The following is a 278444-nucleotide window of genomic DNA, read 5'->3' on the forward strand; positions in this document are numbered from 1 at the left end:
GCACCACCAAACCAGCCTTACAACAACTGCTAAGGGAAATCCTCTAGGCAGTAAAAATAAGAGAAGGAAAAGACCTACAAAAACACAGTTAAAACAATTAAGAAAATGATAATAGGAACATACATGTCAATAATCACCTTAAATGTAAATGGATTAAATGCTCCAACCAAAAGACACAGACTGGCTGAATGGATGCAGAAACAAGACTGGTATATATGCTGCCTACAAGAAACCCACTTCAGACCTAGGGACACGTACAGACTGAAAGTAAGGGGATGGAAAAAGCTGTTCCATGCAAATGGGAGTCAAAAGAAAGCTGGAGTAGCAATACTTGTATCAGACAAATTAGACCTTAAAGTAAAAACTATTACAAGAGACAAGGAAGGACACTATATAATGATCAAGGGATCAATCCAAAAAGAAGAGGTAACAATTGTAAACATCATGCACCCAATATAGGAGCACCTCAATACATAAGGCAAATGCTAACAGCCATAAAAGGGGAAATCAACAGTAACACAATACTAGTAGGAGACTTTAACACCCCACATACACCAATGGACAGATCATCCAAACAGAAAATAAATAAGGAAATAAAAGCTTTAAATGACACATTAGATCAAATGGACTTAACTGACATTTATAGAACATTCTATCCAAAAACTACAGAACACACTATCTTCTCACGTGTACATGGAATGTTCTCCAGGACGGATCACATCTTGGGTCACAAATCAAGCCTCAGTAAATTCAAGAAAATTGAAATCATATCAAGCATCTTCTCCAACCACAACGCCATGAGACTAGATATCAATTACAGGAAAAAAACTGTAAAAAACAACCAACAAATCACTGAACAAATCAAAGAGGAAATCAAAAATACCTGGAAACAAATGACAATGAAAACATGACAATCCAAAACCTATGGGCTGCAACAAAAGCAGTTCAAAGAGGGAAGTTTATAGCAATACAGTCCTACCTCAAGAAGCAAGAAAAATTTCACATAAACAACCTAACCTTACACCTAAAACAATCAGAGAAAGAAGAACAAAAAAGCCCCAAAGTAAGAAGAAGGAAAGAAATCATAAAGATCAGATCAGAAATAAATGAAATAGAAATGACAGAAACAACAGCAAATATCAATAAAACTAAAAGCTGGTTCTTTGAGAAGATAAATAAAATTGATAAACCATTAGCCAGAATTATCAGGAAAAAAGGAGAGAAGACGCAGATCAACAGAATTAGAAATGAAAATGGAGAAGTAACAACTGACACCGCAGAAATACAAAAGATCATGAGAGACTACTACAAGCAACCATATGCCAATAAACTGCATAACCTGGAAGAAATGGATAAATCTTTAGAAAAATACAACCTTCCAAGATCAGGAAGAAATAGAAAATATGAACAGATCAATTGCAAGCACTGAAATTGAGACTGTGATTAAAAATCTCCCAACAAATAACAGCCCGGGGCCAGAGGCTTCACAGGCGAATTCTATCAAACATTTAGAGAAGAGCTAACACCTATCCTTCTCAAACTCTTCCAAAATATAGCAGAAGGAAGAACACTCCCAAACTCATTCTATGAGGCCACCATCACCCTGATACAAAAACCAGAAAAAGATGTCACAAAAAAAGAAAATTACAGGCCAATATCACTGATGAATATAGATACAAAAATCCTCAACAAAATACTAGCTAACAGAATCCAACAGCACATTAAAAAGATCATACACCATGATCAACTGGGGTTTACCCCTGGAATGCAAGGACTCTTCAATATACACAAATTAATCAATGTGATACACCATATTAACAAACTGAAGGATAAAAACCATATGATCATCTCAATAGATGCAGAAAAAGCTTTTGACAAAATTCAACATCCATTTATGATAAAAACTCTCCAGAAAGTGGGCACAGAAGGAAGTTACCTCAATATAATAAAAGCCATATATGACAAACCAACAGCCAACATCGTTCTAAATGGTGAAAAACTGAAAGCACTCCCTCTAAGAAGAGGAACAAGACAAGGGTGTCCACTCTCACCACTATTATTCAACATAGTTTTGGAAGTGTTAGCCACAGCAATCAGAGAAGAAAAAGAAATAAAAGGAATCCAAATTGGAAAAGAAGAAGTAAAATTGTCACTCTTTGCAGATGACATGATATTATACATAGAAAACCCTAAAGACTCTACCAGAAAACTGCTAGCACTAATCGATGAATTTAGTAAAGTAGCAGGATACAAAATTAATGTGCAGAAATCTCTTGCATTCCTATACACTAACAATGAAAGAGCAGGAAGAGAAATGAAAGAAACACTCCCATTTACCACTGTAACCAAAAGAATAAAATACGTAGGAGTAAACCTGCCTAAGGAGGCAAAAGACCTGTATGCAGAACTATAAGACACTGATGAAAGAAATCAAAGATGATACAAACAGATGGAGGGATATATCATGTTCTTGGATTGGAAGAATCAACATTGTGAAAATGACTATCCTACCCAAAGCAATTTACAGATACAATGCAATCCCGATCAAATTACCAACAGCATTTTTCACAGAACTAGAGCAAGAAATTTTACAGTTTATATGGAAATGCAAAAGACCCCGAATAGCCAAAGCTATCTTGAGAAGGAAAGACAGAGTTGGTGGAATTAGGCCTCCTGACTTCAAACTGTACTACAAGGCTACAGTGATCAAGACAGTATGGTACTGGCACAAAAACAGAAATATAGATCAATGGAACAGAATAGAGAACCCAGAGATAAACCCACGTACATATGGGCACCTTATCTTTGACAAAGGAGGCATGAATATACAATGGAAAAAAGACAGCCTCTTCAGTAAGTGGTGCTGGGAAAATTGGACAGCAACATGTAAAAGAATGAAATTAGAACACTTCCTAACACCATACACAAAAATAAACTCCAAATGGATTAAAGACCTACATGTAAGGCCAGACACTATAATACTCTTAGAGGAAAACATAGGCAGAACACTCTATGACATCTATCAAAGCAAGATCCTTTTTGACCCACCTCCTAGAATCATGGAAATAAAAGCAAAAATAAATAAGGGGGACCTAATGAAACTTAAAAGCTTTTGCACAGCAAAAGAAACCATAAACAAGACAAGAAGGCAACCCTCAGAATGGGAGAAAATATTTGCTAACAAAGCAACGGACAAAGGATTAATCTCCAAAATAGACAAGCAGCTCATGCAGCTTAATACCAAAAAAGCAAATATCCCAATCCACAAATGGGTGTAAGATCTATATAGACATTTCTCCAAAGAAGACAAGCAGATGGCTAACAAACACATGAAAAGATGCTCAACATCCCTAATCATTAGACAAATGCAAGGCAAAGCCACAATGAGGTATCACCTCACACAGGTCAGGATGGCCATCATCAAAACATCTAGAAACAGTAAATGTTGGAGAGGCTGTGGAAAAAAGGGAACTCTCCTGCACTATTGGTGAGAATGTAAGCTGGTACAGCCACTATGGTAAACAGTTTGGAGATTCCTTAAAAAACTAAAAATGGAACTACCATGTGACCCAATTATCCCACTACTGGGCATATACCCAGAGAAAACCATAATCCAAAAAGAAACATGTACCATAATGTTCACTGCAGCACTATTTACAATAGCCAGGACATGAAGCAACTTAAATGCCCTTCAACAGATGAATGGATAAAGAAGATGTGCCACATATATACAATGGAATATTACTTGGTCATAAAAAAGAATGAAATTGAGTTATTTGTAATGAGGTGGATAGACCTAGAGTCTGTCATACAGAGTGAAGTGAGCTAGTAAGAGAAAAACAAATATCGTATGCTAACTTATATATATGGAATCTAAAAAAGTGGTGCTGATGAACCCAGTGACAGGGCAAGAATAAAGATGCAGATGTGGAGAAAGGACTTGAGGACATGTGATGGCGGGGCGGTGAAGGTGAAGCTGGGACCAAGTGAGAGAATAGCACTGACATATATACACTACCAAATGTAAAATATATAGCTAGTGGGAAGTTGTTGCATAACACAGGGAGATAAACTCGATGATGAGTGATGCCTTAGAGGACCAGGACAGGGAGGGTGGGAGGGAGTTGCGGGAGGGAGGGGATATGAGGATATATGTATAAATACAATTGAATCACTTTGGTGTGCCTCAAAAAATGGCACAACAGTGTAAAGCAATTATATTCCAATAAAGAGTTTTTTTTAAAAAAAGGTGGTTAATAGCACCTCTGAGGCAGCTTCACAGTAGAAGAACGAATAAGGATGACAAAGAGGGCACAAACCCACAAACATCTGAACTCTGCAAACAGGAGGAGCAGGCAGCAGCTCCAGGGGAGTTTCAGGAGAAACTACTCAAGTAAAGGCAGATGGCTGCGTGTGCTTCTGGGGCCACGCTCCCGTTTCCGTTTCCCAGGCTCGTGCTAGCTTTCTTGATAGGCACTGCCTCACAGAGTTCTGCGAGGACCTTACTGTGGCTCTGTCCTTCGTGACATGCAGTCACTGCTTTCTCCTCTGTGTTGTCATAGTCTATTTTCTGTTCTATGTTTGCTAGTCAGTATTTGTCTGTAGCAAACATTCCTCTCAGGACCGTCACAGTCATTTGGGATTTGTGTCCCACTTCACAAGGTGCTAGGTCTTTTTGCCATTTTTGCTGCATTCACTCAAGCCATGGATGAAAACACCAAATATTCTCAAAGTTTATCATCAATCCTACTGTCTCTTCCAGTTATTCAATAAACCACTATGAAGTTCAAGCAACCATCTACTGGTCTAGAATCTTTCCAACTCCCAAGTATGAGCACCCTGCCCATATCTAAGTCACCTGAGGGAATCTGAATCTCCAACGCTAGGATCTTGCAGAATTGCACAGGATTCCCGTGTACGCCGCAGTCAAGAACCTGATGTAGACCTGGGGTTGGAGCCAGAGAACTGTATTCTTTTAAAAAAGCTCCAGGGGATTCTGATACACGGTTTAGATTTGGAAGTCACTGTTCTAATCTTATTTTGCTGATTTACTGGTCTGTTATAATGAAGTTAGCAGTAAGAGTCTTGCTAGAGTAATGGTGGTACTTTAGAGAGTTCTTGGAAGACAAAAACAAAATTCGAGTTCTGTAAGTGAATATAAGAGAGAAATTACCCTAGTTCCTTAAACACAAACAGATAGGCCTTTAGTAAGAACACTATAGCAACAGTGAAGAGGCATGGGGAGAAAGCTAATTTCTAAGGCACTCAAGGCCCAAACTACCAAGGCAATTTATGAGAAGCCAATGCATCTTAGCTCAATTATTATCACACCTCTGGAGGATTTCAAAGAACAGCTCTCATGCCTTCTTTGTTTTCGTTTCTCTCTCTCCTTTTTAACTGCCTGCTGATCAACCTTTTCACAGGAAAAAAAAAAATCATCACATGCTTTTCCTTTTCTTAACTTCCACAAGTCCTTAGAGTTCACACAAAATGTACATCATTTTGATGGGTAAAAATTAAAGTGATAGGCATGCAATGACTTATGATCTTAATTAAGATGTTAAATCAGGGGCTTCCATTAAATCAGGGACTTCCCTGGTGGCGCAGTGGTTAGGTATCCGCTGGACAATGCAGGGGACACAGGTTTGATTCCTGGTCTGGGAAGATCCCACGTGCCGCAGAGTAACTTGAGCCTGTGCACAGCAATGAAGACCCAATGCAACCAAAAACAAAAAATAAATTAAAAAATTTAAAAAAAAGACGTTGAATCAGATCTCATATAGGCTCAGGTTAAAAAAGGAACCAACTATGGATGCTACAGGCAAAGTTTGGAAGACTATGTAGCGGGGGCTTTTAAATTTTGTTTTGCTTACACAATATTTACTGATAATACAAATATCAAATGAACCAATCAAAAATACTGATTGATAAAAAGATCATAAAGCAGAAACTCCATTTTCACCATATACACATTGTTAACATGAGATTAAGAGAGATATAACCAGGCATCACCAGGCATCATGGGTTGCCCAATGAGGTGCAGTGGGAAGTACGTTCCCTCCACTACAAAGGATTCTTGCACAAGAAACAACAGGGGACCTGATCTCATGAAGCCTTCACTACCAGGTTTCAGGAAATACAGGGTTGGAAGAGCATGTTAACATCACCATATAGATGCAGCCAAACCCCAAATGTAGGAAATTCCAGAGGACACTTGACCCAGTTTCTTCTGGTTGAAGAAACTGGGTCAAGTGCCCCAAAAAGAAAAAAAAAACTCGGAGGGGTGTTTCCGTAGGTTCAAAGAGATGTTTAAGGTAAAGAGAATCAGCTAAATGCAATCAGTGTGTGGACCAACCTCATTTGAACCTTGAGTTGAACAATCCAACTGGAAAAGAACTGAAGAGATATTCAGAGAACTCTGAAGACAGACTATATACAGTAAGTCCCCTACATACAAACAAGTTCCGTTCCGAGAGAGTTCCTAAGTCCAATTTGTTCCTAAGTCCAACAAAGTTAGCCTAGGAATCCAACTAACACAGTCGGCTATATGGTACTACAGTGTAATAGGTTTATAATACTTTTTCACACAAAAGCACAACCACTTGTAGAGGATGCATGCACATGGCAACGTACCCCAGACATGTGGACTAACTTACGTGTCTGGACACGGGAATGCACGTCCACATCTTTGAAAGTTTGCAACTTGAAGGTTCGTATATCGGGGACTTATTGTATCTGATGACATCAAGAATTTTTTTTTTCCTTAATGGCACTTTGCACATTAAAAAAAAAAAAAAAACACTCTCATCTTTTACAGCTGTGCATATTGAATCATTTGTGTGTAAAAGAATATGATATTCACCATTTAGTTTAAAATAATCGGGGAGGAGGGGGCAGATAGGAAAAGGCATAAATGAAATAACATTGGCCATATGTTAAAAATACGATATTGGCTGATGGATAAGTGGGGGTTCGTTGTATGATTCTATTTGTGTGTATCTGAAATTTCTAAGTTAGAAAATGAAGGTGAAGATTCTTTTACAGAAGACAATTTTAAAAAAGAAACCATCATTTGATGAAAATATTCAAGAATCTTAAAAAGGATGCACTTTTTTTCTTTTAAATATTTGTCTTACATAAATCTTGATTAAAGCTTGCTTTTCTAGATAATTTGCTAACTTTGGAAATAACATTTTGTAAAGAATGCAAAAGTATTCTTTATTATGTTGTGAAATTTAGACATAATCTTTAGAATCATCTTTTCTAAGGAGATAACGACCTAAGCAACATGAGCAAAAATGGCCTAACAGGTGATTATAAAGCTCTTGTCTTCCTGAAGCCTCAGTAAGTACACTACTGTACTCGATAGGAATCGTAACTTCACCTTGAGATTCTTTAACTATTAGCAGTCCAAGTTGAAAATATAACTGATTACAGACATAGTTATAGGGATAGGGATAGATACAGATACACACATTCTGCAGACTCAAGCCACATTACCAACTTGTTAAGTATGGAGTAAAAAGTGCACAATCTTAAAAAACATAGCCTTGCAGTAAAAAGAGCACACTGCTAAACACTGAATCTGAGGAGCCTGGCAGAATGAGATAAAGGAGACCTTCCCACTGAAAACACAGAATCCAGGTAAAAGAAAAAACGTTTAAATACTGATGCATAGCTGAGCGTGAGAGAAAATGGAAATATCAAGGAAATACCAGGGATGGACAAGACAAGGGTAGAAAACCAATGGGCAGACACCCTAAGGGCCTCAGGAGAAGGTCAGATGTACCCAGGCGAGGACTAAAGCTGCACCCTGGCTGTATCCCGGTCGCCACACAGCCCTGGGAGGAGAGGCTGCTCGTCATTCCATGAAAACCCCACTCTTGCTCGACTTGTATATTTTTCTTTAGTCGAATGCTGAGAACTCACCGTCCCCTGAGGCTCCACAAAGCCTCCCATAACATTTCATTATCCCAAACCTCCCAGCTTCCTGCCTCTTGCCTCCCACAGAATCACTTTCCCTCCCTGTCTTTTCTCTATCGCCACCTTCCAAATGCACGTTTTCAAGGTCACGCATGAATTCACTTGACTGAGATCTGAGATGTTTCCAGACACAGTTCTCCGCTCTTTTCATAGCAACTTTCTCTCTTTCTTTAATTGGTTTTATTAGAAGGTCCACATGATATGAGGCCTTTCCCCTTGGTACTAGACACTCTGCAGGGCTTTGGGGTCTCTGACAGGGAGTCCAAGGGATCCCAGAGGAGCCCTGGAGCAATGGCCATCCAAGCAAGGGCATGAACACGTGTGCTTACTTCTGCCACGAGCCCCGCAGCATCCCACCCATGCCCCTCCCTGGCCTTGCTGCTCGCTGGCTGTCTTCGTCCTTTCTCAGTGGCGTACGTCTCCCACCAACTCTACAGTGCCCAGGTGCTACGAGAAGCTCTAGCCTTGCTCAGGGTTTCCTCGACAAGCCAGCCCTGCCCACACCTGCTGTCATCACCTCCCCACCTTGGTCCCAAGCTTACACTCCGAGGGCCAACTCTTCCCTATCCACCAGTACCTGCACCCTCCACTATGCTCATTTCCATCATTAAAACCCCTACCCACGGCATCAGAGCAAGTCTCAATTTTTTCTTGACTCTCTGCTCAAAATACGTTTTTCTAAAAAACAAAAAACTATACTCAGCTCAGGAACAAGAAAAAATTCCTTAGAAATGGCAGTAAGGCCAATAGTGTTAAACACGCGCGGGCTGCACATCTTGGTCTGGAATTCTATGTTAGTTCTGTAACAGAAGTTAAACACGACAGTATGTATCACCCTGATGACGAGCTGTCACAGAGGGAGGAGGCTGGCAGCACACTGGAGGTTTCCTAACAGAGCGGCATTCTACTCAGTGGGAACTTACTCTTTCTTACCCTGAAAATGACCTCAGGAGCAGAGTTACAGGGACCAGTGTGAACAGGAAATATATATTTTTTATTCTTTCAAAAGCTGGATGTTCCCCTAATAGTAATAACCAAACCAGAGACATCCAAGCCATGCTGCTCATGCACCTGCTGCAGAGAGGAGACACAGGAGTGGAAGGATGATGCCTACAATGTCAATGCCACAACAAAGACATGTACGGGAACTGGGAATGCCAAGAAAGGGTGTGTCTAATTAAACAAGGGGGAGTAACGAACTCAAATGGGAGGAGGGAGGTCCCCAAAGATGGGCACTATCCAAGCAGGGCCTGGAAGCACCAGGACAGTTCTACTGGGGGGGACTGAGGATGGGAGGGCATCACACACTTGTTCATGTAAAACCACAGGCGACTCCCGTTGGCTCCTGGGAACCTGGCAGAGTAGACCAAGGCTTGGGGTTCAGAATGCACAGAAGGAAAGGGAGAGATGAAGGATGAGGCTTGATGGATAAGCAAAGGAGGTCAGACTTTAACCCACAGTCAACTTTACAACCCAAAGTAAAGGATTTTAATGAGAGTTATGAGACCTGTGAGTGTCCCCAGTCATACCTTACAAATCCTGATAACTCACTGAGGCTTTTTCATTAATATGAAGACCCTGACTATAACAAGAACTATTTTTCTCTACATTGATTTGGTTAAATTGGAATAATTAGAGTTGATACATCTGAGAGTTTAATCTAAAACCCTAGAAATCCTTTGGCAGATTCAACAGTATTTAATTAATTCATTAAAAGTCAAGTGTTTATAACAATTTAAAGTGATGTTGACACTAACTAAGTTAAAACAGATTAAGCCTGACTAGTAAATGCCAGCTTTAACCCTGCTGGGAAGATGAGCAAATAGTTCTGTTACAAGAATGGGAGGATGATTTAAAATTTACTACAAAGCTACAGTAATTAAAATAGTGTGACACTAGCATAAGGACAGATGTGTAGAAGTAGAATTGAGAGTCTAGAAGCGAACCCTCTTATTTACTGTCAACTGATTTCCGACAAAGGTGCCAAGACAATTAAATGGCGACAGAACAGTCTTTTCAACAAATGGTATTGGGATAACTGGATATCCACATGTAAAAGAATGAAGTTGAACGCTTACCACACATTGCATACAAAATTAATTCAAAAGGGATCAATGACCTAAATGTAAAAGCTAAGACTATAAAAGTCTGAAAAATAAAAACACAGATATTTGTAAATCTTCATGGACTTTGATTATGTAACTGTTTCTTAGATATGACACCAAGGGCACAAGCAACGAAAAGAAAAAAAAAAAAAAACAGATAAATTGGACATCATCAGAATTTAAAACTTTAGTGTTTCAAAGGATACCACCAAGAAAGTGAAAAAAGATAATCTTCTGAAGAGGAGAAAAATTTTGCAAATCATGTATCTGATACGGGATGTGTATCTGAAATAGGTAAAGAACTCCTACAACAATTCACTAATAAAAACTCAATTTAAAAAATGGGCAAAGAATTTGAATAGACATTTCTCCAAAGAAGATACACAAATGGCTAATAAGTATTTGAATAGATGGAAAACATCATTAGCCATCAGGGAAATGGAAAAATCAAAACCATAATGAGATCCCACTTCACACTCAGTAGAATGGCTATAAACAAAATGACAGATTATAACAAGTGTTGACAGGATGTGGAGAAAATGGAACACTCATAGACTTCTGGTGGGAATATAAAATGGTGCAGCCACTTTGGAAAACAGGCTAGAAGTTCCTCAATATACTAAACATAGAAGTACAAAATTATCCAGAAACTCCATTCTCAGGTATATACTTGTAAGAAGTTAAAATAAATATCCTCTCAAAAACCTATACAAATGTTCATAGCAGCATTATTCATAATTGCCAAAAGGTGGAAACAACCCAAAGGTCCATCAACTGATGAGTGGATAAATAAAATGTGATGCATCCATACAACAGAGTATTATTTGACAGTAAAAAGAAATGAAACACTTCTGATAAATGCTACAGCATCGATGAAACTTGAAAACATTATGCTAAATTTATAAAGCCGGTTACAAAAAAACGACATATTGTGACTCGGTTTATATGAAACGTCCAGGATAAGCAAATTGATAGAAACAACAGATAAACTGGTGGGTCCCTAGGCTGAGGGTAAGAAAGGTACTGGAGGAAAGCAGGGAGTAATGGCTAGTGGGTACAGGGTTTCTTTACAGAGTGACAAAAGTGTTCTTAAATTGATTCTGGTGATGGCTGCACAGTGTTGTGAATATATAAAAATCACTGAACCGTATGTGTTAAATGAACGAATCATATAGTATGTGAATTATATCTCAAGAAAGTTATTATTAAAAAAAAAAAAGGACAGAATGAAATGTTCTTCAGCTAAATGGATGGGAACTGTTAGTGTTTCTCATTCTTAAATCCCTAAATCAAGTACGAAGAATGATGCTTTCCTCTGACTGAAAATGTCTGAGACTTTCCAGGTGGGAAATATAACTGACTGACATGCTGGCAAACTCTCAAAGGCTACCCAGAAACGATATTCCCCATCATTTTTCTAGATTCAGCAAATACATCTATGAGCATTAGATGTGTGAATTCTATAGGTTTTCAACAGGAGGCCTCCTAGACGTGCAGTTATCCTAATTAAACGTCAGTGGTGTAATTTCTGCCCATTAGAATGCCATATATTACTACAGGCCCCCAAAGTTTATTCAGCCTAATTTTCACTTTTCTAAAAGGCTAGGAAAAAAAGCTTTCATAAGCTAGAACTGGAAAAAGAGAAAAAAAAAAGTATGAAAAAGCCTCTTCACAAGAGGACTACTTCTAAAGTGTACTCTTTTATTATTAAATAGTATTTTACTAAAACAAGGATAAACTTACACAATGTGACAATCTTACAGTCTTCCAAAAGTTCACATTACCTTGAAAGGAAATCCAGAAGCTGTTTTATTTTCAAATATATCTTATACAGAAAAATTTGCTAAGTGTTTCAAAAATGTTTTCTATTTAAGAGAAACCTTTACAAGTCATTCTTGTAAATAATGAGAATTTCTTTTCCCCCAGGGGAATAATTCCTACTTCAGTGTTTCTAAGAATACACAGGGTTAAAACCGTGTAAAATAGATTTTCTCACAGTTGGGGGAGAGCAAAACACCGCAAATAGGAAACCAGACAGCTAGGAGGTCAAAACACTACACTTCCAGGTCAGACTTCTGGTTGCAATTAAGTAAAATTCCTGCAAATATTTGGAAGGAAATCATATTTTTGGTGTCTCCTTTCAGGACTTGTAACTTTTTATTTTCCTTAGCAGCAGCTTATGCTTGTGGGTATGTACATATCTACGTTATTCATTAAAGACGCTCAGAAACACAAACACACTCAATTCTGGGCACACAGGCACCTATCTATGACCCCAGAATTGCAATGCAATCTTGGCCTCAAAGTTAAAACTAGCATCTCTTCCCAGGCATTCATTTTTCAGGTCTGAGATCGTGTGGACTTCGTCTGGGTTCTGGTTCATGTACACATGGATGAGTTTCTCAAGGCATTCCACACAATAGGTGAAGCCAAGTTTCCCATTAGTGAAATAGTTCATGATCAAATATCTGAGATCCATCTGAAGCTGACTGGAGTTCAGGCTCTAAGTAACAACAGCACTGTGCTGAGGCAACAAATATAAACCAGCTCCACAATTATGTGGAGCTGAGCAGGTATTACACGCGCCTCTACTCAACTCCCTGAGAACAACCCAGGGGCTCACGATGCTTCACAAATGCCCGCCTCCCTCAGAAGCCTGTGGTGGATTCATTTAGAGGTGACAGAACTGTCTACTGTACCAAAGGGAGCAGGTAGTCCCTGGTTTATAGACGTTATTGCAGTGAATATAAAATTGTTTTCATCATAAACAACTGCAGTGGTAAGCTGAAAACAGTAACTACAGCAACCATAATTTTAGATTCTCCACGTTTATTCTAAATAAAAGGATGTCACGTTAGAGAATCTGAAAACGAAAGTGCTCCAGTTTTTAATCATCACTTGGGTTACTGGCCCTCAAATTCCCAAGGCAACTAATTAGCAAATCCCAGTCCCAAAGCATTAAACCTCAGCATGTTACCCTCCACTAGATAAAGCCTCTTCATGCGTCCTCTGTACCCTTCAAAATCAAAGAATTCTTACAGACAGTTAATCAGTTAGATAACTATTATCTATTTTCTCTCTCAAGCTTTCCAGGGGCTATTAATATTAGTGATGTGAAACTCGATTATGACAAACTTTAAAATCTTGGCGTTGTGACCAGACGGCCTGGCCAAAGGAAAAGAATTTAAAGGGAACAGACAAGCTGGTAAATGCCGTAAGTGCTTCCCATACATAGGAAGGCTACTGCTATAGGGCAATGGACATAAAACTCCCAAGAAATGCACAGTACATGCCAAGGTAAACAGTTTCCACTATACCTTGTCATCCCACACGTTAAAAAATTATATGTAACCCCTGTGAGAAAAGGCCACTGCTTTCTGAGTAGCGAGGGGTGGGGAGGGGGGCTTTCCTCATTAATATCTGTCAAACACAGGAGAGGGTGCCACCCTTTAAGACTTCATCTGCTATTTGCCAAAGGGAAGTACAGCTCTGTGGAGGGGTGGGTCGCTCTAGCTCCTTCTGCGGCCCCCCCCCCCCCCCCACTCCAACACACACACACATGCGCACACACGCTACGTGCCAGCCAAACCATTTGAACAACATAAGGCCAGTGTCCCAAGGGCCACATTCCCTACATGCTGGAATAAACCACACACTTCACTGGGTAAACCATGGGAACTACAGGCCCCCCATCCAGTTGTCACCATTAGAAACACTGTGACAGAACAAACAGCTCACGAATAGAATGGTGTTCTCTCACTCCTGTTATCAATGCCAAGGCAGTGACTTTCTCTCCCGGCAGGGCAAGAGTGCCAGCCAGCCCCACCTGCCACCAAGGAGGACGCGTCTTTGGAAGATCTAGTAATAAACGGTCAGTCTTCAAAGAGCTGGTACATGGGCGGGGCTCTCAGCCAATCGGGACAACTCCTTCAAAAAAAGTCTTGCAACCACCATCTGATGACAAAGATCCTTCTAGAATCCAAGAGTCCCAGGGGATTTGGTAAAGTTGTTTTGAACTTCCTAGTTCCCGAATACACAGAAATTCGGGAGCAGAAAGTCTGGATGTAAATGTGAACCAGCCCAAGCATACTCTAAAGTAAAAATGGAGTTGCATCACCACAAAAGCCCCAGGAGAACTGGCATTGTAATCTGAACCTCGGCAATGGCAATGCGGGCTTCGTTTTATGAGGGAAAATCATTGTTTTTTATGTGCTGGGCAGGGGCTTTCGGGAGCAGGCCGGGGTGGGAGAGGAAGCAGCTGACTCACCAGCCAACAGGGTCGATTTAACAAGATTTATACTAACAACGAAAAGGTCTTCTAGGTGGTTCAAACGGGCACTCCACAACCTCTTGGCTGTGAAAAGAAGACTAACATTTTTTTGAAGCTTTGCCCATCAGGTTTTTTGTGTGTTTTAATTTCTTGTAAAATTAAAAAATAAACAAAAGATCAGTTATTGCAACTTCGGCAATGTCCATAACAGGTGAGTATCGCAAGAGGAAACATGATGTGTGAAAGTTTACGGATTTTGCTTTTCTTTCCATTTACTGCAAAAAATGAGTAGACAAGTCTCCCCAGTTTTTGAGGACGCACGCAAAGCCTCTTGTGTTGTCAGTGCTTCTTTAGCACATTTTTGGTAAAAAGTATAAAACAAAGTTTTACAAACTGCCCATTCCTGGAAAAATCATCTTTGTTGAAATTGCGGCACATTCACCAGAGACCTCTAGGCACTTGCTTCCATTATTGCCGTTGTAAGTTTCTCACGTGTGGATGAAAGCTGAGCCAATGTTTTGATGGAGTACATTATGGGAAGAAACGTAAATAATAACCAAAGCTATTTAAACACATGTGTAAAGAGAAAACACATGTTTCCACGGTGCCCTAGGATACATCTAAGGAAATCCATTTCTCTTTGTAAAGGGCGGTGAATAGGGGAAAAAAAACCAGTGTCTCAATATTAAGAATATTTACCAGAATGGCAGATCGTGGAAAATGTGTTTTGCTGTTTTACTGTTTATCAAACCACGGGAGCTCCCAGTTCCTCCCCTTTCAGTCTGAGAAGCCCTTGCACGGCTGCTCCGTCCCCATGGCCGCATGGGCAGGGGCAGCTGCTGACACACAGCCAAGGTGGCCCCAAAGCCAGGACTGCCCATGGCCTATGTCTCATCAGGGCTGACAGCTGTTGGCGAGACGGTAACTTGCACTGTCCCTAATGTGTAAGGAAAGGATGGCAATGTGACTGCATAAGGACGGAGTTGCAGAACAAGCCTTCACTGTCCTCCCTAAAAACTCCCGACGGTTTATATGGAGGAAGGGCTGGGCTCAAAGGGAAAAGGGTTTCACTCCAAAATTTCTTTTCAATAGGAAAAGGCCCTGTTTTCAATAGGCTGGGAAAATAAACACAAAGCTAAACAAACAGCACACAGGCGAATGTGCGCTCCTGGGGACGCCGGGGAGCAGGGCTCACAATCGGGCCTGTGTCTGCAGGGCAGGGAGAAAGCTTTCTTTGGCAGGTACCTCGCATCGGGCGATGGGGAAAGGAGGGGAACGTTTCTCAAACGAAGGGAAGAATAGGAGGAACTTGCTTGTTTTGGCAATTCTCGTCTTTTTCTTGTGCTCCTCCTGTTGTGTGAACACCCACCGATTTCCTAACATGGTGGTAAAGTGCCCCCCTCCCCCTCCCCGGGATGCTGCGTGGGCGTCGATGGAAGGAGAGAAGGCCTGGTTACCCAGCCCCGAACATTCGCAGGAGATGCCTCGGATGCCACAGGAGAACGAGCTACACGCTTTGGCTGGAGATTTAAGCTAAGATTTTAGAGGAGCGTTCAGCTTAGAAGAAAAGCCAAAAAGAAAGCCAAGGCAGACAGAAACCACAGTGCCCAGGAAAATTTAATTTATTTTATGGCATTTTCCAAAGGACTGAGTTTCTTAGATGTTAACTACAAGAAAAGGTTACACAGAATGAAATAATAAGCAGTAAAAAAAAAAAAAAAATTACTGCTCTACAAACACAAAAATATAGTAAACATTTAGACAATGTATTGAGATAAGTGCCTGGAGCTGGAAGATGAGCTCTGTTTGGGGGTCTTCTTGTGAGCAGAGAGGAGGGAATACAAAACCTGAAATAAAGATACCCACATGGTAGCTCAAGCAGAACACTATTCCTGGCTTCCACATGGTTAAACTCAGCTTTGTTTTCATGATTAAAGGAAAACTTTATTAGAAGAGAAAACTAACACTCCCTCTCTCTCTCTCTCTGTCTCCTTAATAGTGATGCTAAAGTAGTGAAGACAAGCCAGGCATCAGACAGCCACGTTTTCATCATGCCTCTGACACTTCCTAGTTACGCGACCTTGGGCAAGCTGCTTGAACTCTGAGTCTGCTCCTCACCCTGAGAACCAGGGTTAAGGATGCTGCTAGAAAGGGCTGCCCCAAGGATCCACTGTGGGTACACGGAAGCCCAAGCACAGTGCTGGCGCGCAGCAGGCTGAGGCTCGGTAACACTTAACTAGTAGGAGCAGTAACACAGGAGGCCACTCGTCACGGGCGGGGCCGGAGGGCAGGCATCTGCAGAAGAGGCAGAAAATACAGCAGCTCATCTTACACTGGGGTAGGATGTGGTTTTGACGTTCTCAAAACCAAAGGAGGAAAAATATTTAATAATTTGTAACTTGCAGACCACTTTCACCTCTGCCTTTTGTTGAAAGGGCAGGAGATGCTGTGATGGAGAAAGAGCACAACGCCTGGGCACTTGACCAGTGAGCGCAACTACAGGTGGTTCCTTCATCTCTTCTAGCACACGTGCTCCTCCTGAGGGACAGGCTCTGCACTGGGTGATGCCCAGGACAGGACCCTTGCCCTCTGATGGGGGGAACAATGACTGTGCACTGTCCAGGAAAAGGAAGGAGCAGCTCAGAGAGAGAAGACGCACCGACTCAGGTGAGGTTCCTTAAGGGAAATGACAGGGGAGCACAGGCCTGCAGGGTGATGCGGAGCTGGCCCATGATGAACAAGGAGAGGAGAGAGCTGTGGGGAGGGAGAGGAGCATGTGCAAAGGCCCAGAAGTGAGGGAGCATGAGGTTCTGGAGCCTGGCAGTTAGGCCACAGTGCCAAGCTGGTCAGCGACCACGGGAGCTCTCCCAGGGTTGCCTGGCCAAAGCCATCTGGGACCAATGACTCCCCTGCCCGTAGAGGAGAGGAGCTCCTCCTAAACTCAGCTTCCCACAGGTCTGGATGGAGGGCTGCCAAAGTCCCCAGGTACTGGGTGGGTGGCTTGCCTAACATTCTCCTGAACAGCCAGACAGCTCCATGCCTGAAACTGGGACTAAAAGGTCCCGCCCCGCCCCTCCCCCCCCAAGGTCGTTTCCATGCTTGCTTAATAAAAAGGTTGATCACAGGAGAAAGGGGGTCCCTCTGCTGGAATGCAGCTACCAGGTACACAGAGCTGTACCCTGGCTAAGCACACAAAGCTACAGCACAGCAAGAGAGCAAAGGATCCCAAGTGAGACGGTCAGCCTGTGTCAGGTGATTCCCTGCGTTCCCTAGAACCCTCCACACAGGGCAGGGGCACCACATGGGGAGGACACTGCTACCAGGGCTGTTTCCGAGTGGACCTTGGGGCTGAGGGACACCCTTTGGGGACTGAGGCCTAGTTGCTGAGAGGACTAATGACCAGGACAGACAGGGCATCTGTAGACCACCAAAGCCAAAGGGCGGATGGGTCCCCTGAAATTTGGAGTCCACTAAAGCCCGAGGCGAGTGAGTCACCTGGTCCACAGAGGGCCAGGAGCCAGTGGTAACGCTGGTTGGAATGCTGTCAGTGGCTTGACCCACAGCCATCTTTGGTTTATTGGCTAATTGATATGTCCATGACTCCAAATAAAATGGAGAACATTCTTGGGCCCTACTTAAACTGTATGTTATGGGCTGAATTGTGTCTCTCCAAAATTCTCATGTTGAAGTCCTCACCCCAGAGGTACTCAAAATGTGACTATATTTGGAAATAGAATCTTTAAAGAAAGAATTGAAATGAGGTCATTAGGGTGGGCCCGAATTCAATATGAGTGTATAAGAGGTGGACTTTATATGAGGAGGAATTTAGGACACAGACACGTAGAGGGAAAACCACATGAAGACACAGAGAAAAAGGCTGTCCACAGCCAAGGAGAGAGGCCTCTGAGGAACCAACCCTGCTGACACCTTGATCTTGAGCTTCCAACCTCCAGAACTATGAGAAAATAAATTTCTGTTGTTTAGCAGTCTTGGGTATTTTGTTATGACAGCCCTAGCAAGCTAGTACACTGTGTAATAGGAAAAAATCTAGGTCTGGTAAACAGGGGTCTGACTTGGGCTGCCTTGAAGGATGGCTCTTCATCAGCCCCAGATCTGAGTCAGTTCTCTGACCCAGTCTCCCTGAACAGAGAGCCAGGCACCCCTCAAGTAAGGTCTCCTGAAAAATATTACGAGTATATTCTATCAATTTTCCCCTTAGGATGTGCAACTGTTTACAGGGCACCTGCCCCAGTGAGAAAAGGGAAATGGCCAGAACTTCTGAGGATGAGCGGACGCTGGCTCCGAGTCATGCTGATTCTTGGGGTTGCTGGGTGCCACTGTGGCCCACCAGAAGCGGGTGAATGGAAACCTGGCTTCCATTCATTTCACAAAGAGCTCAGCAGGTCTGTGAAAATCCGCAGTTGTCCTCCCAGCTGTTAAGTATATGATCGGAATAGCTTTACTCTGCAACTGACAGAAGGACTAGGACAAGGACATTTGGGAAAAGGTTATCCAGAGTGTGAGAATATTTGTATCTGATGTGACTGTTCTCTGAAAGGCCCCACTAAGAGGTTCTTACAATGAGCTGGACCAGATGACCTGCCCCATCGGTGCGGGCAGCCTCTTTCCCCAGCTGCACAAGTACCTGCTCGAGGACTCATGAGTGGGACTTCCCTGGTGAGGCAGTGGTTAAGAATCTGCCTGCCAATGCAGGGGACATGGGCTCAGGCCCTGGTCTGGGAAGATCCCACATGCCACGGAGCAACGAAGCCTGTGAGCCACAACTACTAGCCCACGCGCCACAACTACTGAAACTTGTGTGCCTAGAGCCCGTGCTTCACAACAAGAGAAGTCACCACAATGAGATGCCCGCGCACCAAAAAACGAAGAGTAACCCCTGCTCACCACAATTAGAGAAAGCTGGTGCAGCAATCAAGACCCAATGCAGCCAATAAATAAAATAAATAAATAAATTTATATGTATGTAAAAAAAAGGCACTTGTGAGCGTGTGGCCCGGGTGGCAAGGATGAGCACCATGCTTGGGCTCTACAGCACAGACGCACCTGCAGGAAGGCTGAGCCCTGCCAAACGCCCGATCAAGCTGAGCCTCCCCGCCAGCTCTCACATGGCAGGGAGACAGGCCAGCCGTGGAGGGGGCGCCACTAGATCTCTCCCAGCACGGCAGTGGCGACAGCTTATCTTCACTGGAATGGACCCTGATCCAGGATCTGGATGCACCCCCTGTGTCTGCCATGTGTCTGCTGGCCGCACCACCCATGCACCTCCTGAAGGCCTCATCCACCATCACCAGCGCAGTGCTTCTGACCAAGAAACTCATTTTGCAAAAGAAGGCAGTGGGTTCATAACATTCAGTGGTGCTACCAAGCAATCAGGCCGATGCAGTTGGCCTTGTACGATGGCAGAAAGGGCTACTGGAAATTCAGTTATGATACAGACTGCAAGGCAGGAGAGCTTGTGGAACTGGGGTGAAGTCCTAAATGATGTATTATGTGCTCTGACCAGCAGAACAATGTGTCCCCTTGGCCAGAATATGTGGTTCCTGGAAGCAGGGAGTGGAAGTGGGAAGTGACCACCTCAGCAAAAAGTCTGCTTTCCATCCCCATGACACTGCTTCTTTAGTACTCAAGAGAAGACTAGAACAGAGAGGATAACATGATTTGGGCTGAAAGCTCAAAGTGCCGCCTGACTATTTCAGGCTCTTTATGCCACTAGACAAACGGACCAAAGAGGGGTTGAAATGCTGGCTCACGATGGTACAAGAAAGGCAACAAGGTATACGGATAACACACAAGGAATATAATGGGTCTGACCTAGCAGAGCACATCCAGCGTTAAAAGTTAACAAAAACTACGGCAACCTCAGAAAGGCAGGACCACTGAGGGCTCAGATCCCTTAGGAAGGGAGGTTTCGGTCACCTTGCCATGTCGAGAATCCTGAGCAGTCGAGTTACCGGCTAAAGACAAAGGGAATATGAAATAAATATTAGAGGAGGGAACATACAAACATCAACCACTTACTTCATGTAACTGACTACAGAAGTTAGAATCGTAGCATCTTCCTAAATTGTCTTCCTTGCTGCACCACATATATATTTATATATTAACTACATTTTTTGGCTTTTCATGCAAGGTATGTTGGCAATAGCTTCATCACTGAGTCTATAAGTCAATATGGGCTGTGACTAAACCGAAGGAGGAATAAACATCACTCAGAAGTTTTGGGCTCGGAGCTAGAATGTGAGACCTGGAGTTCTCTCTCGGAGGAAGTGCTGAGCATAGTTCACCTGTAGCTGGGAGAGTTGTGTTGTCAGGCAAAAGCTTGTTGTGACTGTTGGAAGTTAACAGAAGAAGGACGCCAACAGGAAAACTTGAGTGATGTTTGTAACTCATGACCACCCACTCAAAACTTCTGCCCATCCTCCCTGTGGGTAGGGTAACTTTCCATATTTTGTACATCCCACTTTCCCAAGGTAAAAGCCTAGCATGTTGCACTCCCTGGCTCACTTGCAACCAGGATACGGCCATGGGATCTGGCTGTGCCTTGCGGTGGGCTCAGAGGGAAGAGCGTGGTGCTGTGGCCACGGGCCAGGCCCTCGAGCTCCTGCAGGCTCAGTCCTGAGCTTCGCGGACGGCAGCTGAAAGGGCTCATGTACCAAAGCTGTCCCCCCAACTTGAGCCTGAGGCTGTGCTGTCCGTATGGCTTCAGAATCAGGCTGCCTGGCCCTGCCACAGGTAGATTGTGTGAACTATCTAATATCTTTAATCAACTTCTTTTCTGCTGAAGAGCCAGACCGATTTGGGTTAGTCTCAAGTAGAAATGAAATTAAACAAAGGATATTAGGTAACTAAGGTTCCTGACACAAAAGGTTTTAAGCTGGAGACTATCACATTTTTGTTTTCAAAAGGCCACTTTGGCAGCAGAGGTGTGGATGAACTGGATGGGAACTCAGGAGGCTGTGGCAGTGAGTCAAGAGCTGATAAAGACGGGCCTTGACCAAGGCAGTGACACAGGTAAAAACAAAAAGTTAAGACAAAAAAGGCAAACGACCCAATACAAAGGTAAGCAAGCGTTGTAAATATGGGATTTACAATAGACACAATAAACACACAAACACATAAACACAGAAAGATAAAAATCAAAGAGCATGACATCTCTTTTTTTGATTTTCAGCCTCTCAGACCAAAATTAAAAATATCGGTAACATCCAACATTGGCAAGGCTAAGGGGAAAAATATTGAGATAGAGCTGACAGAAATTGATAGTTAAGTCTTTAAAAAAGAAAACTTTCTAATAACATTAATTTTTACTAGATCTATTGAAATAACAATTCCAGGCGACTTAAGAAGGCTGGGGCTAATGGCAAAGGTCTGTGCTATACTGTCCGCTCACTGATTTTTGTCAGTTCTCTTTGTATTCCTCACTATTATACGATTAAGGAAATGGCCTCAAAGTCATTTATGTTATTTTTTAAGAAAGATAACTCAAGGCATGAAACACACTGATTTTATTAGAGCGATCAGTGAAGGTACCAGCCTGGTGGCTTCAGCTCACCTGGCATCATGTGCGAAGCGTCTATGCCATGATGAAGCACACTACCGTTACTCAGATCTAGAAACAGAAAAGGTAAGAAACTCACGTGAAGGAGAGAAGATGCCCAATTTACACAAAAGCGTAAACCGTACACATTCGCCCAAGCCACCAAGACAGTAAGAGCAACTCTGTTTTCAGGGGACACGAGACACAGAATTGAACAGAGGAGGAAACAGGCAAGGCCTGCCTTAGGGTTCGTGGCTTTGAAACTGCTTTTGAAAAAAGGCATTTAAAGTAAGACTATGGGAGCAGCCAAGAAGAGGCAGCTTCCATTTCTAGTGACGCTGATAGTAAACAGCCTGGGACAGGCGGCATCTCCGTATGTCTGCTCTGTCCCTGCGGGTGTGCACGGCCTAGAAGACAACACACCTCGGCCCTCTGCGGGAGGCAGCCTTGGGGTAGAGATGGGCGAACAGCGCTCTGATCTTTAGGAAATTAACAGTTTCGTATGAGGTCAAGCACAGTTACCTGTTTCTGCTCTTGAATTAAGCAGCATGGTAATTTGCAGGAAAAAGAAAAAAGGGACTCGAGGGTGGCAACCGCTCAATTCTTACCACCAAGGAGAGGGAGAAACGCAGGTAAACCGACTATAAAACAGTTATCATACAATATGACCAATGTTATCAAAGTGTCATGAGCAAGGAAGACAGGAAACAGAAGATGACTTTGGGGAAGTAGTATCTGAGTTAGTTCTTAAAAGCTGAATACTAGAGTTTTCCAGACAAAGGAGGAACCTGCAAAAGTAAAGGCACCGAGGTATAAAGAATGCAGGTTTGCAGGAAATAGAAGAGTGAGTAGCAGGACGGGACAAGGCAGGAGAGGTAAGTTATGGCAGGCCTTGACCTTACAAGGAAGAGGGAAGATATGTCCATGTATGTAATTAATCACTTGTACAAACATTTATTGAGAACCTACTGCAAACCGGGAAATACGCTCCCTGCCGGAGTATGATGGATTATAAAAGAGGCAGAACCTGTCTTCAGGCGACTGACACGTTTGTGGAGATCGACATTAATCAAATGGTGGGAACCGAAGTGCAGGCTGCTCCTGGGCCTGGAACCCCTGGAACCAGGGGACCTGTGGACAGCACACGCTTCCCTGGGAAGTGGACTCGGAGCAGAGAGCTGGAGGAGGCAGAGGGGCAGGGGAGGACCTGTGCTCCAACGCAGGCGAGGCCCCAGGGTAAGTGGAAGACCGGGGCTTTGAGAGTGAGCAGCTGAGGCTGAGAGAAGGAACAAGTGCTCCAGATGAGGCTGGAGAAGCTGCTGCTGCAGAGATCTCGGCCTTCACCTTCACCCAGGAACCCTAGGGAAATCCTGAAGGGCTTTCTGCACAAGATCGGACCTGTGACGTGAAGGGATAACACTAACTCAGTGTTGATGGCAGGTAGGGCATTGGCCGCAGCAGATGCAGGGGCGCTGTGGATGTCTGGTGTCCAGCTAAGGCGGGACCATGGACTGGTTGGTGGCAGCAGAGAAGGGGACTAGCTCAGGTGGGGACATCAAAAGATGTGCTCAGTCTAAAGTTAACTGTTCTCAGAAGTAGAAAGAAGGAAGATGGTGCTTTCACACCAAGGTGACTTTCAAAGCAGGAGACTCAGCACAGCTTTTCCACCAAAGGCTGAGCTGCACGCGGTTGCATCACACCCTCCTGCCTCCCACTGGCAACCAACTGCACTATTTGTCTCCGACGGGGAGCCCGGCATTCATCCCGCTAGTGTGCATCAGAGGCTCCAGGAGGAAGAAAGAGGCTTCTCGTTGGTGGTTGTACATCAAATAAACCAAGTCAGAGGCAAATGACAAACTGAGAAAAATCACTTGCAACGCATGTAACACATGAAGCATGAATATCCTTAAGGAGCTCTTACAAACCAATAAAAGTATGAACATTAAACAGAAATATTATAAAGAAATTGAGGTGTGCAAATATCTAGATCATCAGGATGTCCACTGTACCACTGTTTACAACGGTGAAAATACTGGATGCGACCAAAATGTCCTACTGATGTACTGGACTATGGACACTTAGTGAAATTCTATGCAGTCACTGAAAACAGTAATATGGACCCCGAATGGCCAAAACAATCTTGAAAAACAATAACAAGGACTTACTAGGTGATGCAGTGGTTAAGAATCTGCTTGCCAATGCAGGGGACATGGGTTCGAGCCCTGGTCCAGGAAAATCCCACATGCCATGGAGCAACTAAGCCCGTGTGCCACAACTACTGAGCCTGTGCTCTAGCGCCTGTGAGCCACAACAAGAGAGGCCACTGCAATGAGAAGTGCACCACAACAAAGAGTAGCCCCCATTCACTACAACCAGAGAAAGCCCGCATGCAGCAATTAACACCCAACACAGCCAAGAAAGAAAGAAAGAAAGAAAGAAAGAAAGAAAGAAAGAAAGAAAGAAAGAAAGAAAGGAAGGAAGGAAGGAAGGAAGGAAGGAAGGAAGGAAGGAAGGAAGGAAGGAAGGAAGGAAGGAAGGAAGGAAGACAGACAAAGACAGACAACAACAAAGCTGGAAGAGTCACACGTCCTAATTTCAAAACTTAGTACAAAGCTATGGTAATCAAAACAGTGTGGTATTGGCATAAAGACAGACATATACACCAATGAAACAGAAGAGAGAACCCAGAAATAAACTCTCATGCTTGTGGTCAAATGATTTTCAATAATGGTGCCAAGGCCACCCAAAGGGGCAAAGGACAGGCTTTTCAACAAATGACACTGGCTAAACTGGATAGCCACATGCAAAAGAATAAGAATAGACCCTTAACTTAAACCATGTAAAATATTAACTCAGAATGAATCAAAGACCCAATTTAAGAGCTAAGTCTAATTAGAAGAAAAAATAGGGAAAAGCTTCATAACACTCAATCCAGCAATGATTTCTTGGATGTGACATCAACTGGCTACATCAAAATTAAAAACGTTGGACTTCCTAGGCGACAGAGTGGTTAAGAATCCGCCTGCCAATGCAGGGGACATGGGTTCGAGCCCTGCTCTGGGAAGATTCCACATGCCACAGAGCAACTAAGCCCGTGTGCCACAACTATTAAGCCTGTGCTCTAAAGCTTATGAGCCACAACTATTGAGCCCATGTGCCGCAACTATTGAAGCCCATGCACCTAGAGCCCATGCTCTGCAACAAGAGAAGCCACTACAACGAGGAGCCCGTGCACCACAATGAAGAGTAGCCCCCGCTTGCATCAACTAGAGAAAGCCCGTGTGCAGCAAGGAAGACCCTACGCAGCCAATAAATAAAATAAATTCATTAAAAAAATATTAAAAATGTTTGCGTGTCAAAGGACATTATCAAGACAGTAAAAAGGCTTTGTTTTCTCCATGTCTCTCAGAATTGGAGAAAACATTTGCAAATCATATCTGATAAGAGATTAATATCCAGAATATATAAAGAACTCCTACAACTCAAACAAACCACCTAATTAAAAAATGGGCCAAGGACAAAGAGATTTCTCCAAAGACACACAAATAGTTAATAAGCACATAAAAAGATGGTCAACATCACTAATCATTAAAGAAATGCAAACCCAAACCACAATATGATACCACTGTACACCTATTAAATTTTAAAAATGGTGATGTATGTGTTTTAAAGGACTTTTATATTATGTTAGGTGGGAAAAAACAGATTACAAAATTGTATGTACAGTAAGATCACTTTTCTGTTTAAAAACAAACTTCTTGCCCACATGAGCCCAAGAAAGGCTTCGGGTTTCATCTTGGGGCCAGAACACCACGTGTTCCCTGCCTGTGAGAAAGGCTGGGAAAGTAAGTATTCAATTCTTCCCTCAGTAGGAGAGGAGACCAGGGGAGGGGTCAGCTGAGAATCAGGACTGATCAAGCCACTACCACAGCAGAGACAGAGGTCTTGGAACTTTCTCTGATCCTTTTCCTTCTGTACCAGTTAGAAAGTGACACTAGCCAGGTCTGCTGGGGTACAAAAGATGTAAGCGTTTCTCAAGAAGACAAACTATTACTAGGCAAAATGCCAGCAAGCGTCATCTAATACAATATTGTTTGGACTGAAAATTCTATTTGCTTGAGCTTCTCAGTTTGAGTAAGCTTATCTATCTGCCTACTTATCAGTCCTGCCCCAGTAAACAGTGCAGATTAAGAATGTCTTCAAAGGGGAGGACATGACAGCATTCTTTCCCCAAAGAGGTGTTGCACTAGTATAACCTAGTTCACAGCACTGCAGTACTGTCCTCCAAGGATTAACAGGGGTTGACTGTATTTGTAATACAAAAAGTGCCATGAAATGCTAACTTAAAAAAATTAAAAACACAACAACGACAGAGTGGAGAGAGCACTGGGCTGGGGGTCGGGTTCTGCCACTTGTCACCCAAGTCCTCCTCCATTCCACACAACCCTGCATCTGTGCGGCAGGCACTGGGCTACGTGCTGGAGGCAGGAATAGGAGAGGGGAAGATGCCAGATATAGGACACAATGTTTGTCTCGAGAAGATGATCTTTTTTTCAGGCAACCCCCTTAATCTCGCAATCCTCAGCTTTTTCACCCATAACTCAAAGACATTACCATTCTCAAAGTGTTATTAGATGACAGGGCGGGATACTGCAACCTCAGTGCCCTTGACGTTTAGGGGGATAGTGCCTTGCTGTGGGGGGCTGCCCTGTGCACTGCAGGATATTCAGTGGTATCCCTGGGCTCTACCTACCTGATGCCCCCCGCCACGGCTTCTACACCAGTTATGGCAACCCAAACTGTCCACAGACATTACCGAATGTCCTCCAGGGCAAAATCACTCCCAGCTGAGAACCTCTGAAATACAGTGACATCTATGAAAGCATTTAGAAAGGCATAAAGCCCCAAATCAGCTCAGTATTAACGTAAATCCATTTGTAAGACTACTTGTCAAAGAAAAAAATCCTTTAAAGAATTTATAGTTTCCTTAGGAATGTTTTCTCTATTTTTATGTATTTTGCCTACCGTTAGAAGTTGTTCAGGGCTTTTTGGTTCATTTTCTTTACCCCAACAAAGCATCTTCATTAGTACATATTTTTTTAATTTATCACTGTAGTAACATGACAGTCAGAGTCAAACATATTTGCCATCTCTACAAAGCAGAAATTTTATCCAAAATCAAAGTATTCTGTGCCTACCTTTTAAGGACAAAGGATTGGATCTTGTGAATTCCGTGTTTGATGGCTTGTGCTGTTTACGAACTCCTAAGTATTCCTTCACTCTTGAGTCAATGGTTTCTTTTAACAGTAAACAGACTTCCTAAAGTAAATTAAAAAATTAGATATAACTTTCTAATTTAACAAAATGCAAAAAAGTCACTATCATGCATATTAAAAGGCCAAAAGCAAACATTTCATTTTGTTTGCTTTTTCATTTAGCTATGGATGAATGAAGGCATTTGATATGTGCTCACAGATAACGCTGCAGATTTAAATTTGCGACTGATCTTTGCTTGAAACCATGATGTTGGCCTACTCTGTGATCTAGGAAATACATTTCATTTCTCTCTGCCTGAGTTTCACATTTACAGAAGGAAGATAAAAACACCTCAGTGTAAAAATCAGTACAATGAGGTGACAAATTCAGTGATGTAAAGACGGTTTTTGTGTAAATATCAACCTCTAACCTCCGGCTGGAGGTGGGAGCGCCAGAGATGGGCCCACTGGGCGGGGACTGTGGACCAGGAGGAGCTGGGAGCCAGGGCACAGTCAGAGGGAACCCCAAAGCAGTCAATGGGGGGCAGCCCCCCATGGTTTCATATGGGGACACAAGGCACAACGTCACCAGATCTTTCCATTTGTTTAAGAGGAACTAGAGACAGTGATTTTTATATAAAAATTTCCCATTTTTCAAATCTGGTTCATGAAACTTTTAATATCTAAACAAACACCGTAATTTATTAGTTTCTGCGGTTTACAAATCTATTGAAAAGGAACAGTACTGAATAGAGAACCGGAAATCAGGAGTCTGATTTTCTTCCACATGCTTGATGATACCGTATATACTTTTATGAAAACTGTATTATATTCATCTATTCATGGGAAAAATAATTTAACTTCTAATATTGCTCAAAAGTAGATTAATATTTATTAGGCAACAGAAACACATGGTTTTAATTCAATGTCAACACCCCATACTACTAGCAAATTTCTGGAGCTACTGTTTTATATACCAGTGTTATTGATAAAAAGAAACACAAAACTTTAAAAGTCCAACTGCACCGTGGGATGACACTGCCATTTTAGCTACACTACCAGAAAAACATAACCTGATGTAGGGAAAGAAAAAAACTGCCCACAAATGGAAATTTCTTAACTGAGATTAAGAACTGATGCATAAGGACGGATAATTCTGGTTCAGTTCCTGAGGACTCTGCAGAAGGCTCAGAGTTTCCAGGTCACCTCAAACCTGTTTCACTGGTTTCCCACAATGCCATCTCAGGTTGATCTCTTAGAATCTTCATAAATTAAAATGAGGACAGAGTTGTAAACTGCTTCGAAGGGCAATGAGAGCCAAACTTTTCTTTTGTTGCAAATATGTGTACTCCTCAAACTGTATAGAAAACCCTTGACTTAAATGACAAACATGAGTTTCTTGATAAAATACAAACACTGGTCTCCTCTCTCCTGCTCTCGTTTTGCAGCCCAAAGACGCAGTGCCTTGTGGAATACAGGGTATTCGTTTACAGCTGAGGGTTTTGGCATTGTTCACGCAACAGAAAGGCAGCCTTGCCTTGTACTGTTGTTTTAACAATTAAAGAATTTTGCTTCACATGCAGTGTTCAACGATGACTGAGCTAGGAAATATGTGAAAGACATACATGGAAACAAGGATTGTTAAAATTTGACCATAAATGCCCTATAAGGCCAGAACTAAAAATAGTACAACAAAAATAAAGCCAAGGCCCATACACACACACTCTCTCCCTATAGTTACGGGGCTTTCCTTCCATGAGTCAGGTTTGACAAATGGAAGGTAGACCATGTGCACTGTGGTCGAGATACCCTAGTAACTAACCACACCACACTTGGAGAAGCATTTTCTTCAGAACCAGACCAAGGCGAGAAAGGACAAGTGGGCAGCTAAGCCAGAGGGGTGGCAAGAAGACCCACTTACAATCAGTGAGCAAGAGAGAGGTGTGCCCGACATCTCCAGGCCAACGGAGGGGTTCACATGTGCTTCCTCAGGTTTATAAATGGAAATGCTTGACTTAAACTGTTTGGGTACAAAGACTACTCATGCTGGACTCCAAACAAACACGTTTAATACGTGTAATTAGTTCCTTTTTCTGAAAAGGAACTGGATATTCTTAAGACTTTCACTACGCAAAGTGACTGTTAAAATGCAATCAAACTGATAGCTCATGAAATCCTAATCTTGAGATGATCTAATGACTAAAAAAAGATGAAAGCACTGGGAGGGACACTGAACATGGGCTAAAGTCATATCCTCAACCAGCTTTTCTCCTTTCTGACACACACACACACACACACACATTATCCCAGAGCAATTTTAATGTCAGTGAACATATTTTGAAGGAACAACTTCAAGTAAAAGCCGCAAATCATCTCCTTTGCTCTGAGAGGAGAGCTCGCCTTGCTGGCACCACGTTGGAGCTCTGCAGGTCCGGTCGTGCTCTGAGCATCTTTGCTAAGTCACACCCTGCTGCCCAGACTTAGGTACAAGGTGGAGCAGCGCAGCTGCGTGTGGCACCCTGGAAAATTCTAGCTTCACGCTTTGGCTAGGATGTGAGTCACACACTCACAGATATATTGTAAAGCCTTCCAAATCAAATGACTCTTGGCAAAACTGACTAAATAGCAACACAAAAGGTCTAAGGCCGAGGTGGCAAAGCTGGGAAAGAACAGAAGAAAATCTGGGCCCGGAATGGTGGATTCTAGGATGCTGTTAATGTAAGTCAAACCTTTTGGATGAGATCCCCGCAGGTGCATATTAGTCATTTTGGGGAAATGAATTAACTGTTTTGAATCATGGGGACATGTGTTGAGAAGCCAAAGCTTGGACTGACATGAAGGTGAGTTGTAGGAGGAGACGCTGGCCTATCAAACACTAAACTCTGAAGAGGATGGTCCACGGCTATTTACCTGAATGATAAATCCCATCACACAGAATCTTGTGCCTTCCTCCTCCAGCTTCAGGCCCCTGGGTATCCTTCCCCAAATTATAAGAAAGTATGGACAGTATTATTATCTTTTGACTGAAAGTGTGTTACTTATACATTTTCTTTTGGGATATTTCTCTTCCAGCTATCTTCAAAAGCTGATGGAAACCAGCTACAAAGAGAATGTTGATATCTGGTCAGTGGGCTGCATCATGGGAGAGCTGGTGAAAGGTTGTATGATATTTCAAGGCACTGATCGTATCCTTCCCGGGTTCCTTCCTGGCCATGGTTTCCATTAATACCAAAGGCAGCAGGAGCTTGAAAGGAAAATGCTATAACTCTAGATTGTATTCTAAGGGGGTCTTGACTATGTTTGTTAAATTACTTACTGTCACACACCAAATGGTTCACTTTTATGTTTTCTTTTTTACTTGACTACCTATAATGATTTTATTGAGGTATAGAATTAAGTTAAACCAATTTATATCAGTTCTTATTTTTATGAAAAATAGCTTATAAGAAATGCTTTTACTCTTTGACAAATGTATTCTGATATTTAAATGAAAATACTGTTAATTCAGTTAATTTATCTAGAAATTTGTTGTCTAAATTTAATAGGCCAATATTCTTGTATAATTTGTTTAATATACTATTTCATTAGTTACCAGGATGCATTAAAGTATTTTCCTCCAAAGTAAGAATGGAAGCACACTACATAAGACCTAAATGCAAAAGATTAAAGTGAAAAGTTTGTGAGGGGAAAAAAAAAAAAAAAAAGCTGGTGGAAACCAGTTAAAGGGATAAAAAAGGGGTACAAAAAGCATCACCATCACTAGTTTCTTCTCAGTATACACCCTTTCAATAAAATGCATTTTTACTTCTAGCTCTAAAAAGTTATTGTGACCAATGAATATCATGGAAGACACCACGTGCTATAACATTTGGCAAGGTATGTGAAAGCCATGTGCTGGCCATCCCGCTCTCCTGTCAACAGGAACCTGGAAAAGGGAGCCAAGCACATGACGAAGGCTGGAGGCACCGTCTCACCCTTTGCCACAGCAGCACATGTATGGGACCTCGGAAACTGAGAGCCAGGAGTGACTCAGCTGCTGTCTGGGAGAACCCCTTCATCTGCAGAGGAGGAGGCTGGGGCCCAAGGAGGTCCAACATCATGACCCTGTCACATGACCATTTGCTTTGCTGACTGACCATCAGCTTAGCGACTGGCCACGGTGAGAAGGGCCGTGATCAACCATCTCTGCACTCTGTCAAAGGATCACACGGTGCAGAAGAGGATTTCAGACAGGTGAGAAAGACCAGCCTTGTGTCAACCCCACACCTGCTCCAGGTGCTTGGTCCATCCTTTATGACCAGTCAGGACTATAATCCCTGCTCACCTGGAAAAGTCACTTTAACTTCTTTTTTTAATACAAAGAACACTTTCCCCCAAACAAAGAGGTAGGAAATTTCTGGTTTAAACACTAGAGTAGCATATGCAATAGTGTCAGTTTCCAAAGGAACAACACCAAAATAAAGCAGGCATATATCTGTTGGGGAGAACACAACTGTTTTCCAAGGATTAAATATCATTCAAGATTTATTGTTCACCAATGAAAATGAAAAAAGCTAATATTCCTTTTAAGAGCAGCTTATTGCATTTAAAATAGTAAAAAGTTTTAAGGATGTACTGTATAGCATAGAGAACTATATTCCATATCTTATAATAACCTATAATGAAAAAGAATCTGAAAAAGAATATACGTGTGTGAGTACTTATATATATGTGTATGTACACCTGAATCACTTTGCTGTACAACTGAAACACTGTAAATCCACTATACTCCAATTTAAAAAAAAAATAGTGAAAAGTTTTCCAGTACCTCTTTCTTTTCTTCAGAAAACCAGCTGGTATCTTTGTTTGAACCTTGCGGAGATATATGAAGATCCACCAGGACAGCAAAATTCCCACACTGAAAGACATTAATGGTAGACTTAGCTCATGCCCAGCAAACAATGAGAGACAATCTCACGAATTCCTATGTGGTTGCTCACGATGAAATGGCAACAAAGTTCACTACTGGACAGAAACGTTAATATGGGGCAGGGTAAAACTCATAACCTGTTGCTTTTTTCAAGTTTAATATTTATGATAGAAATGCTAGGGAGAAATTTAATTTTAATAAGGATTAGAAAGACAAAATGTCTATCTCTGGGCCGCATCTTGAAGGGGGATGTCCAGAAATCCAGCAGCAGTCGTAAGGCTATTAAACACTGAGAACAGTTAAATAGGTCAGTACTAGTAGGCTCTAGAAAAGAGTGAATCCATGGACAGCCAGGGGAATTCTTTCTTCCGGATAGGAGAGAACAGAACTCGCTGCATTTTTAGACAGAGAAAAGGATTGGCTGGTACCATACATCTTGGACTAGAACCAGAAGCACAGACAAATGAAAAAGAACCAAGAAGAGGAAGGTAGATGCTGAATGACAGTTATCAAAGCTAAATAAGTTTCATTAAAACATGCTACAAAACTGTGCAAAGCCCGTCTCCTTTCTTATTTGATAGGCTAGTGCTGTCTAGCACTTTGGAAAAAATGGAAATCTTCTCTATCTGCACTGTTCAACAGGGAAGCCTTATGTGGTTATTGAGCACTTGAAATGCGGCTATTGTGACTGAGAAGCTGAACTTTTAATTTTATTTCATTTCAATCTAATTTAAATAGCCACATGTGGCTAGCAGCTCTGCGGCATGGCTACAGACCTTGTAAAAACGTGTAGCTTCATAAACCCTCACACTGTATGAGTAATCTGAGAATCTCAAGGTAACTATGGACGAATTAACTTAGAGAGGCACTGTGGATTGGTTATGGCCAGCAGGGAAAGTCACATTTGTACCTCTTTGGCTAAACAATTTTTTAAAAACTTCTGTGCTATAATTCAGTGGTAAAAAATATATATATATTTTCAACAAATGGTATGAGAATACCAATTATAATACGGAAAGAAAATGAAACTTGACACCCACTTCATACTGTACACAGAAACTGACTTGAGATGAATCACAGACATAAACGTAAAAAACCAAATCTATCTTCCCAAACTTGGAGTAGGAAAAGATCTCATTAGACAGGATCCAGAAAGCACTAATTATAAAAGAAAAAATCATTACCTGGACTTGATCAAAATTAACAACTTCTGCTCCTCAAAAAACACCATGGGGGGAATGAATTGGGAGACTGGGATACCAAATTGTACGCTCTAAATATATGCAGTTTATTGTATGTTAACTGTATCTCAATAAAGGTTCCCCCCCCAAAAAAAACCCACCATGAATAAAATGGATACGTATGCCAAAGACGGGGGAAAATATTCATAAACGCATGTCTGACATAAAGGATTGGTGTCCGACATATGTAGAAAATACTCCTACAAATTGATGTTAAAAAAACAAACAACCCAAGCTTGAAAAGACACTTCACAATTAAGATAAACAACTGGTGAATAAGCAGGTGAAAAAAAGTGTACAACATCATCGCTCATCAAGCAAATGCAAATTAACACCACCAAGGGACACAACTACACACCTAGCACGGCAACTGCAGTGAAAAAGACTAAGGCACACCAAATGTTGGTAAGAGTGCGGAGTGACCCAAACGCACACACTGCTAGTGGAAATGGAAAAGGGTTCAACCACCGTGGCAAATGTTTGTCAGGTTCCTGTAATAAAACACACATTTATTTACCATCCAGCCAGCAATTCCACCTCAGGTATTTACCTGCAAGGGATGAAACGTGTACACAAAGACATGTATACAAATGTGCATGGAAGTTTTATTGGCAAGAGTGGAAACAGAAGACAACCCCAGTCTCTCACCAGGGGTTGTATATTCACACAACGGAATGCTCCTCACCAAACTACTGACCTGCTCAACGTGGACTAATCTCAATAGCACTGCACTGAGCAATGCCAGGCTAAAACATGTACTATAAGCTTCCATATACATAAAGTTCTAGAAAAGCAAAATTAAACCTATGGTCAAAATAATCAGCACAGTGACTGCCTAGGGAGAAACTGACTGGTGATGGGAACGTTCTCTGTCTTGTTACACAGCTAAGGTCAGTTCATTTCCCTGTACATACGTTACATATCAGTAACAAACAATTTTTTAAATACTATGTAAAAATACACTCATATTTGTTGACAGTTATGTAAAATGTATTATGTCCCTGAAAATATGTGGGTATTTTGGGGGAGACCAAAGTGAACTTCCCTGAGTAATAAATCACAAAGTATAATGAACGATGGTCTCCTACAATGTCAAACAGTGCAGTGTCACCCACAGAACTACAGTTTAGTGAGCTGCAACCAGCATTTTATTTTAAGGAAAGAGAAATGGGATAAAAAATATCAATGTGTCACATGCTAAAGTCTTGGTTTGTGAAACTTAGGTATGAGTGTTGATATAAAGTTATGATATAAAGCCTATTTCTCACTGTGGGTTGTGGTCAAAAATGTTTGAAAACCATATTCAAATATGCTGTTATTTTAAAAGTTTCTTCCATGTTGATTATTGATTTAACCTTTAAGGAGTATGCTGCCACCAGGTGGAGGTCTCATGCCACAACTACAAGATCTTAGCCAGGGGTTATTAACCTTTCATGTGCCATGGACCTCTTTGGTCAGTTGTGAAGATGATGAAACCTACTTATAATAATGCTTTGAAATGCATGGAGACACAATGCATAAGACTAAAAAGAAAACCAATTATACTGAAGTACGATTATCCATATTTAAGAAAATCTGTAACATAGTAATGAATGTACTTGTTCAATAAGGCACTGGCTCTTGTCACACAGTGATGGATCTAATAACTACCATAAATCCAAAGCAGTGATAAGCATAAATGACATGTTCAGCTATCTGCCACAATTATAATACAATATGAAAAGAGCCGTGATTTCTAATGGTAACAAATATTGCTAATACTCCTGTGTTCTGAATACTTCATTCATAATAAAAACAAAATTTATCAGAATTTGGTCAAAACAAAGTGCAACTTTTTTCCCATCCAAGTTCACTGACGCTCTGAATTCTCTCACAGGCCCACTGAGGGAGGGTCCAAGGACCCCAGAACAAGAGCCTCTCTAAAGAGGTGAAACACGCCTCGTGCACATCCTACCAGGTTTCCCGTGGGTGTTCCACCCCAACCATTCAGGAAACGAAGTTCTCTGCTACCCCGTTGTCATTAGCAAAAATAATTTTTCAAATTAAAAAAATATATATAGTGACATTTGAACAACCTGAACTGATACTACGTAATAGTATCTTTCTAAAAAACTGAATAGTAAGGTCCAATTTGGTATTTTTTCATCATTTGTAGCTCTGATCACAAATAAGCTAGACTGTTTGATTAAAAGCAGACTGATTAGAATGTCTTTTTTTTTTTTTTTTTTTTTTTTGATAAATCACTGAATCTCATTCTGGTACTCAACCTTCCCAGGCTTCTTGCCAGACTCCACGCAGCCCCGGCCCACCTCCCCACACCCCAGCAGGGCTTGCCCTCTGCAGCCAGCCTTCTGAATTCTCCAGCAAGAGCTCTCTCCACCTCTCACAGTAATCAGAGAAATTAGCCTTTCTGAAGTTCCCTGCTCTCAAAGCTTTGCTTCTTTTCTCCCACGAGTAAAGACAGGTGGGGAAGAAAAGAAAGAAAGAAAGAAAGGAAGAAAGGAAGAAAGGAAGAAAGGAAGAAAGGAAGAAAGGAAGAAAGGAAGAAAGAAAGAAAGAAAGAAAGAAAGAAAGAAAGAAAGAGGGAGGGAGGGAGGGAGGGAGGGAGGGAGGGAGGGAGGGAGGGAGGGAGGGAGGGAGAAAGAAAGAAAGAAAGAAAGAAAGAAAGAAAGAAGAAAGAAAGAAAGAAAGAAAGAAAGAAAGAAAGAAAGAAAGAAAAGAAAGAAAAAGAGAGAGAGAAAAGGGAAGGGAAGGGAGGGGAGGGGAGGGAAGGGGAGGGGAGGGGAGGGGAGGGAAGGAAAGAAAGCCACCCCTGACTGCTGCCAGCAGCACAGCCTCCGCCCCCTTCCTCCTTAATTAGGAGGCCATTTCTCCTCTCTGCACATCAACTCTCCAGCTCTGCTGAGCGGGGCAGCACAGTCAGCATCACTGGGCTCTCAGGCGAGAGCTGCTCACTCTACACAGGCCATGTTACCTCTCTCACAGCCCAGCGGCTACGAGAGGAAGCTCTGCAGCCTGTGTCTGGGCTAGAAGTCAACTGGCCGGGGGGGCCTATCCGGCTTCCTCCCCCCTCAGCCCAGAGGTTTCGTCCAAAGACCTGGGAGTCACCCCTAACTCCTCCCTTCCCCTCTCCCTCAGTCACCACGCCTGGCCGATTTTGCTTCTTCAAGAGCTAAACACACTCCTCCTCTCTGGCTCCCCAGCTCACGTCATCTCCCACTTGGAACATCAGGACCACTTCTCGGAGTCCTGGACGCACTCTCCAGCCTCCACGAGAGCCACGCCTGCTGTACAGACGGGGTGTCGGGATGACGAGGCTCCAAGTGTCTGATGAGGCCCGCTCCCCACTGCCTCCTGCTGCTCCTGGGCACATGCTCTCTGCCCTCTGCTTCCAAGCACCTCGACGCTCCCGTGTTCTGTGGGCTCCCTCGCATCCTTGAACCCTCGCAGGAGTGTGGCTGTTCCTGTGGAGCTTTTCTGAACCGTTCGCCACTCCCCGCTCTGGATCGGCACTGCTTCCTGTGCTCCTTTCTGCACTAAGTGGCTGGTCCACATAGGGGCCTCCCCTGCCACACTGTCAGCTCCTTGGTGGAGACAGGGTCCACGTCTCAGTCCCTCTGCACCCCAGGGATTAGCACAGAGCCGGCTTACAGTAAATGCTCACTATTTAGTGAAAGGGAGGGAGGGAGAAATGACTGGACACCTGAGCTCTGAGTTTAGGGAAAACCATAGCCTTATCTGCAAACTGGGGGCTCAGAGCCCACTCTTGGGGACAGGTCGTTCTGACTGAGCCCAGGACACTGATGTCTCATAGAGCAACTTTCTCCCTCCTTATTCTGGAGTGGTGACAACCATGTCATCACCAGTGACAACCACTCATTTTCCATATTTTAGAAAAAGGGAATTCAAGGATCCTAGGATTACCTCACCCCAAACTCACTGCCAACCAAGCATGTTGGTGATTTTTCCTATCTCTTTCCTAACAATTTCAAAGCCAAAACTTAACTGTTTCCATGTCTTCAGGGGTAGAAGATCCTGTCCTCTAATTTTACATGAAGAGTAAAAGAAAGGTAGAAATGCAAACATTTCTTGTACATGGAGATATCTCAGATGCAGGTTCAAAACTCTGAGATACTTGGAAGGTTCCCCACATTCTCTCGTTCGCTAATTTACTCATTCATTCATTCCCTGCTGAGTTTCACAGGGGCCCTGGGCCAGACCCTGGGCGGGGGATGGGCAGCATCAGAGCGCTGCAGGCAGTGTGACCACAGTGCGCACCCAAGGACCACAGGGAGCTGGGGGAGGTCAGGGAGGAGGGTGTGATGCTGAGCTGTGTCCTGAGGAACAGGGCGGCAAGTGGTGGAGAAAGAGGCCCAAGTAGCTCGGTGCACTCCAGGGAGGTCAGAGTCTGATAACGGGGAAACAGGGCAGGGGGCTGAGCACAGAGGAGCCCCTGGCCCGCCAAGGAGCCTGCAGGCTGGGGGGCAGAAATGATCAGAGCCAGGCATCCAGGTTTAAAGCCACCACAAAGGGCCTAAGGACGCAGTAGAAGGTGGTCCTGGGGAGAGGAGGAAGGGATTTGAGGGATGCTCAGAAGACACAGTCAGGAGCATGTGGTTGGCTGTGGGAGGAGGAAGGCCAAGGGTGACGCCCAAGGCCATGGGCAGTTTCAGCCAGGCCCCAGGGCTGCCCACAGGCTGCTCCTGCACACGGCTCTGCCGCATGGTCACGGGCCCTGCACAACCACCTGGAATTACAGATTTAAGGCAGCCTGGATTAACAAGGCAAAGATTTTACATGGGGGAATAAGTAAGAAAAACAAGAGTAAAATGATAAAATGAAGCTAGTGCTAAGTCTCACAGGTGTACACAAAAGCTCCACCAAGTTGTAAGTCTCTGCAACATTCCGCTCTCAGTTTGCTAGTTACCAACGTGAAAAACAAGAGGCCAGAGGCCGTAAGATGAGAACAAATCAGTGCTGAGGATACCTCAATCCCGACAGTCTAGAAACACATTTCTCTTGAGTGTCTTCATGAAAAAACATGGCAAGTATCTTCTTGGAGTGTCGACTTTACTAAAAGGCTTTAGCAAAATACTAAAAATTTTCATATCAAAACAAACCACATATAGGTTACAGCACAAAATTTAAAAGCCCCATGGTTTTTTAAGAAAAAGCAGTTTAAAATACCTCCCCAGTATTCAATTTAATCCGTGCCTCTCAGCTGTGAAGGAGCACAACTAGCATGCACACTTCATAGGGAAGGAAGTGGAGTCAGAGTAGGTAAAGGCAAAGTCCAAGATCACACAGGCGGTGAGTGACAGACCCAGGAATCAAATCCGAGTCTTCTAGACGTCAAAGCCCGTCTGCATGCACCACGTGGAAGAAACCCCCCCACCCCGCGGAATGCCCCTTGGGACTCACTTCCTGACCCCACGTGGGGGCACATTTAAGGCCACCTGGCCTGGAACCCCCTCCACTACAGTTGGGAACAGGCCTCCTGTTTCCTCTAAGGTGACTGATGGCAGCCATGCTGGCCCTATAAAACCCCACCCCATCAGCACCTGGTGATGGAACCAAGGATTCTGAATGGGGTCACACAGCTCCTTTCCCTGGGCGGAAGGGAGGCCCCAATGGCTCAGATCCTGAAGCTGCCACTGTGGGGTAGGCACCCTGCAGAACAAGAGTGCAGTGCAGGTGCGCTCACTCCCTCTTGCAAGAGCACCAGAATTACAACGAAATGCTGAACAATCATCGACAGAAAGACACTGGAACTCACCAAAAAAGACACCCCACAACCAGAGACAAAGGAGAAGCCGCAATGAGACGACAGGAGGGGTGTAATCGCGTTAAAATCAAATCCCATAAATGCTGGGTGGGTGACTCAGAAGCTGGAGAACAGTTATACTGCAGAAGTCCACCCACTAAAGTGAGGGTCCTGAGCCCCACATCAGGCTTTCCAACCTGGGAGTCCGGCAACGGGGGGAGGAATCCCCAGATAATCAGACTTTGAAAGCCAGCGGGATTTGATTGCAGCACCTCCACAGGACTGGGGAAAACGGAGACTCCACTCTTGGAGGGCACACAAAAAAGTGTGCTCACCAGGACCCAGGGGGAAGGAGCAGTGACCCCATAGGACACTGAACCAGACCTACCTGCTGGTGTTGGAGGGTTGCCTGCAGAGGTGGGGGCAGCTGTGGCTCACGGAGGAGACAGGGGCACTGGCAGCTGGGGTTCTGGGAAGTGCTCATTGGCAGGAACCCTCCCAGCCTGGAAGGTCCAGTGCTAAGTAGCCTCAGGCCAAACAACCAACAAGGTGTGAACACAGCCCCACCCATTAGCAGACAAGCAGATTAAAGTTTTACTGAGATCCGCCCACCAAATCAGATTAAAGTCTTACTCAGCTCCACCCACTCAGCCCTACCCACCATCAATGCCTCCCATCAGGAAGCACACACCAGCCTCCTAGATAGCTTCCTCCACAAGAGGGCAGACAGCAGTATCAAGCAGTATCAGCAGTATTTTATCTTGTGGAACTGAAAACCACAGCAACAGAAAGACAGAGAAAATGAAAAAGCAGAGGACTTTGTACCAGATGAAGGGACAAGATAAAACCCCAGAAAAACAACTAAATGAAGAGGAGATAGGCACCCTTACAGAAAAAGAATTCAGAATAATGATGGTAAAGATGATCTAGGACTTTGAAAAAAGACTGGATGCAAAGATCGGAAAGTTTACCAAAGACCTAGAAGAATTAAAGAGCAAACAAACAGAGATATGCAACACAATAACTGAAATGAAAAATACACTAGAAGGAACCAATAGCAGATTAACTGAGGCAGAAGGGCGAATAAGTGACCTGGAAAACAGAATGGTGAAAATCACTGATGCAGAAAAGAATGAGGAAAAAAGAATGAAAAGAACTGAAGACAGCCTAAGATACCTCTGGGACAATGTTAAACGCACCAACCATTTGCATTATAGAGGTCCCAGAAGGAGATGAGAGAAAGAAAGGACCTGAGAAAATATTGGAAGAGATTATAGTTGAAAACTTCCCTAACATGGGAAAGGAAGTAGCTACCCAAGTCCAGGAAGTGCAGAGAGTCCCAGGCAGGATAAATCTAAGGAGAAACACGCCAAGACATATAGTAGTCAAATTGACAAAAATTAAAGACAGAGAAATGTTATTAAAAGCAACAAGGGAAAAACGACAAATGACATACAAGGGAACTCCCATAAGGGTAAGTGCTGATTTCTCAGCAGAAACTCTGCAAGCCAGAAGGGAGTGGCATGATATATTTCAAGTGATGACAGGGAAGAACCTACAACCAAGAATACTTTACCCAGCAAGGGTCTCGTTCAGATTCGATGGAGAAATCAAAAGCTTTACAGACAAGCAACAGCTAAGAGAATTCAGCACCACCAAACCAGCCCTACAACAAATGCTAAAGGAACTTCTCTAAGCGGGAAACATAAGAGAAGAAAAGGACCTACAAAAACATAAACAAAACAATTAAGAAAATGGTAATAGGAACATACATATCGATGATTACCTTGAATGTAAATGGACTAAATACAGCAACCAAAAGACACAGACTGGCTGAATGGATACAAAAACAAGACCTATATGCTGTCTACAAGAGACCCACTTCAGACCTAGGGACACATACAGACGGAAAGTGAGGGGACAGAAAAAGATATTCCATGCAAATGAAAATCAAAAGAAAGCTGGAGTAGCAATAGTCATATCAGATAAAATAGACTTCAAAATAAAAAATGTTACAAGAGACAAGAAAGGACATTACATAAAGATCAAGGGATCCATCCAAGAAGAGAAGATAACAATTATAAATATATATGCACCCAATATAGGAGCACCTCAATACATAAGGCAAATGCTAACAACTATGAAAGAGGAAATGCAAGGCAGAAATAGAGACACAGATGTAGAGAACAAACACATGGACACCAAGTGGGGAAAGCGGGGAGGGTTGGAGGGGGATGAATTGGGAGTTTGGGATACCAAATTGTACACTCTAAATATATGCTGTTTATTATCTGTTAACTGTATCTCGATAAAAGTTCTTAGAAAAAAAAAAGAGTACAGTGCAGAGGTGAACGCCCCACCTCAGAGAGACTGGGAAGGAGGAGAGGGGTGTGGGGAGAAGGAAGGAGGAGAGGGGTGTGGCAGAGGACCCCAGCGACACGTCACACCAAAGGTGGGGTGGGGTGGCAGGGCAGGAAAAGAGATCTCCTGACATTAACAGCGCCATCCAGAGAGCTCAGGCTGGAGAAAAGTCAACACAAATATTTTGTCCATTTAACCCCCTCGGCCTGTTCCTCATTAAAATACTTGCCCAAGAAATCCAAGCTTGGAGTTTACCTTCGAGAAAAGAAACCAGCATATACCTTTAGGATGGCACATACCATAAATGCGAAGACAGGCCAGGGGATAGGAGAATAAACAGCCGTGCTATCGGCGTACATGACACCCTTCATCTAATTGTGAAAACTTCCAAAGGGGAGATAAGCTGGCGATCACAGCAGTGAAGATTCGCTGAGCACTTACTGTGTGCGCCAGGCCGTATTGGGGCTTTACTGCACTTAATTCTCATGACACCCCGGAGAGGCACCAACTACTATCACTCAGTATTCTGGAAACACTGAGAAGCTAAAGAACTCTCTCTCTGTTCTCGAAGATCCCTGGTGATCACAGCTGGGTTTTGTTTGGTGTGGTGCCTTGCCAACCTGGCAATACTCGCCAGGCCAGGCATGAGGGACACTGTACAATCTTAGTCCCAGAATGAGACACAGCCTGAAGTCGAGAGCACAGCGCACACAGAGGGCCTGGAGAAAGCCCTCTGCTGACAAATGGGAGAGTGACCCAGCACAGGAGTCCAAGGCCACCATCTCTTCTAGTGACACCTCAGTTAAGGAGGGGTGTCCCGCCTCCCCTCCCTGGGTATCAGTTTCCTGCTCTGTAAAATGACACAATTCGGTCTCCTTCAAGGTGCCTTCTACTCTAAGATCCCATCTCTTGGTGGTGTTTTGATTTGCAACCATTTCCTTGGATTCCATAGGCACACCTCATGTCTGTCCTCCTGTAAAGGTTCCAAAAGAGCCACCCTGAGCCTGGCACTTGGTACCGTTCTCCATCGGTTCACGACGGCACCCCAAGCACAGCAGACAAATCCACCGTCATTTTGGAACAGACAACAGAAGAGCACATGTCCTGCCAGGCTGACCTCTGTGGGCACGATTTAGTCTTGGCAACCAGTGACAGAAAACACCAGTCTCATGGCTAGAAATCACGGTAGAAACCACAGGAAATGGAGAAACTCAGTAGAGTTGGCTGAGGCAAAAATCTCAGTAATCAGCGAGCTCTTCCCCCAGAGCACTCTCCGACCAGATGCCGGCGAGACCAAGCCCTTCTCTGCCGCCAGAGCGTTTTATTCATGCTTCTGCTGTGGGCCTCCTCGCCGGCTGCCCACGTCCCAGTTCCCGGTGGCTGCCTGCAAGGAGGAGATGCCTGCCACTACCTTTGGGTTGTCAATGCCTAGACCTGGGCCTGGCACACAGATGGTGGGAAGAGCGTTTGTTCAATAAATGAAAATAATATATCACTGATAGAAATTACTCAAGTGTCTGCCTTGTTCTCTCTCTGGGAGAGATTACCACTCTCTCACCTGCACCCTGTCCTCAGAACAGAGTCAACCTCGTGGTTTACGACTAAGGTCGCCTCATACACGCAGAGGCCACTATCACCCAGGAAATGGGTACAGACGCCCACTGCTCCATGCCGGACGGTTAGCGTCCCATCTTCCAACCAAAGCCTGGTTGATTACGTGAACTCAGGCCCATTAGAGGAGACCTACATAGGGCTTCTTTGGTTGCAAATGGATGGCTAGTGCTTTGAGGTCAAGTTTTTCTAGTTGAAAGGGATGCAGGGAAGGATGTGACTTGTCTCAAGTGGAAAGGAATCAGGAGGGGAGGGAGATTCTCTCTCCTGTTTGGTTTCTGCTGTGGGACAGCTGACTACAGGTCAGGGATGCACGCCTTTCCAGTCACTCATTTGTTTTTCTTAACAGATTTATCGCTATGGTTGGGGAAAGGTTCTACATGGGCAGGGAGCAAATCACAAAGGAATGAGAAAAAAAGACGGCAAAAAAGCAAAGAGCTAATGGGTGTGATGACAACTCCTAAAAGGAGAAAAAAACAAGAGTCACGGGCTGACATCCTTCAGTAAATTGTCTCTGGTTTCCTGCTCAGAAAGAGTTTTGGGTTTTTTGCCTGAAGTGCTCACACAGTGCTTCACATACTCACAGACAGGATTTAAGAGGGGAGCAAAGTGCTGCTGGGAGTGAAGCAAAGGCCAGCAAAGTGGTGTTATGAAGCAATGCTTAAGTTTCACATATGCCCCTGGAACTTTTAAGCTGTACTCGAGGCTGAATCACAGCCTCTAACACCCATCACCGCATGAAGACTGCAGTTAGGAACAAGCTCTCAGTCACTCCCTTTGAAAGATAAGAACTGACTCCATTTCTTTTTTTTTATTATTGGTTGCATTGGATCTTCGTTGCTGCTTGAGGGCTTTCTCTAGTTGCGGCAAGCAGGGACTACTCTTTGTTGAGGTGCACAGGCTTCTTATTGTGTTGGCTTCTCTTGTCTGCAGAGCACGGTCTGTAGGTGCATGGTCTCTAGGTGCATGGGCTTCAGTAGTTGTGGCACATGGGCTCAGCAGTTGTGGCTCACGGGCACTAGAGTGCAGGCTCAGTAATTGTGGCACATGGGCTTAGTTGCTCTGTGGCATGTGGGATCTTCCCGGACCAGGGACCAAACCCGTGTCCCCTGCAGTAGCAGGTGGATTCTTAACCACTGCACCACCAGGGAAGTCCTTGACTTCATTTCTTTACACACTAACCTCAATGATTTTCCCAAAATTATCCTTTCAAATGTAACCCCCAGGCCACTATTCCTAGGAGACCGGCCTGTGGCATGAACAAAGCACATGAGTAGAGAAGAGCGGGGTGATGAAGGGGCAGGACAGACCTGGTGCAGCCAGCTCCCTGTACCTCAGACCCCAGGCCCTGAGTAAGTCCCCGCAGTGCAAAATGGGATGATAATGGAAGACACTTTATGGAGTCATTTTGAGGATTAATGAGAGAATTCAGGCACAAGATGTCACAGTGCCGGCCATCCAAAGGGCTCAAGAAAGAAACATGGATCCTTTCATTTTGTTTCTCTCCAAAGGCAGAAATTGCTTCAAATTCCAGAGCCCTTTATTTTATTTTTTTATTGATAAGGTTATTTGTTTATTTATTTATTTATGTATGTATGTATGTATTTATTTATTTATTTTTGACGGGAGCTGTGTTGGGTCTTCTTTGCTGTGTGCAGGCTTTCTCTGTTGTGTTGAGCAGGGGCTACTCTTTGTTGCAGTGCGCAGGCTTCTCATTGCGGTGGCTTCTGTTGTTGCAGAGCATGGGCTCTAGGCACACGGGCTCAGTAGTTGTGGCACATGGGCCCTAGAGCTTGTGGGCTTTAGCAGTTGTGGCGTGCAGGCCCTAGAGCACACAGGCTTCAGTAGCTGTGGTCTGCACTACCGCCCAGGCTCAGTAGTTGTGGTGCATGGGCTTAGTTGCTCTGTGGCATGTGGGATCTTCCGGGACCAGGGATCGAATCCATGTCCCCTGCATTGGCAGGCAGATGCTTAACCACTGTGCCACTAGGGAAGTCCTCCAGAGCATTTTTTTTTCCAGCTCTTTGTTGAAGTATAATTGCTTTACACTGTTGTGCCAGTTTCTGCTGTACAACAAAGTGAATCAGCTATATTTATAAATATATCCCCATATTGCCTCCCTCCCTTGACTCCCTCCCACCCTCCCTATCCCAGCCCTCTAAGTCATCACCCATCATCGAGTTGATCTCCCTATGTCACACAGCAGCTTTCCACTAGCCATCTATTTTACATTTGGTAGTGTATATATGTCAGTGCTCTCTCACTTAGTCCCTGCTCTGAATTGTCAGTTCCATAAGATTTACAAATAGATCGGGCGCAGGTTTCCACTTATTCTTACTAAGGGCTGATAAATGTCTCATAATTCTTTTACACCGTTTTACTCTGGCTACACACGGCTCCTCAGAAGAACAACAGATGGCTTGCAATCACACCAGATTACACTGAACCCTCCTGTCACATATTTCTGCAACAGAGAGTATGAAATGAAAAGATAATCTGACAGAAATTATTCTGTACTTGTCTATAGGAAACTTGTCTTGAGAGGGTCTTACGTGGCTACAAAAACAAGCAACATTCACAGTTTAGCAACATTCCGGCCGGTCAGGAGCATGTTCAGGACCAATTATATGGCCAAGCCTCTAGCAATCTGAAAATGGAATCTGGTCAACACCAGGGGTGTTGGTCCCCACAAATTTCGCTCACAATTTTACCCAGCACGTGTCATCAAGAAGCACTGGAATGTGGGTTTGAATTTAAGCTCTAAAAATTAACGTTAAAAAAAATGTTCTTTTACATTCCCGAAGAATCTTGACATTCTTCAGTGTCAAGAACAAACGAAAAGCAGTGCAGCCTATGAGTTACAGAAATTCATGACAAACTGTAAATGAATCAAACAAAAATAGAAACAAAAACCCTGTAAATATTCCCCTAGTGATCAATGCTTAGAATCTGTGGATCATTCTAAAGGGTGGTCAGTCCTGGAGGGAGACTTCTTGAAAGAGGAAGGGAGAGAAACCACAGGGAGCACAATTTGCCTACTCTCTGGGGGGCGGGGAGCCAAAGAATCTCCGATGAGTGCTTTGGAAGTTCTGGATGACTTGGAGGAATTCTGTTCATTTGGTTAATGCAAAATAATTTAAGGAATCTCCCACATGAGTATCTTCGCCTTTGGAATCCTCTCTATTTTCAAATATCACAAAGGGCTTGCCCAATAAAGTAGCGCAGACACCCTCTGTTCAATCCTGTTATCATTTAATCTTCTCTGGAGTATTAATATTGTGTCAGTACTACTGATAAAGGGGGCTACATCTGCTCTTCTAAACTGGGTAAGGGTAGTGTTTTCCAAGCCGACTTTGGTAGGCAGAAGACAAGGCTACATGTACCCTTTTCAGGAAGGGGAAGAAAATCTAAGTATTTGGCTGCAACCAAAACATCGCCTCAGAGTGAGACCCTCCTGGGGCCTACTGCGCACGAAGAGTTTCCACTTCTACAGGCCTCAGGGTTACCAACGTCTCAGAGAAGCCCAACCACGTCAAGAGCCAGGTCCCTCTGTGTGCCTGGCCACGGTCATCATCCTGGTTCTGCTAGTTCAGGAAAGCTCTCCGGGGGTACGACCTCAAGGATAGTTGTCCACGACAGTCTGGAGATCTAGCTCTCAAAGTATCAGCAGCATGAGTAGCTTGTGTGATATGCAAATTCAGAACTACCCAATCAGAAATTTCCCGTGTGGAGTCCAGTATCCTGCGTTTTAACAAGCCCTCCAGATGACTGTGGTGCAGGTTCAAGTCTAAAAACCACTGCCGTAGGCTACTATACTTCTTTGAGGACTACTCAGGCATTCTCTGTACAATACAGGAAATTTTGGGGAGGTTACATTAGAAAAGGAAGGGGAAATCCTAAACGTCCGATTAGGTTTCACAATGTAACACGATAGAAGGTGACATGAAAATTTAATCATGATGATAAGAAAATAATTCTCTTAGAGTTGTAAGAAACTCAAATTATGATTTTCCTTAAAAAGAAAAAACAAAACCCTCCAAAAGTAAACGTGATGTGCAGCCGGGGTTGAGAACCAGAGATATAATAATGCCTCCATGAGCATCTTAGAAACAGCCCTTTGGATTAGGATGATGGTGGTGGAAATCCAAAGGGAAAAGGAAATGTACCTGCTGGATCAAGGTAGAGCCTTAGGAAGAATGGAAAGGAAAGGCCAGCAATGGAAAGGAAGGATGTTGTAAGCCCAAAACAGAGAGGGAGGTTACACAACTGCACTTAAGCCCTTCAAATGAGTTCAGATCACTGGGCTCAGGGGAACCCGCCCCAAAGCATAAAGAGGATGGGTTCTGCACGTGGCTTAGCCACTGGGACAATGAGGGCACTAGAGCTGCATGAAATCCTTGAGAGGGGCAAACGACACTGTACTTTGCAAAAGGGGGAGGAACGTGGATTTTGCAAGAGTAAACTTCATCCCTAATAGATTACTAAATGGGATCCAGAAAAAAAAAAACCCAAATAATGAAAAACTAGTCTCATTTTCTTCTTTGCTAAGGTTCCTAGATGGTGACAACTGGTGATATGTGACTGACAAAGACACGAACCTACGAACCTCAACCAGGAATGAGGCAGGCATGGCATCCTTTTGTCCAAACCACTGCACCAAAGCAGCTTTTGTCAAGGTTATCAATGACCTTCATGTAGCCAATTCAAAGAACAGGTCCCAATCCTCATGTTACATGACCTCTCAGCGCCATCTTAACAAAGTGGTTCATTCACCTGATCCTTGAAACTCTCACTTCCGGGCCACTGTGCTTTCCTGGTTCTCCTCCCTCCTCACTGGCCATTCTTCCTCGGTCTCCTTTGCAGGCTCATCCCCATTGCACCAGCATCTAAATAGGGCTCAGTCCTTTGACCTCTTTGTCTCCACCTACACTCCCGTTAGTCTCAAGGTCTCAGACACTGATGATGCCCAACGTTTCTGCTCCAGCCTGGACCTCCCCGCAGCCACAGATGCACAGGGCCAATCGCCTACTCTCCATCCCCACTTAGACATCAAACAGACACAACTTCACAAGTTCAACACCAAAGCTACTGTTTTACCCTCAAATTTGCTCCCTCCAGGTTTAACTGAACTAGCTAGGTAAATGACAACTTCACTCTTCCAGCTGTTCAGGTCAAAACCTTGGAGTCATCTTTGCTGCCCCTCCTTCTCCCACTGTCTACATCTTATCTGTTAACAAACCCTAACAGTTCTACCTTCAAGAGGGACTGCCTCTTATCTAGCAGGAGCTAATAAATATTAACTGAATGAATTATGAATGAATAAATGAATCCTGGTAAAGAAAAAAACAGAAAAATATCATCATAAAACAGAAAAATTTCATCATGGGTGAAACAACAACTCACATGAAATGACAATGAAATGATTCCAAACTAGTTCAGTAACCATAAGCCCAGGAGCCATTAATGGCCAAACCACAACATGGAGGGAGATGGTGAAAAGCTTTGCCCTTGACCCTGGTCTTGGTCCACATTCTTGGCAGTGATGTGATGAAGATACGGTGGACACAACACAAAACAGGTGGACAAGCCTGCACGGGAGGGGAGGGTGAATATCTGGAATCTCAAAAACAGAATCTGGCACGAAGACAAGAAACAAACAACAACCTGGGTCTCTGGGACTTAGAAAGATGAGATCAACCCCACTGGACGGAGTTTAACAAGAATATATGCGAAGGTCAACATTTGGCTCCAAAAACACTCACAGCCCGAGCACAGAGGTCGTCTTGGTCAAGAGAAAGCTCTGTGAGAGGGCAGCGAAACACTGGGGTCCACGATGGAAATGCCATTTTAGGCTGCCTTTACGGTAGCGGCCAGAATAAGCATTACGATGGCTATGCTTTAGGCATTTAGTGCTCAGTCAGTCTCAAAATACAGAGACAAACCATCATGTATCAGAATAAGAGTGACCAGGATAAGAGCCACACTGAAAACCATGTTAAAGAGGATCAATTGAAGAAAGTGGAATGATTTACCAAAAAAGAAAACAGTCAGGATAAAACAACGTTACCAGGACTTGTAAAGGTGGAAGAATAATCCTTTTTTGTTTTTTAGGGCCTTAAGGGATACAGAACCCAGTGAGAGCAGAGAAACCCCAAGGAGACAGGCATTGGCTTCACATTAGGAAGATGTTCTGGTGAGCAGGCTTTCTGACAGGAAACAAGCTGCCATGGGAGGTGGTGTGCTCGCAGGCCCAGCCAGGAGATCACACTGTATTGGCTGGCGTAAAACACGTGAAAATGGACAACTGTATAAATACTGCCTTGTTATCACAGGGCACTGGTCTAGCTGTGAGGAGTTATGAACACGACACAAGAAAGGGTACGCTACTGACGTGCTGCATTTTATTAATTGGCCACTGCAATCGTCCAATGCAGCACTGGTTTCTGGTTTTTGGTTTTTGGTGTATCCCTAAGGATATGGGCTTCCTGTCCTCAAGAATCTGAGACGTTACCTTCGGAAACAATTTAACATGCAAAGCATAGGCTTTTAGAATCAAGCAGGTGTGCGACCAAACACTGGCTGCACCTTTTACTAGCCATAGGCCTCGGGCAAATTTCTCATGCTCTCTGAATCTCAATCCCTTTGTCTGTAAAATGGGGGTCACCTGCCTGCTCTCACAGAGATGTCTTTAGGATTAAATTCAAAGAGAAAAAATACAGTAGAGTAGTAGCTAACAAAGAGTAGTTAGCTAAGAAATTGGGAGTAGCACAGACATATTTACACTACCAACTGTAAAACAGACAGCTAGTGGGAAGTTGCTGTATAACAAAAGGAGATCAACTCGATGATGGGTGATGCCTTAGAGGGCCCAGGACAGGGGGGGTGGGAGGGAGTCAAGGGAGGGAGGGGATACGGGGATATATGTATAAATACAGCTGATTCACTTTGGTGTACCTCAAAAACTGGTACATGAGTGTAAAGTAAACATATTCCAACAAAGAGCTTAAAAAAAAAATGACATCATTTGCAGTCCCAGTATTCCAACTATTATGGGGCTGACGAGACTGACCCGTGCTGTCTAATAACTTCCTGTGATGATGGAAACGTTCTGTACCTTCACTGTCCAACACCTTGGCCACAAGCCATGTGCGGCTACTGAGCACCTTCACTGAGGCTTGTGTGACTTTGGAGTCTGATTTAATTCTAATTAATTTAAGTTGGTTTATTAGCAATTAATTTATTAATTAACTTGAATTGCTGCATGTAGCTAGTGGCTACTCTACTGATCAGCGTATATACTTCCCTAAATAAAGTTGACTCCTGGTTCAGACATCCTGGTTCTATAATTTTAATGAGAGACTAAAATCAAAAGAGCAAACAACATCGGGAACCCCATAATAGGAAGTGCCCGGTGATGCGAGGGGATTCCCATCCCACAGGGAATTCCAGAAGGCTCCTCAGGACGGCACGTAAGGGAATGATAGGGACTAACCTGGGAAATTTCTCTGAACTTTACCAAGGATGGTGCTGATCCAATAGAACTGTTTTAGTTCAAGGTGTTTTCCTTGTAAAGAGAAAATGAAGCCATAAAAGCTGTTACTGCCAATTAGAGGATTAAGAAGTTTAAGTTTCCCTTCACCTTTCACCCTTTTCACCGTGACCTTGCTTTATCAAATCAGAAAACAAAATTCAAGGAGAATTCTTAAAATTATTATTGCAGCCACTATAATCACTCCTAATCCCTTGGCTTTCACTGAGAATGAACCTTAAAGTTTGGTGCTTGAATTTCCCTTCCAGCTCTGTCCTGCGTCTCAGGACTCAGGAACAATCCTCTAACTGCTTTCATCACTGCTTCATCAGGTTTCTACAAAATGAACAGAGTTCAAAGGGAATTTTCAACCAATTCATGGCTAAGGCAGGAAATTGAAATAGCCAACGGGACAGAAGGATGTTAGACAAACACAGGCGAGGTCTGCTTGGGGCGGCGGTGGGAGCCGGAGTTTTTCTTCCCCTGACCCGTTTTTAAAGAACTACAAAGGGGGATGAAGGGAGGCAGTTAATTGGTCACAGGACTTGTTTAGAGCCACCTCGACTTTCCTTTTCTAATTGACTGCTGGGAATAACACTGCCTTCAAGGGCTGCTCAAAGGGAAACATGCTACGACAGGAGACCACTGATGAAATGGCTTCAGAAGCTGAAGATCATTAATTAAGAATATTGAGAGCGAGGCTGAAAGCTTCGGAGAAACGAGTGGGAGGGACAACTCAGTATCAGCTTGCTACCTACACATTAGCAATTAAGCCTTATGAAGGCTCTCCCTGGAAAGTTACAGCTCCCAGGCGGTCCTCCTGGGTAAGGGAAGAGTCTCCCGAGGCGACTGAACTCTGAAGATGGTCTCATCAACTGTAGGGTAGTTATTTCCAGCACCCACTATCCCATACCCTTGGTTCTCAGGATTCAGTGTCTTCCAAGCACCGCTACCCACTGCCTGAAATAGTGTTTCTCAAGCTTGAGCATGCATCAGATGCACCAGGAGAGCAGGTTACAGACACAGATTACCAAAGCTCACCCCCAGTTTCTTATTCCACAGGCTGCAGGTGGGGCAGAGAATGTGCATGTTAACACTGCCAGGTGCTGCTGCCGCTGCCAGAGACCACACTTTGAGAACCATCAGCCTAAGAACAGGGGTGTGCAACCACCGAAGCACATCAGCATCGCCTGGGGAATACTGAAAGCCTATGTCCAAATTCTACCCCAGCCCAATTAAAGCAGACCCGGGAGAGAACGGGATGGGACCTGGACATCAGTATTTTTTAAAATCTCCCTACCTGATTGTAATATGCTGGGGTTGAGAACCACTACAGAAAAGATCACCTTCAAACTATCTTAATTCGGAGACTACAAATGCCCTTACAAACTGGAGGCAGGGAGGCAGATCCTGGCATCTGCTTGATCCCACCTACTCTTGGAGGTGATATTTCACTGGTCATTTTCTTCCCCACAAACCAGAATACAATGATCCTCCTCATAGCAGCAAAGCACATGCACGCGCGCGCACACACACACACACATACACACACACACTCTCTCTCGCCAATAATTCTCTGAAGATTTACTAATGAAAGCAACTGAACAAAGACCTATAAACACTGATAAATCTACTAATCACTTGAAAACAGAGTAGGTAACAAGTGATAAATTTTAAAATGGGAATCCTACAGCTGGATGAGCAGCAGGTAATGATTTTTAAGACATTCAAAATCATCTAACATCTTGCTTCCTCCAATCTCTTTTCTGCTCCCCTCGAATTCCTTTCCCTTCTTTCCAAATCAGATTCTACTCTTCCTCATCTCTACACAGCATCTGCCTGCTTCTACCCTTCCCTCCTCATCTCTGCCTCCATATGGCAAAGATGAAGTTTACAGTTACTTATTCCTAAGAAATAGTTTTATGATGCCTGTTCCTAATTTAACAAACTGAGGAACTAAATATTTTTCTTGGTGAGAAAAAAGAAGCTAAATTGAATTATTTTTGGTATGCACCCCCTGATTAACTCTGCCTTGAGCATTAGCCCTCAACAGGAAACCTAACCCCCACCCTGAATTCCTCAAATTAATGAATCTTCAGGCTAAAATACACAGGATGACATCCATCAGCACGTACTGAGAAAGCGTGATAGTGCAGTTTACCTCCAAGTAATAAAGCTAAAGAAAAAGGAATATACCATTCATCACCTAGAACTGTGGTTCTGAGGCAAAATCAGCCCCATCTTCCCCGCCACCCTGCCATGTGCAATGTCTGGAAACATGTAGGGCTGTCATGACTGGCAGCTGGTGGGGTAGAGTCCAGGAAAGCTGCTAAACATCCTACAATACACAGGAGAGCCCACAACAAAGAATCACCTGGCTCACACTGTCATTAGTGCCTAAGAAGAGAAACCCCGCTCTAGAATCCCCTATGTGAAGTCAGCTGACTTCTCAGGCACTGGAGAACAGGCTGGGGTCTAGGTCAGCCAGGAGGAGGAGGAGAGACAGGGGCAGAGTGTCCAGAGCCGAAGAAGTCCTACAAAATGCCCAGCCAGAGGAGACAGCTGGGGCTGTTGCTCATCTGCCCAACCACCCAGAACAGCACAGAAAGGGTCCTCTCAGCCTTGACCTCGCCAGACCTTGCCAGCCAGGGCTTTTTCCATGAGGTTAAAGATTTAGTTTGGTAACAGTTCTGTTCCATGATTCATCGCATGGCCAACTGACAGACTCCTCCACTCTACAGAGCATTCCTGTGTCATCACCAATTTTGAAAAATGCCTAAACTAGGGAATGAATGAATGAATGAATGAAAAATAAATGCAGGAATTCTGACCAAATAACATTTTAGAGAAGGATTATATCACTACTTTTGTAAAAATCTAAATGGTAGTTCTGCCCATTCTCTGGAGAGACAGCTGTCTAACCATTTTTCGGGGCAGTTTGCAGAGGGGCCTCAGCACAGGGGTAGATGGGGTAACACTGAAGGAGTCTTCCCACGCACCATTAATCTCATGCTGAGATCATGACTATTATACGTATGTCCTGAGACTATTCACTTCCTAGAAAAATTACACTGATCAACAGAACCGCAAATATCAATCTGATCCAGCTTACAAAGATCAACATTATGTGTTTAGATCCTTAGTAACCAAAATAAGTATGGTAGCCAGCTTTGACTTGGGACACTCTTCAGGTTTTAAATGCCAAATAGCTACTTAATGGGTCATTTAAAAATCTATTAAGTGGTGTTATATTAAGGAAGTGCTAAAATGCCTCACAAAACAGTATTTCCTTTACAGGTACTCACAACAGGGTTCCTTTAAACAGCAAAGCCCACATTGTTCACTGGAGGACTTACCACTTTCCCAGCTGGGGAGGAATGAAGATTGCCAATCAAAGACTGATCAGAAAAGAATAAGCGCCAGTATGGCCCAAAGGAACTGTCTTTTAGTTACTGCCTAAACCACCATATATGGTCACCCTGTATTCTCACTGCCCCTTCCCAACAGGGCTAGTTATTTTAATATATGCTTAAGTTTTCCCATGTAACATAAACTCATCTCTAAATTATAAACTGTGTAAATACGTCACCAAGAATTGCTAAAATGCCCCTATTGAAAATGAATTGTTTATCCCAGGCCTATAATGTTCTGTGCCCTAATGCTTCAGAGATATTAGATACTAAAATTTTATTAAAACCATATTCCTTGCATTTGCTGCCATTATCAGCGATGCAAATTCACACATGTGTGAGCTAATGAAGCGGTCAGACAGGGTTTCACAGGCAGAGAGAAGGCTGAAAGAAATCTTTTTTGCCAAAGAGAGAGTGGCCCAACTGTGGAAAACGATACGGATGTCTAAGGGAGCCCCCACACGCCAGAACTGTAAATAAGGTTAGACCCTCGCATGGTTCCATGGTCTGAGTATATGTTACAACATTTTAAACCAAACATTCATTTCATTATAGGGATTTCTGCCAGCTGGCAGAGCGTAGGTGACCAAAAGTGAAAAATGAGCTTGAGTTTTCCTTCCTTGTAAAACTCAGGACATTTGTAGCGTCAGCCCCTTACCAGGAGAGGGCAATGGCGGCCCGGCTGGCATGAAGTAGAGCCCTGGCAGTTACCTGCAGTCAAGGTACTGTAATAACCTGCCCAGGGAATCACACCTCAGGAAACAGCCTGCAGAAGCGCAGGCTTCTGACGCGTGATGCATGCAAAGATACAGGCTTGTTGCCTTTCCTTTTCCTGGGATGAATTAACAGGCAGCTGCAAGACCATTCCAGTATTTCCAATCGATGATGTGGAAGTACGGCTCACTGAACCCAACCAACGCATGCTAAAGTTACCATCTCTCCCTGGTCATACCAGCCATAAAACTCTTCACATTCTAAAAACAAGAGGGTACTTTAAAGCGCTTTGAATGGAGAAGAATATTATGTAAATAGTACATTAGAAGTCTGCAAGTTAGACCATAAGAGCCGTTCCCAATATAGACTCCAGTTCATGTGCGGTACCCTGGCTTTTCAGACCCCCTCTGTGGGACACTCAGTTCTGCTACCTGCTCCCCCTATGTTTCCGAGTTCACCTTCCCAAATGGTGTTTTCCTGGCTCAGCGTCTTTGATCTTTTCTGAACAGAGCATTCTCCAACCTCCTCTTCCTGACAAACCATTCACTCTGTTGTTCAGGCTCACTCAATATTTGCTTTTTAATGAAGCAAAGGATTTGTTTTCAGTTAATAAAATTTTAGGCATAAGCAAGTAGTGGATGGGTGGGAGGGCTGGGGTAGTTTTAACAGGGGTGGGCCATGAGTCCAGCAACACGTGTGGAGTTAGGTTATTTTCTCTTCATTTGGGAATTCACAAGCCTAAGGATGAAACCTCAAGTTCACACTCTGACTTCCCCGCCTGTTCAAAACTACACGTTCTCCCCAGACCCATTTCTCCTCCCTGTTCTGGGTCCGCCAGAGGCATCAAAACCTATCCAGTTCTGAGACCTTGACACCACGCTTCTCTCAGCAGCCAAGGGCAACCCATTACCAGGTCCTGTGGTCTATGCCCTCGCCATCCTGGCCTCCAGTCCGGGCCACCAACTTCCATTGCCTGGCCCTTAAGTGCAACAGTCCCATCATCTCCTAAGTCCAAGCGGTTTCCATCTGTTACAGCTGGTGGCCAAAGTGACTGAGTCTTGCCTATCCTCCCGCCTTGCACCCAAGCTAAAACCCCTTCGAGGGGCCTTGCACTGTTCTCAGAATGAAGACTAAACTCCCTAGGGTGGCCTTTAAGAGGCTGTCCATACATCCTAGTTTGCCTGGGTCAGTCTCATTTTATATTCTACTATTCAAACATAATTATTAACAGCACCTTCTTTTCATTTAAAAGCTGCCCCAATGTTCACAGTAACCCAGATAATCTCTTTAGCTACGAGCCTCTGTGACGTCTGGTCCTGCCAGCCTCTCCAGCCCCATGTCACTCCACTGTCCCCTGCACTCTCTGCTGGCCTTCATTCATTCACTAATTCTTATTTGTTGACCGTACACCGGATGCCAGCCCTGTGTCAGGAGCTGAACACAGAACAGGGAACAGAACAGACAGGATCTCGGCCCCATCCAGCCTGCACCCACCTGCCCCTGGGCTCACCCGGGGACATCTTTCAGCCTTCGCTCAATGCCTCTTCCTCATGGAAACCTTCTGAGGCCCAGGGCACCCCACCCTTTACCTTGTCAGCAGCATCACATGCCTCTCTTTGAAACAATGGTTCAAGGTTGCAATTTTTCCTGCTTCTGTGTGATTGATCTGACTGCCAGATTCTTCCAAGAGATGATGAGGTCTGTGTCTATGGGGGGTGGGGCAGGGAGCAGTAGCCCCCCCACCCCCGCCATCACCATCCCCCCTCCTCAGCTGAGACGCACTCTGCGCTCTTCACTGACTCACATGCCCAGCAGAGGGATGCCTGGCAAACCGTAGCGAATGGAAAAAGGGATGGCAAGGTGAAAGTGGACAAGGTAGAATTAAAGGCAAAAATCAAAGAAACTGAGAGATGTTTCATATAAAAGGATCAAACCATCCAGGAGACACGTGTCACAAAGCTTCATGCACCGAACAGCCTTCTGCTCCCCACCAGAGTGATCATCTCAGACTTCTGTCCCTTTCAAAGCAGATCTCCACTTTATCTGCACAATTACGAGGCACATCTGAGCAGTCTTCCCAAAGAGGTTTTGAAATATTGAAGTTTCCCCCTCTTGACAGAAAGACATTGCTTGTGGCTTATGAAAGTTCATTTTTAACTTCCGCTTTTACCCGTTATAGATTAAAATCCAAGTACAAATTTCAGGTTGGGTACACCCACCCATCTGTGGGGGGAGGGGTGTCACTTAAACAGTGTGACGCTCTACTCAATGTGAAAATAACACAATGGTTATTTTCACCACAATACCCCACCAAGGGGGATGGGGTGGGGTGGGGTGAGATGGGGACTGGTTGTATTTTACGAAACAACCACACCAATGACGTCCGAAGCCTGTGCCACACCGCATCCAGCCAGGAAAGTGACAGCAGGCCAGGACCCCACAGGCACACCCTCCACAGGGGGACCCCCTTCCTCCCTCATGTCACCTTCCCAGACAGAGGAGCCTTGCCTAATGAGGGTGCCGATGATAACCTTTTAATTTTTTTGTTGTGCTAAATGTAGATAAAAGTTCTAATATTTTGCCCACAGCAAGGTGGACCATTTCCCTCCCTCCGAGTCCCATCCTGGAGCGTGCAAACATAACTTTGGAGACCACTGTGGTCAACTGGAGGAACGTCTGGGTGTCTCAGAGGAAACTGGGAGTCAGTACAGGCACAGCCCCAACAGCAAAGGCAAACCCAACCACGCCAGCGACATACAACCGCTAAACTGCAGCAGGAGGATGGAATGAGCCGGGGGAGGACACTGACAGCGACAGAAGATAAAAGCTCTCCTGAGAATCGTGTCGCAGACAGCACAGAAATGCAGACAGAAAATCCCACAACACCCGCTCCTCTAAAACGCCACATTTGTTTCTGTCTTGATGTCTTTGCACCCCTGGTCTCTCTGCTACAACTGGCTTCCACCAGAGCCCCGGGGAGGTGCTTCCCTCTTCCTACTCAGACTTCTGCTCGACTGCTGCTCCCTGGGAGAGGCTCTCTGACCAGCCTACTTAAACTGGAACACCTCTAGTCTCGTGTCATCAAACTACCATCTTCCATTCTCGTCATCCCTCTCCTCAGTATCTGAAAGTATCTTGTTTCCTTCCTTGTGTGGCATCTGTCTTCTCCCGACTACAGCGTTTCCTCCGTGAGACCAGGGACCTTGTAGGTCTTACTCAAAATTGTGTCCCCATGGCTGAGAACCATTCCTGGTACATGGGAGGCAAGCGATAAATATTTAATGAATAAATATAATGTTTAAAAACAAGAGAAACCCCAGAGTTGTAGAAGACTAAATCCACTTCTTTCAGCCCATGTTGGATCAAGGAGGCAAAACTAAATAAGACCAAAAAAGACATATAAACATAATGTTGACCTGAAATACACACACACACACACACACACCCTCAAAACCTATACAATGAAAGCAGAGAATACATCATCTTTTGAAACATTCACAAAATAGTCTCTTTATCTGTCAGTCTTAAATTCCAGTTTCCAAAAAATATTTGAACTCCCCTGCAGGCAGGAGGTGAGGGCGAGGGTCTGATCCCATAGCAAAATACAGCAGCCAGAGATGGGGGGTCTGATCCCAGAAAGGGGGTGAATGCCACAGGCTGGGCTGCTGCCCGACACCCCTCTACCAGACCCCTCCACCCTAGTGTCACGTTGCTCGGCGGGCCCTCCAAGTACAGTCTAAACAGGCAGACAGACACGCTAGAACCTCGTTAGCCAGGAATCAACCTAAATATGTGTTTAAAGCCAAGGACTCCACAAACATATGCTCCTTAAGTCACTGCTGTGCTCACTTTAAGAAACATCAAGTATCTAACATGATAAACTGTGTTAATCAGGGCCCTGCCATTTATACTTTTAGGTAGAACCCAGCAGCAACATTGGTTCTTTTGGAAAGTATTAGTAATTTTTCTTTATTTTTCTACCTTAGAGTCACTGTAGGAACAGAACCCCTCTTGAAAACATTTGTTTCAATACCAAAATTAATTATTTTCTTTTTATAATCAAACCAGTTTCTGAACCAAGACGGAAAAAAGGCTTACAGCCTCTTATACCAAACCCTTATGCTCATGCCATAAATAATTTATAGCAAGAGGGTTGCTTCTCAGTGGCAGGCTCAAATTCCCATTTTAATCAAAACTGATTTTGAAATGTATTTCTCAATTTACATGTGGTCAGGGAGGTTCTCACCATGTGAGCTCTCAGACTCCTTCATGGAAACGGGCACTCTTCCCAAACTCCTAAAACTCCGGGACGTTATTAACCACTGGTAATCATTTTCTTCTACCCTCTGATGCTCTTGACTTCATCAAAGGTTTACATCATGGCGGGAGCCTCAGAAAAAAAAATCAAACGCTCAAAGCCACAAAACACCAAGGGTACTATGTTCACTGATATTTCCAAATGTGTAAACAGACCTCAGAAAGAAAAAAGCTCCAAGATTCACTGAATCATCTAAATACACAAACTCATACCAGAAACATAAAGGAAAGTAGCAACCAGTGTAGTGCTGTGCTTCAAATGTCCAAAGCTGGACCTCCGCGGCTGTATTCGTCACCTCACTCTGGGGCAGGTAACAGAGGAAAGTCTTTCTATGCTATTTTTGTTTCCAAAAACAGTTTTTATTCATCCCCCTGCAAAGCTTCTTAACCTTTTTTTTTTTTTTTTTTTTTTTTGGTCATTACAAAGTGACTTCACCTAAACTAAGCATCAAGTAGACAGAGTGTCAGCCTGTTCATAACTGGCTCCCCAGTATGGATTCTCCAAACTTCCGAGAAGCACTGTGCTCTCTGGCTGAGCACTGCCAAGGCAGCCAAAACTGCGATGGAGAGACCCAGCATCTCCATACGCCAGCTCTGCTGGTCAACTCCCAACTCCCGTCCCATAGGTGAAAGCTCTAGGGACTGCACGTGGTCTTGGGCTTTCCATTAGTGGATAAATAAAACAACTGCCAAAATGAGTCTTTTCTGAGGGCAGAGACTCAGGCTTCCCGAACTCATGAAATTCTCCTGGCATCAAGAATATTGTTAATGTTGGCTTCAGCTACTTTATATCCTGGTGGACTAGAATTGAAAAGAACATTTTACATGACAGCAATTGTGAGGAAGGTTCCTTGAATTTTCAAAGACTTTGGTTCCTCCTTTCAGAGTGATATGGAATTCTAACTAAACTAGGATTTTAAAAGAAAAGAATGTGTGATCAGGATCACTTTTCAATGAGTCATTTATCTTCTTCTTCCACAAGGCTGAAGAGCAAAACATATGCTCTAAACATAAAAATTACATCTCTCTTATTAGCATGGCAGGAAAATTATGTTCACCTACTCCTCCTAAAGTTGGACTTTTAATAAAGTTAAAGCAGTAAACAAAATCTGAATCTACTTTTGGTTAGACACCATCCTAAACTTACTGCTTCAAAGCAAAGAGACTCAGGGACGTCCCTGGTGGCTCAGTGGTTAAGCATCCGCCTGCCAATGCAGGGGACACAAGTTTGATCCCGGGTCCAGGAAGATCCCACATGCCACAGAGCAACTAAGCCTGCGAGCCACAACTACTGAGCCTGTGCTCTAGAGCCCGCGAACCACAACTACTGAAGCCCCCGCACCTAGAGCTCATGCTCCGCAAGAGAAGCCACTGCAATGAAAAGCCCACGTGCTGCAATGAAGAGTAGTCCCCTCTCCCCACAACTAGAGAAAGCCTGCGCACAGCAACGAAGACCCAATGCAGCCCATTAATCAATTAATTTAAAAACAAAACCAAAACAAAAAACAGCAAAGAGACCCAGAAATCCATCTGAACAAATGACGAATGTATCACCAGGTATTTTCCTTGCACAGCTCAAAATGGAATAATAAAAAGCACCATGTTTATAAGTCACATAACAAAAGGGAAAGTCTCTGACAGCCTCAACTTTGAGCTGGGCTGCATTTGGCCACATATGCTTACATCGAAATGCTTACATCTATGTTTAGAAGGAAAATCCCAAATTGCAAGAATATGTAACGTGACCAGGCAAACATGTCCAGGCCAGGGCAACAGGACCAGTGGGGTAAATCCTGGCCAACCACTACAGTCGGCGTAGGTCATAGCCTGGATTCAAGGGTTCCCTCTTCCGAGGCTTCAGACTGAGGCTGAGGAGTCTGAGCCCTACTCCCTTGTCTTGAAACGTAAGGAGGTAGGTCCAGGGCTCTCTAAAGATCCAGTCTGCTACAAAATGCAAGTTCCCAGGAGCTTTTAGAAAAAAAAAAAGAAAAATCCACAAATAGAGCAAGGCCAATGAAGTTTAAGTCCACAAGCCTCTTAACCCTCCTAGGTGACCTAGTAAAATTATTCTCCACTTCATAAATGTCAGTTGGTGCTTTTGTTATTACTCATGAGTATCAGATGAAGGAGAGAGAAAAAGAGGGACAAGAGGCTGAGTGACAATGGAAGGTACAAACCTCACTTGAATGATTCACTCTCACCATGGAAATAAATTACATTTCAAAACTGATGATGAGACTGACATCATGTCCCCATGAAGGGTCTGGCTCTTGTAATATGCACAGAGGTCCTACAGACTGTTTTGATGCTCTTTTGCTTTGATATCATTTCAAATTTCAGAAAAGTTGTAAGAGTAGTGCAAATTTGGAAAATTTCCTCATAGCACATTTTAGATGATCTTCTAAGAACTTAACATTATTTTTTAATTAGCTTCAAAGGTAACGATAAGATCAATTCTATTCTTACCTGGCAAATGGCTACACAACACCCACAATGGTCAACTGCTCGGGGAATGTAGAACCACCCAGTCTGTCAGCCTTTTTGTTTTATTGGAACATGCACGACAGAGGGTGACATTTGTAACCCCTATTCCCGGGAGTGCACTGATAGGCAGGCTGGAGCTTACGTGCAATTACAGAGGCACCAGCTGTCCCTACACCCTTTTCTTTCCCAAATGAAAATGCAGGATGGAACACAAATGAAAATGAGTAATTATATTAATGGATAACGTTAAATTTGTGTCAATATGTTTTCCCCCAGTAAAGAAATCACTGACAAACTTAGGTCCTTTACTCGTAGTAACAACTTGTCTAAAACACACTGCACTGTAAAGAAACTCTGGATTAGAACCTCTGATAGAAGTGATAATTTTGGATTTGTAAGTTATTCTTCCTTATTACCTGAGTCCAAGAGAGCCTTATAAGAATAACCAAAAGAAATCGTTCTGAGTACAATCAAGTGCCCTAAAACAAACGAAAGCAATAAACCATTTCCAGAGGCTGAAGACTAACTGCCGTTTGCTTTGCACTTTATAAAAATATTTTCCTTGGGAATAGAATGGAGTAAATTTTTAGGGCACGAAGTCAAGGGGTTCATACTAAATACACTGAGAGGACTCTGCAGAGAGTTCATCGCTTGGGTTTACCAAAGGATTTGTATTTCCATCATAAAGCCACTTTGCACACTGGAGGTCTGCTCAAGACACCTTTGGTTGGTAAAGCATGAAATTAGTCCTTGGGCTACTCCCTTCTGCACCTTCTCCATGTGTCTGAAATACTCGCCAGGGTTTCTCTTTGTATTTCTAACTCCTTGCTTCTCTTGTTGTTCAGAAATGCATTCAAATAACAGATGAGGATCCTCGGGGAAAGCTGGCCTTTCCCACAACACTGTGGGCTACTGAAGAGCAGGGATTTGTCCGTGTTGGCGTTTATAAAGCCAGGACCTGCCACAGGGCCTCGTTCGTGGTACTGGTTATCTGTTAAGTGACTGACTGAACCTGCGACATATTGACTGATGTGTGGTCATTATGACCAAGGAACACTGTATCTTTTGATTAGCATCAGAGACCGCATATCACAAAGGGCACCTTGCCTTAGAGGCTATCGCGGGTTGAATGGTGGCCTCCACTGTGCGTGGACTAAATGCCGGAACCTGTGATTGTTACCCTATTTTAGAAAAAGGGTCTCTGCAGATATTATTAAGTTGAGGATATTATTAAGTTGAGGATCTTGAGATGATGAGATCATCCTGGATTATCCAAATGGGCCCTAATCCAGTCATAAGTGTTCTTAGAAAAGAAACACAGAGGAGAAAACAGACACATAGATGAAAAGAGACAAAGCAGAAGGATGTGGCCACAAGGCAAGGAAGGCGGCCCCCACCGTTGCTGTCGGAGGCAAAGGAAGGATTCTCCCTCAAGGCCTCCAGAAGGAGCATGGCCCTACCAACTTCAGGCTTGATTTCAGACTTCTGGATTCCAGAACTGACTAAACAGAGGTCTACTAAAAACACCTCAGAAGGTCAAAAATAATTTGATGGAAACGACCTCTGAATGGCAATTCTGAAGAAACATTTCAGACAAACGGTAGGCATCTGTGAGTTTGCCTACCATCTCCAAAGTTACCTGCTACACTGAAATTATCTTATTTGAGGAAACATTACTAACTGTACTTGTTAGTGAATTCTACCCTAGTTCATTCCAAAAAGGATCAAGGCAGTTGACAAACCCAAACCCAACAACTGCCATACATCTGCTATAAAACTGTCATTTCATGCTTTGCTAAACAAAAGTAGAAATGTTCTTTCTCAGCTATAATCTTATCGATATTATCTGAATAGATATATGGTTTGATGACCAGACTTTTTTACCACGTAGAAAATTGGAGACGAGCCCCCCAGATGCACCAACAAATGCAAAGGTGTGAAAGTACACAGTGATGCTGAATCACGCAGGAGGGCACGGTGGGGAAGATGAGGCTCTAAATGTAAACAGGAACAAACGGGACCAGCTAGTGGGCTTGGCAAGCCGTCAGGGAGAGGACCTCCGTGAACGGTGAGGCCCTTTGGATGCTCAGCTCCAGGAACGCCAGCAGCGAGGCATCTACCACAAGACCCCCGAGTCTTTACCCCCTACATCCACAGTCCTTCCTCAGGAAGTTAGTAGAAATGAGTTGTACCAAACAAACAATAAATCAAGAAAATGGAAAGAGTAATGTAAGAAAGAGGGGATCTAACACAGGAGAGGGGTGAGGATAAACTGAGGATGATGCCTGCGTGTTGAGCCTTACGTGCCACCAGTCCAGAGGAAGCAGCAGGGTGACAGCCGCAGGAAGAGACAAAGCAATGCACTGACACGCTGCCTGGCCAGGCGGATTGTGGGAAAACACTCTTTGGAAGGACTTTATACTTCATGTGGGTAACTGTGGAGATAAGCAGGGACAGAAACCAAGAAAACTGTAACAACAACAACCAAAGAAGCAACGCTAAACCCCAGGAAAAACAAAACATTATAACAATAAGAAAATATCCATGGAATGCTATTGCCTGGCACAGCAGTGAAAATACTTGTATCGTAATAATAACATAAACATTAAAGACAGATTTAACTAAACACTGGGATACCACTATGGAGGGCACCAAGAGGGGAAGTCTCCACGTGGGTAAGTGGGAAGCGAGAGGGAGAACAGTGCTAATTCCCATCTGCAGGAGTGAAGAGATGATGTCACAATCTGGAAAATCAAGAAATTACAATATAAACAACCTAAAAGAAGTATCTTCTGGGGTACAGGATTTGGGGATGGGGAGAAGTGGGGGAGCAGAAGACTGCTCGTTTTCATTAAAATCATGTAGTACTGCTATTTGATATCTGAAACTAGGTACATATATAAAGTGATAAAAAACATCAACAATAAAGAAACCACGGTTAAAAGAAAAAAGCATACGGTAGAGTGGACAAGACTGTAAAGATTTTCTTGTTTTTTTTCTTTCCTTTTATTTATAATCATGTGCTAAGGACTTTTTATCACACAGAATAAACGCGCGCGCGTACACACACACACACACACACACACACACACACACATAGCAAAGATCACCCTGGCTCCGAAGGTGAGGATCGGCGCCAAAGGGAGAAACTAGTTAAGTGGCTACAAGAGATTCTGGCAACAGAAGATGATGGCCTGAACTAAGACCACGGTGACAGAAATAAAGAGAGGGGAAGGGAAAAATATCCAAGAAACAAGCAAGTGTAACAAGGCAGGAGACCAGATTTCTGGACACACTGAGCTTCAGATGTTTGATGGAGAGACTTCACCTGAGAATTTCAGCCCGATGTACTCACTCGAGGTCATCGGTGTGTAAGTAATGACAGAAGCTACGAACATAAGACATCTAGGGACAGGATACAGAATGAGAGAAGATGAGAGCTTGAGGCAAAACATCCACCTAATCTTCCCCAGAATCTTACAATATGGGGAAGCACGGATTGTTATTCCCATTTTTGAGAGCTGTAAACTGAGGCTTTGAAAAGATAAGATCAAATGGTGAGTAATTAATTGGTGGATCCCCACTTCTCCTTCTTGACACTGTGTTTTGCTGTCTTCTGAACGTACAGATCTTGCCTAATACTTCTGTAGCTCCAATACCATCCCGCACCCGCACGGGTCAAATAAAAACTTGAAAACAACTCACAAAAATATTAATTATTTTAGACATCAAAGACATTTGTATGTGTATAGTTAACTGAATTTCCAATTAAATCTCTTCCCTATACCTGTTTACTCATCACCACTGAGTGGGCCCCTGGGAGCCCTGTGTGTTTCTGACTTCATCCCCAGGCCTGGCCGTAGCGGATGGAACAATCATTTCACGTTGCTCATCAACATGGAACTAGGGCAAGGCGGGTGGTCACGAGCGTCTCCCACCACGGCCACACCTGTAACATGTAAACGTGAGGACTGCTGGGGCTGCATCACAGTCTGGGAAGAACCAAGCTGATGCCCACAGGGCAGCAGACGTGGAAATGAGGCAAAGGGGCCCCCCATCCTCCACCAGTTCCGTGAACCAGCCCTGTAACTGTGTAATAAATGCCAAACGGACACGGCCAGTCCACTTGACCACATCCACAAGGCCTGCAGCTCTCTTCCCTCACACAGCCCTGGGACTAGTCCAGGCCTGCTGCCACTGGGCTTCCTCCAATCTCCCAACTCATGGGCCTGCTGTGGGGTTGTGGGCCTGCTGGGTCTCTACGTTAGACCAGCCAGCCGGCCCTTCCGGGCCTATGTCAGGCAGGAACAGAAACCAACCACCCAATGTCACAGCCTCTTCCTACTGATTCACTTTTTAAAAACTACTTCACCTCCTTAATCTGCTCATGATTTTAAAGCTTAACATGAGCTTCTCCCAAAATACATCCTCCAGCAGACAGCTCCAATGTAGCATCTCCTGCAATAAATTCTTCCTTCATTCACTAAGGCAGCCCCAGGTCCTTGGTGCCAGGCACGGTGTCACATGCTGCGGAGGACGCAGGGAATAAGCCTTGTGGTCCTCGTCTTCCCTCAGAGTCTAACTGACACTCAGAGACAAATTTCAGAAACAGGTTTTAGGGTTTTACGCAACATTTAAAAAGCTGAAGGGGCTATTACCTTATTTATCCTACAGTTAATTAACCTCTCTCCACATAACCATACCTCTATAGTTTGGAGAGAGGAATACAAAAGCATTTCACTATGTCCACATACAAAAGTCAATTAAAAGAGGGGGTTAAAAAATAATCTAACAAGTATCATAAAAACCAGTTAAATGTGACTTGAATGAACTCAACTCCCCCGTAAACTGGCTCAAGTTCAACTTCATCATTAGAAACAAATCTAATATAAACGTCTACCAGGAGGAGAAAGCCATCAACCATTTCCGCCTCTCAGAGACTCTCACAGCATCTTGTGGCAGTGTCCCTTCCAGGTGGAACTAAGCTGAGATCCACCTGGCCAGGGAGGCAGTGACTGCCACCTTCTCCATACGCTTCTCCATACCCACTGACCACCCTAAGAGGTCCTGCTGAGAGGTCTGGTGCTGAGGAAAGATCTGAGCTCTGCTTGCGCTTGGGGCTTAAACACACATAGGAACTTCTAGCAAAATCAGGAAGGGACAGAGGGCTGGAGACCAAATGGCGAGGAAAAACTGCAGGGGGATCAGTGCTGGGTGAGAGTTTGCAGCAGAAGGGAAGTGGGCTGTGTGCTTAGTCTGGTGGCTGTGACCTGCCATTCTAGCAAACTATATTCACAGAAGACCCAAGCAACCCTGCGGCGGGACCTGTTCCCCACCAACGGGCTGCGCCATGGAGGAGGAGAGACACGCCCTGCATCCCTGTGAACCTGGGCCGAGGTGGCACAGGGGGTTAAGAGCATTGTTGGCTGTGAACAAGAACAAGCAGGATGCTCTATGGGGAAGACCAGTAACAGCTACCTGGGCTGATACAGAGCACATGCGAGACACCCTGCCTGCCCTGGAACACACGGAGCGGGTGGGGGGAGGACACTTTCATGGGCGGAGGCATGTGGGTGAGGACCAAAGGATCAGTAAAATCCAGGCTTTAGTTTCACATGCTGTCATCTGGTTTCACCCACAGGCCCAGGAGGCCAGGAGCCTCGTCCCTCCCTCCCTCATACTCCCCACTCCCCTTCTGCCCCCTTTTGAACTGCCTGGGGGAGGAGGGTGAAGAGAGAACAGGCTCCCACCCACAGGGCACCTCCACTCTACTGGAGGGGGGAACACAGAGAAGAGATATGAAAAACAACAATTTGGATCACTGAGCTTTGCGGGGGGGGGGGGGGGGGGGGGGGGGCTTTAGCAAGTCTTTACCAAAAAGTTCTAAGATCCCAAGAAAAAGGCAACAACTAAGGGAGAATGAATAATCCTTTCCCATTAACTGCAACGCAACCTGCATTTTCTATTGAAAGCAGAAGATCAAAACATTTTCCAGTTTTTTTTTCTTATTAATAATCATTTCAAAGGCTTGCAAGTCACCACACATTTAATCAAACAGCTACTCCGTGTCTCTGCACCATGAAGCATGCCTCTCCCCAGCCTGCGGCCAGCCACTCACACCACCTCATCATCTCTGTCACTTGCCACAGTGGCTGCTCCGTGTTTGTGACTGTGGGTAATGGAAGCGCTAATTAGTTCCATTTACTGTGTAGGGACTTGATCAGCCCTCAGAACAAGGCTGTGCCTGCTTGGTGTCAGAGAGAGCTGGCGCAGCCAGGGAGGTTCTGGTTCCACGTCCGTCCTGCATTCACTCGAAAAACCTTAACCTCAATCTTCTCCTTTGGACAATCTGAAGAGGCCGGTCCTGATACTGGCTAAAACCACCTCCAGATTTTTTGTTCTAAGAAGTGGCCAGACTTCAAGACAGCACCCCAAAGGACACATTCAGTATGTTTTTATTTCAATGTTGTGCAAAACTCTCTTTTTTAGACTCCTGACATGCGCTAATAATAGATTTTAAGTAAGATGATGTTACAACAATATGACATAGGAAGAAAAGGGGGGCAGGGAGGGAGAGAGAGATCAGAAGATTTTTTAAAATATCACTGTTGTATATATATGTATGTACACACATACTTTTTTAAAAAAATTGATTGAACACAAATAGTTTTAGTGATAGAAATGCCATTTACAAAGACAGTCATTAGGCTGTGCTTTTAAAAGCTGAGAAACGGGGTTAAATCCAGGTCCCAGCAGGTACTCTATTCTCATAGGAATATAAGGTAATAATTCTTTTACTTGTAATTGTGACAAATGGATTGTTCTACATAAAATTACTTTCCAGAAAATTAAAACTTACTCCTTTAAACATTTCTGTGTTCATGAAGAACACCAGGCACAAGGTTGCTGTGATAAATACCTCCTGAAGGAGGGGGAAGGGGGGAGGGGGAGGAGGAAGGCAAGGGGGGTGGGGCAGCCACTGAGGAGTGCCACAATGAAGTGACACCTCTATGTGGGGCTGGCTCTTACTGTAATAACATTAAATTATGTATAATTCAGGTCTCTACCAATTACATGCGGATTTTTAAAGTGATTCTGCCTCCTGTCCCTCAGCTAATGGACATTTCTTCCAGCTCACTGGGTGCCTGTTTCTAGCATTCCCTCTGCTTCTAACTGAAAATTGTTTCAACTCCTCCTCTGCTGTGCCCTAGAAAGCCAAACAGTCAAGCACCTTAGAACTGTAAGTAAAAGAGAAGCAGATTTGCTGAAGACAGGCGTGGTGAGGAAAGTGACTTCAGCAGCCACGCCTGGGGATGCAGCACCACTTCTTGTCTCCGGATAACCTCCTGGTTCCTAGAATTATGGTTCTTATGGGTAAGACTTTCATTCTGGGTAAGGAAGCTGTACTTGACTCAGGATTCTTAAATTTTTTTTTTTTAATTTTTTTTCATCTTTATTGGAGTATAATTGCTTTAAATGTTTTTAATTAATTTTCAGTAGCCATGGGCAGGCAAAGGAACAAGGATACTATTAATAAGAAAGTTCATTAATCTGGGCACCAGGTTCATCGGTTATATGTAAAGGATCTCCGGCTAATCCAGGAAGCAGGGATCCCAAGCAGAGAACAGGAGAAGTGGAGGGAACTCCTAAAAGAAGAGCAATAGTAGTCTCTGGAAGACAGCTGTCCACAGAGCAGCCAGCCTGGAATGAATGAAGCGAGACAGAACTACAGGAAGGATGACCCCCAGAACAAAGAAGACAGAAAGACAAAGGGGAAAAACAGAATAGAAAGAGTACCTGTGGGGTCTGATCATGTGGAGAACTGGATTGGCAGGTACTTTAAAGACTTGCTGGGGGGTGAGGGGCAGATCACCCAGACTGCAGAAGAGAACAAGCAAAGGCAAACACAATGTGGGGGGCGGGGGAGGGGGGAATTAACACAAAGGAAAACAAAAATGATACAGAAAAAAAAGAAACACACTCGGAGTACACTAATTGGCTCAGCAGTAAACACTGTCATAATAATATATTGTCATAATAATGAAAAAATATGAATTTATATAAAACGGTTCAAATTTAAATACATTGAGTTTTATCATAACATTCAAGAAATTGCCATATGAGTATGGTATTTAGAAATACAGAGGCAAAAATCAGAAGAGAAGAAAAAAACCAGCTGAAAGGGTTTAGAGCGATCACTTCTGGGGAGTGAGAACAGAGGATGGAGGGGGTAGTACAGGGAACCACTGCTTTTCTTCCAAAGACTATAATGTGATGCCAAGACAATTAAATGGGGGAAAGAATTAAAAAAGGAAAGAAAATATATGTTCACACATGTAACTCAGATGGCATTGGGACAATTGGTTACCACACTGTAAAACAATGAAACTGGACCCATTCCTCAAACCATATGCAGAAGTTAACTCAAAATGGATCACAGACCCAAATATTAGAGCTAAAACTATGAAACTCTTGGAAGAAAACATAGGTGTAAACCACCATGAGCTTGTTTAAGCAAACATTTCTTAGATATGATACCAAAAACACAAGTGACAAAGGAAAAAAATAAGGTACCCTATATCAAAATTAAAACTTTTGTTTCAAAGCACACCATCATGAAAGCAAAGAGACAATTCACAAAATAGGAAATAATATTTGCAAATCATATATCTGATCAGAATATATAAGGAATTCTTACAACAATAACAAAGACAAATTTACCAAATTTAGAAACGCACACGATCTCAATAGACATTTCTCCAAAGAAGATAAACAAATGGCCAATAAATACATGAAAACACGTTCGACGTCGGCAGCCATCGAGAAAATGCAAATTAAAATCATGAGGGGAAGCTTCACACCACTAGGATGGCTATAATCAACAGACAACAATAAGTGCTAATGAGGATGTGTGGAAAGCTGGACCCCTCCTACACTGCTGGCGGGAATGCAAGATGAGAAAGCCACTTTGAAAAACAGTTCCTCAAAAAGCTAAACATACAGTTACCATGTGATTTAGCAATTCCACTCCCAGGTGTATATTCAAGAGAAATGAAAACATACAAATATACTCAAAAACTTTTACACAAATGTTTATAATAGCATTATTCATGCTACCCAAAAAGTGGAAATGACTCAGATATTCATTAACTGACAAACAGGTAAACAAAAGATGGTATATCCATCCATACAGTGGAGTATTATTCAATCATAAAAAGGAATGAAGTACTGATATATGCTATCTACAACATGGATGAACCTTGAAAACAATCTGCTAAATGAAAAAAGCCAGTCACAGAAGATCGCATATTATGTAGTTCTACTTATATGAAATGTCCAGAAGAGGCAAATTTATAAAGATAGAAAGTAGACGGATGGTTGCCTAGGGCTAGGAGTGGGGGATGGGGTGGGGGGGGAAGAAATGGGAGTGGCTGCTTATGGCTAAGAGGTTTCTTTTTGGGGCCACGACAATGCTCTAAAATTACCATGTGGTGAGGCTGCACAACTCTGTGAATATGCTAAAACCCACTGGATTTAAATACCCTTTTCAGGAGGGAATTTTATGGTATGTGAGTTACACCTCAATAAAGTTGTTTTTAAACATCTATAGGACAGTGGTTATCACACAGACGTAAACATTTGTCAAAACTCATCCAACTGTACACATAAATGGGTACATTTTATTGCATATAAACTATACCTCAAAAAAGTGGACTTTAAAAAAATGTCTCTAACACAATAGTTTTATTACAGTGAATTTATACAAATGTTACTTTCAGAATTCCGAGCAGGAGAAAGTATCAAACTCATTGCTACCTTTCTGTGGCCAGCACTAATCATCTGCCTTCTGCAGAAAGGTCTGTGTGCTGCTCGGAGAGCAGCCATCTGTCAGAGTGACAAGATTCAACTTCCAGCAGGAAAGCAACAATGTCAGTTTAATCGACATTTTCCTGAAGTTGGCGAGTGTGCCTTCCCAGCAGAACTATTTGTTTTTCTAAACAGAACTCTTAAATATTAAAGTACTATTTATTCTCAGTTAAAAAAAAAATTCACTCTGGAAGGATCTTGGAGAGCGAATCCCCTCTTTGGCAGACCTGGCAGCGGACTGAGGCCTAGAGATCTGCTCAGGGTCACACGGATGTGAACTGGCAAGCTGCACCCCGCCTCCTCGGGGATGGGCCCAGCACGGGTCACCTCCGAGCACGCCAGGGCCAGCGCTGCCGTGTCAGCGCACACGCAGGGCTTGCTGAGTGCCAGGCGCCGGGCCAGCACTGGGAATGCTCTCCTCACTCACTCCTCAGGCTGACCCTACGAAGCGGTGACCCTCTCCCACCCACAGGTTACTGATGAGAAATCACCAAGCAGTTAGTCCGCAGGCTATGGTCAAGAAGCTGGAAGAACAGAGCCAGGAGGCCCACACGGGCCACGTCTCCAGAACCTGAACTTCTAACCAATAAGATAAGCCCACTTCCCTGAAACACACATTTTACATGTTCCTTTCTTTTAGTAAATGTTAGCATTTGTCATTTCCTATATGTGGGAAGATACTCACTGACCTCATTTCTGTTAGGACGCTATTTATCCCTACCTCACACAGAGTTCTGGCCTGTGTCTATCTTTTGTCTCAAAACTAGGCCCTCCTTCCCCCTCTTCTCTCCTGTTTGCCCCTCGTCAAGCCAGACTCAGGGGCATGGCAGGACCCCTGACCTCCAGCAGTGCAACAAAACCCAGCGTGGCCTCGACCACATGAGGGTTGCTATAGCAGAAGCACAGTCTTTTTTGTGTTTGCTATATACAGAAACACAGAACCAGTAAGAGATCACGGCATGCAGTGGAGAGAAAAGACTGGTTTAAACAATGTCATACATTCTTACAAATGCTTTCCCAAACGTGATGGCTTTTCATTTAAAGTGATCAGAGGGGACACGCACAGTTCCTCCAGTGGTCACTCTGAGCTACGATGATACTAACTGCGCTAGTCTATCAGGTTTTAAGCTGCAGGCTGACCTAAAAGATAATCTTGACCTCAAAATAAATCTATTAAATATTGTATAGATTGAAGGGAAAGAAAAGGAGACCTCTCTGAGAAGCAATACCATATTTGGTCTTAGGAATCCACTGGGATGTAAAACATAGACAGAATTATGGGCCACTTTAGAACAAAGCTGTGACTGCCCAGACGTTCTTCACTCTGTTAAAGGGAAAGCTGATTAAACGCCAGTGGAGACAACCTGAGCCACTATGGGGTTTTCTTGGCTAATACCAGCAAATTCTTTCTTAAAAACACAGCAGCCAACTTATTACTTGATGTTTGTTTCACGGCTGTCTTTCACGGGGTGAGCTTGGGAGTTTCTGCCTGTTCGACCCATCTTGATGGAGAAGGGCCATTAAGCAAGAATCTGACTTGTTATAAAACATCCCAGAACTGACACGTGCAAACAAACACACATCTTAGAAGCATAATGTTCATTCCTGAGCACTGCCAACACAGGGAAGGTTTTCTTCCGAAACAGTCCCCAGAGTTGGTTTGTAAGGCTCACAGCATACCTCAGTTTTGCTCAATAACCACCTTATCTACCATAGTCAAGAACCTGGCATTTTCTCTAAATCAAAAATCTAAATCTCCCCTCAAAGATTAGAGACAGGCCAGGATCTACTGTGTGTCTGTGTGCATGTCTGTGTGTGCATGTGTGTGCATGTGCACTGACCATGGAAGAGAAGGCACTAGGCTAGGTACTATGGTGTAAATAAAAATAGCCTCAAGAAGCAAGAAGGAGATTGCAGGTGACCACACAGCAAAATCAGGTGCAAAGACATTACTGCTCTTAAAATAGTATCGGCTTTAAAGAACGAACTAATTGATATTCTGATACTAACCATACAAATAGACCTAAAATGATAGTAACATATGCCAACATCTTACATTTTCAACCAAACAACAAAGTTTTCAAAATTTTTCTAAAAAAATACCATTCAAGTACAGTGTTCAGGCAAGGGAAGCGATGAGGTAGGCTTATGTCATAGATTTTATTCAGAAGAGATCATTTCCTCCCAAATACTGGAGAAATATCAGCCTCATAAGTCCTTAATTTATGCACATTATAATTGTAAGTGTTTTGACTGGATTTCATTCGGAATAAGGAGCCAAGGCTATTTTAAATACATCAAAACAAAGGAAAACTGGTAATTACGTTATTGGACTTGGTCCTTGTTTCAATCAGTCCTTTCTGAGCTTCTGAAAACAACTGCATCATTTCAAATGCACACCTGTTTCAGCAGAGAACAATTTCTTAAAAAATGCTTCAACTTAGAAATAAATATGAATTCAATTTAATAACAATACACATCGACCTTTGATTTTTTTTTCCTCCAAAAATGTAGTGTTTTCAAAAATTCATCAAGAGGGGCCAAATTCAAACAGTCGACATCTCCATCCAAAGAGCAAGGTCTTGGGGCCAGAGAGACCTACATTCCGATGCTGGTCTGGCTACCAGCCCTACTCATCATCTCTCTGCACCATCACAGAGGGACACTTCCTTCCAATCTAAAAAGTACTGAACTGCAAAGAAATGCACAAAGTTCTGGGTTAATACTCACTCTTTCTATTATCTCTTTTTACACAAAAATTACTTTCAGAATATGCTATTTGTTTCGAGGTTTATAAACTTCCAACCCCTTGAAGTTGCTTCGAAGAATTTCTCTCAATTTGACGCGAGTTAATTTGACAGTAAAGAAATACATTTTTACCACATTAAGGCTCCCATGTGGCCCATTAAAAGTGTCCAGGATTATTCTACAGCTATTAAACGTTTAATGCATTATACAGAGCGTGATCTTTCTGTGCTATGTGAACTGTGGTATGCTCCAACCAGAATGCCCAAACATGAAAGCTAACTGTTTGCAGATTTTTGTGCTTGGTGCCCTAACGCCAGTTAAAACGTGGAATACAAGAGGAAAGAAGTTAGCCAAGAGCTTAACAGAACAGAGAAAGAAGCTGGGGCAAGAGTCAGGCAAACAGGAAACATACTGTCATTTGTCCTGATGCCAAAATGAACTTAGACAATTGTCCTGAGGCAACACTGAAAGTCTGGGAAAGTACACCAAGTATAATACACCTCGAAGAATACACTCTGAAAAGCAGGGGACAGGAGGCAGAACTCCTGGTTCTCCTCTCACCTTCCACCCCCGGGAGGAGTTTTCTAACCAAACCTACAGGCACCCTTCTTTGCGCTTTCCTCTGAGTGAATGGTCTGCAAAAGGTCCAAAGGACTGTCCTCACTGTGGTTAGGGTCACTGCTTTGGAAACTGTGCAAGAAAATACCACCCAGAAATAATGAGTTGATGGGAATTATTTTTAAAGATCTCCTTTTGGCACAGATTTATCTAAAAAAGGCAACTCCCTTTGAAAATTATGTACTACTTGGTGTTCTCTTTAAGTCACTGAGCTAGAAATATGGGGGTCTAATCTATGAGTTCAGAAACGGGTGGGGGCCACACTCTCCTCACTGTCCCAGCTAGAATCCACATGTGTCCCAGGGAGATGCACCTCTAATGCCAGGCAGATGCTGTGCTGGACGCGGACTTTTCACTCTGCTCAGGGGGCAGTGACCAGCGAGAAGTATGGCCAGGACTCCCCCGTCCCTCTCGCCCTTTGGCCCAGCCAGACAAAGCCATGAGTAGGACGGAGGCAGCCCTGATGCAAAAAAGTAGCCCCCAGCTTCCCCCAGGCCCTATATCCCTTGAAGTCCAAGGATGCCCCTGGCCCACCTGGCAGCTTCTGGCCTCAAGTCCCTCCAGTGCCCTTGAGGCTTCTTCCAACCAGAAAGCCTAAGGATCCTGTACTTCCTTTACTCCCCGTGAAAGATCCCACCTAACACTCCCTGACCTCAGTGATGTTTATATCTAAGATGGGTAAGGTGGGAGGTGATGTCTGTCACCTCTTCTACCTGGCAAAAGCGCACAGTTCCACCTCATCCCAATCTTGTCCTGCTTCCATTTGACTGATTTACTCGATTTAATTATCCCATGCTTGATGAGCCTTAGAGCTTGGAGTCTGAGGTCAGATAGTCCAGGTTTGAATCCAAATCCAACCACTAGCTCTATGACCCTAAGCAAACGTCCTAACCTTCTGTGCTTCAGTTTCCTGATCAGTAAAATGGGGATAATAACTGTACTTAACTCACGGGATGAGTGTATATTTCCTGAGATGGTCCACATGAGGCCCTTCAAACTGTGCCCCCTCCCCACAGGAAGCTTTGCACAAAGCTGAGCTGTGGCTACTCCTCTGGAAAGTCTCTGTGTCCCTCCTTCCAAGTGCTTCCCTCCACTGCCAGGCCCTCTTCTTGGACTGGAAAAGCGTAGGAAACTACAGAAAGGTCACCTGATACAGAAAGATCCTGACTGTTGTAACAAAACATAAGTAAGCACAGAAAGCAGAGTTTCTATTTCACTGTAGTCTCATTAATAACCATACAGTGACGTAATACTAGGGTGACAACATATTAATTTATTGACCAAGACACTTCTGAAACTGAAAGGGGGTGCTATTAATAATTACTGCAAAATAACTAGGACTGTCTTACTTAACATCCACTTTTAAACCCTTTCTCACCATCAAGGAAAATCCCATTAATGCAAACTGAGCCAAGGTCCAAACCCAGCTGTTGCCTGTCTCTGTAAATAAAGTTTTACTAGAACACAGCCGTGTTCCTTTGTTTATACATTGTCTCTGTCGGCTTTCGTCAACAATGGCAGAGTTAAATTTATGCAACAAAGACTCTATGGTCTGCAAAGCTCAAGATATTTAGCATCTGGTTCTTTACAAAAAAACCCCTGCCAACCCTCCTCTAGGCTCACGGAACCTTGATACACTGCCTTGCAAGCTCACAGTCACATCTGTGCACTATTCTCTGACAAGAATATAAGGGCAAATTACTTCTCTTAGGCATGGATTCTGCTATGTGGCAATGCCATATTTAAAACAAAACTAAAATTTATTAGAATGCGGCTTCCTGATGGGCACCACGTTTTCAGAGGAGTCTGTCAAACTAGGAAGGATACAAAGAAGTAGGTATATCTGGGTTCAGGTCTGAGAAATATTATTCTGTGTGGGATGCTCAAAAGCATCACATACTTAGCATGAAGAAGAAAAGATCTGGGGTGGGAAGGACAGGACCTGGTCTTGGCACGCAGGCAGGGTGGGAGCCAGCAGGATGTGGGGACTCAGTGCTCTGCTCCTGAGTGGGGTCCTACCTGGGGTCCTCACCTTCTCTCAGGCTCATCTGTGAAGCCGGGGTAGTAACAGTACCTTCCTCACAGGCGATGGTGAGCAGCAAATGAAGTAGAAAGTGCCAGTGCTGTTGCTGCTTTTATTACATTAATCGTTTGCATTATTGTTATGATTGTTGAAGGGCTGGTAGACATATTCTGTTGACAAAATTAAAACAACTGGGAGTGGGTTTCAGGTAGGCAGTTTTCAGCTCAACACAGAAGAGTCCACCTCCTTACTGCCCGCGGACAGTCATATGAACAGATGTCTGCAGAGTTCAAAATCCCTGACACTGCCCCAGGAGGCGGCACGAACCAGGGCAGATGCAGCGGGGACTGCAGAATGGTGATGATTTGTATTGAGTGACTTAGATGGTTTTCTTTTTCCTCTGTGATTATGTTTAAGAACGTTTTATGTGTCCCTGAAAAACAAGTACATATTATCCTCTTGGCAGGGAAGTATGACACCCCAAAGGTTAAGCAGATGTTGGCCGATTATGAGGACAGTGTACTGCAAACTTTAAGTTTCAAAGGACTCAGAATAAGAAAACAAGCTGGCTCCCTTGTGCCAGAAAGGTGAATGGAGGGGCGAGACCAGAGCACCGAAGACCGCACGCAGCTGATGAATCAACCTAGGAAGTGGCTAGTTCCCAACCACAGACCGGGTGGTTTGGCTGGCACGACCTGCCCGCAGAGGCACACTGTGCCCAATTCCCGCTGGGCCTGGTCAACCTGGACCCACTGATCGTCTGCCAGGCACCTGAGGCTAAGCCCAGGCTTCCTCTCGCCACAGCCGCCTTATCTGTAGTGGACAAGCCCTGACCCGCTGACAGCGGCAGCTGAGCTGACGGTTGGTTGCATAATGGGCCTGCGCCCCCAGCCGCCCATTACCCAGGATGCAGGTGGGGCCACAGAGCACAGACTCAAGCACTCCTCAGCGCCTCGGGGCTTAAGGGTCACTCATTCACAATCTGAATAGAAATCAAGAGTTTAAAAACTATAAAGGAGCAGGGGGAGGAGGAGAAGGCAAGGGTGTGCGACAGAAAGCTACAGCTGAAACACTGGGAGTGAGGCCACCCAGGCCAGGGGTGGACAAATGGCTAACGGCAAGCGCGCCACCAGAACACACAGTCCACCTTGCTCCATGAACTATGAGCATGAAATGCCTTTTCATAAGGTTTTTGAAACTTCAGTGCCACCCACCTCATGTCCTCTCAGGTCAGACGGGCATGGAATGCATAACAAATGCTCCTCCTTCACACGGTACTTTACAGTTTATAAAGCACAACCACACACAGAAAATAGTATGGTGGGTACTTCTACGTTCATTCTTGCAGGTGAAGAAACAGGCTCAAAAAAGGCAAGTGACTTGGCCAATATCCCACAGCTGAAGACACCTTCGGTTTGCTCCAAAGCCCTTTTACACAGCTTTTCGGAGCGAGGCTCCCCAGACTGAGTGGATGGAGAAGGAAGTGGGGACAGAGGGAAGGAGGACGGCGAGGCCCTTTCTCACACACTGTCTCCTTGAGCCGTCCTCACGCCAACCCTGCTGGGTGTGGATGAGTTTCCTCAATGTGGCTGAGTGAACTCAGAGGGGTCAAGTTCAAGATTACACCAGGACCAGCTGACAGCACTAACTCCAGGCCGTTTCCCCACCTTGAGGCTGCCTGGAGAGCAAGTGTGGAAGCATCAGGGGGCTGGGGCGGCCCTGGTGGTGGCATGTCTGCGCCAGGATGAGGCCCCAGCCTACCTCGGGGGCTGCAGTGGCAGAGCCCAGGCAAGGGGCAGCGGTAGGGGACAGGGTGAGAACTGGCCGGGGGTCGAGCAGTCTCCAGGCAGGAGGAAAGGGGGTGGGGGGGGGGTGGGAGGAGAGCAGAGGGCTGAGGGGGCCGGGAAGACCTGGCAATGCGTCTCTCGGCAGGTGACCTCAGGCGCACGCTCACCCACCACAGCAGGTGGGCTAGAGGTCCAGCCTGAAAGGAGACGGTGCTTTGCAGTTCAGTCTTTGATTTGATGGAAAGAGGAAGAAACTCAACCCTAATAAAGCAAAAGCAGCTTAGCTGCTGAAGCCGCAGCTGCCTCCTCTCCGCCTCTAAGCCCACTCAACCCACCTGCCCACCGCCACCTGGGAGAGCTATCGTGACCCCTCAGAGACCCTCTCCCTCGTGCTTTGCAGAAGTTCCCAGAAAACTGGCAGGAGGAAAAGACCAGGGTTTGGACTTCCATTGGGGCTTTTTGAAGCCCAGTTCCACGTCTACTTTCCCAGCCAGACGACATGGGCAATGAGGCCAGCAGGATGGGGCACAATGAACCATCAGCTCCCCTGTGGCCACGCTGACATCCGTCATGGCAACAAACGGCCACCTCGCCACAGCCCTCGGCCAGGGGCTCTCTCCTGACTTTCCTGGAGTGTGAGCTGCCTGAAGTGTTGCAGAAGACAGAGGAAAGATCTGGGCTTTGAGCTCTGCAGACCTGGCTATCAATTTCAACTCTACCAAGTGCCAGCTGAGTCTCGGTTGCTTTTTCTGAAAAATGTGAGTGATGGTTCTTAGCTCAAAAGGCTGCAGTAAAGATCCGATGAGACTGCATCTGCTGGAATCTGGTACTTTCCATCTACCACATGGCAGCTAGTGAATGAACACCAGCTCTATTTCCTCCCTCTTCAGCCAATCTGGGGAGGTGGGCTGTCCTGGCATGATGAGGGGCACACAGGTAACACCCCTATCCTCCCCATCACTTCTGTTCTCTTTCCCTCTCAGGTTCCATTTCAGAGGCTGATCAACGCAACACACAATGGCGAAGACGGCGGGGCACGGCCTCCCAGGCTCACGGGGTCACAGGGCTAACAACAACATCTGCTATCAGGCACAGAGAGTGGAGTCAGAGCTTATAGGACGACTGGGTTCTAAATTCACCAAGAAATGACTGTATTAAAAATTACTCCTGAAAATATCTGAAACACAAAAATAAATAAAACACTGTGTGGGACTGTCTGTGTATAAACCAATCCAATGTGGCCAATTTTTCCTTTCTTCCCTCCGGTGTTGGAACAAATCCCTGTTTCTCTGGTTAAGTACCAGACAATTACATGTAGGGGTGACACTGTAGGCAAAGTCCGCCCCGTGTATCTGCTTCGTGGCCCCACGATCAGCGGGGCGAGATGCAGTGCAGCTAGTGGGGGCCACGTGGCTTCTCCTACTGTGTCTGCATGTTTGTCACCTTGTCTCCCTAACCAGAGCTGTTTCTGCACCACCAACACTATACCATTAGAGAATATTTTTTAATTTACAAAAATAAAGCCAGGTATTCTAGAAACTCTGTAAAGTATAGGGGACAAAGTAATTTAAAAAAAAGCCTTTCACAAAAAAAGATACTCATGTTGGAATATTTCCTCCCCAGTCTTTTTTCTTTTTAAACTTTTTATATAGTTAAGGTGATATGATATACAATTTTTATACTATTTTCCTTACTTCTTTTTTCTTTTTGGCCGCACTGCACGGCATGTGGAACTTTCCTGACCAGGGATCGAACCTGCGCCCCCTGCAGTGGAAGCACAGAGTCTTAACCACTGGACCACCAGGGAAGCCCAATTTTCCTTACTTCTTAATTTTGCCTGTTTGACTTAATAACAGTATGCTCAAAAACAACCAGTGACTTTGTCAATACACTTATTATTAATAACTCTGACGTGTAGTTTTAATGGCTGCATAATATTCAATTACATAGCTATTTCAAAATGTATTCAGCCCAATGGTGGACCAGCTGTCTCCAATTTTTCACTATTATAAATAATGTTTCAGTGAACATCTTTCTAGATAAACCTTTGTCTACACAGTGAATAAGTTCTCAACCACTTTTTTATAATGAGCAGAAAATCTAGTCTGTACTGAGGTGATACCCCACCAAGCTCGGGAAACAAGGCACAGAAGAGAGAGCACCTACTTTTCACTGCTGCCAAGGCACTTACTGGCCTCTGTGCTCAGACTCCTGACAGCGAACAGCAGGGCACCTCTGACCACGGGGGCCAGACTGTCCCATGATGGAAGCACTGCTCAGTCAGTGACTATGGACTTGGTGATCTCCGTCAAGTCATTTTTCATTTGGGGCTTTGCTTTCTTCAGCTGGAAAACTAGGAGCTAGAATGAGATTATCTCAATGCTCCCTGCTGTCTTTATAACTGAACTGGTTCTAGAAAAAAGAAGCAGCTTCACAGACCCAGCAGTGATTTTCCTCAACAATTTTACAGTCAGATTTCTCTAATGCTGAATTACAACTTGAGGGCAGCAGCCACAGCAGCTCTTGAGAGGCCCTGAGCCCTGAGATCTTGGTCAGGGAAGTTAGGAAGAATCTCAGGGAAGGAGAAGTGCGGGAGGCCCTGGCTTGGCGTGGAAGGGAGAAATGGAGCCACTGGGCCTCAGATGGCAGCACTGCTCTCAGCATCGGCCATCTAGAAGAGACCACGTGTCCAACCATGTCTGCTGGCTAGTCTCATGAAGGCAGGCTGGGCAGTCTAACAAACACCTGATTGAGAAACTTCAGTGGAGAGCCACTCACTTGGAGCCTTCTTTGGCTTCACCTGGAATTTTCCTCATTTGATTATCTGCTTCCCAGGCCAAAGCAGACAGGAACTTCTAGGTAAGGAGTGTGACATGGAACTGTGGGAGTGACTAACAGCAAGAGAGGAGAGCTGCAAGGTAGTGAAATCAGGCAGGAGAGCTTTAGCAAAGCAGTTTCGGGTCACGTACTGTTGGAGGAAGCTGTGCATGGCCCCTGGGAGCATCAATGGATACAGCTACTGATGCTCAAAAGAAGGACCCTAATTAATTCACACCAAAGGTTAACAGACCTCATTTAAGAAGCTCAGAAAATCTAAATCTGCAACACTTTTGAGAATAGTTTTTACCAAAAGCATTTCAAATGAAAAACGGATCATCTTTGGCTATCTAGCAAAGTTGCCCACGTTGAGCGCCACGTGTGCAGACGGTGTCAGGGGCCAGGACAAGCTGACCCAGGACACATCATGCTGCGTCAGGGAGGCCGGGACAGGGGAGGGGCTTCAGGGCAGGACTGCCGTAGGCTCTGCCCACGCTGGCACTGTGCCCAGCACCGAGGGAAACTCGCTGAGCAGGCCTGATGCTCTGGGGCAGGGCCTGTGCGCAGACACTGCCCCCATTCCAGCCAGGGGAGTGCTGAGCCACAAGGCCTGCCACACAGCCTCTTAGAAAGTGCCAGCTCTCTTCTCTGCCTTCCTTTTCCCCAGATGCAAACCAGAAACAGAGGATCTGCTGAAAAAACTATTAGGCCAACTCATGACATGGTTGCCTCTAAGGTGGGGAAAGCAACTGAGGACGGAAACTGAAAGGAACTTACACACACACACACACACACACACACTAATTTTACAAAGGCTGGAAGCAAATACGCCAAAATGTTAAGAGCTATAAATTCTGGGTGGCTAGTACATTATTCCTGGATTTGTGTCTGTGTTCTCCAAATAACTCAAAACATAAAAGATAACAGGCCTCTGTCCCCCCCAGGAGGTAGGTCACTCAATCACTCATCCGTGTTGTCCATCCATTCAAACACGTCCTGCTTCGTGCACTTCATTAACCTGCCAGGTGCGGGCTACACCTGGAGCTCCGGCCCTTATGCAGCTTTCCCACCTTGCACGTGGTTTTTGCCGCCTTCTCCTTCCTCCTCTCAAACCACAGAAGACAAGTAGAAGGGAATGTCTCACCTCATTCCGCCTCTCATTTCACTCAGAGTAAAACCCATACCCCAGCCCTGACCACACAGTGCGTACTGAGCCGTCTCCTCCCTCCTCTCCCAACTCCCCCTTCCCCCTTTCACAGGACAGCAAGGGCGGGGGCGGGGAGGTGGGCGGGGGATGGGGACTCTTTCCTGTCTTGGTGCCTTGGTCCTTGCCGTCCCCCCATTCCCACGCCTGCACCACACGTGCCTAGCTCTTCCCCTGCATGACGGGCTCGTCAAATCCTTCAGGTCTCAATTCAAGCCTCACAACCTCACCCAAAGGCCTTCCCTGACATGCCGTGTCTAAAAGAGCAGCCCCATGGCGCTGTCTTCCACCACCCTGCTCTCACACTTACCCCCTCAGTACCTGGACGTCCCCCCTCCCCTCCCCTTACTCACTCCAGTCCCACCTGCCCCCTTGTTCTCAAACACACTGGTCTCCCACAGGCCTAGAACATTCTTCCCCAACACCACGGAGCTGACTCCCTCACCTCTTCAAGCCTTCTCAGTGAGGCTCTCCAGGATCACTGACTTAAAACTGCAGCCTGTCTACTCCCTGTCACCCTCCCAGTACCTTTTATCTTGCTCTACTTTTTCCTGCTCTCTACGAACCGTCTACATCTATGAACCGTCTACGAACACACTAACTTCTGTATTTATATTGGTTATTGCTTACTGTCTGCCTCCTGCTCTAGAATGTAAGACCTGTAAGAGAAGAAATGTGTGTTTGTTTTCTTCACTGACGTATCCCAAGAGTCTCAAAAGTGCCCTCAGTAAACATCTGATGTTGAGCAAACCCATTTCAGGGCAATCATAAATATCGTCTTTCTTGTTTACCTGATTCCTTATTTACTTTCCCCTGAGACAGCCAGAGCAAGCCCCAGGAGCCAACAGCCCATCTATCCTGCTTAATCTGAAAGCCCAGGGTGTAAAAAAGAACCTGACACGTACGAGGTGTTCAGTAAATATTTGAAATAGAAGAAGACACCGGCAGGCCTGGTCTGATGTGAGTTTTGCTATAAAAGGACTTCATGGGAATTCAGCTACCCATTTTCCTCCGATTCCCTGAAAGAATCTTAGCCACCTGAAAAGGAAACATTATTTCAACTAGCCTAATCAGGAGGCAAAAATAATGATTTCACTGATTCTGTGTCCCAAGTTTGAAAGTCAACTGCAGGCTGTAATTGCTGTCTAAATCCCAGTAGTAAACAAAGCAGTTTCGCTTTTTATGTTACCACTAGGCTCTCCAGGTCTGCTCTTTCCAGCCAAAGAAATGTTGACACAGTTGCTCACCAAGTTTCAACATGCTGCTCATGTTAAAATAGTGCACGAGAAATATTTTTCCACTTTATAAAAAGCCAGACTGTTTACATGCTTAAGTGGCCAGAGACGTTGCTATCTGTGTGTGGTCCTGAAGCTTCAGTATCGTAACCACGGATGCAGAGGGGAGCAGCATGCAGCGAACTAGTGGCTGTGGTTCCCCGCCAAGCTGGGAAACCGAGATGTTACCCAGCAAGGACTAAGGGAGAAGTGGGCTGGTGAAAAGGGGCAGGGCGGGGAGGGAGCTTTAAAAAAGTCTCATTTTAACATAGTTTTGGAAAAAAAAGAATAGTGTGATATAACTGGGTTATATGTGCACATTTATAATACAGAAAATATCTACATTAAATAGAGAGAAAGAATGGGCGAGAGAGAGGACAGAAATAGCACACCAGGTCTTCGGCCTACAGATTTCTAGTCAAGATCACGTACAAGTATGCTAAGTTCAGAGTCAAGTGGCAGAAAGATCTAGGAAAGAGTTCCCAAGTACCAGCCTTCCTATGAGATGAGAGGCATTACTAGCCTGGGCCCAGGCCTTGTGCAACCTCCCAGGAACACCCACCCAAGAAGGGGTCCCAGCCAAGTTCACGGCCGGGCCAGACGAGAAGACATGCCCTGTCTCCTCCGCCTTTCCCATTTTCCAAGTAGCACTGGCTTTGGTCTATGATAATTGAGTCTTTCTGCAAGCTAGAAATAGAATTGAAGCAGGGGCTCCACCCTGTCCAGACAAGATATAAGTGAAAAAAGACCTCACAGAAAGAAAAGTGACCTACATCTGACGGACTGAAGACGCGCACTCGTTCCCAGAGCCTAGGCTTTAGATGCTCAAGACGGTTTCTGGATTCTGGGCTGTTTGCACTTATCATTCCTGTAAGTTAGTGAGCACTGCCGGTTCTCACATTTTCAATAGCTTTCCACTTGAAGAAAGTTCTCGGTACACTGTGCCTAAACAAAAAAAATTAATCACTTAATGTAAGCAGGTTTATGTTGTAACATGCAATGCCATTTCCCATTTGACTGACAAACGCACAAACTGTTATTCTCAGTTGACCGAATAAGTGAAAGAATGGTACGTTATTACAGAGTCAGGCTTTTTTTCCTGGCATTATTTTTTTTTCCTTCTACAGTTTCTTCTACGGACTCTTCCACAGCTATAGGTCAGAAGAGTTTTCCTGTTGCTATGACAATGGTGTAAATAAGTCAACTTTAAAATTCACTTTGGGGGTATGGGGCTGCCACGTTTCCAGCTACCTAAGCCCTGCTGGGTGTGTGTTGCACACTCTTCCCCACAGACGGTGGATCATGGCCATCTCACTGGCTTCGCTCCATTGTGGCCACCATCTTTCTGGCCAGGAAAATCCCACAAGCCTCTCAGAGGCCCCTCTCTTAACTGCTGGGCCTCCTGCACACAGATCTGGTGCTGGGCTCCTGCACTACAAGGAGAGGAATGTGAGTCCAGTGTTCTACTTCTCCGAGTGCAGAGCCGCGATGAGAGGAGCACGGTGATATCTGCCTCCCAACGCCACCAAGCATCTGAGGAGCCTCCCACTCGCCATGCGACAATGCCTCAGAGCAATGAGCAACGATTCAGAGAAGGAGCCTTAATGACGCCTTTGGGGGGCAGGATAAATGCTGGTGCCTATGGCAGCCCAAGGATAAAGGGCCTGGGAGAGCCCTTGAGACTGGGGCTCTTTACATGCAAACAACTCCAACCACCTTTCCACCACCCTCATTGTCCTGCTGCAGCCTCCCAGAATTGCCCCACTGGAGGTCCAAGAGCCCCCTGCAAGGGACCAGCCTACACCTGCAGGAGGATGGTTCTTACTGTATTTTCGGGGAATGCTCCATTCACAGTTCATCTGTCTACTCTCCCAGGGCTCCTGGACCCCAGAGAAAGAAAGAAGGTACACAGAACCCACTTAACTGAATCGCACTCCAGGGTCTGAAGAGGAAAGACTTCAGTCCTAGGATAAGCTAATCAATAAAGACAAAAATATTTAGGGAATCTCAAGGTTGTCCAGAAGAGGTCAGTTCTGCTCTCTATCCTTAGAAAATGTCTAGGCTTTCTCCCTGGCTGCTTCTGCCTCAAAAAGAGTGTTGCTGATTGAACTGTGTCCCTACTACAAAAAAAGACATATTAAAGTCCTAATTCCCTGTACCTGTGAATGTCACCTTCTTTGGAAATAGGGTCTTTGCAGATGTAATCAAGTTAAGATGAGGTTAGTAGGTCCTCATAAGAAGGAAAGATAGAAACACAGAGAAAGAAGGCCAGGTGTGATGATGGAGGGAAAGGTTAGGGTGAAGGAGCTCCAAGGAAACACCAGAAACTAGAAAAGGCAAGAAGGGTCCCCCGCTAGAGCCTCCAGAGAGGAAGCACAGCCCTGCCAACACCCTGACTTTGGACCTCTAGTCTCCAGAACCACGAGACAGTAAATTGTTGTTTTTAAGCCACCAAGTTTGTGATGCTTTGTTACAGCAGCCCCAGGAAACTAATACAAAGAGTAATTTCTGTCCTGAGCTAAAAAGAAACGTGGCACTTGTGAATGCAACTGTCCTTCAGACGACAGCAAAGCTGCGTGTGAAAGCACAGGGCGTGCACGTCGGCCCCTCCTGAGGCACAGCAGCGGCACGGGGGCGGCAAGGTGGCCACACACACACACACACACGAAACTGCATGTGTGGCTATTTCTCAGGGAGCAGCTCGGTATCTGGCAATGTTGGCCTCTACACTTTCTAGGCTGTTTCCATGGTCCATCCAACCCAGCCACGCCTCTAGGCCATCTCTACTTAAATCCGCCCACCAGTCACCTGCCAGCTGTTCAGGAGACTCAGTAGCTACTTCACCCCCGTGGAGCTCTGAGGACAGCGGGCCTGCAGACCGAGGAACTCCCAAGAGGCCTGCAACACAGGCAGCCTTGGGTCCCACCTAAACCTTGGCACATAGAGGGTCCCATTCATACCCACAGGGAATGGATTAAGGGGATGTGGGGTGAATGAATGCGTTAAGCGAATGGGGAGAGGAGAGCACAGGAAAGACAGCAGGGCAGGCCCTAACTGCAGTGGCCCACAGTTGTATCAATGCTGGAGGGGTGCCTATGGCAGCCCAAGGCACTATAACTAGAGGGAGAACCAGATTGATGGCCACTAATGCCAAGGTCAAACAGCAAGAAAGGTAGTACTGACCACCAAGTCTAAAGATCTAGAGACACATTCTGAAGGGCAATTAGTATATCAGTACTACAAACTCACCAAATATTTACTGAGCACCTACTGTAGATCAGGCATTATTTTAGGCATTAAGAATACAGTAGTGAATAAGCCAGGTAAAAATCCCTGCCTCTAATGGAGACACACCACAGGAAAAAAAAAAAAAGTAAACTACATAGTAGTAACAATGTAAGTAGCAGAGAAGGATAAAGTAGAGATGAGAACAGGGAATGTGGAGAAGGGGCTGGCTACTGGATTAAACGGGGTGATCAAGAAAGGCCTCAAAGAGAAGGTGATATCTGGGGGAAAAGCACTGTAGGCAGGCGGGTAGCAGAGTCACGGCCGTGAGATGGGGGCTGGAGCTGTCAAAGAACAAGGCTGCCCGTCAGCGGAGGACGAGGGGCCATGAGTGCAGAGAAGAGCCGGGTCACGGAGGGCTTCGACTCTGACACGATCTGACAGGTGCTTAACAAGCTCACCCCAGCTGCCCCACGGAGGGCAGGCTGAAGGGGGGGCACGGGCGCAGGCCAGGCTGCGGGGGAGGGCAGGCAGGAGGCTTCTGCCGTAACTGCGACACCTGTGCTAAGCCGAGGATCACAAACCCTGGCCAATGTGGTGCAGCTGGTTAACTCCCCTTCTGGGTATCTACCCTAAAGAAAAAATAAGCAACTGCCATCTCAGCTCCACCCAATGAAACACCTGCCCATTCTTTGCTAAGTGGAACTACATGCAAATCAGAAATCACGTCTATATCTACCCTACTCATCATAACTCTGTGAACATTTCTATCCACGACATTTTATAAAATGTAACGGGCAGTTAAAACATTCCAAAGCAGAAGTACATTTTCTAAAATAACAGAACATCATTAAAGTGTTGTATAAGTTGTCTGTGTCTCAGAAGAAAATGAGAAGCAATTAGTACATTAAGACATCTATTTGTCTTGATGGTGACAAAAAGTCTCATTTTACTATCAGACCTTTTTAAAGTCTGTCTGCCTGGATAAGTAGAAGCAAGTATAACCTGCCACCTGGCACGACCGCCATCTCTTTGTGGCCATGCGGTAAGTCTACAGCTCTCTGTTAGATAAGGGTCTTTGGCAACCCTGCCCACCAGACTCAAGCACCAAGCGGACTGGCATCAGGGGAGAGAGATGTTTATCGTTAGCAGTGATGGCCCTGAAGCAAGGGTATCTGTTGTGGCACACGAGCACCTTGTCTCCAGGGCCCCACAGAGGGTCCCCCAGCCCTCCTGCAACTACAAAGAGGCAACGTAACTCTTCAGTGAAGGTGGACTCAATTTAAGGATGAAGACAGCTCTTTTCGTAAGCCTGAGCTCCTTCTACTTATTAGCATCTTTTCTGAGAGGATAAATGATGGGGGAGAGGAGAAGAATTTAGAAAAGAAAATTTAAACTGAGTCATTAGCGTGTGGTGGAAATTTTTCTGTGCTGGCTCAGAGCACAGAGTTTGGAGCTAGACAACTTGAGATGTCAAGGGAGCTGTCTCAGTGTGTTAGTCAGGGTTCTTCAGAGAGGAAAAAAAACAGGGACTTCCTTGGTGGTGCAGTGGCTAAGAATCCGCCAGCCAATGCAGGGGGACAGGGGTTCAATATCTGGTCTGGGAAAACCCCACATGCCGAGGAGCAACTAAGCCTGTGTGCCACAGCTACTGAAGCCCATGAGCCTACAGCCCGTGCTCTGCAACAAGAGAAGCCGCCTCACTGAGAAGCCCACGCACCACAATGAAGAGTAGCCCCCGCTTGCTGCAACTAGAGAAAGCCCGTGCATAGTAACAAGACCCAACACAGCCAAAACAAATATTTTTTTAGTCTTAAAAAAAAAAAAAAAGAATAGATACTTGTTAAAAAAAAGAAAAAGAAAAAAAACAATAGGTGTGTGTGGGGGGGGGAGGGGAGGAGAGAGAGAGAGAGAGGTGGATGTATGGATTGATAGATAGATTTATTTTAAGAAACTGGAAACATGACTGGTGGGGCCAGCAGTCTGGAGACCCAGGGAGGAGTTCGCGGGGCATGCCTGAGTCTGCAGGGCAGTCCGCAGGGAACCTCAGTCCTTTCTCTTTCTGGATGCAGTCCACCCATGTTATGGAGGATAATCCGTATTACTCAAAGTCTCTAGATTTACCTGTCAGCCTCGTCTAAAAAAATACCTTCACAGCAACACCTACACAGGTGTTTGACCAGAAACTGGGGACTAGCCAAGATGACACATAAAATGAACTATCACACCCAGTCTCTCATCTGAAAAAAAAAAAAAGTGAAAGGTCACAAGACAGCTGTGGTTGTGGCTCTGACATGAGATACTGCCTGTAAGATGCTAATTCACTCACTGGAGGATGCTACCTGACAGGGCTCATGTATATACATGCTGGTTACTATTACCACTACCCCTGCCACCACCAGCACTGATGATGCTACTACACCGTAACTGCAGTAGTTCCACCTATTTTAGCCGCCATCAATGCAAGCACACTTGGCTAAACCAGCACTTCCCAAGGGAACGTTCCTGGTTAACAGAGGCATAACTCATGTAAAGAAAATCACCAACCGACCTCATCAAACATCATCAGGCCAGTGGAGAAGGAAGCCCAGGCCAAATAAACTCATGAAAAGACCTACTGGTTCTAGAGCACTCTCATGTCTCTCCCTCGCAGACATGGCCTTAACCTGTGCTCACACCACACATTCTGCATCTGATGCCTGGGTCTGGAGGCATCTTTATCAAGAACATTACCCCAGAAAAAACAAAGTCGACTACAAAATAGAATCCCAAAATGAGTACCCAGGGCATAGGGAGGGGCAAAGAATGTAATGGTAGAACCTTAGAAAAGTCCATCTTTTTTTCTCCACGTGAAAAAAACCACATGTAGAATCCTGACACAGAATATGATAAATGCAAGGTCCTCTCCTATCCCCAGAGCTCAGACGATAATATCTAATTAAGGGACAGGATTTATAAATAATCTTCTGGTCTCCTGAAAGAGGGGGTGCATGTTTCTTAATCACCTAAGAATCATATAATAACCACAGCTTTCCTTTCATCATCTTTGACATGTGCTATTTCCTTGGATTCATTTACTGAGCTTATTTGTATTTCTGATAGCAGTCATCACAATTAGCTATATTTACTCTCAGATCCGGTTAAACCCTCAACAAAGAACGTACTGTCCAATCACTTTAAGTTCTTTTTTCCTACTTAGAGGAGAAGAGGCCAATAAGAACTGCCATTGTTATAATCTATTATCATAGACTATAACTGTTATAATCACTGTTGTAACCTATTGAAGGGTAGAATGATACGATCACAAAATCAATTTGCAGTAAGTTTTAAAAGATGATTTCTATGAAGAATTTTAATATGGACATTTAAAAATGTAAATCCTGAGAATAAGGGACAAGACTCAATCACAACAAGGTGTAAGATCCAATTGTGAATTCTATCCAAAAAAAAAAAAAAATGCTACAAGTTCCAAAGAACCTCTTATCAAGACTACACAGTAAGTTCTTATCTTGTAGCATCCCTGTGGCAATGATCAATTTTTAAAACCATGTGTAAACTACCAAACTACCAAAATGATAGATAGAAAGCCAAGTTCAAAACTCAGATAACCACGTCATGGGTGAGAAATGACAGTGAAGATAAGTGGATAAAGAAGATGTGGGTGCATATAAATGTATATGTATGTATATGTATATACATACACAATGGAATATTACTTAGCCATAAAAGAGAATGAAATAATGCCACTGGCAGCAACATGGATGGACCTAGAGATTATCAATCTAAGTGAAGTAAGTCAGACAGAGAAAGACAAATATCATATGATATCACTTATATGTGTGATCTAAAAAAAAATGATACAAATGAACTTATTTACAAAACAGAAACAGACTCACAGACACAGAAAATTTATGATTACCAAAGGGGAAGGGAGGAGGGATAAATTAGGAATTTGGGATTAACAGATACAGACTATTATGTATAAAATAGATAAACAAGGACCTACTGTATAACACCAGGAACTCTACTCAATATTTTGTAATAACCTATATGGGGAAAGAATCTGCAAAAGAATATATATAAGTATAACTGAATCACTCTGCTGTACACCCGAAACTAACGCAACATCGTAATCAACTATACTTCAATTAAAAAATAAATTACTTTTTTTAAAAAAAAAGAAAGAAATGACTGTGAAATAAGCTAGGGGCAGGGTAGAAGCCAGGGACCTGAGACGGGAGAAAGCTGAGTTTCACTCCTGCAGAGCAATGGTTAAGAGAACCCCTGATGCTGGAATGGTAGCTTCGGGAAGGACTACCCAGAGGAAAACTGCTAACACATGACCTAAGACAATAGCATGAAAGGAAGCTGCCATCTCAGGGAGGCAGGGAACACAAACACAGCCTTGGCTGCTGAACAGAGCTACCCAGTGGCTCAGCTTAACAACATCTATTTCACTGCAGGACTGATGATCTGAAATTACTTATTTCATTGAGTCTACAATGCCATCAATTGTAAGGCATGATAGTATTTTACATACCACTAAGAAAAAAAATTCTGCCAACTAAACCATGATTCACAATGAATTATAGATGCATCCCAATCTGAAAGATTTTAAAACATGAAAACAATGTGAGCTTTCGGAACTAATGAAATATACTCTATGACTTGGTTCTAGACCTCATGCTGGAGAATTCAAAAGAAGAGAGAGCTGGTTCTCACTGAGAAGGGACAACTTTTTAGAAAATGCAAGATTAGGGATAAGTGTTTCGTACAGAGGGCAACAGAAGAAAATAAAACACTGAAGAAAGAGGAGGAGGAGGGGAGGAGAAGGGGGAGAGGGAGGAGGAGTGGGAGGGGGAGGAGGAGAGGGAAGCGGGGAGGGGGAAGAGGAGGGGGAGGAGAAGAAACAGTAGTAGCAGCAGCCATTGTCACCACCTACTCAAAATGAGCCTACAAACCCAAAATCCCAAAATATATACAGAATTCTAATGTTTAGAAAGGTGAGCAACAAAATTAATAAGAAAAATCATTCTCTGGAAAATTCTAGTAGGCTTAGAAATAAGTATGTTTGAGAGCTTTATAGACATAAATGAAAACAGTTTTCATTTAAAATATGAAGAAATTATAACACAGGAAGATAAAAAAATCCGATATGAAAAATCAAAAAAACAAATAAGAAATTTTGGAACATATTTTGAAAATTTTTTAGACAGCATAATGTGTAGACTACAGTAAGTTGCCAAAAAAAAAAAAAATTCTTTTTTGGTAAGCTGGTAGATAGTGCTGGGGAACTTCCCCAGAAGAGAGCAAAGAGAAAGAAACAGAGGAATACATGCATATGAGAGAACACGTATGCCAGGAAAGGCAAACTGAAAGGCTGCAATAAGGCTAGAATAAGGGTTCCAGGAAAGCGGAGGGAAAGGCGGAAAACAATATTTGAAGAGAGCATAGTGAAGAATGTTCCAAAACTGAGGAAATGATTCCTCAGATGAAAATACCTTTGGGTACAAAGCAAAAAATGAACACACACCTAAACACACTTATAGTGAAACCACAAATACTAGAGATTTAAAAAGTTGTAAAGCTGAAAAATTATCATAAAGTCTTATAGATTTCTAATCAGCAGACAATGGAATAGTAATACCTTCAAAATGCTGGGGGGAAAATCACTGTTGACCTAATAATTTATACCCATGTAAACTACCATCCAAGATTCAATGCAAAGTAAAGATATTTCTGACACCAAACGACTAACACAACGTATCAACCCTAGACCTCCACAATCTCTCACGAAAAGGATGTCCATCAACTGAAGGAAAGTCGTAGGATACAGGAAACAATAATCAGCCTAGATACTGATTTCTGAAAAAGAAACACACACATACATTTACACATGATTTACTTTGCATTAAGAAAATACTGTGGGGACTTCCTAGGTGGCGCAGTGGTTAAGAATCCGCCTGCCAATGCAGGGGACACAGGTTCGATCCCTGCTTCAGGAAGATCCCACATGCCGCTGAGCAACTAAGCCTGTGTGCCACAAGTATTGAGCCCATGTGCCGCAACTACTGAGGCCCACGCACCTAGAGCCTGTGCTCCGCAACAAGAGAAGCCACGGCAATGAGAAGCCTGCACACCATAATGAAGAGTAGCCCCCGCTCGCTGCAACTAGAGAAAGCCTGTGTGCAGCAACAAACACCCAATGTAGCCTACAAATAAATAAATAAATTTTTTTTTTAAAAAAGAAAACACTGTGGAAGTTGCTCAATGTTTAAATAAAATGTACTAAGTTATAGTGGAATATGCAAAAAGGATAGAAATATTGAATAACCAATAGAATTTGCTAGATAATTTTAGAATGAAATATGTGTGGGAGACATTGTAGATCATCTGACCTCAAATCCCATTCTCAGTTTCTCCCCAGCCTCCCCCCAGTTATGGGAGGCTCACGGCCCCCGGGAGGCTGGGGCCCAAAGTGCACCAGGCAGCTCACAGCCATGAAGCAGCAAAAATGAGGGATGGTGATGATGATGGACCAGAGCTGTGGATGATGGACCAGAGTTGTGGATGATGGACCAGAGCTGGCTCCCTGATGGCAGGTCTACCTCCAGATTGTGTGCTGGGCAAGAAAAGTAATGCCTACTTGTTTGTGCTTCTCTGATTGATTTTCTGCTACTTGTAGTTGGATATTATTTTAACTAGATAGTGAAAAGAATTTAGAATAAGTTCCACAAGAATAGAATTACTATATATGTATTCCAAACCACAAGAGAGACTTCAAGTGGGAAGGAAACATAAAAAATTTTGATTAATTCAACAGAAGACAGGAAAGAGGAAGATACACAAAAAATAAATGGTAAGCAAAATATACTGTAGTTGAAATACATCTAAATATATCAATATTTTCAACAAATGTAACCAATGCAGAAGTACAGATTATCACACTGGGCAAATAAAACAAACCAAACAAAAATCCAGCTATCTGATGCTTACAAAAAAGAAGATGCAAAGAAAGAGCTAGAAAAGCAAACGTCTGGCATTTAACCAAAATAAAAACTAGTAAAAAAAACATTAATACCAAATAAAATACTGTCTTATAAAAAACCATTAATATCACTACAGATGAATACTTGATAATAAATATAGAAAAATATGTGAGGATAATAGAAAATCATGAACTTGTTTATACCTAGCAGCACAGTTTCAAAGCATATAAAACAAAAATTGACAAAATTTTAAGGAGAAAATGACAAGTCTATTAACCACAGTGAGGTACTATCAGAAGCTGAGGGAGGAATCGGGTGGAATATCTAAGCAATAAAATTAATAAGCTTGATCTGCTATTTAAATAGAATCCTGCATCTCATAAATGCCAAATGCCAATTCTTTTCAATTATACATGGAACATTTACAAAAACTGACCAAGTACCAGGTCAAAAAGGAAGTCTCAAATTTCCAACAACTGCTATCGTTGAGACTACATCCTCTAACCCACAATGTAGGCAGTTAAATTAGAAAATGACAGTGGAGAATGTTCTTTAAATATAGTTATTTGCAAAATTTAAGATGTAATCCTAAATAAACCAGGAATTTAAAAAGAAATAACTGTGAAAAATCACAAAATATTTAGAAATTAATAACAACGAAAGTACTACATATCAAAATGTATAATATGTAGTTAAAGTGATACTTAGATGTAATTTTATAGCCTTTTTTGAATTTTCTAAAACACAAGAAGGAATTAAATTCAAATTACAACAGAACAAACCAAAGAAAGGGAAAGACAGGAGACGGGAGAAAAAGTGAGAAAGAGATAAAGTAGAAATTAAACATAAAATAAAAGAAAGTAAATATTAACAAAACCAAGTTCTGGTTCACTAGAAAAACTAATTAAGCAGGCAAACCTCTTGCACAAATAAACAATATTGGATAAAAAGGATAACAATCTTAAGAGCAGGATTTTTTAATAAATAAAAAGAGAAAACTATAACTCAATTCTATATCAATATATTTGAAAGCATGGATGAAACGGCTGTTTCTCTAACAAATATTAATTACTAAAACAAACCTAAACGAAATATTAAAATGTGTACAAATCAGTAAGTGTTAAAGAAAATGAACCAATAATAAAATGGCTATATTCCCATCCTCCACCCCAAAAACTCAGGCCCAGCAGTTCCAGAAGAGAGTTTTTACCAAGCCTTCAAGAAACAGATAATCTCAATCTTATGCAAATTATAATAAATATTTTTTAAAGTGATCTACTCAATTCACTTAGTGAGATTAATAAAAAAAAAAGACAGTCAAATAAAAGAAAGAAAATTAAAGATAAAGCTCACTCATTAAAATAGTTTCAATGATCCTAAAGTATAACATTGGCAAATCAAAGCGGAGTTTATCCCAGGAATAATAATATTGACAAAGTCAGAATATATATACTATATACATATACTACACTATATACATACACTAATACATCATCTAAAAAGATTAAATGAAAATATATGATCAGTTCAATAAATGGTTTTTTAAAATCTTCAATAAAATTCAACACTGATGCATGACACAATGTGATCATAAACCAAATCAGTAGGAAACTTTTTTGATCTGAAAAACGATATCTATCTAAGCCTAAAGCAAACACTGTTCTTTAGTGAGACTTCAAAATTCCTTCCATTAAAATCAGTCACAAGACAAGCATACATTACATTTTCACTGTTCTAGCGGCCCTACCCAATGCAATGATTCATGAAATAGAAAAGGGACATATAAAAAGTGAATAAAAGAGACAAAACTGACCTTATTTGTGGATAATGACTGTTTACACGAAAAAATTAATAGAATCTTAAAGAAACAAATATAAAACTATTTTAAACTATTAAAATTAGAGAATTCAGTACATTTGGTGGTTTCGACATCCACCTATAAAAGTGAATAATTCTCCTAAACCCCGTAATAATCTATTTCAAAACATAAGAGAATAAATAAAAGAGCCTATTTACAGTAGCAATAAAAACAAAATGCCTAGAAATAAGCCCAATAAAAGGTCCTGCTTAAGGCCTTTAAGGGCTTTGTTCAAAGACTGAGAATTATAAAGATCACAATGCTCCCTAACGGATTTATAAATTCAATGTCACTTGAATCAAAACCCCAAAACTTGAAGGAAGGTCAAAGGTCCCAGACTAGCCAAGACAATTTTGAAAATGAAAAAGGTAGAAGGACTTGTTCTGCCAGGTGAAAGATGTACAATACCACAGTAATCAAGACAGTGGCATCGGCAAAGGAAGTGACAGAAGATAAAGATACAGGTCAAAAATACATCTGTGTATATTTGGAATCACAATATATGTCAAAAGAGCACCACAGATTTGTGAGGAAAGGGCTGGTTGGTCTGGGACAACTGGTTACCTGTTTGGAATAAAATAAAATAAAAGTAGATACCTACCTAATGCCACTAAATACCAGGTGGCTTAAAGATGTAAATACAAAAACCAAAACTGTGAACTTTTTGAAAACACACTTTGGTTGGTGTGTGGTCAGCCCACTCAGCATGGCTGTTCTCTTGCTCTCTGCACACACCCTGCTGAGTGCCTGCTACACCCGCACCCTGCTCACTACACTAACCTTCCTACATACTCGCCCCAGGCCCCAGCTAGCAACTGTTCTTTTCAAAGGGATGGTGAGGGGTGTGCCCCCTGCTAGTTTCTCTGGTAACCTAACCCCTACCTCATCCATGAAGACTGCCGCACCACAGTGGGGTGTCACTCTAGGACCCTACTTCAGACGTGTAAGCTCCCCCTTATCCATTAAACCATTGATGTCTCTGTTGCTGCCTCTGGGCTCTTTCTTTGGTCTTGAAGCTGGGCAGGTACAGTTCTCCCAGGCCTGTGGGGTGCAGCCCAACAATTGGAAAGAAAGATATTGCTCTAAGAAATGCACCCAGAGGTGGAAAAACCAGCCTAAAAATTTGCACAAACCACATAAAGAAAAGACTGGTAAGTCTGACAGTATTAGAATTAAAAATCTCTGTTCAACAAAAGACACCAGAGACAAAAAGACCAGTCACAGACTAGTCTCTGTAACACATATAAATGACAAAAGATCAGTGTGTAGGATAAAGATTATACCAGAAGATAAATACAAACAATCCTGCAGAAAAATGAGTAAAGGATATAAACTGGGTATCTACAGAAGAAATAAAAGCAAACTGTAAGATATTATTTCACACCCATAAGACCGGTAAAAGTAAAATTTCTGGCAATACCAAGAATCCCACTGCTGATGGGAGGGAAAACTGGCACTTGGGTGTAGACAGCAATTTGCAGAGTTTAGTGAAGGATGAGTGGTCCTCTGCAGCCCAGCAATTCCACTCCTGGGTGCATTTCTTAGAGCAATTAACACCTGTGTACAATCTCCCCATCCCTGCCAAACAGAGAGGGATGTTTATGCAAACATAAACATATTCTTAGGAATAGCACAAAATTGGGAAAAACTGAAATGTTCAATGGAGAAATGAGTAACTAAATGCCGTATAGTTAAGAAAGAGAAAAATACAGAGTAGATCTATCACTAGAGCTCATGTCCCAACGTGGCTGGGTCACCAACAAAAGAATGAATGGTAGAACCAACTGCATGAAACTACACACAGCAGGACACCAATGACATTAAGTTTGAAAACATGCAAATCAATACTATATGGGGACTTCCCTGGTGGTACAGTGGTTGGGAGTCCACCTGCCAATGCAGGGGACACAAGTTTGATCCCTGGTCCAGGAGGATCCCACGGAGCAGTTGGGCCCATGCACCACAACTATTGAGCTTGTGCTCTAGAGTCTGTGAGCCATAACTACTGAGCCCATGTGCCTAGAGCCTGTGCTCTGCAACAAGAGAAGCCACTGCAATGAGAAAGAAGCCTGTACACCACAACAAAGAGTAGCCCCCGCTCTCTACAACTACAGAAAGCCCGCACACAGCAACAAAGAACCAAGGCAGCCAATAAAAATTTTAAAAAAAATTTTTAAAATACTGTATGTTGTATATGTAAACAAGTGAATGTGTAAACTTCACTCGTAAAAAGGGCATGAAAACATACATAGAAATAAATACGAATTCAGGAATATTATTTCTGGGTGAGTGAAAAGTTATAGGTTGAGAAGAGGTACACGGGGGGATTCAAATGTGTCTAAATTATTTTTTACCCGATGATACTGCCACTGTACTAGCGATTATGCTGGATGACGAGTTCATGGATTTTTGTTAAATTAGTGCTTCATCATTTACATATACAGGCATACCTTGGGAGACATTGTGGGTTCAGTTTCAGACGCTGCAACAAAACGAGTCACCTGAATTTTCTGGTTTCCCAGAGCATGTAGAAGGTATTTTTACACCATACTGTAGTCTATTAAGTGTGCAATAGCATTATGTCTAGAAAACAATGTACATACCTTAATTAAAAAATACTAACCATCATCTGAGTCTTCAGTAAGTCGCAATCTTTTTGCAATAGAAGCATCAAAGGTCACTGATTACCATAACAAATTTGATAACGAAAAGTTTGAAGTACTGTGACAATTACCCAAATGTGACACAGATATGAAGTTAGCAAATGCTGTTGGAAAAAAGGCACCTACAGGCTTGCTCAACACAGGATTGCCACAAACTTCCAACTTGTAAAAAACGTAGTATCTGCAAAGTGCAGTAAAACAAGGTGTGCCTGTCTTCTTTTGTGTCTATCAAATGATCACATAATATAAAAGTTTAAAGATTTAATAGAAGAAACCACCTATGTATGAAATTAAGAAAAAAATTAACCTTCAGATCTAAAAGATACATCAAGTTTTGGGGAAAACTGATACAGCATAATTGTGTAAAAGCTGTTTAGGTTACAGAACTCCAGCATCCTTCAGCCAGACACAGAGAAAAATTCAGTCATGAGGGTTTCTCCACATCGTCAGTTAATGGAGAAGACAAAGTCCAGAAGCTCTGAGAGAAAGAAAGTTAAACCCAAGAATACACACCTATCCAAGTCACTGGTCCAGAATACACCCAATAGGAAGGCATATGTCAAAAAGGAAAAAAACAAAAACCTTCAGGGAAGGTGGTATCGGGAGTCCTTCTTGAAGATTCTTTAGCATGAAGAACCCCAGCCCACTGAGGGGTAAACCGAGCAGGCGAAGAAGGCACTCATGCTAATAAGCATGAAAGCCATTCACACAAAGAACTAAGAACAAACAATGTCATAAACAGGATGCCAGGGGATAAACATGAACAATCTCAGCTGCATAAAATAATAATATAAAATAGGAAAGTTGAAGGAGAAATTGAGGGAAATGAAAACGTATTAATTCCTTTTGTATCTGAAAAAGGGGGTGGCCGATACTGTCTACGTTTGGCAAAATGTCATGAAATGTTCAAATTGGAGGATGCGTACATAGGTGTTCCTTCTGTCGTTCATTTTATTAAATATTTCAAATACACATAAACTGTTTTTAAGAAGCCGTTGAATCCACAAGTGACTAAGGTAAGACAGTAATCAAGTAACAGAGTTTGTAATGATTTTCTTCATTAGAAAGTGGAGCCAACTGACAGCCATGTGACGAAACCATCCTCTTCCACTCGCTTCCCTCTGCACCATCCTGCATGGGAAAGAGAGGGGTGGAATTACAAGCAGCTTGCTTGGAATTCTGCACAACCCTGGATACATCCCTGTGAGCGTGTGAGGCATGTGAAAGCCATCTGTGTAGCAGCAGAAAGCAACAAGTTGAGAACCACTGAATCAGAGCATTCAAACTGAATAATGAATGCAAACTGGACTCTTACCAGGAGAAGCTATGTTCACAGGGAGAAGGGAAATTGACAGAGACACTTTAAAATAAACGACCAAACAGCAATGAAAAAAAAAAAATTCTAAGTCACTATTTGGTCAATAATGTTAAACTGCAGAAAACCCATCAAATCTTTTCAACCTCTATTAACTAATAGCAACACTGATCGGTTGGGTCTCAAGTCCTTCCTTTTTTTCTGGGTCCTTTGGAAAAAGCACAAAGGAAGAAATAAAATGCCAAAACACCAGGTCTCTAGGAAAAAAGGTGCTGGAATTAAAAAGCTGGTAAAATTCACAAAGTGAGTGACCAGTCTCAACAATGTGATGTCAGAAGAATCTATGAGACTGTGAATCTTAATTTAAAAAGGGCAGATTTATTTATTTTTAATCCACACTTGACACCATAAGAAGAAAATGTTACAGGAAACTACACGGACAATTTAGCTGAATATCTCCTTTGTTACTACTGCTCTGTGGAAGCCAGTGCAAAGCAGAGGCTTAGAACCAGCATGAAGAGGAGCCTGGCACACCTCCAGGAGTGGAGTATTCTAATTATTATGTTTTGTTCAGGAACAAAATGAAATTATAAATACTCAAAGATAATTTGTGCATAGAACTTTACAAAGATAGTTTTAATCTTTTAAAAAAGAGAGTTTCATTGCTTTAAATATTAAAAATATCTCCTTTTAAAATACAAGTTTTTAGGTTCACATGGCAAAGTTGTTTCTTGAGGCCTCTCATGGTCATAATATTCTTCTAAGGTGTGTCATCCTTTATAACCCGTATGGGTAATTCACTGGAGCCTCTTCAGAATAGATATGAACACTAAGGACATTTTTAGGCCCTTCCTTGTGTTCTAACCTATGAAAGATAAATAGGTGGGGTGGAATTAAATGAAGAAGAAAATTTAAATCAGACTGGATTTCCAAGAGTGAGACATAATTCATGAAAACACGGCATGTGTTAAAGTACTTCCGAACACAGCACAGTAATTCCTGAAGAACCAGATAAGCTTCATTAAACATGTGAATAAAAGCATTACCTTTAATTTGGCAGAATATAGTGAAACTGTCCTTATTAACCATTTCTCTATCCCTTTCACTAAAGAGTACAAAGAAAATAGAGCCATTAAGGCCCATTCGGCCACACCCCACCAGGGCTACTCCTATTCTCTTTTAAAACTCTCTCCCCAAGCCTCACCTACCCCTTGGTCTTTCTGTCCCAGCAGACTGAGGACAGGGAATATTCTAGCAGAGGAAGAAGATATAACAGGGTTCTGAGGAAAATAAGAAGACCATGAGAGAGCCTCAGACAGGAGGGCAAGTGGTAACAACCATTTCATTTATCTAGTCCTTTCTATACTTTGAACCTAATACACAATGATTTTTTTTAAATAGGAATATCATTTTATATTACTTATCTTTCCTTAAAAAGTTTAAGGCACATTTTAAAAAATTATCCACTATAATACAGGGACTAATGAAAAGAAAGAAAAAAAAAATCAAAGGAGAAGGTCCAAAGGTAACATTATTTCAAACATATCTTGTAGGTATTGGCTGCTGACTGTGTCAGGCAGTACTTATTGGTCAAGAGGCAGGTGGCTGTTTCCTCCCTGTATCCCTCTAGGACAGCACCAAATACAATGTCTTGATTTTGCTGCATCAGTGGACCCAACTGTAACCTACTGACAAGTCAAGAAAGAAGACCTTTACTTACAGCAAAGTCTGGTGTGAAGAACACCCCCTGGTGCAGAGGCTGCTGCTTGCACTACTGTTTACTGAGGTGAGGCATTTAGCAAACACCTGAGTGGCTGGTATCTATGCCGTTGGTTCCTTTGGGAAAACTAGAATAAGCCTGTGGACTTCTAACAGAAATCAATCCACAAATCAAGGGAAGAAAGGTAAACGAACTGACATTCAAAATACACTAATCCCCAGCCAGCAGACAATAGTTAAATGCTTTTAAGTGGTGTGTTCTTTGGTTATATGTTCTATACAGACTAGACATGCTGTCATTTGTCTAGTGTGTTAACTTGGAAGGGACAGCCTTGCTCAATATCTAACTTAAGGGAAGTATCACCAATGACTCCTGAATGAAAGAAACAAAATTGGGAACTGAAAAAAATACGTATTCTTTGTGTATTTTAGCTACATTAGGAAATAAAACAACCGTTACTTTGCTGGAACTTGAGTGCACTTTTTGAAGAACTAATCACAGTGTCAGAGCAGGAGGGTCCTGACATCATGTACTCCCAGGCTGTTATTTTACAAATGAGGAAGAAGCCCAGGGCATCGAGAGGCTCTCACTCACAGTTCTTGCCTTTTAGAGGATCAGGACTGTTTTTGCTTCCTAGAGCTGTTGTAGCAAAGTACCAAAAACTGGGTGGCTTAACAGGAATGCATTGTCTCACAGTTCTTGGCCTAGAAGGCTGATGTGAAGGTGTCGCAGGGTGGGTTCCTGAGGGCTGTGATGAGAAGCTGCTCCAGCCGACTCTGGGGTTCTGGTGGCCACAGGCTTTCCTGGGCTTGCAGACAGTGTTCTCCCCGTGTCTTCACGTGGCCTTCCCTCTGCGTGTGACTGTGTCCAAATTTCCCCTTTTTATAACAGCACCAGTCATACCAGATTGGGGCCCACCCTAATGACATCACTGAAACTTGATTACCTCTTTACTGACCGTGTTTTCAAATAAGGTCACCTTCTGAGGCACCAGGGCTTAGAACTTCAACGCATCTCTTTGGGGGACACAATTCAACCCATAACAAGGACTCTGCTCACGATCTGAGCTGAACCCAGTCTCCCAATCCCAGGCCAGCAACTTTGCTTACTTTCCTATTCATGAGATACTCTCCGCTCCCAGCACAGACTGTGGGGTCCAGAGATGACAGGCCCCACTTACAAAGTCACCTGCAACATGTTGAGATCTTGCAAAAATCAACTAAACCTTCAAAACCAGCAAACAGAAAACATCTTCCCATTTGGTCACTTAATGTTCACCACATATTTTAACTTCCTCCCTCACAAAGATGCCTGAAATATTCCTGCAGAGGCTGGCTAGCCCTCATCTCTACAGTCTACTGCTCAGGGGAGGTAAGTGTGTGCAAACATGCGTGCAGAGGAAGACAAGTTACATCCACTGCCCCATTTTGCCCGAGACCACCCTTCTCACACACCTCGGCCTGCCTAGAGCGGGAAATTCGTGCAGATCTCCTTTGGTGAGAAGAAACCTAGACAGCCTTGGATTTCCAACAGGACACGGTTTCTTTCTGCTGCCCAAGTTAGCCAGTGAGTGGCTGGCTCGCCCGGCAGGGTCAGAGGCCAGGAGGCCAGGCTCACCCTCCAGCCGGGTGCGTGGCAGCGGCATTTCCCACCAGCCTCTGTTCGAACTATTGAATCATCACTCACCCTGCTGCCTAAGAATCCTTGAGCTTGAAGATAACTGTTCACATTGTCTATTTTCCATTATAAATTAATGACATCTGTAACACTGAGTCATAAAAAAAGTCTACCCAAAGAACTGTATTAAAAATTACATGGAATTGATTTCCCTCAGTGGCCTCTTGACAAACACACACCACCCTTTTCCATTAAGGCCTTTAGAATCCTAGTCTACAGCTGGCCTTGGAAAATCCGGAATTATGTTTTACTGCACAAGATCTAACGAGTTTTTACAGTTCCCAAAAATGTCTGAGTAAATAAGAGCAGAGCAGGATTAGACTGGAGGCTGGGTTTCCTTCTCGTTGTTGTTGTTTTGGTTTCTAACCCTCAGAAAGCTACTGCCTTAAGGAGTAGATCGTTTTCTTCAGTACAGGACAGAGTTCAGAGCTGGAAGGGTGTGGGGGCTGCTCTAATCCAAAAACTCTGTTTACTGAGCAGGAACTAAGGCCCGCGCCAAGTGGGTCCAACTCAGTGATCAAGTGAACCAAGGCAACACTTAATTGTGCCCTTCATTTGATAATTCAAAAGAAAGTTTGAATGTAGAGATTCAGGTGTTACTCTGTTTCAACAGAAGAAATTTTTTCAGACCAGAATCTTTTCAAAGGGCAATTTTTAAATCTTCCAAGAAATGCTAGGGTTGAATGTTTAGTGTAACTTGATTCCAAGCAATATTTAAAGGACTATTATCTTAGAATTTAACATTTTGTAAACAGGGACATAGAGCTGCCCTGGTCACGTTGTCTGCCTGATCATTTATCCCAGGAAAGATGTAACAACACTGAGCTATTTTAAAAGACCGCATGGCCTTTCCCACCAACATTCTCCCAGCAAATTCATCCAAGCCTATACCTGAAATGCTCATGTCCATTAACATCAGACCTCGGTCTCACTTCTCCTCTGTATTTAGGGATTAAAAATGTTACCGGGACGTTGTGAAGGTTAAAAGACAACATGGGAAGGTGTCTGGCACGCACATGGGCCACACCTCTCTCCTTCCTGGCTCCCAAGCAGAAAGAAGCACCACCACCCGACCCCAGCCACACCGCATCACTAACTTTCTAATTGTCTAAACTACCTGTGCGAGCTATCGCACCATCTGCTCTCCACGTAGCACTTGGTGTCCTGCAGATGACACACCCTTAAAGAATTTCTGCCTGGATGTTTCACATAATTCTAACACTGTCTTTGCAAGACAGTGTTAGAATTCCCATTCAGTAAAATTTAAAAAAAAAAAAAAAAAGTGAAGAGTTAATGATTATTTTGCTTAAGCTGCCAGAAAAAAAGAAAACGCAACAACCAAATAGATAAGCCTTCTTAAAAATATAAGCATCCTGCATATGAGATGTAAAAACAGCTGAATTACCCACTTGGTCAATCAATAACTTTAACAGTGAGTTTCTGAATGTTAATCTAATCACTTCTTGGCTCAAGAACCCACCAATTCCCTTATGCCCAAAGAAACAAACCCAATCACTCTTTGGGTCTTTAAAGCCCCTGGGCAGTCAGCCACTCTCTCCATCCAACTGTTCCCCAGTTCTTCCTCTAAAACCAGAGGCAGTCCTTTCCCTTCCAGGTCTCTCACAAAAGCTATTTTCATTTCCACCTTGGAGCCTGTGCGTGCATAGCACCCCAAAATATTCTTTATCAGGGATCCAGGTATACCCACGTGGGTACCACTAACTGCACGGGCTTTCCTGAGCAGTCCTAGCCACCATCCTGTTCTTCCTCAGGCCCTACGTGCACAATGTGAACACTTGGGACTGATATGGGGCTGTTTCATACGTGCATGGCTTAGCCTCCTAACTAGAATATACTTTTCTGGAGGATAAGGACTACATCCTAGTTATTCTTTCATTTACTTATGCATGAAATATTCACGGAGCACGTGCAAGATACAAAGAATCGCAGATATGAAAAGGAATTCATAAGACACAGCCCTTCCCCTAAGGACCTCACAATTTCAGTACGTCCCACAGTGCCTCACACAGCGGCAAGCACGTGGGAGTCTTGGCCCATCTGTTTACTGGAAGGCTGACTGATGGGAAGCTTGCCACATTTCTTTGTGTATCTTCCTAATTGATCACCAGAGTAACTGAGAGCCTCCGATAAATACTCCTTTGCTATGTTAATGAAGCTCCTGCTGAAGGAAGTGGGGGTTATTTTTTAGTTCCTTCAGCCACACGATATCTATGTAATCTAAAGACCACCAAGATTTGACTCTACTAGACTCTATGTTTCACTATTAGAATTAAATAAATAAAAGGCTGTCTCATCTCACAATCCTTTTACGAAAGCATTACTTTTTTTTTTTTCCTTTTTCTTACTGGTTTCTTTTACAGTCAGAAAGTAATTAAAATCTACTTTGCATTTTTAGGTTGGACTTCATTTACATATCATCCAATCAACAGTAGCAAATTAGCTTGTTTAAATTGCATATTATAAAATTTAACTGTTTTAAGTTTCCCCTTTGATGAGTTTCAGTAAATTTATAGAGTTGTGCAGCTGTCATCATGATTTAGTTTTAGAGTAATTCTACTACCCTGCCAAAGTTCCCCAGCTCATTTACCTACTCCAGCAAATATACTTTTCTTTCCTTCTATGTAGTATGGGAAATGACCATTTGGGAGGCAGAGTTAACAACAGGAAGTCCCAATGGAAGAGGATCCAACCCTGTCCAACCCCTCCCCAACCAGGGGTGAACTCTGACACAGGCTGCTTAACACAACCTCAAAGAGAGCAGGAACCCAGGTGTGCTGGTGCTTAACCTCCTCACCTCAACTGTTTCCTTCCTCCAGAGGCCATCCTTATGAGCTACATGAAAGCAGACTGGCCAAAATATCTAGTTCTCAAACTGTAGCTTGAAGGGAAATCAAATTGGCCTCAGATACAGAAAGAGGAATTATTAAAAAGTCACTCACACTATATCAAAGCAAATAGAATGTCTGAGCACAGCCACCCAGATCAAGATTGAAATAAATGGCATGGCTTTAAGTGTGTTTCCACAAAAACAGGCTATAAAAGGGGAACAAAAGGCACGTGCCCAACCTAAAACACAATGTGACTGCAGCAACAATGGATGGACCTAGAGACTGTCATACTGAGTAAACTAAGTCAGACAGAGAAGGACAAATATCATATGATATCACATGTGGAATCTAAAAAAATGGTACAAATGAACTTACCTACAAAACAAACAGAGTCACAGATGTAGAAAACAATCTTATGGTTAGCAGAGGGGAAAGGGGGAGAGGGATAAACTGGGAGATTGGGATTGACATATACACACTACTATATATAAGATAGATAACTAATAAGGACCTATTGTATAGCACAGGGAATTCTACTCAATACTCTGTAATAACCCATACGGGAAAAGAATCTAAAGAAGAATGGATATATATGTATATGTATAACTGAATCACTTTGCTGTACACCTGAAACTAACACAACATTATAAATCAATTACACTCCAATGAAAATTGAAAAAAAAAAAAAAAGAAAGAAAATACAATGTGAGAAACAGGAGTTATGACTTAAACTCATTAACTCAAGAGCCCAAAGACAGACATACTACAATAAAATGAAAAAGAGGGTGAGGTAGGCAGCGTCTCGGGTGGCCTCCAATGATCCCCACCTCTTGGTTTTCACGCTCTTGTACAACATAAGCCCCTCTCCTTGAGTGCGGGCTGGCCTTAATGATTCACTTGGCAGAGGCGATAATGTGATGTCGCTTCCAGGTAAGCTCACAAAAAGATGGTGGCTTCCACCTCGGGCACCCTCTCTTGCTCTCTCTAAGGAAAGCCAACTGCCATGTGTGAGTTGCCTTATGGAGAAGCCCAGGTGTTGAGAAATAGATGTCTCCAGTCAACAGCCAGTAAGTACCTGAGATCTCCTGCCAATATCACGAGGGAGCCTGGAATTAAATCCTCCACCAATCGAGCCTTGAGAATCCTGTTGCCCCAGATGACATACTGATTGAATCCTTGTGAGAGATCCTGAGGATGGGTCACCGAGCTGAGCTATGCCTCTATTCCTGATCCACAGAAACCATGAGTAAGCAAATGTTTGCTGTTGTTTTAATCTCTAAATCTGGGGGGGATTTGGTGAACATTAATAGATAATTAACATGCAGAAAGTAAGAAAACAAATTGAGAATAAAATCAATATCATTATGGAATTAATAAATAAATGAGAATAAGATCATCAAGAATTTGACAACCCTGAAAACTGATTTACTGGCAGTGAAAAGGTTGGATATCATGGTTTGTTATTTCTTTTTTATTGAAGTAATAGTTAATTTACAATGTTGTGTTAGTTTCCAGTGTACAGCAAAGTGATTCAGTTAAATATTAATATATTCTTTCCCATATTCTTTTCCATTATAGTTTATTACAAGTGTTATACAGTAAGATCTTGTTGTTTATGGTGACATGATTTGGACAGTCAGAATGAAAAATAAAAGAAATAAGGAAATTAAAACGATTAGAGAAAAGCTAATAAATATGGAAAGCAAAGTAAAATAACTTAATAGGAGGACATATCCTTGAAGCAGACAACTTAAGAACTGGAATAGGCAAGGGATCTCAACATATAAGACAATGTAAGAATCTCTCAAATGAAGAAAGAACAAAATTTGCAAACCAAAGAAGTGCATGTTCCAAAAAAAAACAAAAAATGCTGCAAGAATACTCCACACTGAGAGAGATTTATAAAATGTTTCAGGTACCCAAGAACAAAAATCAAATCATCTACATAATGGGGGAAATACTGGGCTGGCTTTACATTTCTCTAAAGCAATATTCAATATCAGAAGATACTGGCGAAAATTTTGTTACAAAATTCTGAGGGTAAGTATAAGCCAAGCTATTATTCAAATATAAAGGCAAAGAAGAGACATTCTCAAACGTGAAAGAATCCAGCAAATAAAACACCAATAACCTCTTCTTGAAAGTCAGTCTTGTCCAATAGAATCTTCTGTGATACCTGTACTATCTTGTGAGCCACCTCTGGCTACTGAGCACTGACAATGTAGCTACTGAGACGGAAAAACAAAATTTTTAATTTTCTATAAATGTCAGTTTAAATAGCCACATGCAGCTAGTGGCCACCATACTGAACATGAACAGCACAGGACAAGAATGTGAATAAAGTAAAACGGGTACACACAACAACAACAAGAACAAAAACTGGGAGGTGAGAAGACAGGAGAGAGGACAGAGGAGGAGCTGCTGTCCCTTCTCTCACAGCCAGGAGTCAATCAATTCTGCCTAAGGCCAAAACAATTAAAAAAAAAAACAAACACACACAATTACTTCAACCTTTTTCATTTTGAAGCTATTTTATTCTTAAATCTTTTAGGAAATAAAACCTATATGAGGAAAAAGAATTGAGGTTCTAAGTTTCAATTCAGCTTCTTTTTCTATTACTAGAGTAAAATTCATTTTATGTTTTTAATGAAAACGACAGCTATAATATCCAATATTTAACAAAAGTGTTTCCACCTTTTGCTGTAATCATTCTATCTGTACATACATGTGCACAGTGTCCATGTGGAATGATGTCTACCTAATGCTAACAGGAGGTGCTTTCATAAGAGATTTGGAGTGATTTTTTTTCCACTTTTGAATTCTTCATAATGCAAATAGGTCATTTTTAATAGAACAAGTTTTTCTACAAGTCTGTTTGCCTGTTTTTAAATAAGAGGCTAGGACCTAATACTGCAAGAAGCTAACAGCAATAGAAACATGGAATTTGAGTGGTAGGAATATGGAAATTTTTCCTCTTCATACATTTCAGATTTTTTTTTTAATTTCTCAAAGGAAAAAAAAGAAATATACAGAGAGTCTAGAAGCTATACGACACTGACTCTCCTTCTGCATCTACATAAGCTAACTACCCAGACTGTCCTCAACTTTCCTGGAGGAAGGTTCACCGTCTGGGATGTAGCCACAGTCACCACCGGAAACAGATGGAAACCAATGACCCCACCCACTTCTCACGGTCTCCCTAAACTTCTTCTCCAAAACCAGGTCAGGACCTGGGCAGAGGCCTTAGTCAGGGGAGGGCTGGCCAGTCTGTCCCCGAAGCTCAGCTCTTGGGTGGTTTTCTCTTGCTTCTACCTGACTATGGAGGTAGCACACCTTTTTCTCTAAGTCTGATCCCCTCCTTCTCTCACTCTCCCTCTTTGAACTCCCTCTCACTCCACCTATTTTGTAAGCCAAAGGGGCTCAAGATTCTCTCCCTTGAGAGGCCACCTAACCCCAGGAGGGCTTGGCAGAGGTGATCTGATTCATTAAGTCTACAAATGAGAACAGGGCTCAAAACTGACCTTTGACCAACAGTCTTCAATGCGACTTTTTTTTTCTTTTTCTTTTTATTGAGAGGGAGAAGCAATAAAGAACCAGACTCAAGGGCTCCAAAGTCTGCTCTTTAATAATTACACCTGCCCTGACTGCTTCCCAAGATAACATATTTTAATATGGTTAGTAAAATAACGTACTTAATAAAACTTTAAAAATTATAAACCACTATTACGTAAGCAGTTGTATTATTACCACACAAGGGGGATTCTAAACCAAACTTTTTACAGGACTGTAGCTTCTTCAAAGCCTATGACTTTAAGCAAGCGACCCCAGGCTTGAAACCTGCCTTGACCATTTTCAACCTCCGACTTCAGCAAATTACTTGACCTCGCTGCCCTCACATCTGTGACCCATCAACAGTAAGGTGTCATTGACTGTGGTGTGAGCATTAAATAGGATAATAGGTGAAAAATACCCCGTTCAGTAGGTAGTCTGTAAATGGTAGTTCCCTTCCTTTGCTGTCACAAAAGTTTTTAAGGGAGAGCCTGTAATGAGAAACACTGCAACCCACTTGAACTGCCCATCTTAAGCGGCTGAAACGAAATCCTGGAAGAGGATAAGAGGGAGCTGACATAATCTTTCAATTGCTCTGCTTCCCAGCTGGTATCTTTAATCTGATTGCTAAGAGCTAAATTTAGTGAATGTTTACTAATTGCCAGGCACTGGATTAGACACTTTCTACGTGACAACGCTATAAAGGTTGACGTGTACTACCCCCACACTGGAGAGGAGGAATCAAGATCCCGCAGGTAGGAAAAGCAGTGGTCTCCATCTGACTATTGTGCAATGATAACCCCAACAAGAATTCCCTTCACAGTAAACTCAGAAATCTCAGGAATACTGGTATCTTCAGAACCAAGGTCACTAAAATCAGCAGTTTTGGTGGCTGCTTTTGTCACGGGAAAACCCACACTAATGCCCCTGTAAGATCTCTTATCATTCTTCTAATACTATTTCTTAGCATTTAAACCAAAGACTGAAGGTAGAGCTAAGGCTCTTCTGGTTTTGCGGAGAATTACTACCAGTGCTGAAATTTGGAAAATTCAGTTTAAACACGAGTGTTGGAGTCACATGGTACCACTTGCTTTTCTTAAACCAGCCTTCAGCTTAAACATTACTTAATTTAAAACTGTCCGTGATGTTGAAGACGGGTTCAATGTTTATTATACTCCTTCCTCTTTAACAGTTTTAAAAATTTCCAGAAAAAGTTTTTTATAGTCTATGCATAGACACACCCCTCCCAAGATCCCTGCGGAGAGGCTGATTTGTCTAAGTTTTACAGAAGATGCCCTTCTCTGGATAATTTTAACTTTTCCTAAAAATAAACAATCCAGTCATCAACCGAGTAAGGGGGCAGCAGCCCAGGAATGCACTGTCATGGCAGATGGAGGATCAGTCATTGTGGGAAGCGAAACAGACCCCAGCGGCCCTGGAACTGACGCAGCGCCATCTGATTCCATCAGGCCATCTTTAAAACAGTAAGCGTTTCATCAGCTGTTGGGAGATTGCGCTGTGGTAGCAGCGCTACTTGATGACAATTAAAAATACGACAGCTACAAAGCAGTTTCTATAGTTTTGCACGCTGGGGGAAGTCCAGTGGAATGCTGAGTCAGAAAAAAAACATGCAGACGCGTGGCTGACTAGGGGTTCCTTGGAATGCATTCAGTGCTTCAGAACTCAAGATTTAAGGCCAGAGGCATACCACTGAGGGTCCTGACTCAGAATGTCATCTAGAGAGTAGATATTCAAACATTTTAGGAGAATGATATCCTCTTTGATCCTTTTCTTGACTGTTGCAATATTTTGGTTTAATTGTCATAATGTACACCAAGGACGTGAATGACCTTAAAATGCCTCAACACGCACACCAACGATACCGCAAGCCGCAGACTCTCAAGGAAAGCAGTAGCTATTATGATCGTCACCACCCCAGTAACCAAGACAAACTTCTCAAGGGTCAGGTTATCCCAGCTACCTCCTCGATGCCCCAGAGGCCTCTCTACACACGTCGAGTACTCATTACGTGCTGCAAGAAGGCCTTCTGCGGAACTGCTAAGGAGAGACTTTACCGTCTCTAAATCTTAAAATGCTGCTCTATAATTCCGGGGGTAGTCTGTGCCTTTAATCCTGACATGCCCAAGGGTAGACAGGGGCAGGGACAGCCACGTACGCACTAAGTCAGAGGTCCCCCACCTTTCTGGCACCAGGGACTAGTTTCGCGGAAGACAGTTTTTCCACGGACCTGGGCGCAAGGGGATGGCTCAGGCGGTAACACGAGCGATGGGGACTGATGGGGAGGGCAGATGAAGCGTCACCTGCTCACCCTCCGCTCACCCCCTGCTGTGCCGCCTGGTTCCCAACAGGCCACTGATTGCTACCAGGGTCCGCGGCCCGCAGGTTGGGAACCCCTGCACTACGTGACCCGGCCCCTGCGCCACAGTCGCTGGAGCAAACGTGGATGCCTACCCAAACGCACCTCCAGAAGTTTGCTTATTGGGGCTGAATGCCCAGGAGTCTTGTAAAAGATGTCACTTGGGAGGCGAGGAGCCACCACGATCTACAACATGCATAGGAGAGCAGAGGGGAGTAACGAGTGGAAACAGAGAACAAGGCCCCACTTCTCAAAGACAGGGCTGCAGGGAGCTGCCGTGGGCGGCCTGACGCTGTCTCCAGACCTTCCCACGGCTCCACCACAAAGCCTGAGGCCAGGGCTCTCTCAAACACTCTGCTCCCCTATCCTAAAGCACCCTTTTCAGTTCCAGCAGTTTCCACACGTCTGTTTCTTCTTCCAAAGAGCCCGATACAGTCCTTACTCTCTCAATAAGGTTCCAAGTTCCCTTGGGCAATTTTTCAGATCCTCACCTTCTGCCCCACAAGGATTCTCATCTTGTCTATGATGGAGCTCGGCTATATCTGGGCTTTTCAATGTGTTTCATGTCATCTCCCCCTCCTCCCCACCCCAGTTAAATTCTATGCAGGACCCCATACATCAAACCCCTGGCAGCTGAGCCATTCGAGCTGGAGCAGGGACAGGGACCTGGCTCAGGCCCCCATGGAAGGTAGCGCTCCCAGGAAACACTCGGAAACCCCCAGCACGAGGCTCTCTGGGCCCCTGGCTCTGCCTGGGATCCCATCCTCCAAGGAAGAGCAGCCGCACGTGAGCCGCTCCACACGCGGGCCCGAAGAAGGAGAGAGACAAGAGGATGAGGACCAACACTCGAGCCGAGACTGGGAGGCAGAGGCAGGACCAGCCGTCCAGCAATGCCCATGGCCTGAATCCAAGGCTCCCTCGGAGAGAGCAAACACTTCCCGTCCTGGATGGAAGCGCCAGAGGAAGCCTGGGGTAAGTTACGGTCGACAGCTCAGCGGTCAGACAGTGACACCCCAGAGGGCACCCATGCCTCTGAATCAGCAGGCCGCAAAGGCCAATAACTGCTTTTCACTTTGGGATTTGGCTTCCACACAGTGGTTAAGGGAGAGAGAAAGAGGAAGTGACCAAGGCAGCAGGCTGAGGTGCAGAGGCTCAGGGTTCCCCCCACCCAGGCCCCCTCAGCTCAGGCCCCGCTCGGCCCAGGCCCCTACGGCCCTGTCAGCCTTCCTTTTGGGGTTAACCATGATCCTTACTTGACCACAAATGAAAGGAAAAAGAAGAAAAGAAAAAGAAAAAAACTCCACATAGAGATTTTTGTTTAAGGACACACATACCTAAATGAAGAAAGAACGGGGGCCCAGAGAGAGAACAGCTTTTAAAAGCAAACCCCAGAGTTCAGACACTGCCTGGGGACTCATTTGATGGCCTGAATGACTCCCACAAACATTAAGGCTTCGAACATATTTGCATGTTATATGATCTCTCAACATCGCTTTAGACTGAAGACTACCTTCTTCAGAATTATGAAGTACCTTCAGACAGTGTGTAAACAAGTCTTCATTTCCTTTACAACATGAAGTGTTGTTAGATCATTCCCAAAATTTTTAAAAGGATGAATAAGAACTCTGGTAGCTTTAAAAAAAAAAAATTGCAAAATAAGCTACTTTAAGAAATACCCTGAAAGAAAAAAGTTAATCACAGTAATTAATATTTGTTTTATGATGACTACTGAGATAATGCCTAACGTTAATTAAAATGGCTACCTTTGCTAAGCACTTAATATGCATCATTTCATTTAACCTCACAATAACACTAGTATAAAAATAGACAATTAGCACAGGAGATGCTTGTGCTGCTGGTCCCAGGAGCACACTTTGAGAACCAGCGCTTTAGAGACTACAGTCTGTCTTTTCTCTTTCTCCCCTTTGTCTCTGAGCTTCATTTCGGATCCAGCTAGGACGGGAATAGAAGTGCTGGTCCACAGGCCAGGCACCACCAGTCCAAAACAGCCAGACTGAAAGCTGGCCACCCCACATGGCCTGTTCTTTCTTCCAGACAAAAGATACTAGAAATGCCAAATAAGTCAGCTGTTCACAGACCAAAATGCATTTTCAAAATACTTATTTTTAAGCGTGCTTTCTAAGTAGCAATAGTGTTCTAGGAATACTTTATAATACCAAAACATATAAACAAACTGAACAGTCTTATTTGAACTAGAAAAGCATCCTTGTGCTGGCAAAATGTGATTAAATACTTAATCATCTTTATATCAGAATTAAGCAAAGTGAACTGCGATTAATGTCTTCAACTGCTATTGACTTTGAAAAGGCCCATATCAGGTAACAAGGAAGTGAAACAGGAAAAACGCTAACATTTTCTAAGTGATGACTCCATGCTGACATGGACAATTATCCCAGAAGGGAGTTTATATTATCTATCAAATTGAGGTATGAAAGCTCAGAAAGACTTAAATCATTTCCAAAGTGAGGCCCTGGTTCAAATCCAGGCCTTTCTGCCTTCAAAGCCTAAATTCTTCCCACTATACCACACACAAAAATCCCTCCAATAAAAATGTATGGAATTATTAAAATGTGGGGCTAGACAGGTGCCTGTGAGATGTGCTAATTCAACACCTCGTTTAATGGATAAGCTGTAAGAGATAAGATCCGTGTGGTCAACAGTCCCCGGAGGTGGCCACCAGCAAGCCCTCCTCTCCCCCACATAAGCGCACTGCTCGTTCCATCAAGAGAAGGAGTCTGTGTCCTTTCTCCTGACCTTGTGACTTGCTGACCAATAGAATACGGTGGCCAGAAAGAGTCTGGTAGCTCCAGACGCAGCTTCCAGCCTCGTGCTCTCTGAGAAGCCAGCGCCATGCTGCAAGGGAGCTCAAGCTGGACAGCTGAAAGACAAGACACTTTGTGAAGAGAGAGAGGCATCGTGGAGGAGGGAAGCCCGCTGTCCAGCCCAGTGGGTATCTGAATGCATCCAAACGCGTGACCCAGTCAATGCCACGTAAAGCAGAAAGACTGCCCACTCAGATTTTCTGACCCAGGGAATTATGAAAAGTTTCAGGCTAGGTGGTTACACAGCTACAGTTACCTGAAACAAGCGGTTAACTCACCAGTCCATAGTCAAGAATCAATAGGGACTGAAATCTACGCCCCCTGATGTCTAGCCCTGCCACCTGCCACCATGTAAACTAACACACAGATGGGGCACCCCAAAGACTGAATGATCTCTGGGCTTTGCCACAACATCCCATAAAGAAACAGATCTGAACAAAATGATTGTACTCATGTGATCACAACTCAGCTCTGCGGGACAGTCTCTGTATTCCTCTAACCTATTGCTGTTTAAATTTGACACATTAATTTCTCATTACAAACACCCTGAGGACAGGGACAGGCAATCATCACCAGTGTCTGTGTCTCTAGTGCCTAACCCAGGGCCTTGCACACCAGGGATAAATGAAGATTTGCTAACTGACACCTCACATATGAAAAGAATTAGACTAGTTCTCACGCCAAAGAATTATGAGACCAAGAACAAATAAGATGCCTGGGCCAAGTCCCTCTAACACTATACAGAATGTTGCTGTAAAATATTAAATAATGTCTGAGGGCCCATGACATACATAAAGTGTTCTTTTCCCAAACACTTCGACAGCACTGTCTTTTATTATTAGTCTGATACCCACAAGAAACTCTGTCAAACAGATAGGAATAATACCACTATCCCATAGCTGAAGAAATAGATGCTCAGAGGGGAAACACAATTCACCCGGTCATCCACATTTCACAAGCCACACCATGATATCAGGAACCCTGATCAAAAGTCTGATGCTAATTTCCTCAATAACCCGAGGATCTAGATTTCAAGAAGTACTATAAAAGAACCCAGTCACATGAATAGACTGTAGAGAATCACAGAAACTTAGAACAAGACATGATGTCAATACTGAGCCATAAGAGATAGTGAATTTTTCAGGTCACGAAAAGTGGGATGCCAGACCTGGCACATGCCTTGCCAGAATCTACATGTCACTACATCTTTGTGAAGCAAACAGCATAACATTCTTCCTCACCTCAGATTACACTTGCAAAACGCAGCACGTGCCTGTGTGCTGTGTAGGGTCATCACTACAAACTCATTCCTTACTTGGTGTTTCTAGTAGTCTTAAAATCAGAATGTTATTGTCACATGCTACTCACATGCAACAAAGTGACTATGCAATGGCCTAGTTTCCTATGTTACTTAATCATGGGTATTCCAAGAGGTTACTACCAGAGACACATCGAAGAGGCCAAAAAGAATAAATGAACACTGTGCATCTTTACATCATTTGGCTAATGACTGACTGTTGCACGTGTGGGCCGTTCAGTGAAATGTCATTTCCATTCCCAGGGATTCTGGAATGCGAGGACCCTCTGTTAGACCCCAACCCACACCTCACTTCCTCAACCATGTGTCCCCAAAACTCACAGTAACAATACCAGTAAGGAAAGGTGAGTAGGAAGTACAGTAACTGTAATTACACTGTGACTTCAAGGACTTTGTCCCAGTCGGACCCCTCCAGCCTTTACTGCTAGGACCAGGGCTGGGCTGGGGGCCCAAAGCCATGCAAGGACCAAAGGGGTCCTCACTCTCAGCCCCTTGCTTCCGCTTCCAGAATCTAGAAGGGGAGCACGCCAGAGAGGCGGTCCTGTCTCACTGCCAGTACTTTCTCTGAGGCTCCTGTGGATAGTTTGGGTTGTTCTGACTGTTTTCTACTGCTGTGGTTTAACCATGGTGCTTCCCAATGAGGAGAGCTGTAAGACAGTGATGTAAACATCCACAGGCTAGCAGGCTATGGGTGAGGGATACACACAACTTCCAGGCAAACACACACCGGCATTTGGGACGTCATGATAATTTAGGAATGAGCCAGCGATTTTAAAGGACTTTGGCTGCTGTGCTTCCTTGGATCACAACGGCTGCAGTTACTTTACAAAACACAGAACAATGATGCCCTCTACAGCCGTCAGACAGAATCCAAGGAAAGTACTGAGTTCTTGTATCTGTGAGAGATCCTGAATCTACTTTCCTACTAAGAATTTTGTTTTACACTAGAATAGGTTAATAACATACACATGTGCTTCGTAAGTATGTTGGAGAAAAGTTAAAGTACCATGGTCTAACACTAAGGTGTTAATTAAAATAAAATACGATGATGTTCAAAGAATTAACATCACTATACTGAAAGAATTTACTTCCCTGAAGGCCAGATAGAAGCAAACTCTATACCATGTCATTTTGGCTATTAACAGAGGCTATTTTCAAAGGAATTACTAAAATACTTTCAAAGTGGAACCTACAAGGAGGTTGAGATGAAATTTTTTTTTAAGTGAAATAAACCACAAATTGCAGATGACAACATTCTGTGTCTGGGACTGAAAAAAGACCTGTAAGAAATAACTCTAAGCTTAATTGACTTTCCTGTTTCCCATAAGCCAAAGGAAAGGAATTTCTCATCTTTGTAACAATGAAAGTGAGCACCTCGGAAATGCTCCAGAATATGCAAGGCAGATACAACAGAAGCAGAGCACAGGCCCTTCTTCTCGGGAAATGTAGCTGGGAATACTATGCTGTAAAAGCATGGCTATAGATATAACAACTAGAGAATATATATATATATATATATATATATATATATATATATATATATATAAAAAAAACGTGAAAACAGAAGCTGCACACAGCAGTCAAAGGAACAAAGTGAGAGGGTAATCAATGCAGGAAAAGTTTAGATCTTATGTGAAAATAAAAGCGAGTCTTTGGTCAAGCCTGGGAAAAGCTGATGGGCATAGACTACGGAAGAAAAGGTGAGAGGGAACAGGAAGAGAGAAAACCACAGGCCAGATCACTGCAGGAAATGCAAATGCATCAGTTTCCTAGGAATAAGTGGGCCATGTTCCCAAGTTCCAAGATGAAAATATGGGTCAGAATTAAAGAGGAAGGGGAGGAAAGTTATCGGAGTGCCTTGAATGTAGCTGGAGAGTTTAGATTAGGTCTGATTAAACAAAAGGAATTACTCTGATTGCTTAAGCAAGGAAGTAACATGATGAAATGGTGTTAAGAAAACATTATACTGGCACTTGTCTAGATGCACTGGAATGGCAGGACAAGAAAGGCTCAGAGATCATCCAGAGATCAGTGCAGACACATAAACAAGGATAATAAAGGCTGAATTTATAAGAAAAGGAGAGAGAAGATGCAAGTCCAGGATATTGCGCTGAAGATGGATGCATTACATAGGTGACCATGAAGGAAGGACAGGGAGGCAGCATTATCTGGCAAGCCCAGATGTGAGGGTAGTGCCGAGGACACTCCAAGCAGAAGCCAATTTAGAAGAAAATGTGATAAACTGAATTCTTAGTGCGAACTTCTAGTGATCAGTTTAGGCAGAGACTTCACGGAGGCGGGTGGAGAGCTGAAACTGAAAAGAGGGTGAGAAGCCAGGGCTGTATAAAAACACTTTCTAATCATCCCTGAAAAGAACAGATGCGCTGATACACATGGGGAAGGATTGGGGAAATAAAGCCTGGCAAACTGGGTGTCTGGCCAGAAAAGCAGAGAGAATGCTTGGAAAAGGAAGTTCCATTTCAAGTTCAACAAGAACTTTGTTTCAAAGTCATCAACACTCAGAACAAAGGCTCTCACTGGAGGGAGAAGGTCCCTGACAGCTTTAGGCCTGAGGCGGAATTTAATTGGGTGAAGGCTAGTAAACTTTTACAAATTTTATTTCAATTCTCTCAAATACTCAGCACACATTTAGTTGAATAGTTCCCAGCATGAGCAACGTGACAGAACAGATACTATGCAGTAGGGAAGGGACAGCAGCCGACCGCACTTGGTGTGCGTGTTGTCCACCACCAGGCAAAGTCGTAGGGATTCTGTGTGTCTTTAAAACTTCAAGCTTGCACAATGAATAGACAGAATTAAGAAGGAACTGGACGATAAAGAGTTTAAGTGTTGCAGGAAGGGGGACTCCTTCCAGGGCCCAAGAATGGGCTCTTGTCTAACACTCAGAAATGAACTGTCCGAGGAGACACACATGCTGACAAAGCAAGGGACTTTATTGGGCAGGGGCACCCAGTGGAGAGCAGGAGGGTCAGGGAACCCAGGAGGACTGCCCTGCCACGTGGCTCACAGTCTCGGGTTTTATGGAGATGGGATTAGTTTCCGGGTTGTCTCTGGCCCATCATTCTGACCCAAATGTTAGAGCTAAAACTATGAAACTCTTAGAAGAAAACATAGGTGTAAACCTCCATGAGCTTGTTTATGCAAACATTGCTTAGATATGATACCAAAAACACAAGTGAGGAAAAAAAACAAGGTACCCTATACCAAAATTAAAACTTTTGTGTTTCAAAGCACACCATCATAAAAGCGAAGAGACAATTCACAAAATGGGAAATAATATTTGCAAATCATATATCTGATCAGAATATATAAAGAACTCCTACAACAATAACAAAGAGACAAATTTACCAAATTTAGAAACGCACATAATCTCAACAGACATTTCTCCAAAGAAGATAAACAAATGGCCAATAAGTACATGAAAAGACCTCGAACTAGCTATCAAGAAAATGCAAATTAAAACCACAATGAGGTGAAACCTCACACCACTAGGATGGCTATAATCAAGAGGACAGACAACAATAAGTGCTGATGAGGATGTGGGGAAAGCTGGACCCCTCCTACACTGCTGGTGGGAATGCAAGATGAGAAAGTCAAGGTGGATCCCAGTGAGGAAGATTTGGGGAGGTTGGCAGGACATGTGGACTGGCGTCTCCTTTTGACCTTTCCCGTATTCTTCCAGTTGGTGGTGGCTTGTTAGTTCCGTGTTCCTTACCAGGACCTCCTGTTCTAAAATAACTCCTGCAAACTGTTACTGTCTTTGCCTGGCCAGGGTGGGCGGTTTCAGTCAGTGTTTCCCCTAGCGTAAGCGCTGGGAGAAGAAATACATTGGTACTTCCTTCACCTTGGAAAGTTTCACAAAGACAAATGCCTTAGTAAAAACATTCTCAGGGATAAAGGCTGCACACTTTTCCTTCTGATTTATTTCTACTAGAGAATATAACCATTTAAAACTTTTGTGATTTATTGTGTTAGAACACTTCAGTTTTAGTCTTTCTTAAAATTTAATAGTCATTAACTAGAACTCGACTGATATGAAAATATTTGCACACACCTTTTCTTCAATACACAAAATCAGTGCATCTATTTCCAAATGAGTGCTGATGACAAAATATTGCATTCCCCTTTAAATAAATGAAAAACCTAGGACACAGAATTTAAGTTATTCATTGAGGCAAACCAGCAAGACACAAACCCATCTGCTATTCAACTTTCTGTCTCTGGAAGTTCAAAGAGCTGCTCTTCATTTTTACTATAAAGGGGAAATTACTGTCAATTCTTGGGAATATTTCTCTTTTTGCGGTTGTTCTAAGGAATGCAGAGACTAAGGCTCACTGAAATTCAGAGAAGAACATAAAACTATAATAGCTACAAAGGAGTGGAACGAAAAACAGGTAGTAAAGATGTGGGGAGATTGTTTTTTAATGTAAAATCTCTCCTCTCTTTGTTAACATTAATAAAATCTTAAATCCGTTACTTTAGATTTAGAAAACAACTCAGTCTTCCTACACCAAAACTCTAGCACGCCGCACTGCCCCCAACCCCTGAATAAAAAAAATGGACAACTATCAAGAGCAAAAGTAAAAGCTTCAAGTCTCCTGGAGTGGGTGGGAAGGAGGAGGAGGCGGTCATTACACACTCCCTGTGGAAGAGGACAAAGCCAGGTCCACATTCCAGGGAAATCTGGCTGGTCCGAGTTTTTCCTTAAATACAGATTGGCCTGTCACTAAGCCAGGCTCTGTAATCTTCCCAGGCTGCCACTGCTAGAGAAGCCAGGAATCCCTTCTAATTAATCAAGCCCTCCCAACAAAAATTTTCCCACCCACAATAAAGTGGGCTGCGGGGAGGGAAAGCAGCAGAGCTAGCTTTGTAGCCAAAAGAATTCTAGACTGGTGTAATACCTAACTAATCCAAGAAAACAGATGCAGGAAGCAGAGGAAATGATCTACAAACAGAGACAGACCATGAAGTAGGAACCTTGCACAGTACCGCTGTGCTAGAACCCAAGTTGAAAATTTTAAACCATAAGATGGTAATTATAATTGCATGAGGGTGAGCCCTGGCAACTCTACACAGTTTTAAAAACACCTGTAAAGCAGGGAATGGATCCATAAACCTTCCAGAGGTAGAGACCATGAATAGTGATTTGACGCTTTCAACAATAATTTATTATTTAAATTTATTTTCTTCTTACTAAACTTCTAATACATTACATGTCCATGTCTATTTCTTGCTTCTACCTGCAAAGGAAATGGTGTTGCCTTGACCTTCCTAATTTACCCTGCCCTTGCAGCCAGTTTAACCCAAGGTAACTTCATTTAAGGCTTACTCTGACAAGGTGCAAGGAAGCGGGGCTGCAGAAGGATGCACTGGTTCAGACCCATGCTGTCCAATGCAGCTGCTACTACTATGCGCGTGGCCCTCTCAGCACCTGAAATGTGGCCAGTAGGAACTGAGATGTGCTTTAAGAGATATATGTATATACTTAAATCAGCTTATATAATATATAAATATTTCAGACTTTGCACACAATAAGGTCTGTGTTGCAACTATTCAACTCTGCCATTGTAGCATAACAGCAGCCAGGGACGATATGTAAACAAATGGGAGTGCCTATGTTCCGATAAAACTTTATTTACAAAAACAAGAAGCTCGTCTGTGGAATGTAATTTTCTGACCCCTTGTTCCCTAGAGAATTTATAATTACGGAAGTTTTAAGATACCGGGGCGGGTGCAGAGCTAGAATTAAGATCACTGAGGAGCGTTGGGGAGGCTGTATCTGCTGCCACTATTCCTTTCAGCTGAGAGAGCCTCACTGGAGTTTAGGACACACCTTCCTGCCCTGAGCTGCACTGGCCCCGAAGTCAAGAGACCCTGAAAGCTGGGGTTTCCAGGACTTTCTCATCTCATACAACACTGCCATTTCCTGGAATTCTGGCCTAGGAGGCAGTTTTTGAGAAAGAGTTCAAGGCCAGGGTCACAGCCGTTAAAAAAGAAAAAAGAAAAAAAAGCCTTCTATGCAGGAAGGTCAGAATATCTTTCTTCATTTGAATAAGAATGTATGGATAATTAATACCATTCCAAGGAAAGTCTCAAAATAAAAAACTGAGGTGCAAGTGGCACACTATTTGGTATTCATCTGGTTTTCTGTTACTTTGGAAACTGTGCTCTATCCAAGTATTTTTCAATCCAGAAGGTCAAAAGTAAATGCATCTATATGAAAATCTGCATAAGTTAATTTCTTTTAATTTGTATTTATTCCTTTGATTTTTTTTTTATCATAGTAATCCATATACACAGATTAAAATGACATCAAAAACAGGCCTCTTCTGCTCCATCCTGCCTTCCCCACCCCAACTCTCACTCACTGGGAGTAACCACACTGAAAACTTCTAGCTATTTCATCTTGTATTTACTAAATAGTTCTAAATGTTTTGTTGATACTGTAATCTCTTATTATTTAAGATTTAAACACTACCTATGGAAAATGAAAACACAGTGCTTACAATCCACCCTCTCTCACATCTCCTTCCCCAGCCTTTCAAAATCTGGAGATTACAACATACGAAGTGTTCAAAGCTGAGCCATGTACTACACTGTGCTTACTTTTCTATCTTGCATAATCTTCTGTTTGCTTAAAATTAAGGGTTATATCATTTTCCTCTTGTTTAGTTTCCCATATTCATACCACTAAATCATTCTGATGGACCTACAGAAACTCCTCTCAATACACTTAAGTACATGTGGTACTTTATTCATTCCCTTTTCTGTTAGAAACATTTTCCATGGAACCATCTGTCCTGGTTGCTCTCTAAGCATAATGCACAACTGATCACCATGGGATCTGCTTAGGCCCTCACCTGCTGGACTCCCTATTTCCTGGATCACCATAGGCCCTCACCTGCTGGACTCCCTATTTCCTGGATGCCAATCTCACCCTTTCTCTGCTCACCGCCCCATTTGGGAAAATCACATTCTTGCTAAAATAGAGTACAGTAGAAAAAAGAAAATTTTTAACCCTTTGCAAGTCTGAAAATGTCTCTACTCCACCTTAACTGAAAGTTGGGCTGTGAAAAGAATTCAGGGTTGGAAACAAAGGCAGGAGGTAGATGGGCACCCCCAGGGTAAGCTACTGGAGATCTGTTCCCTGTGTACCGATACTCCAAGAGGAGAATAGGACAACTGAGAGAGGAGGCTGGGCCCTGCCCAGACAGACGATAAGAGATAGCACACTTCTCATTCTGGAAGTCAAGGAAACCTTTCCAACTAGAAAGCTCCTTGGAGGTCAAAAAGGAAGGGGGCACCACCTGAAAGTAAGTGATGCCAATCACCCTCAGGCCTCTGGTGAAATCCATCTTGGCTGAGAGAAGCTGGCGCACATACAGGATGATCCTGAGATACACCAAATATGGACTCTGATCCAGGCAAATCAAAACGATTGGCCAGAGGAAACCCAGAAGAAATGCCCCACAAAAGGGATTCAAAATGCCACGAGAGTGCGACTCTCTCTCTGAGCCTGTCCATGTGTCTATCTACATGTACTCTACTCTTTTTTTTTTTTCCCCCTAATAAACACTTCACTCATTTCACTACTTTCCATCTTTGTGGGAGTTCTTTTCTGCAGCGCCGAAGGGCCAGGGCTTTGTCACTGACCGCTGGTCTGGTGGCTAGGATTCGGTGCTCTCACCACTACGACCTGATCTCAATCTCTGGTCGGAACCAAAACGCTGCTTCAAGCTGCTGCGGACTGAGGCCACCCGAGAGCGAAACCATGATCCTCAGAACATCGAAGGAATTGTTCCACTGTCCAAACTACAGCTGCTGGAAAGGCTGTTCTGAATCTGATCCTCTGCATGTGATCTATTTTTCTTTTAGGATCTTCTCTGAATTCCCAGTGTTATGAAATTTTAGGATGATGTGCCTTAATACAACTCGTTTTCCTTGCCTCTTTTAGGTGCCCATTCACAGAAACTTTCAAATAGTAACTTTGTGCCATTGTTTCAAGTAATTTTACTGTATACTTCTTTCATAACTTTCCTCCCCATCATTTTCTTTGTTTTCCTTTCTAGAACTCCAATTTTTCGTATCAATACTGTACCTCTAATTTTCTTGTGTTATCTTTCCATTTTTTATCTGTTATCTTTTTGCTCTACTTTCTGGGCAGTATTCCTTATCCATCTTCCCATACTTTACTAAATTTTTATTTTTATTATATTTTTAATTTACAAGAAGAGCTCTTTCCTGTTTTCAGGAATTTCCCTTGTTCATAAAATCTTGAACTTGTCAGTTATAACAGTCTCCTTTTCTGCTTTGAGGATACTAATTATAATGTTTTTACAAGTCTTTTCTTGCTCGCTAGAATCTCTCTGACACTCCAAGTTTGCTCATTTGCTTTATTCTCTCTTTCTCTGCTCTCTGATTTTCTGTTTCTCAAGTTTTCCTTAAATCTCTGGTAGTATCTTTTGTCCACTCATAATTAAGAACAGGCAATAAAACTGTGATTGGAAATTCTGTGTTCACAGGTGGTACTTACTGACTGCTGGGCTTCAGGAATCCAGTAAGGAACCTAGATATCTGGTTGGGGGATGCCAGATGCAGGTCCTACTTATATCAGACTAGTAGACTTTAGGTTAAGTATGACTAGAAATAAAGAGATATTTCATAATAATCAAAGATGCTAGGGGACTTCCCTGGTGGCGTAGTAGTTACGAATCTGACTTTCAATGCAGGGGACAAAGGTTTGAGCCCTGGTCCGGGAAGATCCCAGATCCCACATGCCACACAGCAACTAAACCTGTGCATCAAAACTACTAAGCCTGCGCTCTAGAGCCACGAGCCACAACTACTGAACCGGTGTGCCACAACTACTGAAGCCCATGCACCCTAGAGCCTATGCTCCACAACAAGAGAAGTCACCACAATGAGAAGCCCGTGCACCACAACAAACAGTAGCCCCTGCTTGCCACAATTAGAGAAAGCTCGCATGCAGCAACAAAGACCCAATTCAGCCAGTAAATAAATTAATTTTAAAAAAACGATACCATTCAACAGAAAGAGCAATCATTAATTTGTACATACATACTAATATAGCCTTAAAATATACAAAGCCAAGACCAATAAAAGGACAAATATACCAATCTAAAATCATAGTTGGAGATTTTAATACACCTCTCTCAACTTATGAAACAAGTGTGCAAAATATGAGTAAACACAAAGCAGATTTTTACAATAGAATCAACAAACCTGACCTGAGTCAGATATATAGTTCAATGCACCTGATAACCATCACTTTTTTCTAGTGTTTATAGAACATTAATCAAAATATCAACAGATGGAGGAATTACGCTAAACAAAATGATTACACTAATAACAAAATGATTACCAGAAAATTTCCAAATACTTAGAAACTATACAATATACATCTGAATAACCCATAATCAAAAATGAAACACAATGAAAATTAGAAAATATTTTGATTTGAATGAAAGCAAAATTCCTACTTTAACAGCATCTCTATCAAAACAAGAGGATACAATTAAAGTAGGTGCTTAAAGAGAAATTTATTGCTTTAAGTGCATATATTAGAACAGAAGGTTCCAAAATCAATGACTTAAGCTTCTACCTTAAGAAGCTGAAAAAAGGACAAATTTGCTCAAAGAATGTAGAAGGAAGGAAATAATAAAGAAATCAATAAAATAGAAAACAAGTATGCTACAGGGGGAAAAAAAATATGAAAGCCAAAAGTTGGTTCTCTGAAAAGACTAATAAAATTAGCAAATCCCTAACAGTACTAACCAATATCATTCTTTTGGAAAGGCAAATCAAAATCACGAGGTATCACCTCACACCTGTTTGAATAGCTATGATGAAAAAGACAAGAGATAAATGCTAGTGACAATGAGAGAAAAGGGAACCCTGGTGCATGGTTGATGGGAATGTAAATTGGTGCAGCCACTATGGAAAAGAGTGTGGAGGTTAACCAAAAATTTAAAAATAGAACTACCATATGATCCAGCAATCCCACTTCTGGGTATACATCTGAAGGATATGAAATCACTATGTTGAAGAGCTATCTGCACTCCCATGTTCACTGCAGTATTATTCACAACAGCCCAGACATGGAAACAACCTAAGTGTCCACTGACAGATGAACGAATATAGAAAATACGGTATATACATGCAATGGAGTATTATTCAGCCATAAAAAGGAAGGGAAGTCTGCCCTTTGCAACAACATAGACAGACCTTGAGGATATTATGCTAAGTGCAGTAACTCAGATAAAGACCAATACTGTATGTTTTCACTTATATGTGGAATCTTAAAACACTGAATTCATAGAAACAGAGTAGAATGGTGGTTGCCAGGGGCTGAGGGGTGGGGTAAATGGGGTGAGGCTGGTTGAAGGGTAGGAACTGTCAGTTATAAGGTGAGTAAGTTCCAGGGATCTAACGCACAGCATGGTGACTGTAGTTAACAGCACTATACTATATACTTGAGAGTAAAGCGCTAATGTTCTCACCATAACAACAACAAAATGCTAATTAGGTGAAGTGAAGGACGTGTTAACTAAACTTACTGTGGTAAACATTTTGCAATTTATACATTTATCAAATCAACATATTGTACACCTTAAACTTACACAGTGTTGTATGTCAATGATATTTCAATCAAGCTGGAAAAAAAAAATCACCCCTTTGGAAGGTTCAGGCCTGGTTGTCACAGTATTTGGAAGCCAGGATAGCTGAGAGTTGGCATCCTAATGCCTAAAAACAGGTGGGAGAGAGAGAGCAGTTGGGAATAAACTCATTCATGTTAAATCTGGAGTCATGAAGAACTTCAACTTTCAGTTCTTTGCATCAGGTTAGCACAGAAGACAAAGCCTGATACAGAAATAAGTAATCAATTTGTAGATATCCTCATATACTACTCTTTGGGTTCATACGAGTAAGTCTGTCCACAATTTCTTGGAACAGGAGCTATTCAAGAGAGCCTTTCCTACATTCTCTTGAGAAGCTGCGGCCTTCATGAAAATGCAAAAATATCTCTGCTTGCTGACGAAGGGAAGCACCATGGAAGCCTGCCCTCCACCCAAGGCTTTGAGAGAGGGAAGAGGAGGAGTGAACAGCAAGGAAAATACTGGAAAATACTAAAAGTACCGACCTTGTGCCATACGCTGTTGTGGGTTGCAAAGTCAGACTACCCATAAGGTGGTGGAATCCCAAGCCCTGAAATGAATATAAACCTGGTCCAAAACCACCAAAATGCCAACGGCTCCAGCAGAAGTAAACTTGAAACCGCTCCACTGCTCTGCAGGGCTGTGCTCCTAGGTCTTCCACCCATGTATTTCACACTTAGTAAACAACAGTTGAAATAACAAAGTAATCTAAAAGAGGCTATGATAAAAACTGCCTTAAGATTATGAAGGAGATAAAAGAAGGATATGGAAACATATTGAAAAAATAGGACAAACATATATATATAAAAGAACTGGTAGAATTTGAGTTTTAAAAAAATAACCCAACACAAATTCTCAAATGAAAAATACAGTCACTAAAAATAAACAAAGGATAGAATAAATATAGATTAAAAAGGAGAATAAATACTGATGAGAAGCTTTTAGTGAATTGGAAGAAATCTCATAAAAAATACTCTGAATGCAACTTAGAGACATAAAGAGAAGAGAAAAAGGGCAAGTGGCCAAGCAGAGTCCATCAGAGCAGGCACGTGGTGCCAGCAGCAGTAGCAGGTGTGCAGTCCCCTGCTGCCCATGACACCCCAGGGCAGTGCACAGCAATCTGGCTGGGCGGGATGTCAGACGTTCAGAAGAGGATCCCAATGCTTGGGTTGTGGGGCTTTCAAACTGCATGATTAGGAAAGCACTGGTTCCTTGCCTGTGCTCCCTGATCGGAGGCAGGGACACTATCACAACATGACGTGTAGAATCTTCCATATGATGCGTCAGAACTCTGTCTATCCCTGACCTGCTGGCTTGATACCCATGGCTGGGGTCACTCCCGTGCCTGGCATCATCTGGGAGCTAGGTTCTGCACAGGTAGAGCAGCTGTGAGATGGGGCAATCTGGTAGCAGACTTTGCCACACCAGTGTGTATGCCCTGGAAATCAACAGACCCAGGCATAATTAGGGGCCTGGGGTCTAAGCTTTGTGGTTGACCAGGACTGTCTGCCCGAATGGACCATAGACAGTTTGGGTGAAGCTTTGCAAGAGGCCCAGTCCTTTTCTGAGAGCCAGCCTGCAAAGCCTCAGTCTTACATGAGTTAATATCACCCTCTAGCATATAAGAAACAATTATATGGGACTATCCAGCAAACTTTAAGAGCTCCTGAAGAAGAGAACAGAGAGAAGCAGTGCTTGAAGAGAAAAAGGTCGAAATTTTCTAAAACTGATGAAAGACTTGACTCTTCCAGATGAAGATGTATATTGCACCCAAGCCAGATAAATAAAAACAAGATACCTATATCTCAAGATTTCACAGTGAAACGACAGAATGTCAAAGACAAAAATAAAATCTTAAGAGCAACCAAAAACAACCAAGATATCTTGATAAGCAAGGTAACAAAGAAAGAAATCACAATGCGCTGACAGTAGACTTCTGTGCTGACTGGTCTCCGCAGATGCACCCCAGGTGAGATTCCAAGCACAGCCAGGGTCAGCTGCCAGCCACGAGCACAGTCCGCTCTGAAGTGCCAGCTGAGTCCCCAGATGCCTGCAGCCCAGCCAACACCCAGAGGAAAACCACCCAACTGATACCTCAGAGAGGATAAAATGGCTTGTGTCTGAAGTCACTACGTTTTAAGGTGGTTTTTAGGCATCAACTGACACTTAAAACATTTCTCAGTTGCAATAAGAGATTTCAGAAGACAATGGAAACATACCTGTAAAGTGCTGAGGGGAAACGATGCGCAACCTAAAATTCTAAAACAAACTTTACTTTCTAGAGGAAAATCACAAGACATTCTTAGACAAATTGCGCAAGTTCACTACTTATAATCTCTCAGAGAAAGGAATACTGCATGCAGAATATACAGATACTAGAAATAAGTGTAGGCAATGAAGTTTATAAATATGTTGCAAATCTAAACAAGCACTGACTTGGTAAAGATAAGATACGACTACAATATTAAATAGTATCTGATCTGGTTAACCACTATGATTTGTCTGTTTTGGTGTTTTGAATTTCTGCTTAATAAAACACTAGCACAGAGAAAATGTTCTAAAGAACAGACATATGTGAAAGCATCCTTCATACAGTGGTTCCTCTCAGGAGACTGGATCTGCAGCTGGTTGGATGCAGGATCCTTGGATGCAGAACCTGGAGGGCTGACCATACTCACCATCCATCCTTCCCCTCTCCTGCCCCACCGCCCCTCACAGGTGACCCTCCCATCCCTCCACACCTGAGAAGGTCTTGGACCCAGCCATCAAGCGATAGAAAAGAGATGCTTACAAGAGGAAAGCAAAGGAGGGCAGCCAGGCAGAACTCGCTCCTTCATTCACGCAGGTGCAGCATTTCCATCCTGCTCCTTTACTTTTACGTGCTTCTTCATAAACAAAAATCATGTCACAGACATGCAATGTGAATAACACTTTTTAACATTAAAGACCAAGTTATGTCCCAAAGGCATCTTACAAAAGACTTTAAGCAAGAAAGTCCCATGACCATATGAACTATTCATTTTCTCCCCCATTCTTAACATGCAAATTTTCAATCATCTACTTCAAGTTTTCAGGAGTGTCCCAAATTCAAAGAGTAGAAGGAAAGTTCAGGGCTTCTATTTTCAATTAACACAGGACTCAGTTATACGAGAAACTGATTAATCATTTTAAAGAAAGCTATTAAGCATTACTTACCTTAACAGCAAATTTCTTTGACGCCATGGCTTACTGATTCCAGAGCAATTACAGACCTTTAACTGAAGAAAAAAGAAAGTTACAAGTGGGTATATCAAAATCTCTTTCTATTGATATTTCGATATTAAATGAGAGAAAGGCTGGCTGAATAATCAAATATCCACAAGTATTTTTACAAGATGAACATTCATTTATAACTGGTCTTAACAAAAATATATTGAATTAACAATCTTAAAACTGCCCACAAAGAAAAGCACAGGCCCAGATATATTCTACCAAACGTTTAACGAACAATTAATACCAATTCTTCACAGACTCTTTAAAAGAAGCATAAGAGAAAGAGGTATCAGGGGCGGAGTCAAGATGGCGGCATGGGAAACCGCGGAGATGCTGTCTCCCCACAAACAGATGGGTTGCCGGACGCCGGCGGGCGACCTGAGGCCCAAGAAGACTGGAGGTACCCCGGAGCAACCCAGTAGGACCTGGGGGAAGTGAGGGGAGGGGGGAAGGGGAAGCCAGACAGGACCAGAGCCCCTGGGGGGTGGCTGGGTGAGGGGGGAGGTTTCCACCTGCAGGGACCATTGGGGGCCGTGGAGATCGGGAAACTGCAACCGGGTTTCTCCCGCCGGGGAGGCCAGGAGGCCTGCTCAGCTCCCCGGCCTGGGGGCCTGCTGGGCTCCCCAGCAGGGTCCTCCACCCTCCAAGGCCCCCTCCAGGCTGCCTAGGTCCTGAGGGTGTGGGAGGGAGGGAGGAGGGCAGGGAAGTGGAGAGGCGGACTGGTGGGGGTGGAGGCTTTGAGATCTGGGGACAGAAGGCGAGAGGGCGTTTCGCCTGCCCTCTTGGCCAGGGAGGCCGACTGGGCTCCCGGGTCTGGCCCTTCACTCTCGGGGCCCCCCTCCGGCATGAGGGTCCTGGGGGCAGGGTGCGGATGGGGACGGGGTGGGGGGGGGGGGATGGGAAGGGATTTTTTTCAGGTCAGAAAAGGAGAGGCGCCGCCAGGTATTTCTTCCTGGCGGGTCCTCCACCTTCCAAGGCCCCTCTGGGCTATTGGTCCTAGAAGTACAGAAGGGAAGTGGTGAGGGGAGAAGAAGGGAAGCGGTGAGGGGAGAAAAAGAGAGGTGGAAGGTGGGGGGGACCCGCTGGGATCAGAGGATCGGAAGGAGCTGAAGACATTTATGCTGCCCACTGGCCTGGGAAGCGAGCTGGGCTCCCAGGCCTGGTCTCCGAATCTCCAGGGTCCCCTCCCAGACGTGTTGGTCCCAGGGGCGTGGAAGCGTGGCAGGGGAAGGGGAAGGGAGGCAGACCAGTGGTGGGACGTTCCAGGATCAGAGGACCACGGGAGGTGCGGAGGACCTTTCCCCTGCCCACTTGGAGCCTCCCGAGTCTGGTCCCTCGTTCTCTGGGGCCCTCTCCGGCTGAGTGGGTCATACAGGTGTGGCAGGGAGGGAGGAGGGGGGAAGAGGAAGAGAGGCAGACAGTGGTGGCGGGGACCTTGCAGGACCAGAGGATGAGGGGAGATGCTGCGAGAAATCTCCCTACCCACTTGGCACTGGGAGGCCTGTTGTGCCCCCAGGCCTGGTCTTCGGTCCTCCAGGGGCCCCTCTGGGTCTCACTGGTCCTAGGAGTGTAGAAGGAAAGAAAGAAGAGAAGAGGCGGGCAGGGGAGGGGCCCTTCTGGGATTGGAGGATCCAGGGAGGCCGGGAAGGTATTTCCCCTGCCCACTAGCCCTGGGAAGCCAGCTAGGCTCACGGACCTGGTCTTTCACACTCCAGGGCCACCTCCAGCTGCTTGGGACCTAGAAGAGTGGGCGGCAGGGGAAAGCAAAGGAGGTGGACAGGGACCCTACGAGACTGGGAGATCTGGGGAAGTGCTGCAGGTGTTACCCTAGCCCAGTTGGCCCTGGGAAGCCTGTTGGGTGTCAGAGTCTGGTCTCCTGCCTTCCACTGCCCCCTCCAGCTGTGAGGGTCCTAGAGGAACAGGAGGGAGGGGGTGAGGAAGAAGAGAACCCAAGGTGGAGGGACCCTCCGAGATTGGAGGACTAGGGGAGGTGCCTAGCATTTCTCCCACCAACTCGGGCCCAGGGAGCCTGCTGGGTACCTTGACCTGGTCCTTTGCCCCCAGCACCAGAGGCTTTCCTGGGCCCCTCTGCCTCAGTGCGCCTAAGCCCCATTTTCCACCCCCCCCCCAAGGCCTTTTCTAAGCATAGGCCCTACCCACTGCCTAACCACCCCCACCTGCACCCCCAATCCCACCTATGCCCTTGTCTAAGCCCCTCCCCCACAGCCAAGGCCTTTCTGCCCCTTTTTTTATTTTCTTCTTCCCACCTCCTCATTTTGGCTACTGTAGTTGTTTTCCCTTCCAGTTGTTGCTCCATCTATTTTTTTTTTTAATTTTTTCTAACACATCTGTTACTTTCCTATTATCGTATTTTTTATCTTGCTATTGTTCTGCTGTTCTCCTACTTTTTTTTTTCATTTTCATGCTACACACATCTTGTGGGATCTTGATTCACAAGCCAGGGATCAGGCCTGAGCTCCTGAGGTGGGAGCTCTGACTCCAAAACACTGGACTAACAATGAAACCCAGTTCCCAGGGAATAATCATCAGAATGAGGTCCCCTAGAGGTTCTCACCTCAACACCAAGACCCAGCTATACTCAACAGCCTACAAACTCCAGTGCTTGAAACCTCAGGCCAAACACCCAGTGAAACAGGAACACAATCCCGCCCATCCAAAGTGGGGGGGAAACGAGACAACAGAAAAATATGTCACAGATGAAGGCACATGGTAAAAATACACAAGACCAAATAAATGAAGAGGAAAAAGGAAAACTGCCTGAAAAAGATTTCAGAGTAATGACAGTAAAGATGACCCAAAATCTCAATAACAAAATAGAGAAAACACAAGAAACAGTTAATAAGGACTCAGAAGAACCAAAGAGCAAACAAACAGTAATGGACAACAAAATAACCGAAATTAAAAATACTCTAGATGGTATAAACAGCAGATAACTGAGGGAGAAGAACGGATAAGTGAGTTGGAAGATAGAACAGGGGAAATAACTGCCAAAAAGCAGGAAAAAGAAAAAAGAATAAAAAGAATGGAAGACAGTCTCAGAGACCTTGGTGACAACATTAAGCACACCAACATTCGAATCATAGGCATCCCAGAAAAAGAAGAAGAAAAAAAAGGGTCTGAGAAAATAACTGAAGAGGTTATACTGCAAAACTACCCCAACATGGAAAAGGAAATAATTAATCAACTCCAAGAAACACAGAGTCCCAATACAGAAAAAACCCAAGGAGAAATACACCGAGGCACATATTAATCAAACTAACGAAAAACACAAAGAAAAAAATATTAAAAGCAGGAAGAGAAAAGCAACAAATAACATACAAGGCAAAACCCATAAGGATACAACAGCTGATCTTTCTGCAGAAACTCTGCAGGCCAGAAGGGAGTGGCAGGATATACTGAAAGTCCTGAAAGAGACAAACCTACAGCCAAGAATACTCTACCCACCAAGAATCTCATTCAGATTTGACAGAGAAATCAAAAGCTTTACAGACAAGCAAAAGTTAAGAGAATTCAGCACCACCACACCAGCCTTACAACAAGTGCTAAAGGAACTTTTCTAAGCAGGAAACACAAGAGAAGGAAAAGACCTACAAAAACACACTTAAAACAATTAAGAACATACATGTAAATGGATTAAGTGCTCCAACCAAGACATAGACTGGCTGAATGGATACAGAAACAAGACCCTTACACATGCTGTCTACAAGAAACCCACTTCAGACCAAGGGACACATATAGACTGAAAGTAAGGGGATGGAAAAAGATACTCCATGCAAATGGAATCAAAAGAGAGCTGGAGTAGCAATACTCATCTCAGACAAATTAGACTTTAAAGTAAAGACTATTACAAGAGACAAGGAAGGACACTACATAATGATCAAGGGATCCATCCAAGAAGAAAATATAACAATTCTAAATATCTATGCATCCAACACAGGAGCACCTCAATACATAAGGCAAATGCTAACAGCCATAAAAGGGGAAATCGACAGTAACACAATAATAGTAGGCTTTAACACCCCACTTACATCAATGGACAGATCATCCAAACAGAAGATAAATAAGGAAACACAGCTTTAAATGACACATTAGAACATCTCAAATTAACTGATATTTATAGGACATTCCAATCAAAAACTACAGAATACACTTTCTTCTCAAGTGCACATGGAACATTTTCCAGGATAGATCACATCTTGGGTCACAAATCAAACCTCAGTAAATTCAAGAAAACTGAAATCATATGAAGCATTTTCTCTGACCACAACGCCATGAGACCAGATATCAATAACAGGAAAAAAACTGTAAAAATACAAAGACATGGAGACTAAACAACTTGCTATTAAACAACCAAGAAATCACTGAAGAAATTAAAGAGGAAATCAAAAAATACCCAGAAACAAATGACAATGAAAACACAACAACCCAAAACCTATGGGATGCAGCAAAGGCATTTCTAAGAGGGAAGTTGATAGCAATACAGTCCTACCTCAAGACACAAGAAAAATATCAAATAAACAACCTAACCTTACACCTAAAACAATTAGAGAAAGAAGAACAAAGAAACCCCAAAGTGAACAGAAGGAAAGAAATCATAAAGATCAGATCAGAAATAAATGAAAAAGAAATGAAGGAAACAATAGCAAAGATTGATGAAACTAAAAGCTGGTTCTTTGAGAAGATAAACAAAATTGATAAACCATTAGCCAGACTTATCAGGAAAAAAGGGAGAAGACGCAAATCAACAGAATTACAAATGAAAAAGGAGAAGTAACAACTGACACTGCAGAAATACAAAAGATCATGAGAGACTACTACAAGCAACTATATGCCAGTAAATTGGACAACCTGAAAGAAATGGATAAATTCTTAGAAAAGTACAATCCTCCAAGACTGAACCAGGGAGAAATAGAACATATGAACAGACCAATCACAAGTATGGAAATTGAAACTGTGATTAAAAATCTCCCAACACACAAAAGCTCCGGGCCAGATGGCTTCACAGGAGAATTGTATCAAACATTTAGAGAAGAGCTAACACCTATTCTTCTCAAACTCTTCCAAAATATAGCAGAAGGAGGAACACTCCCAAACTCATTCTACAAGGCCACCATCACCCTGATACCAAAACCAGGCAAAAATGTCACACACACACAAAAAATTACAGGCCAGTATCACTGATGAATATAGATGCAAAAATCCTCAACAAAATACTAGCTAACAGAATCCAACAGCACATTAAAAAGATCATACACCATGATCACGTGGGGTTTATTCCTGGAATGCAAGGATTCTTCAATATATGCAAATCAATCAATGTGATACATCATATTAACAAGCTGAAGGATAAAAACCATATGATAATCTCAACAGACGCAGAAAAAGCTTTCGACAAAATTCAACATCCATTTATGATAAAAACTCTCCAGAAAATGGGCAGAGAAGGAAATTACCTCAACATAATAAAAGCCATATATGACAAACCAACAGCCAACATCGTTCTAAATGGTGAAAAACTGAAAGAATTCCCTCTAAGAACAGGAACAAGACAAGGGTGTCCACTCTCACCATTATTATTCCACATAATTTTGGAAGTTTTAGCCACAGCACCCAGAGAAGAAAAAGAAATAAAAGGAATACAAATTGGAAAAGAAGAAGTAAAACTGTCACTCTTTGCAGATGACATATTATACATAGAAAACCCTAAAGACTCTCCCAGAAAACTGCTAGCACTAATCGATGAATTTAGTAAAGTAGCAGGATACAAAATTAATGCATAGAAATCTCTTGCATTCCTATACACTAACAACGGAAGAGCAGAAAGAGAAATTAAGGAAACTCTCCCATTTACCACTGCAACAAAAAGAATAAAATACCTAGGAATAAACCTACCTATGGAGGCAAAAGACCTGTATGCAGAAAACTATATGAGACACTGATGAAAGAAATCAAAGACTATACAAACAGATGGAGGGACATACCATGTTCCTGGACTGGAAGAATCAATGTTGTGAAAATGACTATCCTACCCAAAGCAATTTACAGATTCAACGCAATCCCTATCAAATTACCAACGGCATTTTTCATAGAATTAGAACAAGAAATCTTATGATTTGTATGGAAATGCAAAAGACCCCGAAGAGGCAAAGCAATCTTGAGATGGAAAGACAGAGTTGGTGGAATCAGGCTTCCTGACTTCAAACTATACCACAAGACTACAGTGATCAAGACAGTATGGTACTGGCACAAAAATAGAAAGGAAGATCAATGGAACAGAATAGAGAACCCAGAGGTAAACCCACACACATATGGACACCTTATCTTTGACAAAGGAGGCAAGAATATACAATGGAAAAAAGGCAGCCTCTTCAATAAGTGGTGCTAGGAAAGTTGGACAGCAACATGTAAAAGAGTGAAATTAGAACACTTCCTAACACCATACACAAAAATAAACTCCAAATGGATTAAAGACCTACATGTAAGACCAGACACTATAAAACTCTTAGAGGAAAACACAGGCAGAACACTCTATGACGTACATCAAAGCAAGGTCCTTTTTGACCCACCTCCTAGAATAATGGAAGTAAAATCAAGAATAAACAAATGGGGCCTAATGAAACTTAAAAGCTTTTGCACAGCAAAAGAAACCATAAACAAGACAAGAGGGCAACCCTCAGAATGGGAGAAAATACTTGGCAATGAAGCAACGGACAAAGGATTAATCTCCAAAATAGACAAGCAGCTCATACAGCTTAATACCAAAAAAGCAAATATCCCAATCCACAAACGGGCGTAAGACCTAAATAGAAATTTCTCCAAAGAACAAGCAGATGGCTAACAAACACATGAAAAGATGCTCAATATCCCTAATCATTAGACAAATGCAAGGCAAAGTCACAATGAGGTATCACCTCACACCAGTCAGAATGGCCATCATCAAAACATCTAGAAACAGTAAATGTTGGAGAGGGTGTGGAAAAAAGGGAACTCTCCTGCACTGTTGGTGGGAATGTAAGTTGGTACAGCCACTATGAAAAACAGTTTGGAGGTTCCTTAAAAAACTAAAAATAGAACTACCATATGACCCAGTCATCCCACTACTGGGCATATACCCAGAGAAAACCATAATCCAAAAAGAAACATGTACCATAATGCTCATTGCAGCACTATTTACGATAGCCAGGACATGGAAGCAACCTAAATGCCCTTCAACAGATGAATGGATAAAGAAGATGTGGCACATATATACAATGGAATATTACTCAGCCATAAAAAGGAATGAAATCGAGTTATTTGTAATGAGGTGGATAGTCCTAAAGAATGTCATTCACAGCGAAGTAAGCCAGAAAGACAAAAACAAATACTGTATGTTAACTTATATACATGGAATCTAAAAAAATGGTACTGATGAACCCAGTGACAGGTCAAGAATAAAGATCCAGATGTAGAGAGTGGACTTGAGGACACAGGGTTGCAGGGGGAGGGCAAAGGGGAAGCTTGGATGAAGTGAGAGAGTAGCACAGGCATAGATACACTACCAAATGTAAAATAGATAGCTAATGGGAAGTTGCTGTATAACAAAGGGAGATCAACTCAATGATGGGTGATGCTTTAGAGGGCCAGGACAGGGAGGGTGGGAGGGAGTCGTGGGAGGGAGGTGGTATGGGGATATACATCTATATACAGCTGATTCACTTTGGTGTACCTCAAAAACTGGTACAAGAGTGTAAAGCAATTATATGCCAATAAAGAGCTAAAAAAAAAAAAAGGCAGCATAAGAAAAGCTTCTCAAATCATTCTAAGAGGCCAGTTACATTCTGATAATAATACCACAGAAACATCACAAGAAAGGAAAGCTACACACTAGTATTCAACAAAACACTAAAAACCAAAGCTTGCAACATATAAAAAGGATTATACACCATGACCACATTAGATTTATCTCAGGAATATAAGATTGGCTTAACATCTGAAAATTAATCTGTATAGTACACTATATTAATGGAATAAAAGAAAAAGACAATTATTTTAAATTTAGAAAAAATTAACAAAACCCAGCACTTTTCCTAATTAAAAAAAAAAAAATCCAACACACTAGGAATAGAAGGAAGAATGGTCAGCCTGGTAAAGAGCAGCTATGAAAAACCCACAGCTAGGGAATTCCCTTGCAGTCCAGTGATTAGGACTCCGCACTTTCACTGCTGAGGGCCTGGGTTCAATCCCTGGTCAGGGAAGTAGGATCCCACAAGCTGCAGAGCATGGCCAAAAAAAAAGAAGAAAAGAAAAGAAAATCCATTAAGAAAAACCCACAGCTAAAACCATACTAAATGATGTAAGACTGAATGCTTTTTCCTCAAAGAGGAAAAACAGTGGTGTCTGCTCTTGCCACTTCCTCGCAACAGTGTATCAGAGGTGCTAGCCAGGGCAATTAGGCAAGAAAAAGAATAAAAGGCATCCAGATTAGCAAGGAAGAGATAAAACTATCTCTATTCACAAATGACATGTTCTTATATTTAGAAAATCCTAAAGAATTAAAAAAAAAATAAAACCTGTTGAAATTATGAAGTATATGAAGCAAGGTTGTAAGATGTAAATATATTTAAAAAATCAACTATATTTCTATATTCTGGCAATGAGTAATCCTGAAATGAAATTAAGAAAACAATTCTGTTTACAAGAACATCAGAAAGAATAGTTATGAAAAAATTTAACAAAAACCCCCACAAGATTTATACACCAAAAACCATAAATTGTTATTGAAAGAAATTAAATACTTAAGTAAATGGACATATATCCCAGGCTTCCCTGGTGGTGCAGTGGTTAAGAATCTGCCTGCCAATGCAGGACACAGGGGTTTGATCCCTGGGCAAGGGAGATCCCACATGCCTCGGAGCAACTAAGCCTGTGTGCCACAACTACTGAGCCTTTGCTCTAGAGCCCATTAGCTACAACTACTGAGCCCATGTGCCACAACTACTGAAGTCCACATGCCTAGAGCCTGTGCTCCACAAGAGAAGCCCCCGCAATGAGAAGCCCACGCATCGCAATGAAGAGTAGACCCTGCTGTCTGCAACTAGAGAAAGGCCACGTGCAGCAATGAAGAGCCAACGTAGACAATAAATTAATTAGTTCATTAAATTTTAAAAAATGGACATATATCCCATATTCATGGATTAGAACACTTAATTTTGTTAATATAGCCATACTCCCCAAATTGATCTATAACGCAACCTCTATCAAAATCCCAGCTAACTTTAGGAACTGACAATCTTATCCTAAAATGCATATGAAAATACAAGACATCTATAATAGCCAAAATAATCTTCAAAAAGAAAACAAAATTGAAGAATTAATACTTCCCCATTTGAAAACTTACTACAAAGTTAGATGAATCAAGATAATGTGGTACTGGCATAAAAGACAGACACATAGATCAACAGAATAAAATTGAGAGTCCAAAAGCAGACCCTTACATTTATGTTCAATTGATTTTTTAACCAATGTACCAAAACAGTTTAATGGGGCAACAGTCCTTTCTACAAATGGTACTGTTACAACTGGACATCCACATGCAAAAGAATAAAGTTGGACCCTTACATCACACTGTATACAAAAATTAACTCAAAATGGCTCAAACACCTAAATATAAGAGCTAAAATTATAAACTCTTAGAAGAAAATATAGCTGTAAATTTTTGTGACCTTGTATAAGGCAATAATTTCTTAGATACAATACCAAAGGCACAAGTCACCAAAGAAAAAAATGGTAAATCAGATTTCATCAAAATCTAAAACTTCAGTGCTTTAGAGGACACTATCAAGCACCTGAGAAGACAATGCACAGATGGGAGAAAATACCTGCAAATCATACATCAAATAAGGGATTCATGTCCAGAAAACATAAGTAATTAAGACAACAATAAAAAGATGAATAACCCAATTTTAAAACAGGCAAAGGATTTGAATAAACATTTCTCCAAAGAAGATATATAAATGGCTAATAAGCACATGAAGAGATGCTTGAAATTACTAGTCATCAAGGAAATACAAATCAAAACCACAATGATATACCACTTTACACCCCTAGGATGGCAAAATACAGAAGACAAAAAGTAACAAATGTTGGGGCTTCCCTGGTGGCACAGTGGTTAAGAATCCACCTGCCAATGCAGGGGACATGGGTTCCATCCCTGCTCCAGGAAGATCCCACATGCCTCGGAGCAACTAAGCCCATGAGACACAACTACTGAGCCCCTGTGCCACAACTACTGAAGCCCACGCGCCTAGAGCCTGTGCTCCACAACAAGAGAAGCCACCGCAATAGCAAGCCCTGCGCACCACGACGAACAGTAGCCCCTGCTCTCTGCAACTACAGAAAGCCCTCGCGCAGCAACAAAGGCCCAATGCAGACAATAAATAAAAAATTAGTTAACTAAAACACAATAACAAATGTTGACAAAGATGTAGATAGATTAGAACTCTCACACATGGTTGGTGAGAATCAAAAATGTTGCAGCCATTTTGGGAAACAATTTGGCAATTCTTCAAAAAGGTAAACATAGAGTTGCCATATGACCTAGCATTGACACTCCTAGGTATGCACCCAAGGAAAATAAAAACATGTGGCCACACAAACATTTATACAGGAACGTGCATAGCAGTGTTATTCATAATAACCAAAAAAGTAGAAACAACCCAAATGTCCATCAAATGACGAATGGGTAAACAAAATGAGATATTTGAGATTTTTCTTGTTTCCTGAGGTAAGCTTGTATTGCTATAAACTTAACAAAATGTGATATATACATACAATGGAATATTATTTGGCAATAAAGGAATCAAGTTCTTATACTCCCTTTTACTGAGCTCAGCTAGGCAGCTGCCCACTCCCACCCTGCAGAAGCCTGGAGAATTATTCTCTAGAGAAGGTTTAAGACGAGATTTCTGGTCTGGAAAACACCAGGCACAGCATAAAGTGCGGGGTATCCTACCAAAAAAAGAGAAATTAAGGAGCAGCCCACATGCTCCTTGTGATGGTTAATTTTATGTGCTGACTTGTCTAGGCTAAGGGGTTCCCAGATAACTAGTAAACGTTATTTCAGATGTGTCTGTGAGGGTATTTCTGGAAAAGATTAGCGTTTGAATTTGTGAACGGAGTAAAGCAGAAGGCCCTCCCCAATGAGTGAGCGCCATTCCACCCACTGAGGGCCCAAAGAAAACAAAAAGATGGGGGAAGGATGAATCCAAGATCTCTCTGATTTGGGACATCCATCTTCTCCTGCTCTTGGACACTGGCACTCCTGGTTCTTGAGCCTTTGGACTTCAACTGCATCACGACACTGGTTTTTCTGGGTCTCCAGCTTGCAAACAGTACATCATGGGACTTCTTGGCCTCCAAAATTTCATGAGCCAACTCCTTTAATAAATACATAGTACACATACACACACGTGTGTGCGTGCCCATGTGTGTGTTTCTATCTTCTATTGGTTCTATTTCTCTGAAAAAGCTTGACTAACAAACCCCTCTACCCTGCCTTAGTCTCCAAATAGAAGACTGAAACCTCCCCATTCAGGGAACTTGATCTAAAAGTACTGACATCAGGGGTTCCCCAAGAAAACAGCCAAGACAGATGGCTCTAAAGTGAAGGCCACACCCACAAGCCCCACATCTGTGTGCAGAACTAACTTTTATCTCTTTAGTGTCCCACTCTTAAATATGCATAAGCAACCAGGAATCACCTACCATGTAAGCAAAGACTCTATCATGGAAGAAAACAACACAGAAAAAAACTACTTGGCTGAAAGCTAGACTATACAAGGAGAAAAATTTTTAAAGAAACTATCACTAATATCAATGGCATAGGAGATATTGCATCTATAAAGCAAATTTTTTTTTAAATGAACTTTTGGAAAACAACAAATTAAAACTATGATAGCTGAAATAAAAAAACTTAATAGCAGGTCCAGAGGATCAAGTTGAGTAAATCATCCAGAACATCAGCAAAAATAAAGAAGGTGAAAAATAAGAGAGAATAAACTAAAAATTAAAGGGACTTCCCTGGTGGTCCAGTAGTTGAGACTTTGTCTTCCAGTGCAGGGGTTGTGAGTTCCATCCTTGGTCAGGGAGCTAAAATCCCACATGTCTCAGGGCCAAAAAACCAAAAAATATAAAACAGAAGCAATATTGTAACAAATTCAATAAAGACTTTAAAAATGGTCCACTTCAAAAAAAAAGTCTTAAAAAAAAAAATTTGAAGGACTAGTATAGGAGAACCAACATGTAAAAATTAGGATAGAAACAGACTCATGTTAGGCATATATCACAGTAAAATGTCAGGCACTGTTGAAAAAAAGAATCCTAAAAAGTATGTGGGAGGGTGAGTTGAGGGGTGGGTGACTTGGGGAGGGGAGTGGTAAGAGAATATTTGGCTCCCAACTACCCAAAGCAACTCTGGAAGCTAAAAGGCAATAGAAAAATATCCTCCAAAATCTGAATAAAATTGTTTTCAAACTCCAATTGCATTTAAACACGAGGGGGCAGGGTAAAAACATTTTTAGACGTGCAAGGTCTTAAAAACTATGTCCCATGCATCCTTTCTCAGGAAGCTACTAAAGATGTGCTTCACCAAAATGAGGAAACTGACGCCAAAAAAAGAGAAGATACAGGAAAAAGGAAGGCTGAGATAGGCAAAAGGCAGAGGAAATCCCAGGATCTGGTGAAAGCAGATCCCTGCATGAGACCTGTGGGCTAGACAAGCAGAGAACCATCGGTCCAGGGCAGAGGCAGCTGTGAAGCTCCAGGCTGTGAGGCGCACAGATCACGTGGTACCCCCTTCCTTTGCCTTCCCTGATACTTTCAGAGCATCACTGTCTAACAGAAATATAACGCAGGATGTAATTTTAAAATGTCTAGTAGCTGCATTTAATAAAACGGTAAAGAGAAATAGGTGAAATTAATTTTAATAATGTCTTATTTAACCCAATAAATCCATCATGTTATCATTTCAGCATATAATCAATATAAAAATATTTACACTCTTGGTGTTTTACCCAAGTTTTCAAGTCAGGTATGTATTTTATGTTTCTAGCACTTCAATTTGGACTGGCCATGTGCCAAGTGCTCAACAGTCACCTGCAGTTAGTGGTGACCATAACGGACAGTGCAGTTTAAGGGGTTTTGGTTTTATTATAAGAAAAGCACTTATTATACAAATAGCTCATGTGGCTCAATATCAAAAAAGCAAACAACCCAAACAAAAAATGGGCAGAAGATCTAAATAGACATTTCTCCAAAGAAGACATACAGATGGCAAATAGGCGTATGAAAAGATGCTCAACATCACTAATTATTAGAGGAATGCAAATCAAAACTATAATACAATGAGGTACCATCTCACAACAGTCAGAATGGCCATCATTAAAAAGTCTAGAAATAACGAATGCTGGAGAGGGTGTGGAAAAAAGGGGACCCTCCTACACTGCTGGTGGGACTGTAAATCAGTGCAACCACTATGGAAAACAGTATGCAGGTTCCTCAAAAATTCTAAAATAAAACTACTATACGAGCCAGCAATCCCACTTCTGGGTATATATCTGGACAAAACTATAACTCAAAAAGACACACACACCTCTGTGTTCACAGCAGCACTATTTACTATAGCCAAGACATGGAAGCAACCTAAATGTCCATCGACAGATGAATGAATAAAGAAGATGTGGTACATAGCATACAATGGAATATTACTCAGCCTTAAAAAAGAATGAAATAGTGCCATTTGCAAAACATGGATGGACCTAGAGATTATCATACTAAATGAAGTAAGTCAGAAAGAGAAAGACAAATATCACATATCACTTATATGTGGAATTTAAAATATGACAAAAATGAACTTAACTACAAAACAGAAACAGACTCACGGACATAGAAAACAGACTTGTGGTTGCCAAGGGGGAAGAGAGGGTGAGGGAGGGAAGGATTAGGAGTTGGGGTTAGCAGATGCAAACTAGCATATGCAAAACAGAGAAACAAGATCCTACTGTATAGCACAGAGAACTATACTCAATATCCTATAATAAACCACAATGGAAAAGAAAAAAAAGCACTTATTCCTGAATCCCAGATTCCTTATTTGTATAATAGGGATAGTAATACCTAACTCAAAATTATTGAAAGGACTAAGTATATGAAAACCCTCAGTATCATCTTTTATAAACAGTAGGCCCTGGATGAGTGTTAACAGTTATTATTACTTAGTTAATGGCGATTTTTTTTTTTAAAATCTAATAACCTTTGATTCTGTTTTTTAATAGACAAAAATATCTTTATCCAAACCCTATGTCATTTTAATCTTAATTTACTCATTTCTATTCCTTGAACAACGTAATGCATATGATTTAAAACATTTTTTAATGATGTTCATCTTAGCAAGCCCATTTAGACAGAGGGGTAAATGCAAAAAATAAGTTTCTAGAAAGTCAACAACATGTGCTTGAAGACAACATTCAGAAAGGTTATTCTGAAAACTTTACCTAGATCTTTAGAATCATATTATCTGAGCCTCATAAACAGACAGTCATTCCCCTTAAATATATTAAATCAGGGTTGAATAACTTCTGCTAAGAATTTAGGGAGTCCCTCTCTGGGGATACTTAGAGGGTACCATTTGGCTCAGCTAGATAGAGAAACAGGGAAGAGAGTTTTGCCAGCAAGTACCCAATCAAAGCTGAAGCATGTGTGATCTAATTACTTTTAACTATACACTAGTTTTCCCATATGTCTTCCCTTTCCCAAAGGACAGGCAGACCACACGGAAGGCCTTATCTGTCTGCCGTTAGGTAGATCGTGAGCCACATTACAGTGAAGGTTATACTTTCAACTCACAATAAGGTTCCAGTTGACTCTTTCAAAATGCTCATTTTTTTTTTTTTCTTTAATCAGTAAAGCAAAAGCAGCTGCATTTAGTTTCCAAGGTCTGGACTCTTCGAAAAGTGTCATCAAAGCCCCATCTCAAAAATATGATCTGTAAGAATCTAGAACTGAAAAGCATACATTTTATACAAAATAATATGGTCTCTAGTGTAAAACAGGCTGCATGGAAAAAAGGGACTGTAAAATACATTTTGCATATTTTAACCCATTTTTAATACCATGTGGCATTCTGCCTCTCAATGTAAATTTTTTCACTTGTTCCTACAGTGTTGGCAGTCTCAAAAAAAGTAACAATTTTAGGACTAAAAGACACCCTACAGACCATCTATTTCCAGGCCTGACATCTATTCCCCTAACGAGAACTTGGGGGACCAGGCCAGGGTCTCACAGCTGAAGGCCAAGGGCAGGAGAAGAGTTGGGTCAGCTCACTGAGGGCAAACTAGCACCATCTGTCCCCTGCAGAACCACTAAGGTCAAATGTTAACTGGGCTGTCAAGGTAGGCGTGCCCTCCCTCCCAGAAGCCCTGGCCAAGGCACTAGTTCCTAACACAGAGTATGACTTCAAATAAAGCTACATGAGTGGTAGTTCTCTTCTGCTAATCAAAGAGAGAGAGAGAGAGAGAGAGAGGAAAAGACAGAGACAGAGAGCGGAAGCAAGGAGGTTGGAAAAGAGGGAGGGAGGAGGGGAGGGGCTCCACAGCTAAGGTAAATGTGGTTTGAATTACTTTAATTCACCATTATGCTATGTGACATGGAACACTTCTTCATAAACAAAAAATGATGTCCACCAAGATAAAGCCCATAACACATCTGGACAGCATAGACCTTGAGCCTGCATACTTGCGAAAGTCATTTTGGATAAAGAGGCACATTCCCTTTGCTTCATTACAGCATTAGGCACAGGTGCTGGAAACGAACTACATGATGAACCAAAATCTGAAATGAACCAAATCAATTTGCTAATTTCCAAATATGGTGAAAGCACACTCATCTATCCTGGAAGGAGCAGGTTAGCAAAGGTGACGGGCCCTCAGAGCACTGCTTAACACTAGAAGGTGCTCAAGAAAGTCTTCTGGATGAAGAAATATTTCAGATTACAGAAATTGAGACCATTTTATTTTGGCTGCTTCTAGGGAAGTTTTCCAAAAAATGTACTGAATCTTTATTGACTTCATAAAAATACCATACATGGAATATTTCTTTGATATTCCTGATGAAAATCATCACCTGTCATCACAACGGGCAACATCTGTATTAACGCCCATCTGAGCTGCTGCTACACAGAGCTGCTCACAGCAGAGGCAGGGCTGTCTCTGCCTGTTCCACACGGCTTTTCCATGAGCTGTCAGGGGGCCTGCCTCCCAAGGCTCCCGTTCCCCTCTGGGTTCTTCAACTTAATCCAGTGACCCTAAAAACCTAAGGACCAGTTTGTCAGGTTGATGGGATGTTTTCCAAGTCCCTCTATGGATTTGCATGGACTTTGGTGCAAAGGCTTTGAACTCCTGCCTTAGGTAATAAAATAGCTGTTACCTTTACTTCAGGATTGGGGTTTCTTCCTTTTTTTCTTTTTTTTTAAGTACTGATTGATTGATTGATTGATTGATTCAGGCTGCCTTGGAATCTTCACTTGGCATGCAGGATCTTTTAGTTGTGGCACACATGTGGGATCTAATTCCCCAACCAGGGATCAAACCGGAGCCCCCTGCACTGACAGAGTGGAGTCTACCTACTGGACCACCTGCAGAGTCTCAGGATTAGGGTTGCTACAATGATGAAATTGCTGAGTCATGATGCAGTGGACCATGCCTTCTGGACTAGAGCCTCAGCATTTAATTCTTTCTTCCTCAATAGAATAATGCTGTTGGACAGGCTGACCTCTAAGGTCTCTTCCATTTCTAAACCTCTGCGATCCAAAATCCAACAGCGGTTCCAGGAACAAATAATGCCAATGTACAAATGATTCCAGAGAAGAGAGTGAGAGGGAGTTCCCTACCACCACACAACTCATTTTATGAAGCCCTGAGAGCAAAAACACACAACAGCAGATTAAGAAAGGAAAATCACAGCCAATTCTATACCTGAACACAGAAGCAAGAATCCTAAACAAATAGAAGTAATCTAAATCAAACAATATATAAAAAATACTCCAGAACCAAGTGAGGTTTATCTGAGGAGGGAAAGGTTGGTTTAACACTAGAAAAATTACCATACTTAAAAACTGAAGTAGAATAGATGTATGTAATCACATTAATGGAAATAGAAAAAAAATAAAAAGAAAAAAGAAAAACAGAAATCTAAGAATAGAAATTTCTTAATGTGAAAAAAGCATCTATAAAAATGTAGCAAACATGCTTACTGTTGAATCTTAAAAGCAATTTCTTTGAAATGAGCAGAAAATGTAGATTTCTGAAAATATCATTTAAACTAGCATTCCATAAACATAAAATATCTAGGAATGCATTTAGTAAGACATGTGCCAGACCTTGTCACATTGATCTTTGAACTTAATGCAACCCCTGCCACAATCTTGAACAGGGTATCTGAGGAAGAGCAAAAAGAACTAAGATACATGAGAGAGAAAAGAAAAGAAAGAAGAGCAAAGCAAGGAAAAAACAAGTAAAGGAGGGAGTTTGTCTTACCAGATATAGCAAAACTACCACCATGCTATAGTAAATCAAATAATGTGCTGGCAAAGAGGACAGGCCGAAGGGACAGACTTCACAGACCAGAAACAAACCCTCGGGACCACAGCAATGGATGACGGGGAGCAGCACCGAAGATCAGCTGGAAATAAAGAGGCTATTCATCCAGTAAATTATGATCCAGCAACCGTTTACCCATGTGGAAAAAAATACAACTGGACCACTACTTCCTTCACACAGCACAGAAAAATCAATTACAGCTGAGCTAAAAACTCAAGTGTGAAAAATTAGACCCTTTTAGAAAATGTTTTCATGAACTCAGAGAAAGGAAGGAGTTCTTAAACTAGACACAAAAAGTACAATCCACAAAGGAAAAGAATGGTAGATTTGGCAGTATGAACGTTAAATCTTCTCTACAGATGGGAATAAAATATTTGCAATGCACATATCCAGTAAATGACTTATAAACTAGAACATATAAAGAACTCTCAAAACTCGACAGTAAAAAATAAAAACTATCCAGTCAAAAAGTAGGCAAAAGACATGAACAGGTATCTCACCAAAGAGGACAGATGGTAAATAAGCAAATGTGAAGATAATCAAATCATTTCATACTGTGTGCAAACGTCGAATCATTATGTAGCACACCTGAAACTAACATAACATTGTACACGAACTATATTTCAATTAAAAAAAGATATTCAACGTCATAGCCATCAGGGAAAGGCAAAATAAAACCCCAATGATATATCTCTACATACCGAGCAGAACTGCTAAAAAAAAAAAATAGGGATAACACCAAATGTTGGTGAGGAGGCAGAAGGAGTGCATCTCTCATACATGGCTGGTAGGACTGTACAGGTGGTAGAGCCACTCTGTAAAAGAGATTGGCAGTTTCTTACGAGACTAAACATGCACTTACCATATGATCGAAACATTGCACTCCTGTATCCCAGGAAAATGGAAACCTAGGCTCACACGGAAATCTGTACCCAAATGTTCACAGCAACTTTATTCACAAGAGCCAAAAACTGGAAACAACCCAGGTGTCCTTCAGTGGGTGAATGGTTAAACAGACCTGGCATATCTATACCATGAGATGTTACTCAGCAATCATAAAGTGAACCACTGATACACAGGACAACTTGGATGGATCATCTCAAGGGAATGATGTTAAGGGAGAAAAACACAATCTGAAAAGGTTACATAATGTATGAGTCCATTTATATAACATTCCTGAAACAACAAAATTACAGAAGTGCAGAACACATTAGTGGTTGCCAGGCATTAGAGATGGGGAGGGTATGTGGCTATGAGGAAGTAGCAGGAGGAGCCTAGGGCGATGGAGTTCTACACCTTGACTGTGATGCTGGTTACAGGAGTAGAAACGCGTGATAAAATTGCACAGAACTAAATGCATATAAAACTGGTTCCTATTAAATAAGCTCTGTAGGTTGTACCAATGTCAATTATCTGGTTTTAATATTTGCACTATAGTTACGAAAGATGTTACCATTGGAAGCTGAGTGATGGGTACAGGGGATTTTCTGTATATTTTTGCCAACTTCTGGCAATTCTATAATTATTTCAAAATAAAAAGGTTAAAAAAATTAAAACTTCAGTTGGGGGAAGAGGTGTGGTGGAATCACAAACTGGGAGAAGATATTTGCAAGACATATAACAAGCAAAGAATGAGTATTCAAAATGAAGCAATCCAACACAAAAATTGGCAAAGGAGGAGCCCAGAGCAAGGCACCCATCTCCCAGCCAAGTCTCCACAGATGTGTCAAGGCAGCAGGGGTAGAGGTGGGAGTCTCCTGATCCCTTGTATTATTTCTGCCTTGACAACCATGCTGGGGAGGTGAGGGGCATGTCCCTCACTATCCTTTTACAAAACCAGAGAAAGCTGACGTTTAAATACAGAAAGACCATTTGCCAGGGAATCTGGGGACAGCACACACTCTGCTCTCTTCTCTCAGTGCCTGTTGCCTGGGACAGAACAGATGACAGTCACAGACGGTCCCATCTCCCTCCCACAAGAAGGAAAAAAATCACGACTTGGTGATGCCAGTAGGTCCCAGACCCCAAAGAGCTGGTTATCCTGAAGGTGCCCCACAACCAGAGCCTCTTCAAGTACCTCCTGTCCCCATCCCTGCAGCTCCCAAACCATCACTAGAGGTATCTGAGGAGGTGTCCCTTCTTCAAAGCTCTTCAATGAGGTCTCCCACAGCATCACACCTGTCCCCACCTCCGCCTCTCAGCTCAGGCACCTGCACAGCTTCAAGGCCTCCATACAGCCAATTCCAGCCCGTGTCCTTGAACATGCAGCTCCACCTCTCCCCGCCTTTGCCCATGCGTGCGTACGCGTGCATGCAGCACTGCAGAATGCCCTCTCTCTTCCAAGGTTGAGTTATCCTCTTAAACCCAACTCAGATGTCACCTGTTCCTTGGCGCCCTCTAGGGATCTCCTGAGTGAACGGTCCCTTCTGGGCCACCCCAGTGCCGTACACCCCCTCTCCTCTCACAGGTAAGGCTGGTCCTCAGCCTCTCTCCTCTGCCTGACCATAAGCTTCCTGAGGACAGGGTCCCCTCTAATTCTCTCCGATACCTGGAGCACGACACAGGTGTGCATCAAGTCTGCTAACTTGAGTCTGTTGATGTTACTTAAATTAGTGGCTACGGACTGTGTTAATTTATTATTTTTTTAGATTTATACCTATTAATCTAATACATCTTTACTGTCTCCAAATCCCAAATTCCACATTAGGCCCTCTAAAAAGGAAGTCAAAGCACTCTTGTCCTATTTCAATACATAAATAACACTCCAGCTACACATATCATGCAGCCAAAGTTGAGAGAGCTGGTATGCATGTAAACGTAAACAGAAGATGGAAGCGTTTTGTATTGAATATAAAGGGCAACAGATACATGGTTGAAGTTTAGGTCATAAATGTGAGGTTTTCAGTGCTTTTTGTTTTTGTCTTTAAAATACTAACATCCTAACATTCATTTGAATGGAAAAGATATTATTAGCCTCTGTATTAGTAAAGTTTTAAATCTGGGAACATCTTTAGGTTTTTCTGGACTTGTTTTACTGATCATTAAATGTACACACATACATTTCAAAAGCAAACACGCATCTTCAAAAATTACTTTCCTAGGCTCTTGGAGTTACTTTCAGGAGGGAAGAGCAAGCTCGTGCCTGGGGTTTAAAGCAGAAATGATAAAAAGCCTTCCTATTCAGAGCTGCCAATTCAAGGATATGTTCAGTGGAATTTTCACTTTATACCCTGTTTTTAAGAGGTTCAGGACAATCTCCAGAAAGACCAATTTTCCAAATATCTGAAAGCATATAATTTACATAAGCATGCTGAGAAGTTCAAGTAAATGTCTTACAAATAACATCTCATCCTCTATCCTGTATTCTTGAGCCCACTTTCTCTGACCTGAAAACAGGCATTCTTTCACAAAGAGGAGACTTTGATAGCATCTGACCCCACCAAAAATATGTACGCATGCATGTCTTTAGTGGAGAGGGAAAGATCCTAAAATCCTCAAGAAAATTAATTTTGGAAGGGAATGGAAGTAGATTAAACAATATCGTATGAATGTCCTGTCATTTAAATACAAAGCAGAGATAAACTCTAATAAAGAAAGTCAGTGACCTGCCAGATTATTCTGTGGGAAAATGCAAGGCACTCTGAAATTCACATTTGTCTTTCTTCTAGCATTGCTGGTCTGTGTCACAAGCCAAAGCAACTACTCCAGATTAAAAAGACCAGAAATTAACTTTAGAATTCTAATCGCCAGATTTCAAATTTTATCAAGAAAATTATTATACTTCCTTCTATCATCTTAAAAAAAACTTTCATTAGCTATGGGAGCGGAAACAACAAAGGCCCTAGAATTTCCAAAGGAACAACTGTAATTCAAGAATGAGAAATCATTTCATTCCCTGTGGCCCCTACTCCCCCAATCTAATTTATCACACACACGCAAAAGGACAGTACCAAGGAAGGAATCACAAACTTTAACAAAATAACAAGGAAAAATGACAAATGAGCCAAGATCTGGCTGGCAACAACTTAGATAAAATTTGAAAAGGTAATTGCAGTGTACAAAAAAAAAAAAAAAAAAAGGCCAATCAGCTTTTCCTATTATTCATATGGTAATTCTGGATGCCAAAGTGGCCTCAAAAAACAAAACAAAAAACAAACAGGGAAATGCCAACAATAGAAGGAAGTAATACAAGTAACCAAAAAAATTGGGGTTTTTTTCTTTTCTTTTTCTTTAAATGTAGGTCAAATATTGAAATCTCCTACCAAGATTAATTCCACAGAACAGCCCTACCTTTTAGTCACTTTATATTCTTAGCCTGGTCAGTTGACCCAAGATCTGGGCCTCCCATTCCCGCTGGACCCACAGAAAATCCTCACCTGGCCCTGTGTGGGATGCTTCACTAATAAACAACATCTAATTTTTATTTAATACTTTGTCAGAAACAGACATAGGTCCTGGATCCATGAGGCAGCCATGGTCTCAGGTTCTAGTAACACAGACATGCATTCAGATCCTACCTTTTCACGTGATCTCAGACAGCCTACTCAGCACCTCTAAATCTCAGGTTTCCTTATCTATGAGATGGACTAATCACTAATTAGAGAAATGCAAATCAAAACCACAATGAGATGTCATCTCACACTTGTCAGAATGGCTATCATCAAAGACAACAAATAAGTGTTGGTGAGGATGTGGAGAGAAGGGAGCCCTCCTGCTCTGTAGATGGGAATGTAAATCGGTACAGCCACTATGGAAAACAGTATGAAGGTCCTCAAAAAATTAAAAATACAACTACCATATGATCTGGCAATTCCACTTCTGGGTATTTATTTGAAGAAAAGGAAAACACTAACTTGAAAAGGGATCTGCACCTCCTTGCTCACTTGCAGCATTAATTACAATAGCCAAGACAGGGAAACATCCTAAGTGTCTGCCCATGACAGATGAATGGATAAAAAAAACATCGTATACACATGTATGCACACATGCGCACGTGCACACACACACAATGGAATATTATTCAGTCATGAAAAAAAGAAGGAAACCCTGCCATTTGCAACAACATGAATGGGCATTCTGCTAAGTATAATAGGTAAGACAGAGAAAGACAAATACCATATGATCTCACTTATATGTGAAATCTAAAACTAAACAAAACAGAACACCAAACTCAAATGCAAAGAATATAGTGGTGGTTGTTAGAGGCAGGGGGTAGCAGGTAGGGGGTGGTGAAATGGGTGCAGGGAGTCAAAAGGTACAAACTTCTGGTTATGAAATAAATATGTCCTGGGAATGTAATGTACTACACGGTGACCACAGTTAATAATATTGTGTATAATACTGTATACAGATGACCCTTGAACAACACAGGTTTGAACTGGGAGAGTCCACTTCATTTGGATTTTTTTCCCAATAAATACATACTACAGTATTACAGATCCACAGTTGGTTGAATCCAAGGATGTGGAACCTCAGATACGGGAAGGGGGTGGAGGGGTGTGCGCTGTAAAGTCATACCCAGATTTTCAATGGTATGAAGTGTCAGCACCCTTAATCCCCCAGTTGTTCAACTATATATACATATACCTGACAATTATGGTATACATCTGAAACTAACATAATGTTACATATAAATTATATCTCAATAAAAAAGAAGTCCAATCCACTAAAAACTCAATGCATGTGTTTTGCATTTTTAAAAAGCTGTAACATGTTTCACTCAGAGAACATGAATTCATAAACTATACAATGGCAAAGACAAAGTCCCAAACAAACACATTTTACCACTGGCACCTCCTGGTTTCTCTGTATGTGGAAGGCTTGGCCACCACATAATTAGACTTTTGTTTTCCAATGCAAAAATAAGCACTATGAAAATAAAAACCACCCAAATGCCCTTCAATTGGCAAGTATGCAAACAAACTAGTCTATCCATGCAATGGAATACTACTCAGCAATTATCAGGGAATGAACCACTGATACCTGCAACAACAAAGACGGCTCTCGATTATGCCGAGTGAAAGAAACCAGGCACTACCCCACCACCCAAGATAGCACGGTACTCTAAGATTCCATTTAGATAAAGCCCTAGGAAATGCAAACATCTAGAATGACAGAGAACAGGTCGGTGGTTGCCTGGAAGAAAGAGGCCAGAGGGAATACAAAAGGGCAAGAGGAAACTTTTGGGGGTGATGGACATGTTCATTATCTTGACTGCAGTGTTGTTTTCATGGGTGTATACAGGTAAAACACATCAAATTGTATGCTTTAAACATGTGCAGTTTACTGTATGACAATCACACCTCAATGAAGCTGTTTGAAAAAAAAAAAGACCATTTAAGAAAAAAACAACACCACATCTTCCTGGCTTGAATATTTAAACGGGTATACGTCCTGAAAAGTCATGGAACTACAATCCTTTTCCTCTTAAGTGATTTGCATGCATGAACAAAACCTTAATAATCCAAAGACTTAAATATAACAATAGCTAACTAATATTTACATAGCTGTGACTATGTGCCAGGCACTGTTTTAAGCACTTGTCATATTACCTCATCTGACGCTCATATCAACCTTATTTTAGAGATGAGGAAACTGAGGCACAGAAGGGTTAAGTAATCAGCTCAAGGTCACACAGCTGGTAGCTGGAGGAGCTAGGATTTGAACCCAGAGTCTGTCTCTAGAGTTCATTTCTGTACCCACTATGCTTACTGCCATATACAATATCAGATACAGTACAAGAAAATCAGAAGCAATGAATATTGCTCTTGCAAAATACTTTTCTTCACATTCACAGAATATAAATATCCATTACATTTTGTAACATACATGAGACTAAATAAACACAACAGGACCTTCATCCTTTTTTTCCCCAATTAATGGAGGAAGGAGAAACAGAAAGGCTGGACAACTTTCTTAGAACATACAATAAACAGTAAGTTGATCGGTTACTAGGAAGTTGGTTTACCACATTCCCAGTCCAACTCTCTTAACTGTCTTCAAATTCCTAATTATTTTAAGTAAATCTGTAAGGGAGAAAAATCTAAGATAGCAATGTGGAAAATGTAAAAATCATTTGCTGTTTCTCAAATACCTTACTTGTTCCTGAATTTCATCCATAGGATCTCAACCTCTACTGATACTGGCCTGGAATCTTTTTTTTTTTTTTTTTTAAAGCACAACACGTGATTTTCTTGATCACTCAAAGCTGAGAAACCCCGAAATAAATTAGATTTAGAGTTCTCATTTTTAAAAGACAAAAGAAAGCAAAGTGCCAAAAAAGCTTTGGTAAACTACGGCCCAAGGTTTTCCAACTTGATATTGAACTACTGAATAAATGTCTGGGTTTTAAGTTCAACTTTACATAAATTAAAAATAAAAATATGCACACTGGACATGAGATGCTGTCATAGCTAAAGTTACATAACAATATAGGAGACTGACATACTCTACTTTTTAGACTGCTAAAGGCATCCTGACATCAAGCTGAAAAAACGTGCGGTATGTCCACTGCGTTCAAAGCATGGAATAAACTGACCATATACTGTTTCAGCAGCACAAGTTGAAAAGAGACAGTCTTTGCCTTTAGTCTATGCCATGAATCAGTGCTCTCTGGACTTAATGTGCACTTGGAAGGGAAGATTTTGACCCAGTATACAGGCCCAGGGATGGAGGCAGACTGTTTCCAAGTACGCGGCTGATAAATGGACCACACGAGGCCTTAAGTAACTTGAATACTGGCTGTAAAATTAGCCAGTTGGCCTACAAATGTAGCTATGCCTAGGATCCAAAAAATAACTGTCAATACGATTTACCCCTGCCCGGGGGGGGGGGGGGGGGGAGGGGGGGGGAGGGGATACAGGAAGGAGCAAGTGAATACTTGTTTGCACAGTGTAACAGGGCTAAGAACCATAGTACTGTTACTTGCCCCGACCTTGCAGCTGTCAAGGGGACAGAATGTAAGCTCCATGAGATAAAGCGGTTTCATTTTAATTTCCGCAGAATCCTTACGGCCTAGTACACACTAGGCACTCCACAAATGTACGGAATGAATGAATGAGAAGTATATACAAACACAATCTGTATTTATGTCACAACCCAAAAAATGTCTGGGAAGCGGAATCTATTTGTACATATAGATGTCTGATACAATTGGCCCACTCACTGTACTCTGTTTTGCCCCAGAAAAAAAGAATTTTCCAGACCAACACATCCACTGTCAAGCCCAGGCTTGCCGCACCCTTATGTTTAAAACAATGGAGAGAGGTGGAAGCACAGGGAGAAGGATTCAGAAAAAGTTCACTAATCAAAGGAAAAAACCCTAGGGGGAGAAGAGATGGGCAAACAGTTTAGTTCAAGTGACGGAACATCTTAGGTTGTCCGCATTTCCAAGTTCTTACCTACGACGGTGGTAGGGTTTGGGTTCGGGCTTTTGTTTTGTTACTGTCCGGGTGCACTGGTCAAGTAGTACCTGGCTGTGCATCAGGCTCTCAAGCCAGCCTTCAGAAGCTTGGAAAACCGTGCTTCCGGCTTACTTCCCGCTTCCCAAGGGCTCGCGGCGCGTAGAGGAACTCTGCCGCCACCCAAACAAAAGATGACCTGGGCTGCTTCGCGGTCGGCTTGAAGCCACAACCAGGACTTAAGATGGCGGAGAAACACTAAGCGAGCGGCTCGGGAAGCGCGCGGAATCCGCCCAAAAGAAAAATGGCCTCCGCCCATGATCCCGCGGCTTTCTACGAGGGCCCCAAACAAAAATGGCGGCCAAGGCGGACGACGTGGAGCCTGAGAACGGAATGAAGGCGATTGGCCCGTGAGGAATCACAGTTTCCTACTGTGCGGGACAGCGGGGGTGATCGAGAGCAAAATAAAACGCAGTACTTCTGTAGTGCAGAGTGCTTCTTGACCCCGGAAAATTACTAGCACAAGGGTCGGAAACGTCTCCCGAATCTTTGAAGGGGAAGATTATAGAAAACACAGGATGGAAAGTAAAGGTGGCTTTCACAGTGCCGGATAAATTTTAAAATAGCCAGGAACCTAATTTCTCCCACAATTCTTTTGAATAGTACAGGAGAGGACAATTTTTGTCCTCGAACGAAAAAGCAGGACGGGGACGTAGCGCGCAAATTATCTGATTGGTGAAAGGCACAGAGACACAGGCCTTCCGCGCTCCCCGCAGGCCCCCAGGCGGCGGACTAAGGGCAGAAGCGGTTAACTGAGCGCCACCGGCTCTCACTGCGCAAGACCGCTCTCCAACCCAATCCAGAGCAGTGGTCGCTGCGGCGTCCTTATCTCCAGGTTTTTCAGTAAAGGAAGGCGGGGAGTTGGCGACGTACGATGGAATCCGGCGCATTGTAATTGGTCAGGTGAAGGAGGCCCGGGAGCCCACGGGAACGGTTGATCGCTTTTCCATTCAATAAGTGCCTCTTAAGCGCGTGCCAGGAGGAAGATCCTGTGCCTTAACCAGTCCATTTGATGTTATTTAACTTCCCCAGGTTCAATGACTTGCTGAGACTGACACTGAATAAGCTCCGCCTCCTTCCGGTCCCGGCCCCCGCGTTCTCGGCTGAGAACGTCACTAAAACCCGGAGGAGCGGATTCGGAGCGGGGCCGGCGCCTGCCGCAGAGCTGCGCGTGCGCCGTCGCCCAGCGTGGGCTGCGAGTTGCCAGGACCGGCGGCGACAGCTTCGTGGGGCTCGGCCTCTGGGGCCTGCGGGTGGCGGCGGCCGGGGCGGCGCGGCGGCTGGTGCGCAGGTGAGAGCGCCGGGACCGCAGGTGGAAAAGCCAGCTCTCTACCCGGCCGAAGAGGAGGCTGGGGGGGGGGGGGGGGGGGCTTGTAGGTGTCTCCTCCTCTCTCGGAAAGGTCACTGGTGTCGCTGAAGGATATTTGGGGGCGGGGAATAGGAGGATGTTGGCTCCTTAGAAGGCTAAAGAAATAACCTTTAAAACAGCTGTCGGCAGTGAATCCTTGCTGCAGGGAGGAATGTGCGTGGCGAGGGGTTGTTGTAGTGGTGTGTGTAGAGTTCCAGCTGTAGACCATCCTCCCTCTCCTATCTACGCGGCTACACCGTAAAGTAGAAGGGAAAAGTGTCCCAGTGAAAGCACCGATTGCACCTGCGCTGCCACCTGTGTGTATCTGGGAGGTGAGAGCCACCCTCTGGTGTGAAACTGGATGTACAGCGTGATAGTGCCGACTGTGAAAGCAGAGCAGGATTCGGCGCTTTGGACGTGCAGGGGATGGAAATCCTTTTGAGAAGGAAACCTCCTGAAGTCATAAGCATCTTCCTCCCAAATTGGACCATGCACAAATCCTGTTGCTCTTTCAGAGGGGGTCTGTAGCGGCAGTTTCATTCATTCATTAACATCGTCAGTTTATATTAATATTTGTCACACTGTGCCGAGTTAGCAGATATGGCAGTGACCGAGACAGGCATGGTGCCTGACCACACGGAGCTTATGTTCAGTAATGGAAGGGGAAACTGTAAATAGGTACACTGATAAATGAACAGGATGTTTCCAGATCGTCCTAGATTGGGTTCCCTGGGAAGCCGACTCTAAGGAGATTCGTGGGCAGGACATTTATTAGGGAGGACTTTTTGGATCTTACCGAGAAAGAAAGGAAGCAGGATAGGGTGGAGAGAAAAAGTTGAGCTGTGGTGTGGTCCCAAGGAGGGTCTCCACCAGTCTCACAGGAATTCTGGTGCTGGGTTGGGCCTTCAAAGTTGGCCCAGGTTGGAGGGAAGGGCCAGGCCTTCGTACCCCTGCAGTGATCAGTCATTGGATACCCATTGCCCGGAAAGAGGATATGACTTCAACTCTCTTTGGCCAGTCAGTCCTGGGACTGACATCTGTCTCAGCACTCCCAGGAGCTTTGGTCAAACAGGAGTCTCCAGAAGTGCCTGTTTTTACAGGGGTGAGTCAAAACTTATCTGCACTTCTGGCTGTAGAATTTATTTTAGTTAACGTTTAGAAAAGACAAATACATCATTTTTCAACATAATCTCCTTGCTTTTCAATACAGTTTGTCCATCTGTCAACAAGCTTTTGTATGCCCTCATTAAAAAATGTTTTAGGCTGAGCTGCGAGCCGTGAATGCACCAGTCTTCACTTCTTCAGCCAAAGTGAATCTTCATCCTTGTAGGGCTGCTTTCAGGGGACCAAACAGGTGAAAGTCCAATGGAGCAAGATCAGGACTATAGGTAGAATGCTTTAACACCTTAAAATGAAATTTTTGCAGTGTCAACAGTGTGGGCAGAAGTGTACAGATGTGCACACCCTCAGACTGCAAAAACAAATCACTGCACACTGCTCTTTTTTCCTGCAGATCACAAGTGAGGCATCCATTTTTGCTCACACCACAGTCATAAATGAACTAATGTAACACATTCACACCTGCATAGCAGTGACTGGGGAGACAGTAGCCTTGAACGGAAAGCACTGATAAGACAGTGCGGACAGAAGTTTTAATATAACCGGAGTGTGGATAATTTTTGACTCACCCACATATGTATGATTTGTGTTGAAGATACCGTACATACAGGAATAATAATCACTGCCATGTATTGAATACTCACGTATTCGACACTGGACTAAGCAATAAATACCTAAATATAGAGCCCCACGTTACAGACTATGAAATTGAGGCAGGAAAAAAGTAATTTGCCTAACATCATAACTTATATGGGAGGTTAGAATTTGATTTCCATGGTTACTCAAAGCTTCATCACACTAGGACTCATGTTTAATCACTTGGCAACTTTAACTTCATTAACTGTTATCAGAGAAACAAATATGAATTATCAACCTGTCTTTGCTGTTTTGTTCTGTCCTTGAGTTTTCCGATTTCCTTTATGATTAGCTTTCCTGACCCTCACTTTAGGAGCCTGACTGTTATCTTTTCTAAAACATCCTGGAATCTGATCAAAATAGCCCCAAAGACCTCAGAACCTCTTTCTTGAGGATTTGGGTGTTTTATTCACATCTAGACTAACTGAAACTGCCTAGAGTTTATGAATCCACTTGCCTTAGTCATTCCAGACCTCTCCTGTTCTTTCTACACTCGAGGTTGGCACCAGTAATGGTTTTTTACCTTTTGAAATAATCAAAATAATAGCTAACAGCTACAGAGTCCAGCCCGAGTGCCAGGTATTGTGACAACTGCACAACAACCTTGTGATGGGTGTCAGTACTATTCTTGCTTGTGGATGATGGACTGAGGCATTGTGAGGTTAAGTGACTCACCCACGGTCACCGCCAGTTGTAAAGTGGTAAGGCAGAGATGGAAAGCCCAGGCAGAGGGATTCCACAACTCATCCCCTTCATCACTGCCCAACAATGCATCCTTACTACAATGATCTAGCTAAATGCTGTGCTTTACCTCCTGGGAACTGATAGGCAGGAACTACCCTGGTGGGCTTTTTGTGCTCTACTAAGAAATGTAGGTTTCACCTTCTAGTCACAAATGTCACTGAAGGCTAAGCAAAGCAGTAACACCACTGTTTTTGTCCGTTGTTGTTGTTTTCCCTGAGATGGCTGTGTTAAGAGGGTAGAGAATGGACTAGAACAGTGGTTCTCAGACTTTAGCTTCAGAATTACCTAAAGGATTTGTTAAAACACAGATTACTGGATCCCAACTTAGACTTCTGATTCAGTAGGTCAGGGACAGCCCAAGGTTTTGCATTTCTGATAAATTCCCAGATGATGGTACTGCCAGTGGCGAGGGGACCACACTTTGAGAACCAGTGGACGAGAAGCAAAGAGATCGTGTGAGGTAATGAGGGTTTGGACTGTAGCTGTGGGGAGAAATTATGTAAAAGAAATGTCATGTCCAATGGAGGACTGGGTGACTGACGATGGGGAGTATAAAGAACAGGGCAGAGTCCCCTATATCCAGATTTTCTAATTGAATGGCATGGTAAATAATGCCTTTTTTAAACAACCAAAACAGGAAGCAGAGGAGAAACAGCAGTTTGGGAAGGAAAAAGGATTCATTTTCATGTGAGATGTGTTTAGACACTTGTGGGGAAGAGCGGTGGGATGTGTGGGCTTAAGCTGGAGATGAAGACTGGGAGTCTTTAGTGGGTGTGTTAAAATAGAAGCTCTGGATGAGAATGAGGCCACCCAGGAAATGAACACCAAGGACAGAGCTTTGAGAACGGTGAGTAGGTGGGTGGAAACCAAGAGGTCATTAAAGGAGACTAAGCAAGATCAGACTAGCCTCAGATACTTAAAGAGTTTCAAGAACTCTTCAAAAGCGCTGTAGAGAGGTCATGGAAAGGGAGAGATTGGTGATCTTCATAGTCAGGGCAGTTTCCATGGAGAGTGGAGCAAAAGCAGATTACTTGGGTTTGAAGATGGAAGTGGCTCTAAAAACAAGCATTATTTGAAAGGAATCAGAATGTCTAGTAACTGCAAGGAAGGCTGATAAAAGGACAGCTGCACTGGGGAATTTGTTTTTGGTTCTTTTCAGTGGAGAAAAATGCTCGGCTTTTGCAGAGGAAGAAAACCAGTTCTGAGTGAAAGGTGGGAGGTAGAAGACGGGGGAGGATGGAGTTGGAACCTTGAAGACACAGCAGCAGGTGGAACGGGCTGGAGCGTAGATAACAGAAGGGCCAGGTCTTCCTCTGAGACAGTGAGGGAGGAGGTGAAGATGGGAGCTGAGGTGGACACGTGGGAGCAGGAAGTGGAGGGCTCACACCCAGTAGCCAGTTTCCTCCTGGCCAGAAGGTTACCTGCAAAAACGGAAGTGGAGAGTAAAATAGAAATCTCAGAAATGATGAAGACAGAAACCAACCCTTTAGGGATTCAGAGCTGACCAGGGGAACATAAAGTCATTGCTGCAGCACTGAGGGCCCAATTCAGCTGCACATTTAATCGGGAAGAGCCTGCTGAATGCGGGTAACTCCCCACCAGCCTCCACATCAGATGGCAGGCAGGTGTAAAGACAGTGAAGGGGGGTGGAAAGATTTTCAGGCAGGTCTGGAAACTTCATAACAGCTCTCCAAACCTTTCCAATAAACCACACCCTGCCGGTAAGCTGTCTCTTCCTCATTAGTCACTAATGATTCACTCTCTGTTCACATTTTAGGTTGTGGATGGTTAGTAAATCTCCCATGTAAAACTTGTGATGCTTTCAGTATATTATTTATTTATGAATACATTGAATTCACAGTAACAGAATGGAGGATAACAGAGACCACAAAATGCTTATACAGAACTGTCGGCCGTACTCTACCTTCTGCCGACCCGCTCCTGACAAGGCTGTGCTGTCAGCAGCCCAGCTACTGCCTGTAGGTCAGGGTAGGGGTGGGATTTTGCAGAATGGAAACTTTAGAACTCAGGTATAGTCCATTCAGTTCATCAAGAATTGACAATAATGTTTTTGGTACCTGTATTTTTGCAAGACGGGGAAAGTTCAGCCAGGCTGTTATTTTAGGTGATGTAGTTAGAAAAGAAAAAGAAAAAAGGAAGCTATTGTTCTCTTTAGCGCACCAGTCAGTTGAATAGGCCTGAAGACAACATGCAGTCCTTTCTAAAGTGTACAGAAAAGCCGCCAAAATGTGAACTGCTGTATTAAAATTGAGGATAAAGAGAACTTTATCCTCAGAGTTAGTAATTGGAACTCGGGAATGAAGAATTCACAAATACTGAAAACCAACACTGTTGTGCTAAAAGAAAAGGCATTATCCAATTCCGATAAACTTCATGAAATATTACAAGCACAAGAGCTGGGTTAATTGATTGTTCAGCGTTCTGTTGAGCATTCTCTTCATGTTTAAGTTACATTCGGTAATTTTTTTTTTTAATTTTTAAACATTACTATTTTTTTCCAAATGCTTTAAGCAGAGCAGCAATGAAGAGATAATCTACCTTACACTGTGTCCAAAAGACCAGCAGATGGCGCTCAGCAAGCCCAGTAGGCAAAATGAGAGCCTTCCCCAGAGTATTTCCTGCATTCAGGCTGTTGGAGGGCTAACCAATAGCAAAAGAGGTGGTTTTAGTTGACAGGCTGCTACATAGAAAGGGTAATCTGATAGCCAGAGCCAGGTTGTTTAGGATTTTCTAGGAAGCTTAATTGCTTTTTTGCCCTTTTTGCCCTCCACCTTACTGACCATTTCTAGCACCAAGAAACCTTCCTTTGGCTTGCAATGTACCAAGTTGCAGTAAGCCTGCGGGAGGCCTTAGCAGTAGAAATCGAAGAGCTAGTAATCTCTGTAACACAAATTGACGAAGAGCTAGTAATCTCTGTAATACAAATTGAGGCGAGGGAAAGTTGCTGTTCTAAACACAGTAGTGCCTTAAATTTAAAGAGTATTTGTGGTCTGAAGCATATATCTCTGTTTTCCTTTCTTGGCCTTTATATGCACTCAGAAAGATTACGATGTTTTAATGAGGCAGAGATATAGCAAACTTTTCTCCATTCTGTTCATTAATCCCTCACTATTCATTCTGTACTGAGCACTAAACTTAAAAAACTGAACTAAAATTAGCCTCACTAATCTCAAGTGTTAGTGGATCATGGGCATGTGTTTGGAGGATATAGGCTTTTTTACCCTCTCATTTTGGACCAAGTGGCACGAGACCTGTTAACCTCTAGTGTACCTGACATGAGAAGAAGAACACACCAGGTGTAATGCACTAGGGTACTTGCCCTCCGTGACCTTCACAGGTATGCACCATGCACCCAGAATGTTCTCACCCATCATCATGCTGGAAGTTCTGGTTGACTCTTGCCAAAACTGGGATACTAATTCTTGACTTTTGAAAATTGCTATTAAGAATACCAGCCAAGACTTTTAGGACTCCAGAATCTGAGTGCCGCAGTTAACTGACAATTTGGAATCAGTCATTTAGTGTTTCTTCATATATAAAGTGATCTCATAAAATTGTTATGAAAACAAAACAAAACAAGAGAAAAATATGAAAACTTTTGAATAATGCAAAGTATATAATTTGAATAATATAATAGTGTAAGAAAGCATAATCTGTTTTGATGGCCTCTAAACATTTTCTAAACTTAACAGAAGGCATCTCAATGGAGAAAACCATTAACATCTACTTTCTATTTTACTTATTGTAAAATTTACTAATCTCATTTCCTTTCTCTTGGTTCCCTCCAAATTTTTAAAAGATTTCCAAAACAAAAAAAAAAAGAAACTATATATATATATATATATATATATATATAAAAGAGTTCCATACCTTCTGTTTTTATTTGTTTTTTTTTAGGAGTGTGTTTAAAGAAGATTCAGGAAAGATAAGAAAAGGGCTGTGGCAGGTACACTAAAGGAGGGTAAGGAAAGGGAAGAAGTCTTCCTGCTGTCATTTCTGTTGCTGCTTTACTCCAAGCAAACTTGAAAGGCTCAGTGAATGAACAACAAACACTAACTTATTTTAGAAACCAGCCTGTTATTGCGCAACAAATCTGATCATTTTGAGCATATAGAGAAATTTTTGCTTCAGACTCAGGAATCTCTTGTGTCCAGAAAATAGTTCCAATACCACTAGGAATAACTTGTTGCCAGATGTTTTGGGGGAAGGACTATCTCAAGGTGAGCTGTGCCCAGCTTCATTTCCCATCCCCAAGGGGGAGCTCCCTGGCTCCCTGCTGCCCAGCCCCATGAACCTTTGTAAAAGTCAAGGTTTTGAAAACCTTGTCAGTTCATTTGAAAAATGAGTTACTTGTTAGGGATTCTAGTAAGACTGTGTGTTATCCTGAGAAGCAGCATATAGAAGCTATGAGCATGGACTCTGGAGGATTTATAAGAATGCTTATTATTCTTAGCATGTTTAGGAATAAAGCACTGAAAAAAATCTCAAATTTCTATCAGTCAGCAATCTGTCAGATTAGGATATCACCATAAATCAAAAGCTATACAGCCACTAAAAAATCATAATGAAGATTTTTATTCTTGCGTGAAGAAAAGATTACAAAATAGCATGCATATTACAATCACATTTTTGTTAAAACCAAAGAGATTACAGATGTTTTCAGCTTTCTTTTTCTTATATCTGTATTTTCTAACTTTAAAAAGTAAAACCATAATATATTTTTTAGAGAAGGGCAGTGATGCTAATTTTCATTTTGGAAAAAAAAAATCCCACAGAAAGACTTTAGGAAAAAAAAAATGTGTTAAATCAAAATTGTATCCCCAGAGCTGATTGACTTTGGTGTACCTCAAAAACTGGTACAAGTGTAAAGCAATTATATTCCAATTAAAAAAAAAATTGCATCCCCAGAATATATGTGATTGTGTTTAAAAGTTCCTCAAGAAGATGTGAAGAAAATAAGGAATGCATTATTTCACTAACTTACTTTGTTGTCTTTTGCTTACAACTAACAATGAGCCTTATTTAGTCTAATGTGTCTGGCCCTAGGATGTGGGTTGTTCAAGCAACAGAATACATGTAAAATGCTGGAAAGTATTAGGTGAAAGAAACGAAGTAGGTGCAGGTAACTGACATTTAAGTCCATCTTGCTTGGTGGAGATGGACTGTTACACAGATGGTGTGATACTCGACATTTTTATGTGGATTTAAATGTGAAGACTCTAAAAAGTACTTTGTAAAGTAAAAGACCCTGTCATCCTGATCCTGATCATTTTCCAGGCCTCTCAAAGGACAACAAGATAATCATCCAAAAATAGTTACCTGCTCTCTCACCCCCAAGCCAGGTCACTGTGCGAGATACAGAGAATTTGAGGAAAGGGGGGCATAACGGTTAAGCAGATATTACAGCAATTAATCATGAAATCAGTCCACGTCATTTACTAACCAGGGAGTGCTGTTACTGGGCCTCACTGGTAATTTGGCAAATAATGAGTTTTCAGCCAAAGTAGATACTCATTCCCAGGCTTAACTAAACCTAAACCTAGAAAAAGATGCGTGGATCCTCAAGTTATTCTAGTGGAAAAGAATAATAGTCTGTTAAACACAACATAAATAAAACGGAGCGCCTTCCTTGTCCTTAACCCAGGGATGACCCAAAGACGCATTGAGCGCAGGCAACTAACTTGTTCCTGATCTGAGGAAGGTTCAGTACATCACGTTTCGTACTGTGGTCTTCATGGAGAGAATCGTACACCACTTTCCAGACATTGCTGTTACCGTTTGCACTTTAATTTGTTCTGAATTTTAGTTATTGAGTTATTCATCCTAGCTTTGTTATTATATTCTTTTATCCAAACAACTCTCTTCTCTATAAGTGGTTTTCCTTAAAAGTTTATATCAAAGGAAAAAGTGACCAACAACGAGTGATATGTTAGTGATCATGAGAAGGAAACGGTGAAGAGCAGAGACGCCATCTGTGAAAAGTACTGTGACTTGATGAGCTCGTGTCGAGAGGGACAGAGTTGGAGGTGTTAAGGTCACCTTAAGTATTGAGACTGGATGTGAAAGGACAGTATCTTCTAAACCTTGAATTCAAGGTATTTTGTGGACAAAAATGCCACCTGTCAGTCCACACAAGTCAGTTGACTTTGGTGCACCCTCAGTCCCTCCTTCCATCTGGGAAATAACCCTTACTCTAGTTCGTCCCTCATTACTCCGAGTCATCTGGTACCTCCCTCGGTGGTTTCATTGTTTCCTCAAATCTCAAATGCCCCAAAGGCTTTTGCACAGTGGGCCTCACAAGGAAATGCAATCATGATACAGTTATTTGTGATTAACTCTCCGAAGATAGAACATACACGTGTCAATAAAAGGTATGGTCGCTAAAGGTTGCAGAAAGTGTGTAGGATACTAAAGCACTTGAGGAAAGGAAAAAAGGCCAAATGTACTTGGAGTTATACAGTTGATCATGTTTCCTCCATCTAGCAGTTTGTTTCAGTTTAGCAAAAAAGTCCTCATAAAATGTGAATTTAGGCCTCAAGGAGAAATGGTTTCTAATCCTGGGAATTATATGTGTATGTAGGCATAACTCTTAAGTCTTCTGTTTATTTTTAATATGTACACACAGAACACAGAGAAAGTTCAGGCATTTAGTTCATTAGTCCTATATTTTAATCTTGATTTAAAAGGGAAGGAATAAGTAAAATTTCTGTTCGGACATTTTTCTAAAGACATTCACACAGAATTACTGTAAGAGGTTTCAAGGTACTGAAACTCATATACATGCAATTGAACCTAATTCTTAGTATGTCCCTTGGTTGAAGGAGCAGTCTTTATTATCCTTCTCTGCCCAGAAAGGAACTTGGAGAGGGGTCCATTCATATTCATAGCATCAGGAGTCTAAAAACGAATCGCAAAAGCCTAGTGAGTGCCTTTAAGTGTATAAGGAGTCTTTAGAGGTTGTCCAGATTCAAGTTCCCAAACCCAGCAGATCATCAGAAACAGACTTCCTGGGCTACACTCCATGCTTTCCCAATCAAAGAGCAGAAAGACTGTTCTCAGTACTGCTGAGCTTTGAAACTCCAGGCAAGTTACTAGCCCCAGTTTCTTTGTGTAAGCTGGGCTGAGAGTAACCACTGTAGGGCATAGTAATTAGTGATAAGGGTAAACATTCAAAAATGCAGTGGTTCATCAAACAAATGTGGAAATGGCCTTAAGTGCAGTGGTTCAGCACATAAATATGGAAATGGGATTAACTCACAGGGTCCAAGGCAGAAGTCATGCCGCTGTTGGAATCCATGCCTGGCTCAGCCTCAGTTGAGAGGTGGTCACTCGCATCCTGTCAGAATGCAGAATCTGAGTTCTTACTGCATGTCTAAGGATTGCCATTTTATTCTTCTAATTGTGACTAAATAGAATTTTTTTAATCTAACCTCATTGTGCTTCAGAGAAATTAGAGTTAATTATGTAATGAAAATGATATTGATGCCTGAGTGTTTCCAAAGATGCCAGTGGCTTTCCCAACAGGTAATGTTTGCGTCTTTGCAGTTGCTGACGAAATGTCTCGTGTTGCTCTGTAAGTTTGCCAGGCCTGATTTCGTGCCATCCCTTTAAGTCTACAACATATCTCTTCTTGTTAATGAACGCTGCAGTGTATTGTAACTAAAAACTTTTAACGGCTTTCATTAGAGGGCAATATTCTGCTTGTGGTGGTTTAGAGATGTAATTTGAGGGATTTTTTTTATTTTGTTTTTTCTTTTAACTGTCAACCTTTTCTTAGGTGTGCGGATACTGAAGTACTATGAGCTTTCGGAACTTCTGGAGAGATTACAAAGTTCTGGTTGTTATGGTACCTCTCGTTGGTCTCATACACTTGGGGTGGCACAGGATCAAAAGCAGCCCTGTTTTCCAAATTCCTAATAAAGACAACCTTTCTGAGCCGGACAGTCGTGCACTCACGAGTCCTGAGAAGAACCACATCCCAGGGAAATAGCAGGCCTGCGATCCTCAGGTGAGTTCCATTTAATCTTGTCCACCAAATGGTATGTTCCAACAATGGGAAACATCATCTTTAAGAACGTATAGGGCTCTTGCAATAAAAGCCTAAGTTGGTGAGTTACCTGTTGTTTTTATTATGAACCACTGGCAAGATATTATCTTAGAGTTGCTTCTAGAAAACTTTGTTCCACAGAAACCTTTGACACCTGCCTGAAAGGGCAGTCAGCCCATTACCTGTCCTGCCCTTTGCACTAGCAGTGTCACCAGGATCACGAGTGTGTCCAAAGGAGCCGTTGTTCCCTTGCCGTAAATCCATGCCTCAGCCTACAGCTCTGTAACTTGCAAAAGGTTCTTTTCTGTTTTATTATTGTTCGCTGGTTTCTCCAAGATAAACTGGTTGTATTTATTCCTTAGTATCTACAGTCAGCCCTCCATATCTTCAGGTTCCAAATCCACGGATTCAGTGAACCACGGATCAAAAATATTTTTTAAAATACTTCCAGAAAGTTCCAAAAAGCAGCTATTTACATAGCATTTACATTGTATGAGGTATTATAAGTAATTCAGAGATGATTTAAAGTATCTGGGGGGGACATACCTACGTTATATGCAAATACAACCCCATTTTACGTACGGAACTTGCTTATCTGCGGACTTTGGTATCCGGTCTGGGAGGGGAAGCGGTCCTGGAATGAATCCCCCATGGATCCTGAGGAATGACTAATATTTTAGCTTCAAAATAATTTGTTACTTTCCAGAGCCACTGAAAGAAGAGGATACAGTAATATAATTCAGATCTATAAACCCCTATCAATAATTCCAAAATCCAGCAAGTTCTAAAATCTAAAAAGTTTTGTCATGACTCCTTAGGTAGTTGATCTTAACTGAGATGAGGCAGTTTAATCCCTATTCCACTTAATATGAGTATGTAGTTTCACTGCAGAAATGCTGTGTTTGATTGTGAGTGTTATACTATGTTATGACTATATGGATTTGGGGTAGTAAACACCATATTATTTTGATTATTGGCATTATACACTATATTGTATTTCTAAAATCCAAAAAATTATTAATTTTGAAACTCATCTGGCCCCAGATAGAGAACTTTGACCCCGTAATTGTGAAACATTTTCTATTTTAATATACCATTTTGACCTTCAGGTGAGTAATAATGTCCTAACGGTTGAAGTACGTCAAAAGAATGTGCTGTTTGTCTGTCTGTTACTTTTAAAAATGTTTTACTTTTATTATGGAAAATTGCAAACATACCCCAAAATAGAAGATAGTATATGCAGCTCTATAGTACCCACCCCCCAACTTTAACAATTATCAACACTTTGGCAATCTCTTTGACTCTATCCCCTCCCTTTTTTTTCACTGCTGGAATACTTTTAAGCACGTCTCAGGTGTCAGTGTGTTCCTTTAGCAGTGAGGATAAGCACACACAGCTACAAGTGCGTGGTGATGCTTACTATTTACTTCCTGTTCTAGCACAGAAGCATTCATACACAATACAGGAGCGTGAGCCAGTAAACTATTTACAAATAGGCAGTGGGCTGGCTATGGCCCATGGGCTGTAGTTTGCCAGCCACTATGATGTGTAGTCTGTTACTTCGTTTGGGGTTGCAGAATGGTGCTGCTCAAACGCTCTCATTTCTTCTCCATTTGTTAGCTGGACTAACTTTGCCTCAACTATTGTTACCCCTCAAAATGCATTTATACAGGAAAGGCAAGATATATGCTTTATTTCCCTTTATCAGCCTTTATAGTCAATTTGAATTATCTCAGTCTGTTACTGTCAGTATTCTTTTGAATGCTTAAATTGTTCCATCTTAGATTCCCTCCAGGTTGACTCCTGTGTCATTTTTTTTTCCTGTGCCCTTTGATATGATCCAAGTAGTCTTTAATAATATTATTACTTTTGGGCAGAAAAAGTCCCCAGCTCATCTAGTTTATTTCTTGCCTCAGACCTAGAATCAGCCATTTCTCCAAAGAGCCCTGATTCCTTTTAGGAAAAAATTATAGCTGTTTATATTTCTTTAAATCATATTTTATAGCTCTAAATTTAGAATAGTCATGTAAGTTTTAGTATAATTTAATTATTATCCATCGCTGCAGGAAGCCCATCTTCCAGGCCACTGCATCCAGGAATAGTCAGGGCCATTCATGTGACGGTTACTTTTGGAATAATGGGTCACATTGTCAGGGAGAAAGAAATAGCTGAACTTGACACTACCAAACCTATGCTGTAAGCCAGCCCTGTGTTTTGTTTTGTTTTGTTTTTTCCAGTTGTACCGTATTTTGTCTAGATCTAGACATAGGACCACAAGTCAGCAAGTTTTGACATCCTAAAAATGATTTGGGAGTCACCAACACTTTCTTCCTTTCTCATTTTATAGCGATACAAGGCAAAAGCTGTGGTTACTGTCTCACTACCGCAAGACTGTTAGAGGTGCCACTTTGGCATTCTGCTTTTGAAAAGTTGCATGTCACTGTTATGTATTGAAAAGTAACTAGAGAAATCACTTTAATGATCACAGTCTGTTATGATTTGTGGTTTGTGTGTGCATGTGTTGTAAATTTACATATGGAAGTCACTTCACTAAGCTCTCATTTAAATGTATTTCACAGATTTTGCTGAATCTAAAATAACCTTTGAAGTAATATTTAAGTACCTTGGCTGTTTCTTGCATAAGATGAACAGAAACTTTTTTCCTCCTAGTTCTATAAAAAGAGGTGACTATAGCTTTATCATTGCAGGGAGAAAGCTGGCCAGGTTGCTTTCACTTTATTTGGGCCCAGTTGCCATGGTTACAGCCCTTTAACTAAATTGGGAGGAATGGTAACCAAAATAATACTTTGCATAACATTCCTCTGCTCTCTTCGCATCTTCTTTGCGCATCTTCAGATCACCTTTTGGTCTGCATCGTTCCGTGCCGCAGTGTGCTCTGGGTAGTACCGTAGTCTGAGTAGTTCAGTTAATTTTATTTATGCGAAACACTGTCCAAGCAGTTAGCGTGGTTAGCATATTCCTGAAAATAACGAGTAATTGGCGGAACCTTTGCCTTCAAAGCATCAAGCCTTAACTGATAAGGTCTGTGACCTGAGATTTTTATTCTTTCCACTTATTATTATAGCATCAGAATTGTATGCCTCAGGCACGCTTCTTCCAGCCTCATTAAGGAAACTAGTACCAGTGCCAGCACACTTGGTTAATGACAGCATTTTATATTATTTACGCTCTTTGAGTTCACATTGCAAATCAGATCCTATTTTTCTCCTTGTCATCCAGCACATTCCCTGGCTTTTGTATTTATTGTCATTAGCCAAAATTTGGGGGAGGGTTAGTTGTAGGACATCAAAACTGAAAATCATTGATTGACAGGATAAAACTACAGAAAAGTGCTCTGACTTTAGCCAAATATTTAAAACATGGTTTATTCTTTGATAAATGTGTTGTGCAGATTTGTCCAGCTAGATGTAGACCGTACATTAGAGAGTGTCTCTATTAAGAATCCTAACAGTTATCTCAGTTTCATAACTATTTACAAGCAGGATTTGATATAAATGCACTTGTATTCAGACCTAAGGTTTCCAAGCAAAGCAAAGTTAGGGAAAAAACAACACTAGGTCTTGGTGTAAGAGAATAAAAACATTTGGGACTCAGTGACCAAATTCCATGAGTTTTACTCTATGTACATATATATAGCATTTCTCTTCTAGGAGCATTCTGTAGTTGAATAACTTTACTGTAAGCTTTCTAGCTGTGTTGTGCATTCCAAAATTATTAAAATATCAGTACTTTCTCTTGTAGGGATTCACTGAAAAAATAAAGAAATGAATGTTTAGTCTAGGTTGACTTACATTTCTCATTTTGGGGGGTTTGTGCCAATGAGGTAGTTCCTTTTTCTAAAGAGCAGAGCATTAAAATTAATTACTGAATTATAATCTATAACATGTTTTGGAATTATTTCTCTAAAATGTTTTATTTTTATTTCTTATAGAAAGAAGCAACTTTGGGTCCGAGCGTGAGTTTAAAAGAAGAAATGAAAAATAGCAGTTGGATCAGAAAGAACTGGCTTCTTGTAGCTGCAGTTTCCTTCATAAGCATCCATCTTGGAACGTATTTTATACAGAGGGCTGCAAAACAGTCTGTAAAGTCTCAGTCTGGAGGCAAACAAAAGAGTTTGAATAATGAATTAACATAAATATTTGGAATTACTGATATGTCATTACATCATTACGTGCCAATTAGCATCATAAGTATGAAGCTAAGTATTTAATTTTACAGCCGCAGTGCTGTATATGTGGACTTTCATTCCCAAAAGATAACCGTGTTAAATGTTAAAACCCACGACAATACAATAAATAGAAAACTCTGGTTAAAAAAATAAAAGCTGTCTTCACAAATTACCATCTCAAGTAAGATGTCTCGTTTAGAAGCTAAAAAGCCCTCATGCTGTAAAAGTGAGCCACTGACAAGCGAGCGAGTCAGGGCCACCCTCTCTGTCTTGAAAGGCGTCCTCACATCGTGCTATGGCCCGGCAGGCAGGCTGAAGCAGCTGCACAACGGCCTGGGGGGCTCCGTGCGCACGACCTCCCAGTCGGCAGCCCTCCTCACTGACCTGCCAGTCACCCATCCCATTTTAAAGATCCTGACGACTTCGGTGCAGAATCACGTGTCCTGCTTCAGTGACAGCGGTTTATTCACAGCCATTCTCTGCTGCAACCTGGTCGAAAATGTTCAGAGAATAGGTTTGACTCCCACCACTGTCATTAAGTTAAATAAGCATCTATTAAGCCTCTGCACCAGTTACCTAAAATCTGAGGTGTGTGGTTGTCGAATCCCAGTCGACTTTAGCCACACTCAGATCCTCCTCTGTTTGGTGCGCAGTATAGTAACAAGTAAGCCTGCCTGTATGCTCACTGCAAAGGAAATCGACCATGTTAGTGTTTTGATCCTGAGAGCCTTTCTGCTTACAATTCCAGAAAATGCCCAAGACCACGTCATTTTAGGAAAGAGTATAATTGTCCCTTTGAAAGGTCAGAGAGTTATAGATTCTACTGTGTTACCTGGAATACTTATTGAAATATCAGAAGTTCAATTGATAAAGATATTACCTATCAAAAAATCAGATTCCTTCAAGGTGGCACTCTTTTGTGTGTCTTTATCCGGAGACCTTTCTGATACAGGAGAAGGAACTGTGGTGGTCAGTTACAGAGTTTCTCTTGAAAATGCAGTCCTGGACCAGTTGCTTAACCTAGGAAGGCAGCTAGTTAGTGATCATGTAGATCTTGTCTTGTGCCAAAAAGTTATACACCCATCTTTGAAACAGTTGCTCAGAACGCATCATGTTATTGCTGTAGACAGAGTTGGAGCAGCTCTGATGGAACCCCTGAGCAAAGTGACAGGTAAAAAGCCCTCTCAGCTTCTGCCCTTATGGTTAATAAATCACACTTCTTTTGAGCAAAGATATTCTTGGTGTTTGTCACTATTAACATCTTAAACAATTTGAGAAGCCACCAACCTCACAGTGTATACGAGTATCATTTCTGGCAGCAGAGGTTGTTTCTGAAAAAGATCCTTCATTGTTCACTTATTAAAAGTTAAGTGATGGTGACAATTTTCTAGGTATTTTCCAGCCCCAAAATGTACCGCAGAGTCTGTCATAATCTAAAACTATTAAGCCCCGAACATTTTACAGATTATTGAGAAATCTAACATTCTCATAATCATATAAAGTCTTTCATACTTTAAACAAAATTCTTCTACTTGAGTTTTACAAAGCTCTTAAGTCACATTGTATTCAGAAGGTAATTTTGCAACTAGACTATCCGCTTCACTTTTATCTAACTCCAACAAACAGCTGTACTTCGGCCTAAAAAGCGGTTCCTAATGGGGGGGGGGGGGGGGGTGGAGTCAGTGCAGTGTGCCTGTGGGCTAGCTTTAAATATCCCAATATCCCAAATATTCCCAGCTAGGCTCCTTGAGAGCTGGGATTATCTTTTACTTTGTGCTTACAACAAGCCTGTTCCACAATAGGGGTTCTAAAATGTTTGTTGAATTAACAATAATATATTTATTAACATACAGAATTATAACAGGCAAGAAATTTACTGTATTTCACAAACTCGGCAAATTAGAAGCAGATAGAAGGTTGGTAGTCACTTGATAGAGCCAAGGAGAATTGACAAGCTGAAGAGTTCCTGATTTGAGCCACTTTTCAATACCTCTTTATCTGCATTGACCGCCTGTCAGAAAGACAGTCATTTCATTTGGATCAGTTTCAGTTTGTAAGTTATTAGACTTAAAAGTTTAAGTCTAATAAATTTTGTTAAAACTGAAAATTGTTTTTAGCTTTATTATAAATCATCAACAAGGAGACGTATGAGTGCCAGTATTGAATCCCTAAGATCTCTGGGCTATTGCCCTGCCTCTGTAACACTGTCAAATGATCGTCAGAGTGGAAATTGTTAAATAATGGAAATCGTTCTTTGGGACTCATTGGTGATGATGTGGGCCAGACCCATATCCTTAAATATGTACTGGCTTTTCATGAGTCAGGTGATTTCTAGCTGTGAATATTGAGTGTTACAGGCTATGTAGTCAGTTTTTAAACCGAAGCATTTTTCCACAGAAACAGTATTATATGTGGGCACTGGGTTTCCACCCCAGCCCAGAACTGATATTTATCTCATTTGTAACCAGAACATGGTAGAACATGAGCTGACCTATTTTATTTGAAATTGGTTATGAAAAGTTATGTGTTTTCCACATATTTGCAGTTGATTCTTTGGTTGGTCAGGACTGTTATCAAGAGACTGCAGAGCTGCCAGTGGGCACCTGGGGTTGGGGAGAGTGTAAGCATTCTGTATAGACATGCCCTGCCCTGCTTCCCCAAATAATGTGTGTGTAACATTACATAAAGCCAGAGCTGCAGTCCTGGATCTCGGGAGCAGAAGCTTTTGAGACAAAAGGGAAAGGGGGAAAGTGCTATGGTTGGTTCTGGTAAACTAATAACAGGCAGAGTATGTTTGGGACCTAATCCATCTTCCCTGGTGTATCTAAGTTAAGATGACCTCCTTTCTCCCCCTTCAAACAAAATTCCTCTTTACCTATGATCGAGGTTAAGTAATGAGGTTATTGTACTTGGTTGACTGGTGGGTATGAAGCTCATCATAGCTCACAAAGCTTTTTTTTTTAATTTTATTATTTATTTATTTATTTATTTATTTATTTATTTATTTATTTATTTACTGGCTGCGTTGGGTCTTCATTGCTGCGCGAGGGCTTTCTCTAGTTGCAGAGAGCAGGGGCTCCTCTTCGTTGTGGTGCACCAGTTTCTCATTGTAGTGGCTTCTCTTGTTGTGGAGCACGGACTCTAGGCTCTTAGGCTTCAGTAGTTGTGGCTCACGGGCTCTGTGTGCAGGCTCAGTAGTTGTGGCTCATGGGCCTAGTTGCTCCACAGCATGTGGGATCTTCTTGGACCAGGGCTTGAACCCGTGTGCCCTGCATTGGCAGGCGGATTCTTAACCAGTGCGCCCCCAGTGAAGTCCCAGAGCATTTTTAACATTTGATTTGGTTTGATTTATTTGTGAAATAGACATGATTACCCCCACTTTACTCTCCTATGGGAAAGCCCACCCAGAAGAGTTAAATGACTTGCTCCACGTCAGAGGCTGATCAGCAGGAAAGCTGATCCTCTCTTTACAAATGCTCTGTTGGTTCCACCTTTGAAATTGTACAAGATGTAGGGGTTTTTTTTTCCCCCTTAAATTTTATATCCCTCAAATATTCCTTATTCTTTGCGACTTCAGAATTAAAGAAAGGATATTCAAAGAAGTGAAATTCCTCATGATTATTTTCTGGGTTTTTACAAAATTTTTGAGCTGTAAATATTTTTAAACATAATTGTTTTAATCCCATTAGTTTCAAAGAGGGAACTGGCCCAAGAAGGTACATTGCTAAGGGTTACAGTTTTAATCTTAAGACTTTAAACTAGCATTGTTACTCCTTGTAGAAGGTTGGTGCTATTTCTTACATAGCTTTACTACAGTTAGAGATTTTCTAAAACTTCAAGTCATCCTAACTTCTCATTTATTCATATTTTTATTAATTTGTGTTTTGTAAAATTTTCCTGTTTTACCTGTACAGGAGGGAGGGCAAAATATAATCAAAGAATAACAAAATGAAATAAGAATGTCACATACTTTATTTTGGCATAATTTAGGTAGTTATTTACATGCAAACAATCGTTAGGCAAAAAGAAAAAAGAAAAAAATTCCTATATGTGCACTGAATGGCCCCTCAAAGGAACTCAACTACACAGCTGTTTGCACAGCTTAATTTGTGTATTTTAAGGTAAAAATAGTAACACCTTTAAAAAGTCTTAAGATTAAAGCATCCTTATTCCAGATTAGTGGGGCTGTTAATTTGGGTTCTCTGATCCCTGAATGGGCCCCCAGGGTTCCTGGATTTCCTGAAAATGTATTCAAAATGGTGTGTGTCTTTTTCTGGAGAGTACAAAATAGCTTCTAACAGATGTTCAAAGACATCTGTAATGGAAAAGAACCTCTGCTTTATTTGCGTATCATTTTAATGACAGAATACTGCTTACTTCATAGGTTTAAGAAGATGCATCTTGTTACTTCTTTACCCTACATTTCATATTTTAAATGATACACTTGTGGGACTTTTAGGTTGGCTAGGAATAAATATTATAATTTTAAATGATATGATCCATCTTCACTCATCCATTTTGTGTTTTCTAAACTTTTTTTTAAAAAATAGGAACACGGCCTATTGGCTCCTTGGGCTCAATCTCTCCCAGTAGTTACGGAAGTGTGAAAGATTTGCACACTGCAAAATGTGGCTTCAAACATTTTTTTCATCTTATTCCTAATGAAGCGACTGTCTGCAGCTTGCTTCTCTGCAGCAGAAATGACACAGCCTGGGATGAGCTGCAGGTAAGTAATAAACTTTGAATTCTGCATCTAAGGGCTGAGGCAGGGGTTAAATAATCACTCAGACAAGTACTATCATTTTTTTCACATCGGTGAGCTATACTTTTTTTTTTTTTTTTTTTTTTTTTGGCACACGGGCTTAGTTGCTCCATGGCATGTGGGATCTTCCTGGAGCAGGGATCGAACCTGTGTCCCCTGCATTGGCAGGCGGATTCTTAACCACTGCCCCACCTAGGAAGCCCTATACTTTTTTTTTCATCATAACTTCCCTAGGTTCCCTATAGAAAGCAAAAACAACAATAATAAGAGAAAGTTACAAGTAAGCTGATTTAACTGCCTGTGATATTACAGAAACTTGGCATGGGTTGCCTCTTAGTATTTTACAAGCAAGCTAAAAGTCCTTGATGGGAACTTTTCTTAAGAAATTAACTTGAATTATGTACTTGTTGATGCTAACGTGTATGAATAATTCACTTAGAAATCAGTTGCCCAGTTAAACCCATCACCCACCTATTAACAGAGCATGTTGTTCACGAACAGCAGTAATACATGCGGCTTTTATACAATGGAAGTGATGCCCTATGTACTGGTCACAGGCTTGAAGAATGCATGCCCAAGGATGTATCCTTGGTGAATATTCAAGGTCTGCGTGTTTTTATTACTGCTGGCTTGGATCATTTCCATAGCAACTTGAAATAAATTCTACAGCACTTATACAGCTAATTTATTTAGAATGAAATATTTTTTTGTAGAAATATTAGCACACCTGGCTGATCCAGTTGTGTTTGTGAATCTCAATTTGAAGAGCTAAATGTATGTGAAAGAGGATATTAATCCAGTCCATGAAAACAAGCATCTGGCAAAAGTATTTTTCCTTCATCTCTTATTTTTATTATTCCAAAATGTGTTCATCACCTGACAACCTTGGTGACACCAGTTTTGTTCTTTTGCAATTAAAATCGGGCTCTTTGAGTCCACTATCTAAGTCGCCTTAAAAACGTGGTTATATTTCTTTGTGTTTCTGATGTCAGTGTCAGATTCTGCTGATTCGTTTATTTTTTAGCTCACATGTCAAACAGCACTGCATATTTTGCAGTTAACGATCAAGGAACCATGCGTTTTGTTGGGAGGCGGCTGCACTGAAACCCATTTGGCGGCGTATATCAGACACAAGGTAGGTTAGGTAGTCCTTAAATTATCTGAGCTCTCAGCAACTTTCATTCTATGAGATGATAAGCTAAATCATAATACTCTGGAGACTTTAATGCTTAATTTCTCAGTAGTCTTGATTGACATCAAATACTGTATTTGAAAACACTTGAGGAAAATAACACCTACAAATATAAGTTAATATCTTTGTCACAATGATTATTAATCCAACCTTTTAGCAGATAATCACATTCTTTGAGTTTTGTCTCTGCTGCCTATTGAAATGAGTATTCTGTTAATAGGAGTTGTCATCTTAGAGATCTCAACCACTGTGGTACAGTAATAATTGATATTCACAATGAAAGTGTTGAGATTCTACAAAATACTTCAGTACCTTTTGGATCTTCAAGAAAAAAACTTAATTTCATTTATTAAAGCATGCTAATTATTAGATTCTATTATAATTTTTAAATTGGTATTTTTATGATATATGTTAATTCTATTAAATAGAATTGTTTTATTAATCTGTGAAACTCCATTTCTTGACAGTAAATTTAGTGCATCGTAGTTCTTATTAATTGTTTCATTAACACTGAGCTACTTTCTTTGAAAATGGATACAAAAAGTTATGTGTTTTCCTAGTATTTGCGGATGGTTCTTTGGTTAGTCGGTAATACAGAGGCCCCTGGGATGCCTGGGATTGGTGAGGGTGTAAACGTTTTTCGTAGACATGCCCTGCCCTGCTTCCCCAAACAATTTAAAATCTGTTTGAGGATAAACCCGTTCATGAAAAGTTATCAGAATGTACATCATGAAAAACAAGACCATTGCCAATCTATTCATGCTGAATGGACAATAATACAGTCTGCAGATGGGACTGAGAAAACTGAAATAAGTCTTTTGGAGAAAGAAGGGGTCTTGAATAGGATTTTGAAGAAACAATATAGCATTGAAAATAAGAGGAAAGAGTATGCAACCAAGATGATCTTATCTGGTTCCAGCCTCCTGGGCAAAAGAAAAAAGTGGTCACTGTTTTTAAGTAGTTAGGATGTGGATTTTTAACTATCATTCAAGTATGAGTTTGCTAATGTATTAGTTTTTCTCTCATGAAATTTCAAGGATAAACTTTTTAGAATGGTGGAACAAAAGCAGTTCAAGGTTATATAACCTTGTCATTAATTAATAAAGAGAAGAATGGTTATTTTTTAAACATTAATGTGAAAATTATACATGTTCTTAAATGGTTTTTATCTTAATCCATGTATTCGCCTTTTAAACAAATCTCAGACATTTACCGAGGATAAATAAGTACTTCATTTAGGACATTGGTCTTCACGAGCTTCCTCCCCTGTGTGTAGAAGCCTATGATTCACATATTATACCTTGTCCTTCGTGCATTACTGAGGCACTGCTGGGCAGTCCTTCAGCATAAGTTGATGGTGGGGTTTATTCTGAGTCATGCATCCTGATAACATGACTGGTAGCAAGTGTTTTTACTGTAACAACCAAGTTAAGGGATCAGCCTGGCCAGCTGGCCCATCTATGCCCTTCAGCCTTGTGCCACATATCTAAATACTGTATGAATAAGGGCTTGATCAAGTATTTTTCAGAAACATTTTTGTCATATTAATTGCTCTGTTCTGTGTTTTCAATGGTTTTGTTTTCTTTAGACCCATAACAAGCCGGAAAGCATTCTTAGAGATGATGGGTGTACTCAGACAGAGCTCCAGCTGGTCACGGAAGCATTTTGCAGTGCACTTGAGTCTCTCGCAGGCTCTTTAGAACACGACGGAGGTGAAATTCTCACTGATGGGAAGTATGGACATGTTTGGTCAGTTCAGGCCGATTCTCCCTCTGTTGTGAACTGGCCAGATCTGCTTTCAAGATGTGGTTGTGGACTCTACAGCAGCCAGGAAGAACTTGGCTGGTCCTTCTTAAGGAGCACCCGTCATCCTTTCACACCACAAACCTGCCTTCCACGTGAAGCCGCAGGCTCCGCCGACAGCCTGACCTTGGACTGTTTTGCTGCAAAGCTTAGTGGCCTACAGGTGGCTGTGGAGACTGCCAATTTGATTTTGGATCTTTCATATGTCATTGAAGATAAAAACTGATATAAGAGAGTAGCATGTTTATATTACAAAAATTAGTGACGTATCAATAAAGAAAATATTGAGTGTGTGTGTTCTCTCTCAAAGGTCTGTTCTGCATATTGAAACTGATGATTCATAAAATTATAGATTTACTTATTTAAGGAAAAAAGACTTGATTCTTGAATAGAAATACCATAGAAGAATAAAAATATGAAGCATTATTAAAGACATGATGATTATCTAGGGGAGTCCACAGTTACCATTGTACATTGTTCTAAATTTTTGTTGTTATTTTGACATCATTCTAAGAGCATACAGAAATTTTTTAAAAATCCTAATCTAGGGAGAAAAAGATGGCAGCGAAGTAGAGAGACGTGGAGTGCATCCCTCTCCACAGATGCATTGGGAATGCACGGAAGGACACAGTCATTCCCACAGAGAGCCAGCTGAACACCAGCAGACGGCCTCGGACACCGGAAAGGGCTGTGGAGAACCTGACATAGCCGGTGGGGAGGCATCTACGAGGGCTCAAAGAGGGTGAAGCGGCGGAGCTGTGGCGGACGGGAGGGAGTGAGAAACATGCGGAGGGTCCGCAGCGCAGCTCAGCGTTCCTGGACCGAGACATCGATCCGCGGCTGAACGGAGGGTCCAGCAGCGGGAGCGTGGGAGCCGGAGAGCTGGTTCAGGGGGAGAAACATTGTTGCCGGTGGGGTGACGGACCGAGAGAACAGGAGGGAGGAGGTCCGCGGAGAGGAGTGCCGATCCCTGAGAGATGCCCGGCCATGATGGCGGCTGGAGGCTGCAGGCTCCCGGGCGGGGGGGAGGAGCCGCGCGCATAGCCTCTCTCTCTCTTTCTGCGCCTCTGCAACAGGCAGCGGAGAGACGCCCTGCGGGGCCACATAAGGCGCTCAGGGATAACAAGCACCCTCAGGCGCTCGGGCGGGGCTAGATTAAAACTCCTTGCAACGCCAGCAGCAGGGAGGCTGCCGAGAGAAAAAAAAAAAAAAAAAACCAGCATCAAAAAGAAAAAACCCCGAGAGAGGCCCAACTCTAAGACTTTCTGTGTACGCCTGAGCCACCAGCGCCCTCTGCAACAGGCACCTCCAAGCCTGACTGAAGCAACAGTGTGCCACTGCTCACTCCCTCCCAGGAGAAGGAGCCACTATTGCACCCTCTCCCTCCCCACACACCGAGGCTTACAGACGAACAATAAAGGAACCTCTGCTGGTCACAGAATAACGCAAAAAAAAAAACCCAAGGCAAGGAAAAGGACACTTACAGCTGAGACGCTAAGGAAACAGAAATAGTAGTATCAATACCTATTGAACTGGTCCATTCGGGGATCAGTTCTGGATTTTTTTTTTTTTTCTTTCTCTTTTTTTTTTTTTGATTTATTAAATACGATCTTAGCCCTAAGGGATCTACAAGTTTTAAAACATAATTTTATAAGGATATTTTTTACTCTTTTTTTTTTTTTTTTTTTTTTTTTTTTTTTTTTTTTGCCTTTTAAAATACTTCTATATCTAGCTAAGTTTTTGGTAGTACGGACAATATATCTTTCATACTTTCCTTTCATCCCTTTCTTTTATACACTTCTATTCCTTTCTTTTTATTTGCATATTTCCAACCACATTACGCTCTTCTGTTCCCCTTTCTTCCAGCCATTTTAAGTTTATTTTATCTTAACATACTTATAAGCAACACTATCGGTCTGCTCAGACTCCTTGCTCTATTCTCCAGATGATGCACTGCCTTGGTATTAATATTAGGCTTTTGTCTTTATCTTAGTTCTTAGTACAGTTGTCTAATTACATTCTGAGAATCTCCATTCTCTCTGGTGGTACTCCAGCTCATTTCTATATTTGATCCTAGCTTACAAAATCTCCCTGGATTGATGTTTGTATGTGTAGGGTGTTATTTGTTGTTTGTTTGCTTTTGCTTTTGTCTCTGATTTGTTCTGTTTCAGTTGTCAATTTCTGCTGGGTTTCTCTCTGAATATCTGATAGCACACTGGGGTTCTGTCAGGTCTTTCTAGAGCCTTATGTCCTAACGGATTCAATAATTGTGTGTCTTATACATGTATGTGTTTCCTAGACTGAATATTCGTCTAATCCAATACTTGGACATTAGTCTGAGGCTTGGACAGTCTTCTATAAACACCTCTATCACCAGGACAAGCAACCCCAAAAGCTTGGACAACCATGAGGAAACAAAGAAACACCATGCAGGCAAAGGAGCAGGAAAAAAACCCACAAGACCAAATAAATGAGGAGGAAATAGGAAAAATGCCTGAAAAAGAATTTAGAGTAATGATAGTAAAAATGATACAAAATCTCGATAACAAATTAGAGAAAGTACAAGAAACAGTTCATAAGAACTCAGAAAAACAAACAGCAATGGACAACAAAATAACTGAAATTAAAAATACTCTAGATGCTCTAACCAGCAGAATGACTGAGGCAGAAGAACGAATAAGTGAGTTGGAAGATAGAATGGAAGAAATAAATGCCACAGAGCAGGAAAAAGAAAAAAAAATAAAAAGACTAGAAGACAGCCTCAGAGACCTCAGTGATAACCTTAAACGTACCAACATTCGAATTATAGGCATCCCAGAAGAAGAAGAAAACAAGAAAGGGTCTGAGAAAATATTTGAAGAGGTTCTAGTGGAAAACTTCCCCAACATAGGAAAGGAAATAATGAACCAAGTCCAAGAAGCACAGAGAGTCCCATACAGAATAAACCCAAGGAGAAATACACCAAGACACATATTAATCAAACTAACGACAATTCAACACAAAGAAAAAACATTAAAAGCAGCAAGAGAAAAGCAACAAACAACATATAAGGGAAAACCCATCAGGATAACAGCTGACCTTTCTACAGAAACTCTGCAGGCCAGAAGGGAATGGCAGGATATACTGAAAGTCCTGAAAGAGAGAAACCTACAGCCAAGAATACTTTACCCAGCAAGAATCTCATTCAGATTTGAGGGAGAAATCAAAAGCTTTACAGACAAGCAAAAGTTAAGAGAATTCAGCACCACCAAACCAGCCTTACAACAAGTGCTAAAGGAACTTCTCTAAGTAGGAAACACAAGAAAAGGAAAACACCTACAAATACAAACCCAAAACAATTAAGAAAATGGTAATTGGAACACACATGTCAATAATCACTTTAAATGTAAATGGATTAAATGCTCCAACCAAAAGACACAGACTGGCTGAATGGATACAAAAACAAGACCCTTCTATATGCTGCCTACAAGAAACCCACTTCAGACCAAGGGATACATATAGACTGAAAGTGAAGGGATGGAAAAAGATATTCCATGCAAATGGAAGTCAAAAGAAAGCTGGAGTAGCAATACTCATATCAGACAAATTAGACTTGAAAGTAAAGACTATTAAAAGAGACAAGGAAGGGCACTACATAATGATCAAGGGATCCATCCAAGAAGAACATATCACAATGGTAAATATCTATGCCCCCAATATAGGAGCACCTCAATACATAAGGCAAATGCTAACAACTATAAAAGGGGACATCGACAGTAACACAATTATAGTGGGAGACTTGAACACCCCACTTACATCAATGGACAGATCATCCAAACAGAAAATAAATAAAGACACACAAGCTTTAAATGACACATTAGACCATCTCGACTTAATTGATATTTATAGGACATTCCATCCAAAAACGACAGACTACACTTTCTTCTCAAGTGCACACGGAACATTTTCCAGGATAGATCACATCTTGGGTCACAAATCAAACCTCAGCAAATTCAAGAAAATTGAAATCATATCAAGCATCTTCTCAGACCACAACGCCATGAGACTAGATACCAATTACAGGAAAAAAACTGCAAAAAATACAAACACATGGAGGCTAAACAATTCACTATTAAACAACCAAGGAATCACTACAGAAATCAAAGAGGAAATCAAAAAGTATCTAGAAACAAATGACAACGAAAACACAACAACCCAAAACCTATGGGACGCAGCAAAAGCAGTTCTAAGAGGGAAGTTTATAGCAATACAGTCCTACCTTAAGAAACAAGAAAATGATCGAATAAACAACCTAACCTTACACCTAAAACAACTAGAGAAAGAAGAACAAAGAAACCCCAAAGTGAGCAGAAGGAAAGAAATCGTAAAGATCAGAGCAGAAATAAATGAAAAAGAAAGGAAAGAAACCATAAGAAAAATAAATAAAACTAAAAGCTGGTTCTTTGAGAAGATTAACAAAATTGATAAACCATTAGCCAGACTCATCAAGAAAAAAAAGGGAGAAGATGCAAATCAACAGAATTAGAAATGAAAAAGGAGAAATCACAACGGACACCTCAGAAATACAAAACATCATGAGAGACTACTACAAGCAACTATATGCCAATGAATTGGATAACCTGGAAGAAATGGATACATTCTTAGAAAAATACAATCTTCCAAGACTGAACCAGGAAGAAATAGAAACCATGAACAGACCAATCACAAGTACAGAAATTGAGGCAGTGATTAAAAATCTCCCAACACACAAAAGCCCAGGACCAGATGGATTCACAGGCGAATTCTATCAAACATTTCGAGAAGAGTTAACACCTATCCTTCTCAAACTCTTCCAAAATATTGCAGAAGGCGGAGCACTCCCAAACTCATTCTATGAGGCTACCATCACCCTGATACCAAAACCAGGCAAAGATGTCACAAAAAAAGAAAACTACAGACCAATATCACTGATGAATATAGATGCAAAAATCCTCAACAAAATACTAGCTAACAGACTGCAACAGCACATTAAAAAAATCATACACCACGATCAAGTGGGGTTTATCCCTGGGATGCAAGGATTCTTCAATATACGCAAATCAATCAACGTGATACATCATATCAACAAATTGAAGGATAAAAACCATATGATCATTTCAATAGATGCAGAAAAAGCTTTTGACAAAGTTCAACATCCATTTATGATAAAAGCTCTCCAGAAAATGGGCATAGAATGAAATTACCTCAACATCATAAAAGCCATATATGACAAACCAAAAGCCAACATTGTTCTCAATGGAGAAAAACTGGAAGAATTCCCTCTAAGAACAGGAACAAGACAAGGGTGTCCACTCTCACCACTGTTATTCAACATAGTTTTGGAAGTGTTAGCCACAGCAATCAGAGAAGAAAAAGAAATTAAAGGAATCCAAATTGGAAAAGAAGAAGTAAAATTATCACTCTTTGCAGATGACATGATACTATATATAGAAAACCCTAAAGACTCTACCAGAAAACTGCTAGCACTCATTGATGAGTTTAGTAAAGTAGCAGGATACAAAATTAATGCACAGAAATCTCTTGCATTCCTATACACTAACAACGGAAGAGCAGAAAGAGAAATTAAGGAAACTCTCCCATTCACCATTGCAACAAAAAGAATAAAATACCTAGGAATAAACCTGCCTAAGGAGGCAAAAGATCTGTATGCAGAAAACTTTAAGACATTGATGAAAGAAATCAAAGATGACATAAACAGATGGAGAGACATACCATGTTCCTGGATTGGAAGAATCAACATCGTGAAAATGACTGTACTACCCAAAGCAATTTACAGATTTAATGCAATCCCGATCAGATTACCAATGGCATTTTTCACAGAACTAGAGCAAGAAATCTTACGATTTGTATGGAAACGCAAAAGACCCCGAATAGCCAAAGCAATCTTGAGAAGGAAAAATGGAGTTGGTGGAATCAGGCTTCCTGACTTCAAACTATACTACAAGGCCATAGTGATCAAGACAGTATGGTACTGGCACAAAAATAGAAAGGAAGATCAATGGAACAGAATAGAGAACTCAGAAGTAAGCCCAAACACATATGGGCACCTTATCTTTGACAAAGGAGGCATGAGTATACAATGGAAAAAAGACAGCCTCTTCAATAAGTGGTGCTGGGAAAATTGGACAGCAACATGTAAAAGAATGAAATTAGAACACTTCCTAACACCATACACAAAAATAAACTCCAAATGGATTAAAGACCTCCATGTAAGGCCAGACACTATCAAACTCCTAGAGGAAAACATAGGCAGAACACTCTTTGACATACATCAAAGCAACATCCTTTTTGACCCACCTCCTAGAATCATGGAAATAAAATCAAGAATAAACGAATGGGACCTCATGAAACTTAAAAGCTTTTGCACAGTGAAAGAAACCATAAACAAGACTAAAAGGCAACCCTCAGAATGGGAAAAAATAATTGCCTATGAAACAATGGACAAAGGATTAACCTCCAAAATATACAAGCAGCTCATGCAGCTTCATACCAAAAAAGCAAATAACCCAATCCACAAATGGGCAGAAGACCTAAATAGACATTTCTCCAAAGAAGACATACAGATGGCCAACAAACACATGAAAAGATGCTCAACATCACTCATCATCAGAGAAATGCAAGTCAAAGCCACAATGAGGTATCACCTCACACCAATCAGAATGGCCATCATCACAAAGTCTGGAAACAACAAATGTTGGAGAGGGTGTGGAGAAAAGGGAACTCTCCTGCACTGTTGGTGGGACTGTAAGTTGGTACAGCCACTATGGAAAACAATTTGGAGGTTCCTTAAAAAACTACAAATAGAACTTCCATATGATCCAGTAATCCCACTCCTGGGCATATACCCAAAGAAAACCATAATCCCAAAAGAAACTTGTACCATAATGTTTATTGCAGCACTCTTTACAATAGCCAGGACATGGAAGCAACCTAAATGCCCATCAACAAATGAATGGATACAGAAGATGTGGCATATATATACAATGGAATATTACTCAGCTATAAAAAGGGATGAGATGGAGCTATATGTAATGAGGTGGATAGAACTACAATCTGTCATACAGAGTGAAGTAAGTCAGAAAGAGAAAGACAAATATTGTATGCTAACTCACATATACGGAATCTAAAAATGGTACTGATGAACTCAGTGACAAGAACAGGGAAGCAGATACAGGGAATGGACTGGAGAACTCAAGGTATGGGAGGGGGCGGGGGGTGAAGGGGAAACCCAGAAGAAGCGGGAGAGTAGTACAGACATATATATACTACCAACTGTAAAATAGTCAGTGGGAAGTTGTTGTATAACAAAGGGAGTCCAACTCGAGGATGGAAGATGCCTTAGAGGACTGGGGCAGGGAGGGTGGGGGGGAATCGAGGGGGGGCGTCAAGAAAGGGAGGGAATATGGGGATATGTGTATAAAAACAGTTGATTGAACCTGGTGTACCCCCCAAAAAAATAAAATAAAATAATAATAAAAAAAAAAAAATCCTAATCTATGTTTTTGTTTGGATATACTTATTATAGATATTTTTTAGTTAGTAGTAACTACATATGTTTAAAGTATAAAACTAGATTCCAAAGTATCACAAAGCATCCAGTACATACTGCTCATTCAAAAGAAGTATTTAGACTACACATTCAGTAAAACTTCCAGGTTCTTTATCTGAGACTATATCATTCAGTGGTTGGGTAATTGATATAGAAGCTGGTCTACCTGCAGTTGCTAGTTTGTATCACAGGTCTTCATTTTTGTTATTTTGGGGAAATGTGTAATTAAGGAAAAAATAGATTTATATAGTAACTAAGCAGCATAAAGAAAAGAAGTATAACAGCTATTTCTCTAATTCAGTCAGTATGCCAAAAAGAAATTAGAGTAGCTCTCATATTCAGAATAAAGATAAGTCATCTCAAGGAATGTAATTGGAATTTTAGGCAAATACAAGATATATTGATAAGTTGAAGAAATACAGAATGTAGCTAGAAGAATGAGTATGGAGCTGTAACATGTTATATTGAACTTTAGGAAAACATTTTGCAAAGTTTGGAAAAATTAAACAACCTAAGAGTCAATGATCAGATCTATAGCCATGATAGAGAGACAAAGAATGTTTAAGCAATTTCCTCCAATATTCTTGTAATCAAAAGAATTTTTATCCTGAGCCAAAGAAAAAATTGCAATACAAACTCACAGCAATGCAATATATATTGAAAAATCAGCTACACTACAAACTTCATAAAATATTTCTCTAAAATTTCACATCTTTTATTATTAGAGTCAAGTAGGCAGACTGGTAGGCAGCCTCTGAGGTGGCCCCCAGTCACCCCCTGCCTCCTAGTTTTTAGGCCTTTGTTTAATCCCCTCCATTGAGTGTGGACTGGATGTAGTGAGTCCTCTCAGTTTCCCAGTTCTCTCTTGGTGAACAGGAGTATCTTAGGATGGTTATTCTATGCCTGATGCATCACTGTATGTTGGGACATAACTTATCTCCATGGGTCTACAGATGGAGAGGAACTGTCCTCCAGGAGCTGCACCTGAAGAATAACACCTGGGGAGCCTTACCCACCCTGACCTGACTTCAGTTATGAGATTCTGAACTTTGAGCTCATGTTGTAATTCAGTGAGACTCTGGGGGTCTGGGAAGGGTGTGAATGTATTTTGCACGTGATGCACAGCCTCCAAGATGACTCCCACTCATCCATCCCACCTCCTGGGGGACACCTTTCAGGTGTGGGTGGGACCAAATGACTAGCTTTTCATGAGTAGAATACAGCAGAAGTGATGGGCTGTCACTTCCGATACTTTGTTGTCACAAGGTACTTCTCTTTTGGTCTCTCACCAGCTCACTCTGATGGAGACCAGCTGCCAGGTTGGGAGCTTCCCTAGGGAGAGGCCCATGTGGGAAGGGACTGAGGGAGGCTCCGGCCAACAACCCACAAGAAACTGAGTCCTACCAACAACCACAGGAGTGAATTTGGAAGCAGTTCCTCCCTAACGGTCCTCAAGATGAGTATAGCCTCTATCACTGCAGCCTCATGAGACATCCCGAAGCAGAGGATCTAGATACGCCACTCCTGGATTGATTCTTAACCCAGAAAATCTGTGAGATAATAAATTTTCTTCTAAGTCAAGTTTGGGGTGTAATTTGTTATGCAGCAATCAACACCCAATTAAGGCAAGAGTAAAGCTTATTTATAATTACATACTGAAAACTTGATAATACAAGTGGAAAAATGCATCTTGATGCATGCCTTTGCATTTTCACTGTCACTCCACATATAAAGGCAGTGTTCATCACACATGTTTACAATGGGGTTTTACATTCACTTAGGAAAGGATGTCACACAGAAATATGGGAAGTGTCCTGCTCTCCTTGGTCCTCTAGACTGCATTTCCAAGTCGCTCCAAGAAGGGATGCTACAGCGAACCTCTCCAATTGACTTTAAAAGTTCAGGGTCTCCACTTCTCAGGATAGCCATCTTTAGTTCTGTCATCATTCTTTAACTTTGCCTTCAAATTCAACTATATTCCTTGGTGAAACATCAGTGCTCTCATTTTGAGTATGTCATAAATTTGTTGAAATATTTTTATAAATTCATGTTTCCTGAAGTTGTGTACACTCCTTAGTAGAAAACACTTGAAAACTAAAAGAACAACAACAAAAACCACTCTTAGTAGTTCAAGAAAATCATTATTCAAACTCAGATGGTAAAATATGAGATGAAAATTCTTGATGAAAATAATTTCAGAGGAGCTCATTTTGACAGAAGTAAACGATAACAAAAAAATAGCAACTAAGTTAAGCCATAGTTTGCTGACAAAGTAAGACTGAAGTTTGAATATTGCATTATGTCTCCTCGGGGGACAGAACAGGAACAGATAGCCACAAAAAAGGGAAAAGGAGAATCAGGCAGAAGAGAATGAAGTCAATGGACACTGCTCAATACTTTTGTGGGACTCACAGGATATGCCTCATGTTTTTTTATTATTATTATTATTATTTATAAAGTTTATTGAACCATAGGATTAGCATCTTATTAATCAAAGGTTAGGATTTGGCAGCACAGAAAAAAATTAGAGAACTAACACAAATTAAAAGGCATTTTAAGTCAAAATATTCATTTGGTGTTATAAACACCAAATTCCTTAATTTTTCCACTTATACTCGTGTTAGAGAATCTTTATATATTAGACATTTAAGTCGACTGTTAGAATGGAGTATTTTCCATAGAATATTTAAATTATTATTAGTGGTATTTCTTATTATCATAGGTTTTCTAGAACTCAGTTTGTATGATCAAAACTATTTAGGCATTCACTTGATAGAAGAGAATTTATATAAGTACTTTTATGAGACCCATCATAGTCTGTATTCTTACATGGTTGATCAATTTTTTGGATAACTTTAAAAAAAAACAATATTGTTTACAGTCACATAAATTACATAGGTTACTATTTAAGAGTATCATGTACAAAAATCACTCTCATAATCAATGCAGGGCCTGTCAAAATATCTCATTAGTTAGGTTTTTCATTTCTGATAATCTTTGGGGAATAGTCAAGGAGACTAAACATGTCTTATAGGGCCCTGTTTCAGCTGTATAAATAAATCTATCTCTTAATCTGAAGGAACAGGCAAGTTTGAACATCTGATAGCTTTATAATTTTTTTCATGTAGTTAAGTGTTTCCACTGAGTAACTATAGTATCCCATAATCCCTGGAAATGGTTGCCTTTCACCTACAAAATTTGAGTTTAGATGCATCTAAACCCAATGTTAGCCTGTACTTTTTTATTACAAGTGGATTTACATGCTTCTTTATTAAGCATATGGTAATACTCATAAAAGAGAATGCAATCTCTGAAAAGTATTTCTATATGTAGATTAACCCATTCGTTGGAGAGAGAATTAGTAGACTAGGTGCATTAAAAGCAGTGGAATACCATTATCTGTAATAAATTGTGACAAGAGGGAAATGAAGCAACTTGACAATGTCCTATTAAGAATTCATGTTTGAAAAATAAATAAGTGGGACCTAATGAAACTTAAAAGCTTCTGCACAGCAAAGGAAACTAGAAGCAAGACGAAAAGACAACCCTCAGAATGGGAGAAAATATTTGCAAATGAATCAACAGACAAAGGATTAGTCTCCAGAATATATAAACAGTTCATCCAGCTCAATATCAAAAAAACAAACAATCCAATCAAAAAATGGGCAGAAGACCTAAATAGGCATTTCTCCAAAGAAGACATATGGATGGCCAAGAGGCACATGAAAAGCAGCTCAGCGTCACTAATTATTAGAGAAATGCAAATCAGAACTACAATGAGGTATCACCTCACACCAGTTAGAATGGGCATCATCAGAAAATTGACAAACAGTAAATGCTGGAGAGGGTGTGGAGAAAAGGGAACGCTCTTGCACTGTTGGTGGGAATGTAAATTGATACAGCCACTATGGAGAACAGTATGGAGGTTCCTTGAAAAACTAAAAATAGAATTACCATATGACCCAGTAATCCCACTACTGGGCATATATACCCAGAGAACACCATAATTCAAAAAGACACATGCACTCCAATGTTCATTGCAGCACTATTTACAATAGCCAGGACATGGAAGCAACCTAAATGTCCATCAACAAATGAATGGATAAAGAAAATGTGGTACATATATACAATGGAATATTACTCAGCTGTAAAAAGGAATAAAATTGGGACATTTGTAGAGACATGGATGGACCTAGAGACTGTCATACAGAGTGAAGTGAGTCAGAAAGAGAAAAACAAATATTGTATATTAATACATGTATGCAGAATATAGAAAAATGGTACAAATCAACTGATTTGCAAGACAGAAGCAGAGACCTAGATGTAGAGAACAAACATATGGACACCACGTGGAGAAAGCCGGGGGGGGGGGGGGGGCAGGGGGGTGGTTTGAAGAGAACGAATTGGGAGATTGGGATTGCCATATATACATTACTAATAAGAAAAAAAATATCAAATTGTACACTTTAAATATATGCAGTTTATTGTATGTCAATTGTATCTCAATAAAAGTTCTTAAAGAAAAAAAAGTATTCATGTTGGGGAAATCTTTATAATAAACATCTTATTTTATTTAGCTCTGTAGCTTTTGTTCGAAGCATTGTGACTTCATTTTGAGAAGTGTCCATTTAGTTCTTTCTGTTTGCCAGACACAATAGTCAGTGGTGTTGGAAATTAATTTAACAAATTAAAAAAAAAAATTTGTTCACAATCCCTGACTTCAATGTGTTGACAATCTGGCCAGCAAGACATATTTTTTAAGTATTATTTTTCCTTTTTCTTTCTTAAGAAGTAACTTCATAAAATTATTATAAACATTATTTTGTAATAGTAGAAAATTTGGAAAACATAAATCTGAAATACACACACAAAACAGAAAAAAAGGCTAGTGTAGTCCTACTACCCAGAGATGACCACTGTTTACATTTTATGTGCATCTTTTTGGTTTGTTTTCTATGCAGTTTTCCAAAAATGTGATCATACAGTATACTGTTTTATAATCTGTTCTCTTTACCTTATATATCATGAACACCATAATCATGTAGAACATTTACACATTCTACTCCTACAGTGGTTTGAATACCTGAAGAAATTTCAGTTGTGGAGATTGCAGGCATACCTCGTTTGTTGTGCTTCACTTTAGTATACTTCACAGATACTGCGTTTTTCACAAGCCTTCCCCAGGGCTACAGCTGTGGCAACCCTGCATGGAACACGTCTATCGGCACCACTTTCCCAACAGCATTTGTTTACTTCGTATGTGTCACATTGTGGTAATTCTCGCAATATTTCCAACTTTTTCATTATTGTTATATTTGCTGTGGTGATCTGTAAACAGTGACCTTTGATGCTACTTGTAAAAAGATTACAATGCACTGAAGGCTCAGACAATGGTTGGCATTTTTTAGCAATAAAGCATTTTTAAATTAAGGTATGGATATTCTTTTTTTAGACATAATGGTACTACATAGTTAATAGACCACAGTATAGTGGTAACATAACTTTCATATGCACTGGGAAACCAAAAAATTTTGTATAATTTACTTTATTGAAGTACTCACATCATTGCAGTGGTCTGGAATTGAACCCGCAATATCTCTGAGGGATACCATACCTGTGTATCACAATTTAGTCAATAAGCTTTTATTAATATATCTTTAGGCTGTTTTCAATATAAGCAACAATGCAGTGAACATCTTACATATATCCTTCCCAGATTCCTGATTATCTCCTCAGGATGAATAAATAGAATTAAGATTTCTGGGGCCAGATATATTTGAAATGGAAAGGCTATTAACATATATTTTCTAATTATCTTCTAAAAATGCAGCATCAATAAACTTCAATTATAGTATGTGAAAGCTCTCATTTTCCTGAACTTTGGTCACACTACTTATTATCTTTGCCAATTTAATAGCTGAAAATGGAATTGTTTTTATCATTTATTTTTTAAATTATTAATAAGGTAGGCACTTTTTCATACATCATTGGCCTTGTCTTCCTTCTTCAGTCAAATGTTTCTTTACTAGGCTTTCCAAGCCTTACTTTCTATCAGTAAGTTTATCTTTCTCTTATGCATTTGTATTTTTATATTTATTTTCTCATATGTATTATTAAAGATACCTATGTAGTAGAGAGAGAAAATTTTAAAGAAATGGATAACCTCTCTTAGGGTCTCAATTTTCTAAACAGTTGCACTTGCCCAAGCTAAACACAGTAATTTCTTTTTTTTTTTCTTTTTTTAAAAATTTTTAAAATAAATTTATTTAGTTAGTTAGTTATTGGTTGTGTTGGGTCTTCCTTGCTGCACATGGGCTTTCTCTAGTTGGGATGAGCGGGGGCTACTCTCCCCTGCGGTGTGCAGGTTTCTCACTGCAGTGGCTTCTCTTGTTGCAGAGCACAGGCTCTATGCGCATGCACATGCTTCAGTAGCTGCGACATGTGGGGTCAGTAGTTGCAACACACAGCTCAACAGTTGTGACTCACAGGCTCTAGAGCACAGCCTCCATAGTTGTGGTGCATGGGCTTAGTTGCTCCGTGACATGTGGGATCTTCCTGTGGCAGGGATCCAACCTGCGTCCCCTGCATTGGCAGGTGGATTCTTAACCACTGCACCACCAGGGAAGTCCCAACACTGTAATTTCTTAATGGCACAGCTTTGTACATTTCTATTAATCTGTCACTTACAAGCAGCCACAAAACACCTATGTAGTATGATGAATTTAAACCATAGACAAACTATTGCCTCTGACTTTATACTAACGCTTTGAGCATCTGTGAAATGGGATAGTGTAGTAGTTTCCTAGGGCTGCCATAACAAATACCACAAATGAGGTGGCTTAACAGAAATTTATTTTCTCACAGTTTTGGAAGCTAGAAGTCTGAAATCAAGGTGCTGGCAGGGCTGTGCTGCCTACAGAGGCTCTTGAGAATAGTCATTCCTTACCTCTCCCAGTTTCTGGTGGATGTCAGCAATCCTGGCCTTCCTCGGCTTGTAGACACATTGTTCCCATCTCTGCCTCTGTCTTCATGGGGCTCCCACCTCCGTCTCTCAAATCTCCCTCTTCTTTCTCTCATAAGCACACCAGTCATTGGATCCAGGGCCCACTCAAAATCCAGGATGATCTCAACACTCTTAATTTAATTACATCTGCAAAGACCTTATAACCAAATAAGATCATATTCACAGGATGGGGCATGGGACTTAGACATGTGTTTTGCAAGGTACACCATTCAGCTCACTACAGAGGTTAATAAGTTGCCAAGATGTGAATCCTCCTTCCCCACGGCTACAACTGCACAGAGAGTAAAATTTGTGCACCTTGGATAAAGGACACCAATGCCAGGTTTTACCATCAAACATTTCAAATCATTTCTCCATTTGTTGTTGTTCTTTAATTACAATCATGTTTTTTGTAGGGTACTATCTCCTTGCCCCTCTTTGTCCCCTTAAATTACCCTACACCTGACATTCTCTGTTACTCCCCTTCTCTATCTGCACCATCGTCATGCTTATGCCCCTGCCCCAGGTATCACAGATAAACTACCCATCAGTGGCTGAAAGGTGGACATGACGTACTGTGTAAAAGGGACCATGGTAAATAGGTGTTAGTGATGCAATGGTAAGTTCTCAGGAGAAAGGTGGCGTTCTATAGTCCTATGATGAGGTCTTGGTCTTTTGGTGAACCTGTGCTCCTGGACTGTGAACTTCACCAGTGCTTCTCAGGGTTTTCCCTCCTTAGGTGGAATGTTGGCTAGAACAGGGAGGTGTCCTGTAGGATTATGCCTTGAACCCATGGAATTTGATAACTCCCCAGGTAGAGGGTGTCAGAATTGAGTTGAATTGTAGGACCCTGCTAATATCTGGAGATTTGCTTGTTGATGTGGGGAAAGCTGTCCCTTCCACCCCCAACATACACACACACACACACACACACACACACACACACACACAAATTTGGTGATCAGAGCGACCTTTCACAGATCTAAGATGAGCTGTTGATTTTTCAGTTTGTTCAGCTTTTTACTTGATAGGATGTAGGGGTGACTTCTAAGTTCCTTACATACTGGATGAGAAACTAGAAGTCACAATATATATTGTAAATGCTCAAATTCACTAGTAATCAAACTTTATAATAAAACAACTTCAGATGCCTATCATAAGCACCAGCTATCACCTGTACTTCTGACCAACTGGCTATAGATCCTAAGGTCCATTCCTCGGATTTGATTAATTTGCTAGTGTGACTCACAACACTCAGAGAAACATGCTGGTTACTAGATCACCAGTTTATTATAAAAGCATATAACTCAGGAAGAGTCAGATGGACAAGATACACAGGGCAAGTCACAGGGAAAGGGCACAGGGCGTTCATGCTCTCCCAGAGAGGGCTACTCTTCCCTAATCACCACGTTCATGACCCAGGAAGCTCTTAGAACCCTGTCCTTTTGGTTTTTTATGGAGGCTGTTACATAGGCATGATTGATTAAATCATTGGCCATTGGCAACTGATTCTACCTCCAGCTTTTTTGCTCTCCTAGGAGGTCAGGGGATGGGAGTTATATGGATTTTTAGGTATTTCATTGTTCTGTTGCTATTTTGAATAGAATGATTTTCCATTGCTAAATGCCCAGTATTTTATTTCTATATTTTTGGAAGACCATGAATACTGTTCACTGCTAATAAATCACAGGTACTTTTCCCATCTATGGGGTTTTTTTTTCTTCGCATTTAACTTTTCTAAAATTGGAATGTGTCTTAAAATCAAAGCATACATTATTTGGGTGTCTTTTGTCCCCACACAAAATAATTACTATTAAGTTGATGATGTGCTTTATAGATTTTCACAGAGTTGAAGAAATAAACATATCTATGCAATCTATATAGATGGAAGGAGGCATGGCATAGGCATTTGAGAACTCTGGTGTTATGAAGACAGAGAGACCTTGGTTTAAATAGTTGAGTAAACTCTTGATTTTTGTGAGCTTTTTAACCTCATGTGGTTGTTGTGATGAGTAAAGTAAATAATGAATTAAAAGCACAGAGCCTGGCGTATAAGCAGCACTCAATAAATGGGAGCTAGGAAAAATCTTCTAGTAGCTTTACAACAGACAAATAATTCCACATTATTTTAGAAGCTCAAAAAAAAAAAAGGAATGTTTTAAAATTGTAATTGTGGTAAAGCAAAACTACAAATTTATAAAGTTTGGTGGAGTGGTCACAAGGATATTCAATTATTTGCTTAATTTTCAATTACTCCGGTAGACTTAGTAACTTAGGGATAATTTTTATTTCTCTTAGGTTATGTCAGGGACTACACATAGTGGGCATATTTATTAAATCCCTCTGACAGTCTTGGTTCACTAAAAACAGAGATGAATGTGCTACATATTACTTTTATCAGGGCCTCAGTCACATCTCTGAATATTGAAGAGGTGATTTTATTGCAAAGGAATTTAATATTCCCTGAATTTAAGAAAAATGGATTGAACTAATGTCCAGAAACTGCTAACATTTGTTATCAGTGGTGCCCAAGATATTATCAAAACTACTATTCTGCAACTCTTTACTCTTATTTTTATGTTTTGACTGTAAGAAATGAATAAATATATGTGAAGTATGTTTGAATCTACTTTACAATTATATAAGCAACTTGAAAATTCTTAGATTACTCATGAAAATTAAAGGACCTATTAAAACTAAAACAGGAATTTCCATCGACTCCTCAAGGGAAAGTATTAGCCATTCTGATTTTACTTATGAATTTACTATGCATGAGTACTTTATCAAATTAAGTTACACTTGATGACAAAGTATAAAGGAAATGTTTATCTTTATGGCACATTGAAACCAAGGTCAATTTTTTTTTCCAATTTAAAATATTTTATTCTGTGTCTCCATAAGTGCATTTTTTGTTGTTGTTGCCAAGGTCTTTAAAACACAGATAAATTCAAGTTATTATTTAAATACCACTTTTTACTTTTTATTGAGCATTACAAAAAGCATTGTCATCATTTTCTATTATAAATTAAATCCTGATTATCTGCATGGGTGAATCTCTCTTCTAATATTTGGATCCTTTCTGGTTTTATTTTCATCTTTTTTTTTTAAGCTCTTATTGGAATATAATTGCATTACACTCTTGCACCAGTTTTTGAGGTGCACCGAAGTGAGTCAGCTGTATTTATACATATATTCCCATACCACCTCCCTCCTGCGACTCTCTCCCACCCTCCCTGTCCTGATCCTATAAAGCACCACCCATCATCGAGTTGATCTCCCTTTGATATACAGCAATATCCCACTAGCTATCTACTTTACATTTGGTAGAGTATCTATGTCTATGCTACTCTCTCACTTCATCCAAGCTTCCCCTTCGCCCCCACACCAGCCCCGCGTCCTCAAGCCCATTCTCTGCATCTGCATCCTTATTCTTGTCCTGCCACTAGGTTCATCAGTACCATTTCTTTAGATTCCATATATATATGAGTTAGCATATGGTATTCGTTTTTCTCTTTCTGGCTTATTTTGCTATGTATGACAGTCTCTAGGACTATCCACCTCATTACAAATAACTCGATTTCATTCCCTTTTATGGCTGAGTAATATTCCATTGTATATATGTGCCACATCTTCTTTATCCATTCATCTGTTGATGGGCATTTAGGTTGCTTCCATGTCCTGGCTATTGTAAATAGTGCTGCAATGAGCATTATGGTACATGTTTCTTTTTGGATTATGGTTTTCTCTGGGTATATGCGCAGCAGTGGGATGACTGGGTCATGTGGTAGTTCCATCTTTAGTTCTTTAAGGAAGCTCCAAACTGTTTTCCACAGTGGCTGTACCAGCTTACGTTCCCACAAATAGTGCAGGAGAATTCCTTTTTCTCCACACCCTCTCCAACATGTATTGTTTCTAGATTTTTTGATGATGGCCATTCTGACCCATGTGGGGTGATACCTCATTGTGGGTTTGACTTGCATTTCTCTGATGATGAGTGATGTTGAGCATCTTTTCATGTGTTTGTTGGCCATCTGTATGTCTTCTTTGGAGAATTGTCTATTTAGGTCTTCTGCCCATTTGTGGATTGGGTTATTTACTTTTTTGGTATTAAGCTGCATGAGCTGCTTGTCTATTTTGGAGATTAATCCTTTGTTCATTGTTTCATTGGCAACTATTTTTTCCCATTCGGAGGGTTGCCTTCTTGTCTTGTTTATGGTTTCTTTCACTGTGCAAAAGCTTTTAAGTTTCATGAGGTCCCATTTGTTTATTCTTGATGTTATTTCCATTATTCTAGGAGGTGGGTCAAAAAGGATCTTGCTTTGATGGATGTCATAGAGTGTTCTGCCTATGTTTTCCTCTAGGAGTTTGATAGTGTCTGGCCTTACATGTAGGTCTTTAATCCATTTTGAGTTTATTTTTGTGTATGCTGTTAGGAAGTGTTCTAATTTCATTCTTCTACATGTTGCTGTCCAATTTTCCCAGCACCACTTATTGAAGAGGCTGTCTTTTTTCCATTGTATATTCTTGCCTCCTTTGTCAAAGATAAGGTGCCCATATGTGCTTGGGCTTACCTCTGAGTTCTCTATTCTGTTCCATTGATCTTCCTTTCTATTTTTGTGCCAGTACCATACTGTCTTGATCACTATGGCCTTGTAGTATAGTTTGAAGTCAGGAAGCCTAATTCCACAAACTCCATTTTTCCTTCTCAAGATTGCTTTGTCTTTTCAGGGTCTTTTGCATTTCCATACAAATCATAAGATTTCTTGTCCTAGTTCTGTGAAAAATGCCTTTGGTAACTTGATAGGGATTGTGTTGAATCTGTAAATTGCTTTGGGTAGTACAGTCATTTTCACGATGTTGATTCTTCCAATCCAAGGACATGGTATGCCCCTCCATCTGTTTATATCATCTTTGATTTCTTTCATCAGTGTCTTAAAATTTTCTGCATACAGATCTTTTGCCTCCTTAGGCAGATTTATTCCTAGGTATTTTATTCTTTTGGTTGCAATGGTGAATGGGAGAGTTTCCTTAATTTCTCTTTCTGCTCTTCCGTTGTTAGTGTATAGGAATGCAAGAGATTTCTGTGCATTAATTTTGTATCCTGCTACTTTACTAAATTCATCAGTTAGTGCTAGCAGTTTTCTGGCAGAGTCTTTAGGGTTTTCTATATATAATATCATGTCATCTGCAAAGAGTGACAGTTTTACTTCTTCTCTTCCAATCTGGATTCCTTTTATTTCATTTTCTTCTCTGGTTGCTGTGGCTGAAACTTCCAAAATTATGTAGAATAATAATGGTGAGAGTGGGCACCCTTGTCTTGTTCCTGTTCTTAGAGGGAATGCATTCAGTTTTTCCCCATTTAGAACGATGTTGGCTGTTGATTTGTCATATATGGCTTGTATTATGTTGAGGTAATTTCCTTCTATGCCCATTTTCTGGAGAGTTTTTTTTTTTTTATCATAAATGGATGTTGAATTTTGTCAAAAGTTTTTTTCTGTGTCTATTGAGATTATCACATGGTTTTTATCTTTCAATTTGTTGATATGATGTATCACATTGATTGGTTTGCATATATTGAAGAATCCTTGCACTCCAGGGATAAACCCCACTTGATCACAGTGTATGACCTTTTTAATGTGCTGTTGGATTCTGTTTGCTAGTATTTTGTTGAGGATTTTTGCATCTATATTCATCAGTGATACTGGCCTGTAATTTTGTGTGTGTGTGTGACATTCTTGCTTGGTTTTGGTATCAGGGTGATTGTGGCCTCGTAGAATGAGTTTGGGAGTGTTCCTCCTTCTGCAATATTTTGGAAGAGTTTGAGAAGGATAGATGTTAGCTCTTCTCTAAATGTTTGATACAATTCTTCTGTGAAGCCATCTGGCCCTGGGCTTTTGTGCGTTGGAAGATTTTTAATCACAGTTTCAATTTCCATACTTGTGATTGGTCTGCTCATAGTTTCTATTTCTTCCTGGTTCAGTCTTGGAGGACTGTACTTTTCTAAGACTTTGTCCATTTCTTCCAGGTTATCCAATTTATTGGCATATAGTTGCTTGTAGTAGTCTCTCATGATCTTTTGTACTTCTGCAGTGTCAGTTGTTACTTCTCCTTTTTCATTTGTAATTCTGTTGATTTGCGTCTTCTCTCTTTTTTCGTGGTAAGTCTGGCTAATGTTTTATCAATTTTGTTAATCTTCTCAAGGAACCAGCTTTTAGTTTTATTGATCTTTGCTATTGTTTCCTTCATTTCTTTTTCATTTATTTCTGATCTGATCTTTATGATTTCTTTCCTTCTGTTCACTTTGGGGTTTCTTTGTTCTTCTTTCTCTAATTGTTTTAGGTGTAAGGTTAGGTTGTTTATTTGATATTTTTCTTGTGTCTTAAGGTAGGACTGTATTGCTATCAACTTCCCTCTTAGAACTGCCTTTGCTGCATCCCATAGGTTTTGGGTTGTTGTGTTTTCATTGTCATTTGTTTCTGGGTATTTTTTGATTTCCTCTTTAATTTCTTCAGTGATTTCTTGGTTGTTTAATAGTGTATTGTTTAGTGTCCATGTATTTGTATTTTTTAAAGTTTTTTTTTCCTGTAATTGATATCTAGTCTCATGGCATTGTGGTCAGAGAAAATGCTTGATACGATTTCAATTTTCTTGAACTTACCGAGGCTTGATTTGTGACCCAAGATGTGATCTATCCTGGAGAATGTTCTGTGTGCACTTGAGAAGAAAGTGTATTCTGTAGTTTTGGATGGAATGTCCTATACATATCAGTTAAGTCAAGATGTTCTAATGTGTCATTTACAGCTTGTGTTTCCTTATTTTTTTTTTTTTTTTGCTTGGATGATCTGTCCGTTGATGTAAGTGGGGTGTTCAAGTCTCCTACTATTATTGTGTTACTGTTGGTTTCCCCTCTTATGGCTGTTAGCATTTGCCTTAAGTATCGAGGTGCTCCTATGTTGGGTGCATAGATATTTGTAGTTGTTACATCTTCTTCTTGGATTGATCCCTTGATCATTATGTAGTGTCCTTCCTTGTCTCTTGTAACAGTCTTTACTTTCAAGTCTAATTTGTCTGATATGAGTATTGCTACTCCAGCTTTCTTTTGACTTCCATTTGCATGGAATATCTTTTTCCATCCCCTTACTTTCAGTCTATATGTGTCCCTTGGTCTGAAGTGGGTTTCTGAAGACAGCATATGTAAGGGTCTTGTTTTTACATCCATTCAACCAGTCTGTGTCTTTCGGTTGGAGTATTTAATCCATTTACATTTAAGGTGATTATTGACGTGTCTGCTCCTATTACCATTTTCTTAATTGGTTTGGGTTTGTTTTTGTAGGTCTTTCCCTTCTCTGTGTTTCCTGCTTAGAAAAGTTCCTTTAGCAATTGTTGTAAGGCTGATTTGGTGGTGCTGAATTCTCTTAACTTTTGCTTGTCTGTAAAGCTTTTGATTTCTCTGTCAAATCTGAATGAGATTCTTGGTGGGTAGAGTATTCTTGGCTGTAGGTTTGTCTCTTTCAGGACTTTCAGTATATCCTGCCACTCCCTTCTGGCCTGCAGAGTTTCTGCAGAAAGATCAGCTGTTGTATCCTTATGGGTTTTGCCTTATATGCTATTCTTTGCTTTTCTCTTGCTGCTTTTAATATTTTTTCTTTGTGTTTAATTTTTGTTAATTTGATCAATATATGCCTTGGTGTATTTCTCCTTGGGTGTATTCTGTATGGGACTCTCTGTGCTTCTTGGAGTTGATTAATTATTTCCTTTTCCATGTTGGGGAAGTTTTGCACTATAACCTCTTCAGATATTTTCTCAGACCCTTTCTTTTTTTCTTCTTCTTCTAGGATGCCTATGATTCGAATGTTGGTTTGCTTAATGTTGTCACCAAGGTCTCTGAGACTGTCTTCCATTCTTTTTTCTTTTCTTGCTCTGTGGCAGTTATTTTTTCCATTCTATCTTCCAGCTCACTTATTCGTTCTTCTGCCTCAGTTATTCTGCTGTTTATACCATCTAGAGTATTTTTAATTTCGGTTATTTTGTTGTCCATTACTGTTTGTTTACTCTTTAGTTCTTCTGAGTCCTTATTAACTGTTTCTTGTGTTTTCTCTATTTTGTTATGGAGGTTGTGGGTCATCTTTACTATCATTACTCTGAAATCTTTTTCATGCAATTTTCCTTTTTCCTCTTCATTTATTTGGTCTTGTGTATTTTTACCTTGTTCCTTCATCTGTGACATATTTTTTTGTTGTCTCATTTTCCCCCCACTTTGGATGGGCGGGATTGTGTTCTTGTTCCATTGGGTGTTTGGCCTGAGGTTTCAAGCACTGGAGTTTGTAGGCTGTTGAGTATAGCTGGGTCTTGGTGTTGAGGTGAGAACCTCTGGGAGACCTCACTCTGATGAATATTCCCTGGGAACTGGGTTTCCCTGTTAGTCCAGTGTTTTGGACTCAGAGCTCCCACCTCAGAAGCTCAGGCCTGACCCTGGGCTTGTGAATCAAGATCCCACAAGTCATGTGTAGCAGGAAGATGAAAAAAAAAAAAAGCAGGAGAACAGCAGAAAAATAGTAAGATAAAAAATATGATAAAAATAGGAAAGCAACAGATGCATTAGAAAAAATTTGAAAAAAAATACATGGAGCAACAACCAAAGGTAAAACAACTGCAATAGCTGAAGTAAAGGGGTGGTAAAACAACTGCAATAGCTGAAGTAAAGAGGTGGGAAAAAAAAAAAAAAAGGAAAAGAAAAAAAAAACCAGAAAATCCCTTGGCTGTGGGGGCGGGGCTTAGACAAGGGCTTGGAAGGTGGATGACCCACCAGGAAGGAAAAATCCCTTCCCACCCCCACTGTCTGCCTCTCTCCCTCCCTCCCCCCTCCCCACCACAGCCCCAGGACCCACATGTTGGAGGGGGTCCAGGGAGTGAGGGACCAGGCCTGGGAGCCCAGTCAGCCTCCCCGGCCAAGAGGGCAGATGAAACGTGCTCTCACCTCCCATCCCCCGATCTCAAAGCCTCCACCCCCACCAGTCTGCCTCTCCACGTCCCTGCCCTCCTCCCTCCCTCCTACACCCCCAGGACCCAGGCAGCCTGGTGGGGACCTTGGAGGGTGGAGGACCCCACTGGGGAGCCCAGTAGGCTCCCAGGCTGGGGAGCTCGGCAGACCTCCTGGCCACCCCCCCCCACCCCCGGCGGGAGAAACCCAGTTGCAGTTTCCTGATCTCCCCAGCCCCCAAAAGTCCCTCCAGGAGGGAACCTCCCCCCTCACCCAGCCACCCCCCAGGGGTTTCCCCTTCCCCACCCCCCTGACTTCCCCCAGGTCCTATCGGGTTCCTCCTGGGTTCCTCCAATCTCCTTGGGCCTCAGGTGCCCCGGCCTGCCTCTGGTTAGCAATCTATTTGAGGGGACAGAATCTCTGCATCTTCCCATGCCGCCATCTTGACTCCGCCCCCTGTCAATAATCATTGATATTCTTCAAACTGCTCTTTCTTATCATTTTTCCCATGGAAAATTTTCTTTTATTTCTATAGATCTCAGAATGCTGTTAGCTGCCCATAGCAGCGAGAGCCTTGGGCTCTGCCCTGAGGGTCAGAATAGTCAGACCTGTGGGCACCCAAGCACCAGAGTTGCTCAGAAGCTGAGGGGCGGCAACCCGGTTCCCACCTCAACACTTACCTGTGTCCTCTCTAAAGCCCAGGCAGGGTCCAGGTGGCAGCGCACTCACGAGCCTGCCGCTTTCGGTCTATTTTCATCTTAATGAATGAATTGATGTAAATATTTGGACTCTGCTGCGAGAACAACTTCAAAATATGAAATTAAATATAGAGCATTTGCAGTTTGATTTTTGACCCATGATTCTTACTTACTTAAGACCAAATTAAGTTTTCCTCACTCATTCAGTGAAGACCTACTAATTGTCTGACCATGTCAAGTCATTGTGCACACACATGTTTTTCCTATCTGGCTTCATTTTTCTGCTCATTTGTTCATTACCTAGCACCATAGCTAGCTATGCCATTATAAGTATGAAAAGATATTGTCTCTGTTCTGATTAAGCCTAAAGTCTGAAAATCATCCACATGAGGTTAGACTTAATCTGATCTATGAAGGAGTGAGATATAAGAGAGTATAGTGGGGATCAGGAAGTTCTTACCTAAGGACAAGATGATTGAGATGTGATCTTAAGGAAGAGTAAAGTTAATTTGGATAAGGAAGAATGAGATGATTCCAGGTGGAAAGAATAGCATATACAAAGGCCCTGTGGCAGGAAGGAACAAAACATATTTGAAGAATTGAAAGGTCATTGTAACCAAAGCTTATAGAGTGAGGGCAAATGTCATGTAAGATGACTTGGAAGATATAGGTCGAGGCCAGACCAGGCCAAACTCTGTAAGTCATTAAAAAGAGTTTGGAATTAATCCTAAAAGCAATGAAAATTCTGACATTGTTTTAAGTTGAGGTGGGAGGGCGAAGTAGTGAGTTCAAGGAGGGGAAACTAGTTAGGAAGTTATTCACTAGAATAGGGAAGAAATTAGAGCAGATGATGGTGCAGTATAGGTGAGAGACACAGATGGATTCAAGAAATATTCAGCAGATAAACTCAACAAAATGTGTGATGATTTGAATAATCACAAATGGAAACTTGGAGAGTTAAAGATAACTCCCTGCTTTTAGTTTACTCATCTTGATGACTGGTATAAGATAGGATTTGCAAGAGATAGTAGTTTTGTTTTGAACATAATGAGTCTAAATTGCTTTCTTGCTAATCAAGTGAAGAGATTAAAAAGCCAGATGTACAAGTCTGAAGCTCAGAGGATGAATCTGGGGTAGGAATCTAAATATGTGAGTAATTTGCATATAGGTAGTTATAAAGGCTGTTTGTTCACTGAGGATTCAATCACCAGACCTTTGTCACACTACCACCACATGCTAGATACTGTTCTAGGTTCTGGGGATTCAGATAAATTTTAGAATCAACTTGACAAGGCCCATGAAAATTCTTTGGGAATTTAATTGGGATTTCATTATTTGTACATAATTGACACCTATGTAATATTTAGGTTTGTCACCCTGAAAAATGGTATAGCTCCCAACTTCACTTTGATTTTATTTAGTTCTTTCACATTTTTGTAGTTTTTTGTTTCATCATATGTCTTTCATTTTTCTACATGTGAGTTTATTCCTAGATATTCTATAAGTTTTTTTGTTATAATGAATGAAATCTTTATGTCACATTCCCCAATTGGTTAAAACAAACCTGCAGAAAGGGCATTGGTTTTTATACGTTACACTTTAATTCAATTTTCTTACTGAACTCTCTCACTAGCTCTAAAAAGTTAGTTCACTCTCTTGGTCTTTGGAGATAAACAGTTATATTACCAGCAAACAATAACAGTTTTATCCCCCATTTTTTTTTTTCTTTTCTGACCTCATTGTGTTGGCTAGGACTAGCAGTACAATTTGAATATAAGAGGGATAGTTAGAACTTTTTAAAGAACTTTAAAAGTTAAAGAACTTTTCTTTTGTGATGTTCCAAGTTTTACAAGTTTATACCCTTCTGTAGTCAAAGATAAACATCTTTAGGGATAATGAAACAAGGAAGCTTACTTATATCATTCAATAGTGTCTACGAATGCTTGAATTAACATTGAAAATGAGTCATATATAAAATAATTTAATTTAATAGGCTTTATCATCATTATTATTGTATCTCAAAAGATTAAGTGTTACTGTTTAAATGGATTTTCAAAGAAAGCTATTGCTATAACATGGATCTGGCAATTCCAAACAAGAAAGATCTTTTTGGTTTTCCTGTTGGAGATCTACATCCTAAAATATATCTTGCAAACATAGAAAATAGTAGGGATAGCCAAACCAAACTGAAGTCTATGTATGTCTAAAAGGCTACACATATGATAGTCTTGCACAGTTAATGATGACCTGTAGCATGCGTTGCGAATAGCATTTTGCTTCCTGTTAATAACAGCTTGCCATGTAAATAGAATAATGTAAAGTTTAATGAGCACTACTCTTAAAATAAATATTGCTTTTATTTACAGTGAAGTGGAAACCACTGCCTTTGTCTTTCTTTTGTATTTCCAATTGCTACAAAAATAAATCTGCCTAAGGTACAGTAAACAGCCATTGTGCAGCTATGAATTCAGGAGACAGTCAACCAGGCTGACCCAGGAAGAGCAAACACATCATTATTAATCTGCAAAACTGTTGATGGACCTAGGACTGTCAGGCATGTCTGAAAAATTGCAAAATTTTATTTATGCGTAATATCAAAATGAATAAAACTATGATGATTTTCACATGCCCACTCTATAGACAATGACAAATGATTAAGGGGCAATGGCCAAGGTGGCAGAGTAGGAAGACCCTGAGCTCACTTCCTCCCATGGGCACACCAAGATGACACCTATTTACAGAGCAACTATTGATGAGAATGTTGTGAAGACTAGCAGAAAAGGTCTTCTACAACCAAGGATATAAAGAAGGAACCACAACAAGACAGATAGGAAGGGTGCAAACATCATATAGTCAAAACCCATACGCCTTGGTGGGTGACCCACAAACTGAAGGATAATTACAGTTGCAGAAGTTCTCCTCAAGGAGCAAGGGGTCTGAACCCCACAACAGGCTCCCCAGCCCAGGGGTCCTGTGCCAGGAAGACAAGGCCCCAGAACATTTGGCTTTGAAGGCCAGCAGGGCTTACTTTTGGGAGCACCAGAGGGCTGCAGGAAATAGAGACTCCACTCTTAGGGAGCCCACAAAATCTCACATACTCTAAGACCCAGAGCAGAAGCAGTTATTTGAAAGGAGTCTGGGTCAGACCCACCTACTGATCTTAGAGAGTCTCCTGAAGAGGCAGGAACTAACTAGGACTCACCCTGGAGACATAGACGCTGACATTAGCCATTTTGGGGAGCTTGTTCTCCCACAAAGACATTGGTGCTGGCAAGCACTATTTCTAGCTTATTAACCCCGGGACCTGGACCTGCTCACTAGCCTGTGGGCATAAGTACTAGGACCCCCTCAGGCCAAGCAGCTAGCTGCGTGGGGACACAGCCCCACCCACCAGCAGGATGGCTGCTGAAGGACGGCCTGAGCCACCAGCCACCCCGGGACCAGGTCCCATCTACCAGAGGGCCCAGAATCCAGACCATCAGAGGCTTCCAGTAGCTCTGGGACCCCTTGGTCCCACAGCCAGAGACCCCAGGACTCAGTTATGACTATTAGTGGGCTGGCAGTAGCCTCCAGACAAGTTTCACCCACCAGTGGGAGAACACTAGCCCTGGGACTACCTGGGTTCCAGCATTGCCCACCAGCAGGCCAACAGCAACCCCAGGACCTTCAGGGCCCTGCAGCCAGAGACCCCAGGGCACAGCTCTGCCCACCGGTAAGCTGGCAGTAGCCACAGGACCTGGCCTCACCTACCACTGGGCACCTAAGTGCCCATGAATAGATGAATGGATAAAGAAGATATGGGGGTGTGTGTGTGTGTATACTTTAGCTACCACAAGAAGAGCAGGGACTTCCTAGATGGTGCAGTGGTTAAGAATCTGCCTGCCAGCGCAGGGGACACTGGTTTCAACCCTGCTCCAGGTAGATCCCACATGCCGCAGAGCAACTAAGCCCGTGTGCCACAACTATTGAGCCTGTTCTTTAGAGCCCATGAGCCACAACTATTGAGCCTGTGTGCTGCAGCTACTGAAGCCCATGCACCTAGAGCCCATGCTCCCCAAAAAGAGAAGCCATGGCAATGAGGAGTCCGCGCACCGCAATGAAGAGAAATCCCTGCTCACCGCAACTAGAGAAAGCCTGTGTGAGCGATGAAGACCCAACGCAGCCAATAAATAAATAAATTAATTAATTAATTAAATATATTTTAAAAAAAGAACAGTAACAGTCCTACCAATTACAACAGTAATAGGTTCTAAAAATTTCAATACTAGGAAACCTTTTTTCTTTTAAATTACTGAATGCCATGTTAATATTTCTCACATTTCTGATAATGTCTTTGACAAGAGAATATTTACAGAGCATACCTTGAAATTTCTGACTCTGAGTGCTTTTATAATTTATGAAGTTCAAAAGAATATTTCTGGCCATACTGGCCCAGTGCAGGTGGAAATAAACATTAAAAAGTAGAGTCACGATTCAGAAATCTTCAAAATGTCTTCACATGATTAGGTTCCCAAGTGCACAAAATTTAATTTTATTTTTGCACCTATTGATTGGAGAATCAAAATATGAAAAGGGATTTTAGAAAATTCTCACTCTGAGAACATCTGAACTCTGAAATGTCACCAATCATAATTATTCGTGTTATCAAAGGATTCACCTCAGCCTTCTTTAGGGGAGCGGTTTTCATTTGAGCACTTAAATAACATAAATTTGATTAATTCTATTATTTTTAAGAACACACCCATTAGACAGAATAGCTGTAATTACACTCTCAGGTGTAGTCTTCTAAAAGATTGGAAAGTGTTTTGTTGTATTTCGTTTTACACTTTATTGAACTGCAACATACACAGAGAAACGTGCACATAAATACACAACTGATGAATATTCATGAGCTGAACATCCTTATGTAACCAGCACTCAGATCAAGAAACAGGATGCTTCTTTGCATCCCCTTTAGTCACTACCTCCTCCCAAGAAAAACCACTATCCTGACTTCTAGCACATAGGTTAATATTGCCCACTTTTTGTACTTTATGTAAATGGAATCATACTTTTTTTTTTAGGAGAAAAGCATACAAATGTTTTTAATAATTTTATATGCATGCAGGAATCTTCAGAAGAAAAAAGAAGATACAAAGATGCACTTAGGACCAAGAGCTTAAATACTTTTTTTAAACAAAAGTTTTTGGAGAAGTAACAAGACAAAAGTGTTTGGGCTGGGGCAGTAAATTATAGGAAAGGGACTGGGGAAAGCAACAGGAGATAAGGGTTATTTTAGTAGGGTTGTTTTATACAGATCTGTTTGGGCATCAAATCAGCCTCCAGTGATGAGAATGTTCTTCTCTTCCTGGTACAGGGAGGGAACCTCTCTCATGTGAAATGTTATGAAGTGTGTTTAGGTAGGAAGGGAGTTCAGAGAGCCCTTCCTGCACCTGCTGTTTCTCAAATGACTTTAGCTCAAAATAAACAATATGCTATAGCAGCATATTTTGCTGTTTTTTTAAAAAATGAATTTACTTATTTATTTGTTTATTTATTGACTGCACGGGGGCTTTCTCCAGTTGTAGTGAATGGGGTCTACTCTTCATTGAGGTGCATTGGCTTCTCATTGCTGTGGCTTCTCTTGTGGCGGACCACAGGCTCTAGGAGCACAGGCTTCAGTAGTTGTGGTGCATGGGCTCGGTTGTTCCACGGCATGTGGGATCTTCCCAGACCAGGGATCCAACCCGTGTCCCCTGCATTGGCAGGTAGATTCTTAACCACTGCACCACTTTGCAGCATATTTTGGGTTGGCATGTTCTGATTCCCCTCATGGGTAATAGGTAAAAACCTTAATGGTGATGTCTAAATTTGCTTCAATGGACAGCACACTGTCAGTAAGCAGTATTCATGTCTACCTTCTTTCACCCATCATTGTGTTTCTGAGATTCACCCATGTTGTTTTGTGAAGTTATAGCTATTTCATTCTCGTTGCTATTTTTGTATTGCATCGTCTAAATAGATTGCAATTTACTTATTACCCATTCTTCTATTGATGGACATTTGAGTTGTTTCCAGGTTTTGGCTACTATGAATAGTGTTGCTAAGAATGTTCTTGTACATGTCATTTTTATTTTTTTATTTTTTGGGGGGTACACCAGGTTCAATCATCTGTTTTTATACACATATCCCCGTATTCCCTCCCTTCCTTGACGCCCCCCCCCTCGAGTCCCCCCCACCCTCCCCGCCCCAGTCCTCTAAGGCATCTTCCATCCTCGAGTTGGGCTCCCTTTATTATACAACAACTTCCCACTGACTATTTTACAGTTGGTAGTGTATATATGTCTGTGCTACTCTCTCGCTTCGTCTCAGTTTCCCCTTCATCCCCCGCCCCCGCCCATACCTCGAGTTCTCCAGTCTATTCTCTGTATCTGCATCCTTGTTCTTGTCACTGAGTTCATCAGTACCATTTTTAGATTCCGTATATGTGAGTTAGCATACAATATTTGTCCTTCTCTTTCTGACTTAATTCACTATGTATGACAGATTCTATCCACCTCATTACATATAGCTCCATCTCATCCCTTTTTACAGCTGAGTAATATTCCATTGTATATATATGCCACATCTTCTGTATCCATTCATTTGTTGATGGGCATTTAGGTTGCTTCCATGTCCTGGCTATTGTGAATAGTGCTGCAAGAAACATGATGGTACAAGTTTCTTTTGGGATTATGGTTTTCTTTGGGTATATGCCCAGGAGTGGGATTACTGGATCATATGGTAGTTCTATTTGTAGTTTTTTAAGGAACCTCCAAATTGTTTTCCATAGTGGCTGTACCAACTTACAGTCCCACCAACAGTGCAGGAGAGTTCCCTTTTCTCCACACCCTCTCCAACATTTGTTGTTTCCAGATTTTGTGATGATGGCCATTCTGATTGGTGTGAGGTGATACCTCATTGTGGCTTTGACTTGCATTTCTCTGATGATGAGTGATGTTGAGCATCTTTTCATGTGTTTGTTGGCCATCTGTATGTCTTCTTTGGAGAATTGTCTATTTAGGTCTTCTGCCCATTTGTGGATTGGGTTATTTGCTTTTTTGGCATTAAGCTGCATGAGCTGTTTGTATATTTTGGAGGTTAATCCTTTGTCCATTGTTTCATAGGCAATTATTTTCTCCCATTCTGAGGGTTGCCTTCTAGTCTTGTTTATGGTTTCTTTCACTGTGCAAAAGCTTTTAAGTTTCATGAGGTCCCATTTGTTTATTCTTGATGTTATTTCCATGATTCTAGGAGGTGGGTCAAAAAGGATGTTGCTTTGATGTATGTCATAGAGTGTTCTGCCTATATTTTCTTCTAGGAGTTTGATAGTGTCTGGCCTTACATGGAGGTCTTTAATCCATTTTGAGTTTATTTTTGTGTATGCTGTTAGGAAGTGTTCTAATTTCATTCTTTTACATGTTGCTGTCCAGTTTTCCCAGCACCACTTATTGAAGAGGCTGTCTTTTTTCCATTGTATACTCATGCCTCCTTTGTCAAAGATAAGGTGCCCATATGTGTTTGGGCTTACTTCTGAGTTCTCTATTCTATTCCATTGATCTTCCTTTCTATTTTTGTGCCAGTACCATACTGTCTTGATCACTATGGCCTTGTAGTATAGTTTGAAGTCAGGAAGGCTGATTCCACCAACTCCATTTTTCCTTCTCAAGATTGCTTTGGCTATTCGGGGTCTTTTCTGTTTCCATACAAATCGTAAGATTTCTTGCTCTAGTTCTGTGAAAAATGCCATTGGTAATTTGATCGGGATTGCATTGAATCTGTAAATTGCTTTGGGTAGTACAGTCATTTTCACGATGTTGATTCTTCCAATCCAGGAACATGGTATGTCTATCCATCTGTTTGTGTCGTCTTTGATTTCTTTCATCAATGTCTTAAAGTTTTCTGCATACAGATCTTTTGCCTCCTTAGGCAGGTTTATTCCTAGGTATTTTATTCTTTTGGTTGCAATGGTGAATGGGAGAGTTTCCTTAATTTCTCTTTCTGCTCTTCCGTTGTGAGTGTATAGGAATGCAAGAGATTTCTGTGCATTAATTTTGTATCCTGCTACTTTACTAAATTCATCAGTTAGTGCTAGCAGTTTTCTGGTAGAGTCTTTAGGGTTTTCTATATATAATATCATGTCATCTGCAAAGAGTGACAATTTTACTTCTTCTTTTCCAATTTGGATTCCTTTTATTTCTTTTTCTTCTCTGATTGCTGTGGCTAACACTTCCAAAACTATGTTGAATAACAGTGGTGAGAGTGGACACCCTTGTCTTGTTCCTGTTCTTAGAGGGAATTCTTCCAGTTTTTCCCCATTGAGAACGATGTTGGCTTTTGGTTTTTCATATATGGCTTTTATGATGTTGAGGTAATTTCCTTCTATGCCCATTTTCTGGAGAGCTTTTATCATAAATGGATGTTGAACTTTGTCAAAAGCTTTTTCTGCATCTATTGAGATGATCATATGGTTTTTATCCTTCAATTTGTTGATATGATGTATCACATTGATTGATTTGCGTATATTGAAGAATCCTTGCATCCCAGGGATAAACCCCACTTGATCATGGTGGATGACTTTTTTAATGTGCTGTTGCAGTCTGTTAGCTAGTATTTTGTTGAGGATTTTTGCATCTATATTCATCAGTGATATTGGTCTGTAGTTTTCTTTTTTTGTGACATCTTTGCCTGGTTTTGGTATCAGGGTGATGGTAGCCTCATAGAATGAGTTTGGGAGTACTCCACCTTCTGCAATATTTTGGAAGAGTTTGAGAAGGATAGGTGTTAACTCTTCTCGAAATGTTTGATAGAATTCGCCCGTGAACCCACCTGGTCCTGGGCTTTTGTGTGTTGGGAGATTTTTAATCACTGCCTCAATTTCCGTACTTGTGATTGGTCTGTTCATAGTTTCTATTTCTTCCTGGTTCAGTCTTGGAAGATTGTATTTTTCTAAGAATGTATCCATTTCTTCCAGGTTATCCAATTGATTGGCATATAGTTGCTTGTAGTAGTCTCTCATGATGTTTTGTATTTCTGAGGTGTCTGTTGTTACTTCTCCTTTTTCATTTCTAATTCTGTTGATTTGCATCTTCTCACTTTTTTTCTTGATGAGTCTGGCTAATGGTTTATCAATTTTGTTAATCTTCTCAAAGAACCAGCTTTTAGTTTTATTTATTTTTCTTATGGTTTCTTTCCTTTCTTTTTCATTTATTTCTGCTCTGATCTTTATGATTTCTTTCCTTCTGCTCACTTTGGGGTTTCTTTGTTCTTCTTTCTCTAGTTGTTTTAGGTGTAAGGTTAGGTTGTTTATTCGATCATTTTCTTGTTTCTTAAGGTAGGACTGTATTGCTATAAACTTCCCTCTTAGAACTGCTTTTGCTGCGTCCCATAGGTTTTGGGTTGTTGTGTTTTCGTTGTCATTTGTTTCTGGGTATTTTTTGATTTCCTCTTTGATTTCTGTAGTGATTCCTTGGTTGTTTAGGAGTGAATTGTTTAGCCTCCATGTGTTTGTATTTTTTGCAGTTTTTTTCCTGTAATTGATATCTAGTCTCATGGCTTGTGGTCTGAGAAGATGCTTGATATGATTTCAATTTTCTTGAATTTGTTGAGGTTTGATTTGTGACCCAAGATGTGATCTATCCTGGAAAATGTTCCGTGTGCACTTGAGAAGAAAGTGTAGTCTGTCGTTTTTGGATGGAATGTCCTATAAATATCAATGAAGTCGAGATCGTCTAATGTGTCATTTAGAGCTTGTGTGTCTTTATTTATTTTCTGTTTGGATGATCTGTCCATTGATGTAAGTGGGGTGTTCAAGTCTCCCACTATTATTGTGTTCCTGTCGATGTCCCCTTGTATAGCTGTTAGCATTTGCCTTATGTATTGAGGTGCTCCTATATTGGGGGCATAGATATTTACCATTGTGATATGTTCTTCTTGAATGGATCCCTTGATCATTATGTAGTGCCCTTCCTTGTCTCTTTTAATAGTCTTTACTTTCAAGTCTAATTTGTCTGATATGAGTATTGCTACTCTAGCTTTCTTTTGACTTCCATTTGCATGGAATATCTTTTTCCATCCCTTCACTTTCAGTCTATATGTATCCTTTGGTCTGAAGTGGGTTTCTTGTAGGCAGCATATAGAAGGGTCTTGTTTTTGTATCCATTCAGCCAGACTGTGTCTTTTGGTTGGAGCATTTAATCTATTTACATTTAAGGTGATTATTGACATGTGTGTTCCAATTACCATTTTCTTAATTGTTTTGTATTTGTATTTGTAGGTGTTTTCCTTTTCTTGTGTTTCCTACTTAGAGAAGTTCCTTTAGCACTTGTTGTAAGGCTGGTTTGGTGGTGCTGAATTCTCTTAACTTTTGCTTGTCTGTAAAGCTTTTGATTTCTCCCTCAAATCTGAATGAGATTCTTGCTGGGTAGAGTATTCTTGGCTGTAGGTTTCTCTCTTTCAGGACTTTCAGTATATCCTGCCATTCCCTTCTGGCCTGCAGAGTTTCTGTAGATAGGTCGGCTGTTTTCCTGATGGGTTTTCCCTTATATGTTGTTTGTTGCTTTTCTCTTGCTGCTTTTAATATTTTTTCTTTGTGTTTAATTGTCGTTAGTTTGATTAATATGTGTCTTGGTGTATTTCTCCTTGGGTTTATTCTGTGTGGGACTCTCTGTGCTTCTTGGACTTGGTGAATTATTTCCTTTCTCATGTTGGGGAAGTTTTCCGCTATAACCTCTTCAAATATTTTCTCAGACCCTTTCTTGTTTTCTTCTTCTTCTGGGATGCCTATGATTCGAATGTTGGTACGTTTAAGGTTATCACTGAGGTCTCTGAGACTGTCTTCTATTCTTTTTATTCTTTTTTCTTTTTCCTGCTCTGTGGCGTTTATTTCCCCCATTCTATCTTCCAACTCACTTATTCGTTCTTCTGCCTCAGTCATTCTGCTGGTTATAGCATCTAGAGTATTTTTAATTTCCATTATTTTGTTATCCATTGCTGTTTGTTTTTCTGAGTTCTTATGAACTGTTTCTTGTACTTTCTCTATTTTGTTATCGAGATTTTGTATCATTTTTACTATCATTACTCTAAATTCTTTTTCAGGCATTTTTCCTATTTCCTCCTCATTTATTTGGTCTTGTGGGTTTTTTTCCTGCTCCTTTGCCTGCATGGTGTTTCTTTGTTTCCTCATGGTTGTCCAAGCTTTTGGGGTTGCTTGTCCTGGTGATAGAGGTGTTTATAGAAGACTGTCCAAGCCTCAGACTAATGTCCAAGTATTGGATTAAATGAATATTAAGTCTAGGAAACACATACATGTATAAGACACACAATTACTGAATCTGTTAGGACATAAGGCTCTAGAAAGACCTGACAGAACCCCAGTGTGCTATCAGATATTCAGAGAGAAACCCAGCAGAAATTGACAACTGAAACAGAACAAATCAGAGACAAAAGCAAAAGCAAACAAACAAGCAAATGACACCCTACACATATAAACATCAATCCAGGGAGATTTTGTAAGCTAGGATCATATATAGAAAAGAGCTAGAGTACCACCAGAGAGAATGGAGATTCTCAGAATGTAATTAGACAACTGTACTAAGAACTAAGATAAAGACAAAAGCCTAATATTAAATACCAAGGAAGTGCGTCATCTGGAGAATAGAGCAAGGAGTCTGAGCAGACCGATAGTGTTGCTTATAAGTATGTTAAGATAAAATAAACTTTAAAAGGCTGGAAGAAAGGGGAACAGAAGAGCGTAATGTGGTTGGAAATATGCAAATAAAAAGAAAGGAATAGAAATGTATAAAAGATAGGGATGAAAGGAAAGTATGAGAGATATATTGTCCGTAATACCAAAAACTTAGCTAGATATAGAAGTATATAAAAAGGCAAAAAAAAAAAAAAAAGAATAAAAAATATCATTAAAAAATTATGTTATAAAACTTGTAGATCCCTTAGGGCTAAGATCGTATTTAATAAAGAAAAAAAAAAAACAAACAAACAAAAAAAAAAAAAAAAAAAAGGAGAGAGAGAAAAAGAAAAAAAAAAAAAAAAAAATCCAGAACTGATCCCAGAATGGACCAGTTCAATAGGTATTGATACTACTATTTCTGTTTCCTTAGCATCTCAGCTGTAAGTATCCTTCTCCTTGCCTTGGGTTTTTTTGCATTATTCTGTGACCAGCAGAGGTTCTTTTATTGTTCGTCTGTAAGCGTTGGTGTGTGGGGAGGGAGAGGGTACAATAGTGGCTCTTTCTCCTGGGAGTGAGTGAGCAGTGGCGCACTGTTGTTTCAGTCAGGCTTGGAGGTGCCTGTTGCAGAGGGCGCTGGTGGCTCAGGTGTACACAGAAAGTCTTAGAGTTGGGCCTCTCTCGGGGTTTTTTTCTTTATGATGCTGTTGTTGTTGTTGTTGTTGTTGTTTTTTCTCTTGGCAGCCTCCCGCTGCTGGCGTTGCAAGGGGTTTTAATCTAGCCCCACCCGAGTGCCTGAGGGTGCTTGTTATCCCTGAGCGCCTTAGGTGGCCTGCAGGGCGTCTCTCCATGGCCTGTTGCAGAGGCACGGAAAGAGAGGGAGAGGCTATGCGTGCGGCTCCTCCCCCCTGCCCGTGAGCCTGCAGCCTCCAGCCGCCATCATGGCCGGGCAGCTCTCAGGGACGGGCACTCCTCTCCGCGGACCTCCTCCCTCCTGTCCTCTCGGTCCGTCACCCTACTGGCAACAATGTTTCTCACCTTGAACCAGCTCTCCGGTTCCCACGCTCCCACTCCTGGACCCTCCGTTCAGCCGCGGATCGATGTCTCGGCCCGGGAACGCTGAGCTGCGCTGCGGACCCTCCGTATGTTTCTCACTCCCTCCCGTCTGCCACAGCTCCGCAGCTTCACCCTCTTTGAGCCGTCGTAGATGCCTCCCTACTGGCTATGTCAGGCTCCCCGCAGCCCTTTCTGGTGTCTGTCGCCGTCTGCTGGTGTTCAGCTGGTTCTCTGTGGGAATTACTGCGTCCTTCCATGCATTCCCAATGTATCTGTGGAGAGGGATGCACTCCACATCGCTCTACTTTGCTGCCATCTTTTTTCTCCTGTACATGTCATTTGATGACCATATGTGTGAGTTTCTTTGGGGTATATAACCAGGAGTGGAACTGCTGAAATTTGCGTGCCCATAGACAGCGTCGGCAGATAAAGCCACGGCAACTCACAACTAACCACGTGAAACTTGCAGCTGCTCCACATTCTACCCAATATTTGATATTTTCTGTCTTTTTAATTAGCTATTCTGGTGGATTTTAGTTTGTGTGCATTTCACTCATGAATAATAAAGCTGAGCACCTTTTCAAATGTTTATTGACCCTTTAGATATTCTCTTTTGTAAGGTATCTGTTCAAGTCTTTTGCCTATTTCTATCAGATTGCCATTTTTTTCCTGTTGATTTATGTATTTCTTTTTTTATATATAAATTTATTTATTTATTTATTTATTTATTTATTTATTTATTTATTATTGGTTGCTTGGGTCTTCGTTGCTGCATGGGCTTTCTCTAGTCGTGGTGAGTGGGGGCTTCTCTTGTGGCGGAGCATGGGCTCTAGAACACAGGCTCAGCAGTTGTGGCATGCAGGCTCAGTAGTTGTGGCACATGGAATTAGTTGCTCCGAGGCATGTGGGATCTTCCCGGACCAGGGCTCAAACCCGTGTCCCCTGCATTGCCAAGGCAGATTCTTAACCACTGCACCACCAGGGAAGCCCATATATTTCTTTATATATTCTGGATAAAAGTCTTTTGTTGGATATATGAATTGCAAATGTTCTTTCTGTGGATTGGGTTTTAATTCCTTTTATGGTGTCTTTTGATGAACAAGAGTTTGTGATTTTAATATAGTCCAATTTAATCAATTCTTTCCATTACAGTGAGTATTTTGTATTCTGTTTTTTAAAAATATTTTGCCTATCCAAAGTCATGAAGATGTTCTATGTTTTTTCTAGAGCTTTATTAACTTGTTTTCATACTTAGATCTACAAGCCATTTGGAACTGATTTTTGCATAAGGAGTGTATGGTCAAATTACAAATGGAGTATAAAAAACCAAAAGTACAGAAATTTATTTAGCTTCTTAATTTTTAAGCTTCTAAGCTTAGGTTTAGAAAATGCAGAGCTTGATTTAAATCATCCTCAGCCTTAGAAAAGTAGAGGGAAAATCATCAGTGACAGGTAATTGTCCAAAGCAGAACATTTTAAAAAGGACTAACACGCTTTCTGAGTGAAGGGTGCTTCCTGATTAGTTTAGAATATTTCAAACCGATTTGCTCAAATCTTAGCTTGGAGTTTAATTGCTGAGAATTTGCTCTTTCTTATCAAAATGCATAATAATTTATCACCCTGTGGGCTGAGATCTTTTTCTTCCTTTAAATGCAGTGTAGAATGTCAAGATGAACCAATCTCTCACTGTTATCCGTGGTAGAAGAGGAACATAACCGTGGAAGTTTAATGTATGAGAAAAGAGAAACCAAGAAACCTGGCTGGGCAGTCCCCTCTAGTTGTCCATATCAGCCCCATTATTTAACAGATGAGAAACCAGAGGCCAAAAACATGTCAGGGCTTGTCAAGCTCCTGAAGGGAGCTGATGAGAGGGCCCCATTAGGACTGGCGTCCAGGCCTGTAATTCTGCAGCACGTTCATCTTGTTGGGTTTATTTATCTAGATTTTATTCCCAAGATTAAAAAAAATAGCAAATTGCTTACATTGGGCAGCAAAATTTTGTTCATGGGAAATCTTTGTATATCAATTACCTGCTGCTGCAAAACCAACCACCACATGCTTGTGGTATAAAGCAGCAACAGTCATTTGTCATTGTTATTGATATTTCTCACGGTTTTGGGGTTCACTGGGCTCAGCTACACAGTTCTCAGTCAGGAGTCTCTCATGTAGTCACAGGCAGATGGCAGCTAGGGCCACAGTCCTCTTGAAGTCTTCCTCACTCACAGGTCTAACGATGGATGCTGCTGTCTGCTGGGACTTCGGCAGAACCTGTCAGCCAGGTTACTTACGTATGCTTCTCCATGTAGCCTGCGCTTCCTTACAGCATGGTGTCTGGGTTTCCCATGGGAGACCATGTAAAAGCTGCATTACCTTTCATGACCCAACTTCAGAAGTCACTTAGCATCACTGTCACTATGGTCACAGGCACACTCAGATTTAAGGGGAGGGAACATAGTTTTCATGACACTTTGGGAGGAGAGTAAGAAGAGTGTGTGGGATGGGAGATAGTATTGCAGCCACTTTGGAAAATACAATGGTCCACACTGTGATATAATGGAGAATGTGTTTCATCTTTGTCCCCAGTTCCTAACACAGAGCCTCAAAAACCCTTAGAATCTTCTGTAATAAGAATGTCTTTGTTATGCCAATAAGGTGACTCTTAGTGAGATCTTAGTTAGCTTTAGGATGGGGGCTGGTCACTGGAAAGACCAGCAGTATGATTTGAAAGTTGGAACTTTGCACCTGCCTAACCTCTTAGAAGGAGAAGGCACTGGAGGTAGGGGTCAATCACATGCCAATAATGTAATCAATCATGCTCCAGTAACGAAACCACAATGAAAACTCTGGACACTGAGCATATTAGTCTGGGTTCTCCAGAACCAATAGGATATACAGTTGACCTTTGAACAATGTGGGAGTTGGGGCAATGGCCCCCGATGCAGTAGACAGTGTGCGTATAACTTTATAGTCCATCCTCCACGTCCGTGGCTTCCCATGTGCAAATTCAACCAACTGCAGATTGTGTTGTGTTGTAGTATTTATTGAAAAAATCCACATATGAGTGGACTGTGCAGTTCAAACCCATGTAGTTCAAGGGTCAACTGAGAGAGAGAATGAGAGCGAGAGAGAAAGACAGAGGGAGACAGAAAGAGAGATTTCCTGTTTCTACAACACATAGCAAGAGATTTTACTGTGAGGAATTGGCTCACATTATTACGGAGGCTGAGAAGTCCAATATCTGCATTTGGTGAACTGGAGACCTAGGAGAGACAGTAATATGGTTCCAGTCCAAACCCTAGTCCCAGGGAAGGAGAAGACCAATGTCCCAGCTCAAAGACAGTCAGGCAGGGAGAAGGAATCCTTTCTCACTCAGGTTTCTTCAGGCCATCAATGAATTGGGCGAGGCCCACCCACATTGGTGGGGAACAACCTGCTTTACTCAGTCTACTAATACAAATGTTAATCTCATCCAGAAACACCTCACACACACACACAGAAATAATGTTTAACTAAATATCTAGGCAGTTAGTGGCCTGATCAAGTTGACATATAAAATTAACTACCACAGAGAGGCTCATTGGAGCTTCCTGGTTGGTGACTGAATACACTGATGTGCTGGGAGAGTGACAGGCCTGAATTCCACGAAGAGTCAGCAAGAAGTTCTGCTTTACCTTCTGACTTTGCCCTTGCCTCTCTCCATTTGTCAGATCTGTTTTCTGAATAGAAAACTATAATTGTGGGCTTCCTAGGTGGCGCAGTGGTTAAGAATCCGCCTGCCAATGCAGGGGACACGGGTTCCATCCTTGCTCCAGGTAGATCCCACATGCTGCAGAGCAACAAAGCCCGTGAGCCACAACTATTGAGCCTGCACTTAAGAGCCCATGCACCACAACTATTGAGCCCATGTGCTGCAACTACTGAAGCCCACGTGCCTGGAGCCCGTGTTCCGCAACAAGAGAAGCCACGGCAATAAGGAGCCCACGCACCACAACGAAGAGCAGCCCCTGCTCACTGCAACTAAAGAAAGCCCGCCCACAGCAAAAAAAGACCCAACACAGCCAATAAAATAAATAAGTAAATTTATTTAAAAAAAAGAAAAAAAGAAAACTATAATTGTAAGCATAGTATTTTCCTGAGTTCTGCAAATTAGTCCAGAAAATTCTAAAACCTAAGAGGTTCATGGGATGACTGAACTTGTAAATAACTGTTAGAAGCGCAGATGTCCAGGGGACCCCACTTGTGGCTAGTGTCTGAAATGGGTCAGTCTTGTGGAAGACTCATCTGCAGCGTTTGCATGAATGCTGGGTAGTTAGTATCAGAATTTAATTGTTGGACACGCAGTTGATGTCACAGAACTGGTGTCAGACAGTCACACCTTGTGACATTGATTCTTTTCCAGTTACCAAATTGTTTTCTATATTTGTCTTAACCTCAGTTATTTTAAAGGGGAATTTTATATACGTGGTCCCACTCCACATGCTGTAGACAGCTTACGGGTATCACAGAATGCTCAGAGAGCTCTCTATTTTTATCTCCAAAGTTCTCTACTTTCCATTTTCTCCTTAATGCCAAAGATATCCAGTGAACACCTATAATTCCCACTCCAAAGGATTTCCTATCCTGTCTAAGATTTAATGATCGTGAAAGCTTGGGCAGCACTCCTTTCTGACAGGTTGGAGTGTTCTCCTCTGATGGAGATCATTACAGCAACATCTCCAGGGCTCAGCCCTTGGATCTTTTTGCTTTTCTATTTACATTCTCTCCTTAGTTGGTTTCATCCAGTATCATGACTTTAAATACCATCTATATGCTCCAAACTGGATGTCTCCTCTGAGCCTCAGATCCTTGCATTCAATTTCCCAGTCAACATCTCCATTTACATGTCTAATCCTCTCCTCAAATTTAACATGTACAAAATTGAGTTCATAACATTGTCCCCCAATCCTGCACCCCCACAAGCTTCCCAATCTCAGTTAATGGCAGCTGCATCCTTCTAGTTGCCCAAGTGTGATCCTTTATTCTCTTTGTTTCACATCCCACATCTGATTCATCAGCAAATCCTAGCAACTCTTTCTAAATATATTCCAAATCCAACTGCTTCTCTCTACCTCTCTGCCACCACTGGTTCCTATCATCATTATTTCTTGATTAAATTATTACAGTAGCTTCCTAATTGGTCTTTCTGCAACTACTCTTCCCCCCACCTTCACATTCCATTCTCAGCTCAGAGGGTAAAGAGATCTTATTAAAAATAAGTTAAGAACAAATAAATAAGTTAGATTGTGTCACTTCTTATACCAAGCCCTCTAATGGCATCCCATTGAAGTCAGAGTAAAAGTCAAATTTCTCAGTAAAACCTGAAGGCCCTACATGACCTGGCTCCATGTCCTCTCTGACTTAATTTCCCAACCTCATCCCATTGTTGACTCCTTTGCAACCACAAAATTCTCCTTTCTGTTCCTCCAACATACTAGGTACACCCCCCCCTCAGGGCTGTTGTACTATCTCTCCTCTTTGCTTGGAATGGCATTCTCCCAAATACCCACAAGGCTCAGAATTCTGCTTTTGAGTTAAGACTTTCACTGGCCACTTTATTTAAAATTTCAACCCAACTCCTCCCCAGATATTCATATCTTCCTTTTCTACTTGATTTTTCTCCTTAGCTCATACAACTATCTAACACACTATGTATTTTACTTATCCAATACCCAATTAGGAACCAAGTTAAGTACTTTAACCAACTTAGGAGTTTGCAAAAAGGGGAGATTTGTAATAGCCAGGAAAGACTTCATGGAATAGGAGGATTTGAGTTGCCTTTGAACAAATAGGTGGGATTTGAACAGTCAATGAGGAGAAAGGATGAGGGTTCCATGTGAAAAAAGACATTAACTATTTTCCAGAGATTTGAGATGCAAAAAGTATGAAGATCTCTTAATAAGTAGGGCATTGCAGTACATTTTGGGGCCTTTGCTTGAATGCAAGGACATTTTCCATATCTGTTTCCTGTGTAGTTTACCTCATTACCTGGCATAGAATAGAAATTCAATAAGCATCAGATGGATTATTAGATGAAAAAATGGATGGATGGATGGATGGCTGGATGGATGGATGGATGGAAGGATCAAAGGATGGATGAGCACATAGGTGATAGACTCATGGTTCCAGCTACTTTCTGTTTTCATTGTAGTAAAACTACACAACATTAAACTTACCATCTTAACCATTTGTAAGTGGTTAAGTAGTGTTACAGATATTCACACCTCTGTGCAACAGATCTCTAGAACTTTTTCACCTTGTAACGCTGAAACTCTCTACCGCTAAACACTAATTACCCCACCACCCTCCCCCCACCAGCTTACAGTGATCACCTTTCTACTTTCTGTTTCCGTGATTTTGACTATTTTAGATAATTCATTTGAGTGGAATCATACAGTATTTGTCCTGAAAAGACTGTAAGAAATTTTAACCTCCTCTTATGCTACTTTGACAGGAGCAGTCATTGGAAAACATTCTAACTTGGAAGCTAAAGTTCCCTGTTGTGCAATTCAAAACTAGGTTGAGAAATAAGAGCTGATTATTAATTTCTTGGTCTGATCTTTATGTTTTTCAGTAGGAAAAATGATAATTATTCTCATTATGTAAATGAGGCAAGTCAAAATATCATATTTTATTAACTCTAAGATACTCATTTCCCCCCACATTTTAATGTTTCTGAAATAAAGATGTGTCATAATCTGTGGTGTTTTCACATTGTGTCGTAGTTTAATTGGCAGCATTTTTTCTTTCCTGGTGTCATTTTTTATTGGTGTATTTTACAAGCATTTATATTGTAGAGCTATGAAATAAGATAAATGATTAGCTTAGAATCTCACACCCGGTCCATGGTAGAACTGGGATTGGAGCTAAGGTTTCCTCAGTTTTAAAGTAATGTTTTAATGGCTAGTAACATTTCCACTAGAAAATGGAGCCCTTCCCAAATGACTTTTATGCCATAGCACAAAAATTTAAGGAAACTATCATTCATCTCTAGATTCTCCCATTTGATGTTAAAAGGGAAGGAATAATGAGCATTAGAGACATTCTCTTAGGACAAGTTTCTTGCAGCTGGGGACTTACCTAATGATGTGTGACACAGCAAAAAACAATACAGGAATGTCTCACACAAAAATAATTTATCAGAAATTCAAATTTGACTGGGCATCCTTTGTTTAATTGGACAACCCTAACCTACCCTAATCCTTGAAAGAAGGGAGAGCAGTAGACTGGCTTTGACTTTCCACAAGATTCTCAGCAAGGGGAGCTGGCTGGGGAGGTGCAGATGCTCCAGTTCATTATGAATAGAAGCCCTCTGGACAGTGACCCAGGATCTTGGGAACTCCTTTGATTCAGCTCCTAGGATTCACGTTGGAAGTGTACCCAATCCTCAATCTGGCTGAATGCCAAATGGCCTAGTGTTAAAATAAATAATAGGCTGAAGCCAAATATTGTCAACTTACAATGAACTTCTAGGGCAGGTTGTTTTCTTTAAAAACTAGCATCCTAAATGGAATTAAATAGCACAATAAAAATAAATATATAGAGGTCCAGGACGGGGAGGGTGGGAGAGAGTCACAGGAGGGAGGGGATATGGGGATATATGTATAAATACAGCTGATTCACTTTGGCGTACCTCAAAAGCTGGTACAAGAGTGTAAAGCAATTATAGTCCAATAAAGAGCTTGAAAAATAAATTAAATTAAATTAAAAAATAAATATAGATTTTGAAGTTTATTTTGTTTAATATCATAAATGATAATAACCTAATAATTATGCAGACTATAAATATGGTTTACATATAATCTTTATCATTCTGCCTTCCATTCTTATTTAAAATTGTACAAACATCTGTTGCCTCAAGAAGTATAGTGTATTCTTCCTAAAGTTATCTAGCAAATGCATTCTTGCTTAACACTCCTGTTAAGCTGATTTATTTCTTTATTGATTGAACTATTGCAAAGTTTTTAGTCATTATTTTTTTACATAAAATTGAAACCTCTCACAATCATTAATTATAATAGCATTTTACTCTTTCAGTAATACATAGAAATTTCAACTAAGTGATAGAATTGTATCACATAAAGCTCACAAGGAGATTTTTATTCAACGTTATATCTAGATACTTACTTCAACCTGAAAATAATATTCAGATGTTAACAATAAATTCAAAAGAATAACATGTCTGTTTTATTTAACTGATTTTTTTTTAAACTTAAAGTGTGGTCCTGCAGCAGCGGCATCACCCGAGAGGAACGTGCAGGATTTCAGGTTCACCCTAGACTTAGGAATCAGGATCTGAGGGTGGGGCTGCGTGGAACAAGCCCTCCAGATGATTCCAATGCACAGCGAAGTTTGACAACTCTGGCCTTGAAAAACAATCTCCTGGCCACTGCCGGGATCTCAGAAGCATCTCAGACCTAGGGAATTAGAATCTGCATCTCAACAAGATGCCCAAGTGATTTGTGTGCACAGTAAAGCCTAGCCCCACTCCTTTAGTTTTAGTTTTAAGATATATCAAGACTGAATGTTGTGTTTCATCGTGTCTCTAACCAGCTGATGCTGATGAAAATCCAGTGACTCTGAGTGGTCTATGTGTCCAGACTGATACCTGGACTCCATTCAAGACTTTGCTGATCAATGAAAGGTGAGGATTATTTCAACCAATGGTGAGCAGTTGTCAATCTCATTTCGTTCTTTCGTTCTGTCCACAGTGTTCCTTTTCAATCCTTAATTAGCATAACCACTACAAAAACTCTCCTACCTCCTGTCTAGTCCTTACCCCTGGTTTTGTTATACAATGATAAGTAACGAATAGTGTCCCTTACAATAGCTTTATCAAAGTCATTACAAAGGCATACCCCCAAAATATCTTGGGAGATGGTATATAAAGGTCTTCCAATTTGTTAAGAGGCTTCTTTTAAGCAGGATTCCCAGCTCTGGCTATGTAGTCAAATCACCCGGTAGCTTTAAAAATTCTGATACCCAAGGAGACTTCCAGGCAAATCTGAATCTCTGGGGGTGAGATGCAGGCATTAATCTTTTTCTAAAAGCTGTCCTAAGGTAGAGAACAAGCCATCTAAAGTTTGGTTGAAAAAAAAAAAAATTTTTTTTAAATACCGTTTGTTTGAATTACCATACCTCCTCTATGCAGCATGGCCTGTGCAGCTAAACTTGATGTTCATGGTTTTGGAAGTTCAAGCAAATGAAACACAGGTTTCTCAGTTTGAGAAGTCTCATAATCTCTTTATTGTCACACAGAGGAGCCTTTTAAGCGGGAGGTAAGTGCCTTTACCAAGACCATCACTCTAAAAAACCCTCTCAATTGGGAAATCCACTAAATGCATTTGCAGAACTGAGTTTTTATCATCTGCTTCAGACACATTAAAACAGGCACATCAACAGTTTGCCATTATAGTCATATTTTATTCTCCCTTCTTCCTAATCCTGTGACTCCCTCCTTATCTTATCAGTAGGAAAAATATCTGAAATGTAAGGGTCAGAGTCCTGCAGTCGGTCTGGAATTAACTTTAAAGTTTGAATTCCAAGTTAAATATTGGTTCTGATCTCTCAACTTAATACAGTCTTTTGGGAGAAAATATCCATCTTTAACAGCTCTTCTGGCCATAAGACTATTGTTTAAGTTTAACCTAAATCCCTCTAGTAACTGAACAAGTTCATTTCTACTCTTGGAGAGGAATTCTTGTTTACAGCTCCACAATCCCAGATGTGCTTGGGAACTGGAAATTTTGGGAGTGTAGAAAGGTAATGTGGTGCATAGATGGCATATTGTATTACATCTCCAAGGAGGTCTAAAGCAGCATCCCGTAATAAACACATTTAAATCTCTGCAATGAAACATAAAAATTCACAGTAAGAGAAATAAACAGACATTATAAGCAGTTTTATGTGAGTTCTGCTTTTGTCATTAAATTTAGAAGGAAAGTCTAGTTTTCAGATCTTTCTCTGTTTGGGCACTAGGAATAAGAGATTGTAGACTGCAAGTTGCTTAAAAAAAAAAAAACTTAAAAAGAGTGAATTTCAATTTCGAAAGCTGGAGGGGACCAAATGAACAACAGCAGTGATGTACACTAGAAAAGCTCATTTAACAGATTTCTTCCCACAAACAAGCTGGATTTGGAATGAAAATTGTCTCATTCCTCAGGGGCCAGGCTCAGAGCCCCAACCAGGAGACCCTGTAATAAGAGAGAGACTTATTTGGATTAGGAGATGGGTTTTAGGAAGAGATGGAACAAGGGGAATATTAAAAAGCCTTGGGGGCACCTAGAAATGGCATCTCGTATGTGGGCTAATTATTTTCAATGATGATTCATCCCCCAAGCAGTTTATAGCTTTTATTTCTTCCTTTTAAAATTCATCTACATCAGTGTGGTTAACAGTGGGTGGTTCAGGATGGATCCATTGTTCTTGTATTGTAGCTTTTTAGAAATCTCAGGGCCTCTTTTCAGGTCTTTTGATTTTGCATCCCAAACCGTCAGGTCCTCTTTGCTCCTTGACCGTTTTACTTGGCCAGGAGAAAGAAGGGATCCCATGGGTCTCCGGTTATTTAATTGGCTTTTGCTCAAGGAACATAACAGGTTAGTGAAAAGAAGACAGATATTGGGAAGCTCTAGCCCTTCTTTAAAAAACATATACTGCTTTTTTTTCTTAATGTATTTCTGAAGATTTTTCTTTTGCATCATCTTTTGAAGAATGGATCTAAGCTAAGATGTGTCAGATCAAAGATAGATTAAAAATTCAGAAACAAATCATTTCTTTTTCTCAAATACTTTACTGAATAGAATAACCAAGCACTTCAGAAGTGTAAGTCACTTTTCGAACAGTTTCAGGGTTTTTTGTAATGTAAATTTTACCAATATATAGTGTACATACAGAAAGTTGCACAAATCATAAGTGAGCAGATAGATGACTTATCACAAAGCTGACATGCTCTGTAGCCAGTGCCCAGACCAAGAAATAGAACTTGACCAGCACTACAGAAGACTGTCCTATGGTCCTCACCCCAAGAGGTGCCACCATCCAAACTTCTAAGACCATAAATTAATTTTGTTTGATTTTAGTTTTTTTAAATTTATTATTTATTTCTTTATTGGCTGCATTGGGTCTTTGCTGCTGCACACGGGCTTTCTCTAGTTGTGGCAAGAGGGGGCTACTCTTTGTTGTGGTGCGCAGGCTTCTCATTGTGGTGGCTTCTCTTGTTGTGGAGCACGGGCTCCAGGCATGCAGGCTTCAGCAGTTGCGGCACACAGGCTCAATAGCTGTGGCTCACGGGCTCTAGAGAGCAGGCTCAGCAGTTGTGGCGCATGGGCTCAATTGCTCCGTGGCATGTGGGATCTTCCCAGGGCAGGGCTTGAACCTGTGTCCCCTGCATTGACAGGCAGATTCTTAACCACTGCGCCACCTGGGAAGCCCTAATTTCACTTTTTTTAATTTTACCTTTTTATTGAAGTATGGTTGATTTACAATGTTTGTACACTTTTATATTGTAAAATGATTACCGTCAAGGTGTTACTAACACCTGCATCACATCACCTACTTACCGTTTTATTTTTGTGGCAAGCATTTAAGATCTACTCTATTCCCTCAGCAACTTTCAAGTATATACATATATTCAGATCCTCTGCCTGTTTTTTATCACATTTTTTTGTTTTGCTTTTGAGTAGTATGAGTTCTTTATATATTTTGGATATCAACCCCTTATTAGAATATGATTTGCAAATATTTTCATTCATTCTGTAAGTTGCCTTTTCATTTTGTTGATGGTTTCCTTTGCTTGTGCACAAGCCTTTTAGTTTGATGTAGTCCCATTTTATTTCTGCTTTGTTGTTATCTTTGCTTTTGGTGTCAAATCCAAAAAATCATTATCAAGACCATTGTCAAGGATCTTACCTACTATGTTTTCTTCTAGAAGTTTTATGGTTTTGGGATTGAAATAAAATGAATTTCCTTACTTTGATTTTTGTCTTGGGCAAAGCTCCTGGTTTCATATCTTTAATGACTAAGGGTTGGTGGTGAAACTGGCAAAGATGAATCTTTGCATGGTAAGAGCAAGGGAAAGAAACAACTGTTCTTTTAAAGCCTGCAAGAATATCTTTTCCCCAAATTACTGTCCTCCTGCCCCTGGTTTGGTAGCTCTAATAAACTGCTATCTTCTCAAAGATTCTCTGAGGCCCAGGACATCACCTTGGCATCAGTGTCAGTCTATATTAAGTCCATCCACCACGCTCAGCAGCCTCTGAGTTTTTGCTAGGGTGCTGAAATTTTTTGAAAAGTGTGAAAATGTTTAAAGGTGGAAATTGTCTAAATGCCTAAGTTTGTATGTATGAGGTTGCAGAATGGATCTGACAAGCATTGGATGGCTTTGAACTAAGATATATAATACAGATGCTCTTTCAAGATTTGCATTTTATTTAGCAGTATCATTTTGTCCCTCTAGAAGCCTGCTTAACCTTTGAGTACAAAAGGTGTTATGGAAAAAAATATGTATTTATTCAATTTCATTTGTCACAAGGAAGAAAAAGCAACCACTTTTCTATAATTTACTAAAAGACATGCTTTCTACAAAGTAGAATTCTAGAAGTAGCAGGGGACAGAAACTTTCATTTATTCTATTTTCCATTTTTTGCCATTATAGAAGTAATCCTGAGATAAATTAAAAAAAAATACCCTGAGCATCCTTCTTTGCATTGCATCTGTTTTGTGGGTTCAAAATTAAGTGATTAGAGAATAAAGAATAAATACACAAAAAGATCTAATCAACCCTTATTAACAAAATGGCTTATGGCTTGAGGTTTTTTTTTGTGGTTTGGGGGTTTTGTTTTTGTTTTTGTTATTAGCTTAAGTTTTAAAATCCTGGCAAGTGAATGTTCTGTTTGATGGTCTTTCCATAGAAAACATAGAATGTATTTAATGAATTCAAATTAGAAACTTCGGTGGCGGGGGGGGTCTCTTAAAATCTGGAATAAGTCATCAGCAGAAACTGAAATATAAAAATCTATTAATTGCTGTTTTTGTAAAATTTTACAAAGCTATTATTAGAGTTGTTATAATCAAAGGTGTCAACATAGAAAAGTTTATGGCTGTAGAAACTTTTATTCTGCATATAGGCTATGCAGAAATATCACCTACTTAATTCTCAGGAATTTTCACTGCCCACCACCAACCTGTTTTCACTGAGATACCAAGCTTTATTTTCATGTCTGTATTTTCTGGTTTGCCTCTAGAGAATAATTAGGCAGAACCAACAACACTGAAGATAATTAGAATGCTGCAATAGATTTCAGAGGTAGCAAGAAATAACACCAAGCAAAGTACAGAGCTATAGCAACAAAGTGGCTGAATTTCTAACCTAAACCAACTGGATTATTTTTGTATTATGAATATACAGTTAGGTTATCACAAAGTTGTCTCAGTGTTTTCCCCAAATAATCTTTTTCACCTTGAGTCAATGCATAGGAACTCAATACCACTATTCCTTATCCTTTCTAAACTAATTACAGACAGAGGTAATCTAAGGTCAAAATAGCAGTACCTATTTTATGGAGATTTAATTGACATATATATTGTATAATTTTAAGACGTACAAGGTGATGATTTCAAAGACATATATATTGTGAAATAATTACCACAATAAGGTTAGTTAACACCTCCATAAGTTAATATACTTATCTTTGTGTGTGCGTGGTAAGAATATTTAAGATGTACTCCCTTAACTTTCAAACATATAATATGATATTGTTGATCCCAGTATTTATTCATCTTAAAACTAGAAGTTTATACTCTTTGTCCAACAACTCCCCATTTTCCCCATTCCTCCAGCCTCTGGCAGCCACCAGTCTAGAGTCTGTCTATATGAAACCTGTCTATTCAGGTCCTCTGAACTGGATTAAATTGTATTATTTAACTTATTTATTTATGTTTTTTGCTATTGAGTTGTATGAGTTCCTTATATATCTTGAATATTAACCCCTTTTCAGATAGATAGTTTGCAAATATTCTTTAGATTGCCTTTTCATTTTCTTGGTTCTTTCTTTTGCTGTAAAAAAGCTGTTTGATGTAGTCACACTTGTTTATTTCTGTTTTTGTTGCTTGTGCTTTTAGTGTCATAACTAAAATATAACTGCCAAAACCAATGTCAAGGAGCTTTTTCTATATGTTTTCTTCTAATAGTTTTACAGTTTCAGGTTTTAAATTTAAGTCTTTAATTCATTTGGAGCTGGAGTGAGTGGTGTGAGATAAGGGTCAGATTTCATTCTTTTCCAGGTGATTGTTCATAAACTTCTCTCTTAGAACTGCATTTACTGCATCCCATAACTTTGGGTAGTTGTGCTTCTTTTTTCATTTGTTTCAAGATATTTTTTATGTCCCTTTGATTTCTTCTTTGACCTATTGTTTGTTTAGGAGTGTGTTGTATAATTTCCACATATTTGTGAGTTTTTCAGTTGCTTTCCTGTTATTATTTCTAGTGTTACACCATTTTGATCAGAAAAGATCCTTGGTATGATTTCACTCTTCTTAAATTTTCTAAGACTTGTTTTGTGACATGATCTGCCCTGGAGACTGTCCCATGTGTGCTTGAGATGAATATGTATTCTGCTGCTAGTAGATGAAATGTTTTGTGTCTGTCTGTTAGGTCCATATGGTCTAAAGTACAGTTCAACTCCAATGTTTCCTTACTGATTTTCTTTCTGAATGATCTATCCATTGTTGAAAGTGGGCTATTGCAGCCCCCTAATATTATGGGTTGTTGTCTATTTCTCCTTTCAGACCTGTTACTATTTGTATAATATATTTAGGTCCTCTGATGTTGGGTGCATATATTGGGTTGGCCAAAAAGTGTGTTCGGCCAAAAAGTTTTTCTGTAACAGCGTATGGAAAAAGCCGAACGAACTTTTTGGCCAACCCAATATATTTACAATTGTTTTATTCTCTTGATGAATTGAACCTTTTATCATCATATAACAACCTTCTTTGTTTCTTCTTACTGTTTTTGAGTCTATTTTGTTTGATATGAGTATAGCTACCTCTGCTCTCTTTTGATTTCCTTTTGCTTGGATAATCTCTTTTGATCCCTCCACCTTGAACTTATGTGTGTCCTTAAAGCTGAAGTGAGTCTCTTGTAACCAGCATATATTTGGGCATTGTTTTTTTTATCCATTCAGCCACTCTATGCCTTCTGATTGAATAATTTGGTCCTTTTACATTTAAAGTAATTATAAATAGGTAAGGACTTATAATGTGATTTTTCTGAATAGTTTTCTGGCTCTTTTGTAGTTTTCTTGTTCTTTTCTTCCTTTGATGTCTTCCTTTGTGAGTTGATGATTCTCCATAGTGGTATTTTTTGATTCCCTTCTCTTTATCTTTTGTGTATCTACTTTAGGTTTTTGCTTGGTGGTCGCAATAAGACATAAAAAGCATCTTGTAGATATAGCAGTCTATTTTACTCTAATAACAACTTAACTTCAATTGCATACAAAAATTCTACCCTTTTATTTACCATCCCCTCCACACACACACATTTTGTTTTGGATGTCACAAATTACCTCTTTTTATATTGTGTATTCATTGACAAATTGTGTAACTATAGCTATGTTTAATTTTATAGTTATTTGTGCTTTAGGCTTCATACTAAAGTTAAGTTGTTAGCATACCACCATAATACAGTATTAGAATTTTCTGGATTTGACTATATACTTATCTTTAGAAGTGTGTTTTATATTTTCATATGTTTTCATGTTACTAATTAGCATCCCTTTATTTCAGCCTGAAAAGCTCCTTTCAGCATTTCTTGAAGGCAGGTCTAAGGGTGATGAATTTCCTCAGCTTTTATTTGTTTGGGAAAGTCTTTATCACTTCTCCATTTCTGAAGGACAATTTTGCCAGGTAAAGTACTCTTGGTTAGCAGTTTTTTTTTTTCAGCATTTTGAATATATCACCCTACTGTTTCCTGGTTTGTAAGCTGCCTGCTAAGAAATCTGCTGATAGGCTTACAGTGGTTCTCTTGTATATGATACTTTTTTTTCTCTTGCTGCTTTTGAAATTCTCTCTTTGTCTTTGATTTTGGACAGTTTCATCTTCATATGTCTTGGAGAAGATATCTTGGGTTGAAATTTTAGAGGGGAACTTTGTGCTTCATGAACTTGGATGTTCAAATTTCTCCCCAGATTTGGGAACTTCTCAGACATTATTTCTTTAAATAAATATTCTGCCATTTTCTCCCTTTCTTCTCTGGACTTTAGTTATGATAATGGTAACTCAGTGGAGACCTCAGTGAGGTTATATTTGGTGCAATTTTAGTAATATCCCAAAGGATAAGTATTATTATCCTCATTTTATTGAAGATGAAACTAAGGTCCAGTGTCTCACCCAAAAGCTTATAATGAGCTGTAGAGACAAGACTCCAGTGCAAATCTTCCATTTAAATTATTAGTAGACTATATGATTTATGGCAATACACCTTGTTTTGGCTTTTGTTTTTGTTTTTTCAGATTCCCAGAATGTTATAAAATTCCCCAAATAGCAGTTTCATACTCTGTATCCCTTTACAGAATCTCTGCCCATAAAAATTATCATTATTGATTCAGGCTTCCCATTGTTTGGGAAGAAGAGTTATGTTTTATTAAGTTAGAAATGAGAAATGAATTATTTACTAAACAAAGCAAAATGAAACATTGACTTGAGGGAGCAAAAAGTATATTGAGCTTCCTGAGAGATGATTTGGGCCTCGTTGTTCAAGTTCTAAACATATTAAATACAGAAAACAGAGTAGGCAAGTGTATTGTGGAAACTATTCATGGACTAGACAGAAAAATATTAACTCATAGAAAGCTCACAGCATTGATTCTTGTAGTCAGAGCACCTGTGTGCTTTAGTTTCTAAAAGAGATATCACTATTAAAATTGTTTAATCTTTCTAGAGCTCAATTTTCTCATCTGTAGAATAGGAATAATAAAGTTGATTCTTCTCTTGGGGTTGTGAAGATCAAATGAAATAATAGCGATTTTATTGACTTTTGTACTCTTGCTAAGACCCTCTGCAGGCAGGCTATATCTTCTTAAGTAAGAGCAAGGGACACATGCCACTGCAGTCACTGTGAGCCTACAATTCTGCACCCAGTTCCAACATGTGAGTTTTTTTCCTCATGACACCAAGCTGGGTGTCCTATAATTCAACTCAATCCTGACACTGTTTACTTGGAGATAGCATCAGTTTCCACAGGTTAAAGGCTCAGTCCCCAAGTCTAACTTCCAGTTCAGATACCAATCACAGTCCAGGTTGTCGCATATGCTTCTGACCAACTGGCTATAAATTAGAGCATCCCACAACCCAATCTTTGGTTTTGATTAATTTGCTAGAGTGGCTCACAGAACTCAGGAAAACAGTTGATTCACTGGATTACTGATTTATTACAATTTTAGTGATACAGAGCAATAGTCAGATGAAGAGATTCATAGGGCAAGTGTGTGTGTGTGTGTGTGTCGCTGTGGGGGGGGGGGGCAGTGTCCATGCTTTGTGAGCAGCCACTCTCCCCAAATCTCTACTTGTTCACTGACCTAGAAGCTTTCTGAATCTCCTTCCATCCTTTTTTTTTTTTTTTAAATTTCCTTTCCTTTTTTTTTTTAATGGAGGTTTCATTACATATGCAGGGTAGATTAAATTGCAGGCCATTGGTGATTAAACTCAATTTCCATCCCCTTTCCCTCCCCCCAAGGTCGGGAGTGGTGGGTGGAGGGTGGGGGTAGGGAGGGGGAAATGAAAGTTCTGACCCTCCAACAGGTAAGGAGCCCCCATTCTTAGGTGACCTAAGGGCTTTCTGAAATTCATCTCATTAGCATATCAAAAGACACCATTATGGCTCTCCACACTTAAGAAATTCCAAGCCTTTTAGGAGCACTGTGCCAGGAAAGGGAAAAGACTGAATGTATATTTCTTGTTATAAATCACAATACCACATATCCTAAGAAGGCCTTCCCAGGAGAGAAGAATTAGCCTATCATTGTTCAAATTAAGGTTCCTTCCATGTAGCAATGCTAATAGAAGAACAGTCAAGACCATGTGGATATGTCACTACTTGATTTATTATAGACTGACATTGACCAAGGCCAGAGAAAGAAATATCACTTGTGCCAAGAAGCTCTCATGCAAATAGATTCAATTTAATCCCTTTATAAATAAGTTAAGAGTGTTTTCCTCTCCACTTCATCCTTTGTAACCTAAATCCCAAGGTGGACCTAGAGGCCATTGCTAGCTCCACCTCTAATTACTATTTACTTCATTTGGGTATGTTTTTACTCATTAGCGGATGGGAGAAGGCAGGTCCTCACCAAGGCAATCCCCAGTGGGTATGTGTTCAGGCTCTGTGGGACTCCCTGCCCCACTGGGTCACATTCCACCTGTGTTCTTTTCTCAAATCACTGACATGATTTCAAGAACGTAAGTAATTCCCACTTTTCTCCTCATGCTATTTGTTTCTTCACAAAGTCTTAGTGACCTGCATACATTCCATTTTTACAACTGACCTCAATATCTTTGCCTCCTCTGATATAATAAACTCCCCAACAGACCCTCCCCTCACAGGCTCCTCATAGTGAAAAGGCCATGAATAAACATGAGACCCTTTATAAACCTGACGTTGCTGTCATGGCTTGATCACGGGTTGGAAAAGAATTTCCAGGCACAAGGCACAATGTAAGGAAGATAGAGTTTATTAGAGGGAAGTGACGCTGCAAAGACAGCGGGATGATTCCTGGCAGACCAGGGAGAGCCGACCCCTTTGTGGGCTTGCAGCCAACTTTTATAACCCCTAGACAAAGAAAATTCCTGCTAGGAGAATGGCATTGATCAATTGGTCAGTGTGCCATAAGGCAAAGGGTGTCATTAGGTGATAGGCCAGCATCCTATATGCTGAATACCTTCCCTAATATGGGGTCGTGTTATCAGCTAGCCTAAGTCAAGAAATATAGCCTAAGTTAGGATACAAATGTTGCTGGGTGGGGGTTGAGCTACCTCTGAAACTGAGTTGCTATGGGGGTCGAGAAACCTCTGGAACTGAGTTGCTAGGCCATAAGTTAACTCTGACTTTGGTATAGGGCTCCATAGTTGCTATTGTTAGATTTGTTGCTCATTTCAAACCTAAAGCATCAGCAAGTGTGAACTAGCTATCCAGACAATAATTAGGACTACCTTTTGTCTTTCTTGTCTCCAGGTTTTCTCTCCTGCCCTTCTACCTCTTTCAAGGTCCTCTCCTCTTCCTCCAGAAGGTTTAAATAAACACTATAAACACTTCCTGAATTGGTATAAATTGTCTCTGGCATTTATTGTTTGTAGAATACATTTATTAATTTGCTCAAGACCTGCTTTGCAATATGACTTTGCTTGCTCTCTTTACCACATATTTATCTTTCATAGTGTTCAGTTTCATGTCAATGTCACTTCTCCTTGACTAGAATTTTTTTAAAAATATTTATTTATTTATTTGTTTATCTTAACTGCACCAGGTCTTAGTTGCTGCACTCGGGATCTTCATTGTCGCATGAGGGATCTCTAGTTACAGCATGCATGCAGGATCTGGTTCCCCAACCAGAGATCAAACCCAGGCCCCCTGCATTGGGAGTTCAGAGTCTTACCCATTTGACCACCAGGGAAGTCCCTGCCTGTCTAGAATTTAAAACTTGTGAACAAGAACTGTTGATTATACCTCTAGGTAATACCACCTTACTCCATCTAATGCCTTCATTTAGGAGGTCTTTTAGGAATTATTGCTTGTATTTTTGTTTTAAACATATGCTTCTTACATTTTGCCAAAGGAAATGAAATTGAGCTGGTACTTTCGTACTTTCACTATTTCCAACTCTCACTCTGTGTGTGTGTATGTGTGTGTGTGTGTGTGTGTGTAATTTGTATGTATATATAATTGTGTATATAAAATTTAAGGTTTACTTTTTAATTGAAAAGTTAACAGAGCAGAGCTGTCATGAGGGTGGTGGTGATAACGGTGGTACCTGGCAGAACTTCTACAACTTGGGAATAATTATCATCCATGTTCAGCGAGAGCTTCCTGTGTATCCTGCTGTAGTGTAATTTAAAAAAAATAAATTTGACTTTTCTCCCTAGTTCCTGGCACAGAGCTTCAAAACCCAGTGGAATTTCTTCAGAGATAGTATCTTTTGCTATTCCTAGAGCCCCTTTCCACCATACCTGAATTTATGCTAATGAGATGACTTAAGATGGGGTCCTTATATAGCCTCGGGATGGGCGTTTATGACCAGAAAAAGCAACCACCTGCTTGGAAGGTTGAGACTTTCAGCCCCATCTCCCAACCACTGAGGAGGGGAGAGCAGCTGGAGATGGAAATGGAATTTAATGCTGTGGCTAGTGATGTAATCAAGCGTGCCTACACAATGAAACCTCAATTACAAACTCAGCAGCGAGGCTTGGGGAGCTTTGTGGTGTGTGAACATGATGTGCAGGCAGCATGGTGGACCCTGACTCTGTGGGAGTAGAAGCTCCTGTGCTCAGGACCTTGTCAGACCACGCATCCTATGTGTCTCTTTATCTAGCTATTCATTTGTATACTCTCTAATAAAATGATAATTGTAAGTATAGTTTTGCTGAATTCTATGAGTTGTTTTACTGAATTATCAAACATAAGCAGGTACAAGAAGCCCTGAATTTGTAGCTTGCCAGTATAAGTGTGGGTGGCATGGGGACCCCAGGGACTTGCAGCTGGCATCTGAAGTGGGGGTGGGGGGCAGTCTCATGGGACTGAGCCATTAACTTGTGAGGTCTGTCCTTAAGTCCAGGTAATTCGTGTCAGGATTGAACTGAATTATTGGACACCAAGCTGGTATCAGAAAGTTAGTGTCAGAATGGACATGCACTGGGCTAAGCGCTTTCTGTATATTATCTCACCTCATCTTCACAGTAAACCCATGAGGTAAGTGCAGCTATGGTTATCCCCTTATGCAGATTAAGAGGTGAATGCACGCAGAGAGTGACTTCTTCAAGAGCAGAGGCCTGGTTTCTTGATGTCAAAGTCCAATGATGTGACATTATACTGCTCCTAAGGCTACAGTCTCATAAGCTGAGGATAGCCCAGCTGGCAGTGGGGAATAAAAGAATGCTGGACACCTCTTTGCTCATCTGCAAATCCCTTTAGCTTCACCTCTTATTCCATTTATTGCCACAGCAACCAGATCAGGACATGCCTTGTCCAGCTTCGGGGGGAATGTATCTCATTCAGACCAGCCACTTCCCTTTTATGCAAATACCTTTGGGAATAGCTCAGCAACTACACCCGTGCATGCAAATGAGAGGGGGTGACTTTCATTCCTCTTAACCAATGAGGAATGGAAGTCAATGGATGGGTAAATGCTTCCCTATTTTGTCCCGTGGTATGTTTTATAAGACTCTTCAAGGGGTTTCCCTGGTGGAACAGTGGTTAAGAATCTGCCTGCCAATGCAGGCGACAAGTGTTCCATCCCTGCTCCAGGAAGATCCCACATGCCTCGGAGCAACTAAGCCCATGCGCCACAACTACTGAGCCCCTGTGCTGCAACTACTGAAACCCGTGCACCTAGAACCTGCCCCCCTTGCCACAACTAGAGAAAGCCCGTGCACAGCAACAAAGACATAATGCAGCCAAAAATAAGAATAAATAAATAATAAAATAAATCTTTAAAAAGAAAAAAAAAAAAACCTCTTCAAAAAGTCTTATGGAGTCAAACCTCAGTTGCCACATCGCGGTGTCTCACTTGACAATCTATTCCTGTTTTGTTTCTCCTTCCTGCCCCAATGTCCTCTCCCTATCCCATATTCCTGTTTCCTGAGATTATTTTGCAAATATACTATCTACATCTTTGCAGGCTCTGCTTTCCAAAGAAACCAGCCGAAGACAAAATACCGTTAACTTCAGCCAGAGAAATTTGATGATATCTTAGTGACACAAAGGCACAGAAGCAAATGGGCTCTCATTGACTTTAATGCTCCTGCACAAACTCTGATTCGTGGAGAAACAAAATATGTTGAAACTAATTAAAAGTGTCTCACATCACTGAATTTTTGAAAGGCAGTACTGTGAACGAATACCATCTGAAAAGATGAATGGTATGGCAATTGAAAAAATGAACAGCGATGAAGCGTGCTCATGAGAACTCATGAAAAATTAACATGAAGAGATTTCAGAGTAGATAAGACATTCTTTTATGTGAGTTTAAATTGTGTTCTCTTTTAAATAAAATTTCAATTTTATCTCTCCGATTTAGAATAAAAATCTTTGAAAAGTTATTATATGGCTGAAGAAGGCCAGTGACTGTATCATACTGATGTTTGCATCCTCACTAAAATTTGGTGTCTGACATGTAACAGACACTTAACAAAACGGATGTTGAATGAACAGAATTTTAAAACTGATGATCAGAGGTTGTAGTGGGTTGAACTGGGCCAACAAAAACATATGTCCACATTCTAACCCCGGGACATGTAAATGTGACCTTATTTGGAAAAGTGGTCTTTGTAGTAATTAAATGAAGGATCTCAAGATGAGATCATCCTGGATTAACAGGGTGGACCCCAAATCCAATGAAAAACGTCCCTATAGGAACAGAAGAAGAAACAGACAGAAGGGTAGGCCATGGGAGGTTGGAGGCAGAGATTGGAGTCATGCAGCCACAAACCAAGGAAGACTTGGAGCCATCAGAAACTGGAAGAGGCAAGAAAGGGATTCCCCTCCAGAGCCCTGCCAACAGCTTGATTTCAGACTTCTGGCCTCCAGAGCTCTGAGAGAATACATTTCTCTTGTTTCAAGCCACTAATTTTGTGGTAATTTGGAATGGCAGCCCTAGGAAACTAATACAGAGACATTAAAATAAAATAAAACATGTGATAAAGTTAATGGAACCTAAAAGATGGTTTCAACCATAAAACCATTCAACAAATATCTATTGAGTATGTACTATGTGCCAGGCTTTTTTCTAAGAAAGCTTCAGTGAGCAAAATAGATGGAGACCACCGCAGTCATGGCACTTACATTTTAGCAATATTCTTTCTGATCAGAGGAGCCAGTTTATTTAAAACTCCCTTACCCTTAACTAAGATGTGTGTGTGTCCATACCTACATATCAGAACCAATTATTAAACAGAGTTAGTGGTAAAGACATCACTCTGAATAGATATTACATAACTTAGAAAGAACTTGCTCTCCATGGTGACTGCAAGCTCTAAATTTTCAGATAGGAGATATTATTTTTAAACAATGATAATAGAAGGAACACATTCAGGGTTTTATGACCTCTAGATTTCTATTCAGCTGATGGGATAGATTAGGTTTGTCCACCCAACTGCAGTGGAATGTTGACCTCCTGTGAACAAGGACAAGGGATTCTGCTATAAAGAAACAGTATTCTAATTTGGGGGGAAAATTAAGAAAATTTTTCTCAAATTTGCTTTTGTACAATGCTTTTAAAAATACATTGTTTCTTGGGACTTAACCACTGGACTTCCCGACGTAATCCAAATGGAAATGTTCATTGACTGTCATCTTTGCCTTGAGAGTTATCATTATGTTCAAATTTCTAAAAGGCTTTGAGTAATTAAGAATATGCAAAAGACATTTTTCTTCCAAGAAAAAAATATCAACAGCTGAAATTTCTTTGGGAACATAAACTTTAGCATCACTCTTATTGCTAATGATCTGTAATTCTGTGAAATTAGACTTGTAAAGCTGAACTGAAAGGAAAATGGTTATTACCAAATGAGGAATGGTTACATTGGCCCAGATAATTATATAGCCAGAATAGTGAGCCATCTATTTCTGCACCTTGAGAGGTGCTGGAAAAGGTTACCCCACCAATGATTCCTTCATTGTTTTGTTAAAACACCTACAATTCCCATGATTAGAGTAATTCCTTTTGTGTTTCTTCAAGGCTTAATCCTAAACTTGGATGGGTAAGGGTCACATGGTCAGAAAACAAAACAACAACAAAACACTGACCCAGAGACTTCTGGTATGAGCAAATCTGTGTAAGTAGCCTCTTTCTTCTTCAATTCCTAAAAACTATAGAATACTTTCAAGGAGATTAAAAAAGCACCCCCACTCCCCACTAGATTCCATCTTCTGTGAAAGTAGAGACAAATGTGATCCACAGACTGTGAAATAAATAAAACAACAGAGATGAATAATAGCTGAAAGAAGAAAAGGAAGGGAAAAAAGCAAGAGATTAGTAAAAGGACCCAGAGGAAAAAAGATCTCAGAAAGCACTGTAAGAATACATTTGCTGAAGGTGATGGGCTTATGTGAAGTGACTGCACAATGTGGAAGTGTTACAGCCTACAAACACTGGAGTGAAGATAGGAGTTAGAATAGATGTGCTGATTGTCTCATCTGTAGTAACTCTGATCTAAATGACATCATTAAAAGCTGACTAAAGATAATATTATTGATTTAAGTGGAATAGCAGAGGAGAAAAAGGGATGTGGAAGAAAGAGAAAACCCTTTTTTTTTGTCTCATAGCAGAGGACTATTATGCACTGGCTAAATGCATTAATAAGGGTAATAACCAGAACAGAACTACAGAACTTCCTAAAACTCAGAGCTACAGACAAAGAGCAAACCAAAGGAAACAGACTACATAAGGTTATTTTTTTAATTAATTTATTTATTGGCTGTGTTGCTTCTTCATTGCTGCACATGGGCTTTCTCCAGTTGCAGCAAGTGGGGGCTACTCTTCATTGTGGTGTGTGGGCTCCTCATTATGATGGCCTCTCTTGTTGAGGAGCACAGGCTCTAGGCGCTCAGGCTTCATTAGTTGTAGCATACAGGCTCAATAGTTGTGGTGCACAGGCTTAGCTGCTCTATGGCATGTGGGAACTTCCTGGAGCAGGGATTGAACCCATATCCCCTACAGTGGCAGGCAGATTCTTAACCACTGCACCACCTAGGAAGTCCCCATAAAGTTTTTAAAATGTATAAACACAGAAAATATGAAACAGAATGACAGAACCAAGAGCAAACATATGCCATCTCAGTAAATATAAGTGGGTTTAACCTACATATTAAAATAAGAATTTTAGATTAGATTGGATAGTAAAACAAATGCAAATCCTATCAGTATGTCATATATAAGGGACACACCAAGCAAAGTGATTCAGGATGCTTAAAATAGAAGGATGGGCAAAATCTAGTAAAAAAGGGCACATTTTAAAAAACCAAGGAATTGTGATCATAATATCAGAAAAGTGTGACTCAGCCCCACATGCCATACTTTGTAGTTTTGAAGAATGCAAAAAATATATCAGTTATAAATATCTATGTATCAAATAACAGCAACAGCAATCACAGAGCAAAAATTATAGATGATAAAAAGAGATATAGAAGCATGTTGTTGTAGAAGACTTCAAGTCAACTCTGTTAGTGTGAGTGGACAAAAAAGCATGAAAGGATCTGGAAAGTCTAAATAACATAGTTGTAAAATAGAACTGATTGGTATGTATAAAACTATACCCTGAAAATAGAGCACATGTATTTTTTTCAACAGCCCATGAAATACTCATGAAAAGTGACCACATTAAAAAAAAATTAAGACACAAAAAACCTTCAATAAATTCCAAAAAGTAGAAATACTTGAAAAGCCTTTGATAAATAAGTTTCTTCAAAATCCCAGTTTCCCATTATTAATCGTTCTCGTTTTAAAATGTAAAATATGGAATACATAGTAGTAGAAGAACATACAACTTGACTGTACCACAAGCACACCATTAGATTTCATCCAAATGCTTTTTTTTTTGGCCCTGCCACACTGCTTGCAGGACCTTAGTTCCCCATCCAGGAACTGAACCCATGCCCCAAGCTGTGAAAGATTGAAGTCCTAACCACTGGATTACCAGGGAAGTTCCCCAAATTCATTTTTAAGGAGAAAGACGAAAGAATTCTAAGTGCAGGAAAATGCTGGGTTTGTATTTTGCTAGTTCTTCAGGGTAATACTTTTATATCTATAGGAGAATAGCCTTAACATTATTCTAGAAGTATTTACATAAATATTTATGGGGTTTAAAACATTTTGGAAGACCTCTAAATTATCAACCAAAAAAGAATACAAACAGCAACCTCAATTATATCTACAATTTACTGAATGCTACTATGTCCCAGGCCTTATCTACTTTACTATATCTTTATTTCCATTTCTATCATGTTTAAAAATTCCTCATTTAATCCCTATTACAACATTTAAAGGTATCTATTATGTACCCATAGAGCAGAAAACTAAGGCTTAGAAAAATTAATTTTGCAGATATCACACAAATGGTAAGCTGCATAACCAATATTTGTATGTAGATCTATACATTTCTAAGTATTTTCTTTTAAACAGTATCTACTATCAAAGTTAGATATACAGGGACTTCCCTGGTAGCAGAGTGGTTAAGAATCCACCTGCCAATGCAGGGGACACAGTTTCGATCCCTGGTCCAGGAAGATCCCACATGCCTCGGAGCAACTAAGCCTGTGTGCCAAAACTACTGAGGCTGTGCTCTAGAGACCTGAGAGCCACAACTACTGAGTCCTCGTGCCACAACTACTGAAGCCCAAGCACCTAGAGCCCATGCTCCACAACAAGAGAAGCCACCTCAATGAAAAGCCTGAGCACCGCAATAGAGTAGCCCCCACTCACTGCAACTAGAGAAAGCCCTTGCACACCAAAGGAGACCCAATGCAGCCAATAAAAAAAAAAAAAGTTAGACATACAACTAAACAAAATAAAAACATCATTGTAGCATAATCTGAGAAGGTCTGGGGTTCTAGAAAACACAGCTTGGCATTAGTTACTTACCTGGCATAGTTATTTTATGTAGATAATCATGAAAATATTTGCTTCCATGCTTGCTTTCTTTTTTGTGGTCTTCTTGCAGAAACAACCTCTGAATTTCCTGTATCATTGAAACTGAAGAAAAGAGAGGGCCTATTCCTACTCAAGAAATTAATTTCTAATTATTAGTATTATAATTTATATATGCTTATTGTGGATAACTTGGAAAAGACAGATTAAAGAAAAGTATAAGGTCAAAATTACCTAGTGCCATTTAGCTGTAATTCCTGTGTATATGTTGCTTATATACACTTTCAGAAAAAAGCTGGGTTACAAAATTGGGCACCTTTGACAAGGTATGCAGAACAGTTTTTTATCTTTTTTATTTTTTGATAAAGCATTTTTACAACATCAAAGAATTAAAGTGTTTAATATTATATTCATATACACACTTGGATCATTTCAAAGACTATGTTGGAACTCATGCTAGGATCTTGCTCAATTACAGTTTTTATGTTGCACAGTTTAAACTGTTCATTTTCTGACATTATCAAACATGATAAATTAAAGATTGTGTCTCAACAGTCAACTATAGATTTTCTAACTTAAAAGAGTGTCTTTGTCACTATAGTGAAAACCATTTTAAGCACTTTGAAATTTCTGCAGGTATTAGAGATATTCTTGAAGTTTCAAAAGTCAAAAACATACAAAAATATCTCAGTAACCATTTATTTCAGTTCACGTATTCAATCATGAGCAGCTTCTTAAGCAAGAATAACGATCCTCCATTCCCTGTTTTCTTTACAAATGTTTCATGTGACAACTTTTGTAAAAACCTTGTAGTAGGCATAAAGAGAGTTAGTATTTCATATTTTAGTTTGTTGCTACTTAATTGAACAGATGGGAATTTAAGAATAAAAAGATATAATTGTGAAAATAATCATCAATAATGATGATTATTCCTAATACTGCTTCCTGTACCTGAAATGATTATTAAACTGTAAATTATTTTATTAAAAATAAGAAATACTTGATGAATGAATGAATGTTTCTTCAGCACTTGTCATGTTTTATTTTGGGTTCTCCCAAAAAATAGGTCCTGAGGCAAGGATTTGACAGTAGTTAGGGAACTAACTTGAGTATAAATTGGGAAGCTTTCAAAACCATTTAGGAGGTGAAGGAAACACATGCTGGGGGTTTTCTAAGTGAGACATTTATACACTCAACTGGCAGAGGGGGCTCCGGAGGACAGTGAAAACCCGGAGGGAAAGAAATGCAGAGGCTGGCTGTTTGAAGTTGGGCCAGTATGCACTGAACTACTAAGAGTAGTAGGGGGATGTAGGTGGGATGCCAGCAGCATCTGGTGGGCAGAAGTACAGCATTAATAATTGAGGAAAGCTGGACTTCCTAGGTGACACAGTGGTTAAGAATCCACCTGCCAATGCAGGGGACATGGGTTCAATCCCTGTCCGGGAAAATTCCACATGCCTCGGAGAACTAAGCCTGTGCACCACAACTCCGGAGCCTGTGCTCTATAGCCTGGGAGCTACAACTACTGAAGCCCTCGCAACTAGAGCCCGTGCTCCTCAACAAGAGAAGTCACTGCACTGAGAAGCCTGAGCACCACAATGAAGAGTAGCCCCTGCTCGCCGCAACTAGAGAAAGCCTGCGTGCAACAATGAAGACCCAAAGCAGCCAAAAAAATAAATAAATTTATTAAAACAATAATAATTGAGGAAAGCTAAAGTCAAAATGGATGAGGTTTTCTGAATGCACAAGTTGGATTGAGCACAAGTATAAAATCAGAATTTTTTTTCCAAAGCTCCCTTGTCTTGTTTTTCTATTTTCTTTGATCTTGCCCTACAGGTTTTCCCCACGGGAGTCCCCTCTGCCAATGGGTGAATAAACACCCCAATCACTTCCACTAGACCAGGCTGTGCAGTGCTTTAGTTCTCATCTTGGTAGTTTGCACAATCTTCCCTCATTCATAGAGCCTTGGATGTAGCATTAAGATTGGCTTCTGTTTTAGGCCTGGTCCTCCAGTTTTACTTTGTAATTTGTCCCTGCTGTTTTTAAAGAGATTTGCATTGATTTTGTGACATGCTGGTAGATGCCTAGAGGAACTTAATTGAAAAGGGACTGTGAACAATTTGGTAATGTGGGAAACAACAGGGGGATAAAAATGCAAAATACTCAGCACACGACACAGTGAGGACACTTACAATCGTCATGGACTCTTGATTGAAGGTTGGTTCTCTATTCCAGGCCAGAGTTAACCCTCTGGTAGCTGGCGGATTCTGGGGCTTCAAGGGAGAGAGGCTGGGATGACAGGGATAACTTGAGCATTACCCAAGAGGTTCATAGCCACGACTACCCGCCAATTGGCACTTAAATATTGTAATATTTCAACAAACTGTTAAGTGCTGGCTGAAACTCAGCCCTGCATATAACCTAGATAAAAACTTGGTCAATATTTACTTCTTTGAATCGGGTTTAAGGTGGCGTTTTGCCTATACCTGTTTGCAGATGGGACGACAGAGTCTACAAAAATCTCCCAAATGCCTGTAATTCACACAGGTTGTGGTCTAGTGACGGTAGGCAGTATCACCTCTAAAGAGACAAAGTGGACTGGATTTGTCTAGAGGGATATCTTAAAATCCTTGCTCCAATCCCATTTCCAAACAACAGTCTGTTGTGCTAGTTTATTTATCTACTTTTGTATATAAGGTTATCAAAGTAAAGTTACAGGCTACTTCTTATTGAAACCCTGATGACTATGACACATAACAGAATCCTGCAGGAAAATACCAGAACGTGGATGAGCTGAATACCCAAGGCTGTGGGGGTGGGGCCTCTCACTGCACAGCTGGTTCACTGGCCCTGCCTCCTGGGTCCTGTGCTTCATCACATCCCACAGCTGGGGTGGGCTGGACAAGGGCCTCAACTGCTTCATCTGAGGTGAAGCCACTCCGGGTCCACAGTCACCACCACGATCTATGCCATAACTGGGGGGTCATGGAGAAAAACAAATCACCTCCCTGTGTTGTGATTTTTTTTACCTGCCGGGAAGGCTAGCCCCACCATGGATGGGGCCTGAGGCCATGCTGTCTGGCTGAAGCCACACTCGCCCAAAGACTTGCCAGCATCCAGAAGCTGGTGGTCCTTGTACAGCTCTGCTTCTCCGGCAGCAGCTTGACGATGCCCTCCACGATGCACTTCCGCTGGAACACAGGGCTCAACTCTTGACATCTGTGAAGATGGCGGTCTTGTGGCGGGGGTCGTGAGGAACAGGTCTACCCCCGCCTGTCCCCAGCAGCCCACGGTGCTGCCCCAGCATGTCCCAAGCCTGTGGCCCCACCCCACCTAGGTTAAGTTTTCTAATTAAAGGGAAATGAACATCCTTGGTGGTCCATCCAGTGGTTAAGACTTTGCCTTCCGATGCAGGGGGTGTGGGTTCCATCCCTGCTCAGAGAACTGAGAGAGATCCTCTGTGCTTCAGGCCAAGAAATCAAAATATAAAACAGAAGCAATATTGTAACAAATCAGTAAAGGCTTTAAAAATGGTCCACGTCAAAAAAAAATCTTTAAAAAAGGCGGCGGGGGGGGACTGAATAATTTGGACTTAAATCGGTCATGAGCGTCCTTCTTAGAAGTAAAGAACTTGTTATTCTCCGTTTTCAACATGTTTAATAGCTTGTGAAGGAGATTCTGAGAATCTGTGGTGCTGTCAACCTGAATTCATTGTACAAATGAATAATGTATAATTATTGCAAAATGTATAATTTTCAATTGTATAGGCATGATATTTAAATCCATTCTGATGTGACTTCCCTGAAGCGATTTTTCTGATTTCATGTTCATGCTTTTTTATAAATATTGTTGCAAAGAAAAAAATATTCTCAAAAACTTGGAAGTAAGGGAAAAAAAAGATTGTGTCACCTTTCTTTTTATTTTTAGACAATGTCCTGTTTCTAGGTCAAAGGTTGGCAAGTTTTTTTTTGTTTGTTTATTTTCTGTAAAGGGCCAGATAGTAAATATTTTGGATTGTGTGAACCACCTGGTCTCTATTCAACTTGGCAGCAAAAACAGCCAGTTACAATACGTAAGCAAATGGCTGTGTTTCAGTAAAACTTTATTTACAAAAAATAGGTGGTCAGCTAAGCCCAACTATAGTTTGCTGGCCCCTGCCCTAGAGTCACATGATATACAAGTTTGTTTGATTTGCCATTTACTATTTTTTTAAAATTGATTGATTGATTGGCCGCACTGGGTCTTTGTTGCTGTGAACAGGCTTTCTCTAGCTCTGGCGAGCAGGGGCTACTCTTTTGTGGTGCGTGGGCTTCTCATTGTGGCGCTTCTCTTGTTGCGGAGCAAGGGCTCTAGGCACTCGGGCTTCAGTAGTTGTGGCTCATGGACTCTAGAGCGCAGGCTCAGTAGTTCCAGCACATGGGCTTAGTAGATCAGAGGCATGTGGGATCTTCCCCGACCAGGGCTCGAACTCGTGTCCCCTGCATTGGCAGGTGGATTCTTAACCACTGCACCACTGGGGAAGCCCTGCCATTTACTACTGATTAAGGTTCAGACAACATAAAACTCTGTAAAGTTGAATGTTCTTTTATTGGAAATTGGTGAGATATAAATGATTTGGCCAATGCTAGGCAGATAATTTTTGTGCAATGAAAATTACTTTTGCCTGATAAAAACACAAATGATTTTTCTTATGTAGAGAAGTTAATCCCCTAAAACTGTGGTCTTATTCCTGGTAGTATAATCAACTTTGTAATTTATCACAACAGTCTTCCTTTCCTTCATTGACTATATAATCTTTAGTTCCTTGTAGTCTTTTCTGAACCAACTTTGTCATTCTGCTGCTTCCCTCATTAGTGAGTTTAATAAAACTTAGATTTCTGCTCATTATTATTTTATATGAGAATTGCAATACATTAAACATTTTGAAAATTGTGCTTCAGATATCATTTTGTTAAGATATTCACCTAGATTAGACCCCATGTTCTTGTCCTTCAATTTTATGACCTGGAAGACTGAAATCTTCCCTGTGACTTCAAAACCAACTGGAGATTCTAAAATAATGGAACTAAAAGCTGAACACAAGTAAAAACCACCTGAATGTGATACAGAAGCCATGGTGGCCTTGGATGGAGCTACCACTTAGCCTAAACGTCAGAATGTGGCTTCAAGTTTGGCGATGATAGAAAGTGAAGGAGACCAGACTGTGCCACCCCAAAATATGCCTCTTTAGCATAAATATTTAGAACTGACTATTTTGAGAAACAGCAGACACAGGAGATGTTCTGAAAACAGGGCATAATTTGCCTTTTTGTAAGGGAAATTTACATTTATAAAGGAAATATCTATTTGTGAAGGTGTCCTCCTCTCTGTATCAGCAAAAGAAGGATGACTAAATCACAAGAGACTCATCAATAGAGAAGGAACAGTCTTAAATCTGAATAACAAATCTTATACTTCTTCACCTACTTTTCCTGGTCACCTTCCCATGACTTACCTCCGCACACCCCCAGCTCACACCCTTCTTCCTTTGTTTTAGATGAAGGTGGCATTTAGGCCCAAGTTCTAGCCACCTCTTTGAGTTGCTCATCTATGGGTTTCCCCCACGTGTATATGAGATATACATATTGATAAACTTCTATTTGTTTTTCTCTTGTTAATCTGTTTTTGGTACAGGAGCCCCAGTGGAGAACCTAGAAGTGTAGAAGGAAAAGATTTTTTTCCTCTCCTACAAAAGCATATGGCATGTGTTTTAAGTTCTAATTTGATAATGTGCACAAGATAAACCTCTCACATCATTTTCTATTTTCCGGCAACATTTATCTCAAGACTACAGGTATTTTACCCACTGGAAGTGGTCAGCACACTTCTCTGATGTTACCTTTACTTCCATACATGAAAGTGAAACAGAGTTAAAGTAGCTTTCAAGTGTATGCTAAAACCATTCATTAAATATATTTTTCCCAAAAAGCAACCCTCAGGGGAATATGAAAATTCCAACTCCAGTTCGCCCTTTGGCTCACAGCAATGACTGTACCTGCTTTCAGGAGAGGCTGAACCTTTGAAGGACAGCTGAGGTCATGCCAATCAGCAGGCAGTGGCAAAATGAAATGGATTTTCTTTCACATTAGACTAGATGGTGTAGTGCCAAGCTGAAAAATATTCCGTTTCATTTTGGATTCTTTTTTTTTTTTCCCTACTCTTTGATTTGACTTGAAAGTCAAACTGAATGTCGGAGATAAAAATGTCATGCAGATCATAACTCAGTTATCCTGGGTTCATTGGAGATGGACACAGTTGAGACTCTTGATGAGGTATGGAGAGGTCAGTTCAGCTATGCTGTTCCCCTGCCATCCCCTGCTATTCCTCAGTCCAAAAGAGTAGTTCACTTTATTATGTCCCGTTGAACCTCAGGTGAGAGGTTCAGCTGGACTCCTAGAAGCTAAAAGACAGTCAACTCATGAAATTATTAAAGGATAATTTTTTTAGAAAAAATAAGCCTTCATGCATATTTAAAATGGGCACGTCAAAGGTTTTATTTAATTCATTAATTGATAAGGGAACCAGTAAGATGTTACCACCAGTTCAAAGGAGACTCCAAAAAGAATACACATATGAAGGTTATCAGGAAAGTTGCAATGAATTTGGATTTGCTTAATTGGTGCCAAAATATCTTCTTCCACAGAGAGGGAGGAAAATTAATTGAACCTCCTCTGAATTCATTTGCGTATTTTGGACAAGAATTGTTTGCATCTCTTTCAGTTGTCCATAACTTACATATGTGTAGAAAACACTAATACAATGAAAGGTGTAAAGACCCCATAGGGTCAGATAACTTGGAGGGGTATGTTATACAATGCCTAGTTTCCCATGGAAAACATCCAGGAATTTTGTCCTTCATAATTTTTTTCTACAAAAGAAAACCTGACTAGCATTATGTTTGTAACTCTAGGGTTATATAAAACAGAAAAGGCAATAGTGTTCTCCTCCTGCATCTGTTTGCCAAAAACAATCAAAATAGGATAACAGATGGACTAAGTAGCAGATACTTGAAAGCTGGAGAAATCAAATGGAAGGAAAGTAAACTTTAAAATACCCTTTGCTTAATCATTATCTTTACAGCATATTCCTTTGTGTTTCACGTTGTGGAAAATTTTAAGAGAAACACTACATGGATGAGCTGTCCTTTAAGCTCCAATGTTTTGATTTCACATCCTTTCAACATTTTGGAATGTCAGGAAAAGCACTGTGAATCTTTGAACCGTGAATCAAAAGCTTTGGAGAATAATATGAAAGTCTTATGACAATTTTTCATGGAAGAATTAGGAGACACCACGCTGCATTCTACCCAGCAAGGCTTCCTAACAACCCTTCTTACACACCTCTCCCCCCACCCCAAAATTCCACTCCCAATGGCTGTTCCTGAATCTCTTCTCTGTCACTTATGTTCCAAAAGTCTTTAGTTGTGCTAGTTCTTCTCCCTATCATTTCTTTTTTTGTTTTCATAAAAAGTAATTTCATCTTCTTATCTCCCACTAGTTTTCTCTCCTTCTACTATGCCTCTCAGCACAATGTCTTGGTAAACAAACCAAGCAAATATGATATCCTTTGAAGTGAACGAAGAGGGATACCGCAAAAACTTGTAATTTGATGTTCCTTCATGCCACACTTTGTTTTCAATTTAAGATTAAAGCTCTTTGCTATATACCTTGGAATATAAATGGCTGCCACATCATCATTTTAATTAGGTACACCATACAAGATAATGATTTTTATAAAAATGATAATGTTTATAAAAAAGGATTCCTAAGCTTTTTCTAAATGTTAACTGGGTTCCTCCTAACACTCTCAAAATTCAGGCAGGCATAAGAGCTATATTAGTTTTCTAGGGCTGCCATAACAGAGTACCCCAGATTGGATGGCTTAAACAACAAGGATTTATTCTCTCACAATTCTGGAGGCTAGACGTCCAAGATCAAAGTGTTATCAAAATTGGTTTCTTCTGAGACCTCTCTCCTTGCCTTGCAGATGGCTGTCTTCTCCCTGTGTCTTCACATGCTGTTTCCTCTGTGTGGACCCACATCCCAATCTCCTCTTCACTTAAGGACACCAGTCACACTGGATTAGGGCCTACCGTCATGACCTCATTTTAACTTAATTCCCTCTTTAAAGAAGCCATCTTCAAACACAGTCACATTCTGAGTTACAGAATGTTAAGATTACAACATATGAATTTTGGAGGGCCATGATTCATTCCTCAACAAGGACGGTTCTTTCCATTTCAGTAGAAGAATGTCAGGTGTTCAGGGATGATGTGACCTCTGAACAGCCTAAGGAACACAGCCAGCATGCCTAGTTGATAACCTGTACTAAGGATTTCTTTAAGTCATACTTAGACAAAAGAGTTGTTAGAATACAGAACTTCTTAAAGTTTCAGAGGTGGCATTATAGAGCAAGAAAGCAATGCTTTCTTTGATATAAATGATGGACAACATGCCACCTTATAAATATCCTTCAAGGTATCTAGGTTAGCTATTTCCAGAGCTGGTCTAAATATTCACACAAAAGTATTATAGGCAATTTTTGTGTTTTTTGACAACTTTATTGAGATATAACTTACAGACTATAAAGTTCACCAGTCTAAAGTGTACAATTATCATGAAATATTTGTGTATGCAATTTTGTGGGAAAGTATTCTGCACTCTATGTAGATTAATTATAATCTCTATGATAACTCTACAAGGTTGACATCACTGACATTTATAGATGAGGACACGAAGCTTAGAAATGGAAATAATTTCCTCAGATTCTCCCAGCTCATAAGCAGAAGCATTGGTCATTCAAACCCAGGTCTATGGAGCTCTAAAACTTAAGTCCTATACACCACATCACTCAGCTTGTCCTTCCCCATTGTACCGTAGGTAATACTTTCTCATTGTATGGAAATCAAAGAGCACAGCTAAATAAAAAGAAAATAAGATTCATTTGTAGTCCTTACTCAGAATTTACAGTCTATAACCATTTTGATATATACCCTTAGAGTTGTTTTCCCATTCATATGTATGAAGCCTATATAATTTCATACACACAAACTCAGTTGTATCTTTATTTTCTTCAAATAAAATTAAGTGTATCTCTGACCTTCATCCTACAAGTTTGTCAGGAGATCCTTTAAGTATTGAGACTCCCGATCTTCCTTGATGTCAAAGAGAAAATTGGGAGACTTGTGTACTACTGAGAGGGTTGGGGAAGGCCTTTGATCTTCAACCCAGCATGGTAGCCTTCATCATTTTCTATTGCTCAGTACTGCTTCAGGGCCCAGAGGAGCACAGAGAGCCTTGCTCCAATGGGAGACTCAGTGCCAATTTGAACTTCCTTCTGAGGTCTTGCTACCACCTAAGGGTCTGTGAAGCATGGGACCTGGGTCCTCCAGCTCAGTGTGTAACCTGCTCCCCTTTAAGGATTTTCCTTTATCTGTCTATCACTCTTTCCCTCTCCTGCAATTCCTTCTCCCATTGTATAATCCCATTCACTCAAGTTAAAAAAATCAAGAGCTAGGATAGGAAATGTTTACAGTTCATAGCTGCCTTCAGAAAAAGGAGAGAATAAAGGACTTGGTTATTGAAAAAAATGTAATTTATTAATTATGATTATTATTTACAAAATCAGGATCACATTCTACCTGCTGTTTTTATCCAATATGACAATCTTATAGTTTTTAATTGGATTTTTTCTTATAATTGAGCTTTAAGAATTGTGTATTTTGGATACAAGTCCTTTATCAAATATGTATTTTGCAATTATTTACTTCCATTCTGTCTTTCATTTTCTTAAGTGGCTTTTGTAGAACAGAGGCTTGTTTTTTTGTTTGTTTGTTTGTTTTTTGGCTGCGCCATGCAATATGTGGAATCTTACTTCCCTGACCAGAGACTGAACCCGCATCTCCTGCATTGAAAGCATGGAATCTTAACCACTGGACTGACAGGGAAGTCGCCAGAAGTTTTAAATTTTAATAAAATCCAACATATCAGCTTTTTCTTTCATATACTGTACTTTTGTTATTGCATCTAAAAACTCAGTTTCTCAACCCAAGGTCATAGAGATTTTCTCCATTTTCTTCTAGAAGTGTTATAGTTTTTCACTTTACATTTAGGTCTATGATTCACTTTGAGTTAATTTTTGTGAAAACTGTTAGGTCTGTATCTAGTTTCCAGTATTGCTTATTGAAAATACAATTCTTTCTCCATTGAATTGCCTTTGAGCCTTTGTCAAAGATCAGTTTGACTTTGTGTGATAGATAGGTGGCTATATTTTGTGGATCTATTTCTGGGCTCTTTATTCTGTTTCATTGATCTATGCATCTATTTTTTTCTCTGATACCATGCTGTCTTGATTATGGTAGCTACACAGTAAGTCTTGAACGTGAGCAGTTTGAGTCCTCCAACTCTGTTCTCCTTTTTCAGTATCGTGTTAGTTATTCTAGGTCTTTTCCTTTCTGATGTGTGTGTTAGAATCAGTTTGTTGATATCTACAAAATAGTTGCTGGGGTTTTGATTGGGATTACATTATGTCTATAGATGAAGTTGGGAAGAATTGACGTCTCTGGCCAGGATTGTCAACCAATAACCCATGGGAGTTGGTTGATGAAAGCCCAAGCTTTCCTGCTGCTCAGGGTGACATCTCTGTATGTGTTCCACAGTGCCTCCCAGAGGTCCCCAGAAGGATCAAGCACCAGTTGCCCACAGCGGCAACTTCTCATTAATACACACTTTATTGAATATCTTCTCTTCCCTGATCACTTTTCCATTCCCCTACCAGTGTTCATCCTGTAATCACCTCCCAAATAAACTCCATTTCCCTCAAAACCTCTTCTAAGGGTTTGTTTCTGTGGTATACAAACTACAACAGACCTGTGATAACACCCATATACAAAAAGGCAGGTTCAAGTAAGACAACTCCATTTACTACATGTACCCAGTTTCCAAAGCAGTACCAGACCTAATTAATTTAGATAGAAATTGCAGAGTCAGATAACATAATGCCTACCCTGGGCACTCAAATTCATTCTGTAAGAGATAGAAAACAAGTGCCCCTCTCAAGTCAGCTCTCTCTTCAAAAGGAAAAAAAAAAAAAAGATAAAAATGAAACATATTTAATTTCAACAAGCATGCATGTGTGAAAAAAAATCTACCTCAAAATACCTAAAATGGTAAAATATATGTAGCTATTTTAAAGCTAGAAGATTTGGATTCGCCTCAGGCAGCTTTTAGCTTCTGGCGTTTTACAGCTCTCTAACTTCAGGTTAGAAAATTAGACTTGCAAATTATGTTGTGGTCTTAGTCTCTACCATTCTTTCACAGTTTTGTAGTACAAGGGTTTGGGGGAGGGGGAATATGGGAGGGGAATAAATTTAGGGAGGAAGAAATGAAATGTACCAGGAGAACTGGTCCAACTATCCATCTTGATTTTTAAGAGCCTTCAAAGCAAGTCACGCATGCTGAGCCCTGCAGAAACAACAGACGTTTGTTGGGGGAGAAAAGTCTTCTGGGAATGCACTCCTTGAGGGGAGAGAATGGCTTCATAAAGAAATGATGCAAACACTGTACGTTGCCCTGCCAGCAACTTCTCTCTTTATTTGCAATTGCAGAATGAAATATCCCCTACACCAAAGCCTCAGTCAGCTGCAAAAACAATGTGTTGTAATATGATATTTATTTTTGCTGAATTGGAGCCACAGCCCTGCCATTCCAGATTCTGCACCCTTGCAAAAGCACCCAGAGAGCCTTCACTGACCTTGGGGGAGTGCAGAAAGCTAATGAAACATCCTCACTATTGCAGTTTAATTTTTCTTCAAGAACCCAAGCCAGAGCTAGACGAGTTTCCTTCCAGCTTTTGGAGGGAAAAACAAAAATGAATTAATTAAGATTATCAGACAGCCTTTACAAAATGTAATATCAGCCCTTTATTATGGTATAATATCAGCAAACACTTGCTTCACTTTCCCTGGGAGGAATGGGATTGGAGCTGCTGATCATGGAAGAAGTACTTTATTGTTTCAACCCACAGGTTCAAGCAATTTAAATCTAGTCTCCCAGAGACCTGACATCATAATGGGAAATTATGTTCAGGTCTTCCAATCTATGAAAACATTACCTCAACACTATTCAACTCAGTCACTATCATGATTTTGCTCTTTCCCCGAATCACCAGACTTCATGGAAGAGAAATTTTGCTCCACTATTTCACCACCTAATATTTCCTTAATTCTATATCTGCTGCCATGGGACACTTGAATGATGCTGTTCTTTGGAAGGTCATCAAGGACCTCACCTTCTCCAATCCAGTAAGCATTTTTCAGTCTTGATGGACAGCATCATTGGACGCCACCTAACCTGCCTCTCCTTTCATACTGAAGCTTTGAGTTTCCTTGCCTTTTGTTGACCTAGTGCTTCTCTTGTCCTGTGGGTTCCCTCAGCCCTCCATTGTGGTCAGTCTCCAAAGGCTTTCTTCCAACCTCTTATTCTTTATATTCATTCTCTCAACAAGCATCCCTTCTCATATTTTTAATCATCACCTCCCTAGTGGCTGGAGCTCCAGCAGCAATCCTGAATGAGGAAGTGCCCTTGAAGGTGGAATCCCCCAGTGGAGGATGCTGAAGAGCACATTAGAAGAAACTTGGCCCCTTGACGACTTTGTTGGCAGCACCATATTTGTTTGGCCCTGCATATCTCCTAATTTCTTCCATATGCTAGAATTAACTCTGTGTGTTTAAGTCATTGTTATTTCGGATTTTCTGTTATATGCCACAGAATCTAAGTAATTAAAAATGGGTATAATAATGTCTTCTCATAAAGTCAGTGTGAGACTGACATGATATAGTATAGGTCATGTGCCTGGTTCTTGGGCTTGCCCAGGCAGAGTCCTATGTAGTCAAACATTGTAGATGTTATTATAAACTCTGTACCCGTACTTACCATAATGACTGCAATACCACAGAACGTCAAGTACATTAAAAACATATCCCTTTCAAACGCAACTCCTCCTCCTGATTACTTTATTCTTTGGTTTATGACATTACTAATCTCTTGCTATAAATCAAAGTTTTGATTCTCCTCATTCTTTCTCTCCTTATGTAGAATTAATTGCTAAATCTTATTGATCTAGTCTTTCAAATTTTCTCCAGTTAACTTCCTCATTTTTCTATTTCCCCTGCAAACTCCCTAGTTGAAGTTTTTATTATCACCTATCCAAACTATTGCAATCGTCAACTCAGTTGTTTCCCCACTTCTTGCATATCTTCCTACTGCAAGTTATCCTGTGGAAACCCTGAGATGAATCTTCCAAAAGCACTGCTCTAATCTTGTTACTTCTCCAATTAAAAAACCTGAATGGCTTGTCATTGCCTACTGAGTTAGACAACTCACCCCTAAGACCTGAGGTGCTTGAGACCTCATCCTATCTTCTGATCCTCTTCTCCGTCTCCTTCCACACTCATCAATCTAGACTCTGATTCGCCTTCTACTTTCTTAATTCTATTCCTTGGTTCATGTTTCACTTACTCGGAATGTGTTCTCCCTACTCCACTCCCTACATTTCAATATCTTAGCTAACTTTCAAAGCCTTATGGAAATTCAGTCAATCCTGGAAGTCCTCTTTCCAAGACAGATGTGATTTTCCCTTTACTCAAAGCACTTTGTATCTCTCTTACGGTGCTTGTGGCTCTACTGCTTTATAGCAGTGATTCTCAAAGTTTATATCATAATCATAATCACCTGGAAGAATTGTGAAAATAGATTTCTGGGCCTGACTCCCAGAGATCCTGATTCAGAAGGTGTGGGGTGGAGTCTGAGAATCTGCATTTCTAACAAAGTCTCAGGTGATGCTGCTGCTGCTGCCCTGGGGACCACACGTTGAGAACTGAGTTCTGTTATCTGAACCTCATTCTCCCTCCACACTGTACACTTCCTGAGATCAGACAATGTGGTTTGTTCTCATCTTGTATTTCCTGAGGCTCCAAGCACACAGTAGATAGTTAATAACTTTATTTAAATGGAATCGAATAGAGCAAGAAGCCAAGTTTCTGCTTTTGAAATTGGCACTGTTTGGAGTTACATTCAATTGTTGGTGTCCATCATCCAGAAAGAACACATCTAAGTGCTTTTGCTAAGAGCATAGCCAAATTCTTCCAGGTCCTTGCTGTTGTTCTCAGTCTGAGCAAGTGCGCTCAGAGCATGGGCTTGGAGGAATGTTAGATACTGAAGGCAATGACATGACATGGGCTCAAGGAAAGCAATAGTTGAATGGCTCCCTCAAAAAGAGTAGGATGACAGAAGTTCAACATTTGGGAAATTAATTACGAAGGTTGCCATGGTAAAGTAACAACAGATTTCAAATCTATAATTGTACCTGGAGAGTGGCGTGTTGGAGACCCCTCCATATACTTTTGTTCCCTCTGATGCTTTTAATGCTTCCAAAGCCAGTCACTCTGAATTCAAGGGGGGCTTCTGATTGCCCTTATTATTATTCTCAGAGTGTTCTTTAGAAACAACATGATTTTTAAGAAAGGAAATTAATCGCAGGTTTTCTTGGTTCAGAGACGTGGGCAACTGGGTATTTTGGCAAATTCATGTCCTGTTTGCCTCCTGTGTGTAGATAACAGACTGATAAGTCTCCTTCTGCTGGTCTATCTGGTTATCCAGTAAGGGCGTTTTTTTCAGGGGAGTGAGAGGAAATTTTGCGTTTGGAAAGTGTTTTTGAAATGATGAGAAAATAAAGAACAAGTCAGCCAAAGAAACAAAAATACTGCAGTCATCGCCCAAAGACCTTCATTCTTAGCTTTCCATATTTCATGTCATACTTCTCATGAAATAAATCCTACAGAAAAAATGAAGGATGGATGGAGACCATTACAAGAAAGGATGTATATCAAATAAGGATATTTTTTATTTTAAAGAGGCAATTCAATTATACCCAGATGGACCATTAAAAAAGTCACATCTATGCATCATCATTTTTTAGCAGCTGAACAGATGGTACTTTTTCATTTGCATCACGTGCCAACAGAGTCAGTGCATTCTGCTGTCTGCCCCACCCCCATCATGATTCCAAGTTTACATGTAACAGGACATGTTGGTTGAGTTAACTCAGAGACCCCTTGGGAAACTGCATTGCCTGGGGCCCTGACATTACTATTTTATAATATCTCCTTTTTCAAGGAAGCAGATGGGATAGCCAGACCGTGACTTTTATCTACTGTTCTTGAGCAAGGCGCCCCAACGCTTCCTGCCCCTTCCCAGAGACAGGCCACAGATCTACAGTGATGGAGAGTAGCAGGCAACATCTGCAGACCTTCTGGCAAAAGCTCTTGTTTGTTTAAACGTCCTATTTCCTTGCTATTTATGTTTCTGGAAATTAGGGAGATGCTTATCCTTTCTTGTCCCAATAAGGTTAAAGATTACAACTGATGCCATTAAGGGCCCACAATTTATGTCCTAAGTTAAAAAAAAAATTCCAAAAAAACCAGTAACAATACACCACCACCACCATCACCCTATCTGTTGGAACGATTTGCCTGGGGATAGTGGCAGACATTCTGCTTCCTCTAGAGAAATTACTATGGTTTTTTGGGGGCTGAGGGACCCAGGCAAACCCCTCTCAGGGAAGGTACCAGGTAAATAACAATTGAGAAGAAACAAAAGGGAGAATGAAGTTTGCCAGCCTATCTCATGCTATCACACAATTTCTGCTTCACTGTGATAAAATAAAACTGGCCAGAGAGCAGAGAATCCTGAATTTTGGTATACCCTTGGGCCCTAAGGCATTTCACAGTCTAGCATTTACTTAATCACTTTAATTCTTGGCTTCCTAAGTGATAGGCACTTATCATGTTCAACACTTCAGGACTATGCTAACCTCTGTTGTCTCCCGTTCCCAGCTGTTAAAGTAAAGCTGCCCATCTGTTGAAAAGCCCCGCCTTCCTATTCTTCAGCCCTTCCTGTGTCCGCGCCCTTGCCCTGCCCCTGTGGCTTCACCGCTTCTTTCCTCCAGAGGCTTAGCTGGTTTCCCTGCCCTTTGATTCTGATTTCATCCATGTGACCTGCCTTAGCCAACAGAATATTAGCAGTTGTGACTGGAGCAGAGGCTTGAGAAAGAGCTTCCTCCTTTCCACTGTGGTTTGTGTCTCTGCTGTCTCCATGAATGTGTGCCCAGGCTACGGAGCTGGAGAATGAGAGACATACGGAGTAAAGCTGAGTTGTCCCATTCGTCCCAGGTAAAGACAGTCTAGAACAACCAAGGGCCAACTGACTCCAATACCAATCCTTTAGCTTTCAACCCATTGTCCATGTCTGGCTTTACATCCAATGTAATTCTCAAGCTTGCCCACTTCTCTCCACCTCCACAGTCACTGCCCAAGTGTAAAGCATCCATACCATATTTTACCTGGATTTTGTAACAGCCTCTTAGATGGGACCCTTCTTTCCCTCGCCCTTCCCCGCAAGGCTGTTCCCACTCAGAAGCCAAGAGATCTTTTAAGAACACAAATCAGAGGGTGTCAGTCCCCTGGATAAACCCTTTGATGGGTTCTCCTTGTTCTTAGAATAAAGTCTAATATGTTAACACAGCTCTCAAGGTTTGCATACTGTGCTTCCTCATCTGAGCATATAAAGCACTGTGCCATCCTCTTACTAGACTCCTGTTCTACTGATCTGCTCTTTTGGTCCTCAAATGAGCCAAGTCCCTTCCTGTTTTAGAGCTTTTGCCCGTGCTGCTCCCTCTGGAATGCCTGTTCCCCAGCAATCTCCACGCCCCACCCCCCCATCAGTTTCTGCTTAAACATACCTCCTCCAGGAAGTCCTCACTGTCCTTTATCAAACAAGCCCCTCCTAAGTTGCAGTCAGACCATTTAGATGGTTTCTTTCATGACATTAATCACAATATAGTTACTCTATTTATGTATTTGATTCTTTGTCGGCTGTCTTCTTAGAATGTATGTTTCTCATAGACAAGAATTTGATTTTCCTGTCTTCACTGATATTTCCAGCATCTCACCTACGTGCTCTGTGTATGTGTGTATGAGAGGTTAAAACTGGAGGACTTGCACACACATAGGCATACACACACATACACAATATACACGTAATAATTATTTGTGTGTATATGTTAATGAGTCCTTTATTTTTTTAACTTCACACACATATGTGATGCATATGTGGAACACACATATGCAATGTACACATATGTGTATAATGTACGTATATATGTAATAAGTCCTGTGTTTTTAACCTCACACACAGACACACACACACAGAGACACAATTTACTCTTCAGAATCTTGCATTATATAAAAATATAAGTTGAACATCTTTTTATAGCCCCAGATATAAGCCCACCTCATTCCTCGGGTTGCGTAGTACTCCTTTGTATCAGGGATGCACCACAATTTATTTAGCCAGTGTGAGCTAGTACTAAGGTTGTTCCCATTTCAGTGATGAGGAAGCAGAGGCTGAGGGAAATCATTTGCTGAAGCAGCCCGTGTGAGATGTGGGATCTGAATCCCAGTGGCGGAGTGGGGCTGTGCAGGCCTGGGCCAGCACTCCCAGGGCAGGACACAGTTGGAGGCAAGTTTGTTGGGGGAGGGGTCAGTTCCTGCTGCTATTGCACCTCTTTGTGTCTTCTGTCGACAATCCCCTCTCCAACCAATCCATCACCCAACAAGTTGAATGACAGACGTATGCCAGTGGTTTTCAAATGTTAGTGCCCATAAAATCACATGGAGGTCATGTTAAAACACAGACGCTGGGGTTCCACCCGAGATTCTCACTCAGCAGATCTGGGCTGAAATTCTGCATTTCTAACAAGTTCTCAGGTGATGCTGATGCTACCAGTCCATGGACCACACTTCGGGTATGTGAAGTGCTCTGTAAACTCTAAAGCCCACACAAACTCAGCTGAATGTGAACTTTGAGTCTTTATTAAGCCCTTACTGAGTGCCAACTATGATGACAGGCATGATGGGGGAAAACACCCTACAATGTGGGGTCTCATCCACAAAGACTTAAGAATTTAGTTGGTGAAAACAAAACATGTGTTGCAAAACCATAAATTTTCAGTACAAGGAAGAGTGAGATAAGCGCCGAAGGGATAGTCTTTAATTAGAACCAGTTCTGGGGAAAAGAAGAAAAACACTCTACTTTGTGCAGACCATCAAATTTTTTTTAAAAAACTATTTGTGCTCTGACCTTGGGGACAATGTTTATTTATTTTTTTAAGATTTTTAAAAAATTATTTGTATTTATATATTTATTTACTTTTAACTGCACTGGGTCTTCATTGCTGCGTGTGGGCTTTCTCTATTTGTGGTGAGTGGGGGCTACTCTTCATTGCGGTTCCTGAGCTTCTCATTGCGGTGGCTTCTCTTGTTGCAGAGCACCAGCTCTAGAGCACAGGCTCAGTAGTTGTGTCGCTCGGCCTTAGTTGCTCCATGGTATGTGGGATCTTCCTGGACCAGGGCTTGAACCCGTGTTGCCTGCGATGGCAGGTGGATTCCCAACCACTGCACCACCAGGGAAGCCCAGACCATTGAATTTTTGGCAGCTACTTATTGAATGTCAGTGATAAAACTTGTTTTATTTTATTTATTTATGTATTTATGTATTTATTTATTTATTTTATTTTATTTTTGGCTGTGTTGGGTCTTCATTGCTGTGCGTGGACTTTCTCTAGTTGCAGAGAGCAGAGGCTACTCTTCGTTGCGGTGCACAAGCTTCTCATTGTGGTGGCTTCTTTGGTTATGGAATGCAGGCTCTAGGCTTGCAGGCTCAATTGTTGTGGCTCGCAGTCTCAGTAGCTGTGACGCACGGGCTTAGCTGCTCCTTGGCATGTGGGATCTTCCCAGACCAGGGATCAAACCCATGTTCCCTACATTGTCAGGTGGATTCTTAACCACTGAACCACCAGGGAAGTCCCTTCCCTCATTTTAGTGAGTGTAGAATTAGTATTCTCCCAGAACTCATTGACAACTGTTTTGAACTTCTGCTTGCTGACCTGTCTCTTGGCTGAGACTGTCTTGAGACCATCATTGCCATAAAGGGAAGCTGTCTTAAGTCAAGTCTGAGATGAGGATTCTTGTGCAAGTGATTTATTTAGGGAGGGCACTTAGAAGGAAACTGTGACAGGGTGAGGGGAATAGGACAAGGCCAGGCAGGACTGGAACAAGGATGTGGTCTCACCTGTAGCCACAGCCTGACCCACTGGGGAGCTCTGGAGCATGAAGGGCACATTCTGAGTCAGGGGCCACACTCTAGTACCCTGGTATCAGTCAGGCATTGGTGGTGGATTGCCCTGGGGGTGTGTGGCATCATCTCCTGGGTGGGGCACCTCCCGTCAGCACTTTCAGTGGGACCGTGCAGGCCCAGGGGCCCCTTCTTTCAGTTTCACTGGCCTCCTGACTTTCCCCAGTTTCCACAGTCTTTGTAAATACATGCTTTTCTTGTCTTATTTAGCAAGCATGTATCGCCCACATAGTCTAGGCCCTGGGTATTTGTGAGATCCTTTCAAGGCCTTAACTTCTCTGTTTCAAAGCCCACAGTGATGTCAATTGATAATGAAATCTGACCTGGTGGCTACAGGGAGAACCCTGGACCTCTCTCTCTCCAAAGCCAAACATTGGTAATTTAGCCAGTGTGAGATTTAATGGTCTGCCTTTAATCTAGTCCTCTCCTACCCTATTCCTCAGTGTGGTCTGGAGAATCTCCAGTAAAGAAAGTCTGACCACCCCGCTCTCATGTAAAATATTTAAGGGTGCCCTAGTGCCCTCAGAGTCAAGTCCAACTTCCCTGTTCTGGTCTGTAAGACCCTTCATGCTCTGATGTCTGCCTTCCTTATCTCTCCCTCCTCAAAGGATGCTGAAATACCCACTCACCAGGGTCTTTGCTCGTCTAGGTCTTAGGTGGTTTTAGTACATGGAATAACGTTTACTTAAAGATGTTAAGTACTAATGCCTGGAAATTGTTAGTCTTACTTTACAAGGAAAAGGGTCTTTGCAGATATGATTGTTAAGGATCTTGACATGAGAAGTTATCTTGATTATTCAGGTGGGCCTTAAATGCAATTACAAGTGTCTTTACAAGACAGAGGCAGAGGGAAATATGACCCTGTGAACATGCAGGCAGAGACTGATGTGGCCCTAAGCCAAAGAATGCCAGCAGCCACCAGAAGCTGGAAGAGGCAGGAACAGATTCTTCCCTAGAGCCTCCAGAGGGAGTATGGCTCTGCCAACATCTGGATTTCAGAGTTGTAACCTTCAGAGGAGTGAGAAGATAAAATTCTGTTGCTTTAAGCTACCCAGTTGTGGTAATTTGTTATAGCAGCCATGGGAATCTATTATAATTGTAATATTATCTCTTTCTGGAATTACCCGCCCTCCCCACTCTCTCCCACAACACATACTCCAACAGAACGATTCCTATCTCTGCAGCTCACATGCCACCTCTCCAGGTAGCCTCCTTGACTTCTCCTCCCACCACCTCCGGGCCCCAGCCTGAGTAGACATGCCTCCTCTGGCTCCCAGAGTTTTGTGAACAATCCTCTCATTGCTCTTGCCCTATTCTTTTGTATGACCATCCCTAGGTTATCTGAATCCCCAGGGGCCTTATTAATGTTTGTATTCCCTGGGCTTGGTACAATGCTGAGTGCAAAGTGGCATCTTGCTGAGTGTTTGTTTCTCAGCACGAAAAGGAGGTAGATTCTGTTGTTCAACAGGTAAAGGGGAGATTTGAGAATCTGCAAGGCCTCACATCATTGGCCAGAACCTGCTGTACATAGATAGGTAGCAGCTCCTCTGGTGGAGTCAGCCACACACAGGCTTCTCCCCTGTGACCCTGTTCATCAAGACCTCCAAATCAGCATGCTCAGAAGGTTTCCTAGGCCTCTGGCCTGGGGTGCTCCCCTTGGCTTTGTGTCTGAAGAGCCTGTGTTTATTTTCTGCTTTGCTCTTTTTATACAATCCTTTTCTATCCATGTTCCTTCTCCTGCCTCCCAAACAACTGTGACTCACGGTCGTAAACACGGCTCCATTTCTCCATTATTTTTAGGAGTCTCACGATTCCCCTCATTATCACCTTTGGCTAGAACAGGAGCTGGCCTGCAGTGTTTTATGTCTCAGGGCCAAGCTGGGGAGCACAGAACAAGTGAGAGTTCAATAAACCAGGGTCACGTCAGTGTTCTAGCAATCTAATTGTTCTGCGGAAGTAGTGGCTAAACATGGAATTTGAAAATTAGGAACTGGGCTTCAGTCAAAAGGATGATATTAGAGTTCTTCCAATTCTTCCTCTGCAAATTCACAGCCCAACTCAGACTTCCTGGACAGAGTTTGCAGTCAGATTTAACAGTCCTTCCTAAAACCTGACAGTTTTCTATTAGCCTCCAAGAAAGGTAAATAGTTATTTTGTCCTTTTATTTTTTTTTTAAACATCAGGTAGAGGGCTTCCAAGGTGAGGGTGTTGTTGTTGTATTTTCTCACCTTTACGCTGTTTAGAAGCCATTGTAATGTTACAATTATGGAACCTGGTCTTTGGAGGAAAGTTCAATAATTTATTCACAAAGTGGCTGAATTTATTATCTGTTGCTGTGTAACAAACTATCCCCAAATTTAGCAGCTTGAGACAACAAGCATTTATTATCTCACAAAGTTTCTGAAAATCAGGGTATATTCTAGCTCAGTGTCTTGCATGAAGTTGCAGTCAACATGTTGGTTGGGACTTTGAGTAGGACTTTCCCGGGACAGACCCTACCCCCATATCTTCTGCTGTAGCTCCTCTCTGAAGTACCTAGGTAATCGTATCTTATGCATATTTCCTGAGTTTTTCAGATGCTAAAAACCACCACCAAATGGAAGAAGTTAACTACTTGATGATCATGAACACGTAGCCCTCAGACCTTCTGGCACCTGAATACTAATAATGGCAACTGCCCTGTTATCTCACCATCAACCAATCAGAGAATTGTGCATGAGCCCATCACATATCCTGTGATGCCCCTCCCTCACCTGGCCTTTAAAAACGCTTTCCTGAAACCCTTCAGAGAGTTTGGGGTTTTGAGAGGCATCCATTTCTCCTTGCATGGCCCTGCAATAAACATTTCTCTGTTCCAAACTCCAGTGTTTTGTTGTTTGGCCTCACTGTGTATCAAGTACATGAATTTGCAGTCGGTAACAGGACTGCTACAGTCTTCTGAAGGAGCTGGAGTTTCTGCTTCCAAGAAGGCTTATTCATGTGCCCATTGGCTGGAGGCCTCAGTTCCTTGTCACATAAACTGCTCTACTTACAGGGTTGCCCTAATGGCACGGCAGCTGGCTTCTGCTCCCAGAGCAAGTAATCCAAGAGAAAAAAAGGAAGAAGTCACAGGCTTTTGATAATCTAGTCTCAGAATTACACACTTCTGCCTTATTCTATTCCTTGGAAGTGAGTCACTAAGTGTCCACTAAAGAGGAAGAGAATTAGGCTTCACCGGCTGGAGGGAGCATCCAAAAATTTACAGATGTGTTTTAAACCACCAGAGGGGCTTTCTTTCAAATAGCTCTAGGGAAGGCAAACAAGTCCTTGCTACCCTGTGGATAAGATACCATGTGGTATTTGAATGTTCTGCTGAGAGGCTGCAAGAGACATGGAAGTCTTACATCATAATCATTGGAATAGTGAAAAAATAATATTTATGAGAATGAGTGAGAGGGTATTCTGTTCTTTTAGGTATGGATAACTGGAAGAACTAGGAAATAGTAGGGGATTCCATTGGCTTCAATTTAGTACTTTCTGCTTAATATATTCAATATTAACTCATTATCTCATTGTGGTCTTCCATTCAGCAATTCAATACCATGTGCCATGATGAATGAGACAAAATCCCTGCTTTCAAGGATGAGATGCAGATGGAGCAATGCTATCCCAGCTGAGCTGTCTGAGCTGAGCTCAGCCCAGACAGAACCCTATCAGACCCACAGATGCATGCGTGAGCCCAGCAGAAAGCAGCAGAACCACTCAGCTCAGATCTGCTGAACCCTGAAGAAATGTGAGACATTAATATTTATTGTTGTATGCCACTGAGCTTGTGTGATTGTTACACAACAATAGTAACTGATACAAGTTTATAGTGTCATGAAAGAGACAAACATAAAGGCAAATTTTGCAATGCAAAGTGATGCATGTTATACTTGAAGATTTAATAGGGTGCTCTGAGAAGAATGAGAAGGCAGTGCCTAAATCTACCTCAGGGTGGTCAAGGCAGTGGAAGACTTCAGCTGATGCCTAAATGAAGTCCTAAGGGTAAGTAAGTGTTTGCCAGAGTGGGTTGGGAGACTGAGGTGGGGGTTGGGGAAGCACATCCTTTTCAGATAACTGTAAGCATCTTAGTAAGCTAGGGAGCAATAATAATAAATCATTCCTAATTATTGGTAGCCACTGGGTCATGAATAGCTTCATATGTCCTGCTAAAGAGTTTGTTCTTTATCTTAAAGGTAACCACTGAAGGATTGACGATGTATAACATAAATGGGTTGATAGTTTTTTAAACTCACTCTGGGAGTGGTGGAGTGGTATGGACTCAGGCAAGTTTTGGGGAGGCTAGTCTTGAATCTGTGTTCTTCCAGATATGGCCATAGGAAAGAAGGAGGCAGAGGAGGGAGGTATTAGGAGGTGGTGCAGATAAGGCTTGGCAACTGATTTAATGAGGGGGTGGTGCCTGGCTTCAGTCCCAAGGCAGAAAAATTTGGAAGGGGGGTGGTAAGCATTTCAATATGGGTCATGATGAATTTGAAGTGCCTGTGGGTGAGCTGGAAGGAGGTGTTTAGTAGGCAGGCAGAAATGTGATTTGGGGCATCAGAAGAGTAGCCTGGAATTCTAGTTTTAGGCATGATTTGCATGAAGGCTGTAGCTGAAGCTATTATAGGCAAGGCTGGGTTTATGTAGAGTGAGAAGCAAACCAAATTTAGTAGTTTAGGGAAACACCACACCTAAAAGATGGGCAGAGGCAGGGAAAGAAAAGGAGACTGAGAAAGAAAAGATTCAGAGGAAAGAGGTTTCTTATGAAACAAGGACGGAGTTTTGAAGTTGGAGGTCAACAGTATCAAATATTCCAGAGAGGCTGAGGCATGGAGGATTGGAAAGTGTTTTCCTTGTTTTGTATCCAGAAACTATGATGAACTTCATGGTGACCTTACCAAGGGTTGAATCAAAGGTCAAGAAGGATAAGAGAGAAGATAAGAAGATGAAGACAACAATGGTTGTTAACTATTCCTTAGTGGAAGATCCATCCATGGTCTCTTGGCTCCAGCTCAGATTTCAGCCAGGGAGGGGTAGGTAGTCCTGTGCAGTCTTTGACTGACTTCAAGCAGGCAGCGTCTTGAAAACTTTGAGTTTTCCTTTCTCCAGGGCTTCTCCAATGCCATGAGCACGAATGAGAGCTTGCTCAGCTCTGTACCTGCAAGCTTGGAAGTGTGGAGGAATTACCAGCTCTGTGGGGGAATCAACAGTCCTCCACCCATATGGATGTGAACTAATGAATAAATGATTGTCTTGCATTATCCACAATAGCCAAGATATGAAATAATCCTAACTGTCCATCAGCAGATGAATGGATAGATGTATTGAGAGCATTTATACACAATGGAATATTATTCAGCCATAAAAAAGAAGAAAATCCTGCCATTGTGACAACATGAATAAACCTTTAAGGTATTATGTTAAGTGAAATAAGTCGGACAGAGGAAGACAAATACTGTGTGATCTCATTTATATGAGGAATCTGAAGAAAAGTTGAACTGATAGAAACAGGGAATAGAGTGGTGGTTGCTAGGAACTGTGGGTGGGAGTAACAGGGAGAAATTGGTCAAAGGGTACAAACTTCCCAGTTATAAAATGAATATATTCTGGGGATCTAATATCCAGCATGGTGACTATAGTTAATAATACTGTATTATACATTTGAAAGTTGCTAAGAAAGTAAATCTTAAATATTCTTACACACAAAAAATTATAACCATGTGAGGTGATAGATGTGTTAATCTTATTGTGGTAATCATTTTGCAATATAAACACATATCAAATACACCTTGTATACTTTAAACTCACAAAATGTTGCATGTTAATTATATCTCAGTAAAGCTGGAAAAAAGGAAAAGAAAAAAGAATGCTCCTGCCTCTCCTCTTTTTTTAAAATAAATAAATAAATTTATTTATTTATTTATTGGTTGTGTTGTGTCTTCATAGCTGCACACAGGCTTTCTCTATTTGCAGTGAATAGGGGCTACTCTTTGTTGCGGTGCTTGGACTTCTCATTGTGGTGGCTTCTCTTGCTGTGGAGCACAGGCTCTAGGCGTGTGGGCTTCAGTAGTTGCGGCACAGGGGCTCAGTAGTTGTGGTGCACAGGCTTAGTTGCCCCGTGGCATGTGGTATCTTCCTGGACCAGGGCTCAAACCTGTGTCCCCTGTATTGGCAGGCGGATTCTTAACCGCTGCGCCACCAGGGAAGTCCCATGCCTCTCCTCTTTAGAGTGGACAATTCTGAGAGGCATTCTGTAAACTTTTCAAAGGTTCCCATGGAACTGAGCTCCATTGCCCAGAGCAGTGATGCTGACAACACATGCTTATATTGGCTTTTCTTCCTTACCAGATTCCTCACTCCTGTTCCTTGGGATCACCTCCCAAATAAGCTACCTGAATCCAAATCTCTAACTCAGGCTCTGCTCTGGGAGAATCTAAATTAAAAAAAAAATCTTTTAGACTAAAGATTTAAGGTGAAAATATAGATATCAATAGGTACTCACCCACTGCACCCCCTTTCCTTAAAGCTCCTGCTGCTTAGGTGGCCATATTTTGTGTCACATGACCTAAATCTCCAGCAATAGCTAATTGGAGCAAGAGTGAGCATGTGACTGAGCTCAATCAATCCAAATGGAGACGAGTCAGAAACCTATGATGTTGCTTGTTGTGAAAATAAGGGAGGAGCTAATTGGATTCCCTGTTTGGGAAATCTGACTAAGAAAGATCTAGAGAATGAAAAAGTGATGAGAGCAGAAACTGAAAAGTTGAGATGGAGGAGTTGGACATGGTCGGTCCCCTGCAGCAACATTATGAGAGAGTAAAAGCAGTGAGCTAACAAAATAATATAAAGATAGACAGAAGGGGAGCTTCCACAGGGCTGGTAAGTAAGATCTGTCTGAAAACTTCAGTTTTTCTCTTAAAATATAAGGTAAAATCATGCTAGGAGAGAGGAAAGGAAAAGGGTGGGCCAGAAGGGGTTCCTTTATGTTTGACCCTTACAGCTGAAGGGAGAGCCAGATGAAGCTGGGGACTGTATTTTGTTGTTTTTATAACTGTTTTGAAACTTCTTGTTGAGGTATATAACATACATCAAAAAAAGTGCACATATATCATATTATACAGCTCAGTGAATTGTTGCAAACTGAATACACTCATGTAAACAGCATTGATATCAAGAAACAGGACATTATTAATACTCCAGAAACTTCCCTGTGTCCGGGTTAAGTTACTAACTCTTCACCCTAAGGGTAATAACTGTCCTAACTTCTAACCCTATGGATTGATTTATTCTGTTTTTGAACTTTATATATACATGGAATCAAACAAAGTGTTCTTTATATTTGGCTTCTCTCATTCTGCATTGAATTAGTAAGGTCTATGCACCTTGCTTTAGCATGTAGTTGTAGTTTGCACATTCCCATTGCTGGAGGAATTACATGTGTAAACAACCATAATAGATTTCTCCATTCTATTGCTGGTGGGCATTTGAGTAAATCCCACTTTGAGGCTATAATGAATACTTTTTGATCTGAACGTTCTAGTACATGTCTTTGATGAACGTAAGTGCATATCTGATGGATAGATATCTAGGAATATAATTGCTAGATATCTGAATCATAGTGAATGCATTTATTTAGCTTTTGTAGATACACTGTCCCTATTTATTCCCAGGGGATTGGTTCCAAGAACCCCACTGGATACCAAAATCTGTGGATGTTCAAGCCCCTTACTGACAGATTTGTGGTTGGTTGAATCTGCGGATGCAGAATCCCAGATATGGAGGGCCAAATGTAATGCCAGATAGTTTTCTAAAGTGGTTGTACCAATTTACACTGTCACCTGCTGGGCATGAGAGTTCCAGCAGGACCATGTGTTTTTATTGGCACCAGTCCAGGTATTTGCATGATTTTACCCTGTGTTCCAGAGGACTTCATACAAGGAAGGTCAGGCAGAGAACTGCATTTATCCAGAGTTTGGTGTTTATCCAGGGTTGAAGGGCAGAAAATTACAGATGCTGGCACAAGAGTGGAGGGTGTCACTGACCTGGCCTCTTGGTGACATTAGGAAGTTGGACTTACTGAGAAAAAAATGTAGGAGAAGCAGCTAAAAGTTTAGATGAGTTTGAAGGGCATGTACAGATATGTAAGAACATGAGAGAATGGAAGTGTGAAATTTTTGGTCAGAGATGAATTTTTCTCTGAACTTTGGAGAGATATTAAATGAGACAGGATGAGAGTAGTTTTGCAGTGTAGAAGCTTATAATCAAGGTCACCTTGATGGCTGTGAGAATAAAGGTGGAGAGGAGGACCAAAGACTGCAGGTGGGGCTATTTCTGGAAGATGAAAGAGAAGTGAAAACAGGGAACTGAGTTCATAACCAGACCCTGTCCTCCAATCCTTCAGGTACTATTTTTATCTAAAAGCTCCCTTTTACATTTCTTTCTTATTTCCTTTTGACCAGTTATGTCATTCTTTGCTCCCCACTCCCTTAATATCGTCCATGTTTTCATTTTGCCAGAATCCCTCAATCTTGTCTTCTTTGGTGTCCCTTTTCCTTGTCTCTCTCCTCATGCTAAACTTTCTGGCCCTATGCCTTTGGGTCTTCAGGACTCAAAAAACAAACACAAGCCTTCCTTATTACTTTTCTGCTATCATCCAAAACCTTTGATCCACCATCAATATTTAGAACTTTATTTTTTTTTCCATCTATTCTTCAGTTTGTCCTTTCTGTTGGTCCTCCAAATTATTCTAAAACAGCTTTAAAGCGTTCATCTTATGTTGTTTTTGCTTTTTTTTTTTTTTTTTTAGCAGTGGAAACTCTTTCAAACAAAATCTCCCTTGAGACCCTATATATAAAGCAGGGAAATACGGATCTGCTGTTATGATGTGAATGGCGCCCCCTAGGGTTGAGCACTATGCAAACCACACAACTGTGGGCAATGCAACTCAGATACTTCTTAAACCCACCTTCCAATTCTCTTGTCCCTATCTCTTATTCCAGCCACAGCAGTGGTGGCCAGTTTCAAGCAGATTTCAACCAGCCTCACACAAGGACCAACTGACAGTACCCACCCCAGCCCCACCTCTCACTTCTGCCTGGAGCGGCTTTGATCCTCTAGTGCAGGCCATCCTTGAACGAACCCCTTGACATTCAGGTGCATCACCCAGGAGTACAAGGGACTTGATGCCCTGCCCTTTGGCTACACTTGACCAAAGGGAGATGGAAGCTGATGGGTAAATCTCCTCTGCTTGCTTCAGGAAAATTGTCCTGATGTGCGGTCATAGGGCTTCTCGGCTGCCCCACAGGCATCAAACACCCAGGTGCATGCAATTTGGTCCATTCCAACTGCACCTGAGCATTGACTCCCTCTCCTTTGCTACTTCATTCTCCTAACCCTCTTTCCTGCTCCCTGGGATCACACTCCCAGTTAAACTACTTAGACTTATGCATCTATCTCAGCTTTGTTTTCTGAGCAACTAGCCTGGAATGCCCCCTAATGCAGTCCCTGGGGCTTAGGGAGACCATTTCCAAGGCACTCCTGTGTTTCTCCTTGGTTTGAAATCACTGCTCTGGAATAAGATTATGTTGAGATAGTTGGCAGGGGTATCGTGACTGAAGAATTGTTCATTGTTCTCAGAGCCGAGCAGGCTCTTCATATTCAAGGTACATAAATGAAATTTCAGAGGCCAGGAATTCCAGTGGGCCGTTGTCGTGGTCAAATCAATAGGCATGGAAGATAAAGTGGATTTTCAGTGGAGGCATATAAAAGCTCTAGCCCCTTAAAGCATCTCTTTGGCCTCCTTGGGAGTTTTGCCTTTAATAACAAATGAGGATATGGGTTTAGTTCTTTAGGGCTTTCTATTCCCCCAGCCTCTGAAAATTTAAAAACACACACTGTTAGCACTTACCTCATCTTTCCTAAACTGGCAGTTGTCACGGTTCCTTTAAAGAAGTAAGACAGTGCCTGGGAAGACAGCAGCCACCTCCCACACCCCTACTCCCCCAGACACCCAAGGATACATCTTATATGTACTTAAGCTGTCTCTGACACACATAATTTCTTTTTCATCCCTGAGTAATCAGTCTTTTTTATCCTCTTAGCAAAGAGAACAGTATATTTTTGTACAGAAAAGATTGGGAGGAAAGGAAAATTAAAGAAAGCCCCCACTCTCCTCCAGAGAAATTTTAGTGTAAATTCCCACAAAATAGCTACAAATAAAAGGCGGTAGGGAAAAAAACACAGATGTCAGGTACTGGGTGAGGATCCAATTCTATTTTGAACATTTGACAATGTTTTTTTCCCAGGTTTGATGTTTAGGGGTTAATGATGGTGCTGAAACCCTATTGCTTTGAATAGGAGGGATTAGTTTCCTTATTTTGGGATTAAGGTCATTCTTCTCGACCAGCTGCCACAGCCTATCAGCAGTGTCCAGTCCTGCCATTACTCTGCTCTGGGTTCTCAAGCCTTCCTTGGGCTGCTGCCTGCTGAACCCTACAGTTTTTCTTTTGAATATGACTAAAGGGGAAGAACATTTGCATGGGCCTACACTAAGACACACAGAGGGTCTCCCTGATCTTTTGTTTCCTGAGACGATAAGGACATAGAGGAGAGAAGGAGAATTCCATAGGCTTCTTGGAGGTTGTGGTAGATTGATTGTCAAGATAACCATATCGTTCACCTCTCTCTGTATCCATGCCTTCGAAATATGACTTCAAGGTTTTCCCAATAAGTATATTTCCCTATCTCTTGAATCTGAGCTGGTCTTGTCACTTGCTTTGGTCAATAGGATGTGGTAGAAAGAATGAACTTAGACCTCAAGAGATTTTGCCTGCTTCCACTCTTTTTCTTGGACTTTTTCTGGTTTTGCCATGAGAACAAATCCTGGTTGACTTATTGGAGAATGAGAGACCACAGAGAGAAGGGGGGGGAGCCAACCTGCCCAGCTGACCTGCTGTTGACTGTAGGTATGTGAGGAGCCCAGCCTAGAGCAGAACTGCCCGCCAAGCCCAGCCCCAAATGCCAAAGTGCAGAATTGCAAGCCAAATAAATATTTATTGTTTTAAGCCACCATGTTTCGGGGTTGCTTGTTAGGTAGCAATAGCTAACTGTTACAGAGGTTCACAGCCTCCACCATATTCTTTGGATCCTTTGTCTGGTTTCCCTTATTATCTTTGATAGTATTGGCAACAGCGATAACAATAGGTAATATTAAGACAGAACTGTAGAGTGTACAACTCATTCGGGTCTCACAATAACATCTAGGGGATGCCTTTTACTTTGGATGTGGACAATGGCAAAAACAGTGCTGATGCTCTTGACTTTTATGACCTTTGGGTTAAGGCCAGAGATACTGACGGAACTTTTTTTTTTTAATTTTATTTATTAATTTATTATTTTTTGGGGGGGTACACCAAGTTCAATCATCTGTTTTTATACACGTATCCCCGTATTCCCTCCCTCCCTCGACTCCCCCCCCAACCCTCCCTTGAGTCCCACCCACCCTCCCCGTCCCAGTCCTCAGAGATACTGGTGGAACTTTAATGGTGAAAATTTAGCACACCAACTGCTATAATTTGAAACATGAAGATAACTGGATATTTGTTGGTAGGCTTAACAAAGTGTGCAGCTTCTTTGACATGAAAATTAATTTATGTAAACTTAAGATGAAGTCCAGTGGGTACACTGTGTGTATACATATGCAATAAGGGAATTCTCTAATCAAAAGTGGCTTGGGAGTTTGGGATTAGCAAATGCAAACTATCATATACAGGATGGATAAACAACAGGGTCCTACTCTATAGCACAGGGAACTATACTTAATATCCTGTGATAAACCATAATGGAAAAGAATATGAATAAGAATGTATACATGTGTATAACTGAATCACTTCACTATACAGCAGAAATTAAGACAACATTGTAAATCAACTATACTTCAGTAGTGGCAAGGGAGGCCTGTTTTCATCCCTGGTGATGCTGTCTTCTCTTTCACTTTAATTGTCATCTTGGTGGCACATAAGATTTACAAGTCATTTTAATGAAATATTATCCCAGTTGATATTCCCAACCAGCCTGTGAAATAAGTAAGGTAAGCATCACTATGTCTGTTTTGCTTAGATACGTGTGGACTAAGGCTCAGGCTAGTCTTAAAACTCCTGATTGAATTCTCTTTCCATAGCACCTCCGAGCTACCCTTCAGTTTATAACTTTGTGGGAGGTAGCACATTGCTTTTTACTGTAAACTTTCATCCCCCAACCCTTGTTTGGGGAATGTGGGTGCTACACGAGGGGCAGGAGCTGGATTTCACAAATGAAGAGCCACAGGTTCAGACAATAATTGGTATTGCTTTGTGTGCAGCTCCTTCCTTGCTCAGCACTGAGGAACGCTAGTTTCTGGACACAGGCAGTAGGAGTTAAGGGGCATTTTTTGAAGAAGGATGGATCCAAAGAATGCTGGCAAGTGGGTGGAAGGGCAGCATGTTTCTCTCTGCCAGTGTTTTGGGGGGGATGACCAGAAGCTGGCATGACTCTCGTAAAAATGGTAGGGCTTCCCCAGAAGCAGACCGGAGGCAAGGAGCTGGGGGCAAGTAGTTTATTTGAGAAGAGATTCCAGGAAACATAAGTAGAGCGGTGGGAAAGAGGCAGAGAGGACAGCCAATACAGAAAGTGATAATGAGCAGGCAAGCTGTCATGTGAGGAACTGGAGATTGGTTCTGTGACAGACTCTGGGGGACAGTAGAGAACGCATGCCTCAGAGCCATCCCAACCTGGGCCCGAAGCAGCTGGGGAAGCCACTCACCCAGCCCCGGCTGTCCTTGGTCAAGGACTACTTTCAAGGGCCTTAAAACTTCAGCACTTCTGGAGAGGGTGTGGAGAAAAGGGAACCCTCCTACCCTGTTGGTGGGAATGTAAATTGGTGCAGCCACTATGGAGAAGGGTATGGAGTTCCTTAAGAAACTAAAAATAGAGCTACCATATGACCCATCAATCCCACTCCTGGGCATATATCTGGAGAAAACCATAATTTGCAAAGACACATGCACCCCAGTGTTCACTGCAGCACTGTTTACAATAGCCAGGACGTGGAAGCAGCCTAAATGTCCATCGACATTTCTTCTGCAAAATAGGGCTAATAATGTCAAGTTTGCGCAGTTTCTAAGAGCGTTTAATGAGTCACCGTAAATGAGGCACTTCGCACAGCAGCTGGCCTGTACTAGCTGATCGCAAGTACCAATTTTCCTCCCTTTCTCTCAGTTTTCAGTGCAGTTATCAGTGTGCTGACAGGTTAGTGACACGAAGATTGGGGCAAGGTGGTCAAAGCAGATACTGGGGGGGAGGGATGTGGAAAAAGGAAACCCGGAACTAGAAATGGAGAGGCAGACAAGAGGAAAGGACCCTGTTACTAGAACCTGGGACCACCTTTCACCTTCCGGTCTTTTGTCGAAGCATCACGGGTGAGGGAGATAGAAGATTTAGGTGTCACAGTGCTCTGGCTTGCCCCAGTGATGATATTCCTACTGTACTTCCTGAGTTGGTGCATTACCTAGCCCTGATTCATCCCTGGGGAATATGTCTTCCTCTAGCCAAATGGAGCTGACTAACTGCATTAAAGCTGAGGCAAGACAAGCTCAATTATCAAAGGAAATACGCTTCAGAATGAATTATGTGATGGACCTCAAAGCAGGATGCCCATGTCTTACTTTTCATGTATCAGTGTGGGGTTTTAATTACTCAAACAACATGGAAACACACTCACTTCACTGAGAACAGATGGAATTTGGAAAAGAATTTTCTAACATGGCCCATACATCGACCCCTCAGCAGCTTTGACACACGCAGTATATTTATTCCTCTTCTCCATCTTTGAGCATCCTCTCTACTACCTTAATTTTAAGGAATAAATGTGTTGCTAGAGTTGGTGCTTAGAATAACTTCTCTGAGCACCTGGGTATCTCTAGAACCTGTTCTGAGGTTTGGGAAGAAGGTCAAGAACTGCAAACATTTCCTGAAAATGATGAGTTTATCATCGCTGTTTTTACTTCTTAGCTGCTCTCACCAGACCTTCAGAGTTACTGGTAAAATGATCTGGCAGCCAATCAGAGCAATCAGGATAAATTTATTTGCATTGCTATTGTGGCGTAGGAGAGAGAGACAGAGGAGATGGCGGAGGTGAGGGAGATAATGGTGAAGGTGGTGGAAGAGATGGAGGTGGAGGCAACTGTGGTGGTGGCAGAGGTGACAGAGGAGATAGTTGTGATTGGGAAGCTAACAGTGACGAATGTGGAGGTGTTAGGTAAGATGGTAGAGAGGTGGCAGAGGCAGCGGAAAGGTCAAGGTGGTGGGAGTCGAAGCAGTGGTCATGGTGGAGGCAGGGGAGTACAAGTGATGGTGGAGGTGATGGTGGAAGTGTTGGTGGCAGAGGCAATGATGGTGGTGAAAGTGGTGATGTCAAGAACATTGAAAACTTATGTCTGCACAAAAACTTGAGCATGAATTGTTCTCAGCAGCATAACTCATAATAGCCCCAAAGTGAAAACAATGAAAATGTCCATCAGTGGATGAATGGATAAACAAAATGTGTTTTCCAAACAGTGGATATTATTTGGCCATAAAAAGGAATGAAGCTCTGTTGATGCTACAACATGGATGAACCTCAAAAGCATGATGCTAAATAAAAGAAGCCAGTCACAAAGGACCACATAGTGTATCATTCCATGAATAGGAAATGTTCAGAATAGGCAAATCTATAGACAGAACTTTTAAATGAGTGTTTGCCTATGGCTGAGAGAAGTGAAATAGGAGTGACTATTAACAGGTATGGGGTTTCTTTGGGGGATGAGAAAAATATTCTAAAATTAGATTGCCCAACTCTGTGAATATACTAAAAACGATTGGATTACACATTTTAAATTTTAATTTTATGATATGTCAATAAACGTGTTAAAGTAGGGGCAGCAGTTGGTGGTGGTTGTGGCAGGCTCAGTTTGGTGGGGGGATACTGGAGAGAGGAAGGAAGATAGGAGTTGATTGATACCTGATATACCTAAATGCATATACAGATTTTTTTCCATG

The 278444-nt window shown here is 41.5% G+C and overlaps 4 protein-coding genes, 1 long non-coding RNA gene and 1 pseudogene across 6 annotated transcripts; 4 read left to right on the forward strand and 2 right to left on the reverse strand.

Annotated features, from left to right (window-relative positions):
- Positions 1-20103: 20103 nt before the first annotated feature.
- On the reverse strand, positions 20104-156755 carry LOC130833256 (protein SLX4IP-like). Of its 2 annotated transcripts, XM_057702698.1 has the most exons (6): positions 156231-156755; positions 130124-130185; positions 31979-32068; positions 27115-27235; positions 21932-21988; positions 20104-20333 (listed from the first exon to the last, which is right to left on the reverse strand). In XM_057702698.1, exons 2-6 carry the CDS (start codon positions 130148-130150, stop codon positions 20239-20241), a joined length of 390 nt encoding a protein of 129 aa, XP_057558681.1. In that variant the 5' UTR covers positions 130151-130185; positions 156231-156755; the 3' UTR covers positions 20104-20238. The 2 variants fall into 2 exon arrangements, 1 of the variants encoding a protein (XP_057558681.1); XR_009048442.1 differs by lacking the exons at positions 20104-20333; positions 21932-21988; positions 27115-27235; positions 31979-32068 and adding an exon at positions 99400-99714 and having other exon boundaries at positions 156231-156741.
- LOC130833257 (uncharacterized) lies at positions 29645-34445 on the forward strand. Its single transcript, XR_009048443.1, has 3 exons — positions 29645-29889; positions 30244-31404; positions 31996-34445. It is a non-coding gene; the product is annotated as an uncharacterized LOC130833257 (long non-coding RNA).
- A 673-nt stretch (positions 156756-157428) lies between the features above and the next one.
- Positions 157429-168166, forward strand: LOC130833430 (uncharacterized). The gene is made up of 2 exons (XM_057703104.1): positions 157429-157581; positions 167936-168166. The coding sequence occupies exon 2, from the start codon at positions 167957-167959 to the stop codon at positions 168146-168148; it is 192 nt and encodes a 63-aa protein (XP_057559087.1). The 5' UTR covers positions 157429-157581; positions 167936-167956; the 3' UTR covers positions 168149-168166.
- A 4033-nt stretch (positions 168167-172199) lies between these two features.
- Positions 172200-172567, forward strand: LOC130833431 (uncharacterized). Its single transcript, XM_057703105.1, has one exon. The coding sequence runs from the start codon at positions 172200-172202 to the stop codon at positions 172359-172361; it is 162 nt and encodes a 53-aa protein (XP_057559088.1). The 3' UTR covers positions 172362-172567.
- Positions 172568-172578: 11 nt separating this feature from the next.
- On the forward strand, positions 172579-180438 carry MKKS (MKKS centrosomal shuttling protein). The gene is made up of 4 exons (XM_057703103.1): positions 172579-173565; positions 176945-177120; positions 178181-178291; positions 179937-180438. Exons 1-4 carry the CDS (start codon positions 172581-172583, stop codon positions 180375-180377), a joined length of 1713 nt encoding a protein of 570 aa, XP_057559086.1. The 5' UTR covers positions 172579-172580; the 3' UTR covers positions 180378-180438.
- Positions 180439-246887: 66449 nt separating this feature from the next.
- LOC130833975 (elongin-B-like) lies at positions 246888-247369 on the reverse strand (annotated as a pseudogene).
- Positions 247370-278444: the final 31075 nt, after the last annotated feature.

The sequence above is a fragment of the Hippopotamus amphibius genome, chromosome 12 (genome assembly GCF_030028045.1).
Source record: "Hippopotamus amphibius kiboko isolate mHipAmp2 chromosome 12, mHipAmp2.hap2, whole genome shotgun sequence".
Classification (NCBI taxonomy): domain Eukaryota; kingdom Metazoa; phylum Chordata; class Mammalia; order Artiodactyla; family Hippopotamidae; genus Hippopotamus; species Hippopotamus amphibius.

Excerpts from the sequence above, each read along its gene's own strand:
- LOC130833256 (XM_057702698.1), bottom strand. The coding sequence starts at position 130,150 with ATGGCGTCAAAGAAATTTGCTGTTAAG. Across the intron at positions 21,989-27,114 it reads CAATCCTTTGTCCTTAAAAG|ATCTGAGTAACGGTAGTGTG; the intron begins GTAGGCACAGAA and ends TTCTGTTTCTAG. Across the intron at positions 20,334-21,931 it reads CGCTTCGCACATGATGCCAG|CCGGTAACTCGACTGCTCAG; the intron begins GTGAGCTGAAGC and ends CTTTGTCTTTAG.
- LOC130833430 (XM_057703104.1), top strand. The coding sequence starts at position 167,957 with ATGAGCTTTCGGAACTTCTGGAGAGATTACAAAGTTCTGGTTGTTATG.
- LOC130833431 (XM_057703105.1), top strand. The coding sequence starts at position 172,200 with ATGAAAAATAGCAGTTGGATCAGAAAGAACTGGCTTCTTGTAGCTGCA.
- MKKS (XM_057703103.1), top strand. The coding sequence starts at position 172,581 with ATGTCTCGTTTAGAAGCTAAAAAGCCCTCATGCTGTAAAAGTGAGCCA. Across the intron at positions 173,566-176,944 it reads ACCCCTGAGCAAAGTGACAG|GAACACGGCCTATTGGCTCC; the intron begins GTAAAAAGCCCT and ends TTTAAAAAATAG. Across the intron at positions 177,121-178,180 it reads CAGCCTGGGATGAGCTGCAG|CTCACATGTCAAACAGCACT; the intron begins GTAAGTAATAAA and ends TTTATTTTTTAG.